This window comes from Peromyscus eremicus, chromosome 2, assembly GCF_949786415.1.
Source record: "Peromyscus eremicus chromosome 2, PerEre_H2_v1, whole genome shotgun sequence".
Classification (NCBI taxonomy): domain Eukaryota; kingdom Metazoa; phylum Chordata; class Mammalia; order Rodentia; family Cricetidae; genus Peromyscus; species Peromyscus eremicus.
This window is the reverse complement of record NC_081417.1, coordinates 41,435,784-41,724,141: the sequence shown is the minus strand read 5'-3', so window position 1 is coordinate 41,724,141 and position 288,358 is coordinate 41,435,784. Positions and strand designations below refer to the sequence as shown.

Sequence of the window (288,358 nt, the reverse complement as noted above, 5' to 3'; positions counted from 1 at the left end):
CTGGGTCATAGCATCCTCTTTAGCCAAAAACCCTCTTTTGATATAGACACAGGAGACCTATACAGTGTGAAACTTGTCCTTTGTTTGGAGTAAGATTTCTTTTTCCAAAGAAGTCTAATTCCTATGCTATGTCATCTTTTCATTTTTATTGTGCTTTTCCTTTCATTTAATTTCCTTTAAATACATTTAGGCCCCCCCATCTCCAAAATTCTTCCTATTTGAAACCCCTCCACTGTGTCTCCTTCACATTATTTGACATAATTCTATAGCTGTGTCATCCAGTCAGCAGCCTACATCCAAACCCGGTAGTCACACCAGCTACCCCTTGCTCCTTCCACCACTACAATCTCATTTATCATTATTTATTAGTGTCTTTACACTGTTTACTGGAATTATTTGTCTAATGGCATTGACTTTCTTCTTCCTGATCACCATAAACCCTCCTCTGACTTAGCATTGCCTATCACTTCTCATTCAGTTACTATCATAGTCTGCTGAATTTTCACTGGATTGCTCAGTAATTGGGATGCTTCCTCTCTCTAACTTCTAATTTAGCAGTTCTCTTTGATGCCTGTTTTCTGGCTTTCTGCTACATTTACCCTCTTATAGAATGTATATGTTTACAGGATCAAGTTATTTTCTTTATACTGGCAACTCAGAACTTATCTCCTAACACTCTAGCTTGGACTTTATCACTTGTTGTCTGTCGATGGCACTGTAGTAGACGGTAAGTGAGCAAAAGCAACTATGTATTGAAGGACGAGTTTGAAGCATATTTAGAGACTTAACATTTTAAATTGGAAACAGACAAATGCCTGCTAAATAGGTAATTAGATATATAAATTTGAAGGTGCCAGATGATGATGTGAGTATTATGACCAGCATGTTACAGCTAAGCAAACTAAAGTCAAGAAACTTCCAAATTTTCTTTCAAAGCCATACAATCAGTTTTCTAGACATTTTTTTTTTAATTTTTATTTTGCAATACAATTCAGTTCTACATATCAGCCACAGATTCCCTTGTTCTCCCCCCTCCCGCCCCCCTCACCTTCCCCCCAGCCCGCCCCCCATTCCAATCTCCTCCAGGGCAAAGCCTTCCCCACAGACTGAGATCAACCTGGTGGACTCAGTCCAGGTAGGTCCAGTCCCCTCCTCCCATGCTGAGCCAAGGGACCCTGCATAGGCCCCAGGTTTCAAACAGCCAACTCATGCAATGAGCACAGGACCCGGTCCCACTGCCTGGATGCCTCCCAAACAGATCAGGCCAATCAACTGTCTCACCCACTCAGAGGGCCTGATCCAGTTGGTGACCCCTCAGCCATTGGTTCATATTTCATGTGTTTCCGTTTGTTTGGCTATTTGTCTCTGTGCTTTATCCGACCTTGGTCTCAACAATTCTCTCTCATATAAACCCTCCTCATTCTCGCTAATTGGACTCCCAGAGATCCACCTGGGGCCTAGTCATGGATCTCTGCCTCCAGGTCCATCAGTAGTTGGATGAGGTTTCTAGCACGACAATTAGGGTGTTTGGCCATCCCATCACCAGAGTAGGTCAGTTCGGATTGTCGCTCGACCATTGCCAGCAGTCTGTTGTGGGGGTATCTTTGTGGATTTCTGTGGGCCTCTCTAGCACTTTGTTTCTTCCTATTCTCATGTGGTCTTCATTTACCATGGTCTCCTATTCCTTGTTCTCCCTCTCTGTTTTTGATCCAGCTGGGATCTCCCACTCACCCAAGCTCTCTTTCCCTCGACCCTCGCCCTTCACTACCCCCACTCCTGTCCAGGCTGTTCATGTAGATCTCATTCCATTTCTCTGTCGTTGGGCGATCCCTGTGTCTTTCTTGGGGTCCTGTTTTCCAGGTAGCCTGCCTGGTGATGTGAGTAGCAGTCCAGTCATCCTTGTTCCACATCTAGTATCCTGTTATGAGTGAGTACATACCATGTTTGTCTTTCTGAGTCTGGGATACCTCACTCAGGATGCAAATCAAAACAACTCTGAGATACCACCTTACGCCTGTCAGAATGGCTAAGATCAAAAACACTGAAGACACCTTATGCTGGAGAGGATGTGGAGCTAGGGGAACTCTCCTCCACTGCTGGTGGGAATGCAAGCTTGTACAACCACTTTGGAAATCAATATGGCGATTTCTTAGAAAATTGGGAATCCATCTCCCCCAAGATCCAGCTATACCACTCTTGGGCATATACCCAAGGAATGCTCAACCACACCACAAGAGCACTTGTTCAGCTATGTTCATATCAGCGTTGTTTGTAATAGCCAGAACATGGAAACAACCTAGATGCCCTTCAACTGAAGAATGGATAAACAAAATGTGGTACATATACACAATGGAATACTACTCAGCAGAGAAAAACAATGACATCATGAGGTTTGCAGTTTTCTAGACATTTTTAAATGCCAGATACTGAAATTACAGAAAGGTAAGCTTCATGTAGCCAAACCCCAATGAACTATAAAATAAGTTAAAATTATCCTTGTTTAATTGTTTAATTAAAATAATTCTTGCAAAGATGTATGAGGACAGCATATCATCAGATAAATAATGTCAAGAAAAGGAAAGAAATATTCAAAGGACCTAATGGATTTAACCAACAATGTCTGTTTCTTCTTCTGGTACTAAAACAAAATACAATGGCAAAAGCAACTTAAAGGAGAAATCATTTCTTTCAACTTACAGGTCAAGGGTATAGTCTATCATGTTGGCAGAAGTCAAGGCTGAAGGAGCTTGAAGCAGCTGTCCTGTCGCTTCCACAACCAGGAAACAGAGAAAGACAGAGTCTCTTTCTCCATTTATACAGTCCAGGATCTCAGCCAGGGAATATTACCCACCAATGTTGGCTGGACTAACCATCTCAATTAAGTCAATCAATATAATTTCCCCTGTCTCCCAGGTCTTTCTGGACTCCACAGTTGGTAATTACCACCAACCATCACAGTAACAAATGAAAAATGTTCCCTCAAAGGATTGCCAGTAAATCTAAATTGGCAGAAGAATCAATTAACGTAAAGAAAAAAAATGATAACAATTAAGTAATTCAAATGAAGAGAGAAAAAAGTCACATTAGCAAATATTCACTAAAGCAAGAGAAAGCACAAAAGGAGCCACAGAGGAACAAAAGTGAAAAAATATACAAAATATATAAGAAAACTCGTAGCTGAAAACCAAATCTGTTAATAACGTGATGATTGAATGGGTTAGCCAGGTGGTTAGTTGGGAGGCAGAGGCAGACAGATCTCTGCATTTGAGAGTAGCCTGGTCTCTGGAGTACATTCCAGTACAGCCAAGGCTACACAGAGAAACCCTGTCTTGGAAAAAAAAAAAAAAAGAGAGAGAGAATGGATTAACAGAAAACAATTATTGAAATTCGTGGGGTATATAGGTGACTCGTTTTAAATTCCAGTGTACAGATAAGTTGAATGAAGGAAAACATCAGCAACACTGGTAAGTAAGCTGAAATGGCTAAATAGTCTTTAAAGCAAAACTGTCACTAAGAGTGAGTAGAATGTTGCAGTGGCAAGCCAAGTGCCAAAGACTGTAAGTCTATACACTCCTAAAATGGAGCCTAAAAATATACAAAACAAAAGCTAACAAAACTAAAGGAATAAATTCTTAAATAACTAGTAAGAGCTGGGAATATCTAAACCCTACTTTGAGACATGGGGACACCACCTAAGCAGATTAATAAACAAATAAATGACTTTAATGGCATTACAAACTAAACAAATTAATAGACAAATACATAATCTGCTCAGTGATTTAAATATACACAATTCTTTCCAGAGCAAGTGAAATTTTTTCCAAAAAAAAAAAACCTTATATGAAATTAAAAAAAAAAATACTTCGATAAATTTAAATATTTGAGGTCTTATAAAGTATTTCTTCTGGTCACAAAGGAATAAAATCAGATATCATATTAGAAATAGATTTGGGGAAATCTGAGAGGTTGAGGGATACAAATGAAATAATGCCCTCTTAAATAAGCAGTGGCTCAAACAATTAATCAAGAAGGAAGTTAGAGAGTTTCCCGAGATAGATTAAGTCATAACATACCTTAGTGTATGGAAGCAGTGAAAGTACTAATGAAGGGGGAATTTATGATTGTGGATGTGTACACCACAAGAAGCAGAGTGTGATGGAGAACTCCTGCAATCATGTCATTTGACGGCCGAAGCAGAGATGCAGAGACTTCCAGACTGTCATGAGCTACATGGCAAGATTCTATCTCAAAAAGGACAATCTAGAGGTGCAGCTAAGAGCGAATGCATGTGCAGTACCCTGCATTCTTCCCCGGTAGCATTTTTAAAAAGGTGAAAGATCTCAAACTGGTAAACTAAATTTCTAACTTCCCAGATCAAAAAATGAGAGTAAATTAAGCCCGAAACAAATATAGAGTATAAAATAATAATTATATCATTGATTAGTGAAATACAAGTGGAAAAACAAGTAAGAAAAGTCAATGAAACTGTGAGCTGGTTCTTTGAAAATATTAAGAACGCTGATCAAGAAAAATACCAAAGACTCAAATTACTGAAAACAAATAAAAGTTTGGGTTTTACTACAGATTCTATCAAAGTAAAAGAATCATAAGGGAATATTATGAATAAAACATGCCAACTAATTAGCTAACTGTAACGAAATAGACAAGCTCTTTGAAAGACATGAAGTTACAAAACTAATTCTAGAATAAATTAGAATGCTGAATAGTTCTTAAACAAGAACTTAAAAGAAGGTGTTGGGAATCCTTGAGATCATACTAAGAATGAGGAACTTTCTGGGAATTCTTATAGTACATAGCTATGGCTTCAAGAATTCCATGCATAATCTACAAAGAGAAACACTAAACACACACATCTGCCAATTTTATTTTTCACTCCAGTTGTATGGGACATATTTAGCTCCCCTAACAATACATATGAAACTACCAAATATGAAAGCTTGTGGATGACAGCAACCTGGGCTTGGTCATGTAGGTAGCCTTTTTAAACATGTACTAAAATTCCAGATTCCTAGAAAGAAAATGAGAGTTTAGAATACAGTGCATTGTTCATACAAACAATGAAAACTCAGATACACGCCAAGTCAGGAGTGATAAAAATCCTTCTAAAGTCCAAGTTCAGACACTGGTTTTGTATGCAAGACCTTTTACAAGTCTTTGTCAGGTTATGAATGGTAATGCTTTGTGTAAAATTAAGAATTTCTTTATGGACTCTATTGCTTAAGACTGTAGCAGGAATCTTAAAAGTTCTTATTAATAAAAACAAACCTGGAGCCAGGTATTGGGGTGAATGCTGGAAGATCAGAGAAGCAGAAAAAGCCACAGCTACCTCACCTCACCAGTTCCTCAGCTGATCCTGTTTCCTCAGACTGGAAGCCTCTGAGTCCTCATCCAGAATGAATCTCAGCTGAACTGCTGCTAGAAGCCTGAAAGCTTAACCAGCCAAATGCTTCTAGTTCATGGTCTTCACGCCTTATATACCTTTCTGCTATCTGCCATCACTCCCTGGGATTAAAGGCTTACTTCTTGGAATTAAAGGCGTGTATCACCATGCTTGGCTGTATCCTTGAACAGATGGATTTCTGCCTCTGGAATGCTAGGATTAAAGGCTCGTGCTACCACTGCCTATCCTCTATGTTTAATATTGTGGCTGTTTTGTCTCTGACCCCAGATAAGTTTATTAGAGTGCACAATATTTTGGGGAGCACAATATCACCACAGAAGACACCACATACTTTATTCATAGAACAAGATACAATCAAGCTGGTATAGACCTGTAAGCTTCATCCCTCCAGTGCTTGGAAGTGATATGTCATCTACAAGGGGAGAACAGTAATAATCAATTAAACCATCTGTGATCTCTGTGATCTACAACACTAACTTTCCTTGTTAGACAGGTTCAAAGCATAATAGTGGCACAAACAACAAAGTAGTAACCAACCATTTTGTTATTGAATTTAATTGCCACTCAACAAGATGAAGCCCCTATTTGGCACCATTATCTGGCTAAATGAGCTTATGGCTAAATAGGTCATAGGCACTAGGAAAGAACATATTACTGCTCCATTGCTAAATGGGCATAGTATTAAACAAATCCCTAATTACTTATCATTATATCCATAGATAAATACTCTCAATACTCATTTGAGAAGTTTCAGTTTTCAGTTTATTCACAGAGAGAACCAAAACCTGGCTACGGTACAATGTATGCAAGGTATAAGAGACCTAAGACTCCTCAGTCAGCCCTCAAGAGAATATGTGTGTGTATGTTATACATATATATATATATATATATATATATATATATATATACACTATCACATATATATCTCATGTACACATGTATGTATGTGTGTGTGTGTGTATATATATATATATTACTTCCTATCCCCCAAGGTTCAAGGATCACTGTAAAAGAGCAGGAAAATATATGAACCAGAGAAGATGGATGACTACAAAGAATCATATTCTGGACACATCTGGGCAGTTGCATATCACAGCAGTTGTGCCAGAATTCACAACACCTGTGAAAACCCAAATCAGACATAATCCAGCATGGAGAGAGAGGTAGGACACACAATCACACCCCTAATGGTGGAGAGACTGGTAATTGTCAAGTGCTGGGGAAGGATGGGTCAGTTTTCTCTAAGAGTGCAGACCTTACTAAGTTGACCATACTTCAGTGGAAAAACTACGCATCCAAAAATCATTTGAGCATCATAATTTGGTCTTGAAATGTTTAAAGGAAACAAGACACAAAGTGGAGTGAGTAGAGAAAAAGGGACAGAAGAGTGGGAGTGGATGAATAATCACATTATATGAAATCTTCAAAGAACTAATAATAAGAGAATTCTTTCCTCTAAAACAATTTAAAGCCCCACTTTTCTGTGAATTCTACCAAACATGAAAAATATATTAACATTTAATTTTCCAAACACTTCACCACAGAAATGAGTACTGAACAAATCCAAATGATTATGAAATCAGTATCACTCTGGTTCTAAGCATTATAGCAATTGAAAAATACCAACTAATTCTCTAATTATGTGTACTTCTATTTTCCCAAATACCACTGATTTTAATAAGACATTAATATAAAATATAAAGTGACTGAGAAATCTTATTCAGTGAGTACAGTATCATTTCTCCTTGGAAAAATATAAGGTTATATTCCCATGGTCACAACATTTTCAACAGTTGATCAATACCTAGCATTGTTTTATGTTTCTCTGATTAAAGATCACTCACTATTGATTCATTTACATTGAATTCATGACCAAGAGCTCCATAACTCATGTCTAAAGAAAGTTCACACAATACATGCACTTTCTATATAAGCACGTTGCACACAGGAGCATGATCTAGATTTTCTGTGGTAATCCTGGGGACCATTTTCAATAGCAAAATCATTAAAAAAAATGGGAAGATAGTTGACACTGCGGTAAATATTTGTTTTCTATATGAATACTTTAAAAAGAAGGACTATCACTGTCTTATAAAACCAGCCACTTATTATACACTGGGTGATTCAAATACTCACACACTTTATTCATGCCCATAATAGCAATAAAGGGGTTTAAATATTTATTTTTAGGAACATACATTTTAGAAGGTAGATGAGTTCACAAATATCAAAACTGCAAATAATGAAAATTGATCATATGGATAAGCAGATACCAGCAACATAAAAACAGTATGCAACCAGACCAACTGGGATTTTTTTTCCTCTAGAATGCAAGTTGATTTCATATACAAACACGAATTAATAAACCATACCTTTAGAAGAAAATACAAAAACCTGATAATCATTCTAACTGCTTCTAAGATAACACTTATCACAGCCCACTATCTATTCATATGAAAATAGTGAGTACTATCAGAACAGGAGGGAACATTTTCAACTTAATAAAACATATCTATGGAGGTTAGCCCTATGCTTAGTGGTGCAAAACTGAACATCTTCTGCTAAGATCAGAAGTAAAAAAGGTGTGTTCCCCTTTACCACTTTTATTGAGGATTGCATGCAGCTTGTAGACATGGCTGTTAGGTATAATGGCATAAAAGAAATTCTAAGTAGAAAGGAAGAGATATCCTTTTATAGATGACTTGATCTTGTATACAAAGAATGTTAAGAAATTGAGTAAAATTATTGGAAATAATAAATGAAAGGATCATGTTTTCAGAGTTTGACATAAAACAAAAAACCTATTACATTTCCATGTACTAGAATAAACAATCTAATAATGAAATCAATAAAAACAATTCAATTATGATAGCCTGAGGGGGAAAATACTTAGAAATAAATTTAGCAAATAAGGGTAAAACTACAAACATTATTGAAAAAAAATAAAGAAGTCCTAAATAATATCAAAAAGATTCTTAAATCATAGGCAGACAATTAACATTGTAAGATGAAAATCCTCTGCAAGTTTGCCCAGATTCAATAAAAGCATCAGAAAACCTCAGCAGAGTTCTCTCTGAAATTGACAGAGCTCATAACTCATATACAAATTCAAGTTATGCAAATTAAGTAAAAAATATTGTGATAGAACAGAAAAGTTGAAAACTTATGCTTCTCACGTTTAACACAAAACAATGCTATGGTTATTACACTTGTGTAGACTGAATAAGGATAGATACAAGATCAGTAGACAAGAAATGCAATTCAAGAAATACAGTCCTATAGACTGCAGCCCATCTGTCCAAGCCTTTCTGGCTTTTAGAGTCCCCATTGGGAAGTCGGATGTTATTCTCACAGGTCTGCCTTTATGCTACTTGATCTTCTTCCTTGGAAGCTTTTAATATTTTTTCTTTGTTCTGCATGTTTATTGTTGTGATTACTATGAGCTAAGGAGGAATTTCTTTTCTAGTGGACACATGCTCCCACCCTAACCCCGAAGCTATCTCCAACTCATAACCACTTGAAAATGTAATTGTATTTTTCCCCAAGAAAGTCTGAATGAGGAAACAAACTTTTCTTAAAGACAGGCCATATGCCCAGTTTTGTGTTTTTAATAAGATCCCTTAGTGTGTCTGTTGATGTTGCCATTGTTCTGTTTTTTGTTTGTTGTAAATTTCTAGGAGAAACTGTCTCACAGCAGACTGTCTGGCATTCTAGCTCCCACAATCTTCCTATCCCCTCTTCTACACTGTTACCTGAGTCAAAGATGCAGGAGCTGTGATGAAGATGTATCCAACCTAGTACTAGAAGTATTCCCAACATCCCAAGACAAGTGAGGCCTAGACCCTAGAAGAGAATCTGCTGCTGGCATTTTGCTAGACTACTGAATTCCTAACTACATTCTAAATATTATCCTTATGCTCACAGTTAAGTGGAACTACCACCCCTCACCAAAAAGCTTCTTTTTACAGAAAATGGAGACCTGGAGACCATCACAGAAAACTACAATTGGATACAATGCAAAGATCAACAGATTATGGGGAGTCCAAAAGCAATGTATAAATAATTTCTATAACATGGTAGTAACAAACAAAACTTCAAAATTAGGCCAATATTTGAATATCTGAATTGATATTTTTTCAAATAATATAAATAAATATGTAATAATCATATTGAAAAGTTCAACATCATTAGTCTTTAGGGAAATAATGATCAAAATCACAATAAGCAAGTACTAGGAACAGTAAAGGAGAAGGACTATAAGTTGAAACCCATCTGGAGTAGTATACAGTGAGACCCCATCCCTAAGCAACTCACACAAAAGTATCCCTTCACACATACCTGGGTAGCTAAAAGAAATTATATCTAAAGTGAAGTTTTTGAAGAAATGAGAACCTTTATACATTGCTAGTTAGAATGTATATTAATAAAAAACAGTCTAGCAGCTTTTTAAAAAATAAAAGTTTATTGTTTGAGAATGTCATACATGAATATAATGTGTTTTGCTCAAATCTTCCCTCTACTCTTCCTTAAACTCCTCCTATACTCCTAACTTTTTTTTATCCCAACCTCATGTATTCTTTTATAAACCCAGTGTCCACATAGTGATGCCAATATATGTACCAGTGTAGAGCCATACACTGGAATATGGCCCTGTTATATGGGTTTGCATGAAAAAAAAAAAACCTGACTCTCCATCCTCCAGCAACCATCAGTTACCAATGAATCTTCAGCTGATGGTGAGCCTTTCTGAGCCACTCCTCTAACTGTCCTAGAACTTTGGCCTACTTGATCTTGTGTAGGTCTTGGTATTGAATAGTTCTTGATCTTGTGCAGGTCTTGATCTTTTGTATGTCATGTTCTTGTGAAGGTCTTGATCTTATGTAGGTCTTGTTCTTGTGTAGGTCTTGTTCTTGTGAATGTCTTGTTCTTGTGTAGGTCTTGTTCTTGTGTAGGTCTTGTTCTTGTGAATGTCTTGTTCTTGTGTAGGTCTTGTTCTTGTGAATGTCTTGATCTTGTGTAGGTCTTGTTCTTGTGAATGTCTTGATCTTGTGAATGTCTTGATCTTGTGAAGGTCTTGATCTTGTGTGGGTCTTGGTCTTAGGTAGGTCTTGATCTTGTGTAGCTCTTGATCTTATGCAGGTCTTATACATGTGGATACAGCTGCTATGATTTCATCCCTGCAGTGGTCCTGTCCTGTCTTTGCAGCAGCCCTCTGTTGCTTCTGTCTCTTACAGTTTTTCTGTCTCTCTTTGGTGATGAATCCTGAGCCTTTTTGGGAGTATATATGATGTAGTTGTCTCATTTAGGAATGAGCTTTCCACATTCTCTTTATACTTTTTACAGTTCTTTGTACTTTGATCAATTTCTAGTCTCTACTTTAATAACTGTCTATCCCCACCTACTTTATCTGGTGAGGGCTCAGTGATTCACTAATGCATGGCTATAAAGATAAATATTTAGGAAAAAGTTTTGTATTTTGTCCATTTGGCATAATAATAATAGATTCTCTCTTAGGGTTGATAACTTAAAATGTTATAAATTCCAAGTGTATACCAAATAAAATGTAATGATATGTCCAAACAGAATTGCACATAAGTATTTATAGTAGATTATTCATGATAACAAAATACTTAAAAGTATTCTAATGTATTTCTACTGATGTACAAGCAAACAAAACATATCATATCCATTTAATGGAATATTACTTGGGAATAAAGATGAACAGAAATGTTGTGTTATAAGATGAATGAACATAAAAACAATATGATAAGTGAAGGAAGAAAAGAAGAGACTCACATTTTCTGATTTTTTTTTACATAAGATGACCAAAGTAGAAAAATCTATGAACATAGACAGTAGACTAGTATTTACCTTAAAGCTCGGTTAATGGAAAACTGTTAAGGGTTAATGCCAAGGAGTATAATTTTTGGAGTTTATGAAAATATTTTAAAATTGATTTGTGTTATAGTTGAAAACCTATAAATATGGTAAAATAATTAATTGTGCATATTAAATATAAATGGTATATAAAATATAAATTTTTCTCCCAATGCTAATTGTGTATAAAGTCACATTTCTATCTGCCTATGTCAAAGTGTAGAGATTTCAAGTGGTAACTTATATTTCAATGCACTCTCTTAGTTCATATGCTAATCATACTCTACATAGATTATCACTACAGAAACTGTTTTTGGTTGAGTTGTTATACTAATTTTATTAAAATGCTGCTTTATTAAAATCACTCTCTTGTTCAATGTTCCTAATCTCCTCAGCTGCCCCATTAAAGCTCATATTCAACTGGCCCATATTATCCTTCATGTTAGGCAGAATAATCTAGCAAAGATGCCCATGTCCTAATTCCTAAGAATATTAAATATATTACTTTACATGTCAACAGAGACAGCAGATGTGGTTAAGTGCTGTTCTTGAGATGGAGAGATTATCCTAGATTATCCACTAGGCCCACTGAAAACCCAGGGAAGTTTTATTTCCCTCTGTCAAGGTAAAAAGTGAAGTAAAGGCTAGCCAGAGACTGAAAATGAAAAAGGAAGTAGAATCTTGATAATGTAAGACTAAAATCTGAGGAATGTAGATACCCTCTAGAATCAAGAGTCTAGATGTTGAATAGACAGAGAAGTGGATTCTCCTATGCATAGAATGTAACCTCTGTAGCCTGCATATTTTTTCTGATATTTAATACTATAAAATAATTGATCTACACAGTGGTAAGCCATTAAGTTTGCAGTAGTGTGTTACAAGAAAAGTAGAGAGCTACTAACATGCCTTTGTTCCTGTCATGTATGCCTTCATCTACATCTTTGAATTGAACTATCCTTCTCTAGACATCTCCTCATTTTCAATGTAGCCAAGTCTTCCAGAAAACAAATACCCTCATGAAACACCCTCACATGAAATGTATCACTATGGTATCTTATGTTCTCAATAGTTATTTCATCAAAATGCACAACTCACTAGCATGTGCATGTCTATGGATGGCCATCAATTGCAAGTATACATGAAAGTGGGACCTACATAGCATAACATTGATATGTGTAATTAAATTGGAGATTTATTTGTTTGGGGAGAGGAAATGAAACAGCATGTGGAATACCAGAAACATTCTGGCACTTAGTAAAAGTAAGACCAACCACTCCTTACAGACAAACACCCTTATTATTTTTATGGAACATACATTTCAGTGCTGGATACAGACAATAAAATAAATGGTAGGGGGTTAAGGTATAGGCAGTGCTGTAGGTCATAAAGCAATGTGTTTAATCACCCTGAGAAGAAAATGACATGAGGTATCTTGCAAGAGCTAGGGAGCATCTCAGTATGATAGGATGGTGGAATTAGTGTCAGGGCAACTGACAAGAAGTGAGAGCGGGAGACAGAGTAGGTCAAGGCTATGGAAAGCAAAGTTTAGATGTCATGAGAAGCTAAGCTGCTTTGACAGTAATTATAAACACAACAGTTCTATATATGGGAAATTATACTAAAGATATAATCAGAAAAATATTAGTAACGACTCACAGACCAGTATATTTACTACAACGTATTTACCACTTAGTTGCCCCTGCTTCTGTTGTGGAAGAATAAAAAAAATTATGTGCATCAAAAGGAAATGGATTAAAAATAGTTCATAGGCTTGGTCCTCTTTAACTTTATGGTTTATATACAACATATTTATTCATATAAAATAACTGTTTAAAGAATCAGAACATGAAGACATTGAGAGAGTAGGAAGTAGAATTTATCCCAACCATTGGGTAGTGAGCTTTGCTCCTGGATTTTGATCCCGTTTCATGGGCTCACCTTCCAATGAAGAAACATCCACAATTACTCCTACTTTATTCCTAATTTGAATTCTGAAACACAAGGAAGAGGAGGACAGAAAGTGGGAGCAGGGAGAGGGTGGGGAAGGAATGGGAGAGAAAGAAGAATAGAGAAAATACAGTGATCATGAAGACTTATTGTCACTAGTTATCACTGAGTTACATGATTTTAGGTAATGTTTTCTTCCTTTTACTTTTGTGAGCTCAAACTTTTATAGATATACATCTTGATTTGTTTTTAACTAACATGCATATATTAAATCCCAGTTTCACGTTTACAAAAATTGGACATAAAAGTGCAGAGAGACATGTGTAACACCCTTCTCCTCTCACACAACTATCCCTGATATTAGCCTTGTGGGCTGCACGGTATTATTATAATTAATGGGACAGTACTGATATATTACTTACAAAATTTCATAGTTTACATTAGAGTTTATTCTTTGTGAAATATATTTACAAACTTTATAAATGAGTAATGACGCATTTTAAGCACTACCATATAATACAGAAAAATGTCACTGGCTAAAATAATTAAAAATAAAATTTGAAAGTAAAATATTCCCCATGTAAAGAATACTATAGACAATTAGAGTCAAAATTTCTCGGTCTTGTCTCATGTTTTATGTGGGATTAGTATTTCATTTTATCTAAGAATAATAATGTATTACATGTAAGTTATTTCAATTAGAGGCTTAGATGGAACCATTCAATCTGTTGCTCCTCAATTTTGCAGCAGTGTCTGTCGTGGATTATGGCTAGTTGTGAGCTTAGGGAGTTGTAGTCTTTGTTACCAACTAATCAAGCAAATAAGGGCAAAGTTGTTTGACGCCAAGGTCCTCCTGATGGTGATGATCATACAAGTCGACAGGCTTTCTGTAAGCCGTGAAGAAAATTAAAACCCACTGAATCTATCATTTGTCACTGCAGTTCCATTACTGCTTGAGCAACATTTTGACTCATAGCTAAAGGAAGGCTAACAGTGTAGGAATCAATGTGGTTATTAGGTAAATTTTAATGTCAAATAATTTTTACTGCTCAATGATATATACCACATGCCTTTGGTACCTTATATTTGAATATTATTTTGTGCTGTTATTTATGGCTTTATCTTTTCTCAAAATTTTGGGAAATTTATGAAAGTTTTATTTACTTTTAAGAAAATACTCACTGTTCTAGTATCTTGAATATAAGCTGTATTCAAATTTTGACCTAGAAGTTGATGCATAGTTATTTCCCCAATTATTTTAGCTTAGTAGTTCAGAATATTTCCTCTGTGCGCATTGCAGATGATTTGGAGCAAAACTCAAAGCAAAATGTCTGACATACTTGTGGAATTAACTAAAATAGTACTAGTTTCTGTGGTAAACATCAAGAGTTGTAAAAAATGAATAAATGTACAAACTTTAAACTAACAAAATCAACTCAGACACATTATTTACTAAAATATGTATACACCTCAGAAGTAATTTCCCCATGTAAGTGCAAAAACTTAAGAACTATAATGAATTAAAATAAAGTATTTTTTTATATTACAATTCTCTCAAGCTTTTTTCTCAGATGAGAATACTGCAAGAGGTATCACCTAGCTGATTTAATTATACTACAGAGACATGAAACAAAAGACAGCATGATTGGCAAAATGAAAAAATTCAGACAAATAGATCAGGGGACTAGGATGAGGACACAGATGCAATTCCATGTGGCTAATTACAGCTACCTGAACCTCAATAAAACTATACAATGCAAAAACAAAACAAAACAAAAAAACCCCAAAACCAAAAACCTCAAACAAATGGTCCTGGGAAGCCTGAATCACAGCCTTTAGAAAAATTAAACTAAATCCTTTCCTCTCATGCTTTTCAAAACTCTTAAAAAGACTTCAACATAATACCTGATAGCCCAAAACCACCACAGAAAAAAAGTAGAATGGACACTATAACACTTCACCAGTAAAGACTTTGTGAATCACACTCCAGTACCACAGGAAATAAGAGCAAGGACTGACAAATGGAATCTTGTAAAGCTAAACACCTATGTGCAGCTAAGGAAAATGTCAAGCTAGTGGAGAGGAAGTCCACAGAATGGGAGAAATCATTGCCAGCCTTTCACCTGGCAGAACGTTAATGTTTAGAATGTACAAAGAACTCATTAAGTAAATGTTAAATAAAATAATGGCTGCCTATGCTCCAGTAAATGGTTCTACCCCCATGCATATACAGGGAATACTAAATGGACTTAGAAAGTATAGTTTTAAAAAAAGAGAGGAAGAGAGAAAACGTATGAAGTTTGGTGGGAAAGTGGAGGTGAATTGGAGAGAGGAGAATAGACAGTGGATTTCATTCAAACACATTATACACATGGATGAATATTAAATATTTACAAACAGGACATATACTTAAACACAAATGTCTCAAAAGAAGTACAAATAGCTACTAAATGTTTTTTAAAGTGTTGAATATCCTTAGCTATTGGTGAAATATGGATTGAAGCTACTTTCAGATTCCATCTCACTCCAGTCAGAATGGCCATCATAAGGGATACAAATACCAAATGCTGGAGTGGATGTGAGAAGGGGTTAGTTTTTACACAACGTTTGTTGGAGTATAAACTAATGAAGACATTTTGGAAGTCAAACCAGAATTTTCTTCAAAAACCAGAAATAGAACTACAACATGACCTTGCTATATTATTTCAGAGCACATAGCCAAAAAAGATGTATATCCTACTACAAGACACTTGTGTATTTATGTTCACTGCTACTCTACTCATGACAGATGAGTAATGTACACACGCTATCCTTCATGATATTGGAGTAGGCGAGAACTTTTTAAATAGAACACCTACAATATGAGAACTAACTCCCACTATCAACAGGTGGGACTCCATAAAAACAAAGTGTCTAGACAGCAAAGGACACAACCAGCCAGGTTAACAGACAGCCCACAGAATGGGTTAAATCTTTACCAGTCACATTTCAGACAGGGGTTTATATCCAGAACTTACACGGAATTTCAGAAATTAAATACCACAGGAATTAAACAACTACTCAACAAATGGACAAATGAGCTGAATAGAAAGTTTCAAAGCAAGAAATACAAAAAGTCCATAACTATAGTTAAAAGTGCTCAATATGCCTGGCCATCAGGGAAATGCAGATTAAAGCTTTTGAGAAGCCACCTTACCAAAGTCAGAATAGAATGGCTGTCATCAACAAACCTGACAAAAATATTGTAGAAGACATGGAGAGAAAGGAGCTCTTATTGGCTGTTGATGGGAGTGCAAATTAATACAGACATATGGAAATCAGTTTAGACATTTCTCAAAAACTAAATATAGAGTGACCATATAACCCAGCTATTTCACTCAGAGAACTCATAACTTACCACATAAATTTTTGCATCCCCACACTGCTGTATTCACTATAGCAAAGAATTAGAATCAAATAATTGTTAATACATTGAAAAATCGATGGTGAGAATTTGATGTGTGTGTGTGTGTGTGTAAAGAAATACTATTTAGCACTAAAGAAAAATAAAATTAAAACTTTTGCAAGAAAAATGACCTTAGAATGCATAATAATATGTGAGAGCACATACTTTTAGAAAGAAGTAAATTGCATATTCTTTCTCATACACGGGATCTATCCAACACTATGTGTATACATGTAAGCAAATGTACATGTGAGCACAGTATAAGAAAAAGAAAACAGAACAAGAAAACCAAAAAGGAATGAGGAAGGACTGAATACAGGTATTGAACGCAAGTAATGAAAAATATATACTAACATTTTTCTAGTTCTAATTCCACTGGATTTTTTTATTGAGAGGTGAGTTAGTGAATAAAATATATTCAATACAAAAAGTGTAAAATTTAAAATGAAGTTTCATAGCTCCCATATCAAATATTTTAACCATATATAAGTTCATTAGGTTGTATTGACTTTTGATCTCATTAATTTTGAGGGTGTGATGTTTTTATTTATTTTCAAGTACTTTTTATAAAATTTTCTCAAACAAGACAAATAAAATCAATGTAGACAAGAAGAGTCAATAAAAGTAATCGAATATGAAAAAAAAATTCCTAAAGAAAAGTGAAAATGCACACTATCAGCACCTTTGAGATGCAGTCAAGGCAGTCCTAGGAGGATAGTTTATAGCTATTAGTTCTCACATTTAAAAAAAGAAAAAAAAAACAACTAAGAGATATCAAATAAATAACCTAATGATACACCTAAAGGCTCTCAAAAAACAGCAATCAGCTAACCTCAAACACAGAAAATGACAGGAAATAGAATGATCAGGGAATAAATTAATGACATTGAAAGTAAATGGGCAGTGCAAAAGAAAAAAAATCAATAACATATATACTCCTTAAGCAATCTAACAAAAATAAATAAGGAAAAGATGCAACTTAATAAAGCTGGAGATCAAAAGGTTGTTACTACTACTGACTGCAAAGAAATTTCGAACATTAGAAACCACTAAGAAGAAGGTACATGGCAACCTATAATCCTGCGACCCAAGTAGCAAAGAGTGGAGAGTAAAGCACATGCCAGGTGAAAGAATAGAGTGAGGAGTACAGGGGATAAGGCTTAAGAAGAGATTCTGAGAGGAGAATGGGGAAAAGGAAGGGTAGGGCTCATTTAGCCAAAACTAAGGAAGTATGAAGAAGCCCTATGAAACCACATTAGTTTGTAAACCAATACATATACTTTAAAAAGGAGTATAACATAGACACACTGCTGTGGGATGGTCTTTCCATACACTGTGAGTATGTGTTGCTACTATTGGTTAATAAAGAAGCTGTTTTGGCTTATGGTAAGGCAGGATAAGAGCCAGGCTGAAAATCCAGAGGAGATACAGGAAGAAGAGGGTGAAGTCAGAGCAGATGCCAGCTCGACACCCAAGAGCAACATGTCAGCAAACCAGTAACCCATGGCCACGTGGCAAAACATAGATTAATAGAAACAGGTTGATTTAAGATGAAAGAGCTAGCTAGCAAGAAGCTTGAGCCATAGACCAAACAGTTTGTCAGTAATATTAAGCCTCTGAGTGGTTATTATAATAATGGCTGCTGCTGGACCGGGTGGAACCAGGAAACTTCTGGCTACAGTACACTGCATAGGTAAACAACTTGGCTCCAAGAGGACATGAGTTAGTAAATGAAAACCATGCTGCCAGCTATGGGTTGCCTCTCTATGAGATATTGGCTAAAGTGGTCCCAGATCCACCCAAAACAATATATATTATTGTCATTGTTCTTGGTTACCCATGGACATAGGATGGCAAGAACTCATTGCTGGAGATTATACATACTTCGACTACAGAACATAGAGAAATCAATTTCGAACTGATGCAAAAACTTTCTCACTTGTATCTACCTTTCATAGTGCTAGAAGGTAGTGTGGGATCAAATTATTCTTCCTTATTCTTTAAGGAACTCTGCCATAAAATTGCAGTTCTATTCCACTGCATCTTGGTACTCTACCCTGCCTTCAGATCCCTCTGGCCACAGCTCTGTCGTCTCCTCCTTCTACATTGATTTCTAATTCTGTCCTCTATTGTGCTATTTTTACATAGGTTATCTCAAAGAGAGCCTCTTGGAATCTTTTAGTAGGAAGTGGAAGTTTCTCTCAGTGGTACAGGACTATTCATACATAGAAAAGGTCCTAGATTCCATCACCAACGTTGTCTAGGAAAACAATGCAATAACAACAATAACAAAAGGCCACTTTTAGTGCTTCCTGCTGTGGGTTGATAACAGGTCTTGTACCTTTGAACAGAGATCTTCATGTAACCAAAACCATAGTCGTCTCCCTCTCTCCAAGACTTGTTCCATTTCTTATGACTATGGTGTGGACATGCTTGCCTCTCTGTTGTTACAACTTATCCTTTAAGTCCATGAGACATTAAGTAAGTCATTTTTCCTTTTCCATAAACTTGTATTCCTTTTGTTCCACTTCTGAAAGGAAGTCACCCTTAACTCTTTCAGCTGCAGTTGCACACCCTCTTGTGAAGTGCTGCAGGAGGGGTTGCAGTTGCTGTTCACTGTGAGCTTTGTGAAGGGAGGAGTTCAGCTTTTCCATCCCCTCCACCAGGCTGAGCTGGGGATCCCAGCATAGGGCAGCTCTTGAGAAATTTTGAGACAAACTTTTTTTCTAAAGCCTTAATTTAAATAGCTCTGAATTCTGTGTAAAGGGGTTTTATTATATAGTTTGGAGAACAAGAGAGATGTAATCAAATGTTTGTGTTAGCCAGGAAACAGTAATTGATAGACTAAAAAATTTAGATTTGTTGTAAAAGGAAAGAACTCTAGGCAGAAAAAGCGACAGGTTTACTGAGAAGGCTGAATAATAAGGATGTGATTCCTGTAATATTTATGTCTGAGATACTTATATTCTGAATGGACACTGAAAATAGTCTTCATTCTCTTCTATAGCATCTTATCCATGACTACAGCTCTGATAACAGACGTCAGGTAGGAAGCACTATTGCCGTACTAATATTAATTTCTCAAATAAAAGGTTTAGGTATCTATCCAAAAATTATTTCTATCTTCTCGGAATCTCCTGAAATGAATAGATGATCACAAATTTATAGTAACCAAGTTGCACTTGTTAATATTTAAGCCCTTAGAGAAATAAAACCCCTAGGTTGCTTGACATGGCTTTTGAAATTTTTCAAAATTCTAGGATCTTATATTTATGTAGTGTTCTGGGACTTGGGGAAACTACCTGAAAAGATGAACATTAAAGGTTGCAAAGCACTGTTTTGTAAATTAGTGCAAGAAATGGACTAAATATTAAGTCTGGACTCATTTAGGTAATGTCATGTATGACAAGGACTTTGGTTACCACGTCTGAAATTTGCTTGGAGTTGAGTTGTAAGAACATAGCCTAGGAAAGCCTGTTTTAATAAATTTAAGATGATAGCATGGATTTTTTTTCAGTTCATAATACAATAAAATTGAAAGACCATTCTGTGCTGTTTCACAGAGTTAGAATATATATAATCATGAGGCCACACTATGGCAATGCTTTCAGCTTCAATTTCTTCAGAAAATGAATAGAAATACAGCAAAAGTGGAACGAAGTTAATAACTTTTTTCAATTCCTAACATCTAAATTATCTGGCTGTACATATTTAAAGGAGAAGATGTTGGCCTGTAGACATCAATAAATGTTTTAAAATTTTGTTTCATTTTAATCACGTCTATGTATGGGTATGCGCACATGTGTGCAGATGCTTACTAAGGACAGAGGCATCGGATCTCTTAGAACAAGATTTACAGGAAATTGGAGCTGCTCAATATGGGTGCAGGGAAACAAACTCAGGTCCTAGCCACTGAGCTTTCTCCAGCCTCCATAAGAATGGTTTGTCTACGCCATTAATTTTGTATAAAAGAATGAGAGGTGTTCTTAAAATTCTAATCTTTAAGGTAGATTTCTTATCCTCATCATGTTCATTTAAGAGAAATGTGTATTGCAACAGAAAAGACTATCATAACACATTAAAATAAAAAAAAAGTCAGAAAGAAGGAAATGATTCTCTTAAATTACATGAACTCTGAGTAGATATATCAGAAATAAGATAACTGTATTTCAAGGGTCAGCACTGAATCTTTTACTCCATGAAGGGTTGTTTATGACAATCAATATTGCCACTCATTTTTGATGATCTTTTGTGTCCTCTGCCTCACATTAAATACATCAACATGTTTGATTTTTAATTTAGCCTTGTTAAAGCAATTTAGTTCAACCTTCACTGAGGAAACGGTGTTATTTACAGTGACAGTAGATGCTATTCCGTATCCTGGGGCAAATGAACTGTCAGATTCCTTGTGGAACATTGAGTTGACACAGTGAAGAAGCCACTGAATGCGAAGAAAGATGGTTCCAGCTTTTTAAGACATAGAAGAATGTATTGCCTTTTTTTTTTTTTTTTTTTTTTTTTTTTTTGCTTACTTTGGCTTCTGTGTCTTTTGCTATTTTTTCACACACTAAAATATTGATAGTGTTATTTTCCTCTCCCCAACTTCTCTCAGATCCTCACCACCTCCCTACTCATGAACTTCATGTTCTTCTATTTTTTGACTCTCTGAAAGTGTCCATTTTGCTTATGTCAGATTTGAAATCACGGCTACTTTTGAATTTTCTCTGTACTATACCAACTTAGCTTAAATCATATCAACCTACATTTCATGTGTAATCCAAACACCTCCAACCTATTTCATGAATGCCATTCTAAAACTGTATATGTTCCAGTAACATTCAAATAACTCCTTTCCCTCTGAAATCTTGGAAACTTGGCTGTCCATCATCTTTATCAGAGTAAGCTCCCTCCAAGTAGCACCAATTTTTTTTTTTTTTGGTTTTTTTCGAGACAGGGTTTCTCTGTGTAGCTTTGTGCCTTTCCTGGGACTCACTTGGTAGCCCAGGCTGGCCTCGAACTCACAGAGATCCGCCTGGCTCTGCCTCCCGAGTGCTGGGATCAAAGGCGTGCGCCACCACCGCCCGGCTACCAATTTTGTTTTTAGAGGGGAAACTTTCAGACTTGAAAGTCAGAGAGTAGAGGAGCTGGAAGAACATATTACACAATGTGGGGGACTGATTAGAAAGTTAAATAACATTTTTGTTTGATATGTAGGGGAAAAAAGTCCCACTAAAGGTCCTAAACAATGAAGTCTGTAACTTTCCCTGAGATCTATCACTTGACCTGTTATGGTGTTTTTTATGTGTTACTTGAAGCCTTATTCCTCTTACATAGGAATAATTATCCTAAAACCACAGAGCATCATAGATCACCCACATCTCTCACCTGAAATTTAACATGCTCTACTGTTCAGAGCCCTTCCTGCCAACCACCTGACATATGTGCTTGGCTTAACTGAATTTGTTAAAGTTCAGAGTTTATATCTTCTTCTTTCAGACACTATGCAACATACAGTGGCAGGTATCGCCCTGGGAGACTCACCACTCCATACTGATACATACAAAGGATGACAAGATCATCACTACTGAGTCACAAGCCTGGTCATTATTGCTACCATTTCTAGAGTGGAAACAGCTATGGCTATTCTACTAAAGGGCCATGCTGTCACACTGCCTTCTAAATGAGATGCATGTGAAAGACACAAAGAATAAATGAAAAAGAAAGTTTTAGAAAATATATTTGTTTATATCCATAGACCCGGATTGCCCTCAATCTTAGCCAGGGAAGCTTCTCTCTGCAGTGGGCAGAAGCAGTTAATAACTTCTCCAATGGCTGAGAATGAGAGACTGAGTGCACAGTCTTAAATGGGACATCCTTGTTAATCATCACGAAGGCTCAGGGAACATCACCAAAGGGGAGCAGAAGAAGAGGCAGAAGATGGGAAAGAGTACTGTAGAATGCTGTCTTCTGGACACAGACTACCTATCATATTCAGGAACTCACAGTAGTTATTCTTGTTTGAATCTTAGATGGTTTTTTTTGTTTTTGTTTTTTTTTTTTTTTTGGTTTTTCGAGACAGGGTTTCTCTGTGTAGCTTTGCGCCTTTTCCTGGAACTCACTTGGTAGCCCAGGCTGGCCTCGAACTCACAGAGATCCGCCTGGCTCTGCCTCCCGAGTGCTGGGATTAAAGGCGTGCGCCACCACCGCCCGGCTAGATGGTTTTTTAATAAAAAACTCAGAGCCAGATATCAGCGTGAAATCTGGAAGATCAGAGAAGCAGAGCAGCCAGCCACTAGTTCTTACCTCTATGAAATCCTCAGCCTAAAGAGAGTGAGTTCCTGTTTCCTCATGCCTTATATACCTTTCTATGCCCTACCATCTTACTTCCTAAGATTAAAGGCATGTGTGCTACCCAAGGAAAGGCATGAGATCTCAAGTGCTGGTATTAAAGGTGTGTACCACCACAGCTGTTTGTTTCCTATACTAGATCAATCTCATGTAGCCCAGTGTGGCCTTGAACTCACAGAAATCCAGACATCTCTGCCTCCCTAGTGCTAGAATTAAAGGTGTATGCCCCCACTGCCTGGCCTCTATGGCTAATCTAGTGGCTGGCTCTGTCCTCTGATCCTCAGGCAAGCTTTACTAGGGTATATCATATATCACCACAATTTATGGTTGCCTTCACAAGAACTATACAAAGTCAAGCCAGCAAAAAATTTCACATAAGTAAATTATCTCTGAGTCTCATCCTGTACTGAAAGTCTATTGGCAATGGAGAGTTTCTAGTGGAGAGGAAATTTTTACTTGTTAATGGTATGGCTACGGGTAGGTTTCCCCTTCTCCAGTGGAAGGCCCCATACCCATATGCTTATGGTAGCTCTGACTGTACTTAGTGAGTTATCAAAAGAGAAGGAGGAGGAAGAGGAGGAAGAGTAAAAGGAAGATATGAAGTTGGGAGGGAAGAGGGAGGGACACATGGGAAGAGTTGGAGACCGGAATTGAAGTTAGATATGATCACAGTTCATTGAGTACATGTATAAAATTCTCAAAATAAGAAAATTTAAAAGTAGTATTTTAAAAAATAACAAAATTTAAGGTGAGTAAGTAGAGTAAGTGAGAGAGACAGTTCCTAACTGTGTGATGGTTTTCTGTGTTTCAAGGAGGTGGTGCTTTCTTCAGATCAATATTGGGAAAAAAAAATAGTCAGCAGTGGGAGAAGCTCCTCGCAGCATGAAAATGAAACTGAGAGAAGGCCTCACCATTTGTAGAATTTGCTTTGTGAGCCAGGAGCTTCACAAGTGTTGTATTTGCATTCCACACACTCACAACCTCAAACACACACTGTGTTCATTTTGCTGGTGGAGAAATGAAGTTGAACAGTTATTGTATGCAGTGAAGGAAACGTTACCAGTAAATAAAACTGCAGTAGAAGAGGAGTAGTACAGCAAATGCATTATTTACTTCATGGAGTTTTCAAAAATATGCACATAAAACTTGCCTAGTCAGAAATATGTGTATAAAAATAGAATAAAATATAATCTCCTACTTCTACTATGGTGGTTATGTTTATGAAGCAACAAGGAAGGTAATATGCAAAGTCATTTATTAGACTTATGTTACCTATTATTCTTTACTTTCCTCACAAATTTCTGAAGAAAATATTTTGGAAAGAAAATAAATCTCTTTTCTGCCAATATATTTTCACTCTACACAGCTACACATGCATAATAAGAACACTGCCTGCAGTTGAAAACACCTGCTTATAATAGGTCTCCCTGCAGCTGTGTCCTAAACATGCAGTTAAGCAAACATGCTAAGCAAATCTTGTCGTGGAGAATTCTGAAAAAAAAATCTTTAACTTAGAATTTGTTCAGATTTGTAATTTCCCAGGGGACTTTTCTCATTTTAAGATGTTTGGTTGCCTTTCCTTTGACCTCTGAGTTTTCTATCTAAGATAATTGAGGCACAAACACGGGAGTGAGTGCTTTAACAATAATTGTCAAATTGGGAATGTATTCATTCTTATTTTTAAAGAAAATGAGTCTATTTTGTAATAATTCTCTTGAGTTATGGCAATAAAGGAAAGTATGTGGATTCAATTTAACCAAATTGGTAGAAAAATTATATTGTGTATTTGTCTGAGCAGAAATTCCAAGCTATGAGTATATTTTACTGATAAAAATAGAGAGGCTGAGGCAGAAACATCCTATATTTGAGACTCTCCTTGGTACATAGTAAAACTATGTCTCAAAAATCAAATATGGCTGGGCGGTGGTGATACACACCTTTAATCCCAGCACTCGGGAGGCAGAGCCAGGTGGATCTCTGTGAGTTCGAGGCCAGCTTGGTGTACAGAGCGAGATCCAGGACAAGAACCAAAACTACACAGAGAAACTCTGTCTCCAAAAACCAAAAACCAAAATAAAAAAATTAAATATGAAATACAAAAATAAAAAGGAATATGTTTACTTTATTTCTTTTAAACCATTTATAAATATATAATTTGCTTAAATTATAAACAGATAATTCTGAAGCAATGTTCTTTTTACAAATAAAATCTTACTATATTTTACAAAATCTTAAAAATAAAATCATCTTTAAGTACCTCAAGGAGGAGTGGAAAGATTGTAGGCGCTAGAATACTAGAGAGTCTGCTGTGAATGGTCTTTCCTAGAAATGAACACATAAGCAATACCAGAACAATGGCATATCAATGTGCACGTTAATGTGGAATGGAATATTTTCATGGAGTCCCACCACCAGACAAAGAACTACAAGCAAGTAATAACTTGTGGGGAAAGAAAATTAGCCTCTTTATTGGCTGTCTATTACAAAGAATCCAGCTTTGAAACCATATGCACATAAAGAACAAAAATGGACTGTACAGAATGCATATATATATGCATACATAAACATATATGTGTATATAACAAAAATAATCAGAGAAAAAGAAGCAATCAACTTGAGAGTTGGGGAACATGGGAGGGGTCTGAGGAAGGGTAGCTGAGAGGAGCTGGAGAGAGGAAAAAGTGATACAATTATATTTTAATTTTTATATAAAAAAATAAAAAATTCCAAAGAATGGAGAATCAGTTTTTGTTTGCTTGTTTTGTAGAGTGTGGACACTGATAGGTGGACACACTCCAATGAGTAACCACATACCAGTAGTATATAAACAGCACAAATAGAGGTTGATGAATTATTAAATAAAACATAAAACAAAGGAAGGACATGTACTGAGAGCTAGGGAGATGGGGTAGATCTTGAAGGAGTTAGGGGGAGGAGTTGGGATGAGTATAATCAAAATGTATTAAGAAGTCTCAGAATTAATAAAATAATTTAAAATAAATAGATAAAAGCAGTATTTTTATATCTCAAAGGTACCTTCTAGTACAAATAAAATAGTCTATTTTTACATTACAGAAAGTTACATATACTTTGAAACATTTAAAAAATCCTATTTCTATATGACGTTTTCTAATTGCATTTTTATCCATACCATATCTACAATATCTAATAGCCTTCCTATTAGTAAAAAGAATGCCAATCATAACAAATAAGCTAGTATTTTATTTAACATAAATGAAGCACAAGGCTGCTTTCCACTCTCTTGTTTTTTACTAGACTAATCCCAGAAATGATGTTGAGTCCAACATCACTTTTACCGTGAATGTGATTCATTCTTAAGTACACTAATAAAAAATACACAAAAGAAATTGGAGTGCTGTTGATTTAAGAGTTATGAATTATATACCCCATCCAATTTAATATCTGAGTGCTAATGGGTGGGGTTGTTAGACAGAGTCTTACTTTGTAGAACAGGACAGCTAACAGTGGAGTAAGACTGAATGATAGTTGTAAATCAATGGTCTGTTGTCTCTTACTCAGAACATACTGTAAGTGTTCTTAAATAGCTAGCAACAGTGAAAAGGGAAGCCATGTTGCAGAAATTGAGAAATAAAATACAAGAAAATGAGGTCCAACCTCCTGTGCTGTTATGAATATCATGTCTCAAAAACCAAATAAAGATGGCCTGACTGTTAAAAAAGATTAAAGGTGGTAATTAGACCGGAAGATAAAATCTATCACCTTATGTCAGACAACCTAGATGAAACCTTCTAATAGATTGAAACACACACACACACACACACACACACACACACACACACACACACACACCACATGAGAGAGAGACAGAGACAGAGAGACACAGAGAGCTTTATTTCTATTGAAATACCACTGAAAACTGATATATATATATATTCATACAATTTTTACTGAAACCAGTTAAAAGCATTGAGAGCATGGCTTCATAGGTACTTCATTCTGTAGGAAGTGTGCCATCACCAAACACTGGCCAGTACCTTGAAAATATACTTCCTTTCAGAAGAGTAAGAAATGAATGTCTGCAGTGTAGCAGCCACACAGTAAATGTCATCCAACAGTTATAGTTAAACGACGTAAGATGCAACACAAATTGTTATTTTGACTTCTTGTAACACACATTTAATTAGCATTGAGACAATGTGACTGTCCACACTTTCTCTTCTGAACTCATTTTCTTCTACCCATTTATTACAGAGTTGGTACCTGCAGAATTCTTTCCTTGGATATAACACTGCCTTATCCATATTAGCTCTTCTCTATCTTCTCTAAATCCCTTTTCTCAATCTTTCTCCTTCTCTTCCTTCTATTTCATATGCCTTAATGCCTACAGTTATTGATGCACACAAAAACCATGCCTACATTGAAGTACAGACCTTACCACAAAAGTAAATTTATATGTTTCATGATGAACCTTGAATATCTATAGTGATTATAGGGAATCCCTCCCCTAGTTTATTCTTAAATCAATATACTTTTATCTAAACTTATATTTTCCTTCAAAGCCTCTTCTATTATGAATTATTCTATAATAATTCACATATAGTGAATTATTTTTCCCATTTTTAAGTCACATAAAGCCAGAACAGGAAAATCATTTTTTTCTCTTTGGTTTCCCTATGCAAGGATTCTAATAATTTTGATGAGCTCTCTCTTGATAATCCCCTTTAACAAGTTGACTTTGGAAATATCATTTATATACAACACCCACAATAACTTTCATTTGTATGTCATCTAGAGAGAGACTTCCAAAATTCATTCTCTCCATGTCATTCTTCTCCTCAAAGCTCTGCAGCACTTTCAGATTGCTCTCAATTTAAGTTCTTAGTTTCCTGGACTCTAAACCTGTTCTTTCCTTCTCTCAAAGTCCAGATAAAGTTTTCTAATATAACAATGGGTTCTCCAAATACAGTATCTTGCTCATCTTCTGTTCCATTGATATTTATATCTAAGTTCATACATCAACAAGGTCAATAATGTCTTCTTTAGGGGGAGTTAAATTTAGCTCCATGACTCTCCCCCAAGATAACATTATCACACTTAATCCTAGGTTTCGTTCCAGTAGAATAGAGGTCTTTGGGATAGCAAACATACAACATCCCTCAGTACTGAACACACAGTGAGTACTCAACCAGTATTTAATGACTGTCTGTCTGTCTAATGGTAATTGAGGTGGGTCAATAGTTTGCTTCATATGTAGATATTAGGTTAGATTGTATACATTCAGAAACATGTCGTCTTCTGCAGAGTTCTTTTTATTAAATATTTGAATGTACATGTTGGTACAACTCACCAAGTGACAGAAACTTGGCAATACTATAAACTGCCTCAATAGAGATATATTATTTAGTATAGTATTTAGAAACTGAACCAACACTTAGGAAACTGAAATCTCTTTTGGAAATATTTAATTAGGTAACCCTTTTTGTTTACATATTGTGCTGCACACCCTGTTACTAATAGAAATAAATCATCTTGTATTTCATTTGGAATGTACAGTAATAATTATTATTCCATCTTGTATAAATGTACAAAGTATCAATTTAAAATTGAAGTTGGTATAACTCCAAAAACAAGAATTGGGCATCTTTTCAGCTACTTTTTCAATTCAAAGAAAAAAAAACTCCTTTAGTCAAAATGAAATGTCACTTAACCCACAATCTTATTTTGTTCCAATTCTAGGGTATCATAAGTATCCATGGATAAATTTCAGGTGTTTTATAAAGCCATAAAACCATAAAAATATTTCCAAAATTGAATATATATGATAGAGTATTTATGTGGAACAAGGTGCAAATCCTTTGCCAGGCTTGTCAAGTGGCTGTAAACTTCCAAAGAAAGTAATACCTACTATTAATCTACTCTTTATAAGTGAAGTTTATAATCTACTTATTTACTTCTAAATTATTGTTTAGAAGTAAAAGAAAAACAGTATTTGCTGTTGAATAATCCTTCTGTACACTGTGTGAATATATGTTGCTATGATTGGTTTAATAAACAAGTTGACTAGCCAGTAGCTAAATAAGATAAAGTTAGGTGGGCAAGTTAAACTGAGAATGATAGGATGAGAAAGGGCAGAGTCAGAGGAGTCACCAACAGATGAAAAGCAAGATTGGCAAGCCATACTGAGAGAAGGTACCAAGCCACATGACAAAAGGTACATAAGAAACATGGGTCAATTTAAATGTAAGAGTTAGCTAGTAATAAGCCTGAGCTATTGGCCAAGCATTTATAAGTAATATTAAGTCACCATATGGGTTATTTGAAAGTGCTGCTGGGACAGGAAAACTGTGCCCACAAGTATCCATTTAAATACTCCTGTATGAGAGAAGATTATTTCTGAGATAGAGTAAAAGGTGTTTATATAATGAGATATGAGAAGCAGAGTTCAGCTTATTTTCCAGCATACTAAACTATAATTTGGCAATAAAAGAAATAGGAGTGTATTGTTCAGACTTTTAACCATGTGATCTTGCCTGACAGAACACATTTTTTTTCTATAAGAAAGTTTTTGGGGTTTTTTGTTTGTTTGTTTTGTTTTGGTGGTGGTGGTGGTGGTGGTGGTGGCGGCGGCTCATAGTTTTAGAGATCTCATCCTATAATCTGTTGATTCATTGTAAATGAATTTTTAAACAGTCTTATTAAATAAGAAACACAGAGCCAAATACAGGGGTAATAGCCGAAGAGATCAGAGAAATAGCGAAGAGCCACCGACTAACCTTAACTTACCACCTTGCCGTCACTTCCCAAGAGAGAGCTTCTTCCTGTCTAACCTGTGCTTTTATTGCCTCCCTGTTCTGCCTTCTCATTGGCTCTAAGCCCAGTCACATCACTTCCTCATCACTGCCTGTCTGTACAGACCTCCAGGTCTCTATGGTTGGTACTGGGATTAAAGGCATATGTCACCATGCTTGGCTGTGTCCTAGACCACACAGAGACTCTGCCTGCCATGTGATCAGATTAAGGGCATGTGCTACCATGGCCTGACTTCTATTTATGGCTCGCTATGACCTCTGATCTCCAGGCAAACTTTATTTATTAACATATAAATAAAATATCACATTTTAGCACAAATAAAATATCACCACATTCCATTGTTACTAAGCTCTGGTGAGACAACATTATGACAGGAGGCTGCTGAAGCAAAGCTGGTCATTGTAGTGTGGCAAGAAATGATATAACAGAGGATGTCTTCCTTCCCTTTCATTCCCATCAGACCTTAGCACATGTGATGATATTGCTCATAGCCAAGTCAAATCTTTCCTGTTCTCAGTTTGCCATTTGTGGAAATCCTTTCACAGACATGCCTAGAGATGTGTTTCACTAATCTGGGTGCTTCTCAATGCAATCAAGAGAGCCATCAAGATGAACCATCACAAAATGAGAAAACAAGGAACTTCATTTTTGATATGCAAAATAATGCCATGGGGGACATGGATCATTCCATGTAGTCATTCTTTGTACACTAGGAAAGAATTGCTTCTGGAATATTGCAAAAATACTTTAAGAGTTGAGCCAAAAAGTGCCTCAGTGAGTCCATCTTATCATTGCCTATATTTCCTGAAATATTTAGTTTGAAAACACAAATTGGTACCTGCTTCATATACTCTGAACTTGAGAGAAAATTATATAGATCTTTTAAACTGCCCAAAATATAAGTCAGCATGAAAGGGTAATAAGATTTGAAAATGGTATTGTAAATAATATGTAGAATTCCATTTTCATTCTAAATAATAATTATAAAAGACTATAGTAAATGTATGTTCTAATCATTATTGCATTTGAGGGCTTTTTATTTTTTAATGATCTAATACATAATTTTTGTTTACATTTCATGCAACATCTTGACCACATCACAGGGAATTTCAAAAGGTATGGACTGAAAAGGTTAAATTTAAGAATATATATATATATATATATTCACAATAGCAATTAGTGAATAAAAATTCCATGAATTTGAAAGAGATCAAGTTGAGATAATGGGAGAGTTTGGAGGAAGGAAAAAGAAAGGAGAAATGCAAACCTCATGATGTCATTGTTTTTCTCTGCTGAGTAGTATTCCATTGTGTATATGTACCACATTTTATTTATCCATTCTTCAGTTGAAGGGCATCTAGGTTGTTTCCAGGTTCTGGCTTTTACAAACAATGCTGATATGAATCTAGCTGAGCAAGTGCTCTTGTGGTATGATTGAGCATTCCTTGGGTATATGCCCAAGAGTGGGATAGCTGGATCTTGGGGGAGATGGATTCCCAATTTTCTAAGAAAGCACCATATTGATTTCCAAAGTGGTTGTACAAGCTTGCATTCCCACCAGCAGTGGAGGAGAGTTCCCCTAGCTCCACATCCTCTCCAGCATAAGGTGTCTTCAGTGTTTTTGATCTTAGCCATTCTGACAGGCGTAAGGTGGTATCTCAGAGTTGTTTTGATTTGCATTTCCCTGATAATTAGGGATGTTGAGGAATTCCTTAAATGTCTTTCAGCCATTTGAGTTTCCTCTGTTGAGAATTCTCTCTTTAGTTCTATAGCCCATTTCTTAATTGGACTTTTGGGCATTTTGATGTCTAATTTCTTGAGTTCCTTATATATTCTGGATATCAGTCCTCTGTCAGATGTGGGGTTGGTGAAGACCTTTTCCCATTCTGTAGGCTGTCGCTTTGCCTTGTTGACCGCATCCTTTGCTCTACAAAAGCTTCTCAGTTTCAAGAGGCCCCATTAATTGATTGTTTCTCTCAGTGTCTGTGCTACTGGTGTTATATTTAGGAAGTAAAAAATCATCCTGAGTGAGGTAACCCAGACTCAGAAAGACAAACATGGTGTGTACTCACTCATAGGAGGATACTAGATGTGGGACAAGGATGACTGGACTGCTACTCATATCACCAGGGAGGCTACCTGGAAAACAGGACCCGAAGAAAGACAAGGGGATTACCCAATGATGGAGAAATGGAATGAGATCTACATGAACAGCCTGGACATGAGTGGGGGTAGTGAAGGGTGAGAGTCGAGGGAAAGAGAGCTTGGGGGAGAGGGAGATCCCAGCTGGATCAACAACAGAGAGGGAGAACAAGGAATAGGAGACCATGGTAAATGAAGACCACATGAGAATAGGAAGAAGCAAAGTGCTAGAGAGGCCCACAGAAATCCACAAATATACCCCCACAATAGACTGCTGGCAATGGTTGAGAGACAGCCCGAACTGACCTACTCTGGTGATGGGATGGCCAAACACCCTAATTGTCGTGCTAGAAACCCCATCCAATGACTGAGGGATCTTGATGCAGAGATCCATTGCTAGGCCCCAGGTGGAGCTCCGGGTGTCCAATTAGCAAGAAAGAGGAGGGTTTATATGAGCGAGAATTGTTGAGACCAAGGTTGGATAAAGCACAGGGACAAATAGCCAAACGAATGGAAACACATGAACTATGAACCAATGGCTGAGGGGCTCCCAACTGGATCAGGCCCTCTGAATGGGTGAGACAGTTGATTGGCTTGATCTGTTTGAGAGGCATCCTGGCAGTGGGACTGGGTTCTGTGCTCATTGCATGAGTTGGCTGTTTGAAACCTGGGGTTTATGCAAGGTTGCTTGGCTCAGCCTGGGAGGAGGGGACTGGACCTGCCTGGACTGAGTCTACCAGGATGTTCTTCAGTCCTCGGGGGAGGTTTTTCCCTGGAGGAGGTGGGAATGGGGGGTGGGCTGGGGGGAAGGGGAGGGGGGCAGGAGGAGGGAGAACAGGGGTATCCGTGGCTGATATGTAGAACTGAATTGTATTGTAAAATAAAATTTAAAAAAAAGAAAGGAGAAATGATTTAATTATATTAGAGTCTCAAAAAATAAAATCATAAAATGCTAATTACTTTTTAAATACAGAGAACAGTAAGTACATGCAACATTTATTTGGGAACAATCTCCATTTTTCTCACCTTATATTAAATGACTCCCTCAGAAATCGCAGTGTCAAACAGTGGAAGAAACCAGGAGTCATGGTTGGACTACCTCTTGGTTCCCACTGCTTTTAATGGAGGTATTTTGTCCCTGAACTCCAGGGAGATATTTTATGCTGATCTATGGTTTAAACTCCAATTCTGAGACTGAAAGGAAACTGAAACATCCCACTGAGTTTATTGTAGGTTGTGAGAAATCAGAGGAGGGAAATAAGAAGGAGGCCTCCAAAAAGGAGCACCATAACCTAGACTGGCTGACCTTGAAGTTACTAGTCTAAGTTATACTGCATACTGTGCCTTTTCAAAGGAGTCCATGGTGTTCCATTCCCTGTTTATCTTCACAAGGGGGTTCAAATCACTCACCACCTTGAGGTGACCCTCTCCAATACAGATTTCTCTGCTGCTGAAATTACTGTTGTATTTGTGATGACTCTGAAAAACTTACATTACTTTTCACGTAAGAACAAGACTAAAACCTGTATGTAACAGACACTAAGACTCCAGGGCCATCAATTCATGGACCTGCTGCTTAAATTGCAAGAAATTCATGCAAGTTTCAAAAAGATAGAATTATTCTCCATAGAGAAGGTAGTAAGATGCATAAAATCTTATTTGTATTTTTTTAAATTAACAATATTAGTCTTCAGTCCAGAACTAAATAGACTTGTTGTCACTGTTTTATTACTTGTTTCAATTGCACAAAACAGTTGATTTCAATGTTCTCTTTTATATATGTCTGTAACGTACTAAGATCGTATTCACCTCATTCCCTCTGTTATTTTCTCCCCTCCTCTTCTTGATCATCTTCCTTCTCTCAAATATTCTCCCTGCTACTTTCATGACTTTTTATTCTATGGACTCTATGTTTGAAAAAAAGGAAAGAAAGAAAAGATGTGATACTTGCATTTCTAAGTATGGCTTATTTTGTTTAACATGGTGATCTCTAATTCCATCCATTTCCTGTAAATGATTTTATTTTACCCTTCTTTATCACTGAATTTTATACTTTCATACATATACATATTCATGAATTCATCCACTGATTCTAGAACTTGGTTATAAGTTTTCCACAATACATAGTAATATACAAGTATTTCTGTGGCATGCTGACTTAGATTCCTTTAGATACATGTCTACAAACAGTAAAGCTAGATTACATAGAAGTCTTATTTTGGGGTTTTGGGAGGACTTCCATCTTTATTTGTATTGTACCTATGCTAATTTTATTCCTACAATAAAAGTTCATTCCATTGAGTCAGTGGCTACTTTTCAAGGAAAACGTCTGTTAACTCTGTGGTCAGTTTTGCATTCCTTTCATAAATTGAAAAGGAATTTAAAGTGTTTGGGAAGTACTAACTACATTCTAAAAAGTACAACGGTTCCTCCATTATCACCAAGATTTGCCAGTTTTATTTAAATAAATTGTTTTGAAAGTAAAATTGTTTTGAGAGTAAAATCCATGTTTGTACTGGGTGTGAGAGTAGACTGTACCCCTATAATCCCATCACTTGGAAGACTGAGGCAGGAGGATGGAAGGTTCAAGTCAAACTTTGACAGCATGGACTATTTCATACAACTGTAAACAACTGAATTAAGCTGCAAGCGTGCTTCATGTGGATGCAAGTGGAGAGGAGAAGAGGAGGTGATTACACATCAGATTTCATTGACACTACTAAGCTCCAGATTATGATATTCTTTTTGTGTCGTTTTTAAATATTCCAGGCAATGAGTGAGGCACGTGTATTTATGTATTTATGCACACATGCCAATATGAATACTAGCGTGAGTGACTCATAATCTGTTGACCTTCACATAGCACCAGGTCCTTCAAATATTGATTCAGTTAGTCTGTCTTTACAAAAGTGAAATATATACTATGTGCTACACTAAGGTCTGGGTTATGAATGCACTTCTGTAAATTGAAATCATAAATTAAATACATTTTCTTGTAGTTACGTTGGGAAAGAAAATAGGTGGCTTGTTTCTAGTGAGAGAATACATTAACTCTCCAGGTTTCTTTGTACTTCTTTTGTGAACTGAAAGAGATCCAGGTATTTGGAAAAGACTAACTTTCTTCCTTAGTTCTTAAGCTTTGAGCATTTTCAGCTAAGATTTGTCCATTCTCATCTATAAACTGTGGTCTAACATTCCAGCTCATGGCACATAAAACCAATTTGACCATGGGAGGAATGAAGGGAAAAGGGGAAAACAGAGAAGTACATTTTCCTAAGAAATTCACTGAGAGCTAAACAGAGACTGGTGCGAAGAGAAGAAATTTCCAGATACATTTTTAAGAATTTAAAACAAGTGGAATATCTGGGTTTTTTCAACCCTCTCTTTCACTTCCAATTCAAGGGTAAATGTGCTTAGCCACCACTGAGGATTAAAGACTCTAAATAACTCCAGATAGCTTATTTCACTCAAAGTTGCCTTAACAGTTGTCCTTGGCCCTTGAATTGAATTCATGACAATGAAGATCCAGAGAAAGAAGAAGGGAATGTCACTGAGGCCAACAGCTCCCAAACGCAACACTTAGGCCAGGGGCTCATCTACATTGTTTTCTACTGGACCATGTTATACAAGAGAAACAAGGATAGTGTCCTGAATTCTCCTTACAGTTAAGTTAACAATGAAAGTCTGTTATAAGACTGTCACTGTGTTTGTTTTCTGTGGGAATGCTGCCACAGTGATAAAATGATAATGATTGATAGAACTTTTTAATTTAAAACTTTCAAGATTAAAAAGTAAAAATATGATTTTTTATAAATAGTCATGTGGTTCTACTTAATTATAACAACTCATTTATTATTTCTTCTGTAACCTCTGCTTCATAAAAAATATGTTCAAATAGAAAAAGTTGCCCAAAGACATATAGAATAGGACATTTCTCATTCCTTTCTATAGTTATATTGTACAATAACAATCTCAAAAATAGACTTTCTATTGCCTTTGTGGCATGACCTGCACACTAAACTTTCACTTTTTGATGGCATCCATGTATTAATGAGTGCCATAGTTATCTAACAATTGAAAAAAAAAACATTTATATTTTGTACACCTAAGCTGCTGATGAGTTTTATAATCTTTCCTTTGGTAGTTTCATATTGATGATGTTTCAAGCATATGGATTTAGTTCAGTTCAATAAAAGTTACTTCATCACCAAGTTCTGTGTGACAAGTAGCATTTTGCCCATAGGTCAAGCTTTATGAATTATGAGTCATGACTCCATAAGGGATTGCATAACTACATTTAAGGGTTGCAAAAACTTTGGCCATATAAAAGATTTCTGAACACACAATGACCGAAAATTAATTCAAACTCAAATGCATAATGAATTTAAGGTGTTTCAGGGATCTCCCAGATAGTATTACACAACATCCGTGTAGCCTTGGGTCTCCATACACATGAGCTCTCTGCACCATGCATTTTTTTCATGAACTAAATACCAACAGATGTTCCTAGTAATACTTTGCTTAGACTCAACTATTTTGTGCTACAAATGCAATGTCTTTGTTGTACATACCAAGTTTTCTGCTCTTATATAAACATGATAGTTTAATTATAGAAAACAACTTATTATTTTCCTACCATCATTCTTCAACAAGTATCATATTGGTATATCTTCTGATTTTATTGTGTTAGAATAGTTGGATTTTATGCTGCTTGAGTTGGTGATTTGGGTTTCACAAAAACTCTAAATCATTTTGATGTGGGATTAAGGCATAATTTCCAATTTTTGAAATAGCCCTAAACATAATTTTTTATACTATTTATTTATGCGAAGTAGCATTCTCAACATTGACAATTGTAAAATCAAAATATCGATTAACTCTGAAAAATGTTGAAGATGTACTATGATCCTGCAGTACCAAATATTCAGTTAAGGCTTTCATTTTCAATTTTTTCTAAAAATAAACAATCACATCCCATCTTATTAGCATATAAATTTGCTTTCAGCTTTAATAAGTGGTAAAATTATATGTGTACTAATGAATTGCTTTTCACCAACTTTCTTTGTGGTTTATTATCACTAAATATTTGATTTGCATGAAGACCTTGCACATTTGTACATCTCAGTCATGAAAATTTTCTCAAATAAAAAGAGCTCACAAGTAGAAAAAGTATAAGAAATCTTGTTCTGTAAGACTTTCAGTTAAGGTCAGTGCCAAGGCCATACATGAAGATGCTATTTAGGTGATGAGTGGAATTCAAGGAACATAAAACTCTTGATTCCATTTCCTTTGTGTCTTAAATAGTACAAAAAACTTCTCTTCTTAATCAATTAGATTAGAAAACACAGGGGACATGATATGAAATAGGAGTGGTATCTCTAGTTAGTCCCTTGCTAATTCTGTCACAGAACATGTGCCTTATGGTCTTTTTAACCATTTCTGTCTGTCATGTGAACAATATCATACATCTCCACATCATTCTCATTCTCGGAAACCTCTTTGTACCTGGAATTTAAGAATAACATGTTTTATTTGGCACTTGTAGATAGATTCATTGATTTGTATTTGTAGTTCCTAGTGTGTTTTGGTGCTCTATTATGGTCTTTGAGTGAAGCTGGCCCACATGTACAGAATTCTGCAACAATAACCACAAGCATCATAGGGAACCACAGAATACAGACAGCTTGGGGCTCTTGTCCAGAAAGCTGTCTGTGACCTTTGTGAATTTTGCTGATGTTATCTTTTACTCATTTTCTGCAGCTCAATGCAATTTCTTTTCCAAGATTGAATATTTGACCAGTCCTGGCTTTTGGCCTCCTGTCATCATCTGATTTTTTTTTTAAATTTTTCCTCCCAAAATTTAAGACAATAGTCTCAAGCCAAAGGTTTCCTTCAATGAAGTGCACTTAAAATCTGCCATGATGACCACTTGACCTCATCTTGAGCTTTCCTTGAGATCTTCAGTCTCAAAAACCTCTGATTACTTCAGAGTGTCATTGTAGATCATGGAACCTGGCCACCTTTTACACCATGAGCATAGTCATGAACCTTGGGTATCTAGGCCATCAAATAACATTAGAGACAAACTTATTATAATTATACCAACAGTTTGAGCAATAATCTTAATTTATTCAACTGAGTTCAGACAAGGATGTTAAAGATGTGTAGCCTCTAAAATATTATTACTGAACATGTCTGGTCGTTCATGGAAAGTACGATTTAAAATAATAGAAGTCAATTTTGCTCTCCAAACCCATCACCTCTCCAAATCAGTTCAATTGTCAAGATTTTCCATTAGAGATAAGATTTACTATTTTTTAAACCTTAGTACTTTCAATCAATGCTTTTGCTTTCTTCTAAGAGAAGTGAAAACTGCACTTTAAGTGATGTATACCCTGACTCTGCTTGCACTTACCACAAAACAATGAAAGCAGTTGGTGTTGCGATGGTGTTAATATATTCATGCGATAGGTTGGTAGACATATGGGAATCCAGGTTTTTCCTCTTGCTTGTACCGTTTTAAAAGGAAAGTTCTAGACATGCACTTTATGTACATAAAATATAATGTTCAAATAGGGACAATGTATGAGAACACGGTAGTTCTCAGCTATGTGTTGTCTGTAGGGATGAGTTTTCAGTGTGTGGTATTTCAGACTTCATTATATTGTCCCGTGGAGCATTCCTAAAAAAAGCAGCAGGTAAAAAATCAGTAGCATTCAAATGAAATGATACTCAGGGGGGTGAAGAATGTGCTTTTTGCCCTCAAATTGTCTCTATTGACAGGGTTGCCTTCACTTTGCCATTGAATTCTGACAAGGTGATTATTTTTAAAAACCAAAATAAGGTGCATAATACATTTTAGCCTGAAGCTAAAAGTTAAGTGTGAATATTCATTCTTTTTGCTCTTCTATGGGAAAAAGAAAAAAAGAAAGAAAAGAAAATCTGTGGCCAGAGTTCTGAAGTGTTAAGCTCTATCAATTACATGGAGTTAAGGGACAGTGTTTAAAAAAAATCATCGTTTAACAATAGGAAATTCTTTTTTATTTTAATGCTGAGATTTTGTTGAGGGAAAGAAAAATTACAGTTTTCTTCAGAGTAACCTATCAATTTAGTAGGAAAATAGCATATTTAAATATAGTAAAGCACATGGTTCCCACACAGAACACAGTCTCACACAAAAGTGCAAAATGTAAGTGCATCCTGTCGGCAGAGATGCGCTCCACAGTCACATATGTGGACTCGGGGTGGAAGGTAGACCAGACTTTAGCTCATGCTCTGGATCTGCAAAGCTTTTCTGTAGAGAGAATGCATCTGTGAATAGTGTTCCTCTGCCTCCACTTGCAAGTGGTCTGAGTTACAGTCAATGGCGTGACTCAGACAAGGTCAGATGGTACATCAGTGGACAAGCTCACCCCTCTGCCAATACTGTGATGGGTTACTCATTAGGTCGGGTTTCCTTGTCTCCATGGACCTTTAAATACTAGTGGCCTTTACAAGAGGAACTAAATCAGAGCATGGATCTGGGCAATATTTTTTGATCACATAGAGATGAAGTGAATGTAGACTTTGTACTTACCCTACTAGCCATGACTAATAATTCATTAACTCATCTGTACAAGCATACAGGCGGGTGTACACATCTCAGATGATATGAATCCTATCATAGATCCTCTCAATTTGCAAACAAAAAAACATAAAAGAAAAGAAATTTTTAAACAATTCTGGATTTTGCTAACAATACAATATTATTACTTTAATTCAAGTTATGAATGAAATACCAGAAAAATCAAGATCTGATTTTTGATTTCACCTGAAGAAAATCACAAATTTCACTGACATGTATTGATGCTCTCTATAAAATTTTTCACTTCTGAAAAGTTTTTTTAGCCCTCATTCCCAGCTTACATTTTGGCTTGGAATTTTTGTTGTTGTTGTTGTTGCTATTACTATTATTATTAATTATTTGATTTTTCTTTTGTTTGTCTGCATTTGAGTTTTGGTTTGGTTTTGAGATATAGTCTTTACATGTAGCTCAATCTTTTCTCAAATCTGTAAAATTCTACCTTAGATCCACCAATACTGTCATTCTACTTATAGTGCCACCAAAAGTAAATTGGCTGGCAGAATTAATTACATGGAAGAAGGAAAAGGTCACTATTTGGAATGCTGGCTATGATTAATATATTTAAAGATATAATCCTAGAATTCAAATTTTCAAAAATAATACCAAAATTATTTTTAGTTTTTTTTCTTTCCTTTGTGAAAACAATCTTTAAGGCTGAAACAAATTTGAGAAAGACTTTAAATAGTTCTAGAGGCTGTACTAATTTTTGAGAACTTTTGAGGTTTACATTCATAAACATTTAGTGTTTCAAGTCTCTGCAGTTAAATTATAATGTGACTGGGGTTATGTCATGATCAGTTGTATGGGATATGATGTTTCAAATTGAGAAAAGCTAGAGCTTCACCACAGAGGAAAATTCTGACAATGCTGTCCTGTGTAAAAACTAACAATCAGTGCCCAGATAAAGAAAGAAAGGAAGAAAGAAAGAAAGAAAGAAAGAAAGAAAGAAAGAAAGAAAGAAAGAAAGAAAGAAAGAACATAGATAAATAGATAGATATCAATATAGATATTGATAGAATAATAATCAAAAGAACAACTTGAAAAGATTTACAATTCCAAATTTAAACAGTCACCAACATATAATTTGATCCTTTCTAAAAGATTTAAAAAATAGTAGTATTTAACTAACAGAAAAGAAGGCAAATGCTTAAATAGTAGAAATACAATTAAAACTATGCTGAAATCATAGTTTGTCTAGCAATCTGACAAGAATAAAAATCTGACAGTGATGCATTGCTAAGGAGACAGGAAGCAAACAACTCATCAACGTTTTGATAATATAAGAGCACACTGCAAAAACCAGGTGTAATGTGATTTGATACCAGCTGTAAGAATTTAAAACTCACCACCCCTTCACCTATCACTTCCTGACTACCAGGAGCTTTCAGGACTGATAAACTCAGTATTATATGAGCATATTCATAATGAGCATATTCATAATGCATTGCTGTCTGAGAGGAATACGGCCTAGGAGACATCAGCTAAGGGTTTTGTTCTCAGGAAAAAAAAAATCATCTAGGAACAACAATGGGTGTTTTTTTTCACATTAGTACAAAAAGAACTGGAACATATATTACAAAAAGGGGAAAAGTGAGACATGAAACTTTGTATTACATGTCATCCTCCATTTTAAAAGGGAGACAATATTCACATTTCTTAGAAATATTTGCAAATGTCTCAGGTATTCCCAGGCAGATTTAAAAAAAAAAAAATGAAAAAGAAAGAGAATGTTAAGTAAGTACTCTTTTTTTTAATTAAGAAATGTTTTATTCATTTTACATACCAATCACAGATCCCCCTCTTCCGTCCTCCTGCCCCTCAAGCCTCCCCCACAACTCACTCCCTATTCCCTCCTACAAGAAAGTAAAGCATGGGGAGTCAGCAGAGCCTGGAACATTCAGTAGAGGCGGGTCCAAGCCCCTCCCCCTGCCTCAAGGCTGTTGAGAACATTAAGTACTCTTATCAAGGAGAAGTGTATGGCTCACTGAGAGATAAAGGGATAGTCCTTGGGGAGTTCACTACAATCAGAAATAAAACTTAAGTGGGAAAATAAATTTATAAGAGAAAAATGTTACAAAGATGTTATAAAATGTCATGTTATAAAAATGTTCTAAGTTGTAAGCCACTATGAAACTCAGATAAACAGGCCATGGGATTCCTCAAGTGACAAACTTCTTCCAAGGATTTTTAGTAAGTGAAAGTGTGTCTGCACTGGCCTTGGACTCAGCCACAGTATCTGATAAGCGGGTGCCTGTGAGGAGATGTTCCATAGAAAACAGGCTACCTCTAGTGGCACAGACCTGAGGCTCTCTGAGTTCGAAGCCAGCCTGGTCTACAGAGTGAGTCCCAGGACAGCCAGGGCTACACAGAGAAGCCCTGCTGCGAAAAAGTAAAAGAAAAAAAAAAAAAGAAAAGAAAAGAAACAGCTGGCCTGTAAACTGCCTGCCGTCAGCAGGTGATGGTTATGTAACTACAACACTTTCAGAAAACAAGAACACGGCTACAGTTTGGGGTATATGTTACAGACTCCACTAAGATGGCACTTCCCCGTCAGGATATCTTTGGGTAAAATGTCATGCAATTTCAAAATGGTCACTGGAGAGCCATTTGGGATAGAAAGCAAAATGAAGCCACCTACTCTACATGGTGAACAAGCTAATTAGATCAGCATCATTATCACAGACTTCTAACCAAGTGAAGGAATTTAACTCCAAGTTACACAGGAAAGTTTTGTTGACCACTTTTAGGACAAACCTCAAATAAATATTCAGAAAATTCGTGAATTTTACCTACAAAATAGAGTAATTTAAGGAACACTGCTGAAAGACATAATCACTAAGTGTTCTTTTGAAAATCATATTTATATCAATACAATTAAGATAAGCTACATAAACTTGGAAACCGTTTTTCAATCATTGTATCATTGCAAAAGAGAGAATCAATCATATCAAAACTTCCATTATCACTGAAATTAATACAGATTATTTTAACGGTTTGAGTGTACAATCCTTTCTTTTCTTGTATGATACATCTCTTGTACTTTGAAGATGTTTTATCTTTGAAGTCCAAAAACCAAGTACCCTCACTGCTAATGTTAGGATGCTAAATTGTCGTTATTAAGGGCCCTTTCCAGTCTTTCCAGACAGAGATAGTACCAGAAGCCTAAGATAACTAGATAACCTGTCACATCTGTGTGCCTTAGCTTTCTCAGACTGCGGGCCACTTCAGGAAAAAGACTTAGCCAGCATCTTTTAGAGTTTGTACTATACATGGTGTGACGTCTCGTCTGCAACGGATTTTTATAAACATGCCTAGGTCATCAGAAACAGGCATATGTAGAATAAGCAAACCACTGGGAAACTGCAAATTTGAAACAGAGCAGTAGTTCACAAACTTCAAGCATGTGCTTCAAAAACGTTGTTCAAGGCATACCCTAGAACGATCGAATCAGAAGCCATGCGTGAGAGACTCTGGCACTTTGAGTGTCATAAGTAGAATCTGAAATGTACTTCACAAGATCACATTTTGAGTACTTGGCCCCAAGATCCTGGCACAAATTGAAAGCTGTGGTACCTTCAGGAGACCGGGCCAGGCTGTCAAAAGTGGGTCCCCAGAGGTGTGCCTGGAGAATTGTACCTGATCCTGGCTCCAGGTCTCGAACACTCTGTTTTCTGGTTTGCTAGCATGCTTGTCTTTAACATAGGCTGCTGTGGTGGTTTGAAAGAAAATGGCCCCCAAAGGGAGTCAGACTATTAGGAAGTGTGGCCTTGTTGGAGGAGGTATAGTAAGTCTCTTTCACATTTTAAGCAACAAGGTTTGCTTGTTGCTACACTTCCTCATGTGGCCTTCAATTAATCAGATGGTCTAAGAGAAAAAGCTGCTGAGGAGTATCTGCGGGCTTTTGCTTCCTCCACTTCCTAGGCAATGGGGAACCACCAGCAATCCGATTTCCACTTCTATCATTGGAGTAATTACCATTATTGGGCCTTGACATACGTTTATTCTAATATTCAGAGTGACAACCACAAGCCGCCAGAGGAAATTTCAAATACAGCATTGAACCAAAGTTCCTTTCCTCACATGCTGATAATAAAACTGGCAAAAGAGGAAGTAAAACAGAACAAATGTAGGGCATGAGATGAAGACTGATGACTGTGAAAAGAATCCTGACAATGTGGGCAGAGGAAAGATGGAGAAGCTGGAGCATGGTTTGCTGTGAGGGCTCTTTATAAGAACTGGCATGGGTGGAGGGCCGGCATCGCAGAACATGAGCATATGATTTCAAAGGGAACAGAAGTAAAGCTCTGTGCTATAGGACTCACTGGCTAGCTTAACTGGAGCAGGGAGGCCAGCCTGTCCGGCATGGTGAGAGAAAGGCAAGGAGGTTAGTAGGACAGTATGAGCGGATTGTTTGTGGCTAAATCTTTTAGGACATGGAAGGATTTTAGATTTCATTAAGTGAGCTGGGAAGTTATCAGAGGCTTTTAACAGAGAAGTGACATAATCTGATCAAATTTTTAAAGATCCATTGGCAACAGACAATAGGAGTATTTTTAAAGATTAAAACTAGCTATAGAAACAATAAAGATGTGAAATATTTAATTGAAAATTTGACTTTGAAAATGAGAGAACGCAGGCTGAAGAGATGGCTCAGAGGATAAAAGCACTGGCTGCTCTTCCAGAAAGAGGTCCTGAGTTCAATGCCCAGCAACCACATGGTGGTTCACAACCATCTGCAATGAGATCTGGTTCCCTCTGTTGTGCAGGCATACATGCAGGCAGAACACTGTGTACATAATAAATAAATAAATCTTTTTTTTAAAAAAAAGAAAATGAAAGAATGCTATCTAGTAAAATTAAAGAAAGTATTACAATTGAAAGTTTATATGAACAAAGAGAATTTATTTTTAAATAATGCCCAGATAATGGAGATACAATATATTGGGGATTGGGAAGGTTGATATTAATAAGGAATTATCTCTTTTAAGAGATGTCCATAAAGTTATACTTCTAAATATCACAGCATGTTGTTGCAGAGATTTATAGTTATCTCTAAAAATTAATATGAAATACAAAAGTCCTAGAAACACTTAAATAATTTTAAAAATAATAATTTAAATTGTGTGCATGTGTTTCACAAACATTAAGCAACCATTTCAATGCAACAATAGAATGGGAAAAGAGTTGAGCTTTATAATAAACAGAGAGAGAAGAGACATGTAAAAAGTCCCCAATGAAATCAAATCTTACTTTATATTATATATACAGTTCAATTCAAAACTCTAACCCCAAGTGGTCAGCCATAAACACATGCACATGTGAGCAACAGTAAATGAACACAGTTAGACATATATGTGGTTATGTTTTATCATATATATGCCAAAATAATTAATGAAGAAGAAGTTATGAATTTGAGAAGCTGTGAGGGCATGCGGGAAGATGGAGGGGGAAAATGCTGTAAATACAGTTCTCATGATTGAAATTCTCAAAACACTAAACACTTTAAATTTTAAAAAAAGTGTATCATAAATCTAAGTGTAAAACTGAACGATTAAATCTTCCTAAAGGAAAGAGGAAAACCTTCTTTGCATCCTGGGAGTGAACAAGGGTATTTAAAGAAACACACACTGCATGCATACATACACACACACAGACACACACACAGACACACACACAGACACACACACAGACACACACACACACACACACACACACACGCAGATGTACAACCACCATGACAAATAGAGAAAAGTGAAAAATTGGAAATTGATTCTCTCTCTCTCTCTCTCTCTCTCTCTCTCTCTATATATATATATATATATATATATATATTCAGTATATATAATACATTTTATATATGCCTAACAATTCTTTTTATTATAATTTTAATTTTTTTAGATTATAATTAAACCATCTCCCTTTCCTTTTCTTGCCTCATACCTTTTCCTTGTACTCCTTGCTCTTTTTCAAGTTCATGGCTTCTTTTTCTCTATATGCTATTGCATATGTGTGTGTTTTTCTAAATATATAAATATAATCTGCTTTTTTTCACACATTTATTTTTATTGAAATTAATTTTTCATATAATATATTCTGATCATGGCTTCTCCTCCTCCAATTCTTCCCAGATCCTTCCCACCTCCACCCACCCAACTCCATATCTTCTCTCTCTCTCTCTCTCTCTCTCTCTTGATTTTCCAAGCAAATAAAGAAACACACACACACAGTGAATAAAACATAAAAGCCAAAATCAGAAATCATAATATAGAAGCAAAAGACCATTAAGGCAAAAAATTCCCATAGAAAGAAATATGAGGAAAAACAAGTCTACAGAAATACCGTTGGGTTTGTTTCATGCTGGCCATCTACTGCTGAGTGTGGGGCCTGCCTTTAAGTATAGTTAATATATCCAGTGAGACTCCATTGGAAAAGACTACTTTTTCTGTTGTGAATGGTTGTCAATTGGAGATAGATTCTTGGTTAGAGACTGAAACTCCTGTCCACTTCCCCTCCCAGTACTGGGACCCTGTTTGGCTGTGGAGATAACTTCTTGGTTAGAGATTGGAACTCCTGTCCACTTCTCCTCCCAGAACTGGGACCCTGTCTGGCTGTGCAGGTCTTGTCCATGCTGCCATGGATGCATGCTTACCAGAGTCTCTGTGAGTGCTGATGTGCTTCAGTTCTGTTGTATTTGGAAGACAGTTTCCTTGGTGTCATCCATCCCCATTGACTCTCAAAATCTTCCCATCACCTTTTCTGTATAGCTCCCTGAGCTCTGAAAGGAGAGGATTGATGAAGACATCTCATTTAGGACTGAGTGACGCAAAGTCTCTCACTCTCTGCACATTGCCAATTTTTGGTCTGTGTTAGTTCCCATGTACTGCATGAGGAAGCTTCTCTGGTGATTGTTAAGTGAGGAAGTGGTCTATAGATATAGCAGAATATTGTTAGGAGTCATTTTATTGCTGTGTTCCTTTACCACAACAATAATATTTGGTTTCCCCTATGGCCTATCTAAGCTGATTATTTAGCCACTTAGGGAGTGTTAGGCATGGGTAACATCTCATGGAATGAGCCTTAAATCCGATCAAAAAGGGGTTGGTTACTACCACAATATTTGTGCCAGTATTGTACCAATATTTCACACAGGCACACCACTGTTATAGATTGCAGGTTTTGTAGCTGGACTAGTGGTTGTCTTTCTCTTCTGGTACCTTCCAGAACTACAAAATCTAGTCAATCAGAGTTACGATTCTAGTTAGGCACCAGATCTACTTCTGTATGTTCAATGAGACATGTTAAGTATTGTCTGCCGCAGTAGGGCCTCACCATCAACTGGTGGAGAGCAAACAATAATGTGTCAAAGCTGAGCTGATTAAGGATGTCCAAGGGGACCCTTTAGCCTATAACTAAACTAGAAGAAGTCTATTTCTGGAACTAGAGGTATTATTTGGTGGCAAAAGCTATGTAGTTTTGTAGTTGTAGCATTATCTTCCCTGCTCTTTGGTAATTCCATGTACACTCTTTCATACATGGATATATTGTAAGAAGCTTTTGCAGTAGTAGTAGCTTTTCATATGACCCCTCAAATGACCCTAATGTTGATTGTCCTTCCCCACATACTCTTCTTTATCCTCTCCTTCCTCTTCCAATTTCATCTTTCCTCTCCAGTTTCCCTCATCTCTCCATAACTACATTGTCATGTTCCCTTCTTTGGGAAATGTTTCCCTCACCCTAGCCCCTTACTCTATGCCTAATCTCTGTGGTAATATGAATTGTAGTATGCCAATTGAAAGGTAAAAGCTACCACACACATATAAGAGAATAATATGTTTTCTTTTTTGATACACTAAAACAATCTGTTTCTCTTGATGTTATGAATTTCCAGCATAGCACTGGCTAGACCTTATACTCCGTCTGGGAACTGGCTGTAACTACCTTTTTGCTGCTTCTGTTTGGGACCCAGCTGGGGCTGGAATATAGCAAATCTTGTGTCCATAATATGTGTGTGTGTGTGTGTGTGTGTGTGTGTGTGTGTGTGTGTGTGTGTATAGAGAGAGAGAGAAGGAGAGAGAGAGAGAGAGAGGATCAGTTCAATAATAGAAAAGTAAAAATGCACAATATTAAACTGATACTACACAGGAGACACAATGATCAATAAGGTCATTAGACAAACCTGAACATAAGAGAATATAAGTTATAATAATGAGAGGAAAGAGGCAGTTGTATGAAAAAATAAGTTATAAAATAAGAAAACACCAAGATTTGGTGACAGTATATGTGGAGAAACTAGAATGCTCTTCTGAAAAGAAAAGTGCTCGTTGGGATCAGTAATGTGATGGTCTTTAGAAAAGAGATTGCTGATTTCTTATGTTAAATAGGCACCTATGTTATAGCTCAGCAAAATTATACCTCTGTGCATTTATCCAATAGAAAGAAAAACAATAGCACTCACAGTAGCCTTGTTAGTAGTAACCACACTAGGAAGTATCCATAGTCTACCATATTCATTTAGAAAGGATGCTACCCATGATATGAAGGACCAAGCTATGATTCCCAACATCATGGAGTAGTCTCAGAAGCACACTGAGTAACAGACACCAATCATGAAACTATATATGGAATATAATATGGTTCTGTCTATATGAAGCTCTGGACAGACAACATCATCCATAAGGAGAAAAATCATATCACCAACATCTAGGGTTGGGATGGCTTAACTGCTGCCAAAAGACCCCAGAGCTATAAAAACAGCATTTGGGAAGATGGGTTCTATATTTTAATTAGTGTGGAGATGACATGGAGACAAGTATCCAGCTCTTCAAATGTTCCCTTAAAGTGTTTGCATGCAGTTTGTCATATGTGAGTTAGAGAAAAAATAATACTGATTTATAATTCCATAGATACTTTGTTATTAAGATTTTAATTATTTAATGCATTTTATAACTAGGTTTTATCCTAGCTTATTCAAGACTGTCACAAAAAGTTTCACATAGAAAAAAAAACCTTTAAGTCCAATTATAACCTTCTGTAATAACACATAAATTACTATGCTTACTTAGAAAAGAACACTGCTATTTAGGTGTCTTATATTTAGTTCCAAAGCTTTTACTAAGTTTGAAATAATAATAATTATTATTATGAGTGGTTCTTCCAAGGAATTTTTATATGTCAATTTTATACTTTTTCATATTAAATGAAGTGAAGTCACTAAGATCTCAGGCGAGCAGCTGACTGTAACATAGAAAATGGTAAATTAATAATCTTCTTCTTTATCTGGACAGTAAAAAAATATCACTCTGTTGCCATGACTTCTAGCTTGTAATGACTCAACACATTATGACTGATTGATTTTTAAAATGGGTAGGGCAATTTAAAAATTTGCTTTACATTATGATCTTTGAATAAAAATAAGTACGAGTGAATCAAATGTCCCATACCATCGGATTAATGTGCAGCTTATCTTTCTGGCCTCACGAACTGAATGTGTCCAACTTGATCTGTAAAATCGATGTTGTGTTTAATATGCTAGGTGCTGCTTCCCTCCATTGATGACATGAAAACCATTTACTGTAAGGTTCCAAGAGAGAGGTCAGATTGATGTGATGGGGACATCAACTGGTATTCCCAAATACACATTCCTCTAAGTATTTTCATGTCCAGTTTGACACATGTCTATCTCAGATGGTGGAACTCAGCCATCTTTAAATGGACTGCAGAGTGAATTTAATTCACATACCTTAAAAAGCCTAAAGTAAATAATAAAAATGTTCTTTAAGCTTTAAGAATATTTCAAGATAATGATTTAAATGTTTCGCCCATATGAATTAAATTTTCCAAGAGTATTGATACAACCTAATCTGTTTCTACACGCCTTGTCACTTTCTCAGTAAGCCTGATAAAGACAGGATTCCTTGGTATTCTATTCTTTTTGTTTATCTGTTTAGTTGTTCTCTTGTTTATCTGGTTTTTTGTTTGTTTGTTTGTTTGTTTTTGTTTTGAAGGATTTGTTCGTTTGTCTTTGAGGTAGGATCTTATTGCATATCTCAAGTTGATCTAGAATTCACTATGTAATCCACGCTGGCCTTTAATTTGTAATCCTCCTGTCTCTCTCTTGAAGCATACATGTATTCTATCTCATGCTGCCCTTTTCTCAGAATTTTCCCCTCTGAGATGCATAGCTACAGTTAGAGTTCTGATGATTCAGTGAACGAAACTCACTCTCAAATCTGCTTATAAAATGTTCTTCATTCTCTCATGTATATATGGTGATCAAGGCCTGTGAACTTCATCTTAATCATTCAATTAAAATTACACTGGTCTTCATTTCCATTTCTGTCTTATCAGTCTTTCAGCATCATACATGTCAAATATTATCCTATATAAATATTACATGTGCTTCCTAATTGCATCTTCTTACAACCATCTGTACTCCAATCTACTTCACATCGTCATCAAAATGATTCTCCACATTATTAATCTGACAATGCTTGCCTCTGTTTAAACCTGGGATATCTCCACATACATTCACATTGCCATATTCAGAAACATTGTATTCTGTGTCTTTCTCAATAATATCAGTCTTTTGGAACTCGACCTCAGACCTTCTCATCTTTCACTCATCTACAGATATAGTCTACTCATTTACTCTTTCAAATACTGATTTCTTGAATAGAACTCTAGTCACAACCCATACTTGAATGCATTTTATAGCTGTTCATTTTATAATTATGCCCCAAAAAATTGTACATGTTTACTCATATATGTACTGTGAATTGATGCAAATCTATAAATGTGTATACTGTACCTTCTCTTACATATTTTTCAAATATATAATTCATTTTAAGCTTACTTTCTGACTCAACTCATAATATCCAATCCTGTCATTTATGAAAAGGTAAGCCCATAGAATACTGTTATAATAGTTAGAAGAGATGAAAACAATGTTCTTCGCAGTTATTAAATGAAAACCCTCGGATGTATTCACATGCACATATTAAACAAAACAGACTTAAATACAAGTGAAATTACTAGAAATGAAAGAGGTCATTGTTAACAGAAATAATTTATCTTGGAACTACAAAGATGAAGAATACGTGGGGAGCCAGAAAGCAAGCATACATTTTTTACGTGATTTATTTAATAGGATAGTATATAACCTTAAAATAACAGTGATGTACTTATTTTAAAAATACATTTTAAATCTTTTAAGATAATGGTTTTAAATATATAATTATGTCCTTTTCCTCCCTCCAACTATCCCCACCCAAAGAAAAGAAAAATTTTGCAGACCGGGTCTCATTATTTAGCCTTGGTTGACCTCAAACTCAAAAAGATTTGCCTGCTGATACTGAGATTAAAAGTGTGTGACACCTCTCCTGGTTCATAAAACACTAAATTTTTGCAACATTATGCCATGATTTATAAACTGCTTGCTAATGAATGTATGCACTTAGATTATATCAATATTTTTAAAAAGTTTATGCAAGAAAATGCTAGAAAGAATTCAGCCATGAACAGACATTTTCTTCTGGCATGCTACAGTTTTGAAATATTATTTGTATTTATTTGGTGTACATCATCATGTTTTTTTAATACTTTGCAGCTCTGCTTCTGTGGTCAGTGTTTAGCCAGTTTCCTGGACTTACAGAAAGAAAAACATAAGTAATGAACTATCTTTGATTTTACTCTGTTCATTAAAAATTTTCAAGCCACATCCTCATCCAGAAAAGTTATCCTGCTTTAAAACTGAGTGTGAATATCGACACAAAAGTGACACTTTTTTTTAAAAAACTACTGTGTTTCAATGAAATCTTTTCAGGATTTAATTGTTTTTATTCATTAGAGGATTATTTATATAAAAATATAGAAGTTTTATAGTACAATTATCTATGTAACTCTAACACATCTCCAGATACAAAGCATTTTCTCATGCTTGTTAGAACTGATAACACCGTGAAGAATAACCTTCCTCCCGATTACTTCCACCACAAATGAGTTCTTTCAAAGAATTTTATTTGAGTGGATTCTTAACAAAAATAAGCTCGTTCATTTACACTGTTTCTGCATGACTTGAAATTCCTCTGTACTACTAGACAGTAGCCACCTCTTTTACAGCTGATTGTATTTGCATGGAAATGACCTTTTGCTTATCCACTCACTTCCTGCTCTATGCTTGCCTTGCTTCATATTGTTTGTATCATAAGCAAAACTATAACGAACATCGCTGTTCATATTTCTTGTAGACATTTGTTGTAATTTCTTGTGTGTAATATCTAGGAGGGAAATTGCCATTACACTTCTGCCCAAAGTTGTAAACAACCACTTTGTAAACCAACCAGTAATGTCTGAGTGCTAGCTTGCACGAGTTCCTAATCACATTTGGTGTGTATATGGTTCTGGAGTATATACCACGAATTCCCCAGTGAGGCCTCTGAGTACCCGTTTCTATGTTCAGCAGTCTTTGGTAGATGTTTCTTGCTCTTGCCTCCACAAATCATTTGCCCATTTATATTTTTCAATCACTTCTCATCTTATTATTCTTGATTTTTTCACTCAAGTGTAAATTCTTTGTCAGAGGGCAATGTTGGGAATATTTTTCCTGATCATCTACCTACCAGTCATTTTTATGCAGAATTTTGATTTTGATTATTTCTAGTGCTATCACTTTTACAATATTCTTTTGGTATTCCATAAGAACTTTGCATGGTCTGACATTATAAAAAATATTCTACTGTGCTTTCTTCAAGATTAATCCTAGATTTCAGGTTGAGTCCTATAATTCAGATCCAAATATTTTCCCAAGACCCCATTGGGCTGAATTCTGTCCACTCAGGTAGCATGGCATGACTCAGAGGTGATGCTGGAGTCCTGTTCAAAGTAATTTTATAAATTATGAGACAGAGGTTGAGGGTTTTTTATTTATATTTAATTATTATTTGTCTGGACTTCCAAGGTTAACAACATTCGTTAAGATTTTTCTTTTCTGTCTAATAATTCCTACAAATCTGTCAAAAGCCAATTAATTTTTAAATGTATTATCTATTTATGCCCTCTACATTCTCTGCTGCTGATATGTAGTTTTTATAGTTGGATTGTGTTGAAATGATGAATTTTGGGAAAAAAATATAAAATTCTTCATATTGGCTCTTTAGTTCATTCACATAACAATTCACTCAGTTTCTTTATGAACTTAGTATCTTAAAATGCTTTATAATTTCACATCACAGGACTTGTGTATGTCTGATAAATGTATGTTTAATGTGATTATTAATAGCATGTTAATTTTATTTTCAATTGCCATAGCTAGTTTAGAGAAAATGTTTATATATGATGCCATAAACCTTTTAATATTTTTGTTATCATTTATTTCTCTGTATTGGCTGTTTAGGGGGATAACCTTTTAAAAATTTATTTTTCTTTCTTTTTTCAAATGTTCTCTTTTTTTGAGACTATAACTTAATTATAACATTTCTACCTTCCATTTTCTCCTTCCAAATTTTCCTATATATTCTTCCTTGCTCTCTTTCAAACTCACAGCCTCTTTTTCACTAATTATTATTGCATACATATATGTAATTCACATATATATGTATTCCTAAATGTAACCTGTTCTGCCCGTAGAATGCTGCCTGTATATATATTTTCAGAGTTGACTGTTCCAGTTGTAATCATCATCTCCCTCTTGTTGATCAGGTCTTAAATTCAACTAGAGAGCTATTGGTTACCATCAAGGTATCCATGCTGCTACTGTACCTTTACGGTTACCATGCCATGCAGACTGTTGGTGTGGTTCATAGGTGTCTTAGCTGGTTAGGACTATCGGTTGCCTCCCTTTGAAAGCTTGCCTGATACCTTCTAGTACCACAAAAACTAGTACTCAAGGAGGGAGAATTCAGATGATTTCTAGCTTAGGAGTCTCTGGACCCTATTTCAGTTAATTTTTTTATTATATGTTTGTATGCATATAGGTATGTGAATGTGCATGTGAGTGGTGCCCTGGAGCGGAGACATCAGATGCTTTGCAGGTGGAATGACAAACAGATGTGAACCACCTTCCTTAGGTGCTGGGAACCCTGCTTCCTAAGACAGAAAAGCAGTATGTGCTCTTAACCACTGAGTCATCTTTCCAGCCCCAGTGGACAATCACTTAATGGCAATTTATGACTATTTCCATGTATTCATATTTCTCTTGATAAAACATAATGCAAAGTAAAATTTTGGGGTAGCATTCATAATTCTGCAACTTCCATTTAAGTCACTTTTGATTTTTCTTCACTTTTAATGTATTTGGCATTCAGTTTAGTTGTGTTTTCAATTAATAAGCCATTTTTCCTGTTTAGTGACAATTACTTAAGCTTTTCACTGTTGTGTTGATTTTCATTTGTTTTTATGCCCTCCTGTATTACATATGTGCATCTCACATCTTTTTTTTTCCCTCATGGCCCTTCTTAGTCTTTCCATTGCTTCTGTTCTACTAAGCTTTTAATGTTTTGAAAATTATCTTTATAAGCCTCCCTCTTTTCAGGAATATTTTCTCTAGTTATGGAAAATATGGGATGTAAGTTATTTTTATTTAGTTTTTAAAAGTTTTTGTACATTTAATGCTGATATCTTCTTGCTTCCACAATTTCTTTTGAAAAGCAAATGGGCAAACTCAATGCTGTACTCTAGACAGAATGTGGCATATTTTCCATCATCAATGCTGGTTTGTCTTTGTCTTTAGCAAGGAGACCACAACATATCTTGCTGTGGTTTTCAGATTTGCTATTTTTTTTTAAGTTATGACTTCACCCCATTTGCTGTTTCTTCTTCTCCAAAGAATGATATACACAAATTTCAGGCTTTCATTTTTACATGCTGTCTGTATTTAAACATGTATTTAGTTCTTATTTTTAATTACATTACCTTAAAGTTTTATAATATCATTTGGTAATTATTTATGTACTATAATTTCCTAATGGAACCCTCCCCCTTGTGAAGTATTAGTTTTCACGTGTTATAGGTTTTTTTTTTTTAACAAATTGTGTTTTGAATATGTTGGTAACTAGGTTACATGTGGATCTTTTTAAATTCTCTGTTTCTTTTCCCTCTTATTACCATTTCTTGCTGCCATGTCCATAGTCTGGTCAAGTGTTGTAGCTTACCATTTCACTCTGACATGCTGCTGGTGATGTAGCTCTTGCCTCAGAGCTCATTGAAAGCCAGCTTCTTCTTTAAAGGTCTAGTCCCTCAAGTTCAAGTTGGATTGATTTTCAGTTTATTTATGGTGTTAAAAATCATATTCTGTGCCTCATAAATGCTATTGAGGACTCTACATCCTCAGCTCAGGTTCTGCATTTGATAGCACTATGAATCATGTTTGGTAGAAACACAGGTCTGTGGTCTGTTGCAAAGTACATCACCTTAATTTCAAGTGAAATGCAATTTTGAAATTTTTAAAGTAATAAAACACCATTATCTAATGAATTGTTAAATTGAGTTATAGTTCTTAAATTGAGAATCACACAATTCTTTAAATTTTAGCAGAGATTGTGAAATTTTTCCCTTATTTCATATTGTTCTGATTTATTTGTGTCATGCAGAATCTTCTTGGAGCATGGCTTTTGAAAGAAGAATGTTGTACATTTGAGGTGCTGAGGATAAAACTCTGGGCTTACACATAGCTGGCCAATGATCTGATACCGAATAACATTCCCATACCAAAATCATAGTGCAGATTAGCCTCATACTCATGATCCTACTCATGAGCCTTATCCTCAAATCTGTCATTACTGGTGAGTGCCCCTATACTTGGCTTATTTATTTGATAAAACAAGTTATTAGTGGTTATGTATTATATATCCAAAAGTGTGTTAGGGGCATAGATCCCAAGATCTCAGTGTAAATATACTGAGCTATAAATACAGAGTGCATCACTATACATGGGTCTAGTGTTTGAGACCTGTCTCTGGCCCTAGCAGTCTTTGTAGCAGTAGACACACTAATGTCTCTCTCTGAGTGTCAATTTTTATCTGAAGAAAGTCAGTGTTAGACATAGGTATTTCTGAGCTTCTTTTCTCCTTTGTAATTAATTCCTCTAGACTACAGCTTCACAAAGGTCATAACCAAATCTATCAGCTCAAATCCCAAGTACATAAAATAATGCTGAACCTTCAGTAAATGTAATAGAATACCTTAAAGAGTAGGTGCTTAATGTTTTGCAAGGGGATCATTTTCTAAAATTACATATATATACATATATGTGAATGTATATGTATAGATATATATGATTATATGCATGATTTTATCCCTTAGCTATTTCAAATCTATAGGTCTGCTTAAATACGAAATTTCATCTTTTTTTCTATATATTTCCTCTTTCTCTCTTGTCTATACTTTAGTCAATTTCTGTTATCACAGTTCTTAACCACGGCTTTGTTTTTGTTCTTAAAGTCTATATTTTCTACTTACTAACAAATTATTCAAAAAATTTAGATTTCTAATTGGTCACGTTCAATATCAATTATTAATACATTCCTTGAAATAAAGCAAGCCTTTCATAAGAGTAGCCAATAAAATTATGCTTAAGTGTACTTTATAGAGCCCATTGTGACCATCTCTACGTATCTTTCACAAATAGCATTTTAAAAATATGTTTGATCATTCAATTCAAAAGGAGTGCAAACTACTTATGTTCCAACCAGCTGCTCTGGAGAAAAAAGTATTAATGGACGCACCACACCTTCAGCCTCTTGTCTCCAGTCACTGTGCTTAGCTGCAGGATTCCCATTAACATTAATGGGAGCTCCATGCACACATCACCTGGAGAACAGACCCCTTGTGCTTGATCATTATCTTCCTAGACAGGTAGGAATGGCATCAATCAGGTATCCAGCTTAGTTTCACAGTATGTACTATTAAAGGCATCAGGGCAATAAAAACACAGCCTTCTAATACTTTCTTTAAAAAATAGTTTTTAAAAAGTGTAGAACAACAAAGCAAGCAGATTTTTAAAAGCAAGCAAGGAGTACACCATTTTCCTGCATATCCTTTTGTAATTACAAATGACCTAAAACTAAAGCAAACACATTATTTCCCTTCCACGACAGCGATAATGGGATAATAAAGACAAGCTTCATTATGTAAAATGGATTTGATTTACTATAAAGTAGCCAAATGGTGAACAGATAGTGGAGTTTACACAGGATCTGCTTGACCTCTGTTTTCTCCTTTGCTTTTAACATTTTCCCACCTGAGCATTAATACATCAAGCACTTTCATGTGGTTAGAAAGAAAACGTGAGTGATTAATACTAGTACAGGAGATGCAGGAGGTTGGAAGGGACAATATGAAAATAGAGGCCTGTTTCCACAATTCAGATGTACTATGTGTTTACTGCAGGAATTGACAGTGTGGAGGGGAAGGAAGGAACAAAAGAGATGTGTGTGTAAGGAATGCAAAAAGAGATTCGTGGTCTGGCTAGAGGACTGATTTCATCAACTATATAACAGAGGATGTCATCTAACCTTTTTAAAATCACTTTTTCATTTTCAAAACAAGCTTTAAAATGTGTATATTTTAGTCTAATTAGGAGACTTACAGGAGACATTTAGTATAGCAGATGGCGATTAGTAAACGCTTTGGGAAAAAAAAGAGTGACTATTATTTTCTTCATATAGCATTATTAACCATAGAAGGTAATGTGGTATTACAGACCAACAGTAAGCAGACATATGCAGGTGAGGAGCCCAAGTTCTACATCTAAGCTTAAGATCTAAAGCAAGCTCTATTTCATTATACCTTTTACAAATATGGATATCTGATGAAGCATATAAATACACACATGCACATATATACTGACATTTACATATGTCTACATATCTTGCCAACCAGGGTATTTTTCTTTACAGCTTTAGAAAGTATAATTTTTCAGTGACATCTTACTAGGTTTTGTATCAGTAGAAGCTTAAGCAGGCTTACTCTGGAGGCTGATCAAATCCCCATGGCACCATGAGTAGGCTGGAAGTCCAGGATAAGGACAGAAGAATAGATGGTTATTTGCTAAACATTCTGAGTGGATGCAGTTCTGTGCACTCCCTTAAGCAGGCTCCAGGAAAGGCTCCTATGTAGATTGTAACAGCCTAGTCTTACAAACAAGGAAACCAAGTTTCCATGAAGTTGCTTCCCCTTGACCACCCTGCTGTTGAGTGAGGATATGACTGCTCAAGGCCTTTGATCTTCAGGAGTTCATTGTCCTTAGTAAATGATGGCCTGTCTTTAAATGAACAAGGTAGAAAACAGGGAAATAGATTTCTGTGACATAATATGTAGTCTGTGTTGCACTGACCCATAGACTTAAGAATTACAAAATCAAGAATTTAACTCCTTCTGTTGCCACTGGCCTTTGCCAGACCCAGTACTAGGTCCCACATGACACAACCAAAGCCGAGGGAAACTGAAATCATATGCATAGACATCTTCAAGTCCGTCATCTTCACTTACCAGCCTCTTAAAGCACAGCGCTTCAAAGTCACATAGAATTGTCACCCACCTCTGTCCTCAGTCATTGGAGTCATAGACTGGAAGGACATAGATAAAATGGATTCAACAGGATTTTTATAGAAATCAAATGTTAAAATCTTTGGTACTAGTTTTCAAAAATACTTATTGTTAATTTTAGTCTTACTTGGCCAAAACTTCTGTATTATCAGTCCAAAAATCTCTTACAACTGGCATATCCTCATGTCTAAAATTCATCTATTTGTGAACAAGTATAAATCAACAAGTCCTTGTACAATAAAAAAATACTTTTCTGAGATGGATGTGACAGTACGTGCCTTTAATTTTAATACTCAAGACGAGCTGGCACAGAGAGATTACCATGGTCTTGAACCCAGCCTGAATTATATAAGTAGTCTGAGGCCAATTGGGGTTACAATGTGAGAGCCTGTCTCAAAAATAAATAAATAAGTAAATAAATTTCCTAAAATTTAATTGAATCACAGATATGTATGTTGGTTAGTGTATTGAATATCTTAAGATCTTGAGTGAAGATCTTCACATAGTGTTCTGTAGATTTGTGAGAAGTCATGCAGAATCAATATTATTTCCAGTATCAGCAAGCCTATGGCTGAGTGATGGGCTTCAGTTTTCAAGCTTTATGGACCAAACACAGAGACACTCAGTTCTGAGCTGTAAGGAAATTTATATTTGGGGGAATACTTTTTAACTTTTTAATCATGGATACATGGCTCTCATATTACTAGTTCCAAGAAATTATAAAATAATATTAAGTGAGAGCAAATTAAATGCTTCATATTATATTTAAAGTCTAAAATCATATCACCTCGATTCTGAGAATTATCTTTAACTAATGTCCACAGGCTCCCAAGAACTACTATACTTGTGTGGTTCAACCAGATGCTCTGAAAATCTCAAGAAAATGTTGTGTTAATTGCAAGCTAGCAAGCGGCTCAAAGGGCAAAGGCTCTTGTTGCTAAGCATGACAATCTGAGCTCAATGTTCAGGACACACATGATAAAGAGAGACAATGGACACCCACAAATTTTCCTCTGAAATCCGCACATACTCTGTCGTATGCCCACACCACAAACATGCATACACACACACCACCACCACCACCAGCAGCAATGTGAATACCAAAAAATAAATGTACAATAAAAGTAAAGTGAATGTTGCAAACATTAATGGCAAATATTTCCCACACATGAATTAGTAAGTAAAAATGGTAAAAGGTGTGGGAGGATAACACAAAAATATTTTTACTATGTAAATTAAAATAACTAATACAAAAAGAACTCTACAAAAGTTCAAAAATACTATTAAACCATCTCGGGATATATTTCCAACCTACTGTCTTATTTTAAGATTTATGGCAGATGAGAAACAAAATATCCATTGACTATTTATTTTAAAGTATATAATTTTTAATACCATAGCAAAAATAATATAGACCATATGATAAAATGCCTTGGGTCCCAAAGATGTCTACTCTCAGGGCTTGAGCATATCTCTCTTTTTTAAAATCTATTTTTTATCTCAGATGCAGCCTCTCCCCATCCTCCCCTTCCAGTCCCTCTCTCTCATTCTGCCCCTCCCACCCCCCTCCCACCTCCTAATCCCCTCCTCTTCAGTCTCCATCCAGGAAAGAGCAGGTCTCCCATGAGTATCAATAAAACATGGCATATCAAACTGCAGCAAGTGCCTCCCCACGTATTAAGACTGGGCAAGTTGACACAGTATGGGGAGTAGGGTCCCAGAAGCCAATAAAAGAGTTGGAGACAGCCCCTATTCCTGCTGTTAGCAGTCCCATAAGAGGACCAAGCTACACAACTATAACATACATGCATAGTGCCTACGTCAGTCTCATGCAGGTTTCCTGGTTGTCGGTTCAGTCTCTGTTTGCCCTTATGAGCCCAGGTTAGTTGATTATGTGAGCCTTCCTTTGGTGTCCTTGACTGCTCTGACTCCTACGCTCCTTTCTCCTCCTCCTCTGCAGGATTTCTAAACTCTGCCCAATGTTTGGTTGTGGCTCTTTGTGTCTACCTCCATCAGTTGCTGGATGAAGCCTCTCTGATGACAATTGGGCCAAGCACCAATCTGGTCACAGGAGATGGCCAGTTCAGGCTACTTATCCACTGTTGCTAAGAGTCTGTGCTGGGCTTCTGCCCCGACCCTGAAATGCCCCCCAGCAGTCCCCCTCGGCACTTCCCCTCTCCGTGCCAGCCCAACCAGATCGTTCATATTCACATCCCCACCTGCCCTCAGTCCACTCACAAAGTCTCTTCTATTTTCCCTTCCAGGGAGATCTGGGTGTCCCCCATGATCTGTCCTTGTTACCTAGTCTCTCTGGGTCTGTGGATTGTAACATAGTTATCCTTTATTTTACAGCTAATATCCACTTATGTGTGAATATACACCATGTTTGTCTTCATTGGCTGGGGTTACTTCACTCAGGATGATTTGTTTTTTAGTCCCATCCATTTGCCTTCAAATTTCTTGGTGTCATTGATTTTAACAGCTGAGTAATATTCCACTGTGTAAATGTACCACATTTTCTTGATCCATTCCTCAGTTGAGGGGCACATAGGTTGTTTCCAGGTTCTGGCTATGACAAAAAAGCTTCTATGGACATAGTTGAGCAAGTGTCCTTGTGGTATGATTGAGCATCCTTTGGGTATATGCCCAAGAGTAGTATTGCTGGGTCTTGTGGTAGATTGATTCCCAGTTTTCTAAGAAACTGCCCCACTGACTTCCAAAGTGACTGTACAAGTTTGCACTCCCACCAGCAATGAAGGAGTGTTGCCTTGTTGAGTGTATCTCTTAAAGGTTCATGTATTAGATATTTGGTCCTGAGTGCATGGTGGTGAAAAGGCATTGAGACATATAAGACATGGTACTTAATGCAAGGAAATTGCATAACATGAAGCCATCACCCTTAAAACAATTCATGTTGGTCTCTCAGAGTGAGTTGGGAGAACATGGTGTTATAAACAAGGTCTCCCATGTACTTGGCTCCTTTTGCACAGAGTCATTTCATTTTCTGCTTCTCTACTGTGTTACGATATAGAGTCTATACACCATGATGTTACCCCAAGCCAAACAGATGTGGTAACAAGATTTCATTCTTTCTGCCTACAAAACTGAAAATAAAATAAACCACCGCTTAAAATAAAAAATAGCATTCTATGTATTTTGCTATGAAAACATTAAATGGATTGATAAACCAGGAAATTATAATAACACTATTCTTCCATCCATCCAAAACTATATTGTGATAATAGTTTTGCTTCATGGTATCATTGTTATTAGTAAAGGAAATAACCCACAGAAACAGGTACATTGGTGTTTGACACATATTACATATTTCATAGCTAATAATAACTGTATTAAGAGACATAAAAATCATTGTGTGTTTGACCATCTAAAACTTTGTTGTCTTTATTCATCAAGTTGAGAACACCTATCCACTTCCAAGTAGAAAGGCAAAGGACTTCATGAGGAGACAGACAATAAATACACAATTAAGTAAGTGGATACAACAAATAATGAATCCTAAAGAGGAATAGAAATGGAACTTGATTTTTAAGACCTTTTAAGGGGTCTCTAGGAAAAGCTGAAGTCTAAGCTAGTAATTGACTTAAGACTTTAGTTAGAAGAAAGAGTCTCTGCAGATAGAGAAGGAAAATCATTGTAGAGGGGAAAGGCACAGGACCAAATGTGGAAAAGTGTGATGAGCTGTCCTTCTTAGTTGTATGTGGAAATGTCTGATCAATGTTTGTGTTTTTATGCATATTTAAATTGGGAGTAACTTATCTCCTTGTAGAAAAGAGAATAAGACAGGAAATCTGCATTACATGGGATTTTCTTTCCTTTTTTTAATTTTAGACAAATCACACTTTTCCTATAGTGTTTATCCAGCTTAGACTCAAGTTCTCATCTTTCTGAAGATGTGTAGAGGGAGATGGGGGACTGAAACAGCTGAGAAGTCTTTTCCATGATGTGTTAATGAAAAGGACCATTCTTATTTCTACTATAGGCTTATGAGGGAGAAAGTGCCATCAATGTAAATATCAAAACAGGAAATAAATGATTCCTCACTTTGACATCCAGGTAATTGATCTAAATAACATTCATTCTTCCTCCATTGTCTTCTGAAACAGTCACAGGACCAATGCAAGCAACTTTTCAAATTGCTTTCAAAAAAAAAAAAAAAGAAAAAAAGAAAACTTCTCTTTCAAATGACTAAACAAGACAAAATGACAGGCTGAATATTTGGCTATTTACATAGAATATCTTAGTTTCTTATTCTGGGCACTTTTGGTTACTTTTGTTTTGCTGTGATAAAAGACTATAACCCAGCATGACTTATGGAAGGGAGCTTATTTTCGCTTAGGGTTCCAGAGGGAGAGTTCATAGCGGCAGGGAAGGTATGGCATCAGACAGCAGGAGCAAGGGTCTGAGAAACCTCATCTCCAACTACCTGCAGAAAGCAGAGAGTGCAAATTACAAGTTGAGTGAGGTTATAAACTCTCAAAGACCTTCCGTAGTGATGTACTTCCTGTGGCAAAGTTCAACCTTCTAAAGGTTTCATAACTTCCTCAAAGAGTACCATCAACTAGGCACCAAATATGTAAATACCTAAGTCTCTTCTCACTCAAACATCCATATCAGGACTGTTGGTTCTTTGAGTTTTCTTTGACAAGTACAGTGGTATATGCACTGAGACATCCAGAGAAGAGATCACAGGATCTTCTTGGCATATTTGGAAAAGGTTTTTTTAAATAATTTTTCTTAATATGAAACTCTGACATGATATTTCTGTATCTAGCATTTGCTTAATTTGAACATTAGAGCATATCGATTATCTCCGTTTTTAAAAAAGATAAAATTGATGCTCAGTCAATGCTGTCATTAATTTGATATCATTTACCCATCTTCATAATAGTAAAATTGAGTTATAATTCCTACAAAGTTAGATAATAAAGTTATAAGTTAGATGCTGTGCTGTTTCATGGTATAGCTGCCTCAATGAATAACAATTTCTTCTATTGGTACTGTGCTTTGCCATTTTCGAAGTGTGCTCATTAACATAATTTAACCTTATTAACCTTATAAAGTAAGCATTATACAATGAGCTTCTGTCATGGCTGAAAATATTTGGGCCCAGAGATGCCAAGTGACTAGATGCCTACTAATGTATTTTATCCCACTTAACAGATGGCCTTACTGTGTTTAAGATTTGGAAACTTGGAGAGTACAGTTAGACTATGAGTTAAGAGCAATCCTGGGATAAATTGGTCCTACCCTCTGCTATGTCCCTTGTCAATGATATGAGTCAAAGAAATTATGACAAAGACCAGGATTCTATCCTACCGCAAGTCTCTTCTGGGCTAGAAGTTCTGTGAGCTATTTACAGAATAGATATAGATGGACCAATGGTCAAATCAGCTTGAAAAATGCTGCATCTCATTCTTCCAGTTTTAACTACAGTTTGTTTTAGCATATTAAATTCTCTGGTAATTATATAATTCTTTAGTGATGTGTGAGACCATGTACTCCACTTTGGCAACAGAAGGATGAAAAAGACGGAATACATGACCACTGAACATGAAATAGACAATGAACTGTGGACCTCTAGGTTATCTTTGGCAGAGATGTGGGCTCTCAAATCCTTTGTGTTGTTTGAGCATACTTTTCCATTTAGTGATAAAAACATGGTGATCATTCTATGGATAATATTTAGACTTCAGGGAGACCATTATAAAAGCTTGTATTTTGTGAGTTTTTAAGATATTACAAGTGATCACAGAATAAAAAATAATGATGAAGAAAATAGCAAGCTTTGACTACTAAGACATTAAAGTGGAGCTGACTGACTTTGGAAGTTACATATTTTTCTTTCTCACCTCTCTTTTGCTGTGGGATGTTCTGTATGGCAAATGTGTTGCTCTGATTGGTCAATAAATAAAACACTGATTGGCCATTAGCTAGGCAGAAAGTATAGGCGGGACAAGGAGGAGAATAAAGCTGGGTAGTGGAAGGCTGAGTCAGAGAGACACTGCCAGCCGCCATGATGAGAAACAGCATGTGAAGATGCCGGTAAGCCACGAGCCATGTGGCAAGGTATAGATGAATGGAAATGGATTAATTTAAGCTGTAAGAAAAGTTAGCAAGAAGCCTGCTACGGCCATACAGTTTGTAAGCAATATAAGTCTCTGTGTTTACTTGGTCGGGTCTGAGCGGCTGTGGGACTGGCAGGTGAGAGAGATTTGTCCTGACTGTGGGCCAGGCAGGAAAACTCTAGCTACACTCTTTCCCTTCCCTTTCAATACATCCACCTCCTCTCTTCTACCTTCTGTTCTTTCTTATCCTAATTTTAAATTTTTATAGTCAAAGGTCTTACGGTTTCTATTGCTGTGAAGAGACACTATGACCACAACAACTCTTATAATGGAAAACATTGAATTGTGGGCTGGCTTACAGGTTCAGAGGTTTAGTCTATAATCATCATGGCAGAAAGCCTGGGAGCAAACAGGCAAACAGAAGAAGGAACAGAGAGTTCTACATCTGGATCTGCAGGCAGCAAGAAAAGAGATGCTGAGCCTAGCTTGAGCTTCTGAAACCTCAAAGCCAACCCCCAATGACACACTTTCTCCAACAAGGCCTCACCTACTCCAATAAGGACACACCTCCTAATAGTGCCACTCCCTGTGAGCTTATGGGGGTCATTCTTATTCAATCTACCATACCTCTACATATAGCTAATGGACCCAATCATGTCTACACTTCCTAAAAATAATATTCAACTGCATAATAAAACTGAACTCCACCCATATTTCAAGGAATGTGGTTAGGAGAGTATAGCATGGGGGAGTTTAATTAATATGAGAACTTATAAATTGAGCCATGAGTGAACAAAGATGTAATATAACTCATAGAATTGGCCTACCTGACATACATTGACTCATCCCTGCCACAAACATACTTCTCTTAGTAACTCTGATTATATCTCAGATGTCATACTGAGAAAATTTATATTCATATTACACAAAGTCTAAGGAAAAATCTCCTTCAAGAGCATAAGCCAACAATTTAATGGATTGATCTCAGTCTGGCTGTAATTTTCCATTTTCTAACATTTAATGAAGTTACTAAAGGAACGTACAAATAATGTAATAAAAATAATGAACTATTGATTCTTCTGTTGTGAATTTACCCTACTCCTTGACTCCTGCTTTAGACCATAGTGTATTATAGAGGAAGTTATAGCCCATGAAGGTGAAGGTAAAGAGCAGATGATAGCAATGGCTGTCATTGAAATCAAGCTAAAACAATGTTTGCATTCAGAATTAGCCCAGCCTTTTTAATATGTCTTAATTTTACGATGCTGTCTGCCACGGCAAACCTATAGATCACATAATCTTGAAACCTCTTTCTGTCACTCAGAATTTTAATAATCTTTCCTTACCAATTTTAAATAAGCAACATAATTAACTGTTTTGGAATACAGAATTCTTAATGAAGTTACAGAATTCTCCCCTACCTTTTATCCATATAGATTCAGTGAGGAAGAAAAAAATGAGAATGGAGAAAGACCTATTGTAAACTTCTAATCACACAGTGACTAGATGGTTAAAGCTAGCTACTTAAAACAATGTATTACTCTTTGATAACATGTATAGCCTGATTATCTAAAAGGAATATGCTTCAGTTACATAGTCCACACTGTCTTTCTGTCAAAGAAGATAGTTTTGGTTAAAGGCTTAAAGTGCAGCAAACCGAACGATGTATATGCACTTAAAAGGAAGCCTCTGAAAGCATATTGATTATGCTTTTCCCATGTACTGCTTTGTGTGGAGGGGAACTCTGCTCTTTGAACAGAGACATTTTTCTTCCTTTGCCTTTCTTTGCTACAAACATCCAAGCTTTCTTAAATATCAAAAGAGACCAGAACTATACCTGAAATAAAAACTGTTTCTCCTCGTGTAATTATCAAGGGGCTTTTAGAGGAGCCTTCCCCAGTGATTACAGGCTATCTCCACAGAGGCTGTCATTTTAAGGTGAAAAATTTGCAAGGACAGTCACACCATCTGTCATCCACTGGGTTCCCTGACACCCAGAGCTGCTCTGAAATGGCCAGCGGCTTCATGCATAACAAAGACCTTGCCCCTCAGCTTTGTTTATTCCTTGACCTGTGCAGAGTCCTTCAAAGGGGGCTTTACTGAACCATTTCAGGCCTGCCTTTCAGGGGCAGTGTATTGTAACGAAAAAAAAAATAATTTATGCATATAGGAAATTTGAAATGCTCAGGTCTTAAATTTCAACCAGTTGAAAAACACCCTGGAAGAATTTAGTATTAAACCAATGTTCCTTAAATGAAAACCTCCTTAGGATTATGTTTTATCTTTCTACTTTTGAAATTTTCTTTAAGTTATAATTTAGAAGTTAAACAATCCATATATAAAGCCATAAATGTAGATTACATATTACTTGGTCATTGAAATACAAAGACCTCTTATAATCAAAAAACTTCCTCTGACCAACAAAATCCTGGTGCTTCTCACTCAGGAAATGACACACAACCTTTTCTTATTCTGTGTCAAGTACCACTTTGGGACTTAAACATTAAAATCACATACTAAGTCACTTACGCCCAAAGAAGAATTGTGGCTGTATTTCACAGTATCTATGAAAAAGAAAAAGCCGCCCCTCCACAAAAAAAAGAAAGAAAAGATTGAGTATTGTGAAATATGTCTACAGAGTATATACACTCTCACATGCCTGACATGTAAAGGCACACATCTGCTTGTTCAGTTTCCCATAGCTACAACACTTCAGGAAATCTTAGCCAAGAGTCTTGGAAGAGATACAGTTTGAAAATCAGGAGGATCATTGTTGAGAGGTGCTACAGCCATTTCTAGGAATAAATGAATCAACACAAAAGGATACTCCCTGTCAACATAATTCGTGGTAAAACTTTATGAGCTTCATTTAGCCCCCCAAACATAGTCATATACAATACATGAGTGTGTGTTTATGTGCACGCTGTATAAATATGTAAAAGTCACATCATTAAATCTTTCATATGTCTGTGCTCATAACACACAAAGCTTTTTTTAAATTATTTAAAGATCTATTCTCTCTTCCATATACATTAATACTAATAAGAGTTGCTGTCAACATCAAAGGGAAGCTGGACCCCTAATTAGTGTTCCAGTCTGCTCTGAGAGTTGCATTGCAGAGAGTACCCATACAGAATGAGTTGAGTATGAAAGAAATGAATCCTACATGCTCATTTTTCACTTCTGAGTATTGCAAAGATCTAATGATTCTTTAACAACAAAAACGCACTAGTTTTCTATCATAACTGTGATCATAAACTTTAATAACAATTTCTAAACAAAAAGATCACAAAACAGAGAAAACTGCTATGCTATCATATGTTAAGAAATGAACAGCCAGGAAAGAGAAGTCGCTGTGTGTAAACCTGGATTTCAGAACTTTCAATATCACCTGACTTTTTTTCCTCTGAAACCATTTTCATGATCAGTTTCACGAAATGCTTGTCGTCTTTCGCATGGCTAATTCCTGCCTGGAAGCCTCTTGGTATGAAACGAGTACTGTAAACATTACTTTTGAAGTAAGTGTTTGCAAAGGAATCACTATGTACCACAAAGTTTGCTAGATGCTGACATTTGTTTGAAGTTGCTTCACTCTTGTTTCTAGGTTGCTAAGAAGGAAAGAACACAACAGAGATATTGTCAAGTTTGGTACAAGCTAATTTTGATATGAAAGGAGTACAGATAAGTGTTTAAGAAACTCATTTTGAAAGTATGTGTTGCTATTCTGGTTGCTATTTTAATTTTCTTGCCCTGCATAGTTTCTCAAAATTAACTTTATGATATATCTGTGTGTGTGTGTGTATGTATGTATGTATGTATGTATATATAATTTCAAAGGTCATAAGGCCACAGATAAACATTCATTTAGCACTTTCTCTTATTATCAGCTCACGACAATAATTTTGTTGTTATTATGACAAGCCCCTTCTTGTTATTTTAAAATATTTTTAAAGAAGAAAAACTTCTAAAGTACAGCAAATGTCAATTCTTTCTAAATTAGTCTAAGAATTGAAAGGGGACGTCTTTCTAATTCCTACTATGTTAACATTGCCAAGTTAACAGAAGTAGACAAGGTTATAACAACACAACTGTGTACCAACAGTCCCACAAAACTCCACAAGAATCTTCAAAAAGTAAACTTAATTCAACATCACAAACAAAAAAGTCGCATATCACAATCATTTCATACCGGAGGTAGAAAGAAGATTCTTCCTTCCAAATCAATAAATACAATGCAACACATGAGCAAAATGAAGAATAAATGTGGAAAAATGTCAGAAAAGTCATTTAATAAACAATTCATATATAGCTACTAGGTGACAGGCTACTAAAGCCTGTTAAATTCTTATGTTCTTGCTTCTTCCTTTTCCTTTTTCTTTTTAACCTCTTTTTGTTTATTACGTGAAGGAACTGGAGATTTTTATTCCATAGTTTCTTTTTTCTACAGTCTGAATTTTGTTAGCTGTAACACTGTGGTCATTTGGAATTGTTTACTCCACAGATTATGGGAGTAGTAAAGTAATAAGTAGAAAAGGCTTAGATCTTGTCTTTCTAGCATAAAATATTTGATTACACAAATTTCTTCTTTGTAGAAGAATAGAGTTAATAAATGCAGAAAATAACAAAATTATAAAAATATATTTACAAAACTTGTGTTTCGATAATGCATCTAAGTTCCAGTCATTAATGGCTGTTAACGTAATTTGTGAGGGGTTAATGGAGAACTTACAATGGATGGATAAGGTTGACACCTGATCCCACTCATTACTATTAACATCATCCAGTCTAAACAAAAAGAAATCCTATGCTTGTGACACTATATAAGGAATTATGCAGCATTATCCATGAATTGTTCCAAACAGTAAATAATGAACAGATTCAATCACATCTCTAGATTTACTATCATTTTACATGAGAGGTAGCAAATAGCAAAGCACATTGACATTATACACATACCACCATGTTAAAAACATGGACAAGTTAAAGAAAACAAAATTTGATATCTTCCACAAGTACATGCTCTGGTAGTGGGTAGAGACAGGGTAAAACATACCTAAAGAAGCCAGACAAATGACTCAGTGTCAAAAGTGTTTCCTGCACAAACATGTGGATGTGAGTTTGGATCTCAACACTGGTATAAAAATCAGGACTTAGAATGTTCTGGGTTGTTCTCCAAAACTTTACAGTAAGAACCTATTGCTGGAGTCATCACATACTTGACTCATAGTCCATGTATAAATCAAGGTATTACACACCTGGAAGCTTTAACTAATGTGTAGGTTTCATGGTGCTGGAAGTTGCTATGCACAGTACCAGAGGAGAAAAATAATTGTTAACTTTACCCATCTGTGAACTCTGTGACTTATCATGATGAGCAGCCTGGCAAGACGTGCCCACTAGTGGAATAGTGGTATGACTGTCATGGAAGTAACCAGCCACTTTCTAATTAGATTTAAGGCCTGCTACACAAGTTGACATTCATATCTGATACCAATAATGGGGCCATAAACCTGTGGCTAGACAGGCCATAGGGTCGAGGAAAGAGAACCTCCTGCTACAACTCTACTAAATAGGTACAGCATAGAACCAACTCCAAATGGATTAAAATTATAATATGATCAGAAAATCTTCTTTTTGAAGTTGATGGTGGCTAATCCAGAGATGCACAAGTAGTCGGTGCACAGAGATGGAGGGACTTCAGAACGTTCAATCCTAAGTGGGATATCTGTATCACACCACATCCTCCCAAGGCTCATTGTAGAAGAGGGGACAGAAAAATTGTAAGAGCCAGAGGGAATAGAAAATAATTACAGAAAATTTTCTCTCTTTACCTCCTGCCCGCTGATCTGATATAGAACTCTCAGCTCCTCTCCAGCACTATGTCTGTCTGAGTGCTGCCAAGCTTCCTGCCCTGATTAGAATGGACTAAACCTCTGAAACTGTAAACAAGCCCCAATTAAATACTTGCTTTTGTAAGAGTGTCTTGGTCCTAGAGTCTCTTCACAGAAGTAGAACACTGACTACGTAAGCGTGTACAGAGGAAATCATAGGTATGGGATTCTATTTAAGACAATGTAATTTAAGACAAGTAACGGGGTAAAGTATGTGGGGCTATAGTAAAAAATAAAACAAAAATTCCACTAATCATCAAACACGGCTGAGGAAATATTGGGTTAACTGTATATTTAAACACTCTCATACTAAAATATAGTAATTTTCCAATAAAGATTTTTTCTGATTGCCTACAAATAACTACATTTTATCTATTTTTTAATTTAACTTAATTTCTTTTAGAATTTCATATGAAAGTACTGTGTTTACATCATTTCTTCTCTTTCTTCTCTCTCCTTCAACCTCTCCTGTGCCTGCTACCAATTTCTTCCCAACCTAGATTCTCTTATTTTTTAATCATTATTGAGTCGTGTGTGTGTGTGTGTGTGTGTGTGTGTGTGTGTGTGTGTGTACATACATACAGCCTACTGAGTCCATAGAAGTTACTGTGCCTGAAAACTAAATGCACTCTGCTATTTCTGTTCCTGTAACCATCTATCTTTGGTTAAAGTCTCATTATCTATTTTTGGTAAGGCTGGGCTCATGACTAGTTTGAGCTGCTTTCTACAGATGAAAATTTCTAAATCTCTACACCTAATATTGTCTAGTCTCCCTGTGGCACAGCTATTACTCTGTGCCACAGTTACTTCCTGTCCATTGCATTCATAGTTACATTTATTATCTTCTTCACTAACTTTTTCTTTTTGTGAACATCAAATATTACTTAGCAATAGCATCAACCAGCCAGTCACAAGAGTCTGAAAACTTAAAGCAATCCTTGATATCACATACATGTTTTATCTCTATTTCAAATTATAAGCATCTTTTGCACAGATTACTTAATACACTTTTGTGATGGTCAATTCTGCTAATAGTTATTGTCACAGCTGACTTAGATGTTAATATGAAAGTTGTTTTGGTATAAAACTAATGTTTAAACCAATGAGTTCTGGATAGAAAAGATTGATAGCCATGTGACTAAGCTTCATTGACACAGATGGAAATCTACATAATCTTCCTAAATAAGAGGGAATTCTCCAGAAAATATCCTTCATATTTCACTTGTACCATTTGTTTCCCTGGGTCTACTTCCAGTAACTTCTAGGTGCCAAGCCTGTCACACATACACAAGACATAACTTGCTGTATTCTATAGTCATGTGAGCCATCATAAATATCTTCTTACAAAATCTTCAATCATTTAATGAAAAAAGGTACACTTTGATAAATGAGTTATTATTAACTATTACCATAATGTAAACATCACTGTGTACATTGGCATAAACACTCAGCTATATCACTAGACAGTATACTTTTATGGCATCCCTACCACCTATGTAGTCCACTGTTCATGCTGTGCCATGGCCCATGAACATAGATACGCACATTCAGTTTGTTTTGTTTCTCTGCAGAGAACTACATAATGCAGATTTTAGTGCACAACACTGCCACAAACAATTCCTAAAGTGTGGAATAAAGTTCCATCTATTTAGAAATAGATGATGAGAAGAGAATAAAAATTCTGAGGCTTATGTCAGCAAAGGCTCCAGTTCGTTGATGGAAATCACAGAGGTGGATGCTAAGCATGACGCTGGTAGGTTCTTAGCAATAAGTAGCAAACTGTTGGAGCCTTACAAGAAAGTGGCAGTGAGTCTGACCCAAGCATGCTATGTGTTCTATGGAAAGCTGGGGTTACAAATACATCAAAGTGGATATCTGGTTAGGGAGATTTCTAAGCAAAGTGTCCAAGAAGCCACACAGTTTCTCCTTGTTACTTACATTAAAATCCAACAGATAAATGAGTGTAAAGTGAGTCTTTGGGGAGTTCTAATACTATCCACAATGGAGAAAATGAAATGTGTGTTTTATAGTGTGCTCTAGCCTATTAAGGAGATTATCTGTGGCTTTTCAGAGACAATGGCATATAGGCATCAAGTTGGGATTACAGCAGATGAGATTTTGCCAAGTTGGCAAAAGTGAAAGAGAGGAGGAAATCCAGACTTCTGAGATTTTACGGGACGGAAAAATTAAGTTATCATATTGGAAAATAAAATCTAAAGCAATTAGCCTTGAACCATCACCCCTACCTTTTTCGACTTTCCTGGTTTCACAGGAAAATGGGTATCTCTACTTGCCTCACCATTCTATGTTAAAACTGTGTAACTTTTTTTCCCCCCGACAGGCTCACAGGAGGAGAGAAATTCCATTCGAGGAGCTTAATCAGGTGTCCTTGACATCTGTCTTAGATGCTTTTTAGATGGTTTTCCAAACTTAGACTTGGTGAAATGGTAAGACTTTTGAGGCTTTTTGAAATAGAGCAAATATATTTTCCATGTAAGGAAGACATGAGTTTGGGGGATCCTCCAAGGAGAACCTTGTGTCTCCTACAAATTCACTTGTTGAATCTCCAAGCTCCCATGCAGTTCTATTTTGAGGTATGACCTACAGAGATAAAAAGTTTAAAAGGATATTTTAGAATGAAGCCTTAATCCAGTAAAATTGGCGTCTATGTGAGGGGATAAGGTCAGATATATGGATGCCCAAAGAAAATTTAATAAGAATGAGAAGGCATCAACCTCAAGCAAATAATAGAAATTTCCAAAATAACCAATCCCATTGACACTTTGACCGAGCCTCAAGGACTGTGATTATGTTTTGTTTTTAAACTCCTTGGTCTGTAATACTCTGCTGTTTTATTCCTAACAGACTAGTACAACTCCCCAAATTTACCTTATTTTCATCTCACCTGTTTATTTATACATGGTACTTATATGCTAATTTGAAAGGTAAGATAAAATTTCCCCTGAACTCTAAGCTCACGAATACCCCTTGATATTTTCTAGGTTGTAGGCCGGGCCTGAAGCTAAGACGGGGTCGAAGCATGCCTAAAGCCCCGGATGTTCTCACCCTGAGAGCAGCAGGAGTTTGGCTGTTCTGCCACTTTGCCCAGGCAGACCCCAGCAGTTAGTCTTCCTCGAGAGCCTGATACAAGTAGCAACGCACATCTCCAAGGAGGAACTGGTTGCTGTTTATCTGAGCCGGGCTGGATTCCTGTATGACTTTATGAGGTTCCTTCTCCTGGCAATTGAGTATGCCAAGGACATTCCCTCAATGTTCTTGCCCCAACCAATGACATACCACCACATGGATCCAACCGGCCACTCCTCCTAGCATATGAATGTCCCTTGCTCCCTCCGAATACGCGATCTGTCCACTGACACAACCTCCGTGGTGTCTTTTCCCTAAAACACTCATGGACAGCGTGGGATCTGCCTTTGGTCCTGCCTGCGCTCTACCCGTTTCCCTTCTCCGGATCTGGCTGGTGGGCAATCGTCCAACCAAGGCAGGACAAAGCTGGGCTTGAGCCGGGCACTGGGTGACTTTCAAAGTACCTGGTGTGGCACTCAGCAGTCCCTTTTCATCCTGCCAGTGTACTTTCTTGACAAATACAGGCAAAGATCCAGAGATACAGGCAAACAAACCCAGTCCATTACAATCCTCCTCAGTGATGACTCATAGGACGAATGGTTGCCTTTCTGAAGATAGACGCCTGCCTCCTGCAACCAGCAAAGTCATACTAATCCTCCAATAGCTCACAAAAAAATTCTTCTCCTTAGTTAAATATTGAACCTCCTTTAGCTACATTTATTATATACACTTTCCATACGATTGATATGTATGCTTCATTTACATTCCAATAAAAATATTTTAATTGTTTGTTTACAATTACTGCCTTTGGGAATTATGGATGCTTTGAGCATTATATTGTCCCTATTTTCGTTAATGAAATACATTGAATTTCCCTCACAGCACAGCTAAAGGCTGCTGACCCCAGGAGCAAGCAGAAGTGACACAGAGAACCATTAAAGGGCATTTAGAGGCATAGATCCCAGCAGGCAGTCTGCTGCAAAGGCTGGGTTGTGGCTTTGGTGGCACTGCTAGTAGGTCTAAGCTGAAAACTATTTGGTCCTTCCAGACCTGGACCATATACACCAGGCCAGGTGACAATACACATGGAGGTCAGCAAGCTCCGACCAGGAGGCAAAGTACACATTTCTGCTAAGGAAATCTGGTGTGGGTCATGTTAAGTTCTCAGGTGAATGCCTGTCTTAGTTCAGGGTACCATTGCTATGATGAAACACCATGACCAAAAGCAAGTTGGGGAAGAAAGCATTTATGTGGTTTACATTTCCACACTGTAGTCCATCAGTAAAAGGAGCCAAGACAGAAACTCAAGTGTGGCGGTATTGTGTTCCCCGAAATATTGTGCAAGCTAATAAACTTATCTGGGGTCAGAGAACAGAAAAGCCACAATATTAAACATAGAGGATAGGCAGTGGTAGCACATGCCTTTAATCCTAGCATTCCAGAGGCAGAAATCCCTCTGGATCTCTGTGAGTTCAAGGCCACATTGGAAACAGCCAAGCATGGTGACACACCCCTTTAATCCCAGAAAGTGAGCTTTTAATCCCAGGGAGTGATGGCAGAAAGCAGAAAGGTATATAAGGCGTGAGGACCAGAAACTAGAAGCATTTGGCTGGTTAAGCTTTTAGGCTTTGAGCAGCACAGTTCAACTGAAATTCATTCTGGATGAGGACTGAGAGGCTTCTAGTCTGAGGAAACAAGATCAGCTGAGGAACTGGCAAGGTGAGGTGGCTGTGGCTTGTTCTGTTTCTCTGATCTTCCAGCATTCACCCCAATAACTGGCCTCAGGTTTGATTTTATTAATAAGACCCTTTAAGATTCCTGCTACACTCAAACAAGGGGGAGGGCATGGAGACAGGAGCTGACACAGAGCCCATTGAGGGGTGCTGTTTTACTGACTTGCTCATCATGACCTGCATGATGCTTTCTCACAGAACTCAGAACCATCTGGTCAGGAAAAGCACCACTCACAATAGGCTGTGTTCTCCCATATCAATCACTAGTTAAGAAAATGTCCTACAGCCAGATCTTGTGAAGGGATTTTCTATATAGTGGTTATCTCCTCTCAGATAACTCTAGCTTGTGTCAAGTTGATATAAAGTTAGACAGCACAATGCTTCAGCAACCCAGATAAGGGAAGTACTAGAAAAGGAAGAGTCTGCTTGGTCAGTCTGTTGGGCATGAAATCTGCCAGTAGGGTTTAACTCTGACCACTTAGAAGTAGAAGCTGAGCCAAAGGTGACTAAGCTTCTGTCCTGTGACAAAACAGCAACAACAAACTCCATATTCAGAAATGGATTCCGGGGAAGAATAAGAGCATGAGCATTCACTGTGCATACTGCATCTGTGCATACTCATTGTTTATCACATAGGATGCTCAGTTATTAACAGGGACGTCCAGAGGGAGGGAAGGTTGAAAGACGAAAGAAATTACTGACTGCAAATTGGAAAAGCTATTCTAAAACATTGAGATATTATTAAGGTCAACATGGCATGAGAAGCCAGGAAAACACAGAACAAATTACAGATTATTATAATTCCCCAGATCTCTCCAGACTCTCAGTTTCTATATTATTTGCTGCAACCAAAGTACATCTACACTAGAGTTCAGTTTATCAATGTCCTTCATTTATTTTTATGTTATTGCATCACATATGTTGCTGATTCTAAATTGATGAGTCAGAGGGCAGGCGATGAACTGGCAGGCAGAATCCATGAGTCCTTGCCTCAAGACTTGGAGTGACTCACAGTTCCTTGTGTGCCCATTTAATTACCTGCAGAATGGAATTTCTATAACTAACCAATTGATTTCAACTGGGATGATATTCAATTGGTTTGTAGACTAATACACAGTCCAGAGTCTTAATGAATGGGCAAACTTTCTTTATGTCCCCAACAACACTCTGTGGTGGTCTCAGCTCATTCTGGCTCTTCCAAGTGAATGACTGTAAATAAATACTTTAAATTTTCTAGAAATCTATTTCTGCAAATCTAGAAAGAGCATAATAATATAAATTCATCCAAGGCAAAACAGAAATCCGGAATACTTTGTATTCTGTAACATACCACATAATTTAAAGAAATGTTATTTTTCTAATCACATGCTGTCGGCTAATCATGCAACTATATACATTACTTTTCTCATGTATCAAATGAAACCATAATAAATTTGTTTGAGAGTGAGCAAAATTTCACATGTAAATTGTGTACTTTAGCACAGGTTGGTTAGTATTATAAATTGCAATAACTATATTAATTACAGAGTATAGAACATTATGATATTTGTGCTACTAATAGTTCCTTAAAAGTTAAATCTGCAGTTTTCAGGTCTTATTATGCTTTGTTCATTTGATATCCTTGGGAGGCTTGCTTTTTTCTGAAGGGAAACAGAGGAGTAGTGTATCTGGGGGAGAGGGCAGGTGCAGGAGAACTGTGAGGAAAGGAGGGATGGAGCTGAAGTCAGGGTGTATTGTCTGAGAGAAGAATAAATAAAAAGAAATAAAACAAAGGCTGTTTTGAAGATTAATTTCAAATATAAGTCATATTTGAAGATACTATTTCAATGTATATGTGTAAGCACTTACTTCTAAATCTATCAGCTATATGGTAACTCCTAAACACTACATACAGTCATTTGTTTTCTTAGTTCAGCTGCAATATAGAGGGCTGGGGGATAGTAAAGTACTTGACAAGAAAGTGTGAAGAGTTTGAATCCGCGGCAGTGGTGGCAGATGCCTTTAATCCCAGCACTCTGGAGGCAGAGCCAGGCGGATCTCTGTGAGTTTGAGGCCAGCCTGGTCTACTGAGCAAGATCCAGGAAAGGCACAAAACTACAGAGAAACCCTGTCTCCGAAAAACCAAAAAAAAAAAAAAAAAAAAGAGTTTGAATCCCCAGAACTCATGTAAAACCATAGACATGACAGCATGCACTGTAATCTCAGTACTCCTACAGCAAAGTGGGTAGCGGAAATACAAGAATCTCAGAGGCTCATAGGCCAGGTAACCCAATAAATGTTACATACCAGCAAAGAAAAAACCCTACTACAAATGTGTAGAAAACAAGGGCCTATGTATACAAGTACTCTTCTGACCTCCACATAGGAACCCTGGAATATGCAGACCTGCAGATGGGCATGTGTGTGTGTGCACATACACACAAACATGCACACACACACACACACACACACACACACACACACACACACAAACACACATAAACATTAATCTCCCATATATGAACAAAGATGGAAAGAAAAATGCTGAATGCAAAACATACCCAAATTTTGTGACTTTAAATGCATACATACAAAATATTCAACATGTGACTTTGAATCATATATTCAAAATATTTGACTTGTGATTTTAAATACATACATGCACAATATTCAACCCGACATGGATAAACCAATAATACCTCATTTTATTATTTGAAAATATTATTCACATGGAAATATCATCATGGCGGTGAGGAGCACATGTTTTTTGAAGACACATTTTCAGAGAATAATCTATTTAATAGACAGAACAGCTCCAGCTTTCCAAATCTATTTATCAAAATGTGTGCCTGTTTAGAACTCACATGTGGCCTCTTTCTAACAAAGTATGAAAAAAAAAAACATTTTAAGAGTCAAGATGCTCTCGAGACTTTCAATGAAACTGTGCTGTGGTGTGGTGAGACTCTGGGAATACAATGCCCTTAGTCATAAGGTGCCACTGCTGGAACATTGTAAAATCCCTATTTATTAAAAAAAAAAAACAAATAGAAAGCATGCCTGTCACCACAATATTATGGTTATAAAATCCACTGGAAATTCTTTTCAATTCACTAGCAGCAAATAGTAGGTATAATAATCATATAGATGGTAGGGGGGACAACCATTCTCTTCAAGGAAGCCTATATTTGCTGAAACAAATAATTCATATCATAACAAGGTGGTAAATAAAAGATATTTATGCTATTACTAAAGTTTTTCCATGAGATATGATTGCTTAATAGGGCAGGGGATACTAAATAGTAGGGATTTTCACTGCTAATACAGTAGGTCTTTACTAACATGAACATGAGAATGGAAATACCTTTAAAATGCCAGGATATTCTTCTTGGTAGATGGATGACCTCAACTGCTCTTCTAATGTCACACTAAAATTATCATGAGACCCAATATCTGCATGTAAAATTAGATGAGAGAGATTCATTAACCCTTCTGCAAGTTTCTTGTTGGCTACAGAATTGCTCTCATTCTTTTAAATGAAGTGTTTGTACAGTTATCTTGCCTTCTTTGAGGTTTTTATCATACCTATGATTCCTTTTGTCAGAATACAAATCATTTGCAACTACAAGATAAAGAGTAAATTGAGACAACAAAGAAAATACTTAGCACTCTACCCTGAATGATAAAAGTTCTTTAGTAAGTGAATTCTATTATTATTGTTGATGTTATTACTAATTATAATATTCTAAGTAAAAATTATTCCTTGAATTATCAAGTAAAGCATGCCTACTATATTAGTTTTTGACATTCTAAAGTTAAAATAATTTGAGGTTTCTAAGGCATTTGAAAGTTAAAATAATTTAATGTTTCTAAGACATTTGAAAGTAAGCTAGACACCATTGTAGATCAAAAGGTTTGTGGCTGCCTTAGTGTTTATCTTTTTCTTTTGGTAGCGTGAAGAGTACCTTCTTGTATCAAAGACAATAGAACACAGGATAAATGTTTTATGTAGGCACCAGCTCAGCACCTCCATATCCAATGAGTTATGTGGGTATTGTCTTCAGCAATGGGGTCTTGCTGTCAGTTTGAGAAAAGCAACCCAAGGACTTGGTAAGAGCCTGGGTTGTTTGAGGATTCCTGTGGGACTCCTTTGGCCAATAACTCAATTAGATGTAACCCAATACTAGTAACAGTAATATCATTCTGAAGGCCAACTGGAACTCTGACTTCCTGATTATTTCGAAATTTCACTTATATTGCCTTCATATATGAATATATTTTTAGAAAGCTTCTACTGTATTAGTTTTCCATATTATGCCTCAAATGGCCCTTAATTTTAGTTATCTTTCCCCATATTCCCTCTCTTCATTCTTCTCTCCCCCTTCACATGTGATCATCTTGTCTCAGCACCTCCTACCCTCCCTTGTCTACCACAACTATCTATTTTATTTTCCTTCCTAGAGAGATCTATTTTTATTCCCTAGACTTTACTCTATACCTAACATTTATGGGTCTATGAATTGGAGGTTTATCATTGACTTACGAGCTAATATCCACACATAAGCAAATATATACCATAATTGTCTTTGTTATCTGGGTCAGGATGATATTTTTCTAGTTCTATCCATTTACCTGTGGATTTCATAATTTTGTGTTTTTAACTGCTGAGAGTACTTCATTTTGTATATGTACCACATTTTCTTCTTTCATTCTTCTACTGAGCAACATCTAGGTTGTTTCTACACTCTTGCTGTTATGCATAGAGCAGGAATGGATATGACTGAGTAAGTGCCTCTGTGATAGTGTAAAGCATCCTTTGGGTATATGTCCAAGACCAGCATAGGTAGATCTTGATGTTGTTTGATTCCCATCTTCCGGGGGAGGTACCACACTGATTCCCACAGTGGTTGTTCAAGTTTGCATTCTCACGAGCAACAGAGGAATGTTTCCCTTACTCCACATTTTCACCAGAATTAGCTGTCACTTCTTTTATTGATCTTAGTCATTGTAACAGGTGTCAGATGAAATCTCAAAGTAGTTTTGATTTACATTTCACTGATGACTAAGGATGCTGAACATTTCTTTCTTTCTCAGCCACTTGAGATTCCTCTTTTGAGAATTCTGTCTAGATTTGCAGTCCATTTTTAAATTGGGATGTTTATTTTCTTGATATCTATTTTTTGTGTTCTTTATGTAGTTCAGATATTAGCCCTCTATTAGATGTGTAGTTGGTAAAACTTTTTTCCCATTCTGTAAGCTACTGATTAATCTAAATAATGGTATCCTTTGCTATACAGAAGCTTCTCAGTATCATTAGGTCTCATTTTTCAGTTGTTCATCTTAGTGACTCTGCTGAGTGTTCTGTTTAAAAAATGTTTTTCTGTGTCAATGAGTTTAAGTTTACTCCCTACTTTCTAGTTCATTAGGTTGAGTGTTTCTGGTTTTATAGTAAAGTCTTTGCTCTATCTATAGCTGAGTTTGTACAGGGTGATAAAAATAGTACTATTTGGATTCTTCTACATACCACCATCCAGTTTGACCTGCACAATTTGTTGAAGATGCTGTCTTTTCCTAGTGTGTGTTTATGTCTTCTATATAAAAAATCAGGTATCCATAGATGTGTGGATTTATGTCTGAGTCTTCAACTTGATTCCTTTGATTGATGTGTTTGTTTTTGTGCCAATACCATTCTGTTTTTATGGCTATAGCTCTGTAGTAGGATAGTGATGGCTTTCACAGATTTTTTCAGTGTTCAGATTGTTTTAGCTATCCTGTTTTCTTTGTGTAGGGGTATGTGTGTTTCCATATGAAGCTGAAAATTGGCCTTTAAAGATCAGTGAAGAATTGTGAGGAAAGTCTGATGGGGATTGCATTGAATCTGTAGATTGGTTTTAGTAAGATGGCCATTTTTACTATATTAATCCAACCAACCCACAGGAATGGGGGAATCTTTCCATCTTCTGATACCTTCTTCAATTTCTCTCTTCAGTGTCTTGAAGTTTTTTATCATATAAGTCTTTTAATTGCCTGGTTAAAGTTACCCTAAGACATTTTACATTATTTGAGTCTGTTGTGAACGGTGTTGTTTCCTTGATTTCCTACTCAGTCCATTTGTAATTTGTATATAGGAGGGCTACTGATTTTTGCAAGTTAATTTTGTATACAACTACATTGATGAAAGTGTTTATAAGCTATAAGAGTTTCCCAGTGGAAGTTTTAGGGTAGTGTTACTTATTTATACCATATCATCTATAAATAATGATATTTTGACTTTGTCCTTTCATATTTGTATCCCCATGATATCTTTCAGTTGTCTTCTTGCTCTAGCTAAGACTTCAAGTACTATCTTGAATAGGTATGGAGAGAATGGGCACCTTTGTCTTGTTCCTAGTTTTAGTGGAATTGCTTTGTGATTCTCTCCATTTAAGTTTTTGTTTGACCATGGGCTTGCTGTAAACTGTCTTTATTATATTGAGGCATGTCCCTTGTAGCCCTAATCTCTCCAGGACTTTTATTATGAAGGGGTATTAGATTTTTGTCAATGGCCTTTTCTACATATAATGAGATGATCATGCCATTTCTATCTTTCAATTTGTTTATATGGTCAGTTACATTTATCCATTTATGTACGTTGAGCCATCCTTACATCTCTAGGATGAAGCTTGCTTGATCATGGTGAATGATGTTTTTGATATGTTCTTGGATTCAATTTGCAAGTATTTTGTTGAGAATTTTTATGCCTATATTCATAAAGGAAACTGGCCTGCAATTCTCTTTCATTGTTCTATAAGTTCTGCTTGCAAGATATGCTATGGCAATGGTGGTACAAAGCTTGTTGGAGTCACCAATCAATATCTGATTTAACATAGACCCACTCCACATACCTGACACTGCTTGGGTGACTAAGAATCACAGATTAGAGAGCCCAGGGACGTAGGATAAAACCAAATACTGCTGTTGTAAAAAAAAAATTAGCAACAAAAATGACTCTTAATGATATTCTAATATACTCATAGGTCAATGCCTTGCTCATCCATCATCAGAGAAACTTCCTTCTGCAGCAAATGGTAGCAAATACCCACAGCCAAACATTATGCAGAGAGTTTGAAAAACCCTGCCCTATATGGTATGTCTCTATCAAATCCCTCCCCTTAGGACTCAGGGAACCCTGTAGAACAGGAGACAGAAATAGTGTAAAAGCCAGAAGGGATAGAGAAGACCAAGAAAACAAGGCCCTCACACAAAATGAGCAAAGTTCATATAAGTTCACAGAGACTTGGGCAGTATACACAGGGCTTGCATAGGTCTGTACCATGTCCTCTGCATATATATTATGGCTTCTAGGTGAGTGTTTCTATGGGATTCCTGAGTGTTTGAATGAGTAGGTCTCTGAATTTTGTGCTTTTTCTTGGGCTTTTTTACTTTTCTTTGTTTGTCTTACCCAACTCTGATGTGTTAATGTGTATTTTATCTTGCTATATTTTTATTAACACAAAAAAGATTAAAAATGGAAAAACTTGAACATCAAAACAATAAAAAAGAAAGCTAAATGGAATCTACTTAAATATCCTGACACATTTTTTTAAAGAAAATTGAATTAACCACATTATTTCCTAAATTATCCTCTGTGCTCAATTTCCTCCCTCTGAGAATGTAGCATATATTCTGTGCTATTATATGTTGGAAGTATGTAATCAGTTTTTTATTTTTATTTTATAGGTGATTACGGTTAAGAGATTGTCATGAATCACAGAAGAGCCTTTGAATTTAGGACTTTTTAAAAAAGTATTGAGACTATGATAGACTATGGAGACTTTTGAAGTTGGACCGAATGCATTTTTGCATTATGATATGGCTACAAGCCTATAGGGGCCAGACAGTGGAATGTGGTAATTTGAATAAGAATGGCCCCATAGACTCATTAACTTGAATGCTTAGTCACCAGGGATTGGTACTACTTGAAATGATTTGAAATATTAGGTCCAGACTTGATCCAGTAGGTGTGACTTTGTTGGAGGAAGTGTGTCACTGGGGGAGGGCTTTGAGATACTAAAATTCCATACCAGGCCCAGGATTTCTTTTCTGCTTGTGGATCAGGGTGTAGCTCTCAATTACTTCTCCAGCACTTGAGTGCCGATCATGCTTCTGCCATACCCTTGCCCATGATGATAATGGAGTAACCGTCTAAATCTGTAAGCAAGACTCCAATTAAATTCTTTCCTTTATCAAAGTTGCCTTGGTCATGGTACCCTTCATAGCAATAGAAACAGTAATGAAGACATACATTTAATGTTTCAATCTAAATGGTGTGCTTTAGTTTGGTTTCTATTGCTGTGATGAATGCTATGAGCCAAAGGTAGTGGGGGGGGGAAGATTTATTTAACTTAGAGGCTATAATCCATCATTGAGGGAAGCCAAGGGAGGAATTAGAGGCGGGAACTGAAGTAGAGGCCATAGAGGCATGCTGCATATTGCCTTTCTCAGCTACTTTTCTTACACAGCCCAGACCCACCTTTTCAGGAATAGTACCACCACAGTGGGATGGGCCCTCCAACATCAATTTACAATCAGGAAAGTACCCCACAAACACACTCACAGGCCAGTGTGATAGAGACGATGACCTACTCAGGTTTCCTCTTCCCAGATTTGTATCAAGCTGACAAAACTCACTTAGTTGGAGGTTTTGCAGCTTTGGTGGCATTTTCTGAAATCTGACAATGAATTTCATGTAGCATTTGTTTGGAAGACATATATGAGCAAAGGTAAAATACTAGAAATAGTGAGTCATTCACATTAGTAAATTTATTTAGACATCTTTCCACACTCACTGTTATATTGGACAGAAGGCTCATGGACAAATTCAAGGTAAGTAGAGGACAAGATGGAAAACACATTTTGTAAAAAATATATGCATATTTAGCTAAAGTTATAGCTGTATGATACTAACTTTCAAGTCCTCTTCCCCAGCCCCCACCTTGGCTTTGATTATGAAATACTATGAATTGTGATGCCCATTTGTTAATTTTCTGTCAGGGAGAGCCATCTGTTTTATTTACCCTCTATTATAAATAAAACACCTGATAAAGTTTTGCGGTGCTTTTCCAAACAGATGTTTGGTCTGGAAACTTACTGCTGAAGCAGCTCAACTGATCTGGTCATTCTCACTACATAACGTCAAAGTAATTGTCTTGATCCCTGGGAAGACTGCCATTGTACCAACTATAAAGCCTTTTATTACTGTGTGTTAGATCTCTGTAAAATGGATAATGTCTAGTCAACACATGCTTAATCTACTCAACAAGAATTTATTAAGTATATTTAAAATGTAGCAAGAAGTAGGTGATGTATTTCTATGAGAATGAGGATGTAAATTGGGTACATAAAGACAGTTTTATTATATTTTCAACATTATAAGGTAATGTTTCAGCAACCTTTATGCCAAGGGTGTTAACAACACACACTTTGTATTTTTTTCTAGGTTTATTGAATAAGGCTAAGAATGACAGTCTTTTGTCTTTATTTTTAATTTCTGGCTAATAGAAACATTACTAATTATTTAATGCATTTAGTCAATAAGTTAGTAAAGGACTGGTGCTTCGACCACTTACAGCTAAATGCAAGTGTTTTAGACATGTATGAAATGTCTAGCTTTTCTACTTGGAAAAATACCTAATATGAAGTAAATTACTTGTTGTTTCTCAGATTTTTAGCAGCTGAGCTTATGGGCAATTCTAATGAGTACTGACCAGGCTCCATCATTTTAGATTTCCCACTCAGTGACTTAGATGCTGAGGAATTATGCAAAATACCCTGCATGCAAATAAGAAATAATTATTGTAATATTAAATAAATGGTTTTGTTTACTACTTGGAAAATCAAGATGTTATATTCAGAACATGGTATTCATGTTTTATTAGGTGGTGGCAATTATTAGGACTTGAATGAACACTCTTAGTGTAATGAGTTATCTATACTTTTATCATTATATTACATTATGCATTTTCCCCAACCCTATATATTTGCTGTTTTTCATACAAATTTCTTACATTTGTGACTACAGTTATCTTCATATAAAACACTAAAAAATAAGCAGATGTCTAAAATGTGTTAGAAGTCAACTTTTTAAACATGCTTCACTTTGCTTCTTGAGAGACAATGTGGACATTTAATCCTGAAGAAAGCTCCTCTGTGCCCTTTTAGCAGGATAGAATCTTAGTGGTGGCATAATCAGACCTCAGCACCCTAGCAAACTTGCTAAGCATAAGCTGGATTCACATGGGTCACTTTACAGCAATGTCATATTAAGGGGCTTTGAGATTACAAAATCCAGAAGTATGCTACTCTGTAAGTTACTACATTTTTATCTGTCCAAACCATGTGACATAATATGGATTTAAAGTGATGGAGAACAGAAATGTTGTCTGCCAGAAATGAGCTAGCCATGAACTTTTGAAGTATACAATTAGATGACTTTGGTACTGAAATGGGAAAAGAGAAGCATTCTGGAACAATGAAGCCAGGAGTGATGTTTAACTATATGACACATAGACCATAGCATTAAAGCTCTTGTACATGTGTGTAACTATGCACACATGTACAAGTGTGGGCTCAACATTCTTCAAGAGGAAAGATTTATTTTCAGCTTGGCTCTCATTTAGTAATTTATTCTTCCTACAAAAATGACTGGATTGAAACATTCCTTTGCCAAGCGTAGTGGTACAAGACTTTAATCCCAGCACTCAGGAGGCCTCAGGCAGAGTTATGTGAGATCAAGGCCAGCCTGATCTACATAGTGAGTTCCAGGACAGCGAGAGACACATAGTGAGACCCTATCTCAAAAAAAAAAAATAAAAATATTCCCTTTGTCACCATCCCACAGGGTGACCCAATCAGATGGAGGTAAAGACAAATGCAGAGACTGAAACTTCAAGGTCACACAAATATAAACAGAAGCCTTTCCTCAATAGTAAGCACAGAGAAGCAAGTAGCCTGAAGAGAAGAATAGAGGCATGTGATAACATTTTGAACTGGAGATAAGATTTGGAGAATTCCACAATCAACTAGAAAGCAAGGACATACTCAATGATGAAAGGAAGGAAACTGACCAAAATGGAATGGCTAGGCAGAATCATCAAGAATGCTTTATAGAAGGGCACGAACTCAAGAAAGAAGTCTGAAGCAGAACAAGCTTATAACTCATAGCTGTGCTTGGCTGAGGAATATTTCATACCAACTTCTAATGAAAGAAAATTGGAAATGACCTCAAAACCCTCATATATCTTTTATGGGTTGGTATATAGTGCATTTAAATCAACTCTATATCTAGTTGTCATTCTAGACAGTGACTCACCCATCCAAACCTAATTATTTTGTAATATTCAGAGCTAAGAATTCCTCTGGGTAAGATTTTAAATAGACTGCTGCAGTGGAAAGTTTGATACCTCATTTGAGTATACCAAATCAGTTGCATTTGTGACAGCCAAGTCAACCTGGCAACTACCAACTGCACCTGCCACTTTATGAGTTATTTCAAATCAGTGACCTGGGAGGAGATACACTGCTCTGGGGCAAAGGCAAGGAGCATCACAGGATGAGTTGCATTTACACCATCCTGGGGACACTTTTGGTTTGTGAATGTGTATTTTCTTCTGAGAGTAAATGAAATTAGAAAAGATAATGGCTAACTGGCATTCTGAACCAACTCCAGTTAATAACAGATGTAATCATCCAAGGAAAGGCACAGCTTTTAAGAAGGTAAGGTCTATGATGCATGGAGGTAGGGAGAAGCAGTCTTAAGACCCCGAAGAAACACTTAATGGCAGGGGGAAGGAGGTAACTCAGGGAAGGACAGCTAACACTAAAGGCCTCCTGAGGGGTCATATAAAAACCTACTACAGTAAACGCTTCTTAAAGCATACACATATATAGAAGAAATCTAAATGGAATCACTAAATAACAAGGGAGGCAAATCCCCAATTAGACCTCTCTGAACACCAAGTGATACCCCCAGTACCAGAGAAGAGTTACATCCAACTGAGTTGTTGGCCAAAGGGGCATCATGAAAACAAAAACAAAACAAAAATCTCAAGCTACCTTCAAGGCTACTGGGTGCTCTCCACCAGCTTATGGTAAGGCCCTATTGTTAAGACAACACTTCTATTTCTCATTGAGCACAGAGATTTGTGGCTGATGCCTAACTAGAGCCTCCATCCCTGGTGACTATACTCATGGTTCAGGAAGGTACTCTGCATATTACCAGAAGAGAAATGTAAACACCAACTAAGCTACAAAGCCCGCTGGTCTACTGTAGTGGCCATATTGCATGATATGCTCATGCAATAGTAGCAAAAAAGTTGTGGGATTATCAACTCCTAACTGATTGGATTTAAGGTTCACTTGTAACCCATGCCTGTCATTGTTCAAGTGGCCAAGAACATGAGACTAGATAGACCATGAACCTAGGAGAAAACCATATACTGTTGTTATGCTAAAGGAACATGGAAATAAAATGATTCCTAACAACATTCTTCTATGCCCACAGATCAGGATGTCTACCAGCATCATCAGGGAAGCTTCCTTCTATAGCAGATGGAAACTAATACAGAGACCTACTAATGGACAGAGAGTTAGAGACCTTAGAATACTCAGTCCTAAATGGGATGTTTTTATCAAACCCTCTCCTCAGCGCTCAGAGTACTGTGTGGAGGAGGAGACAGGAAAACTCTAATAACCAGTAGGGATGGAAGACACCAAAGAATCAGTGCCTTCCAGACACAGCAGGACTGACATATATATAAACTCACAGAGACTGTAACAGCATGAACAGGGCCTGAGCAGGTACAAGCCAGAGGGGTCCCAGAACTGAAAGAGGAAGTGCACACAAATCCTCATCCCTAACCCAGAAGCTATCTCCAATCGACAACTCTCACAAAGGATATATTAATTTTCTCTGGTGGTGTCTTACTGGATATATAAATCGCACTTAAGAAAGGCTCAATATCCAGAAGCAGATGGTCAACACAAAACAAGCTCGACAGTATGTTTGGAGATGTTTAGTCTCACAATGCTTTGTTTGGGCATGTTTTTACCTTATTTGTCTTTTGCTCATCTAGCATAGTTTCTGATTTTGTATTTTTATGGGTTTTGTATGTATGTATATGTATGTTTGTGCCTGCATGTGTATGTGTTTCTCATGTTTTTCCTTTTCTTTATTCTTTGGGTTTTCTTTTCTTTTTCTTTTCTCTGTTTGCTTTGTTTTATTCTGATTCTTTTTCACCTGTTTGGGGGGTGCAGTTTGGGAGAATTGGAAAGGAGATAAGGGCGGGGAAACAGTGATCAGAATATACTGTATGAAAAAATATTTTAATGCAACTTAAAAAATGAGAATGAAACATATAACCCATGTGTAATTACAAGTGATACAACTTAGAATGGAAGTTCAAAATTACAGAAACCACAAAACTCCTCGCAACCGTATTAGCAGCACTTGAGAATATCAGGGATCAGAATGTACATGGCAAGTAAAAGGTGAGAAATGTCTCAAACGGAGCTGACTAGAAGAGACACCATTTAAAACTCAGAAAGAGCATTTCAGCATTGATTTTCACACCACATTCTCTCCCCAAATGAAATTAAGAATAAATGCACTTGCATCCCATTGACGGATATTTGGGTCTACAATATTTCTCAGAACTCTGTAGAAGGTGTATATCGAGCCAAGGGATCTGAGTTCAAATCCCAACTTTCCCTCTTCCTAGCTGTGTCTTTTGGGGCAAGTTATTGATCTTTGGGTATTCTCTCCTTAGTAATAAAACAGAGATAATGACAAGATTATCTGGCAAAATTCTGACTGATTATAGTCAGCATACTTACATTCCTTTCCCCCTCCAGAGAGTATTTCTTCTTGAGACCACTGCTGTGAAATAATTAATTTTTCTATTAATGGTATCACCTTTCTACTACTTAGTCATTCTCATTATTATTTTAATGTAATTTTTACATTTAAATACTTTTCCTTGAATAAGCAAAATTGTATTTATTACAAAAGAGTTGAGGACAAGCTTTACCTCACTGTACTGCTACAAGCATAAAACGTATGGACACATGTGCAGGAATTTATGATATTACCTGATATTTACAAAGCTCTTATTAATAATTCTCATGAATATAACTTCTACACATTAAAATCATACTTTTTTCTTTGGTAATAATATTTTGATTTTGTTGAAATTCCAAGTATTACCCAGGAAGTAGACTTTTTCATCAGTTTCAACTTCAAATCTCATCAAGTATTGCATATGCACATTTTACTTTGGGCAAGATGGAGAAAGACAGATTCTAGGTTTGATCAACAGCTGGTGAGTAGCCATTTTAGAAATGGTTACACTGAGCTCCAGGAGTCTTGTTGAAGAAAGGGATGAGGGATTGAACAATCCAGGGGGGTCATGAGGGGGCAACCCACAGAGACAGCTGACTTGAGCTCCTGGGAGCTCATGGACTCTGAGGGATTGACCTAGGCCCTCTGCAAGTGTTTGACTGTTGTGTTGGTCGGTCTCTTTGTAGGGCTCCTAGCAGTGAGATCAGGACCTGTCCCTGGAGCTTAGCAGGCTTTTGGAAACCTGTTCCCCATGCTGGATTACCTTGTCTAGCCTTAACACAAGGGGAAGAGCTCAGTCTCACCTTGACTTGAAGTGCCATGTGTAGCTAGAGTTTTCCTACCTGGCCCACAGTCAGGACAAATCTCTGTCTACCCACCAGTCCCACAGCCGCTCAGACCCAACCAAGTAAAGACAGAGACTTATATTGCTTACAAACTGTATGGTCGTGGCAGGCTTCTTGCTAACTGTTCTTATATTTTAAATTAATCCATTTCTATAAATCTATACCTTGCCACGTGGTTCATGGCTTACCGGCATTTTCACATCCTGCTTGTTATGGCAGCGGCTGGCAGTGTCTCCTCCCACCTTCCTCTTCTCTCAATTATCCTCTCTGTTAGTCCCACCTATACTTCCTGCCTGGCCACTGGCCAATCAGTGTTTTATTTATTGACCAATGAGAGCAACAGATTTGACATACAGACCATCCCACAGCAGCCATGCTTTGCTCAAGCCCATGGGATGCCTGCCCCTTTCTGAGTGGAGGTGGAAGAGGAGTTGAAGGGGAAGGGGGTAGATGAGAAGCTGGGGAGGGGGACTGGGAGGGGAAGAGAGAGGGGAAACTGAGGTCAGTATATAAAATAAATGAAAAATGTTATTTAAATAAAGTAAAAAAAAATAAAAATTAAAAAAAGAAATGGTTACATTGTTCAGTATAAATTTTTATTAGTTCTTTCTTTGAGGGGTCTATTCAATGTATTTGGATCATATTCATCCCCTCCCAAACATAAATAGGAACTTCTGGACTTCAGAAATATAAGATACTGTTGTCATATTAAACCATAAGATTGAGGTCCCTCATTGCAGAAACAATAAAAAAAAAATGCCTCACCAAACTCATTACCGGCATTTACCTTAGGTACAGTTGCATGGAGAGTATCAGGAAAATCTCTTCTCCAGTGTTAACAAGTGGTCAGATTGTTTAGGTAAAATTCACAAATAGTAAAATTAAAATGATAAGTTTGAGTATTATTTGTTGTGCATTTTTTTCCTTGATTGTATGGATACATAACACTGAAATTCCCCATAAATATTGCATCACCTTGAGCATATACAGTCTATTGTTCATTGTGAATATATCCATCTAGACCTTTGCATCAAACAGTCAGTAAACAGTCGCATCAACAAACACACCTGAAACATGGAAAATGTTTGGCATCAAGAAGAGACTTTTGAAGATTCAAATCAACCACTACTGTTGTGCACTAGGTATTCGATACATACATAAGTATATTGCCATGTATTTATGCACTAAAACATATTTATGTATTATGTATTTATGTATTTATGCTGCCAGAACACAGAAGACTAAGTAAATAAAGTTATTCTAACTAAGTTATATATAACTAAGCTAGAATGATTTGGATGTATCTAGCCCTAACCTTTCCTTTCAGAAACTATACTGAGACTTAGTATCTCCTTTCTGGTGGTTTATATAGCTAAAAACAGATAAATACCAAACAATAGCTTTTTGCGTGTGTCTTTGTAAAAAAAAAAAAAATCTTCACAGGTTTTTTTTTTTCTTCTAATAGCCAAGTAATGTTGGAGAATTCAACAACTTGAAGAGAACTTTGAAGTATCCACATACCTCTCAAACAAACTGCGCAGTTTGGACCCACAAAACACAATTCAGTGCAGAAATCAACACTTCATATAAACATAATTCCATCTCTAAAAGAACAATAAAGTTGGAAAAGGTACACCACACCTCCAATATATTTAAAGATAATAGAATCAGCAAAATGGTTCAGTGTTGTCTCAAACTAAAACAGGGATCCTTTTACAGTGAAATTATTTAAACCACTCTAAACAACTAGGAACCAGAATGAGGATAGAAATCAGTTTGCTCTCTTCTCACAAAGCAGCCAAAGAATATTATGCTGCTATTTCAATAAGAATAACACCACACTGATAACAGACACTATTCAAAATTTAATAAAGCATTACTCTCCTAATCAAAACATGACTGCGAGGTTTGGACTCTCACTGGAAAGCAGCATAATGTGAACAAAAGAGAAATGGAACTGTGCCTGCATATCAATGCTACAAGATAAATAACATCCTGGTACACACGCAGAAATTAAAGGTGGGAACTGAGAAGCAGTTCTTAATTTACAGGTGTCAAGCTGCTTTCCAAGGAGAAGTTGGAACCACAAAATCAGAGAACTGTGGAGAACTCTATCAGGGAAGTACCATAACACACATTGGAACATGAGCAGTCTTTTAGTTGCGGTGATTTTGCAGAACTATTTGCCCAAAGTACGAGACTCCACAATTATCTATATGATAGCAGTAAAGATGATCATAGTATAGAGAAAACAAGCTTTTATTCAAAAATGTTTATAAAATGTATAGCTACCAAAAGTTTTCTTCTGACTCAATGTACCTAACAGCTAAAAAAAAAAAAAAAAAAAAAAAAAAGTTGGTCTCTGAATCCCAGCATCTCCTTCCTGATTGTAGGCACTATGCTCAGCGTGAGAAGGTTAAAGTTTCCTCTTGGTAAAATTAAGATAGTAACAGTAGATACCCACTGAGTTGTAAGATTTTAATGAGGTAGTGGTTAAAAGTGATAAATTAACTATTAACTCTCAGAAAATTGAATACATTTAAAGGATCTAGAAGCAAAACCTAGCTGATAAAAATTTAATTCCATTCATGAATAATATACATGTGAACCACCAAAACTGCATTTGCTTATTTTGATTCTTTCCAAATGTCTGAATAATATTTTTCAAATCATTACAAACTCCATCTTCTAAATCAGTTAGCAAACTATAGGCAAGGCAGGGGACTATATTCATATGCATACGCCTTGTACATATATGAGGGCGGAAGCCGGATGTCTTCTTCTAATGGTATCTACCTTATTCTCCCTATTCTCTCTCTCTCTGTGTCTCTGTGTCTCTGTGTCTCTGTCTCTGTCTCTCTCTCTCTGTCTCTGTCTCTCTCTCTCTCTCTCTTTCTCTCCCTCCCTCCCTCCTTCCCTCCCTCCCTCCCTCCCTCTCTCTCTCCCTGTCCCCACCACACAGAGAACTTCAGAATGCAGGGATTAAAGATGTGTGTGCCCATGCCTGGTTCTATCTTGTTTTTACATACTAGATTTTTTAGTGGACCTAGATTTCACATGCTGAGCTAAACTAGACAGCAGGCTTGTGCCAACTATGTCAGGTTTTTTCTATGGGTGCTAGAGATCCGAACTTCAGTCCTCATACTTGTGGATCAAGTTCTACACTTAATGAGTCACATCCTCCCAGCCTCGAAATCAAGTTTTAACGGTGCTGTTATAATATCTGGTTCAGTGGCACCAGCTGATTTTCAGGTTCCAGTTGGTAGTTCGTGTGAGCAGTGAGTGTTGTGGTTCAGAAATCTCTATCACACAAACACACAGGACTGGTGTGGAGTTAGCATACACAGGGTAGATACCACAACAAACGCATGCTTTTCATGCTAGCATCGTTGCACAGATTGCTAACAGTTATTTCCTTTAACTTCTCCCTGTTCTCGAGGTGCTCATGTGTGGGTTAAAAGCGGTACAAGTTTCCTTCCACTAGTGGTTTACTAGGGTTTAGACAAAGATCAAGCTTTCCAGTTGGATTGAACCTTAATGAAACAGAAGATTTCTACATTAGAAACATGGTTTTTGGTACAAAATGGTTTGAGGTTCCTTGGACAAGGACTAGAAAGAAGGTTGGCAAGTGCAGAAATGAGCAGAACAGCAGCCTTTCCGCCAGGCAGGGGTTTTGTGGAGCTGAAAGGCATTGGACTTAATTGAGGTTCTGAGTACTTCATCTCTTGCACAGGGATAAACGAAGGTGTGAGCTTGTAGGATGGGATAGGTAAGCTGCCCCAAACAAGAGATCTGTCCATATTACAGTCAGAATGAAAGACACATTTCATCTCTTGTTTCCCCTTCTTAGCAGGTTCTGATAGTATGATTGCCTTGAGCACTGTGATCTTCTGAGAAGATAAGCATATTTACAATTCTAGTTACAATCATTCAACTACTTACTTGTAATTCGTATCATTGTTCCTTTTTCATTTTTCCTCTCATGAAAACTTCACTAGTATCTTCAAGTCCCAGCAACTTTTTGATCTAAAACTGTTACATCCCTAAACCCCCACTGTTGTTTCCAAAGGAGGGTTTGATAAGTTAATTTTTATCAAAACATGCACAGTTTGGTACAGTTTAGACCTTGAATGTAAGCCAAAAGCCTGTGTGTAGAAAGCTTGGGCTCCAAAGAGACATCACTGGGAAGTTGTGAACACTTAAAAGACCAGGCCTACTGAGAAGTCTTTAGGTCCCTGGAGAACATGTGCTCCAAGGTGATCTTGGGAGTCAGCCTCTTTCTCTTTTTCTTTCCTTGGTATTTGGCCATGTTTCATGGTCTTACTTCGTATTATGCTGCCTCATCATGGGCCTCAAGCAATGAGGACATTAAGTACAGAATAGAATCTCAGAGCCTGAGCTAAAATAAGCACTCCCTCTTTTCCAAAACCTCTTCACCCGTCCTAATGTCATTGGAACTGTAGTATGTTACATAGTATACACTTTTATCCAACTAGCCCTACCTGCAAAATGTTTATTGCAATGAGTCATCGGTCCAGATCAAGGCCTCTGACACACCATCATCACTGGGCCTTCTCTGGAAGTTAATTATCTGGGATATTTGTTGTAGTCATAGAAACCTGACTAACATACATGGTTTATTTAGTGTTTGACTCTGAGATGATTCCTTCAGTCAGGTACTGCATCAGTCAGCCCTTAATTCACCATCCATCCATTTAATAACCTGACTTTGATACTATGGGGCAGTAACCTTTCTGAGTGCTGATGCCTGCAATCACGTAGCTACACTTCAGTGACAGGACCTTAAAATGATGAAAGCAGAGGGTTCCTGCGTCTCTGGAAGCACCAGGGAGGGAGGTCTCACCAGAGGAGCATAGTTATACATATATATAAGCCATAGCCTGGAGGTTTGAAATGTAGAAAAGAACTTCCTCAGTCTCTGCCTGAGAAGAGCTCAGATCATGATGCTAACAAGACTGCTTTCTGCATAGATTTCTCCCCTGGTCCTACGAGTGACAGTCTAGCACTGTGTCTCCACAATGCCATCTACGAATGCACTTACCATGATCTTCTTATAGGAACAGAATTCTGCTTGGTTTAAGGTCCATCCTAGTGATTTTATTATCTTAATTACCCCTCTAAATATCCTATCTCCAAATAACATCACTGCTATGAATGGAATTGAATATTTTAAAACATAGGTTGAAATCTAAAGCCTGGCATTATGTATGTATGTATGAAGAAATCTAATGCCCAGTTGTTAAATAGCTGTCCCCATCCTTTATGTGTAGCAGATGTACTAGAAGACCCTTAATGTTCCTGAAACTCGCAGACATGCATAGTGCCAAGCATGAGAATATGCTTCTTCTTGTGTATTCATTCCAGACTTCATCATTTACTATAACTGTATGTTCTGTAGTTTGAGGTGTGAGCACCAAAGCAGTATCATTTAGTCTTCCTTCTTCATAATCTGTCAAGGATACAAGATTCATTCTTGCCATTGATACTGTCTGTTTTCTTTATATTTTTGGTGCTGATAATTAAACCTAGGCTCTCACACATGCTAAGCAGTCCTTTACTACTGATTTACCACCCTAGCTTCTTATCACAGATCTTAAAAATCTCAGCAAGAAATCTTCATCAAGAGCTTTCACTTAAAATGGCTGTTTCTTGGAATATCTGAGTTGTCATCACCATTATTGTTATATTTTTTGGTAACATCATTAAGAAAATAAAATTACTTGAACACAAGAATAGGGGTCCCATATATTCCAGATGCTCTGGAGACCTAGGTAGAGCTACAGCATGGCTGTCAGGCAGAAATCGCATCCAATGCAGACACACTACACAAAGTGTGATTCACACTCAAAGCAGGATAGAGCAGTATGACATAAGAGTTCATCACATAACTCACAATGATTCATAATTTCATATATATTTATTATTTATTATAGAATTTTCCATTCAATATTTTCACATCTCAGTTGATGAGAGTAAAAGAAGCCAGAGAAAATAAAATTGTGGATCCAGGAGTGCTGGAAACTAGGTTTTTAGGTGAGTAATTAAGGTTGAATGATAAGAACCAAAGTGGATATGAATACACAGAAGAAAAGCTACGCTAGGACACAACAAAAAGGAAGACTTCTGCAAAAGGATGAGAGAGTTCCCTGGGAAAGGATACAAATCTTACAGCTCAGCTTTTGATTTCTGTTTTTCAGAACAATGAGAAACAACATTTCTGTTATTTAACACACCCAAAAGGTAATGTGTTGTTATGGCAGCAATGGAGAGTTTCACAGTCAGACTCTGCAGTAATGAAGATCTGAGGTACTGTGGAATAACTCAGCATCCGGATCTGTGGGACAGACAATCTAACCCATAGGAGGTGGTAAGGAGCAAAGACCAATGAAGAGACAAAACCAGTCTGCTAGAGAATTACAAAGAAAGTGTCCTATAATCAGCTTCTCTAGGGTTGTGGTCAGAACCAAGTAAGTCATAGGAGAAGTGACAGGTCATAGGGTCAAAAATAAGAGACAAGTCCAGAACATGTGGAACAACAAGGACAGGACAAGGAGCTCTGATCTCAATGAGCTGGTGGAAGCCTGGGACTGCTTTTACTGTGTACATTTAAAATAACCTTCCCACCAGGCAGTGGTGGCGCATGCCTTTAATCCCAGCACTCGGGAGGCAGAGGCAGGCGGATCTCTGTTAGTTCGAGGCCAGCCTGGTCTACAGAACGAGTGCCAGGAAAGGCACAAAGCTACACAGAGAAACCCTGTCTCAAAAAACAAAAAACAAAAAAAAAATTAAAAAAAAAAAATAACCTTCCTTTTTCAGAGGAAGTGTTGAGAATAGTTAAGGAGGGTCTCAAAGAATCTAGATGTCAGATAATGAGCTCCAAGGAAGTGATGGACATGTAGAATTGCAGTTAGATTAAAGATGTCTTTTGATGGAAGAGATCAGAGAAGTGTCTGATAGTTAAGATATTGAGGATAAAGAAAAATGAATGTCAACAAATTATAAAGGTTTTCATCTTGAACAAATGTGCTACCAGTAGGAATAAGTCCAGCAATAAGGAATAATTTGATGGAAAGAATGGAAGTTGAACATTAGTTTATCTAGCTAAAATATTAGCACAAATTTGCCTTAGTAGATTGGATGACAAAATCATATAGGCCTCTTGGTTGTGATGATTTTAGCAAACATCTAATTCTTGAACTATAGAACTTGTTACAGGTGACAATTTGGTCAAAGGTATTCAGGTCCAATTTTAATTTTAATTTTATTCCTGTATTCCTTTTTATCCTCACAATATGCATAGCTTTCTGTAGTTCTCCTAAAACAGAATTTCCATATGTAATATGGTCCTATGTAAAGGTCAGTGTAGGTTTAACAAGGCTCAAAGTTCTAATCTAAAGAAAAATTAGATGTGCTTACATAACTATGTACACAAATAACTTATTTCTGTTTATGTAAAAAATATGCAGTGATCTTTCTACAGCTTGTACAAGTATTTAATAATTTTCTATGCCAATTAGTCACTGGAGAACCATAAAGCTTTGGGGGTTCTCATCTGTTAAGGCGCAATAGAACATTGCTCCACTTTTAACACTGGATGATGATTGTTCATATACAGCGCTTTTACTAATGACAGCATCTTCCAATTGTCACTTGAGTTCTTAACTGTCTGAATGGAAAGAGACTGGCTGTCAGTACACTAGAGGAATAAAACAGCTATTTAAATAGTAGGAGACAGGATCACTGAATGTCCTTACAGGGGAATGATAGGGCCCGATTCTACTTTCCGTAAACTCCCTGGCAGTTCCAGAAGCATACAGAGACCATGGAGGGCCTACTAGCATCAGAGATATCAATGAAATAATTGTCCTAAACCTGTGGTGTGTGTAACAGTTTAAATTAGACATCTCCCGTAAATATTGGACATTTGAATACTTGGTCCCTGGTTGACGGTTGTTTAGGGAGTATTAGAAGGTGTGGCTTTGCTTGAGGAAGTACTTGCTAGAGACAGGCTTTGAGGTTTCAGAAGACTCACACCCTTTCAAGTCAACTCTCTTTGATTCCTGTTTGTCGATGGAGATGTGAGCTCTTGCTTGCTGCTTCAGTGCATGCCTGCCACCTGCCTCGTGTCATGCTCCCCCTGTGTGGTGATGGAATCCTATCCCTCAGGAACCACAAACCCCAAACAAACCATCCTTCTATGAGATGCCTTGGTCAGGGTGTTTTATCACAGCAATAGAAAAGTAACTAAGACATGGTATTAGAAAGCACTATCAAGAAAAGCCTGAAGCTGGGCAGCAGGTGGTAGAGGTAGAAAGGAGGAAAACACTGGAAACAATCTTTTACTTGCATAAAATTAAAAGTGCCAAGTGACCCATTGTTAAGTCTCTAATTTAAGTGGTAGGACATGAGAAAACATCATCAACTAAAGTAGAAAATAAGAATAAGAAAGTGTAGAGATAGGAGTGAAGATCATTTTTAAAAACGGGTTCTAATTTGAGATATTTGTGGGTGCCCAAAGAGAGAATTTATTAGCACCTTATAAAAGAAGTCAGGACTAGAAGAGTGTGTTGAGAGCTGCTGGCTCTAGTTACAAGATCCATCAGTGACTCAGAGAAAGTGGGTGACGAGCCACGTGGAACCTAAATTTCCCAAATGTTATGGCTGTTGAACTCTTGAAATCAAAGCAACTTCGATTACCTACATGAGTTCTCCACAAGATTGGGTCTCCCAGTAAGGCTTTCTTCAGTGGTATAGCCATTGGTAAGGTGCACATACTCTTTAGGCAGCCTTAATGAAACACATTTTCTCTCTCTCTCTCTCTCTCTCTCTCTCTCTCTCTCTCTCTCTCTCTCTCTCTCTCTCTCACTCTCTCTCTCTGTCTCTCTCTCTCTCTCTCCCTCTCATACACACACACACACACACACACACACACACACACACTCACATGCATAAATGCATGCTTGTATACACAAACACATACACACATATAAGAAAACATGTAAGCAGAGGGAGGCTAGTTGGGAGGAGTGGGAGTTGGAGGAAGAGAAGAGAGGAAAATTGGAGGCTACTGTGCTCCATATTCTATACATTTTCAAATGTCACAAAGAAATTCATTATTGTGTATGTCGAACCTATGCTAATAAAAAAAAACATTAGTTAAAAACACATTCCAGAAACCAGTTCAAAGTGGAGGTTGTGGTAAAAGGTCAGTTGATAAAGTGCTTGTTTTCTAAGCATGAGGACCTGAGTTTGGTCTCCAGTTCCTATGTAAAAAAAATCTAGATGTGGTGGTGACCCTTTCCATTCCAGGGCTGAGGAAGTAGAGAAACAAACGGTTCTCTGCCAGCCAGCCTGGTCTACTTGCTACATTCCAGGCCAAGAGGAGACCCTCTCTCCAAAACAAGGTAATCAGAACCTAATAACAACACCAAAGTTGTCTTCAGGCCAGCATATGCACGCGCGCGCACACGCACACACACACACCACAAGGATACCTACACACAGAAGAACATACACAAATATGTACACACAGGTGTGCAAACACCCACACCCATGTGCACAGACACACACAGTCAAGTACACCTGCACACACATGAACGTACACAATTATCAAATACATACACACATGCACAGATACCTACCCACACACAAGCACCTGCAACACACTTGAACATGCACATATGTGCACAGACACATACATACACAGTTGCATAAACACCCAAAACATATACACACATACCTAAACCAAACCTAATTCTAGTGAGGAAACAGAGTATTAGAACTCTCAGTCATTGTTACTAAGAACTTAAAATAAGGCATGGTGTGATTTTAACATCACCCAGAAATTTTACTCTTAGGAGTGCACCCAAGATAAGTAAAGCCATATTTCAACACCTGCTGGTGCATCACTGTTGTAATAGCACTTTTCACAATAGATAAAGAGTGAAACAAATGTCTATCAACTGATGAATGGGAAAAGAAAACATGGTCATTCACAAAATAAAATATAACTTAACCACCAAGGTAATGGTACATGTCACAAAAATAAAACTTTATATATTACATGAAAAAAAAGCAGACATATAAGGCCACAAATAGCTTGATCTCATTTTTATGAATTGTTCAAACAAGGATGTGCAGAAAGACAGACAGCAGGTCAGCGGATCAGGAGGCATGTAGGAGGTGAACAATGACTGTTAATTGTGTGGTGATTTTTTGCAGAGCAGAGGTTCAAACTTCCTAACTCTGTGAGCCCTTAATACAGTTCCTCATGTTGTGGTAACCCCCAACCGTAAAATTATTTCATTGCTACTTCATAACTCTCACTTTGCTACTGTTCTGAATCATAATGTAAGTATCTGATATATTGGATATCTAATATGGGACCCCTGTGAAAAGGTCATTGTTGGAGTCACGACCCATAGGTTGAGAACCACTGGCTTAGAGTATGAGCATGGTGATGTTTACACAAAACTGTGAAGCTACAAAAGCCATTGAATTGCACAGTTGAAAACAGTTAAAAAGTGAAATTTTTATCATAGGAATTGTACTTCAATTTTAAAACAATGTAACAACATCAAAAAAACTAGTAACAAAATATCAAATTAGTTGGTTTATGTAAACTGATGACTGAGTATGAAAGTCTAAAGGTAATTCTGTCTTGTCTGGCATCTGAGTCACATACAGAACTATACTTCAAGTTTCAGCAGACTGGAATGCAGTTAAAAAGAAGAATATATTTTGCTTTTGCCTTTTGTCAAGGGCAATCCATGCTTTGAGCAAAGGCAAGGAATTTTGCAATTAGTTAATGCTAATGTTATAGAGTGATATGTGAAAACTGGCTCTGAATTCTCACTCGTGTTAGCTTCATGGTGGAACACAAATACATAGAATAGACACTTGCCCGTCAATATGTAGTCCACAGCAAAACTGGACGTCAAAAGCTGGGAGACTCTGAAACTCCACCACACATCTACTGACCTAAATTTGCGTTTTGACAAGACCTTCTGGGCACATTTACATAAAACTGTTAGAAAGGTGGCTCTGTGTTGATGGTCCATGTTAATGTGGAAAAGAGGGATTGTAAACTCAAGACTATATGTTAAGGTCATTGCTTTTCTCCTTCACCTAATATGCTGTCTTCAGTGGACAGTGGACATTTATAACTCTCTGTTTATCCATCAGGTTCTCAAATGCAGGTAGAAGGTGATTCATATGGAACAAGAAGTGAATATCAATTAACCAGTGATGGCCACCTGCATGCTAGAGGTCCATCACCATGATGACAAAGTTTAGGGGAATCTTTGCCTCAATATAAAGCTTATTTTCTTTCCTAAATGTGGGTATTTTGGTGTTTCATCAATCTGTTTCTAGTTCCTCCAACCCTACATATCTGATCCATCTGTCTTCACTTCTATAATCTCTACTTTTAAAATACCTATTAAAATAACACATAAGTTTATTCAGTATGTATTTTTCATTACATTATACAACCAAATTACATCCTGCTTTGAATGTTGTGGAGTTACTATTGATTCCTTCATCTTGGGAAAAAGCCTGCTACCACAGGTGGTAAACTTTATGTACGCATTGCTTTCATTATTTCATGCATATGTCTGTCAGCTTTGCTGATTTGATTTTCTGTATCTTTAAAAAGGTTTCATCTTGACTTATCAAAGACTGTATATTCAAACACTTTCACTGAGGTCAAGATTTTTAAAAACAAAAGTGAGTGATTAATAACAGCACTGTCCATCCATTAGTAGGTACTACTGTGTAGAATCACAACACTTGTGACATTTGTAACTTTCTAGTCATCTAACATTTGACTAAGCCGAATCCTTCAGCCTCATTTTGCTTCCCCCCCCCATGTTGTACGAAACCGTATATTCACCTTTTTACTCTAATTTTCTGAGTTTTTCTATATCCCTTCTAGTTATTTCTTTTGTTCCATCAAGTGCTACTGTTGTTTCACTAAAATCTCTGGTAATTTCAGAAGCTTACACTTAACTAATACTCACCACCTCCCATTTTTTTCTTTTTCCTCCTGTTTTGTAGGTAAATGTAAGCTATTACTTCTGCATAACACTTTGTCGTTAACAAAATGTCATCATGCACTACATATACTCATTTAAGACTAAAAAAAAAAACTGTATGAAATGTTTTTTTATTCCCACCACTACTCAAGAGTCAAGATATGGTTTATAGTATCAGGGAAAGAACCAAGTACATCTCATCAGCCATAGAAAGAAAAGCATAATTGCCATCCCAAGAACTGTGAACTTTGTACAGGACTACCAATCAAGGGAAGAGAAAGCAATTAAGAATCATTTTATTTTGTTAAAATTTTAACCTCAGAGAAAAGTATTCAAGTAGAAAGTTTAAGAAAAAAAATAATAAAAACAACAACAAAGACCACACTGAGATCTCAAGATAAAACCTTTGCTCAAAATCTGGAAAATCAAAACATCAGAAGACATACAGTAAACAATGAAAGGAATGCTAACACACACAAAAAAATACATCATCTGAGGTAACTGAGGAGTCATCTCAAGATGAAGGCACTGCAAATCAATAAAAATTCCATGACATTCAACAAAGCAGTACAATTTCACAAAGGGATGACTTTATACAAACCTTGCAAAATGATGCAAAAGGATCTAAACGTCAGAAGCTAGATAAAAGCGCCAGAACATAGAAAGGAGCTCAAACATTGTGAACTGATAGCTCAATTTATGCCCTTCAAAACAGCTCCTAACAACTTCCAAGTGCCTATGCTGCAGACTTAAATATTCAGTAGGTTCTCCTGGGCTCAGCCATACTTAGATTATGGTTTACAGTAGAAGAAAGGAAAGGAAGGAAAGAAAAATAAACAGAAGGAGTAAAAGGGAGGGAGAGAGGAGGTAAGAGTTGTAAAGTCAAATACCAATAAACCAACTTTCCTTGAAAACAAATAGGTGAAAATAAATCCTAAAAGGAAGAATGTATTTAAAGAAAAGATCATTAGAACACTGAAGAATTCTTAAATTAACACGCCAACTAGAAATAACTCTTGGCAAGAACATGTCTAAAGAACTCCACTTTCAGTCACTCACATCCTGCTGAGACCACTTAAAGAGCTTGTGGCAATAAATGCCCTCAGCAGTTGAGAGGGCCCTTAGCCTAGGGGAGTCAATCATTCCTGTTTAGGACCCCCCATAATCAAGGTAATTTCAGGCTGTGTGTCTTTACAATAACCATTATGATATAGCACAGGCATGTTGAGATATTTCCCCTCTGTTCACAACACACACAGTTGTCTGAGTGAGGACACTCATGTTCAATTGGAGCACACCTTGGTGAAAGAGACAAATATTCCTTCATCCAGCCAAGACTCTAAACTTCTACAGGCAGTTTTCTGTCTGAAGAAGAATCAAACTTGTGACAAACAAAAATATTCTCAATTTGAGTAAAACTGATAAATAATAGTCCGTGACCAAAGGAATGTCATGACTGAAGCAACAAGTCAAATTACTAGTGTGGCTTTTCCTTCTCCTTTATTGGGCCAGATTTCTTTGCTTATGAATGAGACTCAGGGTAGTGATCCCAAGAACTTGTTTCAGTTATGTAAAAAAACAAACAGTGCACAAACCTTATAAACAGCATTTGCTGGGTTTAAAGCAAACCAGGATTAAGATCCCTTCATCCAGAGGGAAATACAAGAAAACTTTTATAGAGCTCCAACTGTTTACAGACACTTCCATAACTCTTTCCCAGGATCCTTGTAACCAGTCCAAGCATTTTTGAGACTCTCAGACATTCTTAAACTTTATTCAAGGTTGGATGTGGCCTCTCATTTCGAGTTGAGTCTACTTTAAACCAGTCCATTTCACCTCCTTTAGGCCGGAGGCACTTCCTTCTCTTGAAATTCCGTTGCTCTGTAGTCATTCATCCTGACAACGGGGCTGCAGAGCTTCCGGTTTCTATCCAGTCTCCAGGAAGACTATATTCCTGCCGCATCTGTTTCTTCCCCTTTTTAATCAGCTAGAATCCCGTCTTTTCTTCACGTTGCCTTCCCAGTTCCATGAACTCAGATCAAGCTCCTTTAACTCCACTAGCATGAGGCTCTTCTCACACAATTTATTACTAATTTATTCCTAGCCACCAAAGTAACCTTCGCAATGAAAAAGCTAGAGCGTGATACTTCCTTGATTAAAGACATTATATATATATATATATATATATATATATATATATATATATATATATTTCCCTTTTCCAAATAAAAAACTCAGTCTGCTTTTTAAACTAAACGAGCATTCTGAATTTTATGGAGGGCTCCCAGCTGTCTTCCAGCCCTCTCTTACTCTATTTCCATTTATCCTGATTTCTGAACAAAATAGGACAAAAGTCTTCTTGAACTCAGTTGTCATTTCTTAGCTTCTCTTTGTACCTTAGATTTACCTTTGTCTTCTTCAACTTATCTAATTATACCTCTCTGGAGGCAAAATCTGGAAAAAAAATCTAGTGACATGGTGTTTAGGAGCAAAACCATGGAAAGAGAGAGCCACAGGTGGTGGAATACATAAGGTAGTTCTCTAAGAAGGAGAAGTCCGAGAGCAGAAAGGGAATGCTGTTCATGCATAGATACAGCAGAAACAGAAAATTCCTGCTAGAGACAAATGAGATTGTGAGCTAGGCTAGGAGAAACAGAAGAGTGACTAGCTGAAATAAAGGGCAAGGGACAAAGCCTGAAGAAATTTTTCAAATGAAATTGTGGGCTTCAGTGATCTCAAGGGAAGGGTTGAGGAAGATCGTTGTTCACAGCTTCTGCATCAATGAATGCTTGTGTCATTTACATATTCTTATGTTAAAGTCTAAACTCCTATGGTGATAGAATCAAGAGTTGGAATGCTCTTAATTTTTTCACATGTATTTATTGTTTGTTTCTTTGTGTGAACATGCACATGCAGAAGGGCATGAAGGCACGTGTGCCATAGCACATGAATAGAGGCTAGGAAACTATTTTCAGTTCTCTTCTTCTCTGATGTGGCATCTTGAACTCAAACTCATGTCATCAGGGCTGGCAGCAAGTTCCTTCACCTGCAGAGCCATCACACTGTACCAAAGAGGTGGCACTTTGGGATACTGATTATATCATGGAGGTAGAGCCATCCTATTGTATTAGTATCCTTATGAAATAAACCCAAGAGATGTACCTTGCCTCTCCCATTATGTGAGGACATAGTCTGAAGAAAAAGCTGTCTATAACGAAGATGTTGAATTCCCATGGTGCCATAGCTTGGATGGCACTGAGTCTCTGGAACAATGTGAAATAAATTTCTGTTCTTTATAAATCATCCAGTCTAGGGCAATCTGATAGGGAAAATTCAGGCCTCTTATTCAGCCTGCACATTCTATCCTTTTATTATTTCATTCCTTGGCCATTTATAGTATACCTTATAATCAAAACCTTTACAGGAACACTAGAAAGTTGTGCTCATTGCTTTCTCTTCACTGTGTTAGAATGTCCAAGATAAACAACTTAAAAGGAAGAAAAAATTTTTTGAACCATGGCTTCAGAGAGTTCAGGTCATGCTTGGCTGGCATCATGTAATTAGGTAGATGACGATAGCAGAAGTGTGTGATGGAGAAATTTCTTTATACAGAGAAGACAGGAAGCAGAGGAAAGAAGATACAGGAAGCAGACAAGACAACAGACTCACCAAGAACACACGTCCTGTGACTTCCTCAATCAACTACTTCCCACCTACAGTTCACTGCCCCTCAATAATGTCATCATATTATTGGTCCATCAAGTGATTAATGTATTCATTAGACCAGAATGCTCCTGATGTTATTGTCTCTGAAAATGGCCCTCATGGAGAAAGCCAGAAATGTGTGTTAATAATTGTCTAGGCATTTCTTAACCTAGCTTGGTTGACAATGAACATTAACTATCAGTGCAGTCTTTCACCCAATAATTTTCATGTAGGCACAATCAAAATCAAAACAAAAGCAAACAAAATACTGTTTCTGAATTTCCACAGCATGCTGATTTCATCTTCTATCTGCCAATTCCTTTGTAAGCAATTTGAAGGCAACTTACCTAATTTTCATCTTTGACTCTGCCCATAGCAGGACTGACTTTTCATTTGTGTGTGCCCATGTGTGTGTGTGAGAGAGAGGGGGGGGTGGGAGGGAGAGAAACAGGTGTGTTTCTCTCTGCCTCATCTTTCTCAGTATCTTCATTCTCAAATTAAGGGATTCCAGGAAAATAACATGACATGTGACTTGATTAGTCCTTTTAAAGAGCCAGTAGGAATGAAATTTCCATATCAGTGTCAGCTTGATTCCTCAATGTTATATGACTTAAATATGTGGTGTCTTCAGCAATAGCAGAACCTATCTAGTTCTGAAGGGTCACTAAGAGCATTGGCAAAAGCCTATAATGCTTGGAGATCTATGGAGCCTTATTGACCAACAACTCAAAAAGAGATAACCCATTCCTGGCATTGTACTTTTTTGATAGCCTATGGTGCCTGGGAGAGGCACCCCTCCATTATAAGGTAATTACATTTAAACTCTTTTTACATGTGTATGTATTTTAAGAAGCTTCTATTATTGTAGGTTTCTATGTTTTTTCCCAAAGGTCTTTATTGTTCTTCAACTTGCCCCATTCTTCTTCCTTTACCCTTACCTCATCCTTTACCTCAATTAACCTTTTGAGATCATTTATTTCCCCTCTCAAAGGATCAGGATATTCAATCAGCCTATATAAATACATGAGTAATTTCTAGTTACTTTGGGGATTTTGAAAGAATATTTTACAAAATCCAATGATTATACTAATATGATTTTTCAGAACTATTTAAAATGTGCATAAAATATTTTCAGCCCTATATGCAGTCAGAAGCCAAATTCAAGTGCCGATGTTTCATAATCATTTGAGTTTTACTTGATAAGGCTCCCATTATTATTCCCCAAACCTCATGAGAGGTGCAATGGTCTCTTTCTTCTGTAGAGAAGCCAAAGCACATCCAATTTTCTTCTCTCAATTAGACTCTGGTTTTAGACCGACCAGTTCCTGACTTGTTTTTTCTGTTACTCTCTTGCTGGATCCTGCTTCAAGAAGCAGCCACTCCATCCAGTAAAGCTATTGGCACTGGTGGGTTCTACTTACCTAAGGCCTGAGTCATCAGTGGTTTCTGCCATTCTGACTCAGCAGCATCTTAGTGCTGAGAATCATTATTAGAAATGGATGAGGTGGCAGTGCCAAAAACTGAGTGAGCCAATCCAAGAGGCAAGATAACTGCTCTAGCCATGCTGAGGTTCAAAATACATTGCTGTTGGCTAAAATTGCAATAAACCAAAGTACACTAATAATACTAATATTTTTGGAATCTTAATTTCTAAGTTTAGCTTTCCTAAAATATGCATTGTTCAATGTGTTCTTAATAATATATTCCATTGTGAAATAAGTTTTCCAAATTTTGAAGTGCTACAATTGCCAAATATTCATAATGCAATTTTTATATGATGAAAAAAGCATTGTTTACTATGGAATCCTCTTTTCTTATAATGCCTCCTTTGTGCTTTCCAGGACTGTGCTTTGATAAATGCTAACCTAGTTTGTTCATAGTACTTTAAAGAATGCAAAAGGAAGTCAGAGCTGAAAGGATCAGCAACACAATTAAATTATTCAAGCAGAATTTTGTAAGAACTGAACATACTTCGTAAGTGTGGTACTGCAGAGCACAAATCAACGCATTCAAGGGAACCAGAAATTTTGACTTGGGAAAATTATATTTTCTTCTTTATTACTTAAAACAATTTAAATGCATTTTGATCATATTCTCCTCCTCCCCCAAGTCCTTCCAGATCCTTTCCTCACTCCTATCCAACCAACTTTAAGTTCTTTACTTATAAGCAAACAAAAACCCAATACAACAAAATCAAGAAAACGAAATGAAACCACATCCCCCCCCAAAAAAAAACAAAGAGAAACACCAAACTGTAACCAAATAAAAGCATGTACAACATATACACACACAAAAAAACAAAAAAACAAAAAAACCCTGTGGAGTTCATTATATGTTGGTCACCTACTCCTGAACATGAGGACTGTCCTAGAATGGGTGATATACCCAGTGTCATTCTATTGGAAAAAACATTTTCCCTCTCCCAGAAGGTATAAGTGACAGTTTAGTTGTTAACTTTTACCCAGTGGATAGGTTTTCATTCATTCATTCATTTTCAAAGATAACAAAATAAAATGTAATAAGATAAAGAAAACACTATCACATCAAAGTTGGACAAGACAAACAGAAGGAAAAGAGCCAATAGAACACACAAGAATCAGAGATCCACTCATTTGCACACTCAAGAATCTGATAAAAACACACAACTGGAAGCCATAGAATAAGCACAGAGGATCTGTTGCAGACCTGTGCAGGTTCTGCGCATGCTGTTTCAGTCTCTGTGAGTTCATGTGAGCTTTGATCTTGTGGATTATAGGGCCCTCTTTTCTTGGTGTTCTCCATTCTCTCTGGCTCTTACATTCTTTCTTCCTTCTCTTCTTCAGAATATCCTTTTGGATACTTTGGAGACATCCCATTTAGAGATGAGTGTTCCAAGGTCTCTCTCTCTCTCTCTCTCTCTCTCTCTCTCTCTCTCTCCCTAATATATGTCTGTCTGTGGGTCTCTAAATTTGTTCCCATCTACTGCAAAGGAAAGCCTCTCTGATCATAGCTGGACCAGGCATTGATCTATGAGTACAGCAGAATATCATTAGGATTCATTTCATCAGTATAGTTTTTTTTTAATGTATTTTCATTGATGTTACTATTTATAGCACTGGAGATTAAACACATGGCCTTATACATGCTAAGTAAACAGTTTATCATTTAGCCACATTCCCAGTTCTGTGAAAGTTTGTTTTTAATGTGAAGTTTTGATCTACCTGATCACATAAACAAGATTTTCTGTTTCTTTCTTCTTATAAAGCTATTTCTAATATGAAGAAAATTTACCATACTCTTCTACATTAAAAGGTATACATTTCTATGTTTGTTTTCACAGAGAATTTCAAACATACATATTCTGGTTGTGAAACTTGAAATATTTTGCACAAAGTTGCAAAATTATACCAAGTAAAACGTCGATATTGGTAGAATAAACACATTCTTTTATAGTATTAACAACTAGTGGCATTTAAACAATCTATCATCCATTTAGATCCATATTCTTTGTTTTATACAGTGGCTCTACCTTTGTCATAAAATAAATTTTGCTTTGTAAATATGTCTTAAGAATTTTAAAGGAAAGCAAAACCAAATTAATAATTTTGTGGCACTGTTGACCATTCAATGTGATTATTACATATGTAACTGGAAAGAGAATGTTACATACAATTCTGGGCCCTTATTCTAAAAGAATCTAAAGGCAGAAGTTCAACAAGGAAATACCATTATGAATACTATTGGCTGAAAACACTTTGACAATTACACACATCAGATGAATGCTTTCATTTTGTACAATGATGTGGTATATGAGCATTATTCTGTAAATGGGCTGTTTGGCTTGAAGGTTATCCAAATACTTTTAAAACCCATTGACACTGCCAATTAACTATGAAATATGATATCGATACATGAATAATGAATCAAAATAGAAACTGGTTTTTATTTATATCAAGGAGTTTTTGTAGCTGTGCAATCTTAGGTTCTGTTCAGAGTAGGCTGACAGAAGCTGTAAAACTCTTTTTAATCATCACATCAGTCCTAAGGGATTGAGACATTGTTCTCACATGACCAATGAGTAAACAAAAAGCCAGACATGAAATTACCAGCTCAAAATCACAGGGCAAGTCAGGGACAGGGACAGAGATCCGGTAGGCCTCCAACTCTGATTCACCAATTCTTTCTGAAACAGTGAAAGTCATTTGACAAAGATGCATTCTGAGTCATGTTGCTCTGGAATGTAACGTGTGTTCAGGTTCTGCCAAAAAGCTGATGATTCACACAACCATAGACATTTCCCTGACCACCAAACCTTTCCTTGATGCTTAAGAATGTATTTAGATGTGATTACAATGCTCTGCTGTTTTCCAGCATCTCTAACTGATAAGTTAATGCTTATAATTGTTTTGTTGAATTCCTTTTGGAAAAAAGAATTACTCTAGAAAAGATCACTAGAGTTTGCATTCAATTTGAAAACTTGTATTCAAATTTCCTTTCTTTTATCCATTTCAATCTGGAATAAAATAGCTGAGTAAATCATATTTCAAGATTATTTATTTTAAATGCTTAATACTCTGTAATAATAATATTCCACATATGTAATTTACTATTTTTACCCATTCATGCTAATTTGTCAAGTCTTACCAATGCTTAAGAGCCATTATCAAACCCCTTGAATAAGATTTTTTAAAATTATTCCAATTAGCATTGATCTTGTCCTGTGGAATTCCTCTGCATTTATCTTGGACTATCTGTTATGATGAGGTTATTATTCTTTATTAAGTCCTGAGATTATAAAACCTTAAGAGAGAGAGGCTATGTGCTATTGTTCTCCCACAATGTATATTATGTGACTAAAATAATAGACACAAAATGAAAGTGGTTTAAATTGCATGTAAATTGTATATAATCTGTATATGAATGAAATATGAAGTATGGTATGTAATATTTTCAATTTGGAAATGAGTCATCGTATCCCTGTAAGTATCATACCATATAACTCCTTTTGTCTAGCAGAAGTTTGCATGAAAATAAGGAATAGATAATAAACTTGAATATTTTCTGAACAGGGTTTTATTTTTTTTTTTATTTTTCAAAATAAAATGTAATTACAGCATTTCCCCCTTCTCTTTCCTCCCTTGAACACCTCTCATGTAAACCCCTGCTTTCTTTCAAATTCATGTCATCTTTTTCTTTTTGATTACATATATATGCATACATGTATTTACATAATATGTGTATATGTAATATATGTGTATAGATATTACTAAATATGTATATATTTATATATCCCCAAATATATAAATACAACATGCTTGGTCTGTATAATGTTATTTGTACATTTTTATTAACTCTGAAATTATGAATTTTTAAAAAATTCATACCTTAATAAAACCAATACACAGAACTAGTAACTCAGAAACATACAGAATTGGACCTATTAAATATAGCTTTATTTGTCAAGTTCCATTCTACCAAAAAATAAAAGTGCCAGTACCAAAAATGCAGCCCTTATTTTCTTCTAATTATCCCATTAAAGAAGTGAAAGGGTCCCTGGTAAACTAACCACCACCCCCAGCACTCATAACCCCACCATCATGTTCAGCTACAGCTAAAAATATATGATCTCTTTTTATATACACACCCCAGGAAATCAATACCCCTCATCATTTGTATCTCTGCCACCTCAGGTCTCTGTGCTCCTTATTCTTTCTCTTTTACTCTGTAATAATCAGCATTGCATCAACAATGAAATTCCTGACACAGTCTGGTATGTGACACAGTATGCCCACTGGTGTAAAGGTGGCATCAATGTCATGGGACAAACCAACCATTTCCTGGTTGGTTTAAAATCTTCTTCACAATATGAAATCAATTCCTGGAACCATTATCAGGCCAAGGACCTGTGGCCAGGCAGATCATAGACCCTAGGGGAGAACTAGATAGTAGTATTCTGCTAAGTAGATACAATATTAAACTGACTCCTAATGACTTATAGTTCTACCCATAGATTAGTCCATCTTCTAACTGTCATCAGAGACGCTTCCATTTGCAGCCAATAATAATTAACATTAGTACCTACAACTGTGCAAGGTGCGAAGATTAAGAGATTGTGGAATTCTCAGCTCTGTGGGTTGGCTTTGACACATTGTATAAAATTATCAAAGAACTAATTTATAAATTGAGGAGAAGGATCTCTGAAATTCTCAACACAGACTATTTATGAAGGAGAAGTACATCGCACAATTTTGAAGGCTCAATATCCACATGATGTAAAAGAAAGCCACATCATCTCCTGTTATGGACAACAATGGAAGGAGAATATGTTGGAGTGATTAAAGCTCTAACCAGGCATAAAAGGGCTGTGCTTCTCTTTTTATACTCCTCTCAAGAATACTTCCAGGGGTAGCAGACAAACTATTTGACCCAATGATCTCCCATAGGAACTCACTATGTTGGGAACCAAGTATGCAATCACAATGAGATCTTCAGGAGTCCCAAAACACACTCAAATCAAAGCAACAGCAATCTAATATTAACAGTTACTAAAACCAAATCTTTCATGTTTTTTCTCCCACACCTCACATTCATTCCATTAGTAAATCTCATAATTTGAACACTCAAAACCTGTCAGTTGTTTTATACATATACTGCTATCATCTTTATCTACACTACCATCATTTTTAACCTAGATTATTCCAATAGCTTTTGAATTGGTCTTTCTACATCTATCGTAGTCCCTAAAGTCTACCCACAATACCTTGGCAGACCAGTACTGCTACAATGAAGTTTGAGCAACGTCACTCTTAATTACTATCTCATTAAGCTTAAAAAGCAATGTCTGGGGAGATAGTTCCTGGGTAAGGCACTTCCCTTGAAAGTTTAAGGACATGGTTTTGGATCTGCAGAACCCACGCAAAGTTGAATGCCATAGTACACACTGTGTTCCTAGGGTGAGATGAATGATGAAGTGAGGAGAATCCTCTCCTGTTGTATATAGTGGAGAACAAAAAACCCAGTCTCAAAAAAAAAAAAAAAAAAAAAAAAAACCCAGTCTCAAATAAGATGGAAGCTGAAGGACATATGACATTTTTCCCACCTACACATATACACATACCTACACAGACAGAGAGAGAGAGAGAGAGAGAGAGAGAGAGAGAGAGAGAGAGGAGACAGACAGAAAGAAAGAAAAACATAGACAAACAGGCAGAGACAGACAGACAAAACCAGTGTTGTGATCTATGTCACTTGCTTTTTGTCAGCTTTGATTTTCTGATCCAATAACCTATTGTCTTCCCATCTGCTTCTTCTCGTTTGGAATTCTGAATCTCCTGTTTGTTAAGCAGCCCCACTCCAGAATCTCACATGTCATCCCTCTGTCTTCAGTCCTTGTCTCTGACACATTACCTTGCCATCTTCCTCAACTTTGCTTTAAAAACAAAACAAAACAAAAAAGCCCAGTGTGGCCTTCAGTTCACCATGTACCCAAGGAAGATCTTCAGTTCCTGATCCTCTTGATTCCATCTCCCAAATGCTGGGATGACAGACATGAATGACCCCTGGAAGTTTTATGTGGTGCTGGGATTGAAAACCAGAGTCTTGTGCATTATAGGTAAGCACTCTACCACTGAGCCACTTCCCTAACCTTCCCTCAGCTCTTAAATTCTCTATTTAAACACCATGTTGTCAGTGAAGTCTTCCACAATGGTCTCATTAAAATTTGTCCTAAAAGTCATGTTGAATTTGATTGTCAGGGTATAGGAGTTGGTTGGGCCATTAAAAACTATCAATGCCTTCCTTTTGAAAATGCATTTGTATTGTAGGGTAAGGGTGCAAAACAAGTCTGTATTTCCCATTTCACTTCTCGTACATATATCTGTTTACCTTCCATTAAGCCCTTGTTAGATGTAATCCCTTGTTCTTGAGTTTCCAAGCAACAGTATTGAGAAATGATGTATTTCAAAGTCATTAGGTCCTGAGACCTCCACATTTGTGAATGGGATGTTGCCTTTCAAAGGTTTAGGGCACTGAATTCAACCCTTCCATCTCTGCTACTTTATAAAGAGCATTGCAGGTGCCCCTTACTGACACAGGATCTGCTGATACCTTGACCTTGGCTTCCCAGACTGCAGAATGGTGAGAAATAAATTACTGTTGTTCCCAAGTTATCTAGTCACGGGTATTTTGTTACATCATTACAAATTAATTAAGATACATATAAACAGTGAGCAATTACTAGGTCTAACATGTGACTATATCACCTTGTTGGTGCTAGGTAAAAGTAATCAAGTAGAAGAATTATGCAGCTTTTTCTTGAAAAATAATTGTTTACTTTCAGAACATGACATATTGTTCTTGAAGAAAAATATTTATGTTTCCCTCCATTTTGACTATTGTACAGGGAAGAAAAATAAACACAACATAATTCACCAAATAAAGACTTAGTTTCACCTAGTGGAATTGTAGGATCCACAACTTGTGTAGTGACCTTGGATAAATAAAATATGGAAACAGCTTCAGTGGTATTTTGAAAAGACAATAAGAGGAATTGATTTTTCTGGAAGCTCATTAATTCCAGTGAATAAACCAAGGAAAAGATTAAACTTTCAAGCTGGACAGTAGTGGCTCACGCCTTTAATCCCAGCACTTGGGAGGCAGAGGCAGGTGAATCTCTGTGAGTTCCAGGCTAGTCTGGTCTACAAAGCAAGTTCTATGACAGCCAGGACTGTTACAAAAAGAAGCCCTGTCTCAAAAAACAAAATTTTTTAAAAAAGATTAAACTTTCAGCTCTTTGGAACAAATAATGTATATGTACATTAATTATATATACATATACATATATATATTATATATATATATATATATATGAACTAATAAGGCAAATGAAAGAAAATTGACCAACGATCTATGACGGTTTTGTCTATGTGGCTCCTTGGCTTTTCAGAGTTCTATATTGATGCAGAACTATAACTATCATGTAAATAGACAAAACCTCACCTAAGACCATAGAATATTTTACAAAGCCTTCTGTGTCCTACCAACATAATATTTTCATTGATTATTGATTATTTGGGAATTTTACATCATGCACTTAAACCATACTCACTTGCCAGTCCTCCCAAGTCAACCCCCCCAACCTTTGTGACCTTCCCTCCCCCTGAAAAAAAAAAGAAGAAAAAATGTCCAATTTGTGTTGCCCATATACTCACTGGAGCATTGTCAAACTCGCAGCGTCCAGCCTCTTAAATAAAACTGAATCTCGCCCATACACACACACCCCTTCACCTACCAGAAGCCATCAGTTGTGAAGAACTGTAGCTGGAGAGTTTTCTCTCCTGGTCCTCCCAAGCCCCGGCAGTCCAACAGCCCACTTATAAAATAAACACACAGACGCTTATATTATTTAAAATGCTTGGCTATTAGTTCAGGCCTATCATTATCTAGCTCTTATTTTTATATTCAGCCCATTTCTATTAATCTATACTTTGCCACATGGCTTGTGGCTTACTGGTACCTTACATCTTCCTTGTCCTGGCAGCAGCTGTAGTCTCTCCCTTCCCTTCCTGTTTCCTCAATTCTCCTCTCTCCTTGTCCCACCTATACTTCCTGCCTGGCTACTGGCCAATCAGTGTTTTATTTATACAGAGCGATATCCACAGCACTTCCCCTTTTCTTCTTTTTCAAAAAGAAAGGTTTTAACTTTAACATAGTAAAATTACATATAACAAAACAATTATCAACAAGAATTACAGTTACAATATTAAAGAAGATATCCTATCTATCTAATATTTGTGAGTCTAAGGTTTTATATCTAACCCATCTTTTATCATAACTGAGGAAATTATAACTATCTAGTCTTCAACCACATCAAAGACCTCAGAAGGATATAATACTACTTGAGAAATGGGAGAAGGATGCAAGCAACTTTTGGATAGTCTTGTAGGATAGACAGAGACAGCTGGCAGCCTGGACAGTCATCTAAAGTTCTCTTGTAAAGTTGGGGCATCTGTCTTCAGCCCACAGGCCTAGAGTCTCCCAGTCATTTTCTTTTAGTGTCCTGTAGAATGTGTGGCAGTTTTCTCTGCAAATCAGGAACCTAAAGGGCCATTTTGTCAATCAAAGTTTAGTGGTCACCTTTCTATGGGTCCTGCACGTCCAGTTGATCAAGCAGTCCAGGCAAGAACAATTTCTTGCCCAAATGGCTATTTTTGCCAAGGTGAAGATATACTCTATATGGACTAATTATTAATCTATTTCTTAATTATCCATTACAATTTTAAATGAGTTACCTAAACATAATACCTCAAACAAGAATAGAAATATATATACAGTATAACAAAATTAAGTTTAAACTTGTATCAATAAACTAAAATCCATAGCAATATAAAACATTTTAAACAAGATGTTACTCTTTAAAAGTAGGTTCATTAATCTACGCTTTCATTTTATCATATCTATATCATGGCCCCTTTTGTTCTTTAGAAAGACTTTGTATTTATAATCAACCTGTTTTAAATAAGAATATTGTTTTTTTCTGTCCCACACCAGAGGGCTCTTCAGATTTGGGACATAAGAATCTCCTAAACTTTTCTTTTAGCAATGTGCCTGGGTTTAGAGAGAGAGTGAACCAATTCCATCTCCAAAGCCAGCTTGGTATATTTGGGAGTTTGGGTGTAGTTTTTCTTACTACTTCCTGTTGGAAGGGAGCGCTGTATCTTATGGGGACATAAAGAAAATTTTAAGATTAAGGAGTAGTCTATGAGGGTGTATCGTCTGAGCCAGTTGCCTTGAAATGGTTTTGGATGTTGGATCATCTGGGCCTTGGTGTCACTGGAGACTTTTCAGGTGGTCTTGGCTGGTCAAACCTGATGTATCTTAATCTGGAACAAATGCATAGTCTCTGGCTTTCTGTGGAAACAAAAGCAGAGCCTCTTTTCCAAAGCAACATATCCTTATATCCAAATTTTGAAGTCAAGGTACCTTTAAAATATACATTTTGGCATAACTCAACAGCTTTCACAATCAAATGTTTTTCTTTAGTTACAAATATCAATGAGAACATAATCCAGATTCTCTGTGTGATAGCCATCTTTAAGTGGCTTATTTTTTATATTACCTTTATTGTCTCTTTAAAGACTTTATTTTTTAAAAACTATATATTTGTTTATATGACGTGTTTATTTTATAAGTGGGCCCCGGGACTGACAGGGCTAGGTGGGAGCTGGAGAGAAATTCTCCAGCTACAGAGAACTACACTTCAGCATCTTTATAAAAAAAATTTAAGCATTCTCTTCAATGGGTTTCCATCTTGGATGTTACTTTTGGGGAGGAAGTGGGGGTAGAGGTTATCACAGAAGCCTCTATGTCCCTCTTTCTCTACTGTGAATCTCCAGTCATCAGTGCCACTGTAAAAGTAGCTTCCTTGCTTTTTGCAGTCAGTGGGAGCATCAATCATGGACTCCCATATGTTTTCTGGTGCCAGCATGGACTACAGGCAACCATATGGTCTCTGGTCTCAGCATGTGCCATGGACCTCAGCATGGCCTCTGGTGGCAGTATAGACCACAGATATCAACATGGCCTTTGATGATAATTCTTCCTACGGATTTCAACATGGCCTCAGGAGGCTGCACAGGCCATTCACACGTACATGGTTCCAGCAGTAGCATGTCCCATGGACACCAACATGGATTTAGTGGTAACATAGGCCATTAACATCAACATACCCCCCCCCCACTTCTACTGCAGTAGGACCACAGACCCAAATATGGCCCTCAGAAAGAAGAAACATTATTTTCACATTTCTGTTCCAACAAGAAGAGCTTGCTTGGGAGGGGCTGAAAACCAATTCACTTGTTATGCAAGAGTGTCACCATTTAGCATTATGAGACACAAACCCTCTGAACCACAATGCTTTCCCTCTGACTTTCATCTATCTTTCTTCATTACAGCATTTCTAACATTTTATTGTGAAGTGATGTGTTCTTGTCCTCCTAGCATAGATTAAGATTCATTTCTATGTATTTCTGTTACCAAGTACTTAGCTGAGGTTAAACAGATTACAGGAAAATCCTTGAAAGCATCAGTCCAAGATCTCATCCCCATCTACAAACATACAGTCCACAAGTACTACAAGACCAACACAGTCTATAAATAGATTTTCCGTGTTGTGAATCAGAAATACAGGCACTGCTGAGTAAGAAAAATGAATGAATTCCTTGAGGTGCAGATTCAGCACCAAGAGTTAAAAGGCCTCTGCTCCCGTGGGAAGCATCACCCATTGAATCATTCCAAATGATTTGGCCTCTGCCAGAAAATAACAGCTGTTGAAAACTTGGTGAATCCTTCACTGTCTGACAAGCTCATTTCCATTCACTTTGCAATCTGCATGGTTCTAGAAGGTGGGACTTAGAAAGGGTCCGTGAGGTGACATTTTGGTCAGTATAAAGGTAGATATTTCAGTGAATCTAATGACATTTAGTCAACTATCTCATATGGAATAAAATGCATACATCTATACACACATGCAGATACCAGATCTTAACCTGGAAGTGATTTGAGTGCCTGATTTAAAAATAAAGTCCTCCTTTTATTTTCAAAGCTATATTCATCTTTATGTATAGCTGAGACACTTCTTTGTGGGAAGTTTCTACAAATGCACAGGAACAGGATTCTGGATTCATTTGAATTTATTAGCTCTCTCAACTCTGGTACATAAAAATATCTCTTCCATCACATTCTTCTTTTTTTAAGGAATACATTATTTATTTTTTAAAAATATTATTCATTTTAAATATCAACCACAGATGCACTCATCCCTCCTCCTGCTCCCCCCTCGATTCCCCCAACCACCCATCTCCCACCCCCTTTTCCAAAAGGGTAAGTCTTCTAATGGGGGGACAGCAAACCCTGGTACATTCAGTTGAGGCAGGACCAAGCCCCTCCCCCATGCATCAGGTGTGTCCATCACATTCTTATCTTCATTAATAAGGTTTATTTTGTTGTTTCTGTCTCAGCACCCTATCTCTGGGCCAGTTCCAAACATTTCATTCACATGTTTCTGGTATCTGCCAAATAATTCTAAATTCTGATTTCTCTTCTCAAACTTCAATATTCTTTGTTGTTTTGTTGTTGTTGTCGTTTTTGTTTGTTTGTTTGTTTTTTCTCTTGCTTTTTATGTATAGGGCAATGGGACATGATCTCTATTTACACTTAGGCTAATTGCTGGTTCCTATGCTATCTATCAGAACCTAACTCCTGAGCAACTGTGTAAGGTTAGTTACCTCCACCATTGCTGTGCTATGGCTGGTGAACCTCTTGCTAAGGTTCAGGAATCCTGAGAGTCAAGGTACCTCACTGCAATCTTAAGATGGACAGTAGCTGAACATTTCATACACAAAACAGTAAACCACTATGAACCTGTTTTTGTTGTTGCTGTTGTTTATAAGGATCTAATTTATTAGAACACTCTTAGTTAACATATTTTTCTTCAAATAATGGTGATGAAATTTATAAGGTCATATTCTTGAATCAGATTACTTCAATACATCCAAATAACCTTTTACCTGTGTGACAATGACTAAGGAATTTAACTTTCCCAAATATTAATTTCATCATGATTAGCTCTTTCTGAATAGAGGTCTTTTAGAGGTTAAATGAAAGGATTTATGTAAGTATTCAGACACACAGCACTCAATAAATGTGTATTATATTGGTGATACTATTAACTTTTTGTTTTCTTCCTTCAACTGTGTATTTTGAGTCAGAGTCTTTATGTAGCCTGGATAAGCCCTAAATTTCCAGTTTCCTTTTATCAATCTCCCAAGTGCTGGATTTTTTTGTGTGTGTAACCACATCTGGCCTTTTCTTTTCTTTTTTTTTTTTTAAGTAAGCTTTTACATCTAATCACATCTATTGCTTACAAGAACATCTCTGTTTTTGTCATTAAATAATAATAATAATAATGTAATGGTAATACATTTGGAAACATGGACTTGATTAATGACCTGAACTAAAAAAAAAAAAAAAAAAATGATCAATCTTAGAAAGGAGAGGGCTACTCATGTGGATCCTCACTTCATATACCCAGTGTAGCAAGAACCCTCAAGACAGAGAGATGTACATGCGTCAATCTTGCACTTATTACCAGCATCAGTAAAAGAAAAAGGGAGCAGAATTGAGTAGAATGTTCTGCAACAGAAGGTAAAGTACTTGACATGGAAGCATGAAAGCCTAAGTCAGATGAGCACCACCCATGAAAAGACCCAACACAGTAGTACATGTTTGGAATCTACACACTGGGAAGATAGAGTCAGGAGGATCCTAAGAGCTTGCTGGTCAGCCAACCTCATTAATCAGATTCAATGAGAGCCTCTGTCTGAAAACCCAAGAGGAAGAGTGATTGAAGAGGACTCTTGATGGCCTTCTGCAACCTCCACATTTGTGTGTATGTACACATACATGCATGGTCCAGGTAGACGTACACACATACACACACAGACAGAGGCAGAGAGAGATGCTTTTTTAGGCAGCGGCAGAAGAATATATAGGCTAAAATTGATAGTAGCAACAGTCAGTTATGATCCCTACTAAGGTTAAGGGGAAAAAGAGACATTGGGTTTCCAATGAACCCAAATAGAAAGGAGAGACAAACCCATACTTCATGTGCAGTCTGCTAAGGGGTGTAGGTGTTTATGTGTGAAGGAACCATTTTCATTTCAAAGTGCATTGCTCTCTGATTATTTCCGGCTTTTTAGCAGGGGGTCTCTAGCTTGTTCAGAGGTAACAATACTTTGAACACAAAAAGGTATTTCCAAGTCACTCCTAAAAGTGGCCTCACCAGAGCCCTCCTGCAGGGCTGGGCTCCCTTGGTCTACCATTATTCATGGGCAGGCGCCTCAGAACCACTTCCACCATCTGCCTCCAGCTGTGTTGGCATAACAGAAAGTCAAATGTGCAGCAACAAGCTCCAACCCGGAATTTATTGTCAAAGCCACCATTTCTATTTCATTTGGCTAGTAAACAATCTCACACTATTAGGATGCTTAATTATAAATAACAGTCTAGCCTTTTTTAATTGAAATCTACATTTATTTAGAGCCCTTTCATGAGACTAGAATTAAGAACAAAAAGCATTAGGGTTGAATAGAAATGGACCACACTATTCAAATAGAAAAATTTCAAAAGCTGCTGAACATTAAAGTATCCGTAAAAAGTAAAAACTACTTTCTGCTTAGCATATTTTTCTCTGTTAGTCTAAAACCACACTGCCAATGCTAGCTCTTCTATTGTTCCTGAACTGAAGAAATAATTATAAATATCATAGACACAATAAAGTGTGTTTGCAGAAACATATATATCTCATGATTAACAGTGATGCTTTTAATAAATGAATGCATTCATGCTAATTAATCACCACTAAAATTATTCATTGTTATGTATAAATAACTGAGCTAAGTGCTCTATGGTCATGATTTTGGATGATTTGACTAAAATAAACAAAAGAAATATATGATACCAGTCTGAATATATTTCCATGACTTAAATGAAATTTTGTGAAACAATATTTAACCTTGCAGTCTGATGCTTTCCATAGTATTCTAATCAATAGTTACTTCTAATCTATTTCATACAAAATGACTGGTCCTGTAAATTAATCTTAAAAGCCATTAGTGTGTTTCAGTTTGTACTTTCAAAAACAATATTAAAGAAGGCAAAATAAGTTTATATTTTCTGCCCTTAAGGAATTTATTATCAACTAAAATCAATAAGGCAAAATAAGATAACAAAGATGAAATGAGGATGATAAGCAACTTGAGAGTTTAAAATTAGGAATATTACAATAGAAGAAAACTAGAAATAGAAAATTGGAATCTGGAAGAAAAAGTGTTTTATTAAGTGAAGAAGAAAGTGTATGAGAAGTTGGTATTTATGATGGAACTTGAATGCAGGTTATCTTTTTAGAAACAGATATACAGAAAGGTAAAAATGATATTCCAGATGGAGTTCACAGCATGAACCAAGGCCACAGATGAACAAGAAAGGGAGGGGTGGGCATAGGAAACAGTGAGTCATCTATTTTGGCTGGAGAAAAATATATAGACTGAAGTAATAGAAGGATAAAAGAGAGCCAGGATGTCACAGTGAATACTATTTTAAGGCTCAGTGGTTGGTGAAGAAGAACATAAACTCACCCATCCTTCCATCCGTATATCTACTCACACATCCATCTATCTAACAAGGGTTTGTTGAGCATTAATAGTCAAGGCCGTTTGCAACCATCATGCAAGGAAAAATAAGCCAGAAATCAACTCTGTCCCTTTACTGTTAAGAGGATTTATGTATGTCACACCAAGAAATGACCATAGGACAGCAAAATATGCTTTCTTGGCTCCCAGTTTGTTATGATTTGGAGAACATGCACACAAAAGCTCTGAAAACAGATTAGAAGTTATTCTTTTGTTTAAAAAACCTGTATAAGCAAAGGGGGTCTCCATTCATGGGGTTGTCTGCTCTCTATAACAAGAAAGGATAAAATATACTCTCATTGGAGAAGATACCACTATGAATCTGCTTCCTCCTGTTGAAAATTCTGGTCCTGGCCTGCTCTTCCTGGCCTTCCCACATACACTAGTTTAATTGGACTATTATATTTAAGTCTAAATTTAAAATTTAAATTCCCCCCTGAGTTTTAGTAAATTCTGTCTTCTCTGTATGCATGAGTGCTGTGAATGATTGATTGATAAATAAAATGCTGATTGGCCAGTAGCCAGACAGGAAGTATAGGCAGGACAAAGAGAGAGGAGAGGATTGGGAGGTGGAAGGCTGAGGCAGAGAGACCTCCGCATTGAGCAACAGGATGTAAAGTACTGGTAAGCCACAAGCCACATGGCAAGATATAGAGTAATTTATATAGATTATATAGATTACTCTATATAATGGGTTAATTTAAGATGGAAGAACTACATGACAAGAAGCCTGCCACAGCCATACAGTTTATAAATAATAAAAGTGTCTGAGTGATTATTTTATAAGTGGACTGTGAGACTGTGGGGGCTTGGCAGGACCCGGAGAACTCTCCAGCTACACATGAGGTACACATGATATTAAATTTCTGTTTGTCTGTTTCTTGATAGTTCTCCTTTGTTATGAGTCTCTCCCAACTAAAAACTACAAACAGCAGCGAGAAAATTATTCTTTTTTCTTCTTCAAAACAACTTTTTATATCCTGGCCAAAAGTATAAAGCTGGTACTTCTGTCCATCTTAAGGTGAAGAATGTCTGCTCTCATACAATCCCATCACCATGTAATTACTTTTGTCAATGGGTGCCTCTGGTAGAAGCTCAGAAGACCAGACTGTTTAGAGCAGTGGTTCTCTATATGTAGTCAAGACGCATTTGGAGGTCTCATATCAGATATTCTGCATCATATCAGATATTTACATTAGTATTCACAACAGTAGCAAAATTAGAGTTATGAAGTAGCAACAAAATAATTTTATGGTTGGGGGTCACCACAACATGAGGAAACTTATTAAAGGGTTTCAGCACTAGGAAGGCTGAGAAGCACTGGTGTAGAGGAATGTATCATAAATGACAGGCTTAGAGAACTCAGAAGACAGGAAGGAAAACTCTATTGGGAAACAGAGTTTGTACTACAGTGTGCAAAGAATTTATCTATATATCATCTATATCCTGAGACTTCATAGGAGGCTGAATTTAAAGCGCATAGGACAATTAATGTGATACAGGAAGTTTTACAACAGTCTACCATTCAGAATATGGCATGGTTATCACCATCTGTTTCAACAAGATTAATATTGAGAATTAAGAGGGTAAAAAAAAAGCAGAACAGAAAGAGTTAGAAAACATTTAGTTCATTCAGAAAGTCGTGTCTGAAGTTAGCTTTAAGGAAGTCATGATTTCTGAAGAGATTGTCACCATTACAATGAAACTAACTCCTGAGCAGGGAAATAGTAGGAAAGATGCCTTGATGCATGTCAGGTCTTGTCGAGATCCCACATACGAAAAGCTCAAGTGTGTGAAAGAGTAAACTTATTTGAAAACCTGTCCCTTAAGAAAAGATTATCATTTCCTTGGTACCTTGCTTACACAGACTCACCTAGAAGCTGCTTCTCCAGGATTCCACTCACACTATTTAGTTACTTATGCACTCAAATGCCTAATGCAGTGATATTTCAAGCAAATGGACCTGCCAGCAAACACTGACACTAGTGAATGATCTTGTGTCAGCTCTGGGATGCTGGTATTGCAAGAGGAATTTAGGTCTTCAACCTAATTTGAAATTAGGAATTTAGGAAATTAGGTCTTCAACCTAAATTTCAGAGAAAATCCTGAGAGATGAGGTAGGGTTTGACACAGCCAGAGTTTCTATAGGTAGCCCTTGGTAAGGGCAAAACCTAAGGCATAATAGAGAAACCAGAAGACATAAGAACCACTGCTGAAGAAAGTGACAGGCACTGAGTGGAACCCTCCCAAGAAAGAGTCTGTGTGGGATGCAAATGCCAAGACCACAGGGACATGCATACCCAAGATCATTGGTACTTACCATGATATTGTCTGCTCCAGATGCTGGGCATGGGATCAGAGTGTTTAGGAAGACCACAGGAACATCCATACCCAAGATCATTGGTACTTACCATAATACTGTCTGCTCCAGATGCTGGGCATGGAATCAGAGTGCTTAGGGTTTGCATACTTGTGTTGCTTTCATCCAGTGCTTCCTGCTCTTTTTCTATATCAACTTTTTGGAATAGTAGTGAACACTCTGTCATTTGTCTTTGGACTATATAACTTGTATTTTATTTTACAAGGTCCTATAGCTGACATGTTGACTTGAAGATTTTTTATTTTAGAATTTTGAACAAGATTAGAGCTTTTGAGACTTTAGAGATTACTGGAGAGAAACAAAACGTATTTTTCATTTTATAGTTTAATGCATTTTTAATTTTTTGAGAATTTAATACATGATACTGTATTTACACAATTCCCAACCCTCTCACTCTTCTTTACAAGCCCTCCTGCACTCCCCACTCCTTCTCAAGTTCAAAAGCTTTCTTCATTAATTGTTATTGTGTGGAGATTAAATATACTTCACATTTTGAGATTCCCATGAGCCTTTAGGCACCACCTTAAGTATTGAATATGAACTATTCCCACCCACATATATTCATGTGTTGAACACTCAGGTTTTTTTTTTCAAACTGCTGTGCTAAAAGTACTGTAGCAAAAGAGATTAAGAAAGAAAGACTTGTTTTTGCACATAATTCCAGATTATAGTCTGTCATGACAGAAAAGACAATGAATAAGAAATTTAAACAGCTGGTCAAAGTAGGTCCACAGAGGGATAAATGAATACACACAAGTTAATGTTCAGGTCTTTCCTTTTCCCCTTCATATAGTTCAGGACCCCCTCCATCATCTAGGGGATGGTGCAGCACAGAGGGTAGGTCTTTGCATCTCTAATAGCATAATTAAGATAATCCCCCACAAACAAGCCAGAGGCCCATCTCCAGGTGATTCTAAATTTTGGCAAGCTGACAATTAACCTTGGCCATCACAAATAATGCTCAACCAATGGCACTATTTTGGAAGTGGCACAATGTTTTGGAGCTGAACCAAGGCTAAAGGAAGTACCTGTATAGATTCTGAAGGGAACTTCAAAGGTTATACCCAGGGGCTGGGAAGATGACTCAACAGTTAAGAGGGTGTGTTACTCTTCCACAGGATGGTAGTTTAGCTCTGAGCACTTGAATTAGGCAGCTCACAACTGCCAGGAACTCCAGTTGCGAGGAATTGAACACTCTTGACCTCCACATGTACTGGCACTCATGTGCACATGCCCACACATAGGCACATTCACCTTCACATAATTAAAACATAAAATAAAGGTTATACCTGATTCCTAACCTTTTCCTTTTTCTCTGCTTTTTGTCCAGCATGAGGTGACAGACTTCTTCAGTTGTCCCCACACTGGCATGACATCATGCCAAAGTACATCAAGCCAAGTTACCATGACTTAAGCCCTATGAAACTATGAGCCAAAATAAGTCTTCCTCTAAAAACATTATATGTATGTACACACATGCATACAAACACACACAAAACTGTTAAACAAGAAGTATAACAGAATGAGGAAAAAATTTAGCAAGTTGTTTCTTGGAAAACTTAAAGCTGTTAAGACAATGAAGACAAAGACATCAATTCTGAGATCCAAAGAATGATCTAGTAAGTTCAAAGGTAAGTACAATTCTTTCTAGAGGCTGATGTATTTTAACTTATCTGGTCGAACATCCTTTGTTCTTGATTGAGAAATCTGAATGAGCTACAACCAAATTCAAAGCCAGCACAGCATTGCTGCCTCTAATATCTGCCTCAATCATCTTACTTGTCTTTACCACTCATTTATTGATACAGGATCATGCACTCGTTGATATCTCTTTGACAGGTCTCATTTTAATATCATTACAGCATCATTTTTGCCATTCATGAGTTCCATCTCAGCAGGGATAACAATTTCCCTCTTGCTGTCATTTTCCTTATTTCTCTCTGCTCTAGCATAAAAGCCAGAGTAACGCACTGTTGAGTAGAACTGTTTTTGTTCACTTAACCATTACAAGAGGCTCCATCCAGGCAACCATTTCCGGGATTTCTAAAAACTGTAGTTTTTGCAGTAATTCATATTCCTATAGTACCAAGGATAAGAACCTTGGCTTTTAGCTACGTGGTTTGTGTTAGGAGTGAATATTCACTACTTTTCTCTTTTCACCTCTGTTGTATAATTTTTTTTTCTATCAGTTTAAAGCAAATACCTTTATCCCTTTTTACTTGGGATATATGTATTTGGCCATAAAGGGGGCCACTTGGTATCAGAGCAACCTCACATATTTGCCTAATAATCCCTTTTAAGTAATCTGGCCCTTTGTTAATGGCTTTTTTTTTAAGCCAGTCATACACTTAGAATCAAAATTAGCATCTAAATGAGGATGTTTTAAAACGCATGCCTAGGGGTTGCCAGTTTCACCTTTTTTATAGTTTGCCATGTTAAATTATGTAAAATAGAAATGGTATTTTAGTATTTAATGAGCTAATGCAGAACCTATTGAGACTGTCTCCCATCCCCCATTTTTTCCTAACACAGCCCACAAAATGCCTTTTAAGGTATGAGAAATGGCCATGAATTTTAAAGCATGTGTCAGAATGTAGAGGACCCTTTCTTTCTCCATGACTACCCCATTTCAGAAGCACAGTATTACTAGCATAAATGATAACTGTTAGAAATCTGTACTTACCATCAAATATTTTTACCTGATGTTACACATACAAATAATTTATTTCCCATTTAACTTACTAGAATATTTTTTATGGTTTATATATTATTACTTTACCAATTCAGTTATCAAGGAATATTTTGTGCTAATAATAATTGAAACATTTAAGATATATAAACAATATAGAAACTAATGTAGAGATGTTACAGTATCATATAAAGGAAGCTGTGTTGAAATCAGGATCATGATGAGAGATCAATGTATGTTAATAGAACATCACAAACATTTACATTGAATTACAGATACTATTGGTGGTTTGGTATCACAAGAGAAAGAGGAGGCCATTGTTATAATTAATTTGAAAATATGATAACTCACAATAGAAACTATGGTATACAGGATGAAAGGTAATGATCAGGCATCTTGTGATTTCTATCTTCAGAGAAAAGGCACAATGTACTCTTTTTTAATAATTTTTATTTAACATCTTTTGTATTTCAACAGATGAATAAACAACTGTTTTAATTTAAAAAGGATATAATACACAGCTATGTCTAAATAAAAATTAAGATTTTTTTCATTCTATATCTCAGAGATGGCTACTGTCAATAGTTAGGTATGTATTCTGTGTAAACACATTATTTTTACATAGGTTTAATTAGTTCACTGTTAATAGATTTAACATTTAACATTATTGCATGTGGTATTATAATTATCATCTTTGCATTCAAAACTATTCTACTTCAAAAATGAGTTGCTTGGTAGCCCAGGCTGGCCTCAAACTCACAGAGATCCGCCTGGCTCTGAGTTCCAGGAAAGGCGCAAAGCTACACAGAGAAACCCTGTCTCGAAAAACCAAAAAAAAAAAAAAAAAAATGAGTTGCTTGCTGAGGTCATCTCTGATTTTGATGTACAAAAAAAAAATCTAAACAATCTTAAAACTTGGTTTCATATTCATGTTGCCAGTAGGAGAGGATCAATATTGCTATCTTTTTATTCTTTTTTTTAAGGTTTTTGTGTCATTTTATTTTTCTATTGAATGTGAAATTATTCTTTATTATTATTACTATTTGCATTTTTTCATCCTTATGCAGTTAGGTTCATTTTATAATTAAGTTTGGTTTGTGTGTGTGTGTGTGTGTGTGTGTGTGTATGTGTGTTCTTCTTGTGTTGTGTAGTAGCCATTTTTGTGTGGTGAGTCTGCTAATGTTTTTTTACTATTTTACTTATTATTTTTAACATAATTACAAAGTTCAGATTTCTGTTTTATAAATTGTGCTACAAAGATGTTTCTGACATAATTTTTATTAATTACTAATTAACTTTTCTCAGCCTCATCACAGTTTGCCCTCCATCCCTCCTCTCCTCCCAGTCCTTTCCCACAAGCTCCCCTCCCCCACCATCCACTCTTTCTCCTTTCTCTTCAGAAAAGAGCAGTCCTCCCATGTATATCAGCCAGCCATAGCATATCAAGTTGCAGTAAGAATAGGCACCTCCTCTCTTACTAAGGCTTGATGAGGTAACCCAGTAGGAGGAAAAGGGTCCCCAAAGCAGGTAACAGAGTCAGAGACAGCCCCTGCTCCCACTGTTAGTGGTCTCACAAGAAGACCAAGCTGCACAACTGTAACATATGTGCAGAGGGCCTAAGTCAGTCCCATATAAGTTCTCTGGTTGGCAGTTTAGTCTCTGTGAGTCCTTATGAACCTAGGTGAGTTAATTCTGTGGGTTTTCTTGTCATATCCTTGGCCTCTCTGGCTCCCATAATCCTTCCACCCTCTCTTCTACAGGATTCCCTGAGCACTGTCTAATGTCTGGCTGTGGGTCTCTGCATCCGTTTCCATCAATTGCTGGGTGAAGCCTCTCTGATGATAATTGATCTAGGCAACAATCTGTAACTATAGCAAATTATCTTTAGGAATCACTTCATTTACTTTTTTTTTAAATCCTTTTTTCCAGTCATATTTGGTTTTATTCTAGGTCTCTGGGCTGTCCACTGATATGATATTTTAGCCTTCAATAGGATCACTTACTCCTTTTGGTAACCAAAGTGTTACTTTATTGATTGGAGTAGCATAAACTGTAATTCTCTGTTTCCTGACTGGATGGTGAATTCTAAAAAGGTAGGGACTGTATCACACTCATTTTTATATGCTGATTAACAGAAAAGTCAGAACATAATAGCATATAAATAGTAACCATTAAATGAATTATGAGATGAACACAAACAAATGAACAAATAAATGGGAAATTTGGTGCCTTTTATGATGAAGAGTTTGTCTTCCAGATAGGTATAAAATAAATCAAAATAATAGCACAAAAATAAATAAGAGAATGATTAATTGTCTGGGCATGAGTCAGGTAGACTCCTCTTGCCATTATCATTGTAGCTATGGTGATGAAATACAATGAATGTGTAATGATTATGGGCCCTGTGCTTGCTGAGGAATGTATTCCGTTGTCAAAACTGATAAAAAATGAAGTGGCGAATCTCTCAGAGAGGGTCTAGATACAACCTATAAAGGTAAAGTCAGACAGACAGGAGTCTTCCAGGAATTTGTTACTTTACATCCCTAAAACTCAGTTCTACATTTGTGAATGAAGATTATAACAGTATACACCTATAAAGGATGTTATAAAACATCTACAATATCAGTATTTATCAGGTATTATTTATAAGTCTCAGCTAGCACAACCCCTCAATATTTTCATTATCATCATTTCGAATAATCTGAAAGAACTTTAAGAAACTGAACAGTGTTCTTTTTAAAGATTTTATTTTATGTTTATTTGTGTGTTTAGGTGTGCGTGGGTGTATTTGCACACTCATGACTGAGCATGAGCTCATGAATGCTGGTGCCCATAGATGTCAGAGGCATTGGATCCTCGGAGACTGGAGTTACAGATGTTTGTGAGCCACTTGACATGGGTGCGAGGTACCAAACTTTGGTCCTCTGCAAGAACAGTATCCACTTAGTCTCTAAACCATCTTTCCAGCCCATGGAGAACTTTCTTTTAAAGGACATTACGTCAGTTACTTTTGATCACTGTGATGGAATATCTAGCACTAAAAAATAAATGAAAAAAGAAAAAGAAAAAAAGAGAGAAAGAAGAAAAACTCAAAGAGGAGAGACTTACTTTAGCTCAGTATTTTAGAAGTTTCTGTCCATACTACTTGGCTCTACTGATTCTGGGTCCTTAAAGCAGTGGAACATTATCAAGAAGTAATATGCGGCAGAAGTTGCTTTCTTGGACTGGACAGGGAACAAAGGAAATTCAAAGTTTAGCTTTGAAAAAAGCATTCCTCTAGTGACCTGCTTCTTCCAGCTAGACCCTCCTGATAAGACTTCTATCAGCTCCCACTTTGCACCAAGACTGGAAACAAGCATTGAATTCAGGGGACTTTAGAAGCCACTTCAAATCAAAGCATAGAAAAAACGGAGAAAACCATCAAGAGAGTGACACAGAATTTAGGCCCAAAAGGTGATTGTAAGACAGAGTACATCTGGTGCTAGAGAGACTAATCAAAATAGTGACATCATTATCCCCTTAGCATTGTGCCGTTGGCTTGAATATATTGCCTCTTTTAATCTCACAAGAAACCAAGCAAGCTCCAATTCTACAAATAAAGAAACTAAGTATTAGAAAGATGAATGATTGATTAGGGGCATATAGTTAATTAAGTTAGGCCAATTAAATATGCATACTACAGCTTTACTGAGTTATTTTATAATCGTTGAATGCAACATTCAGAAAGAAATGTAGTCTGAACCCGAGTCAGACTCCAGAAATGAACATATACAACTTTTCTGAAACTTTGTTTTTGTATTTGTCAAACCAACATAGCACTAGATATTACTTCAGGAAGGAGGATGTGACACTCCCCACCCCATCCTGCACAAGAAACTAGGAGTTAAATACTTAGCATTGGGTCTCTGTCACAAGGATTGTGCCTACAATTAACACAAATAGTCTGTCACTTAGATACTCGAGAAACACAAGCCTTAGGAATTGCTAACATCTAAAGAAACAGAAAGAATTCAGTGGGCAAAGGCAATGAATGTGTAAAACTTGTAAGTCAGCTGGAACAATAGTTTTCCAGAAGAGAAAAAAATAAATTCTAAAGTAGAGAGACACAAGACAAGAATATACAATTGCCCACTCCCCAATTCCTTCACAACTATCAGGAATGAAGAAATGTTTTTAAATCACTTTGTTAAATATCAAAAGTTCATTAAGTCAACTATTTCAATATTGAAATCTAAGTCCCTGTGACTCCTGCCTGTAAAAAAAATATGGTAGTCTCTACTTTGGTTCCATATTGATCTGTACACCCTCATTTAGCAGAAGAAAGCAGTGTCTCCTCTTAGTTGAAACCAGAAAGTCCATGGATCAGCCCCTATGTACCTCAATAAGGATAATTTTTTAAAAAACATATGTTTTTAATTGAAATAGAATTGTGTCACATTTTCCATTCCCTTCACTCCCTTTTCTCCCTTCAGGTCCTCCAAGGTATACTCTAGCCAACCCCTTCCATGGTCTCACCACACTCTCAATTCCACAGCTTCTTTTGTATTAACACCAGACAATTCATAAGGATGAATTTTTAAACACTTTAAAAATACTAACTAACTGTACCAAATTAGTAGTTTTGTAATTAAAGTATATGGGCACACAACATATATAAAGAGTCCAAACATCAACACTGATAAGGAATTACTTAAAATGAATATAAAAAGATAATTTTATTCTACTTCTGACATTATACAAGAGTAAATCTGAAATGTCTTAGAGAACCATTTTAAGGTTCTGGATTTTCTGTTAGACTATATTATTAAAAAATAAATTAGCCATTACAATTTTCCATTAAAATCTCTCTATTTCTCCAGTGTTCCATGAGACTGGATGGAAACCCCCTTACTTGGAATATTCTTAAACAGCTCTGGACAAATTCATTAAAAGATGCTGGAGGGAACTTGTCAGTACTATTCTGGGGATGGAAGAGTTGACTGCAAGTCCTTTCATCTTTATTTAGGCGCTTCTGCTACATATTTTCTTTCTAAGAAAGAATTTATCTCCCTCCAAAAACATGTTGGGGAAAATAGCAGTACCAAACTATATCGTAATGCAATAATCTATGTAATTAAATTATTTCATGGATCAATAGGAATGTGCAAATTGTGAAAAACTGTGAAATGTAATAATGTGTCTGACATTATAATGTCAGATGGCTTATTTATTCTTCAAGGGCTTTATGCATTGATGCTCATTTGATTTTTTTGAACAAATAAATGTTTGCTGGTCTGCTTTGGTTCTTCATTCCTTAGACAAATTACGTAGAGAGCATATTCTGTTTAAGGCATTCTGTGAAGAGCTGGTGGGGACAGTCACAAAGCTACTGTCTGTCTCAGCTTCGAAGGAGTCTGCACTCTGACACAGGCAGGAAGCTGTGTGGTGTGAAAGAGAGGACCGAGGGCCGGAGGTACACAGTCCATGTTTAAATGCCATCCCTGCCTGTTGCCAGCTGGGTCTCTGGTTTATTATGTGTAAATCAGGATAAAAATGCCTTTCTATAGGAACTGTCTTATGAATAAAGAGATAGCATACATAAAGTGCCAGCAAAATTCAGTATTCAATCAATCAGCATGGCATTCCTTTCTCCTTAGAGAAGGAAAAAAAAAAACTGTAATCAGGGTAATATGTGTAGAATACATAAGCCAGTTACATAAAGAGTAACACAGGGGTTTTACTATATATTTCTAATAGGTTGGTTATCATCTCGGGGAGAGATACTAAAAACATCTGGAAAGCTTTTGTAACTCTCCCAATCACCATAATCACCTCTTAAATCCAACCTACCCTCTGCTCCCACCATAAGCATGCTGTGAGACATCTAAGTACCATGGGTAGAATGAAAAGGTTGAGACAAACAAAACATCTTTCATATAGGTCCCAATCCTTTCCATTCACTCACAACAGTCATTATACTGGCATATAGGGAACCCTTAATTTAAGTTTGCATTCTGTCACTTATAACTTTCAAGCCTTATTTCATGCCCAAAAGTGTGATTTTTAAAGATTTTCTGTTCTCAGTAACTAACACTGTGGCTGTCCAGTGTTAGGCACCTTGAGGATGTTACCCACTTGAAAAATAAACTATGAAATTAATCAAGTTGTGTCTAATTTAGTATTATTGCCAGGATTTTGCTTTTGTCTAGTTTTTTTTTTTTTGTTTTTTTTTTGTTTTGTTTTTTATAATTTGTAAGACACTTTTTTTTTTTTTTTTTTTCGAGACAGGGTTTCTCTGTGTAGCTTTGCGCCTTTCCTGGAACTCACTTGGTAGCCCAGGCTGGCCTCGAACTCACAGAGATCCGCCTGGCTCTGCCTCCCGAGTGCTGGGATTAAAGGCGTGCGCCACCACCGCCCGGCCTTGTAAGACACTTTGTCACTGCTGTGGCATCTGGTATTAACAGCAGCAGCCAGGAGATGAGGGTGCCTCCAAGAATGACACTCATGAAGAAGCAGCATTGAAAGAGGTGGAGCCTGACAGGAGAGAGGAACTAAGTTAGTGAGAGCTGGGGAGCAGGTGATGTTGGGCTCTGCAATGCTGGATGGATGGGTTTGTCCAGTGTTGAAACATCGGAAATGCTACGAGTGGCAGATGCTGGGACAAATTCATGATATTTGGTTACAAAGAAAATCTTTGAGAATGCCTGAATTTCATTCACCACTCAAGGAGATGTGAGGAGGGAAAAACAAAGGGATGTGATGTGATCAGAACTTTACTTTCAAAGAAGAACTTGCCTATTGCAAGGGGAGAAGAGGGAGAGCTGGAACACTTAGATTTTTCCAGGACACTGGTAATTTGAGTTCTTAAATGGTGGCAGGGATAGTAAGAGAAGAAACATTTTGGGAATTGTTAGAGAGTAAGTAACAGCTCTGGTAAGTGTAGTGAAGTCAGACAAGAAGAGGAGAAGGTTGGACAACTGTTTTATAAAGTGAAATAACTATTTTTCAAAGTTGTATGAAGTGAAATAACTATTCCATATACAATTGTGGTGACATTGTGTTCCCCAAAATATTGTGCACCCTAATAAACTTATCTGGGGTCAGAGAACAGAATAGCCACTAGATATAGAGGCCAGAAAATGGTCTTTAATCCTAGCATTCCAGAGGCAGAGATCCCCCTGGATCTCTGTGAGTTCAAGGCCACACTGGAAACAGCTAGGCATGGTAACAAGAGCCTTTAATCCCAGAAAGTGATGGCAGGAAGCAGAAAGGTATTTAAGGCGTGAACTAGAGCATGGTTAAGCTTTTAGGCTTTTGAACAGCACAGTTCAGCTGAGAGGCATCCCGTCTGAAGAAACAGGATCACCTGAGGAATTGGCGAGGTGAGGAAGCTGTGGCTGTTTCTGCTTCTCTGATCTTCCAGCATTCACCCTAATATCTGGCCCTGGGTTTGATTTTATTAATAAGATCTTTTAAGATTCATGCTACATCCAGTTATACAAATGCCAAAGAGACAGACTATTTGGGGAAGGTAGAATATTCAGTTAACAAAAAAATACCTAGGTCTGAATTAAGTTTGAACTTGCAGTATTTGAGTTATTATGAAACACATTAAAAAAAAAAACTACTACTGTTTTTCTCTCCTTCTCCTACCTCATCATGTTAATAAGCTGTCTGCTTTTTTCTCTGACAGCCTGGTCTCAGAGGCTTCTGCTACAGAAAACCCAGCTTTTATCTCACTATCCCAATGGAAACAGACCTCACCAAAAAGCATATGGGATGGAATATCAAGGAAATTATAATCCTCATCATTCAGGGTTGAGGGGAAGATGAACTAGTCCACTGTATTAGAAGAAAATATTCTAGTGTCATCAGTTAAGAATAATACTTGGGTTTATCTAAATAGCTATTTATGGTCTTATATGTCTATTACAGAAAATAATATACTACTGCTAACTTTCATTTTTAATAAAACTTATTTATTACCTAAAATTATGTTTGCGTAGGAACAAACTTCAAATGGCTTTAGATGAGCATTCTTGCCTAGGTAACTATGGAAACTTTCTGTTTGTTTTCCTTAAGCCTGTTCTTTTTGCCTCCCACATGGATTATGGTGAGAAATAAATGACTGTTAACAATTAAATTTCTGTTTTCAATAGATATGCAGACATTAGAGACAGAAAGACACTGTAGTCTATCATGAAAACAGATCTATAACTACTAAAATTTTAAAGAAAATTGCCTGTGTAGAACAATGTGGAAATGATGTATATTATTGCCACTTAAGTAAGTTATTATATGTGTGTGTGTGTGTGTGTGTGTGTGTGTGTGTGTGTTTTAAAGCACAATTGTATCAGAGAATGTGCAAATTTAATTTTTTAATAAACTAAACTAAAAATCATTTGTGAAATTTTAAAGATAAAGGTTGAGAAAGAGAAGTATGTGATTCAAATAAACTAGTTAATTGAACTAATATCTGGAAAGTGCTAGAGTGACCGTGGTAAGCCATGCATCTGTGCTTACCAAACTTTCAGAGAAGCACAGTCATTCACCAAGAATCTATTACAGTGGAGGGCCGTGGGAAGAACCGGTTCCCCAGGGCCTTTGATGGTGGAAAAAAAAATGTAATTTGAATTGAAACCAGACTAAGAGTAGTCCAGTGAAGGGGAAATAGGAGGTGTTACATATGTACATGACTATACAGCCACTTCCTAAGACTTAATGAGATGTTTTATGAATTGAGAATACAAACTTGATACCATTTGAGGCCATTTCCATTTGAAAGACCAGTTCATTGTTTGAATAGGCTCTTCCCTCTACCATGTATACTCTTCTGCCTTGATCATTCTTTGCCTAGTAAATTCCTATTTGTCCTTAAAAACTCAGTTGTGGGGGGGGGGCTATCCACCACCCCCACTTTTCCCCAGAGTGCTCTTGAGTAGAAGAGCAGGAAATATTAGGTAGAAGGATTTAGGGGGAGGATAAAGGTAGAAAGTACAGGATAGCCTCGAGAGGGCCTGAAACGTATTCTATCTGGCCCTGACTGTCTCTGTCCTAGGGTGTTTATAGAAATGCAAAGGGGTGGAGCAAAAGACCTCCTCCAGCACAGCCAAGTGCAGACCATCTCAGACACCTGCACTCAGGCCTGTGGTCCCATCATCCTCCCTATGCAGACCTCCTGGGTAAAGCCACGAGGAAACCTGAAAATGGGCTCCCACACTCAGCTCAATGTATCTTTAAGCTCCTTGTCCAAGATCTTCTGAATCTCTTCCACTACTCCAGGCAAGACTTGCCACTCCTCAGTGTTTCCTCCTATATATCACAACCATTTCCCCCTGAAGCCAGCAAAAGAATGGCCATACTGAAGAGAAGATGGGGTCATCTTTACCTTGATGTCTTGGTACCTTTTGACATCTGCCATGTCGTAACTGTTCAGTGAAGAATCTTCCCAAAAGCTCTTACTAGAAAAATGTGTACTTTGGAAATATTTTTCTTTACTAATCTTCAAAGAAAGAACTCAGTAGAATGTAACAATGATGCTGTTTTTTATAACCATTGAGAAATTACCCAAAAGGTTTTCTAACTTCATGGCAAATTTTAGTGTTGAATAAGACTGGCTTGGAACTTTGAGAACCGAAATCTTTATCAGACCACACAGTGGACACTTTTCAGGGATTATCATGCTTAAAAGTACAATTATCTGTTTAGGATAAATTACTTTCACTTATCTCTTTATTTCACCTTCATTTTTTATCATACAACTTCTTTACTATTCAAAGTGGTTTTTAAATCACCCATGCTGATATAAGAACAATAAGTAATTAAAAGGGCAAACAAAACTGGTTTATAAAACATATAAGTGAAAACAAACACTAGAGAGTGATTTTTGAAGCATGCATTTTGATAGTGAAATTCATATGTCAATGTTTTATGAAACTGATAAATGATTAAAACTTTAGTTATCTCATTTACTTACTGGTGATTAAAGTGTTATCTCATAATGTGTGGGTCATGAGCTGTATGAACTAAACTAGCAGGTAATTTTTATTAATCACTGATTTAATACTCTGTTTTTTCTTTATCTGGTCCCATGATATGCTTAGTATAGTTTGTGCAATTACTTTATCAACAGTAAGCAGGTTTCAGCATTTGCAAGAGTCGTTTTAATGTCTCGGCAGACTTGCTTCCCTACAAAGACCAATGCAAAACCCACTAGTAAGGAAAATCACAACTTTTCAGTCTTAATTCATTTAGAGGCCCTTGAGTGTTCAATGACGTGAAAAGTGACATATATCTGTGAATTAAAGAGCCTTAATTACACTAAGAGTGTACTTCATCATATAATAAATAATTCAGGAGATGATTCCATATGTTGAAAATTCAATTTAACTTTGGGGTTCAAATTTACTCTCCACCTTTAATCATATTGAAAGTAATTTGAAATCTGGAGAAAAACTTTTGGGACTTTCTACCACACACAGTCAAACATTGTAGACAGGTCTGCTGTGATGGATTTTGCTAAATGATTTAAGATCCTTAAACACAATTGCAAGGATATCTTTACTTTGGCAATTCAGTGAACTAAGGCAAGGTGTTGTCTCAGCTTCTTGAATCCCCCCTTAAACAGATACCGATTTCCAAGCCAGATCTTTCCTGATTTTCACACTATCTTCTGTCGTCTTCTCATCATAATCAATAACCCATCAGGAAGTACTGCCCCTATTAATTTGGATTAAGCTAAACAGGAAATGGTCAGTATTGATGATTTCTGGAATTGTCTACTTTTCTCTGCTAACAAGTGCTCTGTAAGGACTCATCTAAAAGATGCCTCCAGGTTCAAAAGCCAAAGATAGAGAGAGTGATTGGTGTAATACAAATAGGGACTTTATTCCACCCAGCTTAGCTTCTGCAGCAAGTTTCTGCAACCATCTCCCTTCACATGCTTTATCTTCCTTCATTCTCTCATTCACCATTCACTCACTCTCCAAATGCTTTTGGGAGTCAAAAAAATATTGACTGGACCCAAGTCCAGCTACTAACTGTACAACAAGCAAATTAAAGGGAAAGACAAGCTACTAAGGTAAAGAAGAAAACTTTATTTGAAAATTTGATTGAACAGAAAAAAATGAAGGGCTCTTGTCCAACATTTACCTATCCCCAAGCTGAACTTGGAGCTCTCCGTAGAAGGAGATGATGGATGTCCCCAGACTTGGAGGGTACTTGGAGAAGCTCAACCTGATGACACACTTCAGTTCTTAATTTACACAGTCACAAGATGTTTTAAAAATAATAATTTTCGCCCCACCACTGATTAGTTTAACTGACATACTGCACAATCAACAGGCTTGATGAGGTAGTTGTCCAAAGAGTCAGGTAAGGTTTCATATGTTGGATTACATTAGGATGATCACTGACAAAATTAATCCTTGGGGAAAGGGTTTTCTAGGATAATTGTTTCTTTGTTTTCATCCAGGCCTTCAGACTCATGAAAAACTGAACAGTCAGTTCTCTTATGGTTATTAAAACTGTGACTTAGTGAGGTGCTCTATGAGGAGTGTTTCTCCTCAGACTTCTCAGTAAAATGGAAGCTGGCTGTTCTCCATTCAGAGACAGCAAGTTCCACTGGAGTATACTTGAGTGGTTCCTCTAATTGCATATAGTTCCAGGTCAGAACAAGCTACCATTTTGAAATGGAATTCAGTTCAGGTATTTCCTCCTTGCAGAATCTCCTGGCAGCCTCAATCTTCTGCAGAGGAGAGCCACTCCTTTCTAGAATGAAAAAAAGACTCTGTGGCCTGATAGATCCAGCCCTTTCCCCTGTCTTCTCATCTCCACACAATCCCTCCTGCTCCTTTTCTTTCCTCCATCATCCCAGGTATTCACCTGTCTCCATGTCTGCACACCTGCTCCTTCTCTCTTTCTAACACACTTTCTACTCTGACTGACAAGTGGCCACACAGTGCCAACAGCTCTCCTGAGTCAATTCAAAAGCTACCTTTGCAGAGGACCTTTCCTCCTCAGGCTCCCCAGTGTATCATCAGCCCCCTACAGGGAAGTTCTGCCCATTTTCCCTGAGTTTTTCTTTATAGTACTTGCTGTTGTCTAACAAATGATGTATTTTTTTTTCTTTTTCATTGAACCAGTCAGATTTCTAGTACTGTGACAAAATTGTTGAAGGTATCAATTTGGGTAACAAGAATGGGTCCAGTGATCTGGCTAAGCACATAAAAGCATTTATCATACAAAGAACTTTTTGTTGCTTGAATGGCCTGAGTTTCATTTCCAGATCACATTGAGGAAGATAAGAACCAACTCCTGAAAGTTGTCTTCTAGTCTCCACACACACTGCCACCTTATAAAATTAATTTAATTTCTTGGCTCACTTTTGACTCCTGGGCTTCAGTGGTTCTTGTCCATGAGTTAGCTGGCTCCATTGCTTTCAAGCCATGGCAAGGTAGAATAGCATGGTGGAGAACATGGTGGAGCAAAATATTGAAGTTGTGGTGGCTGGAAGAGGAAATGGTCCTAGTCCAGATGTCCTCTTAAAGGACACGCCTCCAATGACCTAACCTCCTCCATTGATGCCTCAATTCTGAAGATTCTACCCTCTCCCAATGTGATCCCAAGATAGTGACCAGACCTTTAGAATAGGAGCCTTTTGAAGACATTTAAGAGCTAACCCATAACTTTCACTTTTTTTCTTTTCTAAGATAATGTAATTTCCACAAAAGTATTATACCTATTTTACTCTCTCTTTTAATCCCCTAGAATGGGAGGCTTATTATATATTGGATAATTTTTCTTGATAATGTTTTGTTTTGTTTTGTTTCTCTTTTCTCTCTTTTATTGGTAATTTCATGGAATGTTTATTGCATGACTGCTTTAGACCATGGTGAAAGGCCTAAGGGAATGGACAGGAAAGTATCCATATCAATATATTTCTATAACTTAACATAGTATATGGCAGAACATACTAGTTTGTGAATATTCAATATTAATTCATTAAAATTAATACATGCTTATATTTAAATAATACTCAACATATTCTACAATCGTTAAAAAGGTCTGTCTGAGGTAAGGTGAATATTGTACTCAAATTGTGACCCTGAATTTCACAGTAAGTCAACACTTGCTACAATATGTTTAAGTGTTAGAAATGATGAAGGTGCTAGATCAATTGTGCTAAGCAGAATTGGTTTCCTGTTAGTCAGGACATACTTAGTAACTCTGTGAAATGCGCAAAGACTTATGATGATAGCAAGTATGGCTTGAGAATGTCACGAAAAGCTCATATTGGAAACATGTCCATTAATGAAGAAGTGTTGAGAGATGGGATGTTTTGATTGAGTTGCCCCTGCTCTCACAAGTATGCTAATTCAGCCATTGATTAATATATATTTGTAGAAATGTTTCTACTATAATCTCTCTCTGTCTCTGTCTCTCTGTGTGTGTATGTGTATCTGTCTAAGTTGCTATGTGACATTCTGCAATCTCCTTCATTTTATGATTCGGAAAGAAAATGCATCAGATAATTGCAAGATGATATTGAACTTCCCAGTCTCAAGAACCAGTAGCAACATAAATGTCTATTTTCCACAAATTACCTCTCCTTTGGCATTTTGTTACAGCGATAATGATCAACTATGACATCAATGCCAGTCTTTTTGCAATAACATTGTTCCTTCAGTGTACTTTGAGTGACAGATTCTATGTAGTATTACTTAGGACCTTCATTATAATACTATTCAGTCTTGAGGGTCATCCACACATCATTGGAGCTTCTGTTAAAGTTATTATAGCACAAGGTTCTTTTTGGTGACTTGCCTAAGTTATAGATTCAAAGTCTAGATGGTATTCCAGTCAGGCTATGTATTCATTCTCCTCTATGGTGATGTCTGAGTCATGAAAAAAAAAAATCCTGCTGGGCATGCTCTTGGCAAGTGTTGATTACAGAATGGAATTCACAAGTTCTGTTGCAGTGTGAGTAAGATACATACATATTAAATTGTTGTGGAAACATTAAGAGTCCATGTCTGTGACAGGTGAATCTCACAATACTTTCAGTGATAAGTAACCAGTGAAATGACTCACAGTTATGTGTCTTTAAGAGTTTCTGCAATAAGGATGTTAACTCCGAAGTTAGCCAATATTAAAGTTATGAAATATGCCAGATTCTTCAAGGAGCTTTCAGCTCCCTTGTTTCATTGTTTCATTTGTTATTCACCAATCTTATCAGTTAACATTATTCTTGTTGTAATTTCATTGTGCATGTGTGTGTGTTCACATGTGCATATGTGTGTGTACGCATGCATGCATGAATTTGTGTGTTTACAGAGGCACCTGCCGTGGTACATTTGTGGAGGTCAGGAGATTATTGCAGGAATGGTTCTCTCCATCTGTAATGGTCTTAGGGATTGAATTTAGGTCTTCAGGGTTAGTAGCAGGTATTTCTATCCACTGATCCACCACACTGGCCCTTCTATTTGTAGTAAGGAGGAATCTAAGTTATAAAATTCCTTCTTTGGTCTTCAGTAATAGAGTGACCATTCTCTCTACCTTCTTTTGTACACCTGTCTCTATCACCACCCTAGATAACTGTGGTTGACATTTTTACCACATTTTATTCTCTTCATGGCCACTGGATGAATACTTACTATGAACTATACACACAATCTTTACAACAGCCTTTCCAGCAGTCATTTTTTACTCTGACAAACAGATAAGAGCAATACTTGGGAGCCAAAATAATTCTCCTGTGCTAACCAGATAGAATGGTAAAGAAACTTAAAAAATATGCCCCTATCTATTGACCTCTTGGAGATTTCCTTGTCTGCTGGCTCCATTTGATGGAAGAAGATATAAAGTACATATTAAATTTAGAGACTTAATAGTGTTTACTGTATATTTGGTGAAATATTAGGGACCTGCTCCTAAATTTGCTAGATTTGCATACATGCTTTGGGAAAAATCTCTTGCCCATTATGAACCTTCAGGAAGGGATGGCACAAACTGAGATTTAAAAAATAATCTAGCATTAGAGAGGGAAGTGTAGCAAGACAGAATTTCTAGCATAAAAGCTATAATATGATCCATGGAAAAGATAGCTGGAATAAAATTAGTATGTGGACAGGATGTAAGTGAAAGAGAGGAACGAAATCAGAACCATGGACAGAAGTCAGATCATGCACTATTTAGTATCCTTTATCCTGACAACTCAGGATGTCTTAATAATTTTGAATGGTTTAAGAAATACATGCATATACAAGTACAGCAAGATGGTGGAGATTTTGTGTGTGTGTGTGTGTGTGTGTGTGTGTGTGTGTGTGTGTGTGTGTGTGTTTAAATCACTGCTGTTGTTAATATTAAACAAACAAACAGAGATTGATGTTAGAATGACCAAGGCATTAAACAAAGGAGTGGAACCAAGGTAGAGGCTGTCACTGGGCATGAAATAACAAGGAGTACATAGTAAAAGCATTGCACAGAAGTTAGTTTTCAGTGCTTTCATGTTAGGAAAGGGGAAGGGTCAAAATGACTCTAAATTCTAGGCTTGAGTGATAAGGTGGTTGCAAGGTAGAAGAAGCAGAAGGGAGTTTCTCAAAGGAAAAAAATGACTTAAGGTTGTATTTTAAGCAAGTTAATAAATAAAATTTAGTTCAATAGAAGAGTGTAAGCTCAGTAGTTGAAGCTGAAGGATCATACAGAGGAGGGCCGTGAGTACAGACCTTTTGTGAAAGATGGTAATGTGTAGTTAAATAGAAAAATCACAGAGAGTTTTTTGGAATATACTGTTGATATTCCAATAGTGGAAATTTCCAGCAAGTGGAAACTTCAGCAGGAAACAATAAAATGTCAAATGTAACAAGAAGGTTAAAATTATACCCCAAAAGATTCTACGATGATTGATGCTATGATGATTTGATATTGCTGTGGCATGTCACTTAGTTTCCAGTATGTCAAAATAGGTAAATGAATTCTATTCTAAAGACCTGGATATCCTCAGAAGTGGTCGGCCACATGAAACAAATTGGTTTGTCCTTATCTCCAATTATTTATACAAGTGGAATTTCATCAAAATGAATATGCATAGGAAGCTTGATGGGGGAATAGAATAGGAAAAGCAAGTTCTGGGGTGGTTTAGCTGCAAGGGTAGAGCTCTTCTTTTATATCTATGAGACATTTCAAATGTGCAACAACATGTACTTGTGTAAGATTTGTATCTCATATCTCCTGACACTTCCTCTCTTGTTCACACTCCATATAATTTCATTTTCCCAAATGGAATGAAAGCTCTGATATATCAAATGTGACTGCCTGCTTGACTTTCTTCTTTTCTTCCTTTCTTTCCCTTGCAAATATTTGCATGTATTTGAAAGTCCAAATGTCCATTAAGAAAATAATTAATCTCAAGAGTTAACTTTAACAAACAGAACACACACTGGAGAAAACACTAATTCTGTGCGATTTGCAATAAGATCTATGATTCTACCTCACAAAACCATACCAGTACGAATTCTATCCCAGATGACTCATCCTTTAAAAAATGAAAGCTAAACAAGAGAATATTTAATGGCTATGTACAATGTATTTGTATATTATTAACACTTTAAATACAATTAAGGCAAATAGTAAATCAATGAAGTGTACTGTACTGCCCTTAAACTTTAGTTTAAATATTCCAGTAGGTGCAGAATATCACTTATTCAATTATACGCCTCTCCCCATGAAATGGTAAATAACTGGGTCAAAGTCACCATGGAAGTAAGTGGTTAATCATACCTTTAGCCACTACTATTATTCCTGTACACACTGTCTGTGAATGCATCCTTAAAGTAAATAAAAACAAAACAAACTAAGATAAACAATGTAATGTACATGTCAGATATACATGAAAAGTATAAAAACAAGCTCATTATTCAGATCTGTTAGCTGCCTCCTAAATTATGCAGACAGTACCCTAAAACAGCAATAGAGATAAGGGGTTCATGCAGGAGTGGAAATACATGTTAAAAGTAAAAAATCTAATCCTTGCCTTCATGTGAGAGAATTCAGAGGACATGGGGGAAAGAAATGTGGCAAACCCAAACCCTTTTGTTTATAAAACATAGAAAGAATTAGTAGCCCAAGGACCCTAAAGATACTTTTAGTTCATAATGAATCCTATCAGTGAGTGACTCGTGTGTGTGTGTGTGTGTGTGTGTGTGTGTGTGTGTGTGTGTGTGTGTATACAAGTATGTGGATGCTACTTGACTAATGATAAGAATCCACCCCTGTTAAACCCATCATAAGATAGAAAATCATTTAATAAACTTAACCTAGCAACCATCATAACTTACCAGCACACTGCATGCAGGGCATTGGTTGTGACATTGTGACCTCACGGCTGACTAAAAACTGAAGTTTACTGCTGTGTCACATCAGCATGAGACTTACCACTGTTCCAGAAAAGGCTGCGATGGTTTTCACACCATCATAAATTTGAAAATATCACAAATAGAATCATCATAAGAAAATCTGGGACCATTTTTACTCTAAAATGACAGCTTAACTCAATGCTTTACTTTTTCTTCTGGTTAGATACCTCCTCACCAGCAGGATATGGCTGCATAACATTGAAGGTATTTCATGCATTTCTCATTAAGTTCTAAAAAAAAAACTGAAATGAAACAAGGAAACTAGAACCTGAGAAAGATGAATTTTGCTGACACCATTTTCCACTGATTAGATGATTACCTTTGCCTGCTGGAAATGCTGAAGTGGTGAAAGAAAACTAAGGGTAAATCCAAACCTCTAGTTTGGTTTTATAGTCAATAATATATGTCTACTTTAAACTTCTACTCAAGAACAATAGGATCGATCTCTCTGTCTCTGTCTCTGTCTCTGTCTCTGTCTCTCTCTCTCTCTCTCTCTGTGTGTGTGTGTGTGTGTGTGTGTGTGTGTGTGTGTGTGTGTGTAGGTAGGACACATGCACCTACACATGTCTGTGGATGTGAATGTAAAGATTCTTCTATATGTGTGTACAAGTTCATGATGATCCAGGAGTACAAACTTTGGTGTCATACCTCAGGTGCAATCCATCTTTTTGGTTGGTGTTTTCTGACACAGTATCTCTCACTAGCCTGGAACTTAACACTTAAGCTAAGCCGGACTGGCCAATGAGACCGAGAGGTCTATTTATTTCCACTATTTTAGCTATGGGATTATAAGTGTGTCACCAAGCCAAGATTTTTGTTTGTTTGTTTGGGGATTTTGTTTTTAGCATGGATATGGTGATCAAACTCAGGGCCTCATTCTTGCAAGGAAAGCATTTTACAAAATTAGTCACCCCTAAGCCTGTGGCAATGGAATTTCTAGAATAATCTGAGCTTTCTTATTAGCAGACCTAGATTTGATATTAACAAATTCTGATGACATTTGCTAGTTGCCTCACATTTCTCTAATTACACATTCAATCTCTAAAACAGAGTTAGTAAATAATACACACTCTTCTGTTGAATACTGTTTAGCAACACTGTTACTCAAAGCAAGTCAACTATATTACTATGGTCATAATACTAACTACGATTAACATCTTTAATTCCTGTCAACTCATACATTTAAAAATTCTGCCAAGGCACTAGTGAGATCAGTTGCAAGTACGGGCTATGATTCCAGAGGACCCACGTTTGATTCCCAACACCTATGAGAGCTACAACTATCTTTAATTGCAGTTCCAGGATATTTTATGTCCTTTCTTGACCTCTTTGGTCACTAAGTATACAAATGGTACAACAAAATACATGCAGGAAAAACACTCATCATGCATAAAATAAAGTAACAAAAATAGAAAGAAAGAAATTTCTGCCCCCAAACAACTGGGAGCAAGTAAGAATAGCCCTCACTGAAAAGTTTTAAATGCATATTATTTATGTTACTCAAAGGAGAAATGTGGTCATGCCTTTAAATTTCTTTTTTCCCTTCCATACACAAAGAGCCTAAATCTTACTGAAATAAATTATCAAAATTGTTACTTAAACTTATCACACAATTATATCTCTAATTTGTAGATTAAATGATGAATATCCATAGCATTTGTAAAATAGACAAATAAAGAACAAAATATTTTTCTTCTAGTCGTCTAGTCTCTGCTCCTGACAGTAAATGTTCTCAAAGAATTATATGCACAGTCATCAGGTCAACTGCTAGCCTTTCTCTGGAACAAATGACTTTCATGCACTTCTACCATCTTGACAAAATGGTCCTGATGAAGATCACAGTGACCTTTCTGCTGGTAAATCTGGAAGTCAGGTTTCAGTCCTGGCCCTGACACATAAGAGGAACTCAATAAGTTTGGTTCTATGACTATTTTACATTTCATGCTATTATAAAGTCTGTGCTTACATATCTACCTACACCTTCCACTGCTGTTTTGGTTGGTATCTGAAATGTCCCCTACAGGGTTGAGTTCCCAGCTTGTTTTGAGAGGTTGTAGAGACCTTTTCTCAGAATTGGGTTAGAGGGGATCACTCTTTGATGATACAGCCTGGCCCTACTCTCTGCCTCCTGATCCACCAAGATGTGTAGAGCCTCTCCCAACATGAGTTGGCCACTATGAACTCTCCCACGAGTATCTCCAGCAGAATGAAATAAAGTCATTAGCCAAAGTAAGTATTTCCTCCCTTAATTTGCTACTGTCAGGCAATATCTCAGAGTTATTTTAAATGTTGATAATACAAGTAGACTATATAAACCCAGAGAGTAGAACTACAACTTGCTGCACCTGAGCACACCATTCGAGATAAGCATACATTCTATAGACGATAAGTGGACTCATGGATTTTCTGTAATAAAATAAATAAATAAAAATAAATAAATAAAAAAGTTTCACTTCATCCATGATCGAGGGAACAATATTTTCCTGCATTCACTTGCTGTCAAATGTGCTTCCTTCTTCTTTCCACAGTACCTCATTATGATGCTTGAAAGTGTGTCATCAGTAATCCTCTTTGAGATGACACCTTGAACAGTTTAAGCTCATCTCACACTAAATCTTTGGCAACTCCACACATCCACAATCACAACATGTACCCCTGACCATTCTCAAGTCATCCTTATATTCGTTAGTTCCTCACTGCACTACCTATTTCCTTCTGTCCCAACGGCATATACTAGAAAAGGGAAAGGTACGAGGCTGTGAACAAGGGGAACCAACAAACTGTCATTGACCCTGTAATGCTCAAATTTTTCATCTATAAATCATCTATGCTATTTCCCAAGCTCGGCTAAACAGAAACATTCAAACAGCAACAGAACTCTGGAAGACCCTACAGACAGTCTCCTTGTCTCCATTCATCTCTTATCATTGGAAACAAGAGATGGCAGGAGCCTTCTGCATTTTCATGAGGTTTTAAAACACAAGAGCCTAGCTCTTGAATATAAAATTTAGGAGACAGAGGGACATAATGGACAGGCAAAATAAGAACAAGCATATAAAAGGTCAGTAGTTCACACATTTATCGTTAGTCTATGAACAATTGCCTTCTTTGAAATTATGGTCTATATCATGTTTGAAAAGTCTTTGATGAAAGTAATCTAGTTAACAGAAAGTTTCCAAATATAATTAAAAGATCCAAACACATCAAAGACCTTTTCCTTCTACAATGTAGCCATTTTCTGCAATGAATCTACCTTTGTAGTTTCTTCTCTAAAGCACTTCAGTATCCCATCTCTTTTAAAATTACTAAACAAAAATATGTTGGTGAGTATAAATCCAGTAAATAGGCATAACAAAATAGCAGCTGAATAGAAACATTAAATACACACACAAAACGCAGTCATCCTTTTTCTTGTTCTCTTTCTTGTAGAGCTGGCACGTAGGATGAAGGATTACTATTTACTCTCCTTTACAACTAGAGCCTGAAGCATGTGACCCACTCAGGCCAACAGACCTGTAAGGAAACATATGGAATAGAGGAGATTGAGCTGTAAGGTTAACTACAAACTTTCCAACTTATCTGCAAGTATTTGAGGCTTAGATTTATTGCAGTCACTTCAACCACTACGAGTGACAGCATTACTGTCACAAAGCATGGCACTAGAAGGATGTCAAGGGCCAAAGTCCTCACTGACTTTACTTAGCAGCTGAGACACAGCCCACCTCTTATCAGGTAGATCATTTACTGCCTTACTGTTTATAGCCCTTTAAATTCAAATATTCTGTTACTCTAAGAAGTCTGGATTTATTTAATTACTTGAACTATGTACTTAATCCCTGTTTCTAATAATCAAATTTAATAAGCAAGGGCATTTCATTTGTTGTATATATCTGTGAATATATATATATATATATATATATATATATATATATATATATATTCACTTTTACCTTAAGCAATAAATTCTCCCAATTTTCTATGAATAATGATAGTGTTTAAAGTAGTAATAGAGAGTGTATTGACTAAATTTGCCATGGTTCTTCTTGGGATGCAGTTATTGTAATAGATCAGAGTTTTTTTGGTTGCTAAGTATGTTAGCAATTCTCTATCATGGACATGTGGGTCCATTTATAGTCTGTGGTTAGGCAGACTCATGGCTTTTAGACTTATTCTGGGTAGGCTGGGTAAAAGTAGTGGAGAATGTAAGATGGAACCAAATCATCCACCTCATAGCTGAGAAGAAAAATAGAGAAAAAGGAAGGAGATGAGGTGTCATCACTTTCTTCCAGGGGACATCCTCAAATGATAAAAAAATCTTCTTAATAGACATTACCTTTTTGAAAATTTCCCTAAACCCCAACAGCCCACAGTAGGGAGTAAGTCTACAACATCTATAGACTTTTGAGGATTCTTGTGATCAAAGCCATAGAAATCTCTGTCTTCTGGAAAGTTTTACAGGAACTATGTTTAAAATAAGTGGACATCCTATAATACTCGCACTCAACATTGCACTTACACGTTTCATCCAGGATAATGGCTCTGAAACTTCTCCTTCCATCCATAAACAAGGTGATAAAAAATCATACCTTATCAGACTCTGTCAGTAAGTATGATTCTTCATAAAGTACAAACCAACAGTTTTAGCTATCCAACTCTGTCCTCAACACAATGATACAATAGACTGGACCAACAGAATTTTAGTTTCACAGTCTAGTTCTCAAGATTTGTCCATGATTATGTATTTCTTTAATAAGTATACTCATTATACCTAGAACTGAACCTTTTCTAGGAAAGTGTAATGAAGCAATATGATAGCTATTCTTAGCTGTCAACTTGACTACATCTGGAATTAGATGAAGTCCAAAATGGAATGGCACACAGTGAAGGATTTTTACTTAATTTGAAATAGGAAGATCCCCTTCTAATCTGCATCTTGAGGCAGGAAACACACACAGCTTTAATCTTGGTCTTGAAGCAGGAAGATACACCTTTAATCTGGGCCAAACCTTCTGCTGGAAGCCTATATATAAGGACATGAAAAAAGGTAGCAATTTCTCTTTGCCTGCTTGATCTTGCCTTGCTAGCAAGTCCATTCATTCACTGACAAAGAGCCTACTCGAGGATTCCAGCCTCTACTGAAGACCAACTGAGACATCCAGCATCATGGACTTAGCAACTTCTAGATTTTTGAACTTTCCATTCCTAGTTAACCATTGTTAGATTTGCTGGACCACAGCATATAATTCATTCTAATAAATACCATATATATATATATATATATATATATATATATATATATATATATGTATGCGTGTGTGTCTGTGTGTGTGTGTGTGTGTGTAATTAGATGTTAGAGTTGAAAAGATGTGGGAACCAATTCACAATTGCACAATCTTAGGCAAGTTATAGAGCTGTTATAAAGAAAATATTTTCTTTGGTTAAGTAGAAAAAAGAAATCTTCCATAAATGTTGTGTGTAAAGGACCATATGAGATGCTCACTGAAAATTCCAACACAAAATACATGCCTAGTAGTTGGAAAACATTTCAAAATGCAATATTAATTGTGATTATTATCATTAATATATTGTTTAAAAGTTAATCTATGGGTCTGGAGGGATGGCTCCTCAATCAAGTACACTTGTAGCTCTTGTAGAGGACTCAGGTTTCTTTCCCAACACCCACAGGGTTGCTCACAAACATCCTTCCTCCAGTTCCAGGGAACTTGATGCCCTCTTCTGATCCCCATAGACACCAAGCATGCACAGGGTAAATATGTGCATGTGTAGGCAAAGCATCCACACACATCTAATAAAATATTTTTTAAAGTGAACCTATGGGAACTTGTTCAATGTTTCATTGGTCCTTTAAATACAGGTATCATATTTATTGTTTTAGTATGATCACCATCCTATGTCAATGGAGAGTTGATTCATGAAAAACACACAGATTTAAACTAAATCCTTCAACCTCATTGCTGTAATTTCTAAAGAAATGCTTCCTCATTCCACCAGTTACAGGAAAAGTGCACTGATGAGATTTTTTTTAATTTTCATCATTAGTGGACTACTATTATAGAAGTTTACTTCTATAAATACAAGAGAAATATATTTATATGCTATGGTGATTTTCTGAGACTAAAAAAAAACAAGGAAATCCTAAAAACCTCAATTCATGAAGTTTATACAATATTAACAACAATTCACTATTTTTGTGTCATCTGTGAATTTATTCCTCTTATAAATGGCCAATAGAAACATTATGTTTCCACCTAAGAAAAGAAAGATACTTAGGTCAATCAGCCACTTAAGTTACCAAAGTCCCCAGGAGATCTTTTTTTTTTTTAATTTTTATTTTGCAATACAATTCAATTCTACATATCAGCCATGGATTCCCTTGTTCTCCCCCCTCCAACCCCCCTCACCTTCCCCCCCCCAGCCCGTCCCCCATTCCCATCTCCTCCAGGGCAAAGCCTTCCCCGCAGACTGAGATCAACCTGGTAGACTCAGTCCAGGTAGGTCCAGTCCCCTCCTCCCAGGCCGAGCCAAGTGACCCTGCATAGGCCCCAGGTTTCAAACAGCCGACTCATGCAATGAGCACAAGACCCGGTCCCACTGCCTGGATGCCTCCCAAACAGATCAGGCCAATCAACTGTCTCACCCACTCAGAGGGCCTGATCCAGTTGGTGACCCCTCAGCCATTGGTTCATATTTCATATGTTTTCGTTCGTTTGGCTATTTGTCCCTGTGCTTTAGGAGGCTACCTGGAAAACAGGACCCCAAGAAAGACAAGGGGATCGCCCAATGACAGAGAAATGGAATGAGATCTACATGAACAGCCTGGACATGAGTGGGGGTAGTGAAGGGCGAGGGTCGAGGGAAAGAGAGCTTGGGGGAGCGGAAGATCCCAGCTGGATCAACAACAGAGAGAAAGAACAAGGAATAGGAGACCATGGTAAATGAAGACCACATGAGAATAGGAAGAAGCAAAGTGCTAGAGAGGCCCACAGAAATCCACAAAGATACCCCCACAACAGACTGCTGGCAATGGTCGAGAGACAGCCCCGAACTGACCTACTCTGGTGATGGATTGGCCAAACACCCTAATTGTTGTGCTAGAAACCTCATCCAACTACTGAGGGATCTGGATGCAGAGATCCATGACTAGGCCCCAGGTGGATCTCTGGGAGTCCAATTAGTGAGAATGAGGAGGGTTTATATGACCCAGGAGATCTTTAATTGATGTGCTATGCTACAAATCAGCAAACCATTCAACACCAATTAAGAAGTGATCTCCTGGGCAGGCATATACCTGCAATCCCAGCATTAAGGAGGCAGAGGGCAGAGGCAGAAGATTTGAGAGTTTGAGGCAAATCTTGGGTCTATAGAGAGGCATGATCTTTTTCTTTTTTTTTTTTTTTTTTTTTGGCTTTTCGAGACAGGGTTTCTCTGTGTAGTTTTGCGCCTTTCCTGGAACTCACTTGGTAGTCCAGGCTGGCCTCGAACTCACAGAGATCCACCTGGCTCTGCCTCACGAGTGCTGGGATTAAAGGCGTGCGCCACCACCGCCCGGCTGAGAGGCCTGATCTTTAAAAAAGCACAATGAAGAAATATTTCCAGTATAGACAAACATGCATTTTCAATCTGTCAAGCCTCTGGGACTCTACCACACCATAGTTTGAACATGCTACTCATCTTCCTCCCTCCCATGTAGCAGGAATCTTAGAAGGTCTTATTAATAAAATCAAACCTGAGGCCAGTTATTGGGGTGAATGCTGGAAGATCAGAGAAGCAGAACAAGCCACAGCTATCTCACCTCACCAATTCCTCAGCTGATCCTGTTTCCTCGGACTGGAGGCTTCTCAGTCCTCATCCAGAATGAATCTCAGTTGCACTGTGCTGCTCAATGCCTAAAAGCTTAACCAGCCAAATGCTTCTAGTTTCTGGTACTCACGCCTTATATACCTTTCTGCTTTCTACCATCACTCCCTTGGATTAAAGGCTCGCTTTCTGGGATTAAAGGCATGAGTCACCATGCTTGACTGTATCCTTGAACACGTGGATTTCTGCCTCTGGAATGCTAGGATTAAAGGTATGTGTTACCACTGCCTATCCTCTATGTTTAATATTGTGGCTGTTCTGTCTCTGACCACAGATAAGTTTATTAGGGTACACAACATTTCGGGGAATACAATACCACCACACTCCCAAACTTATACTTGAAAAGTTTATAGTAGCAAAGTTCATAAAAATATGCCAGCTTTACTGGTAATACATTAAGACAATGAGCTCATCAAGACTGATCATGTTTAGTACAGTCCAAATCACTACCAAGACTAAACTCCTGTGCTACTGGTAGCGGCTATGACCCTCCCTTGAACTTCCACCCCCAACTACCATTGGAAATATGTTTGCTGGTTAATTTGTCAGTATTGTCCTCAAACAAAGAGCTCCTTTTTATTGGCAGGTGCAGACAAAGCTTAGAAATGCTATACAAAACGACTCAACAAAAAAAGAGAGATGGCCTTGCTGAGAAGGTAGTTCTTTCTGATTTTCTGTAATAGACTTCATTTTGCCATGAAATTAAATTTATAGTATATCTGCTAGACACAGGGACTCCAGCAAAGCTTCACTATTCCATGCTTTGACATGAAAGCAGGCGTTTTCATGGGGAGGCCATTTCAAGCCAAATAACTGGTTATGTAAGCCATTTACAGAAAGCCTTTATTTGAAAAAGAAAATGGATAGGCACTACCATTTCCAGAAACCGTTAGTATACAGGCACACATTCAGATTTTGTTTTCCCTGGAGAATATGCCTAGAAGGACAGATGTAACGTTAGACAATGGAAAGCTTTTTGGCCTACTACAACAACTCTTTTTTACTATTCTGACACATAATCTAGCATTTATCAGGTGGCAAGTTGCCAATAAAACAGCAAAATTCTATTTAAATAGTGGGCAGTCTCATCATAATAAAAGTCCTATCTGTGGTTCAGCTCTGGAGTGCAGATTGCATCAGGTGGTGCAAAGTATCAGGCATAGTCCTTGAAGGAATCTACATCAAGCCCAAAGTCAAGGCCAGAGTAAACTTCCCAGCCCATACATACTTAGTGGCCAGAGTAGAGGGAGTGCAGGCTGACTACAGCATTTGAAAACTGATGGTAACTTCAGTCTATATTTACATACTCAGTTAACAATTTAAAAGAAATAGAACACCGAAAATTCAGATAGTTAAATTAAGAGACAAATTTGTGGAATCAGAGTGATTCATTCCATTTGTTCATCAGGGAAAGGTCTAGGCCTTATTTAAAGTTTATGTAGGATAACATCAGAAAGCAGATTCATGCTTTTGAAATATGAAGAGGATGGATTTATCATAGATGAGTAATAAAACTGTTCAAAACAAATCATCTTTGAGTGAAAAAATGGGTTAATGGCTAAGAGTTGTACAAGCATAAGACCTGAGTTTAAGTGTCCAGAACTCATATAAAAAACCAAGTATGAGCCGGGCGGTGGTGGCGCACGCCTTTAATCCCAGCACTCGGGAGGCAGAGCCAGGTGGATCTCTGTGAGTTCAAGGCCAGCCTGGGCTACCAAGTGAGTTCCAGGAAAGGTGCAAAACTACACAGAGAAACCCTGTCTCGGAAAACCAAAAAAAAAAAAAAAAAAAAACCAAGTATGGTTGATAATATGTTCACCTCTAACTCCAGCCATACTAGGGAGTAAGACAACAGGATTGCTGAGGTTTTTCCAGTCATCAGCTTAAGTTCAGTTCAGTTCCATTTCAACTAAATCAGGCAAAAAGTCATAGCACAAGATATCCAATATCCTTCTCTGGTCTCCACACACTTGTTCACACACACATATGCATATATATATATATATATATGCATATATCCCAAAACACACACAAAAAAAATAAGCAATTTCTTACTGGCATTCTTACTTAAGATCATCTGCTTCAATTTCTCATTGATAAATGACAAAGCCAAGATTCAAATGTGTTACTTACCCATCAAGCCTGTACCAAAAACTAAGTCCTTGGAATCCAAACTCAGTCACCCTCACAGCAGGATACACTGCTTCTGAAATAGACCGATAATAATTATTGAGTTTTCCTGGAACTTAAACTTTTGACCATGAAGAATGCCTTATTTTATCTGTTAAACAAAATGTCTTCTGACCTGAAGCCTACATATGGACTTTCTTACTTCCAAGCATTTGACAGTATAGTAGAACTGAAACACTGCAGAACATAGAGTTCCCAACAGCATAAGGCAATCATGCCTCCAGGCAAGACACAGTTACAAGGAGATGAACAAAAACCATCCACAGCAAACTGTTTTTGTAAGATTAATCAAAGTGGGTCCCCATAAGAAGAAGAAACCCTTGGAAGTTCTGGAATGCATAGCCTACAGCCTGGTGGCAAACTGTGAGTGGTGGGGACCTGGCCAGCTCGCCTGGAAGGCAGGCATAATGAATGCACCTGCTCATCTGAGAGGCAGCTTTGAGCCAAAATTTGACAGAGACACATGGACATAGGAGCTGGATGGTACCTGAGTGTGATTTTGGTTTATTGCCTCATTTTAAATGTGAGAAAATCAGGCCTCAAGAGGCAGCACATCTTTCTAGGATCCATAGTTCATGACATCCCAAATTTTATATATATCATAGACATTTCTTTTTATGTGAGAAATACAGGAAACCTGAAGATTTTAATATACATTTAACATGGGAGGAAGTATTTAGCTATGAAGGGCTAATGTAAGCTTCTGCTCCATGAGTTCCAAGTTGTCACATTTTAACCTCTGTTCCTCCATCCCTAATGTGGGGACAATATTTAGTTTTATAAATGTCCACCATGAAATAACAGGTTATAAACACAGGTCTTTTTGAAGCATAAATTGGTATGTAAACATCCCTTTCCCCCACAGAATTCCTTTTGGGGGAATCCTTCTAAAGTCATAGCTAATGCTATTTATGTCAGGGATGATTGGTGCAGTGAAGAACACCAGGCATTCAATGTGGCTCTGGGAACGCTGCCATTAGGCATGGCTGCAGGATTTTCTAGGATGAAGAATGTACTGCAGGAATTTGCAGACTTTTACAGGAACATAGCATCACTCAATCTTCCTGAATCTATTCACAGAAAAATGCACACTACATACATATAAACACCAGACTTCACATGACACCCCAGTATTTTCAAAAACACCCCAGTTTGTAGCATTATGCAATGCAAAATTCTCTGTGAAAAGAGAATCACTCCAACTTAATGATAGAAGCAAATCTATGTTGTTGTTGCTGCTTTATACTTTATAATAAATACTACTCCAAACCAGAAATGAAGTAGTTGGTTAAATGTCATGATGAATTTGGGTTCCAAATTCTATAGTGCCCTTACCACTTAAAATGAAAGAACTAATTAAATATATTATTATTCCAGACAAACTGAATAAATTTGAAAATATAACTCCTTGTAAACTCCTGAAATAGAAATCATAGATAAAGGAATGAAGAGAATGACTAGAAATAAAATGAATATCTGTAAATGAGAAACTTCTTTACATACATATATGTACACATGTAAGAATGCTCATGCATATATATTACTAATTATAACCTCTTCAGTTCATATAATGTTACTTGCGTGTATATTTTCAGGAATGCCTATTTTTCAGTGGACAACCAATTGATGTGCTCTTCCCTAAGGAAGACCACATCTCACACTCCCAATTTTCCTCAGCTGCCTACAGTTCTGATATAGGGCAGTAGCCTTGCGGGCTTTTCCCTGTACACTTTGGCATGTTCATTGGTGCTATTCTTGGTCAACTCATGTTTGGGCAGTCATGTTGGTAAGACATATGGGTTATTGGAGGAGAACATACAACTGCTAATTTCTTAAACCAGCATAATCCCTAACAATAATCTATAAAGATTTGTCCTTTTATCCACAGGTAAGTATAGCCATTACTACTCATCAAGGAAATTTCTCTTAGAATGGACAGAAACCACTATAGAAAACTCTGACTGATCAGAATGCAGAGTTGTGGATGCCAGTCCCAATAGACATAGATACAAAGCCCTTTCTCACCTAAGACTCAGAGAACATTGTGGAGGAGGGTGCAGAAATATTGTAAGAGCCAGAGATCAGGAAGTTTGCTGTGAGATTTTGTCTTCTAGTAATATCAAAAGCACTGTGTTTTCAAGACATTATCCTAGGGTTTCCTATTAGCCTGGGGCTCCTTAAGTAGACAAGGCTGGCTGGCTAGCAAGTTGCAGGAATCCCTCTGTCTCTCAAGCATTGATATTGCATGCATGCTATCATATCCAGCTTCCTTAAATGTGGGTTTTGAGGATCAAACTCAGCTCTCGAGTCCCCATACTTTCCCCAATAAGTGCTTTCTTCACTAAGTTATCTCCCTATTTCTAAAAGTACTTTAAAATTCAAAATTACTAAGCTGAGATAATGCATTAATTACTGTAGTGTGGGTACTAACTTGTCTTAATAGTAAAAACCCAAAGCCAGATATTGGGGTAAAGGCTGAAAGGTCAGAGAGACAAAGGAGCAAACCAAAGCCACCTCTTATCTTGCCAACTCCTCCGCCTGAAAGGGATGAACTCCTGTCTTTTCCTGCCTTATATTCCTCTCTCTGACCAGCCATATCACTTCCTGTCTCTACCTCCCTAGTGCTGAGATTAAAGGTGTGTGCCTCCCAAGTACTGGAAGCAAAGGCATGAGAACCCATGGTGGAATTAAAAGTGTGTGCCATCACTGCCTGGCTTCAATGTTTAACTAGTGCCTAGAACCACACTCTGATCTCGAGGCAAGCTTTATTTGTTAGAGCATGAACAAAATATCACCACATTTTCCCTTTTTTGTCTAAAATAAAAAAAGGTTATAACAAATATAAGAAAAACTATATACAATAAGTATAACTATATACAAATATATACAGGCAATAATTACATTAACAATGTCTAGTCCATAAACATATTCCATTATCTATCCTATCTTGGTAAGTCCAAAACATTGTACCTAATTAATTTTCTCTTATAATTTGAATTACCAAAACTGTCTTTTAATGTCTCTTAACCCTATACATTTTACATCTCTTTAGTGAATTTCCTTTCTGAATCTGGTAACAAGGAAAACTATAACTACAACTATAAATTCTTCCACTCCATCAGATACCAGAGAATGAAATAGTAATACCTGAGTAAGCAAGAAATACAAGAAAGAGACTTCCAAAAAATGTAAGAAATGACAGAAACAGCTGGCTGCCTGGACAGTCACCCAAGGTTCCTCTGTAATGTTGGGGCATCCATCTTCAGCCTAAAGGCCTAGTATATCTGACAGACTTTTCTGTGAAACAAGATATTCTGAAAGACTGTCCTACCTTGTCTTGGCAAAGTTCGACAGTCACTTTCTTTTGTGTCCTGCTTGTTCAATTTGGACAGCATACTGTCAGCAGTCGAGGCAAGGACGCTTTCTTGCCCTGTGGCTTACTTTTGCCACAATAACTAACTAACTAACTAACTAACTAACTAACTAACTAACTAAATGCTGTGTGGAGTTTCTTTGATACCTATCATCTTCTCCAAAGTAGATTGGTGTTGCCAGGAGCAGACATGTCTCATTTTCATAAGAGAACTTATGTTTTAAGTAGCAAAAGCTATATCTACCATGCACCATGTTACACAGCTTGCAGAAACCTCTGTGTAACTTGGTAGGAATCCACCATGCTGTAGCTCCAACCTGCATGCCTTGAACCCGTCACAGCCAGGGGACACATCATTGTACCTAAGCCCAACATGAGCGATATGAACTAGGAAGGTGCTCTTAGTTACATTTATAATCTCCTTTTAAGCTCTCTCATGATAAAGGTCTTGGAGAGATCAGGAATACAGGGAACATACCAAAACATAATAAAGGCAAATTATAGCAAGTCAACAGCCAATATCAAAGTAAATGGAGAGAAACTCAAAGCGATTCCACTAAAATCAGGAACAAGACAAGGCTGTCCACTCTATCCATATTTATTCAATATAGTACTTGAAGTTCTAGCTAGAACAATAAGACAATAAAAGGAGATCAAGGGGATAAAAATTGGAAAGGAAGAAGTCAAACTTTCACTATTTGCAGATGATATGATAGTATACATAAGTGACCCAAAAAATTCTACCAGGGAACTCACAGCCAAAAAAAAAAAAAAAAAAAAAAAAAAAAAAAAAAAAAAAAACCAAAACCAAAAACAAACAAACAAACAACAAAAAAAAAAACAGAAAATGACTGAACCAAAGTTGACAACAAAGGGTTACCTTGTCTGTCCCTTGTTGATATACATTCATTAGTCCAGTGCCTACTTTTGCCACACCTTCTGCATAATCCAGAAGGGAGGAGCATTCTATTGAGATTATTCTTAGAAAAAAAAAAAAACATTGCTCCTAGGAACATTCTGTTTACGTTCACTTTTGAGGTGACCTTGTTTAACCCAAATGAAACACTCTGACATTTCAACTTTTCTTCAAACCTCTGGAAATCACCTCTCCTATCAAAGCATCATGGTTATGGGATTTTATACTGACTGTATCTCAGATCCATTTCTCTAAGGGTGCTGATCCTGCCTTTAACAGCCTAATTACCTTTTTGCATTGTGCATTAGCATTTTTAAAAGCTAGAGATTCAATTATTATTTGTCTAACTTCTGAATTTGGTATCATTCTATTTACTGCAGAAGTCAATCTTTGAAAGAAATCAGTGAAGGTTTCTTATGGGCCCTGTACAACTTTAGCAAATTTTCTTTTGTACTTCTTCAATTCTGTCCCAAGCATTCAAGGCTGCTATGTGGCATAAAGCCAGGGTGTGGTCATTTTATAGAGATTGCCTTTGTACATTTGCATAATATCCTGCTTCAAGAAGTTGTTTTTGGGAGATTTCCATACTTCTAGTCCTACTTCCTTGTTTAATGGTCTTAACCTTATCTTTCCTCTAGGTTCTCCCCTGTAACTGAGGACCATGCTCCAAGACTGCTGTAACCAAGTCTCTCCAGTCTTGAGGAATAATTCTATTACAAGTTGATCATGTGATCACGAGTTTAACATCTGCTTCACAAAAGGTGAATGCATGAATTATGAGACTATCTCCTTGAATCTCCTCAAATCTAACATTTGCACAGAAGTCTATTCAACTCTCTCTCAGACTTAGAGAAAAAAGAGAGGAGAACCTAGCTGGTGAGGTGGTGACTCCAGCTGTGTGCAGCTCCGTCCTGTGCTGGTGACTGCAAAGCCACAGGCAAGAAACATTTTGTGAATCTGTGCCCCAAAAGTTGGATGCCAGATGTAGCATGAATCCTAATTGGTCTTAATAAAAAAAACCCAGAGCCAGATATCTGGGTAAATGCTGAAAGATCAGAGAGATAAATGAGCAAGCTAAGGCCACCTCTTATATCACCAACTCCTCAGTTTGAAAGGGATGAGCTCCTGTCTCCTCCTGCCTTATATTCTTCTCTCCACCCAGTCACATCACTTCCTGTCTCCACCTCCCTAGTGCTAGGATTACCAAGTACCAGGAGCAAAGGCTTGAGATCCCAACTACTGGAATTAAAGGTGTGTGCCACCATCGCCTGGCTTCTACGGTTAACTAGTGCTTAGCTTCACACTCTGATCTCCAGGCAAACTTTCTGTTAGATTACAAACAAAATATCACTACAAACTACCATAAATATAAATCAAAATTGGAAATTATTTTCTATAAACTAAAACCACTACAAATTTATTTCTGGGAACCAGTAAATCCTAGTACTGGTTAGAAACAACATTTATTCATATGGATACGTATTTTTACATTTATGTGGACAGTTCTGGATTGATTAAACCCATGCTGTGTTTTTATGTCTAAATCTACCTTGCATCCTAATTACTGTTGCATTTTCTGTAACTGAATGCTTTAGAGCAGTCACCTTACATCAGAAGGCAACTTGTAAGATGTCACCAAGTTTTAGTTGAAGAGTCTTTTATTCGGATGACAAAGGTCCTGCAAGCAAATCATATGATGAATATCTCAAAATCTCCACTCACATAATAGTATTACCAGTACCTCTATGAGCACCTCTTCCTCTACATTATTTTTTACATAACTTTATTCTAAGGTTTTTTTTTTCTAGAAAGAATGTCTTTCATTCTGTTTTGTGTCCACATCTCTGAACACACTAACAAATACATGGATAAAATTCAGAAATTTTATGAGAAGGAAGCTAATTAAGTTAAAGATTAGTTCCATCACGTGGTGGTGGCACACACCTTTAATCCCAGCACTGGGAGGCAGAGCCAGGTGGATCTCTGTGAGTTCGAGGCCAGCCTGGGCTACAGAGTCAGTTCCAGGAAAGGCACAAAGCTACACAGAGAAACCCTGTCTCGAAAAACCAAAAAAAAAAAAAAAAAGATTAGTTCCAAGGAAAGATATTTTCACTGATTATAGGAGAAGGCATTATATAAAAAAATGTAACTAGAATAGAAACCCAGCCAACACTATATTGGTCAGTTGCTAGAGAACCAAGATGGAGAAGACAAGAAATTCTGACATAGATATACAGAGTGGGAGAACATTTCACCATAAAATGTGCAACTCTGAACTTTCATTATTTTATAAAACACTATTTGTTGACTGTACATTGTTTTTTCTCCAATTACTCATCATAGTATTGTCTAAGTACTTTCCATATATCATTCTTTATATATTTACAAGTAGAATTTTCCTCTATAAACTGGTTTTTAATGTCATTTTTTAAAAGAGAGATAAGGACTGGGAAGATGGTTTTCTTGGTGAAGTGCTTGCTTTGAAAGCATGTGAATGTGATTTGATATCCAGAACCCAAGTCAGTCCAAAACCCAAGTCAGGCATGGTGGCACACATATAATACAAGCACTGAGGAAAAGGAGATAGATTTGTGTAGCTCACTTCACCAGTCAGTAGGCCCAGAGAGAGTCCCTGTCTTACAATATGGTGGGCAGCCTTTCTGATTAATGATTCCTGAAGTTGTCTATTGATCTACACACACACACACACACACACACACACACACACACACACACACATACACACACACATACACAAACAGAGAGACAGAGACAGAAACTTTCACTAATTATACCTCTAGAAACAAAACTTAAAATTTTTTCGTGATTTAAACATATTTTAAGAGTTTAGAAAATGCACCAAGGAGCTACTAGAAAATAACAACCAGTAGTGAAATCAGATGCTCAGGATGCAGTCAGTTTCTCAAAAATGAGTGTTCTTGAACTTTGATCTTCAGGATTCATATAGCACACGAAGGGACAGAAGACAAAGAACAAGATCTAGCCAAGAGCCAAACTCTAACAGAAATACTGATACTTGCACCATAGATCTGTTCTCAACTATCACATCTTCAGTGAAGAGATAATCTAAATGCATTTTCTATATTCACTCACTGGGAAACCTCACATCTTCAAACTTGTAACTTAATCTGTATATATTAAAAGAACAATTTATCTACAAATGAACTATCTTGTGGTTACACCCTAGTTAAGTCTCACCAAATAGGAAATTAAATTAAAACAAATGATCTCCAAATCATGAATTAAGTTAAAATTAAACCTAACTTGATATTACCCACAAATATCTCAAAAAGAGAAAAAAGTAAATCTCTGAGGAAGCTAAGCCAGTTTTCTGGAAATTCCCATGAAAACTCAAGGAATATGTGCATTCTTCTAAAAAAAATGCAATGTTGTAAATTTTCAAAAAGTGTTGTATTAAAGACAGGGATAGAATGGAGAAATTGTGAAACATAATTATAATTATGTATACCTTAGATTTTGATCCTATCGAATACTCAAATGGCAAAAAAACATTAAGAAGTTTATATTGAAATAAGAAACTCAATGAATAACAACAAATTCAACACAGGCAGTGAAGGAATTATTGATTAAATTACAGAAAAGAAAATAGTATATAAACTCTACCCAGAGTAAAGATGAGATAGAGATTATAAAGGAGGTTAAGAGCCTGGATGTATAGAGAGTGAGTTTTAAATACATGTCCTCTAAGACCTAGAAAGAGACAGAGAAAGGAATGAGAAAGAAGAGATATTTGACAAGATCATGGCAAAGCATTCTTCAAAGCTGGAAAATTTCTGACCTCTGGACTCAGAAAGCTCAACAGACCCCAAATAGCACATATGAAAAGAACCTGTGTAAAGAAAGAGACTGTCAAAGCAAAAGTAATTTTTTGCAACAGTCAGAGAACAAAGATAAATTAACTCCAAAGGAAGAATGGTTCTCAAAAGTTGGCTCCTTCACAATAAGCAGGGAAGCCAGGCATCTATGGGATGGTGTGGGAGCAGTGTCCTCAAAGCCTCTTTGTGAGAAAACACGTCTCTAGTCCCAGGTGATCAGCTCTGTTGTGAAGAGATTCTGCTACGTAATTAAGGCACAGGCAGCCATCCTTAAGTAAGAAACGTATTCAGGTAAGCCAGACCTAATCATTACACACTTGACATCTGAGTTCAAAGGTCAGAGACCTAGGAAGCCAAAGATTAGAAGCACGAGTCACTGTATGTGGCTAGTTTGAAGGTGAGGGCTGACAGCCTCTGAGCAGCAGAGCCAGCCAGCCTGCGACACAAATCTCAAGGAGTGAATCTTATCAACCAGAAGGAGGTGAGGCAGAGAAGTTCTGCAAGAGGAGGTTCACACTCGTCAGCACCTTCACACTCCTGATCAAAGAACCTCATTAAACCAAACTAGGGTACAGATCTGTGAGCACTTGTGTTTGTTTTTACAAACTGCTATGCTTTATAATTTCCAATAAGACAGCAGAAAGCTAAAATAAATAAATGCAGTATAGCATAGCAAAAGGACTACAGACTAAAATTCTGTATCCAGCAAAAAAATTAAATTAGGAATAAAGCAAATAGATATTTTTAAATAGAAAGAAACATACCTAGGGAATTTTCAGTGAGCAAACCTTTACAATACAGATCACAGAAAACTATATAATTTGAGTAGATACAATGGGACTGGAATAGTGTTGTGAAATGAAAAATAGACCACAAATAAAGAAAGTAACAAATCTCTATAATTTTAACTATACAAAATTGATAAGATAAAAAGGGAGATTATTGAATCTACTTTTAAAAAGGAACTACTTGTTTTAAATAGGATAAGAAATGAAGGTTTTTTATCTGAATTTGCCAAATGTTAATGAACTGGACATTGTTAATGTATATAATGGAGTTTTTTGTCTGAATCTGTCAAATGTGAATGGACTAGACATTGTTAATGTAGTTCTTGACTGTATATATTGTATATACTTATTGTATACACTTTTTCTTACATTTGTTATAACTTTTTTATTTTAAACAAAAAAAGTAGAAATGTGGTTGATATATTGTGCACCCCAATAAACTTATCTGGGGGTCAGAGAACAGAACAGCCACTATATTAAACATAGGTTCAGGCAGTGGTAGCACATGCCTTTAATCCTAGCATTCTGGAGGCAGAGATCCTCTGGATCTCTGGGTTCAAAGCCACACTGGAAACACCCAGGCATGGTGACACATGAGTTTAATCCAAGGAAGTGATGGCAGGAAGCAGAAAGGTATATAAGGCATGAGGACCAGGAACTAGAGCCTCTTTAAGCTGTTAGGCTTTTAGCAGCAGTTCAGCAGAGATCCATTTGGATGAGAGGCTTCCAGTTTGAGGAAACAAGATCAGCTAAGGAATTGGCAAGGTGAGGTTGGATGTGGCTTGTTCCGTTTATCTGATCTCTCATGGTTCACCCCAATACCTGGCTCCAGGGTTTGTTTTTATTAGTAAGACCTTTTAAGATCCATGCTACACAAAATATTCAAAATGATTGTATAATGATAATGACAAAATATCGGATGTTAGTTCCCAAATCAGATCCATGACAGAAACAATTAAGAAGCTACATTAACTTTATAATTTGTTTCAAAGTTAATACACATGAAAGTTCTAGGAGCAATCCCTAAAATATATTTGATTGAATAATTTAAATGAACAGTGTGAGGATTTCAGATGGTAAAAGGGTGTCAAATGTGAAAGAAGGTATACAAGGAGAAAAGAAAACACAGAAAAGAAACAGAAAGCCTAAGTGCTAGAAATAAAAGAGAATATAATTAACCCAAGGAAGTGGACCAAACACCAAAACAAAAACAATGACAAGACTGAGTGCTTGAAAGTTTGGGTGCATGCACTCTTGGGCCGTATTTAAAACACTAGACTATTAAAAAATTAAGCTGATAAAACAGTTACTTCTCTCAAGAAAACAATGAGGCTGTATGAGCAACAATGAAGTAGAGCTGAAGGTAGAAACTTGTCTGAGATTACCATACTCAAAAAATAAGGTTAAATGTTTCCACAAGATACAATTAAAATGTGTATCTCCTTACTGAAGTAACTGCAAAAAGCAAGTCAAAGTGATTTCAATTTCAGTAAGAAATAAATTGACCATTTTTGAAAAAAAAAGTATCCTGACAATATGAATCAGAAAAAAGAGGGAGATAATAGCAGGAAATAAAAAGAAGGTGACTTCACACGCCATGCCAAAGGTACAAAAATGACAGATGAAAAGAGAAGATGTGTCCCTTACAAAAGGGCCGAGGGAGAGTACCTGACAAGAAAGCAAATCCCAGAGCACAAATGGAAGCGACGAAAGAGGAAGACATTCACATTTGAAAAGAAGCCAGGGCTCCATCCGGTTCAGAACTGAAGAGGTTCTAGCTAAAACATCAATCGTTTACTAATAGATAATACAATAGTTAGGGAGAGTTTGATGTAGGTCTGGCCTATATCACAAAACTGCACCCTACCCCCAAATCCAGCCATTAAATAAGTAATTTTGTATGTAAAAAATTAATTCCATTATTTGAATTCTGAAAAAAAAACACAGTAAGAGGAAACATATCATGATAGATCAACTGTCTTAAAATGTCATTGCTATTCACAGACAGATGATGGAAAAGAAATGAGGAAGTCCCAAATTCCAATGCATTGTAGTACAAGAGATGGGGGGGGGTAATTGGGGGAGATGGACTACTTAAAAATCTGTGATAGGTAGTCCCCAGCTTAAGATAAATTTAGATTAATTTTACATAACTCTCAGATAAATTTTAGATTGACTACAGAGCTATATTTTCAAAAAGCAGAAATCCTGGAAAAAATTCCTTTATGAACTAAGAAGACAAAGTCACTTAAATATTCAAAATTCTAAGATCTACCAAAGGAAGTGCACATGAAGGTGATGGCATTAAAATAACAACAAAAATCAAGTCTTCCTCATGCCAAGGGGGAAAAATGTAAAGAAACCAAGATGAAACCTAGAGCCTAGAAGATGCATTTACAGGGTATGCGGCAGTTTATTCGGCGTTGTATAGATTTCCTCAGTATCTCTCAGAAACAGACCTGGAGTCAACAGCCCATATTTGCAAAGACTAGATCAAATGAAGAAATTAAAAACACATTGTTGAATATAAAAATATCCACAAGCAGAAGGGGACATATGCTAATAGTATCATTATAGAAAGGTGAATGTGAACCAACAAGGAAGTAGAGTGTGTTTTGAGGAGACACCTACACTCCCACATTTACCCATCATTATCCACAATAGAAGAACATGGAAACAACCAACGTCAGTCAACAATTGATAGGTAAATGAAACACACTATGTATGTACAGTGGAATAATATTCAGCTGTAATAAAGAAAAACTTTGTAATTTGCAACAGCAGAATGAACCTGGAGAATGTTACACAAGGGGAATAATCCAGACACAGAAAGGGAAATATCTCATGATTTCACTAATAGTGAATCTGAAATGTCTAAAGTGTTGTCTGCTAGGTAAGTTAGTTTAGTAATTTTACAATGTATAAACATTACCTTTAATCTTCCATATTTTTCCTCAATGTTAGCAATCAAATGTAGGCATTACCGGGTCCTGTGCTCATTGCATGAGTTGACTGTTTGAAACCTGGGGCCTATGCAGGGACGCTTGGCTTGGCCTGGGAGGAGGGGACTGGACCTGCCTGGACTGAGTCTACCAGGTTGATCTCAGTCCTCGGGGGAGGCTTTGCCCTAGATGAGGTGGGAATAGGGGGTAGGCTGAGGGAAAGGGGAGGGTGTGGGAGGGGGGAGAACAAAGGAATCCGTGGCTGATAGGTAGAACTGAATTGTATTGTAAAATAAAATTAAATTAAATTAAAAAAAAAAAAGAAATGATTGGTATCACTCTACCACTGAAATGTACACCTAGTTTTAAAGAGCCATTTCACAGTGTAGCTCAGGCTGGCCTGGAACTCTCTATCTTCCTGACTCCGCCTTCCTGGTCTGGGGACCACAGAGTTCTATATCACAATCTAATAAGAAATTATTGATATATCATCATCTTCATATTTGATTAATAAAACATTTTCTAGATCATATCTAGTTTTTCTTATAAAATTTTCATATTGTTGTTTTGTTCAGTATAGATTTTGACTTCAGTGAGAGAACTGGAGCCAAAGCTCTAGGTGATTCAGATACAAATGCAGCAACATCTGGGGTAATTAATCCATACTTCCAAACCATGGTGTGGCTTTTTTTAATCAATTAAGGAAATCAACAATAATGAAAACTTGTTATTACAGAGTGCAGTAGAGCCATTCCAATTAAATTTAATCATAGCAAGAATGCACTGAGTGATCAGTTCCCACAGGGCAACAAACAAAGGCCCCGTGGTAGAACTGTGTCCTGGAGGTGAGGATTCAACACTGTTACAGACAGGGAACATCCATGAACAAAGACTCAGGTTGGTCATAGTGCCATACATTATGAATAGACAACTGGTAAGTGAAGGTGCTGGATAGCCAGTGCACAGATAGTAATGAGGTGAGCACCCTGAGGGCTGGGTGCCAAAGATTCTTTTTTTTTTTTTTTGGGGGGGGGGGTTTCGAGACAGGGTTTCTCTGTGTAGCTTTGCGCCTTTTCCTGGAACTCACTTGGTAGCCCAGGCTGGCCTCGAACTCACAGAGATCCGCCTGGCTCTGCCTCCCAAGTGCTGGGATTAAAGACGTGCGCCACTGCCAAAGATTCTTACAGCCAAGAAGGAGATGACAATCCTGAGAAACAGACATGAATAAAAGAGTTTAAGTGAGAGTCACCTGAGACTTGTGCCACTGTGGGTATAACTGCGAGCTGGCAACAGATGTGGAAGATTCTCCCTCATTGTCAACATTGCAGTAAAATAAAAGCAGAATGTGGATGTTTGAGGCCAGTAGGTGCTATTTGTGCCCATCAAATAATGACAGACACGTTGACTACAAGTGTCCATTTTGTATTCTTCACCTAAGAGCTTTTCTAGGGCTAGGAGAACTCATACCACCCACAAGGTCAAGGATGAATGAGAGGTTTAATGCCTACAGGAGCAAACAGGTAAGAGAGAGGATGCTATCAATAACTTCTCCACTTCCCTGTTCATCGGGGGAAATTCTAAGATGCAATGTAGATTATGTGGCCGACTGTGAGATTAGACCTAATATCATATCACATTAATCTACACATTGCTATTTCCCCTTCTCTGTTTTGCTTCCCCACACACAGAAAGTGGTTTTCCTGAGAATGCTTCCAACAAACTATCTGCACCACTTCCTTGAAAAATGGAGGCAGGAAACAGAAGCAACAGAAGTGACTTCAGGCACTGCCCATAGGTCAGTAGACACATTCTTTATGTCTGTCTCCCTAAAGTGGGAGTGGGTATTTGCAGCATCCATACGTACCTTCATGAAATTTTGAAGGAGTGGATGCTTCTTCACTGTCCCACCATGAACACTGACACATATAGCAACAAAATAGATTAAACCTTTGGAAGTGCTGGCACACTAAAATATGGATGTACACAACATGTTTATGTCAACTCTTAAACCCTCTCATCAATACATCAACAAGAAAAGAGCTATTAACCTAACCAAACCAAAATGTTCAGCAGGCATGAGCAGGTACTTAGAGACAAGGAAGTGCCCAATGCCTGTGTGACAGGAGCTAAGTTGCATTGGTTAGCAGCAAAATGCAAATTAAAGCCATAACACAATTCTATTTTATGTACCTCAGTTTGGCAAGATTAAAGATTTTTTTATCTGTATGTATTTTTATTTTTATTTTTATATGTATTTGCTACATTGTGGCTGTGACATAATAGAACTGTTTCTGGAAGGAATGTGACCTGGTGAGACCACACTTGTAAACAGCTTCACATTATAAGTTAAGAACAGTAATGCTCAGTCCTTAAGATTCAGTTGTTCTATTTGTTGTTAGAAAACACGATCAAAGCTGATTGTGATTTACTCATCTATTCCCAACTTTTGGGAGACTGAGGCAGAAGGATCTCAAGTCAGAGTTACACTATACTACCTAAGGAGTTGCATGCCAGCCAGGGCTACTGAGTAAGATCCTATCTAAACACACACACACACACACACACACACACACACACACACTTTTGCATATCAAAATAAAGAATATACACAGTAGAATTCTAGTAGTAAATCATTAAACACTGGGACATGACGTTATTCAAGAGGAGAGAAATGAGAAATCTAGACACAATTCTGAAGAGCTGCCACCTCCTAGCTCATCAAAGTTTTAGAGGTTCTGCTCTGTACCTCCTTGAGGGTGATGTACCCATAGGACCAAAGCTAGAGAATATGCTCTAGCTTCATGAAATAATTAGGCAAAAGGCATTTCACATCTGTAACCATGCTTCCATGGCCTGTCCATATTAGTAAGAAAGTAAACTACAACTTGATAAGCCTGAGAAATGATCACACAGTGGCAGATGTGCAGTAGGATGGGCATTCATGGAAACATATCTGCTTGTGAGATATAAAGAGAACAGAAAGGGCAAGTTCTGGGATGGAGGGCCACATAGCTATCCTATCACTTAGCCATGTTTCTAGAGAGCAGAGTAAATAAATCTGAAATTCACAATTTAAAACTTGTCTGCTGGTTCCTATTAAGAGATATTTACCCAGAAAATAAGACACAATATTTCAAATGTATCATTAACTTGATTTATAAATTTTAAATATTTGGGTACAAGATGTGGAGACCATCATTTGTATTCTAACCCTAGACCCTGAAAAAAATCATTATACCTAATCATGGAAACATAAATGAGACCCTACAATGGAAAATTATAAAAATGTTTAACTGTTATTCATGATACAAATTTATATATATATATATATATATATATATATGATATGATATATACGATATATATCATAGTAATGGCATAAATGATAAAGAATAAAATAAATTGTGATGTTTTCACCTCTATGGAGGCCTCTTCATCTTTTTCTTGAAATTTTTGAAAAACTTTTAGAGAGATAAGTAACTACATATGTGAATAACTGTTGTGCATTGTCTGTAGTTTTGTCTTATGCTAGACATTGTGTTGAAATCGCTCCATGTTCAAATGATAAAAATATAAACAATTAAGTCAAGTAAAGAATGTTAAATAGGGGCTGGAGAGATGGCTCAGTGGTTAAGAAGACCTGGATTCAATTCCCAGCAACCACATGGCAACTCACAATTGCCTGTAACTCCAGGATCTAACACCCTCACACAGACTATACATGCAGGCAAAACAAAAATGCACATAGAATAAAAATATTTTTTTTAAAAAAGGATGTTTTTCCTGAGTGCTAGGATTAAAGGTGTGTGTCACTATGCCTGGCAAATGTAAGGTAAGATTTAAATGTGAATGTATTTAATAATACCAGTATTGTTGGTTATATTGTAGAAACTTACTGCAAAAACTGGTTCTCCAAACTCAAAGAATGTGTGTGTGTGTGTGTGTGTGTGTGTGTGTGTGTGTGTGTGTGTGTATGTCAACCCAGAAGATACAAGATCTCTTGTAACAATGTCACAGCAAAGATGTTATGGCCTTGGCCGTAATGAATGGGAGAGAATAGAAGTTTCATAGTACTTTATTTAAAGTAAATCCATTGACAGTCCAGGATCTGGAAATTTCCCACTTCCTATTGCTCCATCTCCTCACTTGGAATAAAGTTTGGCTGTGGAGAACTGATGAAGGATAGTCCTGACACTGTGTAAGTGTTCCATGGTGAATAAATGTTGAATGACTGAAGGATCGATCAATGAACCCTTGAATGAATGAACAAATACCTTATTAGTAGGATCTTTTGTGGCCCTTATTGACGATCCTTTTACTTATCTTAGGTCATGATCACATTCATTGTTTCTTGGAGTGAACAGATTTTCATCCTCCATTCATTTTGGAGTGTCTCTTCCTTGTTTTTTAACTAGAGTTCCTTGGCTTTTAAAAGTTCAGAGAACTTATAAAAATTAACTTTCCATTCAGATGGCATGATCATAGCTGCAATTCTCGTCTTTTATAAATAAAATTGAAATTAGTTTACCCTATTTCAATAATATAAAAAAATCCCTTTTTATTAACTTGCTTGATAATATCTTACTTCATGTATAGTTCCTAGTGGTTTTACTTTTTATGCCAAATCTATACCAAGTTCCAGATTAGAAGGACAAATCACAGCTTTTTAAAGTGATTTTAATGGAGTGCCATCCTAGTGTATCTGGATGTGGAGCACATAATATTTAGCTTGCTTTGTTTTTTTAATCACTCTTAATTCAGTTGAACTGTCCTCTGAAATATATGCTATTTTTCAAGAACTGAAAGCGAAAAGGAAAAAAGGAAAAGGTTCATTAAAAAAAAACAAAAAAAACAACAGATGGAGGTTGTGAGATAGCTCAGTGAGGAGAGTGAGGACCTGAGTTCAGATCCCCAGCACCTGCACAAAGACAACAGATTGGCGCTGGGGTAGGGCACAACTAGATCCCTCAGGCTGCTGGCCAGCTTGTCTAACCAAAACAGTGAGACTCAGGCAAAGTGGGATGTCCTGCCTCAAAACATAAGGTGGAGAGTAAGAGAAGAAATCGAACATTGACCTCTGGCCTCGATGTGCTCACATACAGGCAGGTATACCTGTGGGGAAGCACACCCCTCACATACATGTATGTACACACACACACACACACACACACACACACACACACACACACATCAAAAGACAATGGATAGATGAGATTACTAACTAAAAGATAAGTTAAAACTAAGGACTACACAGGAAAATAAAAACAAATTATGTTATCAATGTTAAAGTATTAAGAGTTAAAGTTATTTTTTCAAGTGAGTATTTTGGATTTGTGTAAATAAATACATAGCACTATCCCATTTCTGGCAGACTCCAAATGTAGCTAAATAATGAACCTTCAGACTGTCAGAGCCAATGCTCAGTCATCATCATCATCTTACATCACCTCCAGTGGTGTAAGCCCCAGAGGACAACATAATTTTTGAGGCTGTCATTCCCATTTGTGGCCCCAAATCACATAAAGAGAATGAGGTTTTTTGTCGTTGTTCTGTTTTTTTTTCCTGCTTCTTTTTCAATGCAGAATGCTGCCTATGAAATTTATTTTCACAGAATAATAAACCAGCTGAAATGCCTTCTGAATGATAACGTTTCAGAGTCTGGATTTAGGATCCTATTATTGCATATTGAAATGCAATTCAGATGTTCTACTGATCAGTTGAGACGTTTTCTGAATTCTCTTGGCTGGCTGGTATATCATCAAATAATTATTATGAGATTCCTAGGCATACTAAATAATTACCTGCAGCATATAGGAGCTTTGCACTTGCAAAGGCCATCTCTCACCATTTTTTTTGTTTGACATGATTTTTTTTTTTACAAGTCATGTCCCCAAATTATGTTCGTAGGTTTGTTCTCTACCCTTGATATAGATGATGTTCAATATCAGAATTTTCTATACACCCTGGCACTAAACCATTAGTTGTCTGCACAAGAAATTATAAGAGATCCCTGATGTTTTCTTGATACATATACAATAAGAGGTGTTTCCCTCTCCAAATTACACGCATATTATCTCTTTCTTTGTTTTAATTAGTTTTTTGATCCAGTCACCATCCTTCCATCCATCTGCATGAGAGTGTGCTGCTTTTGGTTTTGTTCAGATCTTTGGTACCAACCAATGACATTCATAATGATTAGACTTGAATAAGTCAACAGGAGAGAGCCTTGCTCCTCGGGACTGATGTCTCTGGTCCACAGACCAACAGGCTTGCGATCTAAATACTGTTTCTGTTACTTCTTTTCCAACACAGTGTCTGAAAGGTTTGTTCATTTTTCAGCCAAATATTTAAGCCTTTCATTGGTCCTTTTATCAAGTTACATTCCCTTTTTAAGACACTTGTGATAGGATGACCCCACCAAACAGAACAGAACTGCAGCACAAAGTGAAACCTTAGCAACGATACAGTAGGAAAAATTTTTGAAGATTTTTAGATAACAAGCAACAATTTAAAATTTTTATTTTTCCTTTGCAAGATAACAAGAGCCCACATATTCAATTCAATAAATGATGTGAGGGTAAGAAAAAGCTTGTTTTATCTTGCCTGAGTAATAGATTTTTTTTTTCCTTTGCTGAATTCTCTGCGTGAATAACAGAGTGGCAGCCATTTTCTCCCAGCTCAACATCAAAACGCCTTTCATCTGCTGTCTAAATGCAAACAAAGCAAACCTTCCGCCAGGCCTTTCTTTCCAGATAAATTAAAACTCTCATGTCCTGGGGCCTAAATCAAGCCTACAGGCCTTCCCTAGATAAATCCGCTCTCAACCCGAAATCTTCTCAACACACGTGCTCCTTGTAAGATAATTTTGCAGTAGCTAATCAATAATGCAACAGTAAATTGCATTTAAATAAACATTAGCAGCCCCTCTTAATGAATAAACCCTCATCTGCAATTTGTCAAAGTCAGAAATACTGGACTCTTTTGATATTCATTAGAATATTGGAAATTGGGGCTTTGACAGGTTTTATGTACATTGTAATTATCATTGTGTGCATGTATTTTTTTTTAAAGGCACACTTTTATACATTCTGGGAGAATATAGCAGAACATACAGCAAGTTTCTAGACTGAAATTCATATGTCTGCTACCACCCTGGTTAAAAATATATGGAGATAATCCTGTTTTCCATTGCAAATTACGAGGCAACCAAGTTGTATGCACCTCATTTGAATTTTCTGAGTTTAGACAAAAAAAAAAAAAAAGTAGAAATCTTCATCCTGAAGTGATGAGAAGAAAATTCCTTGATTCGATCCTGCGTACATCTTTGTTCCTCTCCTTCCCCAAAGAAAGTCATTCTTGTTTGGCAATCCAGATTCAGAGCAGACATGAAAGAGAATTGCTGAATTTCAGAACCAGTATTGTAGGCTTATAAAAATATTTTCTAAAATTATATATTTTAATGTTGATTATGATGTTCTATCTGGTTTATTAAATATAGCTCACTAATATGAATTTCTGTTACTCTAAAGAATGGTCACTGTAGGAAATTGAATAGCTATTGTTCAAAATGTCCTTTACAAAGGACTAAAAAATATTAAGATATATATGTGAGTCATCCTGCATGAGAAAGAAACTAAGATTTCAACCATTTTTTGTAATGAATGAGATAGCTTGTGATTTAAACAAAATCCAACTGATACCTTATTCTGCATTTTAACAGAGGCATATTCTAGAAGTCTAGAGTATAAACCTGTAAGCAAAGTTAACACTATTGTGAAAGTATCCACATAAATAATGTGTTCTATTTTATAGGCATTCCAAAGCAATTAGAGCAGGCATAAAATGGAATAGTATTATATAATGATTTTCTAGAAGAAGGAAGCTATTCTTTGGGAATATAATTAGAAAGCGTTGTCTTTAACTTGTATATTCTCTGTGTAATGTCATCACAGTGATAAAAGTAGTACTACTATTTTATAGGCAGGAAATGTACATGCCAAAGAACATCCAGTCAGTCCGGATCCACCTGAGCACCAAGCTAGAAAGAGAACAACCAGTTTCTCTGCTATTTTTCAACTCATGTACCAAATGTGTATTCAAATATGACATCAAAATAGGCTGACAAAGAAAAGTTAAAGATTAGAATGCAAAAATAATTCAACATGACCATTTTTTTTTGTTTTGTTTTGTTTTGGGTTTTTTTGAGACAAGGTTTCTCTGTGTAGTTTTGGTGCCTGTACTGGATCTCACTCTGTAGACCAGGCTGGCCTCGAACTCACAAAGATCCACCTGGCTCTGCCTCCCAAGTGACCATTTTTTTGTGCACTAGATAAAAATCCTTTGAAATATTTATACTTCCACACAGTGAACTACTAGTATAGGCAGGTCTAAAAGGTATATGTGGTGATATTTTGTTTGTGCTCTAACAAATAAAGCTTGCCTGGAGATCAGAATGTGGAGCTAGCCACTGGTTAACCATAGAGGCTAGGCAGTGGTGGCACACACGTTTAATCCCAGCACTTGGGAAGAGGAAGCAGGGAGATCAGGAGTTCAAGGCTACTCTGGGCTACATGAGATTGATCCAGTCTAAAAGAGAAACAGAGCCAGGCTGTGGAGGCTCATGCCTTTAATCCCACCACTGGTGAGGATCATGCTTTTGATCCCAGCACATGGGAGGCTCAGACCTTTAATCCCACCTCTAGGGAGGTGGAGACAGGAAGTGATATGATTGGGCCGAGAAAGGAATATAAGTAGGGAGAAGACAGGAGCTCAGGCCCCATTTCAGGCTGAGGAGTTGGTGAGGTGAGAGGTGGTTGTGGCTTACTCCTTTGTCTCTCTGATCTTTCAGCATTTACCCTAATATCTGGCTTCAGGTTTTTATTATTAAGACCAATTAGGATTCATGCTACAGGCATATTCAAAAAAATGTAATGTAAATATGATAAAATGATGAGTGCTCTAACTTGCTAGCATTCCTATTTGCTAGAATCAGAGTGGCAAATCTTCTAATGCACATCAGAAAGAGCTCAGTTGTGTTAGATGTGCCAAGCATCAAAAGTCATGGGTGTTGCAACCACCAGACACCAGTGCTGTAGCTGTCTGCTAATGCTTATCTTACATAAAGCTTATGTAAGTATATGAAGATGTAGTACAAGAAAACATTACAGAGAGGAACATATCACCAAATTACAAATTCAGATCTTATTCCAATTAGTGGTAACCATTTCAGACTGTAGAGAAAGAGAATAGATACAATGGCACACCAAAAAAAATGTGAAGCTCCATCTCAAATTATATTAATATAATTTTAAAAAGTTACAATGACTCCATAAGAAACAAAGCTGGGGTAAGGAATGCATGACCTTTGATGACTGAGAATGAAAGTCGTTTCAAAGATGTGCATTTCTACTACAAAGTAACAGCTTCGTATTATTTTTTAAATTATAAATATTAAATGTACAAGAGGGAAATTGTAAAACTTAAGAGGAACCACTCAATTCAAACTTTATGGGTTCTTAAATATACTGACAAAAGCACGTATAATTAAGAACAAATAGGTAAATTTTAATTCATCAAGTTAAAAATGGAAACAGCTGGTCCAGTGAGATAGATGGGTGTGGAAAGGCATCCTCTGTGCATGCAAGACATCTTGAGTTTGATCCTGGTAGGGGAGAAATGACTTTCCAAAGTTGTCCTTTGACTTCTCTTCTTACACCTGCACTCACAGATTTATCACCATACACATACACACACATACACACACACACACACACACACACACACACACACACTCAATAAATAAATAAATATGAATAAATAAATATTCAAATAAATAAATAACCATAAAAATGAACACGGTGAAGAAAATAGAAAAATAGAATGGAAAAGGTATTTACAAATCATTCATCTGATAAATGATGCAAAACAGACTGGAGTTGAGTGGTGAGTGGTAGAACTCTTTCTAATGTATACAAGGCCACGGGGTTTGATCCCCTCCACTATAAAAATGGAGGGGGACCTCACAATGAGAATGCCTACAGAAGACTCACAACACAATAGTTAAAATACAAGTAGACTAATTAAAATTAAAACATGAGTACATTGTCTTACTGGTCATGTCTGCACAGAAAATACACAACAGCACATGAAAATACCCTTAGTAGCATTTTTCAAGGGAAAATGCACACGTTTCCTAGCACAGCACCTCTTCACACCCAGTAGTTGGTCCACAATAAAGAAAGTGGATAATCACAAACGTTGCCAAGGAAGCAGACAAATTCCCTCATACTCCATGAAAATAAATATAAAATGATACAGTTACTGTGGACTGCTACTAATTCATGTTGAACACACATTTAAATACTTCTACTTCCACATATATACCCACTGAAAATATTTTCACATAAAAATGTGCATACAAATGCTCATAGCAGTGTTAATCTGATAACTAAAAAGTGGAATAAACTCAATGTTTGTCAACTAAATATTGGTTAAACAAAATATAGAATATATGTTATGGAATATTAGAGCTATGACATGAATGAATGATTAAATACATTACTTAAAGTTATTAAAATCAATTTTACTTAGAGTGGGGGAAATAAATTGTTTTATTCTATGTCACCAATTCAGGAAAAGCAAATTATGAGGATGAAAAGTAGGCTAAGAGCCATGGTGACATAGTACATAATCCCTCCCAATGCTTATGAAGGTGACAGGGAAGACTGCAGTTCCAGCCACTCTGAACTACAAAACAACATCTTGTCTCAAAACAAAACAAAAACCAAGCTAGAGGTTGTCCAGGATATGATTTAGGCAGAGTAGGTATGACTACTAGTAGATACAGGTATTCATTCAGAGGTGATGACCATATTCTAAAAGTAGATCTCTACAATGCTCAAACCACTAAAATCCACTCACTACTCCTAAGTATTCAGGAAGCACAAGCATGGTAGTTAAGAGCAAAGTCTCTGCGACCAAAGTGAAGGAACCCTTCCTTGCCTGCTGAGTTTAGGAGCTACCATACTCGGTCATGTTTCTCATCCCCTTGTTAGAACGTTTTCAGATGTATTAGATCGTAAGGGTGCTCCTCGCATACGAGTTGTCACGAGTTCTAGTTGAATTGAGATAAAGTTCTGGGGAAATCTGGTATATTTAAGACATCATTATCTGAGGATCAAAGGAGTAACCCTCAAAACTCAGTCTCCCTTGCCTAAATATTGTAAACTCCAAATAACAGTAATAATTACTGAATTACAACATCGGTTCTCACCTCTGAAAACTTCCATGTAGAGAGCATGCAAAGCTGTGTTTATTTCACCTGTATATATCAATATGCAAGATTTAAATAAATGTAAAAGTGGTTGACTAATTCCAGCCCTTCTGTAGATGGCATAAAAATATGGAATATATCAAGGACCCTCAGTGCATAGCTAGTATAATTTTTAAATGAGAGATAAAAAAATCCATTTAAATTGAAGTATGTTGTAATTATATTTTCATTTTCAGATGTGTTATTTTATCTTATATCTGTTCAAGTTTTGTGTGAATGTATGTGTGTGTACCACATGTGTACACAGTGTCCATGGAGGTCAGGAGAGGGCATCAGGTCCCCTGTAACTGGAGTAACAGATGGTTGTGAGCCATCATGTGGGTGCTGGGAAGTGAACCTAGGTCCTCTGCAAGAGCAAAAAGTACCCTTAACCACTAAGCAGTCTCTCTAATCCTAATTTTTAATTAAGTTTAAAATATAAGAAATCCCTTAAAACTGCAATTTCATCTTTGAAGCTAATAGCTTTGCTCAAATGATTTTTCTTTAATTATAGAAATTGATCTATTTTTACATTGTATCAAAAACAAACAAAAATCTTGTCTCTGTGGCTGGACAAAGCAATTTTGTAAATTTCTTTATAGAAATAGTATCATATACTATATGAATAAAATACTTATTTAGTCAGTCACACACACACACCCCAACCAGGGGGAAAATGCACAAACCGAAAGAAAGTTGATGGGACTCCTAGGGTTTATCAGTGACAGGGTCATTACTCTGACTGGCATTAATTCTTTAAACATCTCTGAATGCACTAGTGGACTCCTGGTCACAACGTAGCGTGTTGTGCTACCTGACACGTGATAGTAATTTCCTGTTGTGTGTCTGTTGAAATAAAGGCATAATGCTATATAAGCTGACTAACAAACATTGATTCTCCAAACAGCAAAGGATTGTTTCAAGGATGAACATAGCAATGGAAATGAACATATAGTATTTAAAGCAAGGAAGGATATTTTTTAGGACAACAGTGAGGAATATTATATAAATGATTTTGAAACAGAAGTCTTTGGCTATGTATCAATAATCAAGTACCATCAGTCCAGACACGGGACATATATCCTTGCGGAGGTACTTTTAATGTAAATTTAGGTGGCCATTGAGGACAAAGTTATAATGCATGAGATCCTTTGTTTCATGACTTCCCAGTTTTTTCTTATTTCTTTTATTTTTTTAGAATTTGACAAAAAAGAGAAGCCATTTTGATTCTGACAGCTTGCAAAAAGTTCAGTAGCTCCTTATATAATAGTTCATTAATCTCTACCACAATCAACTGTATTTGAAAAAAGTAACATTTGTAGTTATTCAAGCCCCATAGGTGGGGCTGCCGAAAATCCACGAAAATTTCTCTTCAGTGTTCTCTGGTGGATTTAACATGGCTATTTTATACTATGCGATATGTTTGAGTGTCGCTCAAAAGTTGTCCGTAAAATAACCAAAGCAGCGGGGCAGTGGTGGCGCCGCATGCCTTTAGTCCCGGCACTCTGGAGGCAGAACCAGGTGGATCTCTGTGAGTTCCAGGCCAGCCTGGTCTACAGAGTGAGATTCTTTGTGTACCATGAAGTGATTTAATGGTTTATAGGCAGGGCTGAAGAGATGGCTCAGTTCTTGTCACAAAAGCGTAAGGACCTGAGTCAAAATGCAGCACCCACACAAAAACACAAGGTGTGGTGGAAGACATTTTAAATAGCAGCTTTGAAGCAACAAAGACAAAAGCATCCCAGACTCACCAGCCAGGCAGGTGGACCTAAGCACCTATCCCTTGGTCTCCTATATCAAAAACCAAGGTAGACAGCTTGTAAAGTAGTGTTTTTGTGGTTGACTACCTAGGCTAAACCCATAATGAAGCCAAAAGACAGCACTGAACCAGCAGTCAAATGTGTTCACTGGTAGCCCCTAAAAAACTTTCGGAATGGAGAGTAGAAGATCCCTAATAAAAGGTCCCTAACAGAAGATGTCTGTGATATGTTCAGTATGGGAGGGAAGAAACAGAGCCATGACACAAATTCACTGTAGGTGAACAGTGAAGCTTCCTTAGTGATTGACCAGGTCCCCAGCTGTTTTCTGGATCATAAGGAGAAGCTTCTCCATACATGTCTTCAAGAACTATAAAGAGGTACAAAGTACCAAAAAGCAGATTAAAATGTCCTATATATTATATAAGGGCAATATTTAAATGTCAGGCTTAAAGGCACAGACTTTGTGTTCCCGACCGTTCTGATTGACGTCTCATCTACGCTAAGCTGATTTGTATCTCAGTCCAAATTAAGATGATTAATATTATGCAGTTATATTTCCAAGAAAAAATATAAAAATTTTAAGCCAAAGTGGTATATAATTATCACTGTTTAACTGATGAAATAAGTCTTTCTCAAAGAATGTATAACATACCTAGAGATAATGATTTTGAAGCTTAAAATCTCTAATTTAAAAATATAGTGTAAAGTAATGATTAATTATGTTCAACTCTGATGGAATGAGCACTTTTGAATACTGGTTTCTGTAAAAATCAAGTCAATAATAAATAATCACAGGCTACTAATTGGGTGGGTGAACCAAGAAGATCTGGCGGCATGTATTTATCATAACTTTGGAAATTTACTCTATCACCTTTCCAAGTCCTTCTATGTAGAAAGGGGTGTTATCTGGTTTGGCTTGTTTGTTTTATGGTTTTTATGGGCACATTAACCAATTGCCTTTGTCCAGAAATTGCTATTTATTGTCATTTTAGTTGTATAATAATGGCAGTGTACTGAAATTCAGACAATATATGGAGTTCTCAAGGTCGCCATGCATTCACCTTTTAGCTTATTTCTCAACTTTTGGTCAACTCACCTAAACTCAAATAAAAAACATGCTATAACTTCTTGCCCAAGCTTTCCCTCTCTGAAATGTCAATCCTGCTAGCAAGGAGCAGGTACTGGTGCACAGAGCTCTTGGAAGAAAGTAAAACCGTGTCCTTAGGGATTCTCATTAGAGTCTTCTGGGAACAGCTGGAGAGACACAGTCAGGAAATGGAGCAGGACAGCTGGCAGGCTCTCTACCCTTTTTTTTTTTTCTTGCAGGGTGACATGCCCCACCCCCAACATCACCCTTTTCTTGAAATCCTCTCTAATCCTCTTTTATAAACATGGCTTGTTTGGTGGGACAGAACTTTTCTGCCTCACCATGAGAGCCAGCAGGGGCCAGGAACACTACTTCTGCCTCTTTCAAAAATTTGAACACTCAGGTTTATGCACCCAGATTGCCATGGATTATTTCGGTAATTGTGATGGCCTTTCTCTGGGGTCTATATGCTGTTCCCAAACTCTCTTCCATTCTGCCTGCCTTTAAATTTTCCAAAAAGTTACATAAGGAACTTAGGAAGCACAAGAGTGAATAAAAGCATTTTGTTGTAATAAATCAAGGACTTTATTAGGAGACATTCTAAACTAATATAATTGTTAGTTTAAAATGATATAGATATAATTTACAGAAACTATTTTTTTACATTATCTAATGCAACTGTAGTGTTCCTGCCCCCTAATCTAATACAAAGATTTTTGGTTTGCTTGCAGTTTATGTGAGTCGGGGTCTCATTTCATCATTGGTTTTTCTAGGAAATCATTTACTTAGTAGTTGAACATTCTGTCTAAGAAAGTAGTGATTATTAACTCTGTCTTTGTAGCAGTATTCACTCTTTTTTGAGTATAGGCTACTTATTTATTTATGCAGGGTCTCTCTGTGCAGATGAGACATTTCTTTTCAAAGGTTGTCTTGCATAATAATGATGAAAAAAACAAAGCCAGAAATATCTAGCAATTGGATTTCTGGCCTTTCCTTAAACAGCACTAAGCAAGCTTTGTCATTTATTTGTATTATCCCAGACAGTACAATAGTATAAAGAAAGGTACATTGAAAGAGAATATTAAATAAAAAAAAATTGACCTTTGACCAAGTTGTTTCACCTCACTGGACCAGTTTTCTCGTATGGAAAATAAGAACGTTGGAAGAAATGAATTGTAATGTCCATTTCTCATCCTAAGCATCATAAATGATTCCTTTTGTTAGTTTGTCTGGGCTTGATGTGACTATCCGTTGAGTTTTTATATTTAAAATAGCATTCAAATTAGTCTTACAATACTTGGATGATAATTCAATAAATCTTAAAGACATTTATAACTTGGTCGAGTTGTAATGAGTTTGCAGTTTCAAGGAAGCTTCTGCATATTTCCAAGAGGAAATGAGCCTGGGGGATTGGCTGGTTTCCCCTGGCTGTTAAGGAGATAGATCCATGCTCATCTCAGTGGAATCTCACACCTATGTGAGATATAGATTTGCAGATCTGCATTACAATGTCTTACACAAGACCTTTCACATCCTATTAGGATGGATGTCTTTGGAATGAATCTCTTAGAACAAAGACATGTTTCCTAATTTATTCATTGCTTTTTCAAAAGAGGGGGAAAAAAGGACAAAGGGAAAGAAATAAAAGATAAACCTTTAAATGGGAGAGATAGTGAGAAATTATTTTAAGTAAAAAACTTTTTTATTGTTAACAATGGTTTCTCCTTGAACCATACATAATCTTCAGTGAATCTAAGGTATCCTGAGGTTACCAGGATACAGAATTTCCTTTAAGCCAATTAGAACACCCAACCCGATTAGTTTAAAGAGGTCAGATAATAACAACCTTCTTTACCTAGTTCTGCAAACACCTTAGCAACTACACATTTGCAGAACAAGTTTATTCATTTTATTAATTAAGTAAAGTACAAAGTAATATTCACCAAAAACTATAAAAAATGTATCTGAGAAATGTTACTTGGTTCTTCTAAGACTTAGTATGTTCTTCATTTGAAGGAATAAATGAGATATATTCTTTAATAAGGTTTTAGAATGTTCTTAAATTATTTTTAAATTTAAACTATGATAGCTTGTATGAGTTTGAATACATTGTTAAACAAAAACCTAAATATAGGTTATTAAGATGGTTAAAATCCCAACATTTTTCAAGTGTTCCTTCACAACATCATATGAGATGAAATTGTATCTCCCAAGTGTGTGTTTGCCTGCATAGAAAGCTCTTATTAAATTAAAGATATCTTAATTTTGTTTCCAGGAGCTTTCTTCCTTTTCCTTTCTCTAGTTTTTTGTGTTCTGTTCTTTTTCCTCTTTCTTTCATTTCTTTTTTTTCTTTTTCTTTTCCTCCTTGTGTCTCCTTTTTTCAACAGTTCCTTAGAGGGTGAGCCAATTCTAATTGGTCATTCAGAATTCTATTTCTACTATTATATACAGAGGACCAAGGACATAGCAGAGCAAGAACGATGCAAACCTTAAAATTATAATACAAATTATACTCCATAAATGAATGGGACTGTACCATCTGCATGAATCCACAAACATCATAAAATGTATAGTGAATAATATGCTTATGCCAGTAAGCAGGCACAAGATGATGAAATCCATTTTTCCTCTTTGCTGATGTCACATGAAAGGAAAAGAAGCGCATAGGCTCCCCTGCAGTCTCAGGGTTCATGACGTCAGCAGAGGGCCTCAAGTAATTTATAGCATTGTGTTTACTTTGGAGCCATTTGATATGTATTAATGCATTCAGCAGCAGCTGTCCCTTTTACAAGAGGAGTGTGCTCGCATGAGCTCTCTCACCCAAACTGAGAACATAAGCACACTCTAATAGCAAAAGGAGCGGCTGCTGTTGCATGAATTAATACATTATAAGTTATTCTTTCATTTGTTATTCATGTTTAAATCCTACTCTATTTTTAAAAATATACACACTTAAGATTTTAAAAGGCTTGAAACTTCTACAGAAAACTTGCAAACTGCCAGATATCAAAGAGTAAATTATGATACCTTTATTGTATTTTAGGGATTTGTTTACTTTCATACCAAAATAAAAATGTAAGTACTTATCATTTTCAGACTGAGGCATCTGGCCTCTTTACAATGCTCACAGAAGTGAAGGAAAGGGTAGTTCCTATTCAAATTCTGATACAAGGCTGAGAGTAGATTTGTTAATAGATTGTGTGATAGAAAAAAGAAATAGATGTTCATATTTTATTTACTCTGATAACCTAGACATATAAAAGTTTCCTACAAATCTATATCAAAGTTGATTTTTAATCTACTAGGATCTGAAAATAGTTAAATTTAATCTCCATCTTTGAAAACACTCTACGAACCTAAACCACCTAAGAATTTATTCAAACTACAGCTAAAAGATTTTGTTTGGAGAATGCTTTTATATTAAACAAATATATATCTCCAACTGTATCTATAAAGCTTTATGGACATTCAGACATTCATTTATTCATGTATGTAAAGTGACTAATACTATGAAATCCACTATTTTTAAGTCTAAATACCTCAAATAGCACACATTTTTACTTTGTTTGGGTTGGTATACTGCTGTTTTTTATCAGTTCGTTGGTTGTTTTAATAAGCAGTGTTTTAGAAAACTGCAATAAAGATTCTTTTTAGACAGATGGAAATTTGGTTCCATTTCCTTGATTCTTTTTAACTCCATTTTATAATTTCCTGTTCATTTCTGAGCTAAGGTTACATTTCCATTTTGTAAATATTGCACAGTGTAAAACTTAGGCTTCTAATTTTATGCATTATTTTATCATTGTAAAATATCTGCAAATTAGTTTTCTGTTTATCTAGGCAGCCTAAGTATTTAATAACTTTTTTAATGTTATGCTAGCTCTGTTAACAATATGGCTCATTATTTAATTCAGAAAGAATTTAAAAGGTGTGAGTTTTGTAACAGCAAGCATTACAGTGATTTGCATTGACCTAATTAGTTCATTTACATGTTGACCTTTAAAACTGGTAGAGTTTTGTAAACTCAACTTATGGATGTAAGCATTCCTTGTAAGAGACCTGAGGGAGGGCCATGAAACCAGGATAAATTTGATAAAGACATATTGATGATAAATTAAAGAGAAGCAAATTTAAAAATCTGTACTACCATCTCACAGACTATATAAAACCACCCTAGAAGAGAATATATTTTCAAAACAATTTTCAGAACAGCTAGTTAACAGTCTAGGCCTTTCAAAAGGCTTATTACTTTTTTAAATTGCTTATTTTAAAGAAATAATAGAAAATAAGTAGTTAAGCATCAGAGTTATGGTTGATGTTCTGTCTCTTAGCTCACATCTAAGTGTCCTGAATTATAAGTGAGCTCTCTGAATCTAGTATACTCTTATAGATTCTACAACTTTATACACAATTCACAATCTTAAGGAAATGCTAAGTTTGCAATGCTTTTAAAAGATAGTAAAATCTTCGGTTAACTTGACTGAAAACAATAAATATGGACAAGTTCTCCTGTCTAAAGTACCAGGAATCATAGTTGGTAACCCCTTAAAATATACAACTTTCCCCATTCTGTCCTTTCCCTCTCAATAAAAAAATTACCCTTTTTTCACCATTTTTTCATATTTTTTACTAGGACATTCGACCCAAGAAATTGTCCCTGTGCCTCCAACTGTGCATCTTTCTAAGTTCTATAACTTCTTTGGGTTGTTGGGACATCTGCAAGCTCACCTACAACAATGGGTGATTTTCTCTTACTCATCATGATGCACAGGACCTGAGCTTGAGACACTGCTAGGGAAACAATCATCAGAATTTTTCTTATTGCCCCTAGCACACAGCACTCGTTCCTTCATTTAAAAAACTTAAATATGATAATGAATATGCTAGTGATTACTTTTTTGTGACTATATGATACTCTGTTCATCTTTGTCATTATTGTATACTATCTCTGGTCACTTTCTAGCATTCAGTGAAGTTGTAACAATTATCTCAGTCTATATATTCAACCTTTTCTCAGCAGTGCAAGAGCCTATGGGAATTAACCCATAGCTGAGACTGGATTTCCTGACCTCCAAAATTTCAGTGCCTTTTTGTCTTATTTCACCTCAACTTTCCATTGCCTCAAACTTTTCTTCGATTTTACTTTTTAACCCAAGATTGTATCCTCAGCTCGACAGCTTCAAAACTCAACATGTTAAGATCTTCAGGCTTTTGTAGAATATCCATTCCCATTCTTGTGGCTTCAACTAGGAACTTGGTTTAATTTCTTTTCTCAATCCTACCACCTTCAGGAATATTAAGCCTCAAGTTTCCATGAAAACTCTAAATTTACCAGAAAACCAGTAAAATTCTCTTTGAAAACATACGTCAAAGAATAAATGTTTTCTAGAAGTCAGCTCCTGCTTTTGATATTCCTGTTTCTACTAATGGCATAACCATTCCAACAGCTACAAAACTTTGTGTTCTAGACTAGCATTGCCCTTTGTCTTGGTCAAAGAAGCTTTTCTTTGCAGTGAAAGGTGGTTAATGCAGAGACTCACAGCAGCAGGTCAAAGTGGGGAGGACAAGGGACTGCTTAGAGCAGACTCTTAAATAGAACACTCATATCACACCACTCCCCAAAGCTCAGTGAGCATCAAGAAAGTAAAAGTACAATGAAGCAGATGCTGGACAATGGGAGGGAGGGCCATTCAATACTGTCTGATGAGGCATGGCTATCACACTCATGACCTAACACCAACAAGAGTTGCCTGCAAAAAGTTTGCACCAGACCGAACCCGTAAACATTCAATCACAGACAGGAAAGGGGCTCACTGGTCATGGCTCCACCTTTGAAAGCTACTGGCTGTATAGGGTTGATGAGGAACAGCAAGTCATTGTCTTTGGTGATATGGCCACTGTTGAGTTACTCATGATCTCATTAAGAGCTTCATATCCATGCCCCATAGGCAGTATTGGTTATGCCTAATAGACCACAAACAAAAATGAAACAAAATGTTATAAAGAAGGGTAGGGGATAGGTAAGTGGGGAAGCAAGCAGGGATGGGAAGAGTATAAGAGGGGGTGGGGTAACAACAATGAGAATGTGTTATATACATATAAGAGATAGTCAAAGGAAAATAAATTTCAATAAAACAGCTCAATGTTCATGTCTTTTCTTTCCTCTCTTTCTTAAGTACCTTATGTAGCACATTGGTCTTATTTCAAAGTCAGAGTCACTACAATAATTTCTAACCATCAACACTAAACAAAAGAGCAGCTACTGGAATAGACCTCTGTTGGCCATTTTCTATTGTTATAAGGAAATACCTAAGGTGGTACTTAGATAGGTTTATTTTGGATCATAGTTTGGAAAGTATCAGCCTGAGGTTAGACTCATCCTATAGGTCTCTGATAGGCATGCTGGATAGCAACTGTTTGAAGATCATTGGAGAAAGTCACCACTCACTTATGCTCCAGAAAAAGGCTGGGATCCCACAGGCCCTTCAAGGACAGTTCTACAAGCATATAATGACCTCCCATAAGGCCTGACTTTCTAGATAGCTGTGCTCCCACTAGTAGTGCCCCTGTGGCAACTAAGATTTGTACATATAGAGCTTTAAACTCAGTTTCCTTTATTTGGACCCATGATTTTCAGTTTTCAATAAATACTTGTATAGAGAATTTTTGCAGGCATGTACAAATAAATCTTTCCTAAAACTAACAAATAAGACCCTTAAAAGAAAATTGTGAACAATGTCACAATTCAGAAACTTTATATTTCCACATTAGAAGGAAAGAAAATGCTCTTAGCAAAATATGCTTTTCTTTAATCAAATTCCAATGTGTTTTCTAGTCTCTTTTACTCTACTCATATGTAACTCATTTCTACTTGAACACTTAATTTGGTGACTCTCAAAGTATAGTCCACAGACTGAAAGTATTAGCATCATCTTGAGAAATTATTAGAAGAGAAATTTCTTGGGACTCACTCAGACACACCAGAACACTAAGTGCTCTCCAAAATCTCTATGTGGTATGGATGATATAGGATTTGGAACTGTTTTTAGTACCACATAAGGCAATGCTATTCTTTTCATTTCCATGGAATTCATTCTCAATTACCAACTCAAATCTAATGATATCTTATGTCTTTAACTTCTACCTACTAATTCTACTTACTAATCATGTTTCAATCTCCCTATCCCTCTAAAATAAACTTATGGCATGCATAACACATTGTCAATAAGTTTATACCTCTAACCTATTCTTATTTATCCACATCTCATTATAATTTTCATTAGTGGCCACTAACTTATTGGGATATTTTCTCAAAAGTCACTAATGAGGGGGAAAGTTTTACCTAATTCCATGGAAAGCTTCTCTTGAATTTTCTGACATCTTATTTACCACACCCCTCCTTGTGAAACCCTTTGTCCTCTACGGTACTTTGCTCTCCTAATTTTCACTGGCTTATGTTCTCTTGCAGATTATAGTGATTCCCTATTACCTCTGAAAATTTCCAATGAATTCATTCTTTCTCTTTGTTATGTATCATTCAATATCACATAAGCATTGTTTTGCTAAAAACTTCTCAAGACAATGAAATATTACCTCCAAGATAAGAGTCACTCTTTTGTACGGACATTTTACCTACTGGATACTACATTTTGGCATAGCTCCTTGGATTTTGTAAATCAAATCTACCGTTATTTTTACTCTTCTATATCTTCCAAAATTTGGAATTGTCATCCACTTATCTACTTCATCACCTGTCAATCTTAAGTATCTCAGGAAGTGAAAATTTTAGACAGGTACAGACACACAATCTCACAATAGTCAGCCAATATGAACTAGACTCCAGAGTTTTAGGATGGGGTGGGGAGAGACCATGAACATGAATTCAGATGAATAGGGAGGTCAGGAAAGATCTGGGAGGACTTGGTAGATGGAACTGAATATGATTAAAATTCTCAAAGAATTAATCAAAACATTTTTATTCAAATTGCTCTTTTGGTAAAGTTCCTGCATCACAAGCATGATGACCTGTGTTCAGATCCTGAAATCCACATAAAAGCAAATGTGTGTGTCCTAGTGCTAGAGAGCAGAGATACGTGGGTGTGATGCTGAGAACACAGGCAGTCAGAAGTCAGGGCTCATTAGCTGGCCAGTCTAGTCAATCTGCAAGCTCCAGGTTCAATGAGAGACTCTGTCTTGAAAAACATGGTGGGGCTGGAGAGATGGCCAAGTAGGTAGAGGTTCTTGCTGAGATAAATTCTATCTCCATAATGAGGTAGACAATACCTAAGGAATGACACCGACAATTTCCCTGATCTCCTCTCTCTCTCTCTCTCTCTCTCTCTCTCTCTCTCTCTCTCTCTCTCTGTGTGTGTGTGTGTGTGTGTGTGGGTGTATGTCATGCATCAACACATACAAGTAAACACACACATAGACACAAACAATAAGCAAATATGATAACTGGTATTTACATACTAACAATGGCAGAGCAATGGCTCTCTTTCTAGTAACGTAACAATTTCATCTGCTCTGCACACCATAAAAACAAAATCAATAACAATCGGTGATGATGGCTTTTTCTAACATGTGCAGGCATCACAAATGGGCATATTGACAATGAAATTGACAACTAGATGCGTCCAGATTCCTAAGATTTTTTAATTTTATAATTAATTTAATTTTACATATCAGCCACAGATTCTCCTATCCTCCCTCCTCTCCCCCCACTTCCCCCCAATCCACTCCCCATTCCCACCTCCTCCAGGGCAAGGACTCCCCTGGCAAAATGTCCCAGCATGAAGTCTACATGAGCAGAAATTCCTTAGATTTTTAACTCTAGACTGAATGAATGATATTTCTTCAGAGAAATTGTCCTAATATGGTTTACATATTTGGGAAAACCGAGGAGATAAATCAATAAGAATTCATATGGGGACAATCCAATCAGATAAAACACAGCAGAGAAAATGCAATCACTGCCATCTTTCTTTTGAGCCCATTTCCTCATTACTCACCCTTCCACCTATCCATCTCTTTGGACAGATTTTCTTAAGAATACTCATTTTGTGTTTGTGGCTACAGAGGACATGCAAGAGAAATAATGGCAGTGACATTAAGCTACTAATATTTGTAATGAGTGTTCTGGGTAGTGTTTTGTCAACTTGACACAAACTAGAATCATCTGGGAAGAAGGAACCTCAACTGAGAAAATGCCTCCATTAGACTAGTCTGTTCACAAGAAAGTGGGAACATTTTCTTGGTTAATGATTAACATAAGAGTGCCCAGCCCACTGCAGGTGAGTTCCACCCCTGAGCCAGTGGTCCAAGAGGGTTTAAGAAAACAGGCTGAGAAAACCTCCTTCTAGGGAAAGAAGCTGGTAAGCATCACTATGCCATGGCCTCTGCTTCAGTCTCTTTATGATGGACTGTAAAATGAAATAAATTCCTTTTTCCTCAAGCTAGTTTATCACTACAATGAAAAGCAACTTGGGATAATTAGTAGCTCTGGATTTCTTGGGGGAAGGTAGGATTAAAATTCCTTGTTTTATATTGAATTTTGGGTTACTGATTGTATAATGTAATTGTCCATGTTTCCCACCACCTAATTTCTAGGTTAAACAAAAGTTTGCTGTTTCTTTATGATTATCCATTTCTTCCTATTGAGGCAGGAGAGGAGAAGGATGGATTTGAATTTGACCTTTCAGTTTTTAATATCTCATCTTAAACAGTCTCTGTTTTTAAATATAGAATTCCAGCAGCTATAGTCTCAAAATAAAATGGAAAAAATTCTTCCCTTCAGAGTAATACTTTTCCCATAATACCCCATGCCCTACTTATAATTTTTGAATTATATATAAATATGGTTTTTAGTAATTTTAAATTGCTAAAATTTTACCTATTGAAGTCTAATTCAGCCTGGAACATAATTTTATACAGTGTTAATTTTTATCTCTAGATATCTTATATAATTCCTAAAATATCACAATCAAGTTATTATTTGTAGAAACAGCAAACAAAATGAGTTTTACAAAACACTATTTTCTAAATGCATTAGTGAATAATTTTCCTAAACCTGCTAATTCTTTATTTTACCCTATTACAATTGTATCCGTTAATGTTTAAGTCCTCACGGCCTAATCCATGTTCAATTAAGGCTAACGGAACAGTGAATAACTTACAATCTGGCACTCAGGTGTGTGTTTCTCTAACATTGAGTATGAAACCAAGAAAGAGGTTAAATTTTCATTATTATAATGCTAGAAGCTAGTTAGAAATATCCTATCAAGCTAGAGAGAAGTTTGATGGGGAAAGTGCTGGAGCAATAAGGTGGTGTCACATAATTCAAAACATTACATTTAGTTCAGTTCAACACATATTCAGTACTTCTTATTTGAAGGACTGACAACCTTAGGCTTCAGATGATGCTCAGAAATTCATAAGAGTCTTGAAAAATTAGCTGGTCCACTTGGTTTCAAGCACTATTCTAAAGAAGTGTCTGAGGAGCTGAAAAATATATCAGTGGAGCTTCACCATTGAGGAGCTGGGCATGTTTCCTCCCACCGTATCAGTTTCACATGTTAGGTATCAAATGAGATCTTGTTTCGAAACTGAGTATATAAACAAAAAGTGTTTGAAAATCAGAAGCTGAGTTCATTCTCCAAACTTGGCAGGTGAGGGAGCTATGACAGACAAGTTTCGTCACTGTGTAGGTTCTCTTAAGTACTGGTGATGATAGCATATTGGTGCCATTTAAGCTTATGAGAAGCTATCTCTGGAATCAGGTTTGCTACTCACCACATCATTTCCAATGCAAATATGTTTGTCTCTAGGTGTACCCTAAGACTCCTTATTCAGGGATACGCTGCCTCCAACCACAGCTGAGTGACAGGGAAGGAAAGGAACAGCAAAACAGCTTGAGAAGAAAATGTTGTGTCCTTGACAACAACTGGAATCTCAACCATTTCCAACCAGGTTACTCATCTCATGATATAATAATACCTACAGTGGGAATGGGAAGCTGAAAGTTCCCTAGTGAGAAGCTCACCATGGAGAGAAAGCTCAATGAAAACTCCATCTAATGGCCTCAAATTTCCCAGTTGATTTCTTCCGGATGTTTGGAAGCCCTAATTTGATGGTATTGCTTTTGTTTGTTCATTCGATCAGGCTAATCTAGTCCATTCTGCTGGGTCTTGTAAATCCCAATTTGGAGATGTTTTGCTATGTATCTGGCCCTGTTTCTACTCATCTGCTACTTGTTATTTATCCTTATACTTTTGTTTGCTATGTACTTAAGAAACTCATTCAAAACTAAAATAGGGCCATCATAGATCATCCTCTAGACAGTACATGACAGTATTTTGTATCAAAATTAGAAGTTCCTTTTCAGTAGAGCTTTTTCAGTACCAAAGTAGATTGAGTCATGAAGTCAAGACCAGTACCTTTTAAATGTTATGAGGTTTAAAACGTTTGTCATGATGACAGGGAATTCACTTCTTCTTCCCTCCCTACTTCAAGCGTCTTCACTGTCTCCTTCCTCCTTCTGCTATCAGGTGTCACTTTGTAACCCAGAGCAAACTCTATTATGAGATCCTGCTGCCTCTGTATCTTGAATGCTGTGATTTCAGACCTGTAATGACTTCCATGCTTTGTAAGATATTTTTCTCTGTCACTAGAACTTCCATAGTGCATTGCAGAGATGCAGTCTTCTGCTTCTACATGGCACATTCTGGATCCTTTACAGAAAATGCTGAATAGAAACTTAACATATGAATTCATATAATTATTCCTAGTCTCATTTCAAGACATAGAAAAAAATATAATAAATATAAATTATATAAATATTGACTATGGCATCCAAAGTTTTAATTCATTAGAAGAGCAATGACTCTGCTTCCAAAAGAGAATGACAGTGTGCATATTGTGTGAATTGCAATGGAATGAGAAACAAGGAAATGAAGGATGAAGACCAAGCTAAGGGTGAAGAACGCGGCTACTATGAGGGGAAAAAAATCACATTTAAAGAAAAGTGGTATTAATAGCTACACTAATGGGTAAATGTTACTTGATATTAGATAAGTACATATCAACATACAGTGAATAAGCAAGTACTTGGAGTATACATAATCAACACATTATCTAGAAACTTTAAGTCAGATATTTGACTCAATTCAACAAATACTGAGTGTCCTTTTCACTGTGGTTAGGATGATAGAATAATAAATAAGATGAATAGGAAATCCAAATCCCAAACGATTTGTCTCTATACATTATCATGCATTTTGGGAATTTTGTATATTGAACCTCTTTAGTGATCCACTGTCAGCAAAATCATGCATTCCTTGTTGTTTTTTTATTTATTTTCTTTTGTAGTAGAAACTGACCTGCCCTGTGTCCTTTACATAACAACACCCACTTTATGTTGTAATGGGCTTCCACAGTGTGTGGATATGTATAAGATATACTTGGCTCTACAGAGTAAATCAATGCTGACTCAGGTGGAGATACTGAGGCAAGGACATCAATCTCATCAGCCTGAATTAATTAATTTCAATATCCCAAGTCAGCAAATCCAGCAGTGACATTCAAAATTTAACATATACATCTTAGATGCTTCAAAAAGAGAAAAATCTATGATCAATGTACATATTTCAAATCCAACCAAAGAAAACTCAATATACTATTCATAGGCAACAAGCCTCAAGTTTAAAAATATCAGGAAGCAACAAATCAGAAGATAAAGCAAAGCAGTTTATTGTCTACCTCTACTCATCTACCCACTCTGCTATTAGCCCTACCTTTCATTCTTACTGACCTGTATCTCTAAGGTAGGTGCTTCTATGGCTATAATTTAAATGACTGTTTTTATTTCTTCTGGCTACCTGCTTTTCCCCTTTACCTCTCAGCTAGAAGAGGTCTTTCTTAGAAATATCCAGGAGACAAATAAGATAGGAACATATCATCAAGTGCATGAGAAGTGGTACCAGAACTACACTGTGAAATACAAGAGTTTTTTACAGAGAAAAATAAATGATAGTTCTAATTCTAGATTTATATGAACCAAAACTGTAGAAGAACATTAAGATGAAATGTTACACCTAATGAGCATTAGGCAGCAGAGGGAATTCAAACACACACCGCAATATATTAGTTTACACCACAGGGAAAGAAACAGAAGGAACATTACAAGCATCTCACAGGAGCAGAGCTCACTTTAAGTAACTGAAAACAATTGGCAAAGTTATTCATAATTATTGTAACTCTATTTCTCACTTGGTGAGAGTGCCTTGGTGGCCTGTTATGTTTAATGTCAGGTTGATATTTAATATTGCTGTAGTGACATATCTTGTTAAGATGGAATATAATGGGTTTATCTAAAATTTTTCTTCAAGTTATAATTCTTTGATTTCTTTTAATCCAAGACATTTCCTTAAGCTATACTTTCTCCATAGAGAAGCACCATTAAGTATGTACTGTTAGGTCATCTCAACATGATTTTCTCTGTGTAAGATTGAAATAATAGCATTTGTTACTAAGAATCAATATAATACTCTTTCAATTTGAGGCATGGAGAGTCAAAAGTGCCAGAGGTAGATGGATGCTACATCTCTTCTTTGTTCTCTCAATATGATTCATCCTTATTTTAGAACCTTTATTGGAATGGATGCTTCTAGTTTACAACAGTGAATTTGTTAACTTTCTGTCATTGTGACAAAATACCAGACATCCAACTTGGAAAGAGTAAAGGTCTATTTTGACACATGGTTTTGGAGAGTTCAGTCTATGGTCAGCTGGCTTGCTTGTTTTGGGCTTGTGTCAAGGCAGTAAGTACACTGTAACAAGTAGTGTGAGGTAGAGCAAAGCTACAGATTCCATGGAGGTCAGGAAGGAGACAGAGAAGAATGTAGTCTGATTTCAATATGTCTATGTCACATAAAGTCCTTCCATTAGGTCCTAGCCTTAAATGTTTTGTTCCCTCTTATAGAACCATAGCCTGAGGACGGAGTGTGCTTCACCTCTGGGATTTTACATTAGTATCCTACACTGTAATGACACCGGTGTGTCTTTTCATTTTCTCAAGTCTGTTTTAACGTCTCCTGCTAACAATTGACCAACACATAAAGTTTCATATCTGTGCAAGTTTTACATTGCATGTCTTTCCCTACTTATCACAGAAATAACAATGCAGATATCTGAAGGATGGCTCAGCAGTTAAAGACAGTTGCCACCAAGTCTAATGATGATGGCCCAAACTCCAAGCACCAGATGCTGGGAAAAGAAAACAGATTGCCACAAGTTGTCCTGTGACTGCCACATGAACACCCATATGCCCATACGCAGAAACACAAAACAAACAAACAAACAAATTTTAAAAAACAGTATCCAATATGGTATCATTATTGCTAAAGTCATTTTAGTAATGAATTTAGTCATTACATCTACTATAAAACTTCACTTTTGCTGGGCGGTGGTGGTGTATATCTTTAATCCCAGCACTTGGGAAGCAGAGACAGTAGATCTCTGTGAGTTCAAAGCCAGCCTGGTTTACAGAGTGGGTTGCAGGACAGGTTCCAAAGCTACAGGGAAACCATGTCTCAAAAACCCAAAAAAAAACAAAACAAAACAAAAAGAAAAAAAAAACCTTCACTTTAGGATCCATTGAAATGTCCACCAACTAGGAATGTACTTCAAATACAAGCTCAGGAAGAATGGAGCCAGTGAAAAAAGACGGTGTGTTCTGTGAACAAATGAATGATGTGCATTTCCCCCCACCAACTCATTTTTCTGTGTCATAAACTTGTGGGTGGTAGCATGTATTTGCTAACAACACTGTTGGCAAGACTGCAGATATAGTTCAGTGGTAGGCTGTTAGCTTGGCATCGACAAGACTCTGGGATCCACCAGCAGTGCCAGAGGGATAAGTAAATGAAGATGGAGGCATTAGAGTCAGTGTTCATTCTCCACACTCTCACCTGTCAATCACCTTGCTGTACTGCACCATCAAACATTTGCATGGTTTGTCCCTTTGTGTTTCACCTGTCATTGTTGAAGCTTTTGTAGTTTAATATCCAACATCCCAAGATGTCACTTGCCCTTGTCTCCTACCCAATTTAACAGTTTAGATCCCCCCTTTGTGTGTATGTGTGTGTGTGTGTGTGTGTGTGTGTGTGTGTGTGTGTGTGTGTATGCTTGCACTTGATTGTGTGATTATCCATAACTGTGCACTCATATATGCAGAGCTCTGAGAAGGACCTGGGACATCAGGAGCGCTCTTCTATCACTCTGTTCTTTATTGTCTTGAGACAAAGTTTCTCACTGAACCCAAAGCTCTCCATTTTGGCTAGGCTGACTTACCAGCAACCTTGTGGGATCTACACATCTCTGCCTTTGCCTGTGATGCTTGGGTTACATGCACAGGAAACTCTGCCAGGCTTACTCCATAGACACCCTCTGGACATACAGGGATTCAAACTCAAATCTTTGTGCTTGCAGAACAAACGTTCTTACCCACTGAGACTTTTCCCCAGCACCAAGATTACATTTCTTAAAGCATTACTTTGTCATATGTTGTAAGAAGAAACTGCCAAGAATCTACAGTGGATGCTTTTTGCACTTAGAATCAATTCCACGAGTCTTGGCCTCACATCAAGGAACCCTTAATCTGCCCAACACTTGCACGCTGGCTACCTATCATACCCTTGCATATTATCATACTTTTGCTCCAACTTCTTTGCCCCTCCACATCATATTTTGTATTTATTCCTGGTCTCAGTGCCTTTGTGATATGTGAAGAGCTTGCTTTGCCTCTTTATTTTTGTTTTGCAAAATTTGTTTAAGTCAGGTAAATGTTTATTTTCTTACAGGGCACTCCTTGCTCCAGAACGTTCCTCCCTCCTGCTTTCTCAAAGTCCTTCACTACTCAGATATGGTCTTTGAGCTAATGTGTTAGCATTTCTCTGCCCTGAGTAGAGCTTTAACTGTCCAGCCTTACTGAACCAGACTCTGCAGTTACAAAGACAAATCTTAAACCAGTTTATATGCACACTAGTTTGAGAGGAACTATTATAATATAGCACCTATGTGGCAGATATTAAAATGATGCTTTGCATTACTCTACATATAATTTAGCAAAGAAAATAGTGCTTTAGACTATAAAAACAAATTTCTAGCACTAGTCCTGACTCCATTTCTGTTTCATATTTGTGAAGCCACTTAATTTCTCTGAATTCCAGCTTCTTCTACTATAAAAATTGAGAAAATAATCCATAATGGGATATTTGAGAACTAAATGGCACTACTTCTGTACAAGCATGCTGCATTCTAGCTGGCACATAACTTAATAGACATTGACCTTATATTCTCTATCCCTTCTTGCTACAGTGAAATTAGTTAGAGAGGAGAAATTACTATTTATGGACTTTTTTCATGTTACTTAGTGACTTAAGAAGGTGTAAGTGATAGCTAAAATCCAAGAGGCAGATGTTTGTGGTTGGTGTGCCATCTCCTCCTAATCAAAAAGTGCCAATACATATATGATGGTGAGAGAAGGTTGTCTTATAATTAATAACTGGTTAAGGTTAGAAAACTCTAAGAGGATTGGAAAGAGCTTGGTGCGGTGTGCACGCCTGTTATCTTGAAACTTGAAAGACTCTGTCTCATAAAATAAATGAATAAAGGTTTAAAAATCATAGCTTACTTAGCCTAAAGAAGTGTGGGGTGACAATAATACAGTTTTGTCTATATCTATGGAACAGAGAAAGTAATATGTACATTTTCTATTGTTGTAAGTTCTTGGGATATAGATAAAAAGCAAACTGCACACAATTTTTGGATTACTCCATATATTACATGGCTATTAGTGATGCTGCACACAAGGATATGATCACACCAGGCTGCAAGTATGACCTGGTGTTTCTATGCCATTTCCAATGCTCAGTCTTAACAGTGGGAGATGGAGCTCAGGTAAACTTGCCTTGATGTCAAGAGAGTTGAAGAAACTGTCTCTTTGTGAGATCAGTTTCCCAAGGGGAAAATAAAACAATTCTCCACATATGAAGGTTTCTCATCTTAGTTCAATGGTGGTAAAGAATTATAAATATAAAATGAGTCATAATGTCTGCCAAATTGAACAATGAGAAACCCATGTTACATATAGAAATAACTTATAACTTATTTTCTAGTAAGTCATTGTTGAAAATCCTTGGTTACACAAACAAAGAAGAATAAACCATAAACCAACTGGTTACTATGAAGAGTTGTAACCGCCCCACCCACTCCATTTAAGATCTTGCTAATGGGACTGAGTGATGGATCCATATTTGCAGATAATAGTTCAGTTACTTCCTCTGAATTTCAAACTTAGAAACCTGTGATTGTGTGCCTCAGCAGGACTGATTATCTCAAAGCATACAAATCAATAAGTTGTCCCCTTTTCTTTCTGCAGCTATTCATCTGACACTGGCTACTAACTACCTTCCTATTCCTGAAAGTTTCAGGACTCCAGATCTGTAACAGTTAGTATCACACCCCTTGTCCTAACTGCATTTATAGCCCAAGTGAGAGTGTTTCTTCTTGACCAATGGAGACTCAGTATCCTATGTCACACAACGCAATTTCCCATAAACCATAAATGACCTTTAATGCTTCAATGACTGTATCAAATATTATGATAAGTTTTTAAATGACTGAATGATTTGGGGATAACTGTAAGAATGTAAAATACCAAAAGACAGATAAGAAGAAAAACAGGGCTTTTGTTATTTATTTATTTATTTATTTACTTACTTACTTACTTTATTTTACTTACTTATTTTATTGTCAATGGGTTTAAAAGAACTTTTCTAGTTTATCAAAACTACTATCTTCCCTGGCCCTCCACCAGAAAAAGAGTAGCTTTAGCATCCTTTTATTCACTTTTCCTTATTCCTTGCTTTCTTCCTTCCTTTTCTGAGGCAAGGCTTCATATCCCAGGTAGACCCCAAACTTTGTAGACAATAAGAATAACCTTGCAATTATGGTCCTCCTGCGTTCACTCGTAAGGGTTAAGATTACAGGCGTGTTACACCATATTGTTCATGCAGTACTAAGACTGAACTCGTGGCTTCCTCCATGCTAAGCAAGCACTCTACCAAGTATGCTATATCCACAGCCAGTTTTTAGAATTTAACATTATATAATCTGCAAGAATCAAAAATGTGTTGAGATCTATACCTGTGCATTAATCAACCATACTCCAAACTTCAAAAATTCATGCCAGGCATGAAGAATATTGTAGATCCTGATTGCATATTTTCTTGGAATAAAAAGCAAGGTTTACACAAAGAATTGAGCTACATTGAGCAAAACAGACTAAGGGTTTTACCACTCCAAACTCCAGAACCCCAGCAGAGAAAGCTCAGCAATCGCTCTCACAAGTACAGCCTCTGCATACAGCCTCCATCTGCCACACCTCTCCTGTTCCACCAAGTGTCCTGTGCAATGTCTCTTTGCCAACAGTTCCCTCTGCAAGAGTACAACCACAGCTTCTGGCTCTTTCCCAGAAAGCTCCAGCCTTATAAAGATCTGGGAAATAAGCTCTTATCTATGATTCAATTAATTAAAAAGTAAATAAAGTTGTAGAGTATATATGATCTCAGTTCACAGTTCCTGGATAAATACTTGAATAGTCAGATTTGGAACCTATGGTATTTATATAATTCTGTTGCTTCCAATACATGCAAAATGGTAAATTCAAAAGGAAGGGGTCTGAAATACAGCTCAGTGGTGGATCATGTGTCTATAAATTGCAAGACCTATGCAGGGAAGAGAGAGAGAGAGAGAGAGAGAGAGAGAGAGAGAGAGAGAGAGAGAGAGAGAGAGAGAGGGAGGGAGACTAGATATAGAAACACTAACAAAGAAACAAGTACATTTCAGTGAATATATTAGAAAAAACACCCAATTTTGGTGGAGAGATGAGATGATAGACTGTCAGAGAACAAAAAAATTGAAGTTATGAATATAATTTCAATAAGCATGAAATGCTTTCATAGTGAAGAAAGATGACAAATGTAGTCAGGAGAATGTAGAAGCACATTATGTATTTGGTGAACATCATACTGAAACAATTAGAATAATAAACATGGGGAAATGGGAAGTGAAATTAGAGAGTGACCTTAAGTCCACTGAGTCATTCAACAAACCATATTTATGTGTCCACCATTTGCCAAAGATGTCCTATTAGGTGATGAGTTTAAATGGAGAACAAAGGTTCATGTAAGGTCTTAGAGGGGAAGCCTCTAATTACATCATAATGCTGCCACAAATAAACAAAAATGGTGAATTCTACAAGCAAATGAAGGAAAAGCCCTCATCATGAAGGCCTATTACAAAAGACCTGTGTGGATGCCTGGCCTGCTTTGGTGGGTTCAACTATATGAGGCTTAAAATCCATAGGATTGTGTGTTTTTAGAGAAATGGGAGAAAAAAAACTTAGAGAAGGCTTTTCTAGCACACAGTCATGGAGGGCACTGAACCAAGAAAGTTTATGTCTGCATTATATTTGAATGTGTTTGTGAATTATTTTATAAGAATATTTAGATGAAAACAACATATTTTGGGTCTTCTAACAAATTAAAACATTATATTGAGTTTATAGATTTTTGCACATATTGTTGGAAGTAATAAAAGTTTCTTTTTTCATCCTCGGCAATATTATTGTGTGATGTACCAATTGATTAAGAGTATTTAGAAGAATGTGGTTTTGTGCATAAAATATATGAAGGCAATAGTAAAGTAAGCCAGAAAAGGAGCATCTGTAGCCTTATAATCACAAAATACATGCCAAGTCCAAGTTGAGAAAAGATGTCCACTAATAGAAAGTGCCACACATCACTTCTATTATGAGGTCTGAATTTCAAACCAATAAGATTTCAATGAGCAAGTATATATGCAAATGAAGTAGCTAATAATCAGGGCAAGATTAACATGCAGTCTTGTGAAATTTACAAGGGGAGGGGAATAGAGCAATATAAGGGCTTTGAACAGAAAGACAAAAGTGAGCTTACAAACCCGGTGCTGACTTGAGTGTGAACTAAGGAAGAATCTGCAGAGCCTAGGATCTTGAAGTCTCTGCTTTGCTGTGTATGCGTATTCAGAGCATGAAATTGTTCATTTGGACCTGAAGGAGAAATTCTAAATAGGCAGATAATGGGATTCATTCACTTGACTATTGTTAACTGACCTGGACGGCAGCAACTGTAGCCCCTTTCTCCCTTGAATACTGCTCCTACCCTTTGATACCTCCAAAGGAGTCCCAGCCAAGCCAAGAAACTTAGAATAAGGAAGAGTCAAGGGAAAAGTACTAAGGGTATATGTCTTCAAAAACAAAATCCAAATTCAGGACCATGTGGATGGCTCCAGAGGTAAAGGCACTTGCTGCCAAGCCTTCATGACCGGAGTTTGATCCCCAGAACCCATGTGGTACAGGGAGAGAGCAACTGATCAGTTGCTGCGCCACACATATGAAAAAATAAGTGAATATAACTTTTAAATCCCAGATTCATTGTGGAGAAGGGATCGACGGGAGCAAGAACAGATGGATAGGACAGGATCTCTTCACATTACCATAAATAATTCTGTCCTGATTCTGTGTCCCTGGTCTGCTGTAGTGAAGCTCCACTCCACAACAGAATGTGGGTTGTCTCTTCTCGATGCATCATAAGCAAAAGAAGCAATTCTGCTGCCTTTTCCCCACTCCACACTACTCAAATCTGTTACCCTCAACATGCTGATGTTTTGTAGAGTCACATCATCTGACACTTGGACATGAACTTTCAGGAATGCTCAGCATCTTTTTAGTTCCTCTGTCAGACTTCAGGGTATTGAACATCTGGTGCCAGGCAGCACTCAAGTGTGAGGATGTCTCTGTGTGGCACTATACAATGTTGTTTTGCAGAGTGTGTCACAACAGCGCTCCAGGGTGGGCAGGGGAACCAACTGTCCCCTCTTTCTGAAACACACACACACACGCACGCACACACGCACTCGTGATGGAGACGAAGGTGAGGCTTAGAAAAATCATACACAGGTAGTCAATGATCAGTTTGATTTGCACCCCGATTTGACCTCCAAGTCCTGAGCCTTTTGGACCCCGTGGTGCCGCCCCCTAGTGGACCACCTCTCTTTGCCTAGGTATGCCTAAAGCAATTGCTGTAATTTTTGAAATACTGTTAAAGTAAGAAGAAAATAGTCTCCTGAATAGAGTATACTGCGGAAACTGAAAGAAAGATTTATTCCTTTTGAAGATTTTATCTCTGTTTATTATTGCTCAGAGAGGGTTGATCAATATGCTCACTGGGTCATTTCTTACAGTTTGTTTTTGTGGGAACAAGAATTTAAGGTTTTTACAGTTCAAAAGAACTCTCTATCACTACTGGTGACAGACAATGACAGAAAATACAAGATGTTGTATGTAGATGCCAAGAAATGACCTAGTAAATGATCCGGGATGATAGATATCCAATGAAAACAAGAGGGAGAAGGAGCAAGTGTCCCAATTGGCAACATCAGTGAAAGAATAAACTGGTTACACCACCACAGCATTTATGAGGCTCTTTAGATACCTAATCCTCTAGTCTCCTGGGAAGCACATATTTCTGTTTGTTTTCCTTGGAAGAAAGCTCAGGCTTAGAGAAGTCAGGGAACCTACCCAAGGATGCACAGCTCATAAGTGAAAAGTCAAGATTATAGCCCAAGGTTGCATGGTGGAAATGTCTTTGCTTTTCACCTAAGCAATCCTATCCCTCTACTTAAAAATCTCTATGCAAAAAGAGTTGAAGGAATTTTAAAGTTATTTATGTAAGATATTACAGGATATGCAGAGGAAAACAAATTTGAACAGAAGAGAAATTATGGTGGCTCCTTTTATAAGTTAATTGTCAAAAAATTCTCTAAAATATTAAGTCTCTGTGATAGTCTTATGGTCTAGCCAGACCTTTAAAATCTATTTCCCTTATACTGATGAATGGTGCTTTCCCTGTGTATACTTCCATTTTAACTACAAGGGCTTATATTTCAAAATAAAGACATCAATGTTTTTAGATTTCATATAGAGCATTTGTGTAGTGTGTGTGTGTGTGTGTGTGTGTGTGTGTGTGTACTTCTCCCTTCTCCAAATTAATCCCTAAGTCATGCATTTCCCTTAGTCTGCCGTTTCCACATTAGTCAACCCCATAACACAATAACAAATTGTCATTGGGCTACTTGAGATGCAATGTTGAGAGGGCTTGTTATTACTTTGGTCTTCCTTTGGCTTTCAAGTTCACAATTCTTTTTTTATTTTCCTTTAATTTTCAGTATTCTATTTAGATGCCTCTGAGCTGGATTTTTGCAGAACCTCAAATGTATTTCAAATGGAAGAGAAATGAGTCATTGCTCATAAGACTTAGAGAAGAAAGGGATCCCCAGAGATTTGGGACAGAGAGATGCTCAGTGAACTAACTGCCCCCAACTGCAGGGATGGCCTGCCTCCTGTCCAAAGGAAAGCCCACTAAATGCTCAAAATAAAGAGAGCATTGAACAGGAGTATAAGCTGTTCACCATTTGGGACTTCAGTGTGCAAGGCAAGCTTTTTCTTATGGGACCACTTCACTCTGGGGTTAGTTTCTCTGTGTCCTACATCATTACCTCCTTGCAGACACCTGAACAGTTCATGTCCTCTTAACTGGAGCTGTGTTGTTAAGAGTAACCTCAAAAATCCTTCATTGCAAAGCAGGTCATTATCCAGTGGATAGAAACCTTAAGACAAAAAATCCTATATCAACTGGTGGTATAATCCCCAAGGGGAAACAGACTTTAGTTGAACAATCAGAAACCTGCCTTGCTTTATGGTGTTTACACTGCTGCTTGCTAATGGATCACCATAAAGGAAGCAAAAGAGCTCTTACACCATTGAGTAGGCTATCATGGGAGTCTTCTGAGTGTGCCTTTTTTATTTGCTGCAGTCAGGTTAATGAGCTCACCAGCCCACTTGATGTTGAGGACTTTGTAACAAAGCAATCTCTCATTAAATGCTGCCTGGCACCACTCTCTTGAAGCAAAGGGACATTCAGATTATTGAATGCCTTTGTACTCCTCATTCCTACCAGGCTATGGAGTCCAGCAGTGGCATCAGTCCCACACACTTCCTGGCAGGCATCCAGTCATCCGCCTGCCCTCTTCAAACTGCATGGGCATTTGCCAATCTAAGCAGCACTGGTAGGCAAACAAGCATGGCACACGACTCTCCTGGCCGAGAGCCAAATGTGCAGCTGAACAATCTAATTTGTTTCTACTGTAGAGGGAAACATTCTTCCCTATTCTTCCCTATTTGGTTGAATTTACATGTAAAAGTTTTGTTATGGTACAAAGGAATGTGCACTTATCTACAATTCCTTTCTGCTTTTACACCTCTTTCAACTCAACAGTACAGGTCATGATTTTGTCTGTGGCTTTTTTTTTTTTTTTAGTACCTCCTGGCTGACAGTTTCTTCAATGAAATGACCCCAGAGTGTTATCAGCTAGCTAGCAGGTGTGTCTCTATTCAGAATCTTGCAGACAGAAGTGCATCTTGGGTAAAGAGCAATCTATGCACAATCCAGTTTTTTCCCCAACATTACTCATGAGATTTAATGGTTTGTTGTCCTAAAAAAAAATCTAAACAAAATTTTCTTCCAAGTTTGATGGCTTTACCTCAAGACATGCTGACCTAAGTTAAGATTAAAAAAAAAATCACATAATTATTTTTAAATGCATTTAATTTTATTTTTATATAAATTATGCCTGATTATTAATTTCTTTTTCCAAACCATTAAATACTTAGTTTAAAATAAAACATGAGAGTAAATAAAATAATGCTCAAAATTACATGTATTTTTAACCCTGGGCCCAGATGAACAAAAAGGGATATTCTGAGATCAATTAAGTAAAGTTGTAACCACAGTCATACATTTTTATTCTGTTCAGTCTTTCAAATAGAACCTGTACAATGTTTCTGTGACTATTTTAGAATGGTTCTTTCATCTATTCTTTAGAATAGATGAAAATAAATTATCATCACCTTAAAAAGCTGGAATATTTTGCAGATTTTCACATACTCAGAAAGAACCATGACTATCAAAGCAGTGAAAAGAGTCTACTCCTGTCCTTAAATTTCTTAATGGGCTATGGAATGCAAATTCAAAATTACTCCATAGAAAAGATTCAAATGTAAAACCAAACAGACAAAAATTAGATATAACAGTTAACTATACTGTAAATAGCTATAAGAAAGAAAACAATCACAAAACTAGTGTACATTTTTCAGATGCATTTTAAATACTAAAATGAAGATAATGACTAATACTGGCTGCATTCATTTAAGCTACCATGCTCTATCATATTTCCATTTGTCTCAAAGATATGCACTTTATGAAATAATAGCTTTGTGGAATACAAACTTAAAGCCTCCCTCTGTAGACGGTTCATACCTCTTATTGTATTGTTTACAAGTACATGTTTATACTTTGTTTAAATAATGTCAGTTCAAATGCTTCTAAAATTTTGGCATCAAATCTAATTGTTATTTAACTTTTATATATTTAATGTCTATGTATCTTCTTTAAAAATACTTTAATTTCCATTCATTCTACTATATATTAATGTCTAATTCTAGATGGCATGTATTTAAGTTGTAGAAGAAATTATTTTAAAAAACAGTTTATTATTTGCTATAGTCTATTTTTTAAAGAAAGCACATTCATACTTTTAATCTACTTTATTCATCGTTTTCAAAAACAATTAGATTTGGATATAGTTTGTATTGACAACCTTACTCTTTCCTAACTAAGAGGATAAAAGTATTTAAAAACACAAACTGCAAGCAGCAAAAGAGATAGTTAGAAATCAGCAGCATGTAGATTGAGCTTTTCTACTAGATGGGTGCTCTTTGTTGTTCTTAAGGATGCTTCAAACTGATGAAGCTTCACTCTACATCCCAGGTTTACACACATTCACATCTTCGTTCAGCTTGTACAGTTAAAGCCTTGGGAGCAAAGCAATCATTTGCTCATCCAACTTGATTGAGCTGTTTAGCTATTTTTGTAAATTTTTAGAGAGCCTCTTTTAATAGCTTTCAAGGAAGTCTGTTTTGGCTATTTGAAGTAGTAATATTCTCTATTCTTATATCTCAATGTAACTTTCTATCAGCTTTACTGATACAAAATTTATAGGAAATTTAGAAATACCCCAAACACAAAGGATTGTAATATTATTCAGTATAATATGAATAGCTTGAAATTTCAGAGTACTTGTAAAGAAATTGATTCATTCCAAAATACAGCCATGAAGCTCTCAGAGAAAATTGCATAGAAGAATATTACAATATGGCTGATTACATGTGAAATATGATTAAAGAAAATGTACATGTATCCTATCTTCTTGTCTTTTTCAAGTACTAATTTCTTTGTTACCATTTTAGTTCACTTTTTAAACCTTATTATTATTTGATTATTTATCTTGCGTTACACATTATTATTTGCTAATTTGTTTTCTAAAATAATAATTTAGATGACATCAGGGAATCTATATTATATGGACATGTATGATTACATGTGAGAGCATAGCTTGCTCCATTGGATGCTAGCCAATATTCATTTTTTACAATATCTTTTTAAAGAGTGAAGCTGTCATTAACATTATTTAGAATAAGCATATTGCATGTGTATTAGAATATATATCTCCTATTAAGATAATAGTTTATGTTGAGAAACATGGATAACTAAATATTTCAAAAACCAGAATCCTAACCTATCTTGAATGAGTTGGATAAGCAAATTGGTTGGCTAAATTCTCTGCAATAGTCTTCAATTTTTTATCTCACTATTTATAGAAAGCTGCAGAAACAGCTGAGCTGACTGAAGTGATGTCACATTTGCTGATTGAATGGTTTACTCCAGAGCACGCTCAGAGGCTGCATGAGTCTACTCAGGTTTGGTACGCAACCCTAAGCAGTGAGAAGGTGTAAACACGGGCATTTTTCAGCCTAGCCAATCAATATTGCATTGATGACTTTTTACTGACCTTTAACCTCATGAAGAATTCCAATAGCACCATACTGAATCTTCCCGTCTTCAAGGGCTGCCTAGCATAAGCTACCAATTTTACAATCGATCAAAAGTCATCTCTGTGAATAAAGCTTGAGATTTCGAGCAACAGCAAGCAATTTTTAAAAGGTCAGGGCTAGGTTTGTATTTGCTTGACCTGTGCTTGCAACTTGTATCATAGTTCTTTATAACCACTAAAAGTAGTAAGAAATTTTCAGATTTTTCTCCACGTATTTTTAGTAAGCCTTTGGGCATTTTCACTGTCCCTAAAAGAATATGGTTGCATGGCAACCTTCGCAGTTGCTATGGAGACTCCATGTGTAAGCAGCTGCTGCAATCAGCATTAACTCCAGGCTTGCAGGTTTGTCATTCCAATACATAGGGAGGGGGAACAAATAGGACAGCACACTGCCATAAAGGGGAAGTCACCTAGATAATGTCACTCACAAACATATGTTCCACAATTATTCTTTCCACTGTTTTATTGCTGCAATTATAGCTAAGCTAAGATTACAAAATTATATGGTTTTAATTTGCCTCTATTGACTATGTTTCACTTCCATTAAAATTAAGTCTGAACTCGTTTATGTAGAGAACTGTAGGCTTTCAAAAATATTTTTTGCTTTCTTACTTAATGTCAACAAGGAAAAATAAATCAATGTCCAGAGAAATCTTTGTATGAAACAAGCAACTCAGCCAAAATATAAATTAACCTCTCTTGCCAAGCATGTCCCTATCTCAAAGTTAGATCTGTATAGTTCTAATATTTTCAGTTGTGTCAGGATAGACCTCAAAGATTCCTCAAATGACACTGATCCAAGTCTTTCAAATGTAAGCAGAAATGCTGGTTAAGCCATCTTAAGCCCCTAGCCTTAACTCATCGCATCAAGCTTAAATATTGCAGCATGTGATCTCAATAGCAAAGTCCTTAAACAGAAAACCCAGGGACAGAGGTTGTACGAAACTAAGAGTGACACTTCTTTCAGACTAATTTTTTTTAACTAATCCTGATAAGCCTGGATAGTGTGGGAATCCTTAATATTATCAGATAAATTTATTCCACAAAAGCTGTGATCTCATAGTGCCTCAGCACAATGTTATTAATTTGTGAAATAAGGTAAATTCATCACATTTTTGCAGATATGAGGTTAACATCACAAAAATAAAGAAAAATTGCTAACTTTAGTCTAATACTTCAACTTCTTATTTATAAAATCCTAGGGATTCCACTAAAAAATCAGCATGCTACACAAAGCAATGACAATATATGCTTTGTAATTTTTATGATACACTAACAAATAAGCAAGAAGGCAGTGTTCAATACGTTGCGTCATGTTCCAGAGATACTGCCATACTTTTATTCTGTGATACAGAATGGTCACTTTTTATTATAGCCTTTGAAGCTTGAAAATAATCTGCAAAAAATATTGATCAAAGGAAATTTGACCATACGTAAATAACTGAACAGAGCTATTTTAAGACAGAGTGAGCATTGTAAAACTTTGGGAAGTGTTAATATTTATGTAACAATAATCAATGATGTTTATAATATGAATCACCTAGAAGGTCACATGAATACATGCCTGAAAAGATATTTCTTGAATGGAATAGTAATGTATGAAACCCATACTAGTATGTATATACACGTGTATATCTGATATCAGTGGTGTTATCTTTATATTGTAAAATAGCACATGATAATAATGCATAATTGCTCATTCTAAAAAGTCTCCCTTATATACACTTTAAAAGGTGAAATTTAACAATAGCTAAGAGGCATCACATTATCATGTTCATGATTAAAGTATAGCAGAATCCAGAAACTTGTAATTACCATTTTAATAGATCTTTAAGTAGATATCTAATTGCACAACTCATAGATTTTTTTTGAAAAAAAAAGTCCTGAATGTTGCATTATTGAATATTAGGATGATTGTGTTAATCAATCTCGTGTTTTCATTTTTCATCTCACATCATGTATTGCAGCAAACATTTATTTTTTTTAATTGAATATGATACAAGAAACAGACATCCCCTCATAGACTTTCCTCACTCACATTTGGATGCAAGTTCATTTAGGCTTAGAGAATCAAGACCTAGGTTGGGAGCCTTTAAAATGAAAACATCAATAGATCCCAAAGCACAATAGCATTAGCAGGTGCTGCTGTAATACACAAATCCAGGTAACATTAAGTGACCCAATTTTAAAGCCTGTCTGAAAAGAAGTGACATCAAAGAATTGAATTTTCCGTCCTCAGTAGTTCCTTGTCATGCACTCTTTACGTCAGAAAGCGTGGTCACTGAAGAATGACCCAACCTTATACACATAACAGGGACATCTTGTGCAGTCCTGCAAAGCAGATCTTATGGCTCATTCATTACAGTTCATGGCTCAGTACAATACAGGGCAGAGAATACATGTGAGTCAGTGCAAACATGCTGACCAGGATTTAAAGCCAAACACTTTGGATAACAACAACAAAAATGTAAAGCTATATTGAGTGGTTGATTTAAGGAGTGATCATTTTTCAATACATTTTATATTAATCTAATACGTGCTCTATCTTGATTTACATAATAAATACATTTTAATAAAAATGCAATTTGTACAACTTTAAAGCAATATTATGACCCCAATTTGTCATTGCTACACTAATCAAGGCACTGTAGTCTTGAGTTTCATAATAATGGAACGTACCCTAGTTAAAGCAGGAAAATGTATTCCTATGGTCATAGACTCAAAATATACTTCAAAGTGTGACTCTGAGGAATGAGATATAAGTGCTACTTGCACTAAAAGTGACATGAATCTATAAGGCAATTATTTGGATGGTTTTGAGTACTAGACTCTGTGACTACAAGTGAGAAGGGTATATTTAGTTTGAATAATAGGAATTAACTGTCTATATCAAGTATAATACACAAGTTTCAACTGATTTATTTTTACAGTTCACTAAAATAAGAAACAAATGTAATATTTCTACATTTTACTTACAAACTTTTCATGTTATAGAAAAATCTGAAATAAAATAGCCAACACTCATATATTTTTCTCTGATTTCAACAATTGTTAAGTATTTTGGTACATCTGTTCTCTTCCTTAGCTGAATTTTGTGATGTAATGTGTCAACCAAAACCAGATTTTTTTCACTGAAACTCTCAAATTTAAGTGATAAACAACATGACATTTCACCTCTAAGTACTTTGAAATATGCTTACAAAATACAGGGGCAGTGTGCTCTGTAAATCACAGTGTTGTTTTCTACTCAGTAGATTCTCCATTGTCACAATAATGCTTTCTTTATAAGGTTCATAGACATAATTCCTCCAGTTCTCCTGTCTTCAGCTGAATATTTGTATGAAGGTGTTTAATACAGTCCAATAGTATGGGATATGCATTGCATCTATCTCTGTGTTCCTCTAGTTGTCTTGACCCTGGAGCAGGCCTTCAGCATGTATTGTCTATGCAATGAACTTGTTGAAAGAATCCATGTCATTTTTTAAAGGTTTTATATTTTAATTTCTTCTGTTGCTTTCTGATGATTAGATTTCTGTTGGACATTTTGTGAAATAGTACTGCAAAGGTCAAAGGTGGTAACTGTCTGGCCATAGAAGATGACCGTTTCATACAAAAGTATAAGGACATATCTGCTTTCCCCCTGATATGTTCATTTTTCTGATACTAATTTGAATGAATTGCTAGAAAAGCATAGCCATTTGCAACTGTCACTAACAATATGAACACTTACAATTCATTTACAATAATTTGACTTATTAGACTTTGAACTAGATTCTCTCTGTGTCTTGTGTGTGAGTTATAATGAAATGTTGAAGTGTCTGAACACTTGTGATTGAATTCCCCTTCATCAATCCATCCAGTTCTAGAGAGCTGACATAATGGCCAGACTTTAAAATAAGGATCGAGGCAACACTCTTGTTTCTAAAGATAACACAATGAACTCTTCTCCATCACTACTATTTCTGTCTATAATATTACATCTTTGGAATATCTAGGAAAGGAAGAAAAAATAAAAAGTATTTGAAAAACAAAAATTTCCTTCTTTATTTGAAGCTCAAGGAAAAAAAAGTAATTTTTAACCAACAAATACAAACATGTTTCATTGTTTAGAAAATTTTGTGGAAAAGTATTTTATTTAAAAAAAAATAAAGGAACTGGAAACAATGTAAAAAATCCAATGTCAGTCTACTTCAGTCCACCTGGTAATGTATGAGTGCAAGTGGGCATTTATTATATTTTAAATATATTATAAAAATCATACATTTCTTAATGCCTGAATTCTAATCTCATTCTGTAGTGTGCTATCCAATGTTTGGTTCTGATTAGCCAATGGAGAATACATGTGGAGCACTTGCATCTAATAGGCCACTTACTTATATTGGCTAAAGTATGCGGATCTTGCAGGCTGCACAAAGACTTTCTACAAAATGTAAAATAATGCATATGTGTTCCATGCCTGGATATCAAATGTGAGGCTAACCCAAATGCCCTCGTGATTTGATTCTTTAGCATTTGTGAATTTTTGTTTAATTACACCTGAGCTTATAAGATCTTGCATATGGTGATGCTTTGTAAACTTCAGTTCTTCATACAATTGTGGGAACACAGCCTAAGTGGATGCAAAGGAAATGGTTGAAAACTCCAACTCTCACTTTGATTGATTGCACAATTGTTGACAAATTTGAACACTGATTTCCACAATAATAATAATAATAATAATAATAATAATAATGCCATTTATGATTAAGTATATAAAATGTCATGGCAGAGATTGGTGCTCAGAAAGCTGTATTTGTAATCTCACAAAAACCATAGACATCATCTTTATTTCATATCCTAAGCTACTTATAGCTCATAGTGAGATTCTTCAGATAAGAGAGTGACACAGATCTGTTTATATCTTCTTAGAAAAAAAAGGTTTTTTTTGAAATATATGTCTAACTTTGACACACAAATGCATAGGTACACAAACACAGCTACACATGTGTAAGTAAAAAAATTCAGTGTAACCAAAGTTACACTGACAAGGGGCTCATTGTTAGGCAATAATATGATGTTAGTAATTGAAGTGGGAACGCAGCTCAACAGTAACATTCTTGCATATACAAAGCCCTGGACCTACAGCCAGCACTGGAAATTATATATTTGACCAGTGGGATATCAATCGTACATGCTGTTTTTGAGAATACAGACATACCTGCATTTAAACCTATAAACATACAAACATATTTGAAAAAACAAAATTTCTGCTTATGTCCCTATGCCCAGGGTTTTGTCGAAAAACCATGGCTGCATCCTCCTAGCATTCGTATTAAACCCCAAAAAAGAAATAATCTAGAAACCATCAAAACCTACAAATAATTTCATAAAAATAATGTAAAGCAACAAGAAATGCTGACAAGGGGCTCATTGTTAAATATACTTACTGTTATTCCATTGTACCTTCATTTTTACTTCAATGCATAACCTCACCCATGCCATCCAAAGCAGTCAGACAGTAGAATGTACTGGTTTCCACTTTCACTTACAAGTTTTATTTAATGAAAACCATAAGGATTTTAATTTCAACCAAGAAAGAAAAAAATATTTTTGAGTGATTTATGGTCACAATAGAGATAGGTTTTAATGAATAAAGATAATAGCATTATATAAGTATATAATTCTGAAAAAGTACTACTTATTTAATAAAGATAATTTTGAAATTGAAAGTTGCAGGAAGGAAGAGGAAGCAGATAGGAAAAGGAAAAGATGAAAAAAGCACAGAAGTTTTTAGAGAAATAAGTTGAAACTCTTCACGTTAGCTCAGTTCTCACAATGGCTGCACAGTTGGAAGATTCATAACAAACTACAGAGTAGCTCTACATAGAAAAGACTCATAGCTTTAAAATAATTTCTTTTCATTACATGCTCACTTCACCTATCAAGCTTCCCTCTCTGGTTGTAGATAGAGGACTTTGACTGCAATAGATTGCATTTGCTCTTTCATGATTTGCATTAACTAAAGGTATGACTGGCTGAAACTTTATAAATTATATAATAGTAGTGTGAATTCTAATAATAAAATATTGATCAACTAAAATAGTATAAAATTACTTAACACAGTTTCTATATTTTATATCAAAACCGGGTGGTATGTATCACATTACTGTCACAATAAGTATTCACTGATTCATTTATATTGAGGAAGGGAAGGGAACTTAAGAGCAACCAGTGTTATTCTAAAATAAGTGTCCAAATTATGTATTGCCCATAGTCAATCCCATTTGCTTGTCAAGTGTCAGTATAGATTCCAACCCACCATGATGCTAATAGTAACTGACTCTGGAAATGGTATTCCAAAACAAGATTTGTTGTTTAAAACTTATTTGTGGCACTAAAATACAACAGTGATTAAAGTACACCACTCAAACTCATGCCACTTGTTTTTCCTTGTGTTCAATTAAAAAATCTTAATCATGTTCTAGCTTTCCCTTAGTAAGACAAGAATGATTAGGTAAAAAATGACTCAAGGTTTTTTGTTTGTTTTATGTTTTTAATGTGAGCCTCCTAAGTGGTGCTTGAGAAGGGCTTTTTTTTTTTTTAATTTTTATTTTGCAATACAATTCAGTTCTACATATCAGCCACAGATTCCCTTGTTCTCCCCCCTCCCCCCCTCACCTTCCCCCCAGCCCGCCCCCCATTCCAATCTCCTCCAGGGCAAAGGCTTCCCCACAGACTGAGATCAACCTGGTGGACTCAGTCCAGGTAGGTCCAGTCCCCTCCTCCCAGGCCGAGCCAAGGGACCCTGCATAGGCCCCAGGTTTCAAACAGCCGACTCATGCAGTGAGCACAGGACCCGGTGCCACTGCCTGGATGCCTCCCAAACAGATCAGGCCAATCAACTGTCTCACCCACTCAGAGGGCCTGATCCAGTTGGTGACCCCTCAGCCATTAGTTCATATTTCATGTGTTTCCGTTTGTTTGGCTATTTGTCTCTGTGCTTTATCCGACCTTGGTCTCAACAATTCTCGCTCATATAAACCCTCCTCATTCTCGTTAATTGGACTCCCAGAGATCCACCTGGGGCCTAGTCATGGATCTCTGCATCCAGATCCCTCAGTAGTTGGATGAGGTTTCTAGCACGACAATTAGGGTGTTTGGCCATCCCATCACCAGAGTAGGTCAGTTCGGACTGTCTCTTGACCATTGCCAGCAGTCTGTTGTGGGGGTATCTTTGTGGATTTCTGTGGGCCTCTCTAGCACTTTGTTTCTTCCTATTCTCACGTGGTCTTCATTTACCATGGTCTCCTATTCCTTGTTCTCCCTCTCTGTTGTTGATCCAGCTGGGATCTCCCACTCACCCAAGCTCTCTTTCCCTCGACCCTCGCCCTTCACTACCCCCACTCATGTCCAGGCTGTTCATGTAGATCTCATTCCATTTCTCTGTCATTGGGCGATCCCTGTGTCTTTCTTGGGGTCCTGTTTTCCAGGTAGCCTGCCTGGTGATGTGAGTAGCAGTCCAGTCATCCTTGTTCCACATCTAGTATCCTGTTATGAGTGAGTACATACCATGTTTGTCTTTCTGAGTCTGGGATAGAGAAGGGCTTTTTTTTTTTACAGAGCTCTCTCTCTCTCTCTCTCTCTCTCTCTCTCTCTCTCTCTCTCTCTCTCTCTCTCTCTCGTTCTTTCAACTAGTGCCTTTCTCTCAGCTTATTTTTAATCAAAAGAAAAAAGGAATTGTTTACATTAGCATCTACTATGCCCATAAAACATTGTGAACATGCAGCCTTTGCTGATCGCAGTTTGCTATTACCGTCCTGTTGGTCTTTTCATGTTTTTCAGATGAAATCCTTCCTGGTTCCACGGGGTATAATGCCCACTCTCATTCATGAACTATTCTGTCATTATAGAGCCTCATGCCAATCAAATCAGCTGAGCAGAGGTGTAATCTTGACCCAAACCCATCAGATTTTTTGTGGAAAAAGGATAATCAGATTCTAGGTTATTTTGCGGGCTTTTATGGGAAATTCCTTTTGACAAAAAGTGATAAAAATGATATTCACGCAGCAAGAGAAAGAACAGCAACTAAAGGTTTGAAAAGCCCACCAGGAGAGAAAATTCAACCCACTTATAATAAATCAACGGCTATATATTTTCCTATGTTTAGTAGCCCAAAAGAAGATGATATGAATCCATTTTATGTTCAGATTCTTTTTAATCTTACAGATGAAAACTGTCCTGCCGTTTGAAAGTGCTTTCGCATTCTAATATAAAAATAGCTACCATAGAGACAGGGTTTCACTGCCCCACCCTTTCCAAATATACACTGTCACAAAATGTAAAACATACCCATACAGGTTTTTAAAGTGACTACTTCCTAACTTGCTTCTTTTAGCCTGACATATTGTCAAGATATTAGTGACATTAATGTTCCTGAATAGTAAAACGTCAAATAGTAAAATGGAACCAGAGAAGCCCATCATTAACTAGATTTTATGCACATAGTATTTCTGAAGCAGTACCATTCTCATAATAAATACCAGAAAACCAAATTTGTTTGGCAAGCTACTACCTGGTGAAACTTTAAATTCTCATGTCTTAGAAGCATGATATAGATTGTTCATAGTCTCAGGTAAATACAAGGAGACTTTTGACAGTCTAATCAAGATGGCTTTTACCACTCTAGCTATTTAGAAGATGAGAAATTATAATAAAAGAGCTTAAAACAATGTTCTGATATCAAACACTCTATTTGACATATATTAATTGTCCCAAATAGGAACTTTAAGAAGAATTGAATTGTGTCATTTATCCAAAATTCCATAACTGTCAAAGTATTACTCTACTTTGCAACTCACAATTCTTGAACTATACTTAATTTTTAAATATTTACGTCAAAAGGCCTTAACTAACAATTTATTCTCTTAATAAGTACGTTTTAGTTCTTATTCCAGAAAAGAATTATTCCTTCTGACACCCTAGAAAGATAATTGTTTTGACAAATACAGTATTCATAGAAATTGCATCAAATATGCTCTCACTTGACATATTAAATGTAATGCACATAAGTTCTCTAGCATGTGAATTTCTCTCTGACCTAGATTCACACAGCCATTCTACTTATGGTCATGCACACACTCATATCTGAAGAATCAAGGTGTGTATCTGCAGCTTTACACAGTTGCAGTAAGAATAAAGTGCTATCAATGCAGAAGTGAAAGACTTATTTTATAATGTTTGATATTTACTTTTATTTGTGTGTATGTCTATTTGTGTGCTTATATTCACATGTTTATGGAACTACCAGGAGAGACTAGAAGAGGATACCAGATCCCCTAAAGCTGGAGTTGCAGGTAGCTTTAAGCCACTTGACTTTGGTACTGGGAACAGAACTCAGCTCCTCTGAGCCACCTCTCCAGTCCACCTAAGATGTTTTACAGAGTTCATGATAACACACGCTAACAGCTCCTAAGACTGACTTCCAACTACCTGATAATGCTTAACTCAGTTAACTATGTAAAGATGAGAATTAATTTTTAAAAGTGAAATGATTATAGCACTAGTTGTGATTACTTAAAATTATAATTGTTAATATTTGGATCTCTCTAGAGATGGCTCAGTGTTTAAGAGCACTGGCTCCTCTTCCAGAGGACCTAGGGTCAATTCCTAGCACCCACATGGTGTCTCTCCAATTCCAGGGGATCCAACACCTTCACATAGACAAATGTGCACATAAAAATAAAAATAAATAAATAAAATATTTATTCTTATAATATATCTTATCTGGTAGCTCCAGCTGTTTTTCTAAATTGAAATAAAATACTGATTATTAATTACAGCACTGCACATCACTCAAATACCTGTTCCTACTAATCATGCTCCTGAGGTTAAAACAACTGGTTTTAATGTAAGTTTAAAAGTCTGCTCCCCAAAGCAACGAACAAATAACACTACATAATTATTGTGGTTTAACAAATTTGTAAGTTTCAAACCAAACCTTTTTTATAGTTGACCAACTTTATCACTTTCATTTCTTCTGATTGGCAGGAGGCAATCACACACTTAAAAATATGAGACAAAACTTAGTTAAGTCTTTTTTTTAAGTGTATATATTGGATTATGTTACTGATTGCCATGAGCATTAGGTATCTTTCTCTCTCAGTGTGCCAGCAAAGCCACACACATTCCTTTTTGCTACAAATCTGTAAATCTGGAAAGGAGAAAAGAACATGAATAGAAAATCTCTTCTTAGAATAAAAATGCCTGGGGTGTTTTTAAGGAGAACTATAAGCCCTATTCTATTCATAGTAATTACAGGATCAGATCAGGTTAATGTGGAGACCCAGGTCAATAAAGTACTGTGGGTTCCCAGCTTTAATCTCCTCCTTTTCTACAGTTTGTCGTGTTCACACACTGCTGGACTCACCAGATCACTGTAGGTAACGTGGATGTCATGAGTGTTTTCAGCATCGTGGAAATTCGTATGTCCAGCCAGTTACAACTTTCAGAAGACAAAGAAAAGAAAATTTCCCAGAACAATTTGACAAGTGTTTTCTTTTTCAACTCAAATAATAAAGGTCAAATTTCATTTCTAGGTAATACATTTTCAGTGGTCTTTCACAATAAAATATGTTTCCTTATTACATTTTTCATCTGCCCATCATTCACAGAAGATATTAGACATTCTTAATAAACATAGAAATGAAAACTAAAATAGATTAGAATCTAACCTTGTGCACCTTGAGATAATCTTTTCTCTTTCTTTTTTCCTACAATTTTCCCTAAAATTTCTGAGCAGGATGAAGAATGACAACTTTGAACTTTGTATCCTGTACTGGAGAAGTTCAGTTGCAACTTGTTTCTCTTTGGTGTGTTTTCTGGAAAATACTTCTCCAGGCTCCATTTCTCCCTTGCCACTGTGAAATTTTCTTCTGATTATGGGTTGAATGTTCTTCTATACAATATAGTATCTAAAGCAGAGAGTTGTTGGAGTTACTATTAGTGATATTTTTATTTTAATTTTTAAATATGGAGGGAGGGTAGCATCAAGAACATTTTATTCTTAAAAAAATTAAAAGGCTTTATAGGAAATAAAGCACGCTTTAATAACTCATTTCACTGCACAGACTGCTATGTGGTTCATGTTTAAGAATAGGATACACTTTCTGAAATACCACTACTCCTTTGGCTTAGTGTGAGTAACTATGAATGACATCTTTACTCCAGGTCAGATTCTTACAACGATATTTCTTCTTCAGTCAGATTCTTGGAAAATGTTCTAGATTCCTACAATGATATTTCTTCTTTAGTCAGAATCTTAGTAAATGTTCTAACTGATGTTTCTTTTTAAAATTATCAGTCACTGTAAACCATCTGACAATCAACATTTCACATGCTAGTCCCAGGGAGTAACCTATAGGAAGAAAGCTCAAAAAACACATAAAGATCAAATTCATTTGTGGCTGACTACTGAACCCCAGCTTTTATATCTATCTTACTTCTCTCTTTCTTTTTACATAATGTAAATGGACAAAACAGAGAATTATAATGGCTAAAAAGTTGTCAAAATACCTCAACAAAGCATGTTATCATGTGATATCTATTTTATCATGTGATATCTATTCTGAGCCTTAGTTATTTACGTTCCCACTACTTTAACAATTACCTTTTATAGACACTTCTGGTTTAGCATGTGTATGCACATTCTTATTGTACCAGCACTAAAACGAATAAGCTGCTTGTCTCCTTAGTGCCAAGGGAAGCACCTTAAAAGAAGGAAATCTGTCTTAAAATTTTATGTTAAAGTTATTGTACACTTGGTCATTTGAATCATAGGTATCATAATATCAACAGGTAATTATTTTTATTAGCTTAAAATGTTGATCATCTACTATTTACCTTATAAACTGAAAAGAAAGTAAATTGGAAGTAAGTTCTCTTTTTCTACTAAAATTAAGGAAAGATTTCACCAACTGACCATTTGATATAAAAGAAGACACGTTTAAGCTGAGGTCATTCGAAGGAATTTTCTCAAAATGCATTAAATACATAAATAAGGCTACCAAATATGTTAGTACTTGAAAGACGTGAGCACTGGTGAACGCCAGCGAGCAATATGGCAAAAATGAATCAATCAGTTCGACTTAGTTCAGCCTCTGCAACTGGCCATCTGGTCCAAAATCAACCAAATGTATCCCTGCATATTCATCTTCATTTTCACAAATACTCAAGAGAATGCTGTTCTAGGGTAAAATAAAATTAAATCACCATAATTTTTAAGAATCTTTCCTTTCAGACCCTCTTGGGAATATTGTGTTTATATGGAATAGTTATTGCAAGAATATTGTTGGATAATTCTTACTTAAACATAGTTTTTCTTCTCTAGAAGTTAGAAATAAAATATTTAATTTTTCAAAGAACGTCCTTTCAGATGAGGGCAACTTCCCTGAACAGGTCAGTGTGATTTTAGTGATGGCCATGGTAGATCAAGAGGCCTTAGCCACTATCATGGAACTTTATAGTTTTATAATTGCCCCCTCATGAAGTTTGCCTAACAATAACAATTAGTTATTGTTCAAGATGATCAAAGCAAACTACTTCATGTTTTAGTTCCTACTTACATGAAACCAGAAACTAAGATTTCATTTGATTGAATGAAAGTTTAACATAATAATCACACTGTTACAAAAAATAAGCCAGCCAGAAAGGTATGAGGATGGATGTTACAAAATAGTTTTTGAAATAACTTTGAAATTTAATTCAATGTTTATTTCTCAGGGAGATGCTAAAGAAGAATGTGTCCTTGGAATGTGTTCAATTAGAAGAGTAGCCCTATATCCTATTTAGAACCAACACTAAAATTTATTGGTAATTTTATTCATTTAATTATATCCTTGAATTTTAAGTTATGATTTGACTCTTTAAAGATTTATTAAAACATAATAAAATAACATAATCATACAACACTTTATTTTCCCAATTATGTTTGCAGCAGACCTAGTGCAAGGACTACTCTAGTAATCAGATTGGTGATTACCCTGTCATCATAGAGCCTTCATCTGATGGAAGCAAATGCAGAGATCCACAACCAAGGACCTGGCCGAGCTTTGGGGAGTCCAGTTGAAGAGAGGGAAGAGGAATTATAAGAGCAATGGGGGGATCAAGATCATGATGGGGAAATCTACAGAGACAACTGGACCAAGCTCATAGGAACTCACAGACTTTAGAACAACAGCTGTGGAGCCTGCATGGGACCGGACTAGACCCTCTGCATAAAGGAGACAATTGTGTAGCTGGGTCTGTTTGAGGGGCCCCTGGCAATGTGACCAGGATCTATTCCTGGTGCATGAGCTGGCTTTCTGGATCCTATTACCTATGGTTGGACACCTTACCTACCCTTGAGGAAGTGGGGGGGGGAGGGTTGGGTCCTACCTCAACTGAATGTACCAGGCTTTGCTGTCCCCCCATGGGAGAACTAACCCTTTTGGAAGGGAGGAAGAAGGGTGAGTCAGGGGGTGGAGGTTAGGTGGGAGTGGGGGGAGTGGGATGAGGGACGAGAGGGGGATCTGTGATTGATACGTAAAATGAATAAAAAATTTAATAAATAAAAAAAAATATTCAATGTTCACTATGATTTTGCTTATTTAGAAAATCTTTGCTGGAAGTTTTTAAGATGATGTGTGATCACAAAACTTAGATTTCTTGGCTAGAGAGGTGGCTAAGTGGCTGAGAGAGTGTGCTGATTTGCAGAGAACCTGAGTTTGATTCCTTTAACTACAGCCAGGAAATCTGACATTTTTCCCCAAACATCCACAGGAGCCTTCATTAACGTGCACATCACACACACACACACACACACACACACACACACCCCAAAGTAAACACAAATCTAAAAAAGCTTTTTAAACTTATATTTCTAATTTGTATGTTGCTTTTCATGAAAAATGAAATTGCAATTAATAATTAATTCCTATGTATTGTTACAAGATATTTTTGAGAATTATATATTGATCTATATCAACCAATTAATCAGTCTATCAACCATAATACAATATTTTCTCTTTCCCACAAGGCTGTCTGCTGTTAAGGTTTATGGCACCTCTGCTAATGTTTTCCAAACTATTTCAGTGCAGATTCACTTAATGGTTTAGGATCTCTCCTATAGAGCTTAATTTGCCTGTGTGTGTGTGTCTCCTTTGAGTGATGTTACTGTTTTTCTCTTCTGTAAACTGACTCCAGTTTGAAAGTAATATTTTGCTCAAGCAGAGTGCATTATCAGGTTGAATGGACAAAAGCTAGGATGTGCTGTCAGCACAAAGAATCATGGTCTCATCATCCTGAATCTACTGCAGTGGAGAAAAAGCAGAGTCAGGGTTACTGCGGCTCAGCTTTCAGCTGCATCATCGATTTTGAAGTGTTGCCAAGAGCATGCAAACAAAATAAAAAAGAAGTTTGCTATAAAATATTTATTCATCTGTCATGCCTCTTTGCATCAAATCTTTCAAGGACTTGGAACTTTAGATTCTTAAAACTTATCTGTTTTAACTTCAGAAAACTAAGATTTTATCATTGTGAAACTCAGTTGCTATAATAAAAAATGTATTCATTTAAGTAGTATATGCATACATTCTCTCATCTGGTCCACACAATAACCTGCAAAACAGTAAGTACTTTACCCCTTCACTTAAAAGGAAAGAGAAAAAGCCACGATTGTTACACAGCTTGCTTGGAGTTGCCATAGTCAGTGAGAAGTTCAATTTACAAAAGATGTATACAGACTTATGAAATTTCCATTGTTCTACGTCCTGACAGCTTTTACAAGGCCAGCATCAAGAAACACAGCTCATTATGTTTCAAAGTCCTTGACTATCTGACTCCTTCCTGTAAACTCTGAGCTTTGTACAGGAGGACGAATCTGATATCAACCAAACTCTTCTTCACACTCAGGTACCACCACAATTTCAATAATCCTTTTGTAACTAAAATTTATAGGTTTTCTCAGATCATCACTCTCTAAACCAAGCTTCAGTCCATTGCAGTGTGCTACAGCTCCCACTTTATAATCTCTGAACATCCTGACCTAACCTTTTTATGGTACATGTATCCTTCATCAAACCAAGTGCATCAAGAACAGGACCTCATTCTTTAAGATCTCTATGTGCCTTGCCTGCACAATACTTAGCTTATCATATATACCAATATATATTTGTTTAGTGAAGGAATAAATAAGAATCACAGTGAAGTAGAAAAGGTTACTTTAAGATGGGAGCTGATTTTGACTGCTAATATATTTCTCCATAAACTGGGGTAACATGACACATGAAGGCATCAACAGACAGCAAGAGCCAGGGCAGCGAGGTCAAAGAAAAGCTAAACTATTTTTGTGAAAGACTAAGAGGAATTCAGCCTTCATGAGAGATCTGAGAACAGACAAACAGGAAAAAAAGACTACAACAGGAACTGAAACCAATCACTGGATGGATCCCATAGAAATGGCTGAAGCAGATTCTGCTGGGAATAGGACACACTGTTAGTACAGGATAGCCTTCTTATTTTACCAATCCCTCCTATCCTTTACTTCAAAAACTTTCCCGCTCTGAACCTCTTATTTGCAATTTGATATAGTTTAAATATAGTGTGAATGTATACCCTAAGACTTCCTTTATTTAAATTGAATCTTCATTGGGCAGAGCCATGTTTGTAGGTAAAATCCATTGGAGGATATGAGAATTAAAGTCATTGGCCCTCTTTCCTGTGATTGAATCTTAGTGGCTTATAGGAAGAAGACACATAAATATATGTTCCTTGTCTCACACAAAATGCTGCTCTGTATCACCTCATTTGACACCTATCTGACAGAGGAAGACTATCACAGGGTGGAGCACCTTGACTTTGGAGCCCCTAAAACGTGAACTAAAATAAACATCCTGTTTTTATAACTCATCCAGCCTGTGGTATTGTGCTATTGGCACAGAAAGTAAACTAGTTAATACAGGCTTTCTGAAAATTGTGGAAGGATTTGAGTTTTGTGTTTGTACTGACTTAATGCAAAAATAAAAGAGAGAGAGGGACGGAAGGAGGGAGGGAGAGAAGGAGATAGAAGGAAGGAAGGACAGAGAGAAAAATGAAAGAAAGGAGGAGAGAGAAAGACAGGGAGAGACAGACAAACACAGAGAGAGAGAGAGAGAGAGAGAGAGAGAGAGAGAGAGAGAGAGAGAGAGAGAGAGAGAGAAGAGAAGAGAGCTAAGGATAAAATATTCATAGGCGTAAAAGCCTATTAGTAGCTTTTGGAAATTTCCAGGTCAGATTTGAATGTCTAGCAACTCGGAGATGTGGCCCCAAGCCAAGTTTATATAGAGCTCAAGGAGATAAAAAATCCTTATGACATACAGATTTCACAACAAGTGAATGAACGAAGCCAAGCAATATAAATAGGAAAAGAAATCTACTTCATCATTCACATAATCATTCATTCAGGAAAGCGTTGAAGGATTTAAGACATGGAACCACAAAATATGACACACAGACATTGAGCAGACAACCAAAGCAAGAAATTCCTTGTGACTTTCCTTTTGCCCTTTTTTCCTACCACAAGCCATGACAGATTTCTATGACCTTTCTCTAGAGTAGATCACAAAGTCTTCATTCCAGAGGAACACACACTGTCCCAGGTAAAAGCAGTATCTTCTCTCTGAAGGTAGAGGGACACAATCATCTGAACAACAAGGCCCCTCTAAATTCTCTTGTTAATGACCATCCTTTGTCTTCTAATCATCATTCTGGTCACTTGGGATTGGACATCCTATGTAGGAGCTCATCCCTGGAGGAAGCTGGTTCTCCCTCTCTCAGAAGCTATTGATCACCTATAGTTTCTCATCTGAGGATGACACATTAGGAATATCAACTTATACTTTCATTATATTATTTGTATTCAGGCCACCACACAGTTTAGATTTCATTGGTGTAGCTTTCCTGCATCTATGCATATTTTAAGGTCAGATGGCTGAGAAACAGTAGGGCTGCCGAGGAGAGGGAGGAGTAGAATAAAGCAAACAGAAGGTGAAGATGAGAGTGATGAGTGAAAGATGGAAGAACCATATACAATGAGAGAATTTGAATGATTTGTATGATATTTAAGACAATATCCACCGCAGTTTGGTGGTAAACTAGATATGGGTACTATGCATTCGTAACTGCCAGGTGTTGCATTAAAGAAATACAATGGAGGTATAATTTATTCCTATTTGGGACACATAGGTTTGAAATGTATTTCTCTCTGTCTCTGTCTCTGTCTCTGTCTCTGTCTCTCTCTCTCTCTCTCTCTCTCTCACACACACACACACACACACACACACACACACGGGGGGGGGGGTGAGGAACCTCGAGACAAAGTCTCCAGACCATGTAGAGTGAATGCCCTAATCCAAAAGTCAACAATCTGAAAAGTTTCAAAGTTCAAATCCTTCTGAACACTATTAAAATACAAGGGAAAAAATCCTCCTCCATAAAACTTTGTTTTTATATACAAAATATTTAAAATCTTGTATAAAGCAATATTCAGACTTTATGGACATGGTACATATAAAACATAAGTGATGTGTGTTTAGATTTGCTCATATCTCCACATTTCATTATGTATATGAAGACATCCTATAGTCCAAAATTGTCTTAAATCCAAATTTTTGCTACAATTGAAAACACCATGAGGATATCAACTGATATAAATCTTGAGTGGTATCTATAGGATTTTTATACAAACAAGGCATTACAAACATTTCTGAAGGAATTTGAATGGCAGAGGAGATTCGAAAATCATTCCTCACATTAAAGAATGAGAAAAACTTGAACATATAAAAGTGACAGAAAGCCAGGTGTGGCAGCATGTGCTGGTAATCCCAGAACTCAGGAAGTGCAAGTAAGGGGCCAACATTGCAATTTTCATAGTAACATATGCTACACAGTGAAATTCTGTTTTCAACAGCAAACATAACAGGGTTACACAACCTTTAAGAGAGAGTTAGCGACAATTGAGAAAGTATAAACTATATAGTTTATAAAGATTGAATAGGTGAAAGATTTGAGCCTACTTAAGTAATATCAAAGAGCCATTGTTCGAGAATGATGGAAGAGGGATTGTTGATAATATCCAAATCTTCTTTCTTAAGGAAGAACATGAAAATAATTCAAGAACTGTTCTGAAAAAAAAAAGTTACAGAAGAGGGGGATAGGGAAATAGATATCCAAAAGATAAGTGCTTAAATGTGTGTCGTATTAGAACTAATGCTTATACTACAAATGCAATCAAGGGACAATGAAAAGTCTATGGTTTTGGCAAGGACACCTCAGGAGAAGCATTCATGCACCTAATGCTCAGGATGCTGCACGGTCAGCAGGTGTTGATGTCAAGAAGAGCCCTGAGGCCAAGCACTCTACTGATTCAGAGACAATTTAAAATGTGAATTGGCATATTTTAACAAGAAAAACCCACAGAGTTATCTTCTGGGACAAATGACCAAATAACTGATATCTCTTTTATAAAATGTAGGTCTATTGGCTTATGAAGTAGACAATAATGAAAAGAAGTTATGATTTTCCTATCAGTTGTGAAACCAGTTGCCCAGATGTATTTCTACAGGCCTTTAAGAGTGTCACTCATTTAGTGCTGCTCACTGTGAAATAAAAAGCTTTGGTGCTATGAAGGCAAATTTGCATTTTGTAACATTTCTATTAAATCTGTCATTAGTAATTCCAGTTAAAACCTAAAGAATTGAGGATGACTATAATTACTGCATACCATCTTTCCAACTTATTTATTTATCCATTGGACAAATACACTTGTTTCTGGAGGTAAAAAAAAATGAAAACCCAATCACTATGATCCAATTGCTCACAGATAATACGAGATCAAGAAATGTGATGAATGATATAAAAAAAGTCTCACTTGACTGTGCCATATAAATAAAATCAAGAGGTTTTCATTGTGATACCGAATTCATCATATAGCTAAGCTTACTATTTGCAGTTATGCACATAGAGATGAATGCATTACAAGGATGATTTGAGATCATATCCTGAGATTCTTACAATAGTGAATTCAGACATATCTAGACCCATAACTCAAACATCACAAGATCTATTTTTTATATGTAGGGCATCATAAATCAATCACCTGAGCTTAACCAGAAATAGGCTTTCAAAAGCTTAATATCATACTCAGAAATCAGGATTAATCTGTCTCTATTATATTGTTGTTTGATTACAGTCAGCCATCTGGTATTTTTGAATTATAGTCAATCATAACATTGGTAGAAGAGGCAGAGCTCATATAAACCTGGCCTTGCAGAACACTACATTCTAGGATTGCAAAGTACTGTACACAGGAACAATACAAATGGCAGGACTGAGAACAATTAAATGGGATTTTTCTTGTAAGCTTTATTTGAAAGCTAATGTTCCAAGGCTATAGGTCAAGCAATGTGCTAAATATACAATTCTCTATCCATTGTTATTCAATGCTTTTAAGGTCATCTATAATCAGTTTATTAAAAAGTACAAGGGAGATATAAAATAAACTGGTAGAGCACATATTACATTGGAAGACATTTATTAATACAGAATGTTATCAAGATAGTCAAAAATATATTAACTCAGAGTCTCTCAAATGCCTAAACACCAGAAGAAAATGTGACACTTTCTACTGCATTAACTCTTTCGTGATAACATTTAGTGAATTTCTCAGACCTCTTGTATCAGTGACTGTCCTTCACACATCTGGTTTTATTACCAATGACCTGAATCTTCTCACTCAATATTAGATGCTATTATTTTGACAATGGGTTGTGATTTCTAGAAAAAAAAACTAACTTGTCTTTTCAAAATGTCAGTCTTTGTCCCTGTAAAAGAACATCCAATTTTGATTTAAAACAAATTGTATAAACTTGTGCAAAAATATATTCATAATCACTAATATCAGATAGATTCTCAATTCTTCCTGTTAATGGTGACATCTATTTAATGAGCTTTACAGAAACTTTCAGATAGTAACTATTTTCTATTAGATATAATGATATATAATAAACTAAAGCTAAATAGCTAGGGCATACTGTAATATAACTTCAGAAATAAGAGTCTGAAACCATCAACCATAATCAAGGTAATAGCTGTTTGTGCCCAGCACCTTCAAAGATTTCCCTGTCTCCCATGCTGTTTATCGCTCTTATTGTCTCCATCTTCAGGCAAACACTGATCTCCTTATGCTTCACATTTGCATATTTTAAAGAAAAAAATCCATATAGTTAGAATTCAAAATTGTTTGACAGTTTTCTTTCATTTAACACAATTTTTATGATGCTCATTTATGCTGTTCTGTGCATTAATAATTCATTTCCTTTTAATGACGAGTAGCAATTCTTTTTATGAATTACCCATAATTTATTTAACTCCTAAAATGTTGATGGACTTTTAGATTTATAAAAAGCTTTTTTTTAACTATTGCAAACATAGCTGCTATGAATATTCATACAAAAGTCTTTGTATAGACATACACTTTCATTCTCTTGAATAAATACTCAGCCATGGGATTTCTGGATCATATGGTGGGTGTACATTTAGCTTTTAAAAAAGAAACTACACAACTTTACCAAATAGGTTATATCATTTAAAATTCCCATCGACTTTTATTTGATTAATGTTAGCATTCCTTTAATTTTTAGCCCATTTGTACACTTATCTAAACTGGGTTTCCTGTACGCAGCATATAGTTGAACTGTTTTATTTAATCTGAAGATATGTGGATTTTAATTAGAATATTTACACAATTTACTTTTAATGTGACTACTAGTATGGTTGTATTTAAATCTCTCATTTTGTTACTGGCTTTCTCTCTAGGTGATTTATTTATCACTCTTTTTTATTCCACTCCTTGGGACCTATGAGGTGCTTTTCTAATTACCCATTTTTTTTGTTAATTTTTATTAGCTATTCACTGTTCTTTTGGGTTGGGGACTAGCTATATATGGGTGTGTGTGTGTGTGTGTGTGTGTGTGTGTGTGTGTGTGTGTACGTGTGTAAACACTATTATATACCTATAGTTTTATAAGGACTTTCACCTAATCTAGCTATGCAAATTAGTATTATAAACCTTAACATGTAATCTAAGAGCCTATGACAATGTATTTGCAGTTTTTCTCTCGTAACCATTGTGTTATTTCATGCATTTTGCTTTTACTAATCTTATACTATTATGCCATTATTTTTATTAAAATAAAAGCAAAAATCATTTGTGTTAACTCATATATTTAACGTATCTGAGGTACTTCTTTCATTTTGGAAAACTGTTCTATATGGTCTCATTTGCCTTCTAATGCTGCAGGGCTTTCATTGTTTTTGCACAAAAGTCCTCTGAATAACATATTTTACTTTTTGATTGTTAAGAAATTTTTCTTTCAGCTTTAGTTTAAAAGTTATTTCCAAGCCGGGCGGTGATGGCGCACGCCTTTAATCCCAGCACTCGGGAGGCAGAGCCAGGCAGATCTCTGTGAGTTCAAGGCCAGCCTGGGCTACCAAGTGAGTTCCAGGAGAGGCGCAAAGCTACACAGAGAAACCCTGTCTCGAAAAACCAAAAAAAAAAAAAAAAAAAAAGTTATTTCCAGCTCCAGTTGGGGGCTCCTCAGCTATTAGTTCATAGTTCATGTGTTTCCATTCATTTGGCTATTTGTCCCTGTGTTTTATCCAACCTTGGTCTCAACAATTCTCGCTCATACAAACCCTCCTCTTTCTCCCTAATTGGACTTCTGGAGCTCCACCTGGGGCCTGGCCATGGATCTCTGCATCCAGTTCCCTCAATCATTGGATGGGGTTTCTAGCAGGACAATTAGGGTGTTTGGCCATCCTATCACCAGAGTAGGTCAGTTCGGGCTGTCTCTCGACCATTGCCAGTAGTCTATTGTGGGGTTATCTTTGTGGATTTCTGTGGGCCTGTCTAGTACTTTGCTTCTTCCTATTCTCATGTGGTCTTCATTTATCATGGTCTCTTATTCCTTGTTCTCCTTCTCTGTTCTTGATCCAGCTGGGATCTCACTCCCCTGAGCTCTCTTTCCCTCCACCCTTGCCCTTCACTACCCCCACTCATGTCCATGTTGTTCATGTAGATCTCATCCATTTCTCTGTCATTGGGTGATCCCTGTGTCTTTCTTAGGGTCCTGTTTTCTAGGTAGCCTCCCTGCAGTTGTGAGTAGCAGTCTTGTCATCTTTGTTTTACATCTAGTATCCTCCTATGAGTGAGTACATACCATGTTTGTCTTTCTGAATCTGGGTTACCTCACTCAGGATGATTTTTTCTAGATCCATCCATTTGCCTGCAAACCTCATGATGTCATTGTTTTTCTCTGCTGAGTAGTATTCCATTGTGTACATGTACCACTGGATCAGGCCCTCTGGATAAGTGAGACAGTTGATTAGCTTGACCATTTTGGGAGGCATCCAGGCAGTGGGACTGGGTTCTGTACTCAGTGCATGAGTTGGCTGTTTGAAACCTGGGGCTTATACAGGGACACTTGGCTCAGCCTGGGAGGAGGGGGCTGGACCTGCCTGGACTGAATCTACCAGGTTGAACTCAATCCTCAGGGGAGTCTTTGCCCTGGAGGAGATGGGAAAGGGGGGTGGGCTGGGGGCAAGGCAGGCGGGGGGGTCGGGAGGAGGAAAAACAAGGGAATCTGTGGCTGATATGTAAAATTAAATTAAATTATAAAGTAAAAAAAATCCATAAAAAAAGCTATTTCCAGCAACAGATTTTCTTTCTTTCAGTATTTTCAAGACTTCCTCCACTGACTTTTCACTGGCATCGATTCCAAGCACTCTGTTGTCATTCATACTTTAGCTCTTCTGTCTTTAAGCTGACCTTAACCTTTGAGTTCCTATAAAGGGCTTTATGTTGTGCTTCAACTAAGAATTCTCCTTAAGTCTTATGCTTTCTCTCAAACCTTAATTTTTTCCGGGTAGTATACATTCAAATATTTTTGACTCTTTAGCAATTCAAATTTTATGAGTTTGAGTTTATTCTTTCCATGTAAAATTTGGGGACTTTGCTTTTCTTTGTCTTCAAGTTCAACAGATTATTTCTTCTATAGTTTAGAATCCATTATTAACAGAATACAGTATGCTTCATATATCTGAATATGCATCTTTGTTGTCTAAAAGTTTTGCAATAGTATTTTTATATCTTTCATATATTCAATTAATAACTTCAATCCATGAGTTCAATTAATAAATTATTACACATATAGAATAAAGCCTTAAAACTATCTGAATATCATCACCTAGAGAAATTACTGTTTATGCCATTTTGGGGTCTGCTTCTGCTATATTTTCCTTTCACTGCATGTCATATTTTTCTCTCTTTGTATATGTGGTAGTTCCTAATGGATATAAGATATTGTGAACTTTACCTTTTGAGTATTAAATATATAGATATAGATGATATATAGATAATCTCTGGTGCTAGACCTCTTCAGATCCCTATATTCTTCAAGTTATTTATATGATACAATTAAAAGTTAGTTGAAATCCATGGTGGTTAGTGTTAACTTGACAGGATCTAGATCCAGCTGGGGATGAGCCTCTCCACACACCTGAGATGGAAATTATCTTGGACCAACAATTATGAATGGAACTATTCTCTAACTGTGATCTTGGACTCTATAAAATAGAGGCAGGGAGAGCAAGCTGAGAATTTGGAAGCATGCATTTATCATACTCTGCTTCTTGACTGGGAATGCAATGTTACCAACTCCCCCAAGCTCCTGTGATTTCACTACCAATATAGATAGGAACCTGGAACTGTGAGCTACATAAAGCCTTTCTCCCTTATGTTGATTTCGTCAGAGTATTTTAGCACAAAGACAGAAAAAGAAACTAAGCCAGAATCAATATCATTTTCACAGGGCTTGAGTTCATAGATGAGACTGAAGCAGTCTTTAATATACTACAAATTTACATTTGCCTATAACAATGTCTTTCTGATGACTTGACTTGAACCTCATCAGTCACAAGGTTTTCCATGACGGTAAGTGAGACATTTACCTGGTCTTGGGTCAGTTAAAGTAGTATGAAAGTTTTGATTTTGTTATTTTGTTTGTTTTTTCCTTAATGTTTGATATTTTTCCCTATGCATGACTACTGTTTTACTAAAGAACTGAAGAGGTTCAATAGACCTCTAAGTCCTGCTCTAAATCTCTTACCATCTTACCTCTCTCTCCTCTCTCCATCTCTCTTTCCCCACATCCCCTCTGTGCGTGATTATACTTCTTTAAGCATCTATTTATTTCCAATGTCTGAAAATATTTCTTATATTTTCCAGGAATTGAATTGTTGATAGGAATAAGGTACATTTTAATTTTGCTTGCCCCATCTAAACCAGAAGAAAATTCCTCAGATAATGTATTCATTCTTTAACATCTTCAAGTTTCCTGCCCTAACTCCTTCTTTTCATTGCCTCTCAAACAGCCACCCTGCTCAAAGCCATATGTAAAATTTGTTAACTGAAGGTCTCTGTAAAATTCATGCAAACCCATAGCTACTTTCTGGCTCCTCTCTCTTCCCCTAAACTAACTCCTCACCTTCCAGGGGGGCAGACATTCTGCCCTCTATGTGCAGCATCTCTGCTTTCCTGGAACTTGCCCTTCAGGTGCTTCTCCATAAGTCTGCTCCCTCTCTTATAAATGATGATATTCTCAAGAGCTTTGTATTTAGTTGTCTTTTCTCCTGTCCCTATAGACTCTTCCTCATTATACTATGTTTGGGCTTCCATATCACAAATACTGTAGACTTTCTAGAGTCAATGATATAGATCCACTTTCTCACAGCTTTAATGCCTGGAAGTCCAAGATGAAGGTGCAGACATGGTTGAATTCTTATAAGACCTTTGTTCCTGGCTAGTGACATCTGTGAACACATTCACTGTTCACAGATGTCTTTCCTGTGAGACCATTCATCACTGGTACTTCTCCCTTTTCTTGTAAGGACATGAGTCTTTCTGCCTTAAATGCTACCCGTGATATCATTAGCTTTAATTGACCTGCTGAAGACCTGGGTCCCAAGCACATTGAGGTTATGGCTTCAAGACACAGATTTCGCAGGAACACAATTCAGTCCGTAACACCAATGTCCTTCACCCTTCCCATGTACTTCAATTGTTGACTGTTATCAAATGCAAATCCAACCCCCACCATATACAGCTTCTTTGGACCACAAACACATATGCCTAAGTCCTTGTAGCTCTTACATTTGGATATTCTGCCTGTACTTTACATAATATATTTAAAATAAAATCTTATTATCTAGTCTTTTTGCATCAACTTTCCTGAAGCACTTTCTCCAGAAATGGCATTCTTTCTTTGAATCCATCTATTGGAGGAATGGAACCAATCAATCTCCTCAGCCTCTCACACACCTTCTGAACCCAACTGTCTAGCATGCTTTATCAGGCCTATCTGCTTAATATCATCAGAATTTACGTCTTTTTTTGTATCCATTGACTTGGCCGTATTCTCCAATGTCGTTACTTTTGTTTGAATTGAACTATACCTTGCCCCAGCATCTCATTCTAATAATACTCAACTCCATTGTTAAGATAATACCATTAAGGACAAAGTAAAAAATATTATTTGCATAGCAATACTTTTAAAATATTTTGAATTGTTTTGACTTCAGGATAAGACCAAAGTCCATAACAGAATGCACTTTTATGACTTCATGTCTGTATGTCTATGTAAGCTTTCTATGTACTCCTGTCATTGATAACACTTCAATAATCATATCCTGTATTCTATATATTCTGTATTAAAGGATTATGATTTTTCAAGAGCATATTATTTTAATGAATGTACTTCTTCTTTGCTACTTTCCCTGGAATGTTTTATGTGTGTGTAGATGTATGTGTGTTCATATGTGTGCAGATCCAGATTTGTGGGGTGTACATACATGTGTGTACTTGTGTGAGTGGAATCCAGAAGACAATCTCAAATGTCACTTCTCAGGTGTCATCCATGTTTCTGTGTGTATCTGTTCATGTGTGGACACATGCATGGAAGTCACTGAATAATATATTGTGTCTGTCTGTCTTCACTTTCCACCTTGTTTGAGACAAGATCTCTCTATTGTTCACAATTGCATTCTCCAGGCTAACTACAAGTTTTTTTTGTTGTTTTCCTATTTTCACTTTCTACCTCCCCATAGTAGTGCTGGGGTAACAGATGTGAATCACTATGTCCAGCTGTGTGTGGGTTCTGGGCCTCTGAACTCAGATCTTCATGCTCCTGTTGCAAAGCATTTTACCTATTGAGATAATCTCTTCAGCCACACTGTTTTTGAGACAAGGCCTCAAATAGTAGGCTAGGCTGGATAGTAAACCAGTTGTGGAGAACTGAACTCAATCTCTCATTCTTTCAAGACAAACACTGTACCAACTGGGCTGTCTTCTGGCTCTTGGAATGTTCTTCTCTAAACTACTTTTTTTTTTTGCCTCAAAATCCCAATAGGTATTTATTGAGCTAGCCATCCTCTGTTTTCCTTTACAAGTACTCTTCATGTTTCCTATCACTAATGATATTTATCATTAACTTGGCTAGACCTCCATTAGATATGATCTTCTGGAACTATATATATATATATATATATATATATATATATATATATATATATATATATATATATATATAACTATATATATATAGTTTTTTTATTTCTTCATAACCAAATCAATCATAGAAGCAATTAAAAATAAGAGTTTGTTGAAATACATCTTATTATTTGTTTTATATACTACAAGTGTCTGCTTGCATGTACGCAAGAGTACCACATGTGTGCCTGGTGCCCAGGGAAGTAAGAAGAGGAATTTGGATTCTCTGAAACTTCAATTACAGATGGCTGTGAGCCACCATGTGGATACGAGAAACTAAACCCCGGTTCTCTGCAAAACAGCAATGTTTTTAGCCATTGAGGCGCCTCTCCAGTTCCAAAGATACATTTTTAATAAATAGAAGTATGTGCTTAAAGCCATTGATTCAGATGCATTTGTTGGACTATAATAGCTCTAGAATTTATTTTATGTACTGCACCACAAATATGTGTTCTACATTTCTATATTTGAAAAAATTGTTATAGTATATTATTGAGAAAATAATAAGTAAGTTTTAATCAGCCAGAGATAATGTACAACAACTTGACTTTATGCAGAGCATTGCTTTATCTTTTATCTCATTTTAAGAATCACAAAGTTATTCAAATGCAGGTAGTTATAAAGACATTCAAGTTGATGTGATTCAGTTTGTCACAATAATCAAGTATTTACAAGGCTATTCATCCAGGTTTCTTTTCCAAGTCAGCTGCCTCATTACCTGTTGTCCAATCCTCAAGAAATATTATTCTTTGCAAGGCCACAAACACTATTAGAATCTTAACTCCACATTAAGATTTCATTATTGTTTAACTCCAACTCAGTGAAATTTTCCCTAACACTCCTTTTTTTAACCAAGTAATTCCTTCCAAAGTAAAGTCCCAAGCCTCCCCAGACTCAATAGTTTCTTACCTCATGCTGCTCAGACTCCAAATTTTCACAGCCATTGGACTCTTCCTTTACTAACTTGTTCGTTCTTTGTCTTTAATCTTCTAGGAGCCACCCTAGATTTTCACTATACCTGCCAACTCCAAGGGTAACACTGTTCCTTTATAGGTAAGATCATTACTGTCATACAGGCTGGCAAGCATAGGAATCCAGTATAGAAAAGGAAATTCACAGTCTGAAATCTAAACACACATTAAGACCTCTGCCTAATGAAGCCCTCATCCACTATACAAGTTTGCAAGGGGCATTTTCAGAACATCTTGATTTAAGTGTATGAATCATAATGAAAGTCTGTGCCAGCAACAGTTATGGCCAGGTGCTTCCCCAGTCACAAGGCTATTGCCACTGGAATCTTACTGGTACATGAGGAAACCACTTGGACTCTTGAATGCACTATGGCATTTCAGGCCTTAGAGCTCTTCTCTTACCCTAGCAACTGGGATGTACCACTTTTCAGGCTTACCTACTGTCTAATACAAAGCCACATCTTCAGAGTCAAAGGGACATTCTCTTTGTCACTTCTTTGACCTAGACCCTGAGTTTCACAACCTTCATTTGAGTTTCTACTTTGATACATAGCTTCTTCATCTCATTAAAACTTTGCTTTGAATGTTCATTTCATGAATATATTTGACAGGCTAATGGGATACTCAGATTTTTTTAAAGTATCATTCCTGGGTATGTATGTAGGAGATATTTATAGTAGATGTGAAATTTGAAAGCCCAAATGAGGCAAAAACACAGAGGAAGCAATATCTCTGCCGCCTTCTCCTACTCTCTGCATGAGCTGGCACACTTATCTTCTGCTTTCCCATTGAAATTGTTCCTTGGGTCTCTTGGTTTCTTGTCTACAGGCTTGGGCTGAAATGTGTACCATAAATTCTTCTGATTCTCAGATCTCAGACTGGAAGTGTATATAAGCTCTCCTCAGTCCCCAGCTTGCCATGTAAGGATTACAGAACTCAAACACCATTCTCAGGTAGGGTAATTCTATCCCCTTCTCTCTTCTTTCCTTTCTATTCTCCACTCTTCTCCCCCTACCATCCCTCCTCTTTTGCTTTATCTGCTCTTTCTCTCCCTATCTCTCCTTAGTCTATTCAACATCTGTTTTATTTCTAAACCTCTTAATGATTCTGGCAATTACAGATAGCTACTACTCTATGTTTAGGCCAGATTATCCAATATACACTAGACTGAGAGGACATTTTTATTATCTGGGAACTACTCCATGGGAATATATGAATAAAATATCTTGTTTCCCAAAAGCTTTTCATTAAAGAAGAACATATAGAAAAGCAAAACCATGATTTCTGTGCACTGTTAGTACTAGCTATGATGCATACAGGCCACTATGAAGAAGTCAATAGCTGATTTGAAGATGAGATCAAGACAAGAACGGATAGAAAGCATTAAAAAAATTACATAGAGGTGATGTTCAGACTTAGATATACATATGCACACACACACAAACACACACAAACGCACAAATATATATATATATATATATATATATATATATATATATATATACATACATACATATATGTATAAACAAAATGGAGGGCATTTGGGATAGGCACACATGTGACAAGACATCTTCCCACTTGCAGAACAGAGGCTGGCTTATATGGCAAGTGGTGGAGCACCAACTAAAGAAAGAATTTCCAGAAGGTCCTTCCTCTAGTAATTTGGGTGACTGGGTAGATGACAGTGCCTTAAATACATTATTACTTACATTATTTTTAATTAATAAAACCTAAACTCTTAATCTTCACAGATAGAAGCTCTGCCACTTGCCCAGCCTCCTCTGTCATGAGGTCTTGCCAAACAGTACATAAATTTTCTTCCCCGCTCAGGATCCTCACCTACCCTTCCTTTCCTAGAGAAAATTCTCTCTACAATTTCATAGCTACCTAACCAACCTAAATTTCTCTTGCTTAGGGACCAGGGCCTTCTCTGACTTCCCAGAGGGGAATAAATTAGCCAAGTGGATATTTTGATAATGTCTTCAAGTTTAGTTTCACAGCTTAAGGGTGTGAAACTATATAACCTTACCTCAACTGAAATTCTACAACCATTTTTTCTAAATATATACTCTAACAAATATCTCTCAAAGTTCTGTATTCTTTATTCACTGTCTGTAGGGCTTAACTCAGTATTAATTACTTAGAAGGGCTGTACAAGGTAGAGAATGACAAATTGTGAAAGGAATACAGAGCCTTGGTAGGAGAATAAAAATTTAGAGATAAACATAAGATATTTGTAGACCATCTATGTAAAAATATTCAAAAAGCAACTCTTCTCTTTTCTCTTTGGAATCTTGGGATTTTCGTTTCAGCATTCAGGTAGGACTCTAGGCAGAGCACAGATGTAAAACTCAATCTGATTTTATTATTACACATGGTATATGTGCATTTAATTATCACACTATGCCATATAAATATGTATAGCATGCTAGTTACAAAAATAAAATATAACCCCTCAGTATCAGAAAGAAAAAAGGAAGGGCTGAGAAAATACAAATCCTGAGAGTTATGAGAGTTGATGAAGTAAAGAGAGGGGAGGAAGGAAAGCAGGAAGAAAGAAAGAAAGAAAGAAAGAAAGAAAGAAAGAAAGAAAGAAAGAAAGAAAGAAAGAAAGAAAGAAAGGGAAGGGAGGAAGGAAGGAAGGGAAGAAAGGAAGGAAGGGAGGGAAGAAGGAAGGGAGGAAGGAAGAAGGGATAGAGGGGATATGAAGGGAGGGAAGAAGGGAAATGGGAGGAAAGGGATTATCACTAAGAATAATAGAAAAGGCTTGGAGAAAAATGAGACCTGGCAGAAGTAGCCTAAGAGGTAGGAACAAATTTTCCAAAGAAGGGAAATAATAATGCAAAATATTAATAATATCAGTTAATAAAAATGACTTTACACCTCAAAAGAAGTCAGATAATGAGGTCAGAATATATAGAGTTAGATCTTGCAATCCCAAGACTCACTGACAACCACAAAAGCAAACACTTTCAGGGAGCCATAGGAGAAAAGTGCAGCATAGTAATTCATGGCCTCAACCATTTCTACAATCTTACAGACTGTAAACATTGAGCCCTGCACATGTTAATGGAGATGCACCCAAAGGGAATAGGAATATATTATATGTCTCTTCATGGAGTTTAATGTACTAAGACCAGGGCATAAATTAAGTTTGCTACAAGATAAGCAGCTATGGCCTTACTTACTAATTCCAAGGAGGTATTTATTTCACCTGTCTGACCCCTCCAGGCACAAGTTATCAACTCCACAAAATAGTGTAAAAATGTTATAATCAGTTACAGCTGTAAATACACTCTTAAATGACTAGTCCACTTTTTAAGATCATAGACATAATGAATCAGAAAAATTCAAGATGGTAGCAATAAAAAAAAAGGTATGTTTGCTATAATCAAAAATGAGGTCTTCAAAATTGGATAAGTTTTAAAAGAAGAATTTGTAAGTGGAAAACATCAAAGGAAACGTGAGTAAATACTAACCCCCACTTCCATCTCTGTGGCTTGAAGACAGGAGAGGGAGCATCCTCCACTAAGTGTTGCAGCAATGTCTAACAGCAAAGCCTATGAAAGGAGAGCTCTGTTTTCATAGCATTCCTTCTCTGACAAAATACCTGAGTTAAATCAATGTATCAGAGCAAAGATTTATTTTGAAAGATGGTTTCAAGGTTTCAGGCTATGGTTCCCTTGTCCTCATCTCTGCAGTCCTCTCACAGGACAGAAAATCATGGTGGGTCAAAGCTGCTCACATCATGAAAGCCAGCAAGTAGAGAGTGGGGAGAAACAAGAGGTAATCCTCAAGGATGCAACGCAAGCACCTTCAACCAGGTACACCTCTTAAGGTCTCACCACTCCTAAACAGCCCATCAAGTGATCATCCATAACACTAATGACACCCAAGCCCTTATGACACAATCACTGACCCACATCCCCACTTCTACACACTGCTGCATTTGAACACATCCTTCAACACATGAGTCTTCACAGGACACTTCAGATCCAAACTATCTTCTCCTAACCCTACCACCTATCTGTCTCCTAGCTGCCAATCAACACTCAGACTTGGCCTGTTGCTCTAGTTACTCTATTACGAGATCATACAGAGCAATGAGCCCCCAACCTGCCATCCAGATTCTTTTCTGCTTTTATCTAGTGTTCATAACTTTGATCCTAGTCCACTAAAGAATGCTAATAACCAGGCATATTCTCACACCAGTGTTATCCTAAACCCCTTGAGACATCCGACCATCCTACATGATAGCTTCTTGGACCTTTCTTCCAAACTCATTTCTTAGTAATATAGTACATTTTTAAATGGTTTTATGAAACAAAAAATATCTTTCTCCCTTATTTCTACATATTTCATTTTTTGGAATAACAGAAACTTTCTTTGGAGATGGCAAACCGCAGTATTTATTTATGGAATCCCATCTGGTACCAAGCTACTTGCCAATAGAAAGGTGACAAACATAGTTATTTGCCAGCTTTAATTCAATATATTCTTATGATGTCTTTAGTAGCCATTAGACAAAAAAGTTTTCTTTTACCTTATTGTGAAGTTTAAGCCTTCTAAAACAGAACTCTCAAGCTTCTATAAGTATTTAGAGTTTAATACAAAGTATAATAATATCCAAGAACAAAAAAGAAAATGCTATTAGATAAAACAATACCTGGTGGCACAGGTCCACAATCTCAGTTTCACAGGAGGTTGAGGCAAGAGGATCCCCAGTGTGAAGCTTCTCTGGGTTACAGGGTAAATTTAACACTAGCCTGGACCAAGCACCTTATTAAGACCCTACCTCAAAACAGAAAAGAAAATCAAGGCTAAGGCCTATTGGATGAACACTGGCCTATTAAGCACAAGGCCTTAGGTATTTTATATTTAATATTCAGTACCACAAAAAAGAAAATAAATAATAAAAAGAAGTCAATGATCTGTTATCTATTTGTCAACTGTAAGTACCCAGTGTGACAACTATAACTGTATTGGGTGTGGTGGCATGTGCCGGTAGTTTCGGTACTTAGAAGGCTGAAGAATGATTGCTGTAAATTCAATGCCACATTGTAAGCTGGAGGCCAGCCAAGATGTGGAGAGCCTATCAAAGAAAAGAGAAAAGAAAGGAGACTGTTTTAATGCACCTGCTCTCTAATGCATTTGTTCTGTCTTTATTATCTTTGTTCATTCCTCTGTGCTTATCTCCAAGACCTTGCCTCTGTGTTTCTCCTGATTTTCAAACTATGGTCAAATAATATAAAAGGAAACTAAAATTATAAAAATTATCTACCAATTTTATTAGTATTTTACATATATTTTTACTCAGGGTGTCCCCATAGGTTATTTTCTCCTTTCTTTTGATGTTGATGATAGAGATAAAATCCTCCATTCTTACAAAGGCCAATGATTATGCAGGGATCCACAGGATATTGAACACAGTCAACATCTGCTTTTCCTAAGGAAAGTCAGAATGACATGGGATAGTTTGTTTAGTGTGAAAGTGGAGAAACCAAAGATTTAAATTGTTCTCAATAACTATCTCAGCAACAGCACCAAGACCATGGAAAAAGGCTTTATAAAACCCACATGAGATTCTCTGCGAAGAATCCTTTCCAGAATAATTTACCAAAAATAAAGCTTGTCTAAATTTAAGAATTGGCTGCAAGAGAATAACTAGTAAGATCTCAGAAATCTGTTCTGTAAGTTATCCATTACAAAAAGAGAGCCCAGGGCAAAATGCCATTGTAGTCTGTCATTGAGGTCCCCATCAATGGTGAATGTGCTCTTTCTCCATGTGGATCCAAGACACTGCATGAAATGGAAACCATGGAATAAGCCAGAAATCACTCTCCCACATCTCCTCGGCCTGAGAAGGGCAGCAATCCTTAGTCAACAAGCAGACATCAGCAAAATTGATGGCAGCAATCACATGAGCAGAAGCAAGGGCAGCTGAAATCACATTCCCATGCACAGTGGATGCAAGCAAATAATAGTGAGCAAAGGAACCAGCTCTCCAGAGCACAAGGGCTGCCTTTGAGTACTCCCAGGTAGGAAGAGTTGCTGCAACATGATGTTTTCAGAGTTGGGAGGTAGATCCAGAGGGACTACTTTCTCTGTTGAGCATGTATAAGGATCACAGCAGCCAATACAAGTTGAATACCAAAGTTGAATTACTTATATGTTTTGAAACATAACCACCCAGTATTACGGTCTCACAATTGTGCACACAGAATTCAATACCAAGTTCATATGCATTGACTTTTGTGACAATTCTTTGAATCATCTTATATGTTGAAAATAAAAAAAAGTCTAAGGCTTAGAGTGTTTCAGAAACTTGTCCAATTGCCAGGGCAGCACAATAGAGCCAAACCTGTTAGCACAGGTGTGGCTTAGCCAGCCTCAAAGTTGTGAGCATGGAAGAGATATCCCCATTTCTCATCTGTCTTGTGGCAACACGGGCAGAGGAGAGTTGCCCTCACCCCAACACACCCATCAATGCCTGGAGCCGGTGGGAGAGCTGGCCCTGTGGTCTTAAGAGTGGGAAAGACAACTCTGTTAGCACAGATGTGGCTGAGCCAGCCTCGAAGTTGTAAACATGGGAGAGATGTCCCCATTTCTCGTCTGGCAGATCAGCTATACACCTACTCAGGCCCAAACCTAGGGTTATGACTTGGCCCAACCCAACATCCACCCCATATGTGATCTGCTGGAGCACGTGAAGGAACCTGACCCAGAGACCCAAAGCTGCAGGATCTCCACAACACAGGGCAACAACAGGATGTCCAGAAAGAGTCCTAGTGAGGGCCCAGCATTGATAGTGTAGTAGAAACCAGAGGCCTCAAACCAGAACAATGACTGTACAATGAACATTTGCAAGTAAAGATAGATGGACAAAGGAGTTTATAGTATGACTCTCTGTCTCACACTGCAGTTGCCATGATGAGATTTTTATTTCTTTCGCATTTTTATTTTTTTTCCTTTTTTTCTCTTGAATTTTGTTTTATTGGCAGGGGTGGGTACAGGGGTGAAGGGCAGATTTAAAGAGATGGGGAAATTAATGGGATCAAGATACACGATGTAAAAGACACATAGAATAAATAATAATAATAATGAAACTTGTCCAAGTTTACAGAACTAATATATGATAGAGTAAAAGTCAAATCTAATCACACTAACCACAAAGCCCTAATACTCAGCCACTTTCTTGCCCCAGGTGGGTTTGCAAAGCTAAGTATATTTGTCATGGACTTGAAATAAATTACAAAATCAAAAGGAAGTCATGATATAAAACAAGACAACCAAGACATAAAATGGAAGATAGTCACATTGAAGAGGAAAAGAAAGTGCCATTACATCATGAAGCCCATGGCATGAAAAGTGGACCTAGTTCTAAAAATGGAGCATATGTAAGTCCCTGAAGACAACAGCCTCCAAAAAGATGCCACTGGCTGATTTCTCAGGTATATGAAATAGGACTTTCAATATCTATACCATGCTAATGTGTCTTGATCATGAAGTAGTCCCTAGGAGCATATACTAACCTCACAGCACATCTTGACACATGTAGACATGCAAGTGAATGATACAACTCTCCTAGGTTTGCTCCCATGGCTTGCTCAGCCTGATTTTATATGTCATCCAGAACCACTTGTCTATCTGTGGCACCACCCACAGTGGGATGGGTACTCCTACATCAATCATTAGTCAAGAAAATGCCTCATGGATTTGTCTACTGACCAATTTTATGGAGATATTCTCTCAATTGAGGTTCCCTCCTCTCAGATGACTCTAGCTCATGTCAAATGGACAAAAATACAAAATCAAAAAACTGGCCAACACAACTGACTCCTTGTCACATTGATACAGGAGCTCATCACTATTCAACTATAACCTTTCCTTTCTCATTTGTCCCAAAGATATCAGGTTAATATTAATAATACAATATAAAACATCCCAACTTTTAAAAATTCCAATCTTCAATAACTTAAACACTTCAAAATTTGGTCTCTTTAAAAGGTTAAAGCCTCTCTAAAATATCCAGTCTCTTAACTATGGACTCTTGTAAAATAAAAAATAAGTTATAGACTTGCTTTTTTTTCCCATTTTTTATTAAGAATTTTTTTCATTTTACAAACCAATCATAGATGCCCCTCTTCCCTCCTCCCGCCCCCCCACAGCCTTCCCCCCAACCAGTCTCCCATTCCCCCCCCACAAGAAGGCAAGGCCTCTCAGGGGGAGGCACATCCAGTGTATACTTTCTTACTCCGAGACAGAAGGACTGCTGTATCTGGGACATACTTTCACTCTTCTGGCTCTAAAGGGCCTTGGAGGTTTCATTTCTTCAGCTCTGTCATCAATATCACACAGTTTGTCTCCAGTGCTCAGGGCAGCTCTACTCCATTACCACTGTTGTCCTAGGTGGATGATCCTGATACTGACATCTCCAAAATGCCAAGGTCTCCACTTCAACTAGATTGTACCTTCAACCTTAGCCTCTCCTGGGCTCATTTCAAGGAATTCTGCCACTGACTCATGTCACAAAGCCTCAACTTCTTTTTATAAACTCTTCAGTCCTGGAGCTTCTACAACTGAGGCTGCACCTTCATCATCTGACCCGGGCCTATCGCAGTGCCAAGTGTCAGCTGCTCTCCACAACCCCTCATGCCTTCAAAACCAGTAAAACCTGGGAGACACCATACCGAGTGCTTCTGCCAGCATGAGGTACAGCCTTAGCCCCCTCTGAACCACAACAGAATGTTGTGACCCTGTGAAAGCATTTCCCAGGAGATTTTTTTTTTACCTCAGTGATACTGATCCTTTCTTAATCACTACTAATCTCTCAGCTCCAGCCAACCATCATTGATTGTCCTAGCAAAGCAAAGGTTTCAATTTAGTGGTCCTAGTCTTGTTTTAATCAATACTGATTCTTAAGCTCCAGCTGACCAGAATCACAGTCATAATTTAAAATACTGAATGATTATAATAGATCCTAAACAAATATTCAAAATTCTCTCTGAAACTTCACTAGCCAGACCTCCACCATCAACTTTGCTCTCAGCATTCACTCTTATCTTCCAAGCTTCCACAAAAATGGCTCCCATTATCTATAAGTACTCCATAGCTTTTCCAGCCCAAAGTTCCAAAAGCCTTCCACAATCCTTCCACAATCCTCCCAAAAACATATGCTCAAGTCTGTCACAGCTATAACCCCAAGACCTGGTGGTGTCAATTTCCATAGTAGTGAGGGTTTCCATTTCTGTAATAAAATACCATGACCAAAGGCAACATTGAGAAGAGTTTATTTCAGCTCACAGCTGTAGTCCATCATGAAGGAAAGTAAGAGCAGAAACCTGGAGGCAGGACCTGAATTAGAGGCCATGGAGAATGGCTGATAACTGGACCATTCACCATAGCTTGTTCAGTATAATTTTTTTTTTATATTGTGTAGAACCACCTGCCCATGGATGGCACTACCCACCGTGAGCTGGGTTCTTCCATATCAACTGTTAATAAAGAAAATTCCCCACAGGTTTGCCTATTGGCTAACTTTTCTCAATTGAGATTTCTTCCCCTCAGATGACTCCAGCTTGGGAAAAAAAAGTCAGCACAATAACTATATTTTCAGTGCAGCATACACGAGATATATCACCAAAGAAAGAGATAACCACCCTGATCCCAGGCCTGCTCCAAGCTTGCTTCTTGTATGTTTAAGATCTTTTCACTTACAGACCCCCAGTTTACCTGCTTTTGTCAAATGACAGATGCCCAATCAATTTTTCTTCATTTTTCCATTTTGCCCACAGCCAATTCATCATCAAATTCTGCCGATCCACTTGCAAGGTGTATCTCAAACCCACCCATTGCTTTCCATCATTGCTTACGCTATGCCAGGTTTTTCCACCATCATCTCCTTGATGGACCATTAATGGTCCTCCGTGTTTCCACTCTTGCCATTATAGTCTAGTCTCTGCACAGCACCCAAGAATATCATTTTAGAAAGGCTCACAGGATTCTTCCATTTTTGAAACGGTCCAGTTTCTTTCCATTGCCTTGAAAATCAAAGCTGACTTCATGATCTGACTTGTTCTATCTAAACCAGCCCGTACTTCCCCTATTTCTCACATTTTGCCTGGCCCCAGTCACATGACAATATGGCTGCTGCCAGGAAGGTCCCGCCTGCTCCCAATCCTCGGTTTTCACTCACCCTCCCTTGGCCTATGCAAGCACTCTTTCTGAGCTTCTTTCTATCCTAGAGTCCTTCCTTGATCATTATTTCCGGAGCATTCTCTAGGTAGCATAGACTAGAGAATACTTCCTTCTTATATCTTACTTATTATCACTATGAGGCTTAAAATCTATAATGATATATTTCCATATCCTTGGTACTATTTGCTTTTCCATCAGTCTTCCACAGACCCATATACAAGAAATGAGAGGACCTTGAGTGCTGGTCTTTGTGTATTGAACTATAATGGCCATCTCTCCAAGGTCCACAAAATATGGAGATATAAATTTTGCAAAAGAATGGAATATTATATTTAATGTGTTTTGTATAGTTTCACATTTGTATAGAAAGATTTTTAATGCAGAGCCCATGTTTTATTAAAGAAAATGTTATCAGAGCATTAGGAGGTACTACGTGACTACAGAAAAAAAAATAGTACTAATGCTTTTGAAAAATCTAGCAGGAGCACATCTACTCTGATTATGATCTTCACTTTTGTGGAATAAAAATATGCCCAAAAAGCTACAATACACTCTTCTTGCAAATATGTATATAAGAGTAAAAATGAGACTGGATGAATGAATGGCTCAGCAGTTAAAAACAAATGCTGCTCTTGCAAAGAACAGAGTTCAGGTCTCAGCACCCACTTCAGGTGGCTCAGATTCACCTGTAACTGTAGCTCCAGGGAATCTAGCTCAATGGGATAATTCCACAGAGTCTATTTGATGGACAAAGGAATTTATTGGGGAGGGGTTAACTCACAATCCAGGGAACTCACAATACAGGAAATAGGGATCCCAGAAAGGTGAGGCATGATCCAGTGCTGTTCTCCAGAGAGCTGTGCCCTGATCTGCAACAGCATCCAAGACCACAAGGTAGCGAAAAAGAGAGCACTTACGTGCATCCCTCTGGGCCATGCCTCAGGGGGCAGGTACCTAGCAGTTACCTGCTGTCTCACTAGGGGCAGCGGTGCTTCAGGGAAAGGCACAGACAACCACCCCTACACTAGCTCCCTCTTCTTGCTGCCACAGGTACCTGCACACATATGCACATACCCCCACACAGATATGCATGCAAATAAAAATAAAATAACTATTTTCTATTGAAAATAGATTCTTTGCTCATACAATATATCCTGATTATAGTTTCCCTCCCTCTACTTCTCCCAGTCGCTCCCCACCTCTCCTGCCCTCCAGATCCAGTCCCACAAGCAGGAAATAGAGTCAGAGACCCACTCCTTCTCATGGTCAGCAGTCCCATAAAAATACTAAGCTAATAGCTGTAATGCATATGCAGAGGAGCTGGTGCAGACCCATTGTAGGTCCTGTGCTTGCTGTTCCAGTCTCTGTGAGCTCATATGCACCTTGCTTAGTTGATTCAGAGAGCCATGTTCTCCTGGTGACCTCCATCCCTCCTGACTCTTACAGTCTTCCTGCTTGCTCTTCTGCAGGATTCCCTGAGCTCCGAGGGGAGGGATTTGATGGAGACCTTCAATTTAGACTCATTCCTCACATAATGTCTGGCTGTGGGTCTCTGCATCTGTTCCCATCTGCTACCAGAGGAAGCCTCTCTGATAATGACTAGATAAGGCACTGATCTATGAGTATAGCAGTATATCACTAGTGATTATTTAATTGATTTTTCAGACCAGTCATCTTTGGTTTTAACCTAGGTCTCTGAGATATCTAGACTCTGGTTCTTGGTTACCCAAGAAGGGTCTGGTATGCATTCCTTCTCATGGAGTGGGTTACTCCCACAAGTCCTGTGCCACTGTTGCCCTAGAGTATGTTGTAGGTAGAACAGATTATAGGTCAAAGTTTTCATGGCTGGATTGGTGCCCATGTTTCTCTTCTGACAGACTGCAGAATAACTTCCCCCACCAGAAATCCACAAAGATACCTCCACAATAGACTACTGACAATGGTTGAGAGAAAGCCCAAGCTGACCTACTCTGGTGATAGGATGACCGAACATCCTAACTGTCATGATAGAACTCTCATCCAGTGACTGATGGAGGTGGATGCTGAGATCCATAGCCAAGCCCCAGGTGGAGCTCCAGGAGTCCAATCAGCAAGAGAGAGCAGGGATTATATGAGCAAGAGATATTGAGACCATGATTGGAAAAAGCACAGGGACAAATAGCCAAACTAGTGGAAACACATGAACTGTGAACCAATAGCTGAAGAACCCCCATGGAACTGGATCAAGCCCTCTGGACAAATGAGACAGTTGATTAGCTTGAACGATTTAGGAGGCCCCCAGGCAGTGGAACCAAGACCTGTCCTTAGTGCATGAGCTGGCTTTGTGGAACCTAGGGCCTATGCTGAGACACTTTGCTCAGCCTTGGCGTAGGGAGGAGGGGACTGGACCTGCCTCAACTGAATCTACCAGGCTGAGCTGAATCCCCAGGGGAGACCTTGCCTTGGAGGAAGTGGGAATGGGGGGTGGGTTGGGGGAGAAGGCTGGGGGGTGGGAGGAGGGAAGACCATGACTGCTATGTAAAATTAAATTAATTATAAAATTTTTAAAAATTAAGAAGTAACTTCCCCCACCAAAGAATCTAGAATGTAGGGATGAAGACGGCATGTAGGCACCAGCTCAACTTCTGCATGTTCAATGAGCAGTGTGAATGTTTTCCTCTGCAATTTTGGACCTGTTGTCAGTTTATGGAGAGTAACCCTTTGTCTTAAGTTCAGCCTTGGTAACTTGTGTACTTCCATGGGATAACCATGGCCAAGAACACTACTGAATGCAACACAGTCCTTCCACAAGAAATGGGCATTTGAAGCCAGGTGGTGGTGGCGCATGCCTTTAATCCCAGCACTCAGGAGGCAGAGGCAGGTGGATCTCTGTGAGTTCGAGGCCAGCCTGGGCTACAGAGTGAGTTCCAGGAAAGGCACAAAGCTACACAGAGAAATTCTGTCTCAAAAAACCAAAAACCAAAAAAAAAAAAAAAAAAAAAGGAAAGAAAAAGAAAAAAAAAGAAGTGGGCAATGGGGCAATGGAGATTCTGTATCTCCCAATACTAGGTAGGAGTCTTCATTAGATTCCAGGAAGGTTCCACTGTACTAGGTTTCCCTAGTACCCCCAATTGCCCCCCCAGTTAAAGCCATCTCTTTTTGCACTCTCTCCCTCTATTCTATTCCCTCCCACCTGATTCCTTTCCCTACCTTTCCAACCCATCCCCAATCCACCCATTAAATCCATTCTATTTCCATTTTCCAGGAGATCCATGTGTCCCTCCCTCCAGACCCCTCCTCTTTACCTAACCTCTCTTGGTCTACAGACTGTAGCTTGGTTATTATTTACTTAATGGCTAATATCCACATAAAAGTGAATACATATTTGTCTTTCTGGAACTGGGTTACCTCACTCAGGATAATTTTTTCTAGTTCCATCCATTTGCCTGAAAATTTCGTGATGTTGTTTTGTTTTTTTTTTTAAACAGCTAAGTAATACTCTATTTTGTAAATGTAACATATTTTGTTTATCCATTCTTCTGTTGAGGGACATTTAGATAATTTACAAATTCTGGCAATTATAAATAAAGCCACAATGAACGTGGTTGGGCAAGTGTCCTTGTAGTAGGATGGAGCATCCTTTGGGTATATGCCCAATAGTGGTATAGCTGGACCTTGAGGTAGACAGATTCCCAATTTTCAGAGGAACTGCCATATTGATTTTCAGAGTTTCTGCACAAGTTTGCATTCTTAAAAGGAGAATATACAGTATTTACATTATATGACCTTATATAATGTAGTAAGTTGTCTATATGAGAATTGTTTGATAAGTCTGAAAATTTTTCATTCTATCTTCAAAGAACAATCCTGTCTACCTTCATTGCTGGGAGTGCTTAAAGTAACTGTTGTTTCTAGGTCTTTAGGGAAGCTCACATTATCTTGAGAGATCACAATATCAGGAGAAAGTCCAACTGAGGCAATATATCTGAATTCAGGGCCTGAATTAAAAGTTTGAGATTCAGTTTTCCCAGAAGTAATTTCTTCTCTCATCAGGGAACATATATGCTATAAATAAGATTATGTAGCTCAAAAGCTAATTGTTTGAGAACACCTAATTGAAAGTAATAGCTAATGAGAGAATCGCATTAGTGACTTAACGTTAGTGGTCACATTAAAGTCTCACATTTACATGAACCTGGTTTATTTCCTCTTTCCTAGTTGACATTAGAGGAGTAAATTATCCTGGAATAGCTGAAGAAGCTGATTGCAGGCTGGACCTGGATGAAAGGGCATTAATGAACATAATAAAGAATGTCTCACTCCTCATTCAGAGATTCTTAGAACTGAGGTGTGATTCTGCCTAAGCTACAACAAATAATGAGGCTGTGAAAGCATCTAATGAACATCAGGAGAAAATAGCAGAGTTCATTGTTCCAAACTTAATGTTTAAGGAAACGGGCCAAAAGTCAGCTAGAAAACACAATAATGTGTTATCTTCTCCCACAGTCCCTGCATTATACTAGCATCTTCCACATGGGGTGGGATTCAAGTTTGAAAATGAGAAAGTGTTTCCTTCCATCAATAAACCTGGCCTTGGAGAAAAGCATACAAAACAGATTCACACATCACTGTCTGACAAGATGCTCACTGATAATTTTAGCAACACTGAAGAACTTATTGATACACTTTTCTCTCTCAGAATATCTGAAACTCATGAAAAAGAAGAGTACAGAGAGCGAATTGGAAACTTGAAACTTTCCAAGAAAGTAGGTGTCTGAAATAGACATCTTTAAAAAGGTCAGGCCATATGGCACTGCTTATGAACAATTGCCCTTGTATCAGCAAATTTTTTCTCAAATTTTTAAACATAAAAAATGTTCAACAAAACTGAAGCTGTTGCAGCATGCTGAGAGCAGACTGACCCTCTCTAGCTTAAAAGTTATGGAAAAAACTGGCGAAAGCCACAGCTTTGATTATGTACATCCGAAGCAATCTCTCTCCACCAATAATTATTGGGCTGGGAATGTTACATCAGTTACAAAAAGGGGTTTTCATTGTTCGTTAACTTTTTTTACTACTAAATATGCTAATGAAGGAATACATTTAAACGTTAAACTTATTGTAGGGCTTTGAGGTTTGGCAACCTTTATTTACATCTAAGTGCCAAATATATCTTAATATGGTTCATTTGTTTACCAATCCATTGCCTTACTGAGCAAATATCTACACAGGACAGCTCTGTAGAGCAGCGAGATCAGGCACTTTGAAGGACTTGTCACTGCTTCAGGGATTAGATTCCAATTGTATTATGTTCTTTCTATTGACTTTACTAATTTTATTTTCTTTCCCCAAAAGTAGGTTATTATTTCATTATCGTTTTGGCATTTGGGAAAGCTAGACCAAATAACCTAAAAGGAAAAAAACCTCGACAGAAGCAAATTTGAATCAATTAAGAAAGTCAATCTCAGGACAAGATTGACAGGGACCTTTATGCTTTCATTTCCCAGCTCCAGCAGTTGCAACTACAGTTTCAACCAGAGCTTTATGCATTCTAGCCTTTCAGTGTGTTCTAATAAGCAAAACTCAGAAACACTAAGCAGCTTATCTGGAGCAACAAAATTATTTGCAAATCCCACTTAGTTTAGGGAATGAGGCTTCTAATTTATCATCAGAGCTCTCCAGAGGTTTGGACACAAGTTTTCTCAATGGTGAGGCCTGATAAATGAAACAAAATGAATTAGAACCTTTGACAGGAACTTCCTTTGGAACCTGCTATAGGTGACCTTGAAAGCTACCTCCATTCCTACATAAAAGTCCTTGGTGCTCTCTATTATAACCTTGGCAACACTCATGTAAAAGCCTGAAACTCACGCTGTTTAGAAAAGTTGAAGGCATAAAATCAACTCTTCCTGTTAGCACCTGAAATTTTTTTAAATGAAGTATATATGAATAACTACATCTAACCACATTGTGACTTCATTTATAAGTCTTCTAATAGTCATGTAATATTTCTAGAACTTCTAGATGTTTCTGTTGTCTTCTAGGCAGGGAAGTTATTTTGAAACATATGTAAACTATATACCATTGATTTTTTTTGGTTTTGTAAATTAAAGTGGTATTTAAGTTTATATTTTGATACTGGGTTATGGCAATATAATGCAGGTGAATTTTATAATAATGTATTTGTTATATATAAATATATTATATACAAATTATATGTTTATATAGATTTTATTATACTGGAGTGTGGTAATACTTTAATTGTACTGAAATGTGATTTTATTTGTATGTCAATAAATAAAGTTTGCCTGTAGATCAGAGGTCACATAGTGAGCCATAAGCAGAAGTCCAGCGGTGGTAGCCCATGCCCTTAATCTGATCACATGGCAGGCAGAGTCTCTCTGTGTGGTCAACGACACAGCCAAGTGTGGTGACATGAGCCTTTAATCCCAGTACCAACCATAGAAACCTGGAGTTCTGTATGGACAGGCAGTGATGAGGAGGTCATGTCATGGACAGGCATGACGAGGAGCTGGGCTTAGAGCCAATGAGAAAGCAGAACAGAAAGGCAATAAAAAACACCGGTTACATAGGAAGAATCTCTCTCTGGGGAAGCAACAGTGGCAAGGTAAGATAAGGTAGTTGTGGCTCTTCGCTAGTTCTCTGATCTCTTTGCATATTACCTCTGTATTTGACTCTATGTTTCTTACTTAATAAGACTGTTTAGAAATTCATCTACACTGGAGTATAACTTTAACAATTAAACATCTTAATCATTAATAATTCCAAATGACACAGTAAAAACAACCAGTACTTAAAATGTGAGTGAATAAGAAGAGTTAAAACATAATCCAGTAACAAAGCTCTGAGGATAAGCAAAACACAAATACATTGTTCTAAAGATTCCTAGAGGGCTTTTATCACTAAGTATGAGCCCACAACCTGCCACCGAGTCTTCTGTTCTCCCAAATACTAATCCCCAACTGGGGAAAGAATTAGAGCTTCATGATGTAGGCCAGTAATATTAACAGAACATCAAATCCCAAGATCTTGGGCAGAGATATTCTTTTTTGACAAAATAACAAGAAAATGGGGACCTACATTTTAGATAAGTGGATGATTAATAAAAACTGTGCACCTAAGAGAATGCAAAACTAAGAACAGTGTGCCTATTTAGGTCAGCTATTTTTTGATCTACTCCCAAATTAAATCAGTAATATGAATACAGTTAGTTCACATTGAAGCAGGCCAGGGTCTTCATTGTCAACCAAATGTAATAGTTGTACATAATGCTTACATATACCATAATATACAATAGTATTTTCTCCATGTTACACAGATATTTCCTGAAAACAGACTAATGCTGAAAACATGAGTGAGTCTGTATCTAATGAGCCGCTACAGACAATGTAAGACCATTCATAAGAGCATAGTATGTTTAGACGACATGAGAGGTGGAAAGCAGGAGAGAACATGATTAAGTATCTAGCATATAAAGTAAGTCACATATTCTTTTGTGAACATGATGTATTCAATTCTTTTTATTTGGCATGAAGGAGAAGATTCCGCGGGAATGAAGCACAACCCTCTGTACTGTGTAGGCCTTTGATATCCGTGTTGCTTAGCATTGCTTTACCTTCCACTTCACAGCATATGGCTTGATACTATCTTTATCCACTCAGGAACTACTTGCTAGCTTTCTGGTATAATCCAGGTACACTTCGAGACACGACGAAACATGGGAGTGCAATCAGTGATTTCCTCTCCTTATGGAGCTTGCATGGCAAAGGCTTAGAAAATATGACACATGCAAAAACATTGTTGAAAATAACTATAAATGATGATAACCTCAACGGGAGGAAGAAGTCGTGCAGTCAGTAGTTGATGACTTTGGTGTGATCAAGAAAGGCTACTGTAGGAAGGTAAAGAGTGGGAGAGGGGCAGCAGGGAGAGTTCCAGGAAGACTCTGGAAGGAAAAAGATCAAGTGTAACTACCAACCTGAGTGAAAGAAAGGAAGAAAGAAAAGGGGCAGAACGGGGCCAGAAAGCCTGAAGAAAGACTAATTTGTGATTCCAACTAAGCTACCTTCCTCCCATGACAAGCAACTACAGCCAGCACAGAATGTAACAAAGCACTTTTCTCCGAGTGCAGAAATACAGGCAGAAACAGCCTGTGACTCCTGAAAGATAAAAAACACCACGTGAGGTGACTCCTCTCATTGCCTCAGATTTCTGAGGAAGGTTTATAGACCATGTTCCTGTCAGGGGGTGGAATGCTCAGAATAGGGAGGGAGACACGGAAGCCTCAGCATAAAACAGTACCAGAGTGGAAGAAGCACTGCACAGAAGCAGCTCCAGAAATCCAAATCAGCCTCTGGAGCCCTTGTCCCAGCACAAGCTGCAAGCACAGGGATCTAGGATGACACTGGGGTGACAAGCAGTCCCCAAAGCAGATATATTTCCTGCAAGGCAAGGATAGCAGCTTTGTAAGTACCTGGAACATTGCATAGACACTTTCTGTAAAAGGACTAAGGGCTCAAGTAACCCCAGAGTAAAGGCTTCCTTGATTCCAAAACATAATCAAGCTGCTCTGCCAATAATTAATATTCCTCTCAATAAAAGTGATAAGGGAAGCTAACAAAAATCAAAGACACTAAAGGTACAAAATACTGTCAAATGTAGCACACACTCTCAATTAAAACCTGTTAATAGAAGCAAACTAAAAATAATAATGGACTTAAATCAAGAACTTTGGAATTATTATTATCAATATGCACAAGATCTTAAAGAAATAAGTGGGCATAATAAGGGGAGAATGAAATCTACTGGGGGGGGCGGTAACTAGTGAGACTCCCAGAATTGAAAAGCACAACACCTGAAGAAAGTTTTAGTAAGTTGGTGGATTAGATCCTGAAGAAAAAACATTGATTGGAGAATTTGAGAGAAAACATAAAAGTCTTTGACCATTTCTTCAGTTGGAGATTTAGCTCAGTGGGAAAGGGTTTGCCTTGTAAACACAAAGACGTGGGTTCTGGCCCTGGCTTTAAAGGATTAAAAAGAAAGTAGTTACCAATTTCCAATATCAAACAAGAAGCATTGCTACCAAGAAGCCAACTGAGTGGCATCATTAACACAATGAAAGAAAAAAAATTAAAAATTCCATATCTAGTCAAAACTTTATGAAAAACAGAAACAGACATGGAAATGAAATAAGAATATGTTCAAACACATAAAAGCTGAAACAATCTGAAATTAGCAGACGTGAAGCCTAAAAACTAATAAAGAAATTACCTTAATGGGGTAAAAATCAGGCAATTCATGCAAGTAAAAATGAGTCAAGAAGGGTTAGAAGTAAGCACACAATAACTCAGATGCTCATAATTTTAAATTTTCTTTAAAGACAGTTGACTAAAGCAAAAAGAAAATAATTGCTATAATTTTCAAGGGTGTAACATCTTTAAAGGCAAATACATTTTAAAAGCACAAGAAACCAGGTGTGGTGGCACATACCTTCAATCCCAGCACTCAAGAGGCAGACACAGGTGGGTCCCAGAGATTGAGGCCAACGTGGTCTACACAGTGAGATTCAGGACAGTCAGGGATACAGAGGGAAACATTGTCTCAAAAAAAAGAGAGAAAGAAAGAAAGGAGTGGGCTGGAGAGATGGTTCAGTGGTTAAAAGCACTGACTGTTCTTCCAGAGGACCCAGGTTCAATTTTCAGTGCCCACATGGTAGTTCACAACTGTCTGTAATTCCAGTCCCAGGGTACCAAACAGCCGTTGTAAAACACTAATGCACATAAAGTAAAAATAAATTAATTAAAAAGAAAGAACCATGCTTTCATTTTTTTAAAAAAAGCACATGAAGTTGATATGAGAGAGTATATACAGTCATTAAATTCTCATGTTTATATTTCTATACAGAGTATTTTGCTGTTTGTGGGTAAAGATCATGATAAATTAAAAAAAATATGACCCACATAATACAAATGTAGCCAATAATAGTGGTAAAATCAAATAATAAAAGTTTCATCTAATTCAAAAACATAAAGGATGTTGTAAAAAAAACTAGATGAACAGTGAAGATAAACATAGATACAAGAGTCTTACACCTGATGTCAACTATTACATTACTAATTAAACATCCGATTAAAATACAGAATCAGATAAGATAAAAATCAAGATGTAACATCCTAGTGAACCCACAAACCAACCCTACCAGCGAAGCAGGGAGGCTAACTTCAGATCTTCACCTACTCCTCCAAGTCCAATCCACTTGTCTCATCCCCAATACTGCAGAAAACCTCCCTTTGCCTTCTGCAACATTCCACTGGATCATACATATCTTCCCCTCCAGCAAAGTATCTTGGTACAAAATTAACTCACAAAAATCAGTAGCCCTCCTACATACAAATGACAATCAGACTGATAATGAAATCAGGGGAAAAAATACCTTTCACAATAGCCTCAAATACTATGAAATATCTAAGGGTCACTCTATCCAAGTAAGTGAAATGTGCATGTAATTGAAAAAAATCTTAGGACCTTGAAGAAAGAATTGAAGAAGATATCAGAAGATGGAAAGAACTCCCCTGCCTATGGATTGATAGGAATAATATAGTAAAATGGTCATCTTACCAAAACCAAAGTACAGATTCAATGCAATCCCCATCAAAATGACAACACAATTCTTCACAGATCTTAAAAGGACAATTCTGAACTTCATATGGAAACATAAAAAAACTCTGAACAATAAAAGAACTGCAGGAGGTCTCATCATTCCTATTGTCAAGTTATACTACAAAGCTATGCTAATAAAATCAGCATGGTATTGTCATAAAAGCAGATACCTTGATCAATGGAATTGAATCGGAGACCCAGACATAAACCCACACATATATGGACACCTGATTTTTGATAAAGAAGCCAGAAAGATACAATGGGGAAAAAAAGACAGCATCTTCAACAAATGGTGCTGTTCAAACTGGAGAGCTGCATGTAGGAAAATGCCAATAGATCCATACCTATTACCCTGCACAAAACTCAGCTACAAATGGATCAAAGACCTCAACAATAAACCAGATACTCCCAACCTTTTAGAAGACAGAGTAGGGAATAGCCTTGAACGCATTGGCACAGGAAACAACTCTCCGAACAGAACACTGACAGTTTAGGCACTAAGATAGACAATAAATGAGACCTCATGAAACTGAAAGATTTTGTAAGGCAAAGGACACTGCCAATAGGACAAAATGGCAGCCTACAAAATGGAAAAAGATTTTTACCAACTCAATATCCAATATAGAGATGTCTAATATTCAAAAGATCCCAAGAAATTTGATAGCAGAAACCAAATAACCCAATTAAAAACTGGGGTACAGATCTAAACAGAGAATTCTAAATAGAGGAAATTCAAATGACTGAGAAACATTCAAAGAAATATTCAATATCCTTAGCCATGGGGGGGGGGAACAAATTAAAACTACTTTGAGATTACACTTTAACACCTGTCAGAATGGCTAAGATCAATAATACAAAATAATACAAGTGACAGCTCATGCTGGAGAGGATATGGAGCAAGGGGAACACTCCTATATTGCTGGTGGGAGTGCAAACTTATACAGCCACTATGAAAATCACAGTGACAGTTTCTCAGAAAGATGGGAATCAGTCTACCTCAATATCCAGCTACACTACTCTTGGGCATATACCCAAAAAACCAAAGTATGCTTTATCCTACCACAGGAACACTTGCTCAAACACGATTATTGCTGTTCTAGTCATAACAGCCAGAAGTTGGAAACTACCTAGATGTCCCTCAACAGAAGAGTGGATAAAGAAAATGTGGTACATTTATACAATGGAATATTACTCAGATATTCTTTTTAAACTACATTACGAAATTTGCAGGCAAATGGATGGAACTAAATAAAAATTGTGAGTGAGGTAACCACACCCAGAATGATAAATATGATGTGTGTTCACTTATATCTAGATATTAACCATTTAATGAATGAAAATCAAGCTACAGTCCATAGACTCAGAGAGGTTAGGCATAGAGGAAGGGACTAGGGGACACACATGGATCTCCCTGGGATGGGGAAATAGAAAAGATTTTGTGGGTGGACAGGAGCCAGAGGGAGGAAGGAGGAGGATGGAAAGATGAGGGGAAAGAGGGAGATGGGATTGAGGGAGGGAACAAGAGGAAAGACTGCTAAACTTTATAACACAAATCTTAAAAGGTCTTATTAATAAAAAAAAACAGAGCCAGATATTGGGGTGAAAGCTGAAAGATCAGAGAAGCAGAACGAGCCACAGCCAACCTCACCTCACCTACTCCTTAGCCAATCCTGTTTCTATGAATCCTCAGACTGAAAGCCTCTGAGTCCTTACCCCTGAGTGTCTCAGTTGAACTGCTGCTAAAAAGCCTCTAGTTCCTGGTCCTCACCCCTTACATACCTTTCTACTTCCTGCCATCACTTCCTAGGGTTAAAAGTCATGTGTCCTTCCCAAACAAAGACAGAAGATCTCAAGTGCTGGGATTAAAGGTATGGGCCACCATCCCTGGCTCTGTTTCCAGTGTGTCCTTGAACTCACAGAGATCCAGACGGAACTCTGCCTCCTGAGTGAGAGGGTTAAAGGCCTGTGTGCCACCACTGGCTGGCCTCTATATCTAATATATTGGCTGGCTCTGTCTTCTGATCCCTAGATAAATTTTATTTGTTAGAGCACAACTAAAATATCACTACATTTCCCCTTTTTTGTTTAAAATAAAAAACCATTATAACTAATATAAGAAAAATTATATACAATAAGTACAATGAGTATGTATAATATGTACAGTCAAGAATTACATTAACAATGTCCAGTCCATTAGCATTTGACAAATTCAAACAAAAAATTTATTATTTATCCTATTTTGGTTAGTCCAATACAAAATTTGTGTACAATATACAAAAATCCAATCCAATGTCAAATATTTAAAACAAGTAGTTCCTTTTTAAAAGTAGATTCAATAGTCTACCTTTTTATCTTATCATATTCTTATTCTCCCGTTTTTCTTTCCAGAGTAGATTCAGTAATCTACCCTTTTATCCTATTATTTCTATATCTCTTTTTTTCAGAGTAGATTCAATAATCTTCTTATCTACATCCTTTTTTCTGTTTCTTTTCATTTTTTTTAAATCAAGAGCCCTGAATCTAATCTCCTTTGTTTAGCTTTTTTCCTGACCGCTAACAATTAACAACTTATAACCAACCATCCTAAACAATGACAATTATACATAACCCACTGAATAACCAAAAACCACCCACTCCAACTTTTAGGAATGTGGGCGTCATTTTCTTAAAATTCCTTCCTGCTGTCTGGGGGCAAAGGCATCTTTAGGGAATCCTTAAAAGAAAATTTTGGGGGGTAACTGTCAAGTCCTGGGAAAGTTAGCTGTATCATCTGTCCAGTCGCTGCATAATGGGAAAGCACAGGGCACATCTCGAGTCCTAGCTTGAGTAGTCTATGAGGCTGGATCATCTCAGCTCGACATCTTGAGATCATTATTCTGAGCAATGTGTAGTCCAAAGTCGATTTGGGGTGGTATTAATCAGCTTAATGGCTTCATCATAGTCCATGTGGAATCATCATTGTGGGATCCCCTCATCTTTTTGGAGATTTCAAAGTCACTGTTAGGCATGGCCATGGTTCCCTGCAGATTGTGTGTGTGTGTGTGTGTGTGTGTGTGTGTGTGTGTGTGTGTGTGTGTCTACTCTGTGGTTTGGAGCATTATCAATTGTATCTGTGGAAGAATTGTGTCTCACAGCCAGTCCCAAATCTGCAATGCAACAGGATCCATTCTTCTTCACCAAGATATTCTTTGATTTCAAATCTCTGTGAGCAATAGCTGGCTTTCCTTGGGAACCAACAATCTCCATGTGAAGATGGGCAAGACTGCTTGCTGTAGACAGAGCAAGTTTAATCATCCCTTCTACTGTAACAGTGTATCTATTCAAGGAATCAAAAAGGGATCCATGCTCATGGTAATCCCACACCAGCCACAGCTGAGTCCATGTGCCATTGTCTTTGCTGTCTGCTGCTATGAATCCTAGGATGTTTTCATGGCATAACATCACAGTCTGATAAATCTCTGCCTCTTGGAACTGCAAACATTCTTCCGTAGAAGAGAATATCTTCACAGCAACTTCTTCTGCCTGACACTTGCCTCGTCAAATTTCTCCAAACTGACTTTTGCCAATGCTTTCTTGTAAGATGATGGTTCTGGCAGCTGTTCTCTGAACAAGCAGCTGTAAACCTTTCATCCCCAGTAGCAGCATCGCAGCCTCCACCAACAGGATGAGAAGAAGCCTGCAACACAGAGCAGCAGTACCGCTGCTTCCGTGGTCCCGCTGCCACCCTTCATTGCCCAGCCCTGGCCACAGTTTCTCCTCAGCAAGCCTTCCAGGCTGGCCTCAAACTCATGATCTTCCTGCCTCTGCCTCCTTCATCAAATCCTACCAGTGTGTGCCACCCCAACCAGCCGCGTGCGGATCAGGCCTGAGCTGGGGACTGCAAGGCCACTAACAAGCAGCTTTTTTGTGAATTCACGCCACAAATGTTGGGCACCAGATGTAACATGAATCTTAAAAAGTCTTATAATAAAAAATCAAGAGCCAGATACTAGGGTGAAAGCTGAAAGATCAGAGAAGCAGAATAAGCCACAGCCAACCTCACCTCACCAACTCCTCAGCTGATTCTGTTTCCTCAGACTGAAAGTATCTCAGTCCTCACCCAAGCCTCTAGTTCCTGGTCCTCACCCCTTACATACCTTTCTACTTCCTGCCATCACTTCCTAGGATTAAAGGTATGTGTCCTTCCCAAACAAAGACAGAAGATCTCAAGTGCTGGGATTAAAGGTATGGGCCACCATCCCTGGCTCTGTTTCCAGTGTGTCCTTGAACTCACAGTATCTCAGTCCTCACCCAAGCCTCTAGTTCCTGGTCCTCACCCCTTACATACCTTTCTACTTCCTGCCATCACTTCCTAGGGTTAAAAGTCATGTGTCCTTCCCAAACAAAGACAGAAGATCTCAAGTGCTGGGATTAAAGGTATGGGCCACCATCCCTGGCTCTGTTTCCAGTGTGTCCTTGAACTCACAGAGATCCAGACGGATCTCTGCCTCCTGAGTGAGAGGGTTAAAGGCCTGTGTGCCACCACTGGCTGGCCTCTATATCTAATATATTGGCTGGCTCTGTCTTCTGATCCCCAGATAAATTTTATTTGTTAGAGCACAACTAAAATATCACTACATTTCCCCTTTTTTGTTTAAAATAAAAAACCATTATAACTAATATAAGAAAAATTATATACAATAAGTACAATGAGTATGTATAATATGTACAGTCAAGAATTACATTAACAATGTCCAGTCCATTAGCATTTGACAAATTCAAACAAAAAATTTATTATTTATCCTATTTTGGTTAGTCCAATACAAAATTTGTGTACAATATACAAAAATCCAATCCAATGTCAAATATTTAAAACAAGTAGTTCCTTTTTAAAAGTAGATTCAATAGTCTACCTTTTTATCTTATCATATTCTTATTCTCCCGTTTTTCTTTCCAGAGTAGATTCAGTAATCTACCCTTTTATCCTATTATTTCTATATCTCTTTTTTTCAGAGTAGATTCAATAATCTTCTTATCTACATCCTTTTTTCTGTTTCTTTTCATTTTTTTTAAATCAAGAGCCCTGAATCTAATCTCCTTTGTTTAGCTTTTTTCCTGACCGCTAACAATTAACAACTTATAACCAACCATCCTAAACAATGACAATTATACATAACCCACTGAATAACCAAAAACCACCCACTCCAACTTTTAGGAATGTGGGCGTCATTTTCTTAAAATTCCTTCCTGCTGTCTGGGGGCAAAGGCATCTTTAGGGAATCCTTAAAAGAAAATTTTGGGGGGTAACTGTCAAGTCCTGGGAAAGTTAGCTGTATCATCTGTCCAGTCGCTGCATAATGGGAAAGCACAGGGCACATCTCGAGTCCTAGCTTGAGTAGTCTATGAGGCTGGATCATCTCAGCTCGACATCTTGAGATCATTATTCTGAGCAATGTGTAGTCCAAAGTCGATTTGGGGTGGTATTAATCAGCTTAATGGCTTCATCATAGTCCATGTGGAATCATCATTGTGGGATCCCCTCATCTTTTTGGAGATTTCAAAGTCACTGTTAGGCATGGCCATGGTTCCCTGCAGATTGTGTGTGTGTGTGTGTGTGTGTGTGTGTGTGTGTGTGTGTGTGTGTGTGTCTACTCTGTGGTTTGGAGCATTATCAATTGTATCTGTGGAAGAATTGTGTCTCACAGCCAGTCCCAAATCTGCAATGCAACAGGATCCATTCTTCTTCACCAAGATATTCTTTGATTTCAAATCTCTGTGAGCAATAGCTGGCTTTCCTTGGGAACCAACAATCTCCATGTGAAGATGGGCAAGACTGCTTGCTGTAGACAGAGCAAGTTTGATCATCCCTTCTACTGTAACAGTGTATCTATTCAAGGAATCAAAAAGGGATCCATGCTCATGGTAATCCCACACCAGCCACAGCTGAGTCCATGTGCCATTGTCTTTGCTGTCTGCTGCTATGAATCCTAGGATGTTTTCATGGCATAACATCACAGTCTGATAAATCTCTGCCTCTTGGAACTGCAAACATTCTTCCGTAGAAGAGAATATCTTCACAGCAACTTCTTCTGCCTGACACTTGCCTCGTCAAATTTCTCCAAACTGACTTTTGCCAATGCTTTCTTGTAAGATGATGGTTCTGGCAGCTGTTCTCTGAACAAGCAGCTGTAAACCTTTCATCCCCAGTAGCAGCATCGCAGCCTCCACCAACAGGATGAGAAGAAGCCTGCAACACAGAGCAGCAGTCCCGCTGCTTCCGTGGTCCCGCTGCCACCCTTCATTGCCCAGCCCTGGCCGCAGTTTCTCCTCAGCAAGCCTTCCAGGCTGGCCTCAAACTCATGATCTTCCTGCCTCTGCCTCCTTCATCAAATCCTACCAGTGTGTGCCACCCCAACCAGCCGCGTGCGGATCAGGCCTGAGCTGGGGACTGCAAGGCCACTAACAAGCAGCTTTTTTGTGAATTCACGCCACAAATGTTGGGCACCAGATGTAACATGAATCTTAAAAAGTCTTATAATAAAAAATCAAGAGCCAGATACTAGGGTGAAAGCTGAAAGATCAGAGAAGCAGAATAAGCCACAGCCAACCTCACCTCACCAACTCCTCAGCTGATTCTGTTTCCTCAGACTGAAAGTATCTCAGTCCTCACCCAAGCCTCTAGTTCCTGGTCCTCACCCCTTACATACCTTTCTACTTCCTGCCATCACTTCCTAGGGTTAAAAGTCATGTGTCCTTCCCAAGCAAAGACTGGAGATCTCAAGTACTGGGATTAAAGGTGTAGGCCACCATCCTTGGCTCCTTGAACTCACAGAGATCCAGAGGAATCCCTGTCTCCCGAGCAATAGTACCAAAGGTGTGTGCCACCACTGGCTGGCTCTGTCTTCTGATCCCCAGACAAGTTTATTTGTTAGAGCACAAAAAAAAAAAAAAATATATCACCACAAAACTTAAAGAACATTTGAGGACATTAAATAAACCTAGTACAATGGAAACTTCCTGTAATACATGAAGATGATCCTAATGACGACTCCAAAAAATGAGGGAGGCAGAACCCCTCCTGGTCATGTCTTGTCACCAAACAAAGCCTCCAGTGAAGGGACTGGGATTCATCCAGTTAAGTTGCTGGCCAAACGTTCGATGAAAATCCCCAAACAACCCAGGCTGTTGCCAAGACAATTGCTCCCCACAAACTGACAGGAAATCTCCATTGCTGAAGACAACACCCACATAAATCATTGAATACAGAGAGGTTGAGCTGGTGCCTACAAAGAACCTTCACCTCCATGTTCTGGTGTCTATGACCCAGAAAGGTACTCTGCAGGCAACCAAAGGAGAAAAATAAACACCAACCCAACCACAAAACCCTTAATCTGCAATGTGCACTGCCTGTGAAATATGGTAGGGCATTGGTGGCACAAACCCTGTGGAAGCAGTGAATTGATGTCCGATTTGGTGCCTTATTCAGCCATCATTAGAGAGGCTTCCTCCTTCAACATATGGGAACCAAAAAATAGAGTCCCACAGCCAGACAATATGCAGTGAGAGAAAGAGACCTTGGACCACACAGCTCTAAAGGAGATGTCTCCATCAAATGCCTCCCCTCAGAGCTAGGGAACCCCACAGAAGAGGAGGCAAAAGGAGTCGGGGAGACAGAGGGTACAGAGAATACCAGGAACCAGGTCCCTCTAAAACAACTAAGAAATGATCTTGTGAACTAACAGAGACTGAAGCAGCAATCACAGTGCCTACATGAGTCTATACCAGGTCTTCATGAAAACTATAGTTTTCAGTTTAATCCCTTTATGGATTCACTGAATACATGAATGAATGGGTCTCTGATTCTTGTACCTTCTCATGGGCTCTTTTAGTTTTTTTTCTGTTGGCATGGCTTGTCCAACTTCAATATGATGGTTTTTATTATATTATATTATATTTTGTTATTTTTTGTTGTTATCTCCTAGAAGTCTGTTCTTTTCTAATGATAGAAATGGAGTGGATCCAGAGAGAAAAGGAAGTGAGAAGGAACCGGGAGGAATAAAGGGAGGGGAAAATATATTCAGATTATATGGTATGAGAAAAGAACCCATGTTTAATAAAATAGGGGAAAGGGAAAAAAAGAAAAATATATAAACAGTCCAATAAATACAATCTTATATTTTTTAAAAAAGGATAAAGCACTCCCCTAGCATATGCAATGTACAATGTCCTGTGTGTGATGCCTAATGAAAAATATTGAATTATTTTAAAGATGAGTTACACAGTTTTATTCTAGCCTTGAAGCATCCCTAGAAGTACTTAAAAAATAATGGCCGGGCGGTGGTGGCGCACGCCTTTAATCCCAGCACTCGCCCCCTAGAAGTACTTAAAAAATAATGGCCGGGCGGTGGTGGCGCACGCCTTTAATCCCAGCACTCGGGAGGCAGAGCCAGGTGGATCTCTGTGAGTTCGAGGCCAGCCCGGGCTACCAAGTGAGTTCCAGGAAAAGGCGCAAAGCTACACAGAGAAACCCTGTCTCAAAAAACCAAAAAAAAAAAAAAATAATGGATTCTGGAAATCCAACATTGAAAGATTGAAGTAAGTTAGAGAATTACTTTCATACTTCAGGCTAGAAATAATGGTGGTTTGTATTAGAGCAATATTTGCTAATAGAGAGAAAAGTAGATACAATCAAGGTCTATCCTCAGCTTGACTCACATAGAACTAAAACTTATATGTATTTCTTGTTTAATATAATACATATACTTGAGGAAAATTTTCACAAAGACAAGTTGTAGTTCCTAGATGATATTTGAAGATGTTTGCTCTCTGAGAAATATTATTCTATATGTAACAATTTTTTATTTAATAATAGATAAACTAAGTGGTGAATTTTTAGAATTGAAAAAACAGTGAATACAGCAAAACCCAAATATTAACGATTTCTGGATTATGATCTAAATGCTGACTTAGCTTCACATGCTGTGCTCACAATTTTAGTCATATTAGACCACTGGAGTTAGTAATGACTAAAATATAATAGGAAACTATTTAAACCCAGATAATAGTGCTTCCCTGAATCTGTAATGAGTTACAGAATTATACTCAGTTTGTACTGGGATTGGATTGTTGTTTGCTCTTCCTGAGGCATGCTTTGCACTAAAGATACATTCAATGTTTCATTATTTCACTATTTTAAACAAACATTATATCATCATGAATATGTTCAGTGTCACAATTTTACCATCAGTGGAATGACTTAGCTTCTGTCCAATATGATATTTTACCAAGAAATGCCTAGAATAATTTAGTGAGCTCATAACTCTAAATCAATAAAATGGAAATAATCCACTATTACTCTTCTATTCTGTGCCACTGAGTAGCCAAAGAAGTATATATTAAAATTATTTATATGTATATATGGGTATGTATATAACATAGATACAAGTAGCATTAAACAGACTGAGCAGGTTATATTTAGGAATATATTCTTATACATATATACATGTCACAAAAATTTAAGGAAAAGAAAGAGTCCATGAATTTGAAAAAGCAGGAGGAGTAAGAGAAGATCTGGAAGGAAGAAAAAAAGGCAGGAATGATGTAATTATTTTATAATATTAAAAAATTTTTAATTTAAAAAAAAAAATAAAATTACGCATTCATCATGTCTCTGTGCTCCCTATTACCATGGGAAAAAAACAAGCCCACAGTTTCTTTATCTCTGATATCTCTGAGAAAATGCTATGGGATCGTGGAATGTTTACGGTGACCAATCCGTTTACTACAGTTTTAAAGAATTATAAGCAGAACAGTTATTCTATATTCTCTAGTGTTTATCCTTAGTGTCCTTCCCCAATGTTTGGAACATACTTGCTTGTATATTTTATTGGGAATCTGGCATAGTCCTCACTGCTCTCCTTGCTGACACACACTACTCTGGGTTTTCATTCCATCTCATGAAAGATATTGTCTGCTTCTTAATCTATTTTTTTTCTTCTCATCCAAGTCATTAGTGTCTTATAGCATAACATATCTTCATTAAACAAGCTAGTCCCATGAGAAAAAAAAAGTTATGTGGATCTGATAAATGTTGATATCTGTAATGCTTCATTGTACATCTAAAGACTGTGTCCTTCTGTAATGTAGGCTCAAACTACACCTTCCTCCATCTCCACAAAGTTAGCACCAGGCATTTCTTGTGCCAGTACTTTGACTTGCAATTTGTAGTAGATGAGTAATTGGACAAGAAAGTTACAATTCTACAGAGAAAAACAAAATCTAATACATTTGTCCACAAAATTAGAGACACTGAGAGGAGGGGAAGTGAGCACAAAGTCCTACCCCTAACCAAGAAGCTATTTGCAATTGATACCTGATGGGAAAGGAAAATCAGCTTCCTCCAATAAAGTGTCCCTGGATATATCAACCTCACTCCAGGGCAGGCCCCATGCCCAGGGGTAGCTGACGAACACACAACGAACTGAGTGCTGGTTTATGCACTGTTTGGTTCTGTTTCGTTTGGTATTCATTGTTTTATTGTTTTGTTGTTATTTGCACATTTGTTTTGATTTTCGATTTTGTTTTGTGTTTTAAAGATAAGATAAATAATATGCAGTTTTGTGCGTAGGAAGATGGGAGGATATTGGAGGAGTTGGGGGAGAAAGGAATACGATCAAAACAGACTGAATGAAAAAAAAATTAACAAAAATAAAATTTAAAAATCAGAGCCAACCCTTACCAGCTGCAGCACTCAAGCAAATGGACCCTGTTTCTCACCTGGACAACACAGTAGAGCTGACAGTGTTGGCAGAGGCACCGGTGAGATAGCCCTGAGGATAGCTGGCCACACCCCCTCTTCTGCAATGTTTTGCTGAGGGCAAGGGAAAGATGCCCTCTCTGCCTCCCTTACCCCTGCCCCCTGTGGTGGGAGAGGGAGCTGACCCTTCCCCTTACCAGCTGCAGCACTTCGGAAAGTAGACTCTGCACCTCGCCTGGACAGCACAGTAGAGCTGACCCCACTGATGGGGAAATGGGTGAACTGCCAGAGAACGTGACCATGGGAGACCTGGCCCCACTCCTCATCTGCCATATGGTAGCATGACAGGAGAGAGATGCCCTCCCTCTCCCCCACCCATCAAAGCCTGAGGCAGGTGGGAGAGCTGGCCCTGCAGTCATCAGAGCAAGAGGGCTGCCCCTGCCCCTCATCAGCTGCAACACTTGGGAAAGTGGCCCCAACACCACAACTGGGCAACACAATAGAGATGGCCCTGGACGTTTAGATGTGGGAGAACAGAATCTGAGGACACGAAAGAAGGAGAACTGCCTCCCCACTTCCCACTCCCCACCCCCTTCCCCACCCATGCTCATTGTTGCAAGGGGTGAACTGGCCAGGGCAATGCAGGAAAGCTCACCCTGGCGGTGAGGATAAAGGAAAGCTGGTAGGCTGACCAATCCTGCAACTACCCAGGCCCAGAACTAGGGTTATGAGTTACATCCCTATATCCACCTCATCTGCAGCAGACCCAAAACTGCAGGATCTCCAGGACACAAGGCAACAGTAGGATATCCAAGAGGAGTTCCAGTGTAGCAGAAGCCAGGGGCCTCGAACTGTACCAAGGACTCTTTGCAATGAACACTTGCAAGTGAAGGGTTTACTGCATGACTCACTGTGTCACGCTACAGCTTCCATGACGAGACTAATTTTTCTTTTTTCTTCTTCTTTTTTTCTCTTAAATTTTAATTTTTTTTTGGGGGGGAGGTTGCAAGGGCAGAGGGTGGATATGAAGGGATGGAGAAATGAACTGGATGGAGACTCATGATGTGAAAGATACAACGAATAAAAAAAAGAGAGAGAGTTAAATAAATAATCAGAGATAATACTCTTAAGTATGACACAAAAGTACTATATTGTAAAATTTCAAAAAAAAAAAAAACATGTTTTTTCCTTTTTATTGAAAATGGATTTTTTTCTCACATAATATATCCTGGTTATAGTTTTCCCTCCCTGTTCCTCCCTGTACCTCTGCATGTCCCCTCCAATTCAGATCCACCCACTTTCTGTCTCTCATTAGAAAACAGGCTTCTAAAGGATAATAGTAAAACATAACAAAATAAAATATACTAAGATAAAACAAAAGCTATCACATCAAAGTTGGACAAGACAAACAGAAGGAAGAGAGCCCAAGAGAAGGACTCAGAGACCCACTCTTGCACACTCAGGAGTCTCATATGGAACACTAAACTGGGAGCCCTAACATACAAATACACAGAGAACATGTGCAGACCCATGCCAACCCTATGCATACTGCCTCAGTCTCTGTGAGCTCGTGTGAGCTCATATCAGCTTTGATCATGCTGATTTAGAGGACACTGTTTCCTTGGTGTCCTCTAACCACTGCCTCTTACATTCTTTCTGCCTCCACTTCCAAAGGGCTCCCTAAGCTTTGAGAGGAGGGGTTTGATGGAGACTCCCTTTTAGGGCTGAGTGTTCCAAGATCTCTCACGCTCTGCATTTATGTCTTGTCTGTGAGTCTCTGCATTTGTTTCCATCTATAGCAGAAGAAAGCTTCTCTCATGATGGCTGAACAAATATTGATCTATGATAGTGCAGAATATCAGTAGGAGTCATTTTATTACTACAGCTTTTTAGATCAGTAGTTGTCTGGTTTTACCCTAGGTCCATGGGCTGTCTAGTCTCTGGTTCTTAGTCACCCAAGTGGTGTTGGGTATGGTGTTGGGTATGGTGGAGCAGGCTTTAAGTTAAATCCTATATTGGTTGGTTATTCCCTCAAGTTTGAGCCACCATTGCCCTCACTTACCTTGCAGGCAGAGCACCATTGTAGACCAAAAGGTTTGTGGCTGGCTTGGTGTTTGTGTTTCTCTTTTGGTAGCATGCCGAGGACCTTCCTGTACTAAAGATGCCAGAACATGGGAGTGAAGGCACTGTGTAGACACCTGCTCAACTTCTCCATTGTGTAGAAGAGAGTTGTGTAGGTGTTGACTTCAGCAAGGGAGTCTTGCTGACAGTTTAGGGAGGGAAGCGTATAGTCTCAGCAGCAATCTGAGTCGTTTGAGGGTTCCCATGGAACGGTACAATTTCCGTGAAATCTTTAGTTTTATATCAAACAAATAGTGACAGGGAGTGATGATTCTGTTCAACTGTAACTCAAGTCACCAATGTTAGAGTAAATATTTTCAGTTTTGATTCCTTTCTATTTGTTCTTAATCATGTCCCACTGATATCCCATCAAAAAGATGTGAATACGTATAGCGTTGGTATATACACTCATGTTTGTAGCAGCAAGTTTTGATGGTCTTAACAAAAAACATAATGTCACTTCCATGTTTAACAGAGGAAATTAAGCTTGTTTTTGTCTGAAACATTGATGAAATCAACTTATAAAAATGACAGTCTACTCTAGATTATTTATTTAGATTATTTAAGCTCATGCAAAAAGGATGAGGCAAGTTACATAACTGAAAAATTATCCTTAATAATGTGGCACTGCATGTGGCAATAACTTCATTGTAATGAATGATTTATTTCCAAAGAAACACAGCATTTGTTGTTAAATAATGAAGTAACTTGATTAAGTAAGATGATAGCAAAAAACAGACAAGCTAAAGGAAACTACCCTATTTGTTCCCTAAATCCTTTCTGCTCATGGTATGTATGATCACGTATCTTCACCACTGGAAGTTCGTTAGACTCTCAAGGCCAACCCAGACCTGCAAAATCATAACCTTCAATTTAAAAAGATACCTAAGTTATTTGTACATATGTTAACGTTTTAAGAAGATTTTACTAAAAGATAGTTGTTCTGGATATGTTAACACAAAAAAAATCAAAATATTTTGCCACTTCATTTGCAATAAGTATTTCGATTTAACTCACAGATATTTACCTTTTTTTTAACATCAAATGGCAAAGTTTGCAACAATGCTAATTAAACTTTTCCTTCATTTATTGAGGTGGTCACCAAGCATCTACAGCTCCTAGACGTAGAGAGCTTTTGATTTCTATCATTCCTAATCTCAAAGTTTACATGACAAATATTTGGCTCTGTGTTTTAAGGGAAAAAGTAACAAACTAGATTACAATGAATTAGCAGTTTCTCATGTTTCAGTAGTAATTACGCTATTTAAAAATCTAAAAATGAGGTTTTATCTTTTTAGGCAAATATCTATTTTGGATTTTGAAAAGAAAATTATTTTCTTACTTTACAGTATTTAGATCAACTAAAATTTTAAAACCTTAAAGTGCTCTGCCTTGAAATTGTCTTGTGAGCATTTCCTCCCGTACCCTCACATGAGATTGTGTGGGATCAAAACAGTGAGTGAATAATGACAAGTGCAGTCAACCCTGGCTGTATCAAGAGCAGCTCTGCTGATGAGGCAGATCCAGGCATTCAAAATGTAACTACAGCAAAGAACCCCAAATGTTCATCTGACCTACTGACACAGAAAGGAACAGGCTATGACTGCTTAGGTCGTAGCTAGGTATGGCTAGTTTACTTAATACTATTATCTAAATGATTATCATGGAATCCTTTGCTGAGATATATGAGATTAGCACATGAGATATGAGATCACCCCAAGACAATATGCTAGGTCAAGTAATTGTCATGTAAGCTGTCAAAAATGATTTTTAAAGTGGTCTTTAAAAATGAACTGCAGACTAAGCAAAACATTACTAGTGATTTGACTGAAATCTTTCACCAAAATATCATAAATTGATTAAACTGGTAAAAATCAGCTGAATATCTATAAATACAAATTTATAGGCACATATATAGCTATGGTATATATCTATGCTATATATTAAAATATATTACTCAGCTACTAGGAAAAATTAAATTATGAAATTCAGTTAAGTAGATGGAGGTAGAAACTATCCTTCTAAGCAAGGTAACTCAGATCCAGAAAGACAAGCATCATCAGTTTTCTCTTATTTGTGTGTGTTAGCTTTGAGTCTTCAGATATGCTTGCTTCATCTGGGACACCCTGGTTAGTCTGAAATTAGTAAGGAGAAATGGGGATGAGGAAACTTCCTAAGAAGAGAATACATTAAGCAGTGGTACAAAGGCTTAGAGTGAATTAAAGAAGCAAGAAGGGTTCAGTTGGTGTAAGGACAGGAAGGTGGAGTGGAAGAGGGACAGATAGCTAAAGATCTCTTTAAAAAGCCATAAAACCAACCTATTGCTATAGATTCTTAAAATACATTTATGCAAACATGTAGAAATAGTTATAATGAATATAACTATAAAATACTTATGGACATACAATGAATAAATCCTATAACAGAACAATAATACACTATAGGCTAACAATAAAAATCCCTGTGCCAGGAATGGGTGCTGTCTTGTGGAATTGCTGGATTGTGAGTTGCCAGATACTCCCGCATATTACATTTTATTGCCAATGTTACTGGTTACTCTCCACGTACCCCACCCCAGAACCTTATGGCTGAAGAAACTTTGCACAGCACATGGCAAAATTCAGCTGATAAAGACCTATGTTCAAAAGGAGTATCTATTTCTACTATAAAGGGTAAGAAACAGCTGATCGAAACATCCACAGAAGTCTTCAGCTTCAGATCCTGCAAGGTCATTTTTGATGAAGCTCTTTATAGATCATTTGATTCTCCATGTAGACAGCTTCACAGGTAGTGTGCGTGTTATATAAGCATGAAGAGTAGAACTCACAGAAAAGTCAAGTGTATGTGGTGGCACACCTGCAGTCTCAGCATATGGGTATCAAGACAGGCAATTCTTGCAACAAGCTAATTAAGCAGTCTGGCTGCAACAAAGATGCCAGGTTCAGTAAGAGAACCTTCCTCAACATATACGGTGGAAAGTGATGGAGGAATCATCTCACATCGAGCTTGAGCTTTCATATCCACATTCACATATGTGTACATGCAGCTCTCACATGCATCCACACACGTGAACATGCAAACATACGTGAACTATATCAGACACATAGACACGCAAAAAATTTATCCATTAAACTGAATTTCATAATTTAATTTTTTTTAGTAGCTGAGATATATTTTACTCCTTAAATGCAACAAATTTTCACTCTCCATCAGTTTATGGATATCTAGATGTTTTGCATTTCCCTCACAATTGTGAGTAGAGCAACAATTAACATAGATGAGGAGGTATCTGTATACTAGGATAATCCTTTGGATATAAGCTCAAGAATAGTATAGCTGGATTATGAGGTAGATCTATTTTTAGTTTTGTGTTTGTTTCTTAGGAATTTCTACATTGATTCCCATTGTGGGTGTATCAGTTTGCACTCCCACAAGCAATGAATGTGTTCCCCTTTCCCTAATTCCATGCCATCATTTGTCATCATTGTGTGTGTGTGTGTGTGTGTGTGTGTGTGTGTGTGTGTGTGTGTGTGTGTGCCATTCTAACTATGGTGAGATGAAATCTCAAAGTAGATTTATTTGCATTTAATTTGCATTTCCCTAATGGCTAAGGATGTTGAACAATTTAAAAATTGTCTCTCAACCATTTGAGTTTCATCTTTTGAAAACTCTCTGTTCAATTTCATGCCAATTTGGTTGGGTTGTTTGTTTTATGATGTTGAATTTTTGGAGTTTTGTATACGCTATATATTAGTTTTCTATCAGAATTATGGCTGATAAAGTTTTTTCCTATTCTCTAGGATGCCTCTTTAGTAGAATGATGATATTGCTTGCTGTACAGAAACTTTCAGCTTCATAAGTTTTTATTTGTTCACTAATAAAATTCCTACCTTATAAAGGTTCTATTCAAAAAGTCCTTTCCTATGTCAATGAATTCAGGCCTATTCCTTACATTCTTTTCTATCAGATTCAGGGTATCAGGCCTTAAGTTGAGGGTTCTTGATCCATTGAGAGATGAGCTTTATGTGGGATAAGAAGTAAGAATCAAGATTCTGTGCTTTTTCCGACCTTGGTCTCAACAATTCTCTCTCATATAAACCCTCCTCATTCTCGCTAATTGGACTCCCAGAGATGAAATATGAACCAATGGCTGAGGGGTCACCAACTGGATCAGGCCCTCTGAGTGGGTGAGACAGTTGATTGGCCTGATCTGTTTGGGAGGCATCCAGGCAGTGGGACCGGGTCCTGTGCTCATTGCATGAGTTGGCTGTTTGAAACCTGGGGCCTATGCAGGGTCCCTTGGCTCGGCATGGGAGGAGGGGACTGGACCTACCTGGACTGAGTCCACCAGGTTGATCTCAGTCTGTGGGGAAGGCTTTGCCCTGGAGGAGATTGGAATGGGGGGCGGGCTGGGGGGAAGGTGAGGGGGGCGGGAGGGGGGAGAACAAGGGAATCTGTGGCTGATATGTAGAACTGAATTGTATTGCAAAATAAAAATTAAAAAAAAAAGAAAAGAAAAAAAAAAAAGAATCAAGATTCATTATTCCCCATGTAGCTATACAGTTTGAGCAGCACCTGTTGTTAAAGACGATGTCTATTCTCTGATGTGTGTTGTTGGTCTTCCTTAAAAATGATATGGCTGTAGAACTGTGAGCTTGTATGTGGGTCATCATGATGTTTTTATTACTATAGCTCTGTAGTATAACTTGAAATCATGGATGGTGCTACTTCCATAATTTTTTTTATTGTTCAGAATCATCTTAGGTATTCTGAATTGTTTGCATTTCCATATAAAATTTAAGGTTATTTTTTTAATTTTTGTGAATAATTGTCTTGGAGTCTTTATGGGTATTATTTTGAATATGTAGATTATTTGGATAGGATGACTATTTGCACCATATCAACCCTACTAATCCAAGAACAAAGGAGGTCTTTCCATCTTCTGGTATCTTCTTCAGTTTTTTTTTTTCAGTGTTTCTGTTCTACCTCTTTTTTTTTATATGATAATGCTGTTCATATTTATGATGTCATTTTTTGTGTGTGTTGTTTGGTTTTCCTAATAATAAAGAAGGAGACTTAGGGCTGTTGGGTTGATATATATTTGGGGGGGTTCGCCTCCCCACCTCACCTATACACCACCAGGTTGAACAGGAAGAAGTGAAGGAAAGGCAGGGCCCACAGCAAAGTTTCATAATCTTGAATGCAAAGAGGAAGGAGGAAGGGGGAGGGAAAAAATCTTATAATACATACAACAGAGTGGGATGTTATAGGAATGGGATAGACATGAAGGTGAGGTGTGGGGCGGGCCGCTGGGGGTGTGGAGCGGCAGAATAGCCCCATATTCTTTTCTCTTTGATGCTGTTTCCATAGTTTCCTGAATGGTACTGTTTCCTGATTTCTTTCTCTGTGTGTTCATCATTTGTATATAGGAAGGCTGTTGGTTTTCAAGTGTTAATTTTGTATCTTGCTATCTTGGTGAATGTTGATTAGTTGTAAGACATATTCAGTGGAGTCTTTAGGGTTGTTTATGTATAGAATCATATCATCTGCAAATAGGAATATTTTTACTTTCTTTTCTAATTGTATTCCTTTGTCTCCTTCACTCTAGCTAAGACTTCAAGAACTATATTGAACAGGAGGGAGAAGAGTTGAAATCTTTGTCTTGTTCCTAATTTTAGTGGAAATGCTTGGAGTTTCCTTCCATTTAGAATGCTGCTGTCTGGAGCAGGGAGGGGGGGCTTGTTGAAACTGTCTTTATTATGTTAAAGTATGTTACCCATATCCCTAGATTCTCTAAGACTTTTGTCATGAAAGGACATTGGATTTTACCAAAGCCCTTTCTAAATCTATGTAATGATCATGTGATTTATGTTTTTTAGTCTATTTATGTGGTGGAGCATATTTACTGATTTACATATGCTGAACCGTCCTTGCATCTCTGGGATGGAGCTTGCAAGTATTTTACTGACATTTTTTGTCAGAGATATTAGCCTATTATTTTCCTGGATTGTTGTTTTTATTGTTGTTTTGTTTTGTCTTTATCTGGTTCGGGTATCAGTGTAATACAATACTAGCTTGATAAAAAGAGTTTGAAAATGTTCCTTCATTTCCTACTTTATTGAATAATTGAAGTAGTATTGATGTAAGTTCTTTGAAAATCTAATAGCATTTTGGTGGGGAAATCCATCTGGTCTTGGGTGGTATTTAATTAGGAGATTTTTAACTACTGCTTCTATTTCATTGGATGATATGGGACTATTTAATTAAAAAATAAAATTATTTATTTTTATTATATTTTATTTATATTCATAACTTCTTACAAATTATTTGTCTCATCATGAATTAATTTTGGGAGGTTTTTTATATATATAAATTCATTGATTTTTTTTGTTTGGTGGAATATAGATATTAAAACTATGTTCTGATGATTCTGAATTCCCTCAGTATCTGTTGTCATGTCTCCATTTTCATCCTTAACTTTATTAATTGTCTTCCTCTTTTTTCTTCTTTTAGTTGACTTTCCTTAGATGTTTGTTGATCTGGTTAATTTTTTCAATAAAATAATATTCATAAATAAATAGCATCCAACTAAATTTATTCATACCTAATCTATCAAACCTATGATGGGAGTAGAGCTCTTGTTCAAACGACAAACATCTTCATCCTTCCACAGAAAATCCCAATGAATGTGTATGGTCTCATTAAACTGCTTTCTGTATCTTTATTCGTTCTGTTCAGCTTTGTGTGAATAAATCCAAAGTCTATATATTACACAAAGATCACTTCCTATTTTCATACTGGAAAATCCCAGATATTTATCCATAGCTACATCAAATTCACAGACTCAAACATAGCTTACTCCTTCCTCCTTTCATTCAGTAATAGCTACTGGGTAGGTGTTATATTTTAGGAACTTTTCTATGCACTAGAAATACATTAATAAATAGAAGAGGAAAAACTCTGGTTTTCTGTACAGATTTCATTACAGTGAGGGGAAGAGAGGTACCACTGACAATAAATGCTATTGAGACTGTGCAACAGTCCTTCATTCAACAAACCACACATACAGTAGTGGATCCTTAAGATGATAAGAGTTGAAAACCTTTTTGTGTAGAGAGCATGTAAAGAAAGGAAAAGAGTTAAGAGAGGTTTTCTTGTCTTGTGATAAAGAACATAAAAACTCTGAAGGAAATTCACAGCAAAAGACTTGGAAGCTTTTTCAAAGCTCAATGGGCCCTTAGCAAAGTCTGAATTAAGAATTCTAATGCAGAAAAGTTTTCATTAATAGAGAGGGATGGTGATGGTGTGCTGTCTGCTCAAAAGGAAATCTGTTTTTAAAAAAAAAGAAAGAGAGAGAAAAGAAAAGAAACCAAACAAACCACTATAGACAAATTGTTCAGGAGTCACTCTTCCTCCACAAGAGCCTCAGACAGATCATCAGAACATACTGCTGTTGTAGGGGACAGTTCTGTGTATTATTTCCCTGAACACTACCAGGGACAAGTGTGGGTATAGAAGACAGTGATATTGAGTCTCCAGACCCTGTGCAGCCAGGGAAATGTACATGGCTGTCTTTTTGTTTAACAAAAAGTTCAAAAGTAAAAATACTTGGTGTGCATGTATAGTATTTATGTGTGCACATATGGGTACATTAATCTGTAGATCAGAGATTGTTAGATTGTTATCAGCTGTCTTCTACCACTGCTTTCTACTTTACCTTTTGAGAATTAGCTAGACTAGCTGGCCAGTGATTTCTGAGGTTCTACCCATCTCTGTTCCCAGCGGTGCTAGAGTTACAGAAGTGTATAGCAATGCCTAGTTTTGTATATGGACACCAGGGATCTGAACTGACAGGCACTTTACCTACCGAGCCACCTTCCCAGACCCAGTAAAAGCACTTTAACGGTTGAAAATAAAATAAAAAAATAGAGTTAAGGATAGAAGCAAAGAAAATATTTTGTACAGCTGTCTAATACTAGTGTTATTAAAAAAGGATTAAAAAGCTTAAAATTAAACTTTATAAAATAAAAAGTTGTATCAAGCTAAAGTAAATAATTATCAAAAGGAGAAAGTTTTTTCACACAGATGAAGTATAGAATATATTTACGCTATTTATTAAATCTATATGCATACATAGCAATGTCCTAGGATTTCACACTCAGTCATTATTCATCACTGACTCACAGGAGTGACCTGTCTTGGAATTGCCATTTGTAGTCAGCGTCTATGAAAGTATTTCTTTATCCTCCATATTCAATTTTACTCTACTTTTCTTGTGTTTAGATGCCTAAATTCCACCATTGTGCTATAATTACCTACAGTACTTGATATAATAACACAATCTTTCTGTTGGTCGCCGAGGAGCTGGAGGCCCTATTACATAACCTAGATGTGTAGTAGGCTATCTAGTTTCAAGAACATATTCTGATGACTTGATCATCACACAATGACCAACCATCAAATGATAAATTGCTCAGAATATATGGATGAGTACAATCAGAATGCCTTCTCTATGAGATGGTGGCAAGTGATACCATGGAAAGAGAACAAGGAATGCCAGAAAGAGAAAAATGTCAAGGAAGGCTCTCCTGGGAGGACTCATTGAGAGGTAACATTTCAGCAGAGTTTTTTCTGGAAGAGGGTAAGAACTTTTGTACTCTGGTAGAAGAGATGACTTTCAATGGAGAATGGGCACTTGGTTAGTAGTGATGAGTCTGAGTTGAAGGCTCAGTATAGTAGCCCAGGTTAGGAAAAGTGGATGGTGAAAGTGTTCTGTTTGCTCCCGCTTATTCAGTGAATAAGATGCTTCACCATTAAGAGCAGAATGATTAATCATGTCATGAAGGCTAGAGGAAACAGGAAATAAATAAGTAGCCTGTCCTCAAGGAGGAGAGGCAGAGACTGCAGCAGTCTTGCCTCGAAGGAAGATTAGTGCCGAGTTTGATGGTAGTGGCTGTGACTGTAAGATGAAGTCAATTCTCCTGGTTTTGTATCTTTTTTTAAACTCCATCTGATTGTAGAGATACAGACAAAAGGAAAGTGCATATTTACTTGTAATTTGACTGAGGGCTAGTCAGTAAGGCATACACACACACACACAAAAAAATGGGGGTATGGCAAGGAGTCCAAGGAAATTAAAAAAAAAAAAAAGACAATGGCTATAATCATCAATTTCAGTTGTTGCTATGGGCAGAAAAGAAACCACATCAGGGAACTGAGGAAGAAGCTGGGTAAAAAGTATGGTGAGATCAATGAATAATAGGTTACCAACGAATCTGTGATGGGTGTGAGAGGAAGAAAGGTATAAAGATAAGGACTAAAACCTGGAAAGAATTCCTGATTGACATTGAAAATGCAAAAAGGTAATAGATGTTGGTTTCTTAATTAAGGCTTTTATTGCTGTGATGAAAGACAATGACCAAAAAGTGCTTACATTTCCACAAGACTGTTCATTGCTGATGGAAGTCAGGACAGGAACTCAAACAGGGCAGGATCCTGGAGACAGGAGCTAATGCAGAGGCCATGGAAGGATGTGGTAATATTTTATTTGTACACCCAATAAAGCTTATCTGAGGATCAGAGGAAAAAGCCAGCCACTATAGTAAACATAGAAGTCAGGAAATGGTAGTACATGCCTTTAATCCTAGCATTCAGAAGGCAGAGATCCATCCGAAATTCTGTGAGTTCGAGGCCACTCCGGGAACAGAGCCAGGCATGGTGCACACAACTTTAATTCCAACACTAGTTAACCATAAAGGTCTGGAGGTCTGTACAGACAGTCAGGAAGTGACAGAGCTGGGTAGAAAGAGGAAGTAATGTAGCTAGGTGGAGAGAGGAAGTGAGATGGCAGGGACAGAAAGGCTTATAGGTGTGAGCATACAGGAAGTGGGTCTCTCTGGAAGCTGAGGAGTTGGTGAGGTGAAGTTGGCTGTGGCTTGTCCTATTCCTCTGATCTCTCAGTCTTAAACCCAATATCTGATTCCAGGTTTTTTTATTTATAAGACCATTTAGCAATTCATCTTACAGAGGGGTGCTGCTTAGTAGCTTACTTTACATGGCTTGCTCAGTCTGCTTTCTTAAAGAAGCCAGGACCAGCAAGCCAGGGATAGAACCATGCACAGTGGGCTAGGCCCTCTCCCATCAATCACTAGTTAAGAAAATGCCTTACGGCAAGAACTTATGGAGGCATTTTCTCAATTAATGTTCCTCTAATTTGTGTGTCAAGTTGACATAAGACTAGCTAGCACAAATGACTGTACAACTTGACATGCAAACACATCACTAGTAAGGCATACCTTTCCTTTCTTATTCATACCCAAGATCTCACATTAAAAACATAAATAACTTTAAAAGTCCCACAGTCTTTACAAATTCAAACACTAAAATTTCAGTCTCTTTAAAATATCCAACCTCACTAAAAATCCAAAATCTCTTTTAAAAGTTCAAAGTCTTAGCCAGGAGGTGGTGGCACATGCCTTTAGTCCCAGCATTTGGGAGTCAGAGGCAGGCAGATCTCTGTGAGTTCAAGTCCAGCATGGTCTACAGAGTGAGATCCAGGACAGCCAGGCTACACAACACAGTGAAACCCTGTCTCAAAAAAAAAAAATTAATTGAAATGATTCCTAATGATATTCTGCTAACTTGTAGGCAGGAGCTTGGCATAATTACCATCAGAGAGGCTCTATCTAGCAACAGATGCAGAGACCCACATTAGGCATAACTTGGAGAATACTGTGGAAGAAGGGGGATGAAGGATTGTAACAGCCAGAAGGGTCAAGGACATCACAAAAATCCCACAGAATCAACTGACCTGGGTTCATAGCTGCTCACTGAGACAGAACTGACAACCAGGGAGCCTTCATGGGTCTAACCTAGGCCCTCTGCATATATGTGACAGTTGTGTAGCTTGGTCTTCTTGTGGGACTCCTAACAGAAGGAGAGGGGCCTGTTTCCAATGTTTTTGCCTGCTTTTAGGATCCTTTCCCTCCTACTAGGTTGCTTTGTCCAGTCTTAATATGAGGGGAGGTGCCTAGTCTTATTGCAAGTTGATAAGCCATGTTTGGTTGATATCCCTGGGAGGCCTGCCCTTTTCTGAAGAGAAACAGAGGGGAAATGGAGGGAAACTGCAGTTGGGATGTCATGTATGAAAGAATAAATTAATTTTTAAAAGTTCAAAGTCATTCAGCTGTGGGTTCTTGTAAAAATCAAAATTAAATTAAATACCTTCTTCAAGAGAAAACCAGGGCACAATCACAATTTGAACAAAACAAGCAAAACCAAATGATATAAATAACTCAATGGCCAGTTATCAGGGATTCACTCATGATCTTCTGGGATCCTCCAAAGGGCTTGGGTTACTTCTCCAGCTCTGCCCTCTGCAGCACACACAGCTTGTCTTCTAGGCTCCGATTGGCTCCTCTCCACAGCAGCTGCTGTTCTGGGTTGTTATCCCATGGTCCTGGCATCTCCAAAATGATGGGGTCTTCTGCTGAAACTGGGCTGCACTTTCAACACTAGCTTCTCATAGGCTTTCTTTATGGTGCCAAGCCTCACCTTCTCTGCATGACCCCTTCAGTCCTGGGTCTTCAGCTAACACTGAGGCTGCACCTTCACCAATGGCCTCTCCTGGCCTCTCACATTGTTGACAAGCTTCAACTGCTTTCCATGACCCCTTCATACCTTGTGAACCAATACCACCTGAATGACTCTTACATTACCAATTTCATTTGCCAGCACAAAGTACAACACTGGCCATGTCTGGAATACAGATTCTGTGTGCTGACTCTTGGGAAACACTTTCTAGAAGATTCACCTCAAAGCAAAGCGTAAGTTTCAAATTAGTAGTTCAGGTATCTTATTAATTACAGCTGATTCCTTAGCCCCAGCTATTCAGAACTACAGATTCTTCCCACAAAAAGTCTGGTAGTCTTTACTTTCCTCTGAAATGTCACATGCCAGGCCTCTATTATCTTCACTGCTCTCAACATTTCTTATTTCCAAGCTCCTGCAGAACAGCTCACTTAGCTTTCAACACTCAATTATTTTTCTAGCATGAAGCTCTAATGTCCTTCCACAATCCTCCTCAAAACAAAATGGTTAGATCTGTCAAAGCAATATCCCACTCCTGGTTCCAGCCTGTCTTAGTTAAGGCTTTTTTTTCTATTATTGTGATGAAAAACTATGACCAAAAAGAAACTTAAGGAAGAAATAATTTATTTGGCTTACACTTCCATAGCACTGTTTATCGTTGAAGGAAGTCAGGACAGAAACTCCAACAGGGCAGGATCCTGGAAGCAGGATCTGATGCAGAGGCCATGGAGGGGTACTGCTTACTGTGTTTCTTTTTCTCTCTTCCTTTCTTTCTTTCTTTCTTTCTTTCTTTCTTTCTTTCTTTCTTTCTTTCTTTCTTTCTCTTTCTTTCTTTCTTTCTTTCTTTCTTTTTTCTTTCTTTCTTTCTTTCTTTCTTTCTCTTTCTTTCTTTCTTTCTTCCTTTCTTTCTTCCTTCCTTCCTTCCTTCCTTCCTCCCTTCCTTCCTTCCTTTCCTTCTTTCTTCCTTTCTTCCTTTCTTTTTTTCTTGCTTTCTATGGCTTGCTCAGCCTACTTTCTTATAGAACCCAGGACCACCAGACCAAGGATGGAGGCACCCACAATGAGGTATACCCTCCCCCATCAATAACTAATTAAGAAAATACCTTATAGCTGGATATCATGGAGGCATTTTCTCAATTAAGATTCCTTCCTTTCAGATAATTTCAGTTTTTGTGTCAAATTGATGTAAGACTGCCAGCACCATTGGTAAATTGAATGTACATACCATGATAATAAATGATTATGGTGGGGTGGAAGGCAATGTCATTAGAGTTTAAAGAAATGAAAAAGACAAAACAAGGCAGGAGAAAAAATCACTAAAGGATACTGAAATGGACAAGATGTGGGCTGGAGTGTTACTGAGAATCTTATCAACAAATAAGAGTTTGGTGCTTCCACTAGGAATGAGGAGAGTAATGAGGGTTTTCTGACAACAGTAGCCAGAAGGCATGAGAGATAGCTTGATAATGTCAGGTTCTAAGTCAAGGAGGTTTGGGAAGGAGAGAAGGATAAAAGGTAGAAATCGGCACAAAGGGCAAAGAAAATGCTCCTCCCACCTCCATGCCTTGGATAAAATATTATGGAAGAAAAATAACCAATACCTGAGAAGGCTCATGAAAACACAGCATTCTCAAGGGAAATCAGATTTGTTCAAAGCAAGAATGTATATAAAGAGATTGCCCGTAGCTGACTATGAGTAACAGTTGCATAGTTTCAAGGTGGGCAGATGAGGGATGTGGAGCAGAAACACTGGAAAAGAAAAGGGCATGAAATGAGAGGTAACTTCAGAGCCAAGTTCATCTAGGGTGACCAATTTAAACAGACCGAAGGTGGCAATGAAACTAGTCTCAGTCCTTTCAATATAATGCAGGTGATGAAAGAACTATGAGGAGACAATTATAGGGTAATTTTTGGTGATTTTTGTCTAATATTTGATTGATAAATAATACTTGTACATGTTTATGGGATTCAAGGTCATGTTTCAGTCCATGAAAACACTGTGAAACAATCAAATCATGCTAATTACTGTATCCATCATCTCAAATAACTATCTTTCCGTTATGGTGAGAACATTTTTAATCCACTCGTTCATCTATTTGAAATATACAATTTGTTGTTAGTAAATATAATCACTGCACATGCAATGCATGATCACAACTTATTCATCCTGTGAAATGAACTGTGTGTCATTGATTAATGTCTTTTCTTTTCCCATTAATTTCTTTCCAAGGCCTGATAATCAGCATTCTTTGTTTGTTCAATTGTCTTAGGTTCCGTATGAGAGGCCATGCAGTATTTCCACTCTCTGTGCTTGCCTTATTTCACTTAGCATAATGTCCTCTGGCTTCATCTATGTGATAAGCGACAGAATGTACAGCTTTTTAAGGTTAATGGTATTCTATCCTATATGTGTACCATGTTTTAAAAATCCTGCTGTCTTTTGATGGACACTTTGGTTGTTCCCATTCTTGACAGCTGTAAATAAATTGCACTGAACATGGGGGTACAGATACCTCTTTTGCACACAGATTTCATTTCATCAGGCTATATACCAGCACTGGAACTGCTATTTTTTACTCAATTTTTACTTCTTGAGAAATTTCCATGCTGTTTTCTATAACTTACAATACTTCCAATGGCTCACAAGGGTTCCCTTTTGTTCACGTCATTCATAACACTGTATCTGTCACCTTTTTTCATCCCTAATATACTAATAGTTCCAAGCTAATGGGTAGGATATAATTTTTCACTGTGCTCTTAAATTACATTTGTCTGATGATTACTAATGTTGAGCATCTTTTCCTATGTCTTTTGTCTATTTGGATGCTTTTATAAATGTGTCAGTTAGAGGTGGGTGGTAAAAACAAAAGAGGTATGAAAAGGGAAATAGAGACATTAGCCTGGAAGGAGAGATGAAGGACAATATAGAGGGAGAAAAGAAGGATAAACACTAACTCAGAAATCCAGAGAGAAACACATTATTTCTTTTTGCTTAAAAGTACATATATAATATATCAATGTATGCTTATACAAATCATACTATTTGAAGTCATAATGCTACCCACCAAGAAACGTAGATTGTTTCAGAAAACTCCCAGTGGCAGACATGGGAAACCTTCCATTAGGTTCTTGCTCAGGGAAGTTTAAAAGGTTACCACAATAATATAGGTGATTGCCATTGCCTTTCGAGGCCTCCCAGAACTTGAATGTAAGATCCTATTCCCAAAAACGCGACATACTTCAGACACAGGACTTGGAGGAATCTGGGTGAAATTGTCCTATGAGCCTCCTCTCTGAGTTCTAGATCTAATAGTATCTGAAGTTGCTATCCAAGCTGCCAAATAACCAACAGTCCTTCCCAGCTGCAAAGCCTGAGAACCAGAGAAATAGCCAACATAGCGAGTTATCTTCAGTGGTGCATTGCTTTTTGTTATTGAGTAGTTGAACTTATTATTAGCCCTGTATCTGTGCATGGTTTACAAATAAACAAACAAATAAATAAATAAATAATAAAGCCTGTTATCCACCTGGACTGTCTTCTGTTGTCTCCTTTGCTATTCGGGTTATTTTAGTTTGATTCAATCCTAGTTGCCACTTTTTGTTTCCATTGTTGATGCTTTTCATGTCTTACTCATATGTACACAGTCCAGTCCAATATCATATGCCTTGTCAGCAGGTGGAAAATTTTGACTGACCAAGCAGATGAAGCATACATCTAACCTATTCTTCTGTTGGACAACAGAAAGTAGGAAGTTGGGCAGAAGTCTTACACAGAGAACCAAGCTCTAGGGTCTTCTTGTTTCCAGAGTTTGTGAGCTCATTTGCTCTTGCCCATGAAAGCAAGCATCTGTAGAAGCTGAGTGGTTGCCTCAGGCTTAGGAACTCAGGCTTTCCCACAATCATATCTGCTCTCTGAGCTGAATTCCTGTTCATAATGAAGTCATTTCCCACATTATGCAAACTGGAACATCGGAGTCTAATTCAGTTCTAATAATCCTTGTAATTATCAGCTGTATAGTCTAGAAATAGATAAAATTATGTGAACATGACAATGTATGCATTTGTATATTTGCAGACATTCACATGTGTGCTTGTATGTTCATGGACTTTCCTTTAGAGTAATATCGGACAGTAAAGCTAGACTACATAATCACATAATTATTACATAACCAATTGCATAGTTAATAGTTATGATGAATTTCCAGTTTATAGCCTAGTGGGAAAATGCTTCTTTTAGCTTCCAGGTTTGATTACTGGTACTACTGTTTACCATCTATGAGACTTTGAACAAACTCCTTAATACTTTAGTACTTCAGTGGGCTTTGTTTCTATTTGAGTTTGTTTTTCTCCTGTCCTTCTAGGGATTAAATCCAGCATCAGGTGAATGCTAGAAATGTTCTCTAACACCGAGCAGTACCCCAAGTCCCTGTGTCTTTGTTTATAAGGAAAATAGCACTATTCTCATACATTTATATAGAACATTGCTAACTTATATAAACTCTTACACATGTGGCAAATTTGCACCATTACAGGAGTGTTTGTAGCAATAAAAAATCAGCAGCATTCTAAATATTTATCAGTAGGGGATTAAGTTAGAAATTATGGTGTGTCTATGCAATTGGGAACTACACAACTGTTTTCTTAAAAGGAAATCCTTTAGCAAGCTGATTTAGAACATCCAAGAAGCATTATTAAGTATAAAAAATAAAACACATAAAACTTATGTATGTTAGTGTATGCATTTGTATATTTTCAAATATTTGCATGTGTGCTTGGTGTTTGTGCATTTTCCCTTAGATAATATCACTCAGAGGAGCCAGACTATGTCAGATCATGTCAATGACTAGCAGTTTATTGAGAAAGAATCTTCTAACCACCGTGTACCTCAGCTTCCTCAGTTTGAAAGTGGTCAAATTATATATATATATATATATATATATATATATATATATATATATAATTATCAACTATGCTATGTATGCTGTGATCAGTAGATAAGCAAAAAGTCTTTGAACACTGAACTCCAGCAGACACGTATCAAGTGGTTTGTAAGTGCTTGTTTTCACTGTGTTAGTTATACAAGAAGTCAATGAAGGCAGATCCCACAAAAAAAAAAGACAGCTGAGATGGAGAAAGCAATGAAGAGGTTTATTTACATTATGTACGCATGGTCTATCGATGCCTGGATTTCTATTTTATTCCCATGCTGCATACTCTGAAACAATCTATCTTATTTTGCTTTTCAATTACTTTATTTCATCACTCTGGGTTACTTAGGCCATATTCATGCACTCACTTAAGGTAATATGAACCTTCCCCACCATACCCTGCTGGCCTCCTGCTTAGTGCATCTCCCCACTCCATCAGTCATCTGTGGTCCTCCAGATTCGTGGTTCTCAACATTCTTAATGCAGCAACCCTTTAATACAGTTCCTCATGCTGTGGTGACCTCCAACCATGAAATTATTTTTGTTGCTACTTCACAACTGTGATGTTGCTACCTTTGTAATTTGCAATGTAAATATCTGTGTTTTCAGGTGGTCTTAGGCAACCCTTTGAGAAGATCATTTGACCCCCCCACCAAGGGGACACAACCCACATGTTGAGAATCTCTGCTCTAGATGGTTTGCTTCCACTTCCATGTCATCTATACAGTCAGGACTTTATGTGTCTTTATTAAAAACCAATGCACACAAATGAGAGAAAACATGTGACATTTTTTTCTTTGAGCCTAGTTTAATTTGCTAAATATGACTACCTTCAAATATATCCAGTTTTCTGCAAATGACATAACCTTGCTCTTATTTATGTCTAAAAAGTCCATTGTGTATATACACTACATATTCTTTATCTTTCCTCTGTCAGACATCTGGGTTGGTTGCATAACTTAGCCACTATGAAAAGGGCTGAGATAAACAATGGTGTGCAATCATCTCTGTCAGTCTACCATGATTCTAAGAGTCTTACATACAGTAAGTAGACCCTCTGTGAATCTTAATTACATCCCTTTCTCATCATTTGCTTCAAAGAATCAAATCTGTATTTTACTGCCCTTGAAAGACACTTGTTAGTTTTGACTTTATTTTGGATATTTATGTTTTCAAATGTGTTTTCTAAACTCAGTGGGCCTTGTAAATGACAAGTGAAAGAGCTGTAGTGAGGAGTCTGTACATCACAATGACTGTGTCACAGAGCCCTATAATGCTGTGTTTCTCAGTAAATGTAACTTCGTTAAGTAATGATTATGATACAGCATTGGCCATATGCTCTCTTCCTAAACCTTTGCATGTTGGTTCATAAGAAGGTTAGTATGAGGACTCAGCATAGAGTATTACTTCCAATCATAAATCATCATACTTCTGTCTTTCATATGAGTAGGAATCAGTTTAAATGGATCAAATTAAAAGTTCCTTTTAAATTGTATATTTCTAAATTTAAAACCATTGTGGTGATTGATATTTGTTTTGTTGTTAATGTTTGTTTGAGACAAGGCCTTGCTACATGGCCCAAGCTGGCTTCAAGTATCCCATCCTCCTGCTGCTGACTCCTGAAGTGTTGTGGGAGTGTACCACTATGGTCAGCTCCATTTTAAAAGGTTTAATGATCCAACGTGTTTCATGAAGGTTTTTTTACTGGAGCATGAATGGGATTGTGTTTACAAGATCACATAACCTCACTTGTAGCTAAAAGGAAGGTTAGTTACTTGGGAAGAGCAAGGAAGTTAACTAAAGAGGAACTGGGATAAAAAGGGTAACAGTAGGTTATTTTGATCAAAATATATTGTGTGTTTCATACATATATGAAAATGAACACATTGTTTTATATAATTAATATATACTAATACATTTTGGTGAGTTCAAAAATGTAGTTCTAAAGTGCTGTGATGATGTAAATGGCCCAACTATTTGGATGGTGTCTATTGAGCATTTCAGACTCTTGAATAATCTGATAATCAGCTTCAAGCTTGTATTTCATGAAGACTATTTTCAAATGGACTGTAAAATCCTATAATGATAGCTTTAGACAAATGTTTTATATTCAACTCCACTCAATTAAAACTATGGGCACTCAAGATGAGAGACATTGTGTCACAATGATAAAAAAAAAAAGTGGCATGAAAAAGTCAAGTCTTCACATCTGTATCTCATAACTTCTACATTTCCAGTCTAACATATTCTTTTTTTTAAATTTATTTATTTATTTATTTATTTATTTTTAATTTTTATTTTGCAATACAATTCAGTTCTACATATCAGCCACAGATTCCCTTGTTCTCCCCCCTCCCGCCCCCCTCACCTTCCCCTCAGCCCGCCCCCCATTCCCATCTTCTCCAGGGCAAAGCCTTCCCCGCAGACTGAGATCAACCTGGTAGGTCCAGTCCCCTCCTCCCAGGCCGAGCCAAGAGACCCTGCATAGGCCCCAGGTTTCAAACAGCCAACTCATACAATGAGCACAGGACCCGGTCCCACTGCCTGGATGCCTCCCAAACAGATCAGGCCAATCAACTGTCTCACCCACTCAGAGGGCCTGATCCGGTTGGTGACCCCTCAGCCATTGGTTCATATTTCTTGTGTTTCCGTTCGTTTGGCTATTTGTCCCTGTGCTTTATCCAGCCTTGGTCTCAACAATTCTCGCTCATATAAACCCTCCTCATTCTCGCTAATTGGACTCCCAGAGATCCACCTGGGGCCTAGTCATGGATCTCTGCATCCAGATCCCTCAGTAGTTGGATGAGGTTTCTAGCTCGACAATTAGGGTGTTTGGCCATCCCATCACCAGAGTAGGTCAGTTCGGGCTGTCTCTCGACCATTGCCAGCAGTCTGTTGCAGACAAATGGATGGATCTAGAAAAAATCATCCTGAGTGAGGTAACCCAGACTCAGAAAGACAAACATGGTATGTACTCACTCATAGCAGGATACTAGATGTGGAACAAGGATGACTGGACTGCTACTCACATCACCTGGAAAACAGGACCCTAAGAAAGACACGGGGATCACCCAATGACAGAGAAATGGAATGAGACCTACATGAACAGCCTGGACATGAGTGGGGGTAGTGAAGGGCGAGGGTCGAGGGAAAGAGAGCTTGAGGGAGCGGGAGATCCCAGCTGGATCAACAACAGAGAGGGAGAACAAGGAATAGGAGACCATGGTAAATGAAGACCACATGAGAATAGGAAGAAGCAAAGTGCTAGAGAGACCCACAGAAATCCACAAAGTCTAACATATTCTTATCAAGACTAGTGGTCATATCCATAATTCCACATGGGAAGCTGAGGCAGGAGACTGGCAAGTTCTAGGGCACAATGAACTAAACCACAGATTCCCAGCAAACAAAATAAAAAGTAAAATGGGAGCTGGGCAGTGGTGGCACACGCCTTTAATCCCAGCACTCGGGAGGCAGAGCCAGGCGGATCTCTGTGAGCTCGAGGTCAGCCTGGGCTACCAAGTGAGTTCCAGGAAAGGCACAAAGCTACACAGAGAAACCCTGTCTCGAAAAACCAGAAAAATAAATAAATAAAAACTAAAATGCTATTCTAGATCTCATTAAATTCTTCCTAGCCCTTTAATTAAACAAAAGATAATAAAGTTAAAGGCAATGAAAAACATTACTGTGGTCACAAAGTGAACCCAATGGATGCATCTTTGGTCCAATGCTCCTTGTTTAGATCATTTTATGGTTTTTGAAGGCTACAATTTTAACAAGCAAAATGATAGAGGTTTTAATTTTGAATTATTTAAAATGCTATTGTTATATTGTGACAAGCCTATCACTAAGCTGATACCAACACACAACATTAGTATTAAGAAGTATTTCTGATGCTTACTACCTTTTGTGTGATATGATAATTCTTTCATGTATTGGCTTTGTCTTGCCAACCAACTGAATTAAGTATACGGCTCCTTCCTTTACGGATAAGGAAATCAAGTCCCAAGCACAGGAATGTGTTTTTCCCTGTGTAGTCCATCTCAATTCTCCGTGATTCTTCAATCAATTGTTATATCAAATATTTTTATTTGGCTCCATTTTTCTTGACCTGTTTGAACTTAAATCCTACCCCAGGAGGTTTACTCTTGATTTTGCATCTGTCTGCTTACCTCTTAGACCCCTTCTGCAACAGGTGAAGCTATATGACATTC

At 37.1% G+C, this 288,358-nt stretch overlaps 1 protein-coding gene across 1 annotated transcript; it reads right to left on the bottom strand.

The window, feature by feature from the left end:
* Positions 1-73,381: 73,381 nt before the first annotated feature.
* LOC131904726 (uncharacterized) lies at positions 73,382-265,839 on the bottom strand. Its single transcript, XM_059255781.1, is given in 5 exon segments — positions 73,382-73,711; positions 257,853-258,422; positions 260,403-260,997; positions 265,527-265,620; positions 265,704-265,839. Coding segments are annotated over 5 exon segments (1,725 nt in total).
* Positions 265,840-288,358: the final 22,519 nt, after the last annotated feature.